The 215,994-nt window shown below is 45.1% G+C and overlaps 3 protein-coding genes across 19 annotated transcripts; 2 read left to right on the top strand and 1 right to left on the bottom strand.

The window, feature by feature from the left end:
• Positions 1 to 10,259: 10,259 nt before the first annotated feature.
• On the top strand, positions 10,260 to 11,297 carry LOC137414325 (G-protein coupled receptor 183-B-like). The gene has a single exon (XM_068100126.2). The coding sequence runs from the start codon at positions 10,260 to 10,262 to the stop codon at positions 11,295 to 11,297; it is 1,038 nt and encodes a 345-aa protein (XP_067956227.2).
• Positions 11,298 to 29,290: 17,993 nt separating this feature from the next.
• On the top strand, positions 29,291 to 129,055 carry LOC137421786 (uncharacterized). 14 transcript variants are annotated; one of them, XM_078768410.1, is made up of 7 exons: positions 29,314 to 29,390; positions 33,803 to 33,928; positions 54,075 to 54,216; positions 81,638 to 82,086; positions 107,710 to 107,790; positions 119,536 to 119,667; positions 128,474 to 129,055. In XM_078768410.1, exons 4-7 carry the CDS (start codon positions 81,654 to 81,656, stop codon positions 128,494 to 128,496), a joined length of 669 nt encoding a protein of 222 aa, XP_078624536.1. In that variant the 5' UTR covers positions 29,314 to 29,390; positions 33,803 to 33,928; positions 54,075 to 54,216; positions 81,638 to 81,653; the 3' UTR covers positions 128,497 to 129,055. The 14 variants fall into 14 exon arrangements, with proteins under 14 accessions (XP_078624436.1, XP_078624340.1, XP_067964304.1 ...); XM_078768375.1 differs by lacking the exon at positions 33,803 to 33,928; XM_078768153.1 differs by lacking the exon at positions 54,075 to 54,216 and having other exon boundaries at positions 29,316 to 29,390; positions 119,536 to 119,724.
• A 13,689-nt stretch (positions 129,056 to 142,744) lies between these two features.
• POP7 (POP7 ribonuclease P/MRP subunit) lies at positions 142,745 to 212,092 on the bottom strand. Of its 4 annotated transcripts, none has more exons than XM_078768693.1 (4): positions 212,081 to 212,092; positions 166,362 to 166,509; positions 160,600 to 160,709; positions 142,745 to 143,084 (listed from the first exon to the last, which is right to left on the bottom strand). In XM_078768693.1, the coding sequence occupies exons 1-4, from the start codon at positions 212,084 to 212,086 to the stop codon at positions 142,920 to 142,922; spliced, it is 429 nt and encodes a 142-aa protein (XP_078624819.1). In that variant the 5' UTR covers positions 212,087 to 212,092; the 3' UTR covers positions 142,745 to 142,919. The 4 variants fall into 4 exon arrangements, with proteins under 4 accessions (XP_078624819.1, XP_078624939.1, XP_067964368.1 ...); XM_078768813.1 differs by having other exon boundaries at positions 160,636 to 160,709; XM_068108267.2 differs by lacking the exon at positions 212,081 to 212,092 and adding an exon at positions 166,629 to 166,683.
• Between the last annotated feature and the right edge of the window lie 3,902 nt (positions 212,093 to 215,994).

Raw genomic sequence — 215,994 nt, 5'->3', positions numbered from 1 at the left:
CCAGTAGGACAATGATCCGAAGCACAAAGCTAAAGCCACACTGGATTGGCTGAATAAGAAGGAATTAAATGTTTTTGAGTGGCCCAGTCAAAGACCTGACTTGAACCCAAATGAACATTTATGGCGAGACTTGAAGATTGCAGTCCATCGACGATCCCCATCAAACTTGGCAGAACTATCGCAATTTCCATGTTGAAATGGGCAAAGCTTTCACCATCTCACTGTGCATACCTGGTAGACTCATGGCAGTCATTGCCACAAAAGGTGCTTCCACCAAGTACTGACCTTAGGGGCTGAATACTTTTGCAACCAGTGAATTTTGTAAACATGTGTACCTGTTTTTTGCAGGTATTCCTGGCATGTAACTTCCTTCAACTATAACAGTGTTTAGTTTGATTTCTTCAGTTATGAACAGAAAAGTTAATTTGGAAAAATTGTTTCGACATAATTCGTAATTCACCTAAATGTGGCGTTATTGGTAGGGGGTGAATACTTTTGCACGCCACTGTATGAGGGAAGTTACAACACTTTTCAAAGTATGCTCCAGCTTTGGACACACTCGTGCTGTCATGGGAGACTTGAAGACCTAGAAGGAAGAAAGAGATTGAAGAGAATGTGGAAGTTGGTTCCAGAGGTGGGAAGAAAGAGGAATAAATAAGTGGAAGTGAGAGATGATTCTGGCACTTTCACTCGGAGAAGCTTGCTGGTAGACCACGCGCCCTGCAAGGGAGTTGGGAGAAAAGCATGGAGAGGACAGAGGTTGTTTTTTTTTGGTTTTTTTTGTATACTGAATCGAGGCTCGTGAAAGAGCTGACATTTACTTCACAAACAAATCTACCAGACAAACAAAATATATAAAAAGAGGGAGCGGAAGACAAAATGGGGAAAGAAGGGGAAGCACACAAACACAACATTTGAGAGCAGGGAGATGTGTGGGAGGGAGAGGGCTTGGGGGGAGGAGGCGTGGGAAGGGGGGGGGGGGGTGGGAGAAGTATAAAACACAAGGACACCAAGGACTTCCAGGACAGAAGTTGGTATTTCAAAAAAGTGGAATTGGGGTGAAATTAGCGGGGGTAGAAAAGATCAAGGTTTTGGATGGGGGAAGATAAGAGATGGTGGTGAACAGCTGTTTTAAAGACCTGGAGGGTGGAGTGGGATTGAAGAGAGTGAGGGAGTTTGTTCCAGAGGCAGGAGAAAAGAGGAATGAAGGAGTGAAGGTGAGCAGAGAGTCTTGATTTTGGCAGTTTAACCATAAGAGGGTTGCAGGCAGATCTTGTGCGACCTGTAGGAATATTTGCGGGACAGAACCCAGAGAGAGTTGGGGGGGGGGGGGGCAAGGCCAGAGAGGAGTCGGTAGAAGACGGAAAGACCACCAACCTGCCTGCGGTGAGTGAGTGAGAGGCCCTTGGAGTTAGCTTCATCGTGGGAGATTATAATGATTCTGAATGCTTTGGTTTCAACAGCGTGAAGACGAGCTAGGTGTGAGGCAGGAGCACCAGCCCAGAGGGGAGAGCAGTATTCCATTGAGCTGTGGATGAAAGCCTTGTATGTGGTGAGGAGCTCAGGTGTGCCAAGGAAGGACTTCGCACGATGGAGGATGCCCAGTCGGCGACTGGCTTTGGAGGCCAGATTTGAAATGTGGTTTTCCCAGGAAAGATCATGGCAGATAGTGAGACCCAAAAGCTTGAGTGACAGAACTTCTTGGAGAGGATTATTCAGAAAGTGGATGGGAGGGTTGTCCAGTCGGTCTTTTCGGAGAGACATCGTAAGAGTGTGAGGTATTTAACAATGGTGAAGGTATTTAACTTCACCAAAATATCAATGGTGAAGAATCACTTAAGAAATTATCTGCTCCGGGTCGAGATTCGAATCTTCACCAAAATGTACTCAATTCTTCCTTATCATTTACCCAACTGGTACATAAAGTTTCGTCCAAATCCGTCAACAACTTTTTGAGATATCCTGTTCACAGACAGACAGACAGGAGTGAAAACATAACTCCCATGCACTTTTGGTGGCGGAGGTAAATATAGTCTCTGGATCTTCACCAAAATCGAATAAATTTGTCCTGGTCACACACCCAACCCAAAAAAGGGGACCGAAAAACAACAACAACCACGGTGCCCGAAAAAGGCCAACCCCCGCTTGCGGGGAAAAATGGCCTCTAAAGGTGGTTACACACCCAACCTGACCACCAAGTTTCCCTCCTTCCAAATTTCCAGTTTTTCCTTCCTGAGTTTCCTCCTGTATCCATCCTGCCCACCCCATTCGTCCTTTCATGCCCCTTTTCCCTCCATTGGTTGTCTATGTCTCCCTCTATCTTACTCTTCAACTCCACTGTTGGCGCTACTTCCCCTTTATCTACTGTTCCTTTTGTTTTGTTGCATCCTGATCCGTTCAGTGCACTTTTCCTTTAATGAGCCTGGACTTTGTATACAAATATTTTTTATTTTTTTTCGAATATGGCCAGAGTGTCAGCGAAAAATAATTAGCCCCCTCTTCTTGAAGGACAATGTGGGGTATTTAACATCCACCAACTAATACGGGCAGACGGGACGCCTTGTTTAACATCCATCTGAGGGATGGCGCACACATAGACATTAGTTGCTAGATGAATTTTAACTTCCCAAAACGATACACAAAAACAGAAGGCATCTGCAATTGGAAACTACCCTCACGTGAGAGCGAAAAAAATGAAACTGTCGAATGATACAATCATGATTTGGGCCATAATTGGTAACATTTAAACTGGTACTGGCCATTCACAGCCACTCTTGACCATGTTGTGGAACGTCGGCCGAGGCCCTAAAAAAAATTTTTTTTTTCTTCCATCCTCACTTTGTCACCTTTACTTGCTTTAAAATTCGTTTTCTCCACAACCGCTTGACCGATGACATTAAACTTTCAGAATAGGAGCACATGCCTTTTTTTTTTTAAATACATTAGGATTGGATGCAAAATGTGGCCGGCGTTCCAAAAATGTCTGTTTTCTGCAGGCATGGGTTGCAGGGTGTTTCACATATCTGGAATAAACGGCATCGGCTTCGCTCGTCCGCAGACGAACGTCTCGATTCAAAACTGGGGAGGAAACAAGGTCAACCAGACTTCAAATTTCCCACAAAGCCAAATTATCATATGGACCAGTCAACATTCATTATACTTCTTCCGAAGGCTAACTTCGTGTAGGATTCCTCACCTTACTGTCTGGAATAGATTAGAATGGCAAATTATTTAATTAGATGTGATTCGACGATTGGTCAACCCCATTCAAACGTCACAATTCTGAGGTAATCGTGATCTTTTCTGACTGTTGGAAGGTTACACTTCGAAGAGTTAATAACCAATGTTGGGAAGATTGCCATGTCTTTGCCTGTATTGTCATGTCAGAAATCATAATCAAAACAAGCATTCTGAGTATTGCGCTGCAATACATGTCCCCTACCGGCAGTCTGTCGTCCGGAAAACTGTTGGGGAAATTCCCAAAGTTCAAAGTGCCATAACTTTGTCAAAAATGATCGAAACGTCGTGAAGTTCGAACTTGATCTGTAACTTATCATGAGGAAACCATGTACTGAGGTTGAAATCATTAGCGTTAAGAGTTTAGAAAAAAAGGTCCGGAAAACTGTTCTTTGCGTGACGGATGGACTGACAGACTGACTGACTGACTGACTGACGGACTGACGGACTGACAGACTGACAGACTGACAGACTGACAGACTGACAGACTGACGGACTGACAGACGGAGGGACGGAGTGCAAACCTATAGTCCCCTCCGGTGTACACCGGTAGGGGACTAATAAAGACCAGTTACTGCACTGTAGTTACAAGAAGGAAGCCAGACATTAACAATACATACACACACACACACACACACACACACACACACACACACACACACACACACACACACACACACACACACACACACACACACACACACAGATACACACACACACAGATACACACACACACACACACACACACACACACACACAAACACATACCTATATACATACACATGTACATATAAGCGCACCTATACAAACACACATACATAGATATATTATTCCTTGTAAAATATATTTTATATTTGAAGATATGAACTATAAGTAATTGATTGGTTTTCCAACTGCCCGGATCATCAGCTGGACATCGTTTTTCATCGAGGTTTCGATCATTTCAGCCCAGAACCTCCAAACGGCGGGTCCACAACCCTGACTGCAGGTCCACATCAGTAGATTACTCACCATCAATGGATCCACAACCTCAAAGTTGTGTCCAGACAGTTAGTCAATGCAGCAATGAAATATCCTTATTCAAACTTGTTTAATTACTACTAGTATTTAATGTATTAACACAAACGAATAACGTAAATCATAAATCACTTTATATAACAATATACTCCTACTAAGCGATAAACACTTTACCTGATAGACATGTCCATTACACAACACCTCCATCCAACCATCGACTCAAACTGCCATTCAAATATTCAAACATATGTATGTAGGTATGTGTATATATTATATATATATATGTGTGTGTGTGTGTGTTTATGTATGTGTGTGTGTATTGTTAATGTCCGGCTTCCTTCTTGTAACTACAGTGCAGTAACTGGTGTTTATTTTGATTATAATAAAGCGCGGCGTTACGCGCGCTGTTTGCGAGCAAGGAGGAAGCGGACAAGCGGTAACTTATAAGCGTCTTTATTTCAGGAGCTCACTGTAACACCAGCGTGCTCCGGGCTGCGCGCCCCGTGTATATCCTCAGGCCACGCCTACCCCTCGGGCGTGGCCGCCGCCCACTTGGTGCGCGGAATGATGTCACCACGCCAGTGGGCTTTTGTGTACGCCACACGCGCCCCCCCAGAATTCCCGCGCACCTGGAGGGCCAGTTTGCGGGGCAAACGGATGACCCGCCCGAAGCGCCCCCTGGCGATCGGCGACGTCCGGGGTGCAGGGATGCCAGGTGGGATGCCCCTGGGATGGGTGCAGGACCGGGGGGCGGCGTGGCAGCGGGGCTGGGCGGTGTCGGGGGTCCGCCCGCAGCGGGGCGGCCCCGACGCGGGGGTCAGGCCACTGGCAGTGGATGGTCCACGTCGAGGTGGGCCGGCATGAGGCGGTCTACAGAAACGCGGTCAGGAGTACCGCCGATGTCCAGGGTGAAGTGCTTCGCCCCGGTCTCCAGCACGCGGAAAAGCCCGTCGTACGGGGGCCGCAGTGGTGCCCGGTGGGCATCGTTGCGGACGAAGATGTACTCCGCCGTGCGAAGCTCCGGGGCGACGGTGGGTGCCCGTGGCATGCCGTTGGCACCGGGGCGAACCTCTGGGCGGTCTCTTGCAGAGTCTTGCAGAGCGGAGCGCTGCTGTGCCGCGGACCATGGTGCCATGGAGTCGGGGAGGAACTCGCCCGCACCCGCAGCGGTTGCCCGAAGACCAACTCCGCCGCGGATGCGCGCAGGTCCTCCTTGGGCGCCGTCCGGAGGCCCAGCAGGACCCAGGGGAGCCTGTCGACCCAGCCGCCGTCGCGGAGGGTGGCCCGGAAGCCGGCCTTCAATGAGCGGTGAAATCGCTCACACAGGCCGTTAGCCTGGGGGTGGTAGGCCGTGGTTCGGTGCAGCCGGACCCCGAGCCCCTGCGCGACCCGCCCCCCAGAGCTCCGAGGTGAACTGGGGGCCACGGTCGGACGAGATGTCTGAGGGGGCGCCGAACCGGGTGACCCAGGGGCGATGAAAGCCTGCGCGACGTCCGCCGCCGTCGTCGACGCCAAGGGCACGGCCTCCGGCCACCGGGTGGTGCGGTCCACCATGGTGAGGATGTGGGTGAAACCCCGCGAGGGGGGCAGAGGTCCCACCAGGTCCACGTGGACATGGTCAAACCGGCGTTCCGGCACCGTGAACGGGGCCAACGGGGCCTGGGTGTGCCGGTGCACCTTGGCGCGCTGGCAAGCGAGGCATGTCTTGGCCCAGCCGCGGACGGCCTTCCGGAGGCCATGCCAGACGAACTTGTCGGCGATCAACCTTTGGGAGGCCCTCGCGCCCGGGTGGGACAGGCCGTGGATGGCGTCAAACACCTGGTGCTGCCAGCCCGCGGGCACGATGGGGCGAGGCCGCCCGAGGGAGACGTCGCACAAGAGGGCCGCGCCCACGCCGTCGAACGGCACCTCGGTGACGCGGAGGCCCGTGACGGCGGTCCGCAAGGCCTGGACGTCGGGGTCAGCGGCCTGGTCCGCTGCCATCCGGGCATAGTCGATGCCGAGGTGGACTGCGTGGGCGACGGCCCGGGAAAGGCAATCCGCCACCGGGTTGTCCTACCCCGCGACGTGCCGGATGTCCGTCGTGTACTCGGACACGGCCGAGAGGTGACGCTGCTGCCGGGCCGACCACGGCTCGGTGACCTTGCCCATCGCGAAGATCAGCGGCTTGTGGTCGACGAAGGCCGTGAACGCACGGCCCTCGAGCAGATGGCGGAAGTGCCTGACCGCCAAGTGAAGCCCGAGCAACTCGCGGTCGAAGGTACTGTAACGGCGTTCGGGCGGGCGAAGCTGCCGGCTAAAGAACGCCAGCGGTTGCCAAGCTCCACGCACCCATTGCTCGTGCACCGCGCCCACCGCGTAGTCCGAGGCGTCGGTGGTGAGGGCGATCGGTGCATCGGGCACCGGGTGCGCGAGCATGGTGGTGTTAGCCAAGGCGAGCTTCGCACCCGTGAACGCCGTGTCCATCTGCTCGGTCCAGGTAACGTCGCCTTTGCCCGGCTTACCTCGGAGAGCGTCGTGCAGGGGGCGCAGGAGCTGGGCGATACGGGGCAGGAACCGATGGTAAAAGTTCACCATGCGCAGGAACTCCTGCAGCCCTCTGATCGTGCGGGGGCACGGAAACCCCTTCACCACCTCCACCTTGGCCGGCAGGGGGACGGCTCCGTGCCTGATGACACGGTGCCCCAGAAAATCGATTACGGCGATGCCAAACCGGCACTTTGCGGGGTTCACAATCAGGCCATGCTGGCCCAGGCGTTCGAAGAGCGTGCGGAGGTGGCGTAGGTGCTCTTCGCGGGACGCGCTGGCGACGAGGATATCGTCCAGGTAGACGTAGACAAAATCCAAGTCGCACAGGACGCTGTCCATCAGTCGCTGGAACGCCTGAGCCGCATTCTTCAGACCGAAGGGCATCCACAGGAACTCGAAGAATCCGAATGGCGTGATGACCGCCGTCTTCGGGACGTCCTCCGGCCTGACGGGGACCTCATGGTAGCCGCGTATGTGGTCCACCTTCGAAAAGAAGGACATGCCCGCCAAACGGGCGGAAAAGTCCTGAATGTGGGGGACGGGGTAGCGGTCGGGAGTGGTGGCGTCATTGAGACGGCGATAGTCCCCGCACGGTCGCCATCCCCCGCCGGGCTTCGGCACAATGTGCAGCGGCGACGCCCAAGCACTCTCCGAGCGCCGAACGATGCCGAGTCGCTCCAGGGTAGCAAACTCCGCTTTTGCCACCGCCAGGTTCGTCGGCTCGAGGCGGCGTGCCCGGGCATAGACCGGTGGCCCGACGGTGGGGATGTGATGGGCCACCCCATGCTTGACGGCCCCCCACCGAGAAGGTGGGCCGCGTGAGGGCCGGGAAGCCGGCGAGGAGGCGGGTGAATTCGTCCGCTGCCGGAAGCGTACAGATCAACGTGGCCGGAACCGAACTGTTCGGCACGCCGCTTGGCAAGCCGCTCGGTAAGCCGCTCGTTGAGCTGCTCGACGATCTGGGCAGCGCACAAGCGAGCAAGCTGAACGTCTCGGCCTGGACAAGACGTCTGCGCTTTACGTCGACCAGGAGCCCATTAGCGCACAGGAAGTCCGCGCCAAGCAGTGCCATGGGCACGTCGGCGGTGACGAACGTCCATCGGAAAACCTGCCCTCCGAACCGCAGAGAGAGGCAGGATTTTCCGTACGTACGGATGGGCGTCCCGTTCGCGGCAAGCAGCACGGGGCCCCCGCCCACGGCGTGCTTGTCTGACGTACCGGCGGGAACGACACTCACCTGCGCTCCCGTGTCGCACAGGTAACGGCGCCCGGATAAGGTGTCCGTTATGAACAGCAGGCTGCTCGAACGGCCGGTGCTCATCGCCATCATTGAGCGCCGGCCCGGGCGTTTCCCGACCTGTTGAAGGAGCATGGCGGATGACACTGCCGAGCCTCATGGCCGAACTTGGCGTGGAACCAGCACCAGGTGGTGGAGCTGGAGGAGTGCGGCTGGCTCCGCCAGGCCGGTGGAGTTGGCGGTGTTCCCCGCGGTGGCGGTTTTCGCCGCGGAGGTGGCGGGGCGTGGCGGCGGTCACGAGGTGCGTATCAGCATGCTGCGTATGCTGTGTAAGCTGATGCTGTGGATCAGCAGCATCAGCCTCGAGGTCCGTGACGGCCGCACTGACTCTCGCCCGCGTGTCCGCAGCCGCGAAGTACCTGTCTGCCTCGGCTGCCAATGCTTGGGGTTCCGTTAGCACGGTCCCGGCCAACGCGAGGCGAACCTGCGCTGGAAGTTGGCGACGGAAAAGCGCCCGGAATAGAGAACCGTGGGCTTCGTCGCCCAACAGTGACAACATATGGTCCATTCGGACTGACGGGCGCGTGTCGCCGAGCTCGGGGAGATCCAGGAGGCGGTTGGCCCTTGCGTCGTCCGTGAGGCCGAATGTGGCTAGGAGTAGCCGCTTGAGTGCCTCGTACTTGTGGCCGTCCGGTGGGTGGCGAAGGACGGACACAACTCGAGCGGCTGTGCCGGGCCCGAGGGAGGCGACGACGTGGCAGTAGCGCGTGTCGTCGCCGGTGAGGCGCCGAAGCTGAAATTGGGCTTCGGCTTGGACGAACCAGACTTCGGCCTGGGCCTCCCAAAATTCGGGAAGTTTGATGAAGTTGGCCATGGCAATGGCGTCGTGTGTGGAAGGATCGCTCCGGCAGATCCAACGTCGAGGGTCACCAGTAAAGCGCGGCGTTATGCGCGCTGCTTGCGAGCAAGGAGGAAGCGGACAAGCAGTAACTTATAAGCGTCTTTATTTCAGGAGCTCACTGTAACACTATCGCGCTCCGGGCTGCGCGCCCCGTGTATATCCTCAGGCCACGCCTACCCCTCGGGCGTGGCCGCCGCCCACTTGGTGCGCGGAATGATGTCACCACGCCAGTGGGCTTTCATGTCCGCCACAATAATACATTTTATACATACTATTTTTCCCTCCATACCCCCAATATTTAATACTTATATCAAATGCAATGCAATAGGATTTAAGGAGGAGGGGTGAGATGGGAGAATTTAAGTAAAAAGGAGGGCGGGGAGATTTGAAGGGGAGAGGTGAGGAGGGAGTATTGAAGGGGAGGGGTGAGGGTGGAGTTTGGGAGGGGAGGGGTGAGGGGAGATTTGAATGTGAGGTGGGAGTTTAGGAGGGGAGGGGCGAGGAGGAAGTATTGAGGGTGAGGGTGGAGTTTGGGAGGGAGGATGGAGTTTGGGAGGGGTGGGGGGAGATTTGAAGGGGAGGGGTGAGGAGGGAGTATTGAAGGGGAGGAGTGAGGGTGGAGTTTGGGAGGGGAGGGGTGAGGGGAGATTTCAACAGGAGGGGTGAGGCAGAGATTTCAACATGAGGAGTGAGGAGGGGGAGATTTGAGCTGGAGAGGCAAGGGGGGAGTTTAGGAGGGGAGGGGCGAGGAGGAAGTATTGAAGGGGAGGGGTGAGGATGGAGTTTGGGAGGGGAGGGGGGAGATTTGAACTGGAGGGGTGAGGCGGGAGTTTAGGAGGGGAGGGCGAGGAGGGAGTTTAGGGGTGGAGGGGTGAGGAGGGAGTTCAGGAGGGGAGGGGCGAGGAAGGAGTATTGAAGGGGAGGAGTGAGGGGCGTTTTGAATGGGAGGGGGGAGGATGGACTTTTGGAGGGAAGTAGGGGGTGGTTTCGGAAGTGGAGGGGGGAGATTTGAACGGGAGGGGTGAGGAAGGAGTTTAAGAGGGGAGGGTGGTTTTTTCGGAGGGGAGGTGTGACTTGGGATTGTCGTAAGTGTTGCAGGATTAATGGAAAACGAACATTTATTGCAAAATGAGTTTCTTGTGATTTTCAAGTCAGAGATCCGTTTGAAAACGTTAAGGGAGCGGATGGAATACAGGTGAGTTTAGGGAATGTAAAAAAGGAAGAACTGTAAGAGAACTTCTTCATTTTAATTTTGAAGCAACTCATTTACTCAAACTTTCGTGTTCCTACTTCCATGAATCCCAATTCCTTTTCCGCAGAAAAAAAGGTTTACAAAGAATGGAGTCTCCAAGAAAATGGAACTGTACCTCTGTAAACCCTTTGGATTGTGATTTTTACCATCTGCGTCAAAGCTGGTTTTACGTTGTATATGTTGCCATCTCAATCACCGGCTTGCTGGAGAATGCAGTTGCCCTGTGGGTCATCTTGAGAAGGTTTTCACTGCAACGTGTCCCAGAAATGATCCTCGTCAGTCTCGTCGCCTCGGACATTCTCCTGCTGTCGGTGCTGCTCGTATGGACCGGCAGCGCCAAGGCACAACGTCTGGACTCACCGGACCTGCTTGCAATGTACAACGTGGACATTGGCTGGGTCGGTGTCATATACCAGTTGCTGACCGTTTTTGGCCTTCAGGCGAGTGCGTTGTCACTGGCGTGCTTCGGGGCCAACCGTTGTTTGGTCCTGCTCAAAGATCGACGCTTCGCTGCATGGACATCACCTGGTCGCGTACGCATGACGGTGATTTCCACATGGCTGTTGGCCGCCATTACTGCATTCCCACTTGGTTTGAGCGGAGTACTCATGCAGACTGGTGACGAGGAGGCTGCTAACAAACTGTTGCTCCTTCGACTGCTTGCACTGTTTTTCCTTGGCTTCGCAATCCCATTGGCTTTCATCGCAATTGCTCACTGCCTCGTGGTGAGACAGTTGCATGATTTGAACGAAACGACCAACGGATGTAAGTTTAGATCTTCGGAGCGGCTTGCTCGAGGAGTGATCTTTACTTTTGTGTGTTGCACTTCGCCGTACCAGGTTTATATCCTAGTTCGGATCTTCTGCTGGATCGGTACGTTTCCCGAGGACCACCTGAAAAAATGGGAGATCATTCTCTTATCCGATGTAGCCTTTGCACTTACCTCCCTCAACAGCTGCATCAACCCCTTGGTGTACAGCCTGGCAAGTTCTAAATTCCGACAGGCCCTCATTTCAATGATTCAAGGCTGCGCCTCTGCTTGCGATACTGATCATGCTTCTGGCGTTTCTCCCAACTCCTTCACAATGAACTTGCGAACGCCCACACCACCTACAGGTCCATAGAGAGTCATAGACGATGCAACCAACAACCGTGTGCTGCATATCCATGACGATGCGTGCTCATTAAATGCCATATACAGTGCATTCAGAAAGTATTCAGACCCCTTCACTTTTTTCACATTTTGTGATGTTGCAGCCTTATGCTGAAATCGTTTAAATTCATTCTTTCCCTCATCAATCTACACTCAATACCCCATAATGACAAAGAGAAAACAGGATTTTAGAAAGTTTTGCAAATTTATTAAAAAGAAAAAACTGAAATATCACATTGACATAAGTATTCAGACCCTTTGCTATGACACTTGAAATTTAGCTCTGGTGCCTCCCATTTCTCTTGATCATCTTTGAGATGTTTCTACACCTTGATTGGAGTCCACCTGTGGTAAATTCAATTGATTGGACATGATTTGGAAAGGCACACACCTGTCTATCTAAGGTCTCACAGCTGATAATGCATATCCGAGCAAAAACCAAGCCATGAGGTTGAAGGAACTGCTTGCAGAGCTCAGAGACAGGATTGTGTCGAGGCACAGATCTGGGGAAGCCTAGACAAAAAATTCTGCTGCTTTGAAGGTTCCCAAGATCACAGTGGCCTCCATAATTCATAAATGGAAGAAGTTTGGAACAACCAGGACTCTTCCTTGAGCTGGCTGCCCGGCCAAACTGAGCAATCGGGGGAGAAGGGCCTTGGTAATAGAGGTGACCAAGAACCCGATGGTCACTCTGGCTGAGCTCCAGAGATCCTGTGTGGAGATGGGAGAAACTTCCAGAAGGACAACCATCACTGCAACACTCCACCGATCTGGGCTTTATGGCAGAATGGCCAGACGGAAGCCTCTCCTCAGTGAAAGACACATGAAAGCCCGCTTGGAATTTGCAAAAAAGCACCTGAAGGACTCTCAGACTGTGAGAAACAAGCTTCTGTGATCTGATGAAACCAAGATTGAAATGTTTGGCCTCAATTCTAAGTGTCATGTCTGAAGGAAACCAGGCACCGCTCATCACCTGCCCAATGCCATCCCAACAGTGAAGCATGGCGGTGGCAGCATCATGCTGTGGGGTGTTTTTCAGCAGCAGGGACTGGGGGACTGGTCAGGGTTGAGGGAACAATGAACGAAGCAAAGCACAGAGATATCCTCAATGAAAACCTGAAACAGAGCGCTCAGGACATCAGACTGGGCCAAATGTTCACCTTCCAACAGGACAATGACCCTACGCACACAGCCAAGACAACGCAGGAGTGTCTTCGGGACATCTCTGTGAAGGTCCTTGAGTGGCCCAGCCAGAGCCCTGACTTGAACCCAATCGAACATCTCTGGAGAGACCTGAAAATGGCTGTCCACCAACGGTCCCCATTCAACCTGACAGAGCTTGAGAGGATCTGCAGAGAAGAATGGCAGAAAATCCCCAAATCCAGGTGTGCAAAGCGTGTAGCGTCATACCCAAGGAGACTCGAGGCTGTAATCGCTGCCAAACGTGCTTCAACTAAGTACTGAGTTAAGGGTCTGAATACTTATGTCAATGTAATATTTCAGTTTTTTCCTTTTTAATAAATTTGAAAAACTTTCTAAAATCCTGTTTTCTCTTTGTCATTATGGGGTATTGAGTGTAGATTGATGAGGGAAAAAATGAATTTAAACGATTTCAGCATAAGGCTGCAACATAACAAAATGTGAAAAAAGTGTAGGGGTCTGAATACTTTCTGAATGCACTGTACAATGCTTTGCATAAAATGATGTGCATATACTCTATAATGGGAAAACTATGTATTAAGTGTGGAAAAGGATGGCACTTTGACTCTACACATTTCATTCATCCCCCTCTTCCCATTACATCTTTTGCATTTGTTGTTGTTCCTCCCCAACACCTCTAACAACCTTTTTTACTTTCCCTTATTATCCCGCGGATGTGGAGCAAAAAGCATGGTTAAGGAATTGGTTCACTTGTCTGTCTGTCTGTCCGTCCATCCGCAAAAGTCAGTTTATAATCGAAGAGCAACTTCATTTCAATTGAATATTCCATTTTGAACACAAATCGGAACACGAATCAGAAAACGCACCTGCAGTTTAGCAAGTCCTCTGCCTCTGAATTCAAATTCATTCATTTTTATATGATCTTTAAAATCTTTCAATTTGATCTATATTTAATTATATACTTAAACACTGTGTGGGATAAGGTGTTCTGTGAACTCTCTAGTACCACATTATTTCTCTTAACACATCCCATTAATTTTAGGATGTTTTATATATATATACACAAAGAATTAAGTTAAGCACCCCCCCCGTTTTTTTACAACCTCGCACATTACAAGTTTGTTGTCGTCAAAACAGTGTAATATACCCATGATATTGCTATATTTTCTGGAGAAGTGATATTATGGTCACATAAAAACATAACAATCATGCCGTTTTCAATATTTTATTCTGAATAATTTAAGGTGAAATTTTTTGGGAATTTTAGGCATATGTGCACCTCAATTTAAGTATGGAGCTATAGGTCCATCACGGACAGTGTGGATGACGTTTATGTTTTCTAACGTACAGTCATTGTTCTGAGAAGACCTCTAGCGATCTTTGCGTCAATAACGTGTGTAGGACCCACGTGATCGGATCACTGACTCAACCCTACGTCTCATAGACCCTGTAAGCCGTCGTATGCGTTGCTGTGGCAGGTTGTTCCATTCCCGATGTAATGCACGTTCCAATTCATCCAGATTGGCTATTGGAGGGACCATCTTCGCAATTTGTCGTCCCAACATGTCCCAAACGTGCTCGAGGGGGTTCAGGTCAGGACTGTACGCAGGCCAGGGGATGGTTGTCACAGCACCTTGCTCCAGCAAGGCTCGGACGCGTCTCGCACGGTGAGGCCTGGCGTTGTCATCCATGAAGATGGGTCTGCTGGCGAGGGTGTGGTCATCGAAGTGCGGGATTACGGTGGTATTCAGGATTTCCTCGGCATATCGCTCTCCGTTGAGGTTACCTCGCACAGTTATCAGGTCCAACTTACAGTCATGGGAGAAGCATCCCCAGACCATAATCGAGCCACCACCAAAGGGTACCGTTGGTTGAATGTTTTTAGGTGCATACGCGGTGTTTTTGTGGCGCCACACCCGAACACGCCCATCTGTCACGTACAGCAAGAACCGGCTTTCATCCGACCAATGAACTCGCCTCCAAGACCGGATGTTCCATCCACGTCGCGCTAGGCACCATGCCAAACGCTCCCTCTGATGTCGTTCGAGTAGCCTTGGACGCTTGATCACTCGTCTTGACCTTAAACCGGCCGATTTCAGGCGGTTCCTCACGGTACGGTGACATAGCCTTCTGTTGGGCAGCCAGTTGTCCTTCAGGAAATGGCTCGAGGCGAAGGGATATCGTCGCACCAGTCTCAAAAGCGCTCTATCTTGGCGGACTGTTGTCACGCGAGGTCTTCCAGACCTTGGGCGGTCCTTCACCGCATCCGTTTCCTGGTGTTTCTGCACCAACCGACTGATCACCGAATGGTGGTAACCAAACGTTCGAGCTACAGCTTTTCTGGACATTCCGGACTCGATCATGCCTATTATCCGCCATCGTTCTCCGTCCGACAACCGTCTACGAGCCACCATTACGAGAAAATGACCATGTAACCCCCACACGAGCTCAGGCGTGACTTGCAATAACCCGTGATGATAGTGCATTTACAGAAAATCACGACCACGTGGATGATAACACGTGCTGCACGAGCGATGGGCGTCACAGATGAGTGCACTCATCTGCATTTCATCAATGGATAATTGCTAATGTCATACCAATCATTATTTGATCTCACATACCTTAGAATATATGCCAATGTATACATATACACAAAGAATATATATTAGGGGGTGCTTACCTTAATTCGTTGTGTAGGGGTGCTTAACTTAATTCTTTGTGTATATATATATATATACAGTATATGCTAGCGAGGTACCTGAGCTATGCACGGGTGGGAAGCCAAAAGCAAACAACCAATGCAGAAATGGTGAATGCTAAACCATGGAACCAATAAATTCCACATTCCTGTGTCACCTTCAGTCGAACGTCAAACATAGACAGCCGGTTTGTGAATGACTTGCGTGAAAAGTTGTGAATGGGAAACGATGAACCAATAAATTCCACATTCCTGTGCCACCTTCAGTCGAACGTCAAACATAGACAGCTGGTTTGTGAATGACTTGCGTAAAAATTGGTGAATGGGAAACGATGAACCAATAAATTCCACATTCCTGTGCCACCTTCAGTCGAACGTCGGGCATTGACAGCAGGTTCTTGAAGGACTCGGACAAAAAAAACGTACCCCGTCTGAATGGTTCTATCCCCAGTCAATGGCGAATCTGCATATGGCGAATCCACGAATGTCACGGTTAGAGAGTGGAAACCCTCACGTCATTTCCTCATTCATTTGAACTCGATATCCATATTTTCATTTCAAAAAGCATCATTCCAATCATACATTAATACTATAACAAAATACTGTGTTAAATGACGATTGTACTGGGATATTATCAAACCAGCTCATTGTCGTCATCTGTTCACTCCCAGATTCGGGAAAAGGTCCGTATCGAGTCGATTTCAAATTTATCATTTTAATTAGGAATTCATGAAACCACTTACCTACCCTACAACATCCGATGGGACCCCAAAACGTTCCACAGGAGGTTTGGCAGGGCTAGCCCCAAAACTGAGGGAGTAGTTTGGGGACGGATGGACGGACAGACAGACATACAGACACTCTTGTTTTATAATAGAGATATCATCTTAGGATGTTATAGATGCAGACAACCCTGAGTTCTTTCATCTCGTTGTTTTATCTCCTATCTCCCCTGCCTGTGATGTCCGAGTACGTGTGGGTAGGTGTTCTTCATATGACCGATGAATAATGTTCAGATTGTAGCGGTTACCGCTGGGTATACACAATCGCCTTGCACCTACCGAGGACGCGGCCAGGGAGCGATCACCATGCCGGGCTCGTCCAGGCCGCCTGGACAGGCCCAGACGCGCCTCTCCCGGGCATGCCCGGTCTCGCCGTTCCCGGGCTCGCCCGAGCCGCCCGGGCATGCCCGGTCTCGTCTTTCACGGGCATGCCCAGACTCGCCTTTCCAGGGCTCGCCCAGGACGCCCAGGCATGCCCGCTCTCGCCTTTCCAGGGCTCGCCCAGGACGCCCGGGCATGCCCGCTCTCGCCTTTCCAGGGCTCGCCCAGGACGCCCGGGCATGTCCAGACTCACCTTTCCAGGACTCGCCCAGGACGCCCGGGCACGCCCAGCCTCGCCTTTCCAGGGCTCGCCTCGGACGCCCGGGCATGCCCGCTCTCGCCTTTCCAGGGCTCACCCAGGACGCCCGGGCACGTCCAGACTCGCCTTTCCAGGGCTCGCCCAGGACGCCCGGGCACGCCCGGTCTCGCCTTTCCCGGGCAAACGCTCCGGCATGATGTGTATATATATTGCTGCCCGATAAACGGGCTTGTCAGCGTACCCAAGTTTGATTTGTGCAATAAAGCAACTCGGTCGAATTTCCGTCTTTTGTCGCGTCAATCCTTTCGACTCGCGTTGGAGCACAGCTCCTTCAAGATCATTCGCACAATTTGTTTTAATGGTTTTATTGTGATGTATTGCCATTGTTTTATGCAAAGCCAGAATGGAAAATAAAACCTTCTCACAATGGATATTAATTTTTATTTATTTTTTATAGTAACGTGTCAATTTTCACGTCTGAGTTTACTCACGTAACGTTGACTCGACCACCTCCCATCACTGAGTAACAGGACATGATTTAGAGACAGAACACAGTTGATGCTAAAGACCTCGTTTCCATCAGCCCAAACATCACGCACAATATTAAGGTCCTAGCTTAGCCTTACACTGATTGCCCTGCGCTCGCTAAGCGAAAAGCGGGGTTAAGCATTCAATTGCGTACGTACGTGTGCCGTGTGCCGTACGTGTCTACATTTTAAAAATTCTTTTTCTCAGCAACCGTTGGTCCGATTGACATGAAATTTTCACCATATGAGTGCCTCCTCCTGTAGAATATTTTAATGATTATTATGACGTCATAGGTTACGTGGTACAGGCGCCATCTTGGAAAAACTTCGCACCTCTATATCTCTTTTTTTTTCTTTCTTTTTTTTTGTATACTGAATCGAGGCTCGTGAAAGAGCTGAAACCACTATATGGAAAAAATTGAGACCTGGCTCATTGTCAACTCCTCCCCATGAGGAATAAGACATGCTAATGATGATGACGTCATAATTCGACAAATAAAACACTTATCCATCCGATCATTATTACATTTTTTCAGCAACTGTTGGTCTGATGGACACAAAATTTTCACCATTGGAACGTCTCCTCCTTTAGAATATTCTAATGATAATCATGACCTCACAGGTCATGTGGTCATGTTTCCATCTTGGAAAAAACGAAAAATGCTGCACCTCTATCTCCAAAACCGCTGCATGGAAAAAATTGAAACATGGCTCATTGTAAAGAACTCCATATGGGGAATAGGTGCTGTTAACGATGACATCATTGGTGCCATAATTATGACGTCATAATTTGACAGGGACAACTCTTAGTCTGATCAGTTTGAAATGTATTGAGTGTGATCTATGCAACTATTATATTAGAGAATATAAATTTATGATGTCATCGCTCACGTGGTCTGGCAGCCATATTGGATCAAAAAAAATATGTTCAAAAACAGAAGAGTTGGCTCGCAACAAGTTGACTGCGCAGGGTAAGTATTCTATGAATACCATCTAGTTCTTGAAGTGGTTCATGTTCCCACACCTTGGGCATTTTTTGACCCATGCCGGACACTTCTTCTGCATTTCTTACCTTAGGCAACATAACTCGCATTATGCTGACAATGTCGGGTTTATTTGGCGCCGGTGAACTCTTCGCTTTCCCCGAGCGGTCACTGGCCTTTGTACCAGGATGCAGCGAATTTTCCGTCTTCCCAAGCCACAACTCACCCAACGCTTTCACTTGCATTTCCCAAACAAGCATCAAAATTAATGAATAAACGCAGGTTCAAACTAGAAAGGCACTCAGTAGAGAGCATACCTCTGCCAGGTGAACAGTTTACATTTTCTTTACATAAAAGCGTCTTTGGAAAAACGCCACGATAAATCTTCTTCTTTGCACAACCGCCACGATAAAGCTAATTTTACATTGATATACACCTCAACACGCAACGCCATTGACGGCAATGGCGGGGAAAACCCACTCAGGGAAGAAAACCCCCTTGGGGAGGGGGGCAAAGGAATGTGCTACAACCTTCATTATGTAACCCTTGGTCATCCTGTCAAGTTTGGTTGAGATTGGATAAGTAAGGACGGAATGTATTGGCGTCAAAAATTAATCAGACAGACGGACAGACAGACACTAAATGGCGTATTTTAGTATGATGATGATGATGATGATGATGATGATGATGATTAAAGAAAATCGAACATTTATTACAGACGAGTTGGGAGTTTTGAAGAAGGTTTCTTGAGATATTCAAATCAGAGATCTGATTGAGGAGGGGTGGAATGAGTGTGAGTTTTAAGAATTAAGAAAGGAAGAATTGTAAGAGATTGAATTTTGTATTGTGATGGAAAGATTTAATGAGCAAATTGATTGCAGCCTTTTGAACAGGAAGAAAAAAAAGCGACTTATACTATAAAAATGAATACAACATGGCAGGGGGGAGTTTAAACATTCTAAAGCAAAAACCATTGGTTCAACACGTGGACACGGGTGGGGGAGGGAAGGTAATTATTATTATTATTATTATTTTATTTATTTTCTTTTCTTTTTGGATTTAAAACATCAAACAAAGGGTAAGGGTTAGGGGGAAAGGAGGGGTGAAAAAAAATCCAGAGAGAGATCGAACGTGAATTACAAAAGACCATACGACGCGACTGGGCAGGCCTCGAGGCTCACCAGGCCCCAAACACTTGAGAAGAAACTGACTAATACACAATATTGTTCAAGAAAAGCAAAACACGATAGAACCAGAAACACAGGAGAACATACACAGCAAAACAAAATACAGGGTGTTTCAAAAAGATGGACCCGATTTGAAATCGCTATATCTCTGCAACCACGAACCGCACATAAATGAACCTCTTACCACTTGAAAGGGCGGGGCATAGAGTTTCAAACGACCACCGCTAGATGGCTCTCCCAGCGCACCAACAGCCTCTAGCCTCAGTCGTTCGCAAGATGGCGACCCCACAACACAAGGCGTTTTGCGTTCTGCATTTCAGCAAGACTGAATCCTTAATTGCAGTGCAGCGTGCGTTTCAACGGCGTTTTGGCATTGATCCGCCAATGCCAAAGAGCATTCGTCGTTGGTACCGACAATTTGAGGAAACAGGCTGTTTATGTAAGGGGAAGAGCCCAGGGCGACCACACACTTCAGAGGAAAACGTGAGAAGAATTCAAGAGAGTTTTCTGCGTAGCCCGCGCAAGTCCACTCGTTGTGCCAGCCGAGAACTTGCGATCCCTCATACGACTGTCTGGTGTGTGTTAAGGCGACGTTTAATTCTGAGGCCATACCGGTTGCAACTGGTACAGGCTCTTCGTACAGGTGACAAAGGAAAGCATGTAGAATTTAGTGATGCGATGTTACAGAACATGGAAGACGACAGCTTCTTACCGCGTTTGATTTTTAGTGATGAAGCAACGTTTCATCTAAGCGGTAAAGTTAACCGTCACAATGTGCTCATATGGGGACTAGAGCATCCACACGAAACTGTAGAGCATGAGCGTGATCCCCCGAAAGTGAACGTGTTTTGTGCCGTTTCTCAAATAAAGGTTTATCGCCCTTTCTTTTTCGAGGGAAAAACAGTTACGGCGCAAACCTATCTCAAAATGCTGCAGAACTGGCTCTTTCCACAACTTCATGAAGATTCCGATGACTTCATTTTTCAGCAAGACGGTGCACCGCCACATTGGCACCTGCAGGTTCGACGTTTTCTAAATGACACACTGCCTCAACGTTGGATAGGTCGCACGGGGCCCCAAGACTTGGCGCTAGACTCTTGGCCCCCAAGATCCCCAGACATTACACCCTGCGAATTTTTCTTGTGGGGATACGTCAAAGACCGTGTTTTTGTGCCACCATTAGCGACTAATCTGGATGAACTCAAAAACAGAATCACGGCAGCGGTGGTTTCAGTGAAAGAAGACACTCTGAGAGACGTTCGGGACGAATTCAACTACCGTATCGTCTCGATGTTGTTCTTGCAGCAGGTGGAGGGCACATAGAGCATTTATAAAATGGTTAGTAAGACTTGATAACTCATAAAACCGTTTGTAACTTTTTGTGTAATTGTAACATGTTGCCATCGTGAAATATACTGCTTTGAAATTGGGTCCATCTTTTTGAAACACTCTGGTGATGAGAGATGATGAGGAGAGGAGGATGAGGAGATGATGATGAGGTGTGAGAGGGGGAGGGGTCGTAGAATGGTGGGGGCAGAGGGGTATGAAGGGAAGCAGGAAGGAGTGCGGTACTTAACTTTGAGAGAAAAAAAAACTTTGATCGACATGGACTAGTTCAGACAACACACAACCTCACCCAGGGAACCGGAAACGGAAGTCAACTGTGGATGAAAGTACTCCACCAGTACTCCATCAAGCTGCGGATGAAAGCGTTGTAGGTGGATAGGAGCTCAGGTGTATTGAGGAAGGATTTGCACGACGGAGGACGGATGCCGAGTCAGCGGCTGGTTTTGGAGGCCAACTTTGAAATGTGGTTTGCCAAAGAAAGAAAGATCATGGCTGATAGTGAGACCCAGGAGTTTGAATGACTGAACTTCTTCGAGGATTGTTGAGAAAGTAGATCGGAGGGTTTGCCGGATGGTCCTTTCAGAGAGAGATACTTAGAGGTTGCAACTTATCTCAAGCGAAGAGTTTGTAAAATAAACTCCAGCATGTTATAATGGTGTAAAGAGTTGGCGGTGAACAGGTTCAAAAGGAACTAGGCCAGAGGATGCGCCGAGGCACACAGGATGAAGCTGATAGGCCATTGGCATCGTAAATGTCCTCCAAAGGTGAAAGCCTTGTATCACCGAAGTATAGAGAAGAGTCCAAGTGTTCCGGTCAAGGTGTGTGAGAGACGTTGAAGACGGGACCTTCAAGTGGTTACATGAAGACTATGAGAGAGGAGGAACGGGAAACCTGACTTCTCAATAATGCGCCAGCACGGATATGCGAGCTTTGAAGTCGTCTCCGAGACAACAGGAGTGCAATGTCTAAAGCATAGATTCGACGAGTAGAGGGAGTTCAGCAAATGATACGTCACTGGTTTTGATAGCCTGGTGTTGGCTTAGCGGTTTGGGTGATGGCTTGGGATCCTAGGATCCTGAGTTTGAATCCCGGTCGATCATTGAATTAACGCAAAGGGAGTTGACTCAGCCTGTCATCCTTCCGAGGTCAGCAAATTGAGTACCACCTCACTGGTAATTGGGGCACACAAACGAGCTTCCAGAGGAATGATGCAACAAGCAGCCACAGGCTCAATACAAAACAACAACTGGTTTTGATTATATAAGAAGTGAAGCTGACTCTCCATCAACCATCGTAGAGCAGCGTGAAGTTGGTCCTTTGTGGTGAGGGAATGGGGGCATCGCAGGACCTCCTCAGGCTTGCATACAGAAGATCCCCAATTCCTCCTCTCCTGGGTTAGTCAGCCAGTCCCCCATGCAGCGGGAGACAGGGATTTGCAATCGTGTGTGTCAGTGTGTCATTGTGTCAGTGTGTCATTGTGTCAGTGTGTCATTGACATTGATGCAGGAGAACGACCAGGAGCATGATGCAGTCGGGTGCGATAACTCAATAGGACTCGGGCCGAGCGAGTTTGTACTTCCGCAACACGCTTTAGTCCACTCTTCACGATCTGAACGGCCCTCTCAGCCTGGCCATTGCTGGCAGGCTTGTATGAAGCAGATGTATAATGCTCGATGCCATTTTTCTTGCAAAAGCTCAGGAACTCTGCACTGGTATAAGATGAGCCGTTGTCCGATACAATGCAATCAAGAATACCATGAATGGTGAATATATTGTGTAGGGCTTCGATTGTAATGCCTGGGCCTGTAGAGGGTACAACAACAGCCTCAATCCACATTGAGTGGGCATTAACGATGACAAGGAACAACTTACGTAAGAAAGGTCCAGCATAATCAGTGTGTAACCTCAACCAAGGTTTACCTGGTCATGACCACATTTCAAGTGGTGCTTCCAGCGGTGACTTAGCATTAACCTGACATGTGTAACAATGGCGTCTGCAGGTTTATATGTTTCTAACTTTGGCCACCACACGTGAGCTCTGCCTATAGTTTTCATAGCGACCATCCCAGGGTGAGCATCATGTAGTTCTGACAATATTGTCTCATGTAGTTTAGGTGGGATGATGATACGACTCCCCCAAAGGAGGCAATCCACGTCAACTGACAACTCGTCCTTCCTGTTTAGATACGGTTTACCTTCACCTGCACAAGATGACCAATCACCCGACAGGACACAGCGTCTGACATGTGTTACGTATTACCTCCCCAAACCCCGGTTACGGTGCACCTCAGAGTCTGGAGCGGGAACACGGCAGAATGATTTGTATTCTTGAGTGTTCTACTAAACCATGGTAAAACCACACCAATGCACTTGTAGAACAAAACAAGTAATATTGTATTCACACCAATGCACTCACATACACAACAAGAAAAAGAGCAAGCAGAGATTGCAAACCCTCGCCAGGATGTATTTTCAGTGGTTTTTAAGGATTTTGTGTTAAAACAAATATGGCAGCCGAACCACGTGACCGATGACGTCATCATCATTTTTTTCTCCACCAATTTATGCCTACATGACGCTCAAGAAATTTCATCTTGTTCGGATGAAGTTTTGTACTTGTCAAATTGTGACGTCATAATGGAGGCACCTATGACATCATCATTAACATATTTTATTCCCCATGGAGAGTTCTTTACAATGAGCCATGTCTCAATGTTTTCTATTCAGCGTTTTCGGAGATATATAGGTGCAAAGTTTTTTGGTTTTTACAAGATGGCGACCGAACCATGTGAACGATAACGTCATCATTTTTTTTTTTTCTGCACCAGTTTATGCCGACATGGTGCTCAAGAAATTTCATCTTGATAGGATAATGTTTTGTACTTGTCAAATTATGACATCGTTATGGAGGCACCTATGACATCATCATTAACATATTTTATTCCCCATGGAGAGTTCTTTACAAAGAGCCATGTGTCAATTTTTTTTTCTATTCAGCGCTTTCGAAGATATAGAGGTGCAAAGTTTTTCGATTTTCCAAGATGGCGGCCGAACCACGTGACCGATGATGTCATAATTATCATAAAACAATTATACAGGTGTAGTTGCACCTATGGTGAAAATTTCCTGTCAATCGAACAAACGGTTGCAGAGAAAATCATATTTATTCTGTGTGGACAAACAGACAAACAGACAAACAAACGGACTCAAATGCAATACCGTCTCCTCCGGCGAGGGTAATAATAACACTATTAAAGAAAGTACACTGAAAATGTCACTTACATCACATGAGCAATACATCTGATGGTACCATCATTCCCCAATGCTCTCAAAGCAATAAACTCACGATACGCCAAACGTAAATAGAATGTAACATTCCCCAAAGTGCATGCACTAATCTCCACGCGGGGTGAAGATCGAGTTCGGGCAGAACGGCAAATCAATAGGCACGTATTGGCGCAACTGTGGATGAGGAGTTACGAGGTGAGAGGTCGCTGTGGGAATTGAGCCGATAGGTAAACCAATGGCAATCAACACGATGAGGTCGATATGAAAAATCCCAATGGCAAAACAAGATGCACCAAGCGGACAGCCTCTTCTTCTTAGAGGACAAAATGGCGTGTAGGCCTGTAATGGAGGCGCTTGATTTCTCAACGATGACTCACACTAGGTGATAAAACCTGAGACACAGGTTTAATTTCACTTGCAATATATGACGATGTCGCAACCAATCCCTTTCACGGGAAACCTCAACTCATTCGCCACCAATATATAAAAACAAGTCCGCTCGCATCCTTGATATGACTCACAGCTCTCAACCTCCTCTCTCTGCCCCATCTCGATCTCTCTTCTTCCGGGTCTCTTTGCCGCGTTTTCCTTTTTCCTTCACAAACATATATTTTTACCTTTTACTAAAGTCATCTCCATTTCACACAAAAATCTTAACAACAATATTACCTGAAACTAAAAATCCGACAAGTCTATAATAACAACAAAGGTGGAAGTGACGGATCCGTAACATATGTGACAATGTAGGATCATCGCTCGTACCTCTTGCAATTTGCTTTGCAGTGACAGGTGCTTTCTCATGAACAACCAGAGACGGCAGGTGAACAACATTACCAGGTAGAGGTGGTTCCTCAATGGTTTTCGGAAGCGGCAGACAACTCGATGCGTCTGCACAATACATTTCATGTCCTGGCCTGTACACAAGCTTGTAGTCATAACCAGCAATGGTTAGAGCCCAGCGACGTACCCTACCAGATAAAGTCGGTGATACCGCCTTATCTTCCCCCAACAGACCGAGGAGAGGTTTGTGGTCAGTTTCCAATGTGAAATGTCCGCCATAAAGGTACTGGTGCATTTTACCTCCTCCCAAAATGCAAGAAAGTGCCTCGCGCCCAACCTGCCCGTACCGACGTTCATGTAACATGTGCTCATAAGCGAAGGTCAAAGGTATTGAAGGGTGCTTGGACTGGGGGAGCGATTTTTTTTTGCGTTTTCAGATGCTTTCAAGTTACCTCTGCCACCAAAGGTGGATGGAGGTTCTATTTTCACCCTTGTCTGTTACTTGGCAAATGTTTTTTGTTGTTTTTGCCAAGTATGTTGATCGCTCCGGTTTGTGTGTGTGTGTTTGTCTGTCCACTCACTTATACTTGCCTACAGGTCACACTTTTTAACCGATCTTCATGAAACTTCACCAAATGGTAGAGTTTCTTGTCCGACAAAATCCTATATATTTTTGAGGTCAAAAGGTCAACATAAGCCAAAGGTCAACCACTTTTTTCAAATTTCGAATATCCTCAATTTTCATCAGATTGACTTGAAATTTGAAGAGGATTTACATATCGGCTAACTGAATTCACCACCAACTATTTTTGAGATCAGCATAGGCCAAAAGGTCAACATAGGCCAAAGGTCAACAACAATATCAAATTTCTAAAATCCTCAATTTTCATCCGATTGATTTGCAATTTGAAGAGGATTTACACATCGGCTAAGTGAATTCAACCACCAACTATTTCTGAGATCAGCATAGGCCAAACGGTCAGCATAGGCGAAAAGGTCAACATAGGCCAAAAGGTCAACAACAATTTCAATTTTTCTAAAATCCTCAATTTTCATGCGATTGACTTGGAATTTGAATGGGATTTTCAAATCAGCAAACTGAATTCAACTAACAACTATTTTTGAGATCAACATAGGCCAAAAGGTCAACATAGGCCAAAGGTCAACCACTTTTTTCATATTTCTAAAATCCTCAATTTTCATCTGATTGACTTGAAATTTGAATAGGATTTTCATTTCAGCTAACTGAATTCAACCACCAACTATTTTTGAGATCAACATAAGCCAAAAGGTCAACATAGGCCAAAGGTCAACAACAATTTCTGAATTTCTGAAATCCTCAATTTTAATCCGATTGACTTGAAATTTGAATAGGATTTTCATATCAGCGAACTGAATTCAACCACGAACTATTTGTGAGATCAGCGTAGGCGAAAAGGTCAACATAGGCCAAAGGTCAACCACTATTTTTGAATTTCTAAAATCCTCAATTTTCATCCGATTGACATGAAATTTGAATTGGATTTCCATAAAGGGGAACTGAATTCAACCACCAACTATATTTGAGATCAGCATAGGCCAAAATGTTAACATAGGCCAAAGGTCAACAACAATTTCAAATTTCTAAAATCCTCAATTTTAATCCGATTGACTTGAAATTTGAATAGGATTTTCATATCAGCGAACTGAATTCAACCACTAACTCTTTTTGAGATCAGCGTAGGCGAAAAGGTCAACATAGGCCAAAGGTCAACCACTATTTTTGAATTTCTAAAATCCTCTATTTTCATCCGATTGACATGAAATTTGAATTGGATTTCCATAAAGGGGAACTGAATTCAACCACCAACTATATTTGAGATCAGCATAGGCCAAAATGTTAACATAGGCCAAAGGTCAACAACAATTTCAAATTTCTAAAATCCTCAATTTTAATCCGATTGACTTAAAATTTGAATAGGATTTTCATATCAGCGAACTGAATTCAACCACTAACTCTTTTTGAGATCAGCGTAGGCGAAAAGGTCAACATAGGCCAAAGGTCAACCACTATTTTTGAATTTCTAAAATCCTCTATTTTCATCGGATTGACATGAAATTTGAATTGGATTTCCATAAAGGGGAACTGAATTCAACCACCACCGATTTTTGAGGTCCACATAGGACAAAAGGTCAACGTAGGCCAAAGGTCAACCACTTTTTTTCGAATTTCTACAATCCTAAATTTTCATCCGATTGACTTGAAATTTGAATAGGATTTTCATTTCAGCTAACTGAATTCAACCACCAACTATTTTTGAGATCAACATAAGTCAAAAGGTCAACATAGGCCAAAGGTCAACAACAATTTCAAATTTCTGAAATCCTCAATTTTAATCCGATTGACTTGAAATTTGAATAGGATTTTCATATCAGCGAACTGAATTCAACCACGAACTATTTGTGAGATCAGCGTAGGCGAAAAGGTCAACATAGGCCAAAGGTCAACCACTATTTTTGAATTTCTAAAATCCTCAATTTTCATCCGATTGACATGAAATTTGAATTGGATTTCCATAAAGGGGAACTGAATTCAACCACCAACTATATTTGAGATCAGCATAGGCCAAAATGTTAACATAGGCCAAAGGTCAACAACAATTTCAAATTTCTAAAATCCTCAATTTTAATCCGATTGACTTGAAATTTGAATAGGATTTTCATATCAGCGAACTGAATTCAACCACTAACTCCTTTTGAGATCAGCGTAGGCGAAAAGGTCAACATAGGCCAAAGGTCAACCACTATTTTTGAATTTCTAAAATCCTCTATTTTCATCCGATTGACATGAAATTTGAATTGGATTTCCATAAAGGGGAACTGAATTCAACCACCAACTATATTTGAGATCAGCATAGGCCAAAATGTTAACATAGGCCAAAGGTCAACAACAATTTCAAATTTCTAAAATCCTCAATTTTAATCCGATTGACTTAAAATTTGAATAGGATTTTCATATCAGCGAACTGAATTCAACCACTAACTCTTTTTGAGATCAGCGTAGGCGAAAAGGTCAACATAGGCCAAAGGTCAACCACTATTTTTGAATTTCTAAAATCCTCTATTTTCATCGGATTGACGTGAAATTTGAATTGGATTTCCATAAAGGGGAACTGAATTCAACCACCACCGATTTTTGAGGTCCACATAGGACAAAAGGTCAACGTAGGCCAAAGGTCAACCACTTTTTTTCGAATTTCTACAATCCTCAATTTTCATCCGATTGACTTGAAATCTTAATAGGATATGCACATCAGCTTACTGATACCACCCACCAACTATTTTTGAAGTCAACATCAGCCAAAAGGTCAATATAGGCCAAATTTTAAAAAATTGTCAATTTTCATCCGATTAACTTAAAACTTTGAAGACGATTTGCATATCAGGTCACTGAATTCAATCACTAATTATTTTTGAGGTCAAAAGGATGCTCTACGAGTGCCATTCTACTTTGTTCTGTTTTTCCAAGTCCCACTCTATGGGTGATTTTTCATCTGTCTGTCTGTCCATTTGTCAACAAATTATCTCAAAAAGTTGTGGACGGATTTGGACGAAACTTGTTGGACAGGTTGTGTGTGTGACAAGGAAGAATCGATTCGATTTTGGTGAAGATCCGGACCCGGGTAGTAGAATTTCTAAAGTGATTCTTCACCATTGAGTGATATGACCAACCAGGTGGAGGTTTGCTCTCTACTGAGTGCCGTTCTAGTAACTTTTAAAATAATTTATACCACATGAGACCAGCTCAGGAAATGGCATTTCCTTCCTCCCTTCTCAGCACAGAATATTACGTCGTTCTCATCCCCCCCCCCCCCCTCTTTCTTTGACGCAAACTGTCGGAGTCTCTTATCTCGTGTTGTTTTCGTTGCCGAGGCCCCTGCGGCGTAGCGGTGCCATTGCGGCCCAACAGGACATACAAGCCAGCCACAGCAATCTTCACAAAAGCACGATTAAATGAAAATACTGGTCTGTAAACAACTTCACCCCAAATATTTGGAGATACGGTGACGGTGCAGGGCCTGCAGGGGGAGCACCATCCTTGGGTTAGTTGGGTACATTGAAGATTTCCTTCTCGAAAACACGAAGCTATTGTGCACCTGTGTGCTGGCTACCTTAACTTCAAGAACGTACATGTGACGGTCTATTACGTTAATGCTAAAAATATGACTAGTGCAGTTTTGAGAATATAAGTAATGTATGTAGTCTAACCATATGAGGAAGAAGAAGAAGATATACAGGTACATGCATTCAATGGCTAATTTGTTTCTTTTTTTGTCGAAGTATATTCTCAGCGAAATATATACAAAAAAGCAAATATTCTCAAATGTGTACATTGTTTTTACAAGCATCCGCTAACCTTGTATTTCTGCGATGTCCGATGTGGACTGCGCCTTTGAGACTGAGAGATGCGGTGTATTGGTGCGGTGCGTTGGTGTCTCTTATGTAAATAGAGTTTATTTTTAATAGCAACCTATTGACTGAAATGTCGCTTAATGAGAGATACATCCGTCACCTGTATATGACGTAAACGTTTATAAAATGAAGAATTGCACTGCAGAGAAAAATTCGGAAGAGCACGTGGAATTGTTTGCATCACCGGATATCCGGTTGCTTCACTGCATTTTGGCTTGACCCCCTCCCCCAGACATTCTCGATGCTGTTCCTGGCAGAAAGTGTGGCGCACGGAGCACGGTGGGCCAAACGATTTGTTTGAGTGCTGTTTGAACGTGCGAGAGTTTACTTGAGGTGTTTGTGCAGTGTGACGTCAGCTTTTGGCGTTTGTAAGTTTAAATTATATATATAATATATATATATAAAAATATATTTTCTCGATATAATTATAATGGCGGTTTGAAACTACCGCGAGCTTCGCGTTCCTCGGCTGAGGTGTCTGGTGTGTTCAGCTACAAAGTAGCGAACTAGTGCTTGCTTGAATGCTTAGGCCGCTCTGCGAGCGCGCCACAAGAAACTTGCTTTGGTGACTGAACAGACCCCTTGAGTTTACGCGGTGTTCGTGCATTCTGAGAATTTTGAAGGAATGAGCTGTACCGCGTTGAACTTGCGAGGAAGATGAACTATACGAGTATGAGTAGAATGCGGGCATGCTAAACATCGTCCGGGCCGGAGACAAAATGTCCGAATCTATGTGCACTGTGCAGGGCCAGGGACCGACACCGACGGCCTCCAAACCCCTCAGCTCCGCACCTCTCCCCCAGTACGCCCCGCCCGTTCGGACGTCCCGCCCTCTCGTACTCTCCGCCCTCTCGTACGCCCCTCCCCCTCGTACGCCCCTCCCCCTCGTACGCCCCTCCCCCTCGTACGCCCCTCCCCCTCGTACGCCCCTCCCCCTCGTACGCCCCTCCCCCTCGTACGCCCCTCCCCCTCGTACGCCCATACAACTCTCCGGACGGTATTCGTGCCTTTATTTAATTTCCGCTCAATGCGATACGCTCTTCAAACTCTTAACCTGAACCGATTTTCAACATTTAAACGGCGGAATTGAGTTTAACAGCAGCTCCGACTGCAAAAAAGGTGTTTATTTGTTTAAAACAAACTCGTCTCAGTCCGGGCTGTGTTTCGTGTGGCCCATATAAAGTTAGAAAATAATTGGTAAATGGCTAATAGTAATAATTTGAATTATCATTCACATGTGGAGGATTGTGTTTGACGGACTCGGAGAGGTTCCATTTTATCGTCCGATAGTCTGAGATATGGGCATGTTGGTGGGTATAGGGGAAGTTTGCATTTGGTTGGGGGATTAACGCACGTGCGTGCCCAAGGCCCCCCGCGAATTCAATGACGTCATGCAACCCGAGATAACGAGAGATTGTGGTTCATATCTTTGTGACTGGGGTAGTTTTCACTTTACCGACAAAACGTAGGCCTATCGCCTTGAGTGCTGATGATAAAGTGCGTATACTGTATAGGGAGGGAATGTTCGATCCATCTCGAGGAAAGAAAGCATTGTCACGTGATTTATATATATATATGTATGTATGTGTTTTGTTTTGTTTTCGCAAGCTAATCTCCTGATTCTGAACGGTGAAAGATAGGAGGAAACCTCTAATACAAAAAATGTCGGGTCGGGCTCCGGGAAGGTTATAGGCTCGGTGGCGAGGCCGGTCGAGGCCCACATCGGCCGGGCTGGGCCCATTTCGCAATTAAAAGCTGAGCTGAATTATAGTAGTCAATCTTCTACGGCCGCGAGTAAAAGCTGAATTATAGTTGTAAATTCATTCAAAAAGAACCCGGGCAACGCCGGGTCCTTCGGCTAGTATATATATATATTAAAAAACCTTTACTTACCCCTGATATTTAACGACAGGATTATTAGAAAATTAAGGGGTGAAGTTGGTATTAGAAAAAGCAGGTAAAGTGGAATTTTACTCGTTTAATGTACACAAATGCACCAATAATCACAATAAGAATGGTATAATTCCTCATGTTAATACATATCTATATTGTTTTGCAAATCCACTTTATAATCTCGTGTGTGTTAGTGTGTGTGTGTTAGTGTTGGTGTTATACGACAACACAATAATTAAGATCAATTACCTTAAAAAAAAACTGAAAAGTTTGGCAAATTGTGAACAGATTAATGGAAGAGGACGATCAAGAGTAACTCCCATTCCAACACATGGAAGCAATTCTGGACATAATTGATCATAAAATGTACAAAGAGAAACCTAAAGAATTGAATCGTAGAAAAAAAACAACATCAAAATTATGTTTGACTAGCAGAAGTACCCGGCATTGGGGGAGGCGGGGGAGGGGAGGGGAACGGGGGGGGGGGGGGGGGGGGAGCGAGCGAGCTCCTTGGCAAAGCGAGCGATTTTTTTTTTTTTTCACAGCGTCATAGCGATTTTTTTTTTCTATAGCGGTCATAGCGTTTCATGGCGTCATAGCGATTTTTTTTTTCATAGCGTCATAGCGTCATCACGTGATCGCTCTGAGCGAATCATCGCCCACCTGCTCTGATTCCGTTGATTCTGTGCGCTGAAATGCGCTGAGGTAAATATGAATAAAAAATATGGATCGTCAAATATTTTGAGTTCGGCCATGTTCGTCCCACGCTCAATGTCTATGTCAAATATCAAGCACATAAGCCTCTCCGTTTAGGAGTCTATCGGTAACATTAAACACACACACACACACACACACACACACACACACACACACACACACACACACACACACACACACACACAAACACACACACTGTTTTATATATATAGATAACAAAGGGGTGGAAATGATCAATATCGAGAAAATACTTCAACAGAAGGAAGTGTGGAATAAACTTCCGGAAACAATACAACAGAGAGAGCGACGAAGAGTTTTGTACACTTTGGGAAATTCAATTCGGGGAAATCTTCAACTACAAGGACACTGTACAATCTATAGATATAGAGGAATTGGTAAATAACACATCATTGTAATTGTGAACATTCCGTATTTAAAGATCCACATCACAGGTGATCTCAGAATAGTGAAAGATAAAAGATTACGTGCATTACTTACAAAAGGACCAAATTATAGAGAAAATAAAAGAATAAACTGGAATAAAGCAATGGAACTTACAATGATGGGATTGGGCGAATGGATGAGAGAACAAATTGATGAACATAAAGTACCAAACACACAAATGGCTTTATGGTTGGAGGAGGTAGAGAAACGTGTGAAAAGGAGAGTTGTTGATTTGAAAAGAAAAGTTCGAATCAATAATCGGAAGGCAATTTTAAACAATCCAGAGACACGTGATTGTTTTAGGCAGCTTCAAACACAATATATTATTGTTCAAATTGACAAAGCAAATAATAATATTGCATTTGCATGTAAACCATTCTATATTCAAACACTTTTTGAAGAATTGGGCTTCGACACGGGAATTTCAAAGACCTACAAAATAAGTGAAAAAATGAATGAATGATCGTTTTAAGGCCATTTTCCCCGCTACAGCGGGGGTTAGCCTTGTGGGCCCCATGACAATCATGGCTCCCTGTTTGAGGCAATGTTTTTATGTTTGTGTTTGTGTTTGTTTGTGTATGTAATGTTTTACCTACAAAATAAGTAACGATAACAAAACAGACTTGACACAACACCATACAAATCACTCAAAGGCGAGAAGACTGTTGGTTCTGGATAAACACCATAAATTACCATTCATTTACTGGATCCCAAAAATGCACAAACACCCTTGTAAGATGAGGTTCATCATCGCAAGTAGAGAATGTAGTTTGAAACCTTTGTCGGGTTGTATAACAGTGGCGATGAAACTAATCTATAAATGCTTTAAAAAACTACCATGAAAAAAGTGAATTTTTATTCTAGTATTAAGAAATTCTGGATCATTAACAATTCCAAACCGGTAATCGACATTATCCATAACATTAATAACAAGAAAAAGAGCAACTAGAACGGGCACTCGGTAGAGCGCATACCTTCGCCGCAGCTACTGTTCTGTACTTGGCATGGGAGTGTAGGGAACAGAACAACAAAAATACGATTTTGACCTTTTCGTGACCTTGACCTTGACCTTTGACCCGATTGCTCCCAAAATCTAATCAAATGTGTCCCGTATAATAACCAATCATCCCACCAAATTTCATGCAATTCGGTTGAATACTTTTTGAGTTATGCGAATAACATACACACACACACACAGACATACAAATAAATACCCAGCGATCAAAACATAACCTTCCGCTTTTGCGAAGGTAATCAGATTGCAAACCCTCGCTAGGAGTATTTTCAGTGGTTTTTAAGGCTTTTGTGTTAAAACGAATATGGCGGCCGAACCACGTGACCGATGTCATCATTATTTATTTTTTTTCTCCACCAATTTATGCCAACATGACGCTCAAATTTCATCTTGATCGGATGAAGTTTTGTACTTGTCGAATTGTAACGTCATAATGGAGGCACCTATGACATCATCATTAACATATTTTATTCCCCATGGAGATTTCTTTACAATGAGCCATGTTTCAATTTTTTCTATGCAGCGCTTTCGGAGATATAGAGGTGCATCGTTTTTTGGTTTTTCAAGATGGCGGCCGAACCAAGTGACCTATGACGTCATAATTGTCATAAAAAATATACAGGTGGAGTTGCACCGATGGTGAAAATTCCCTGTCGATCGGACCAACGGTTGCAGAGAAAATCTTATTTATTCTGTACAGACAAAAGGACTCAAATGCAATACCCTCTCCTCATGCGAGGGTACAAGGGTAAGGCAAAATGTCTCAACTTTGATTTTTCCACATTGTGCACAAACATTCCATATGACTAGCTCGTAACCGCATTGGACAGAGCAGTAGATAAAGCATTTGCAGGAGGTAATAAAGTATACATTAACGTGTATCAAAACAGAGCACACTGGTCTCTAAAGGATAATCAATATTCATGCAGTTTTTCAAAAAGTAAACTCAAAGAAAGTATTCAATTTCTTCTGAACTACAGTTGCTTTACATTTGGCAACTAGGTACTCCAGCGGACATTGGGCATACCCATGGGTTCAGATCCGGCCCCTTTCTTTGCAAATTTGTTTCTGCACATGTACGAGTTTGATTGGGTCCAGAACATGTGCAGGAATAAATTAGCAACTGCACAAAGATGCCGAAACAACGAAACATCTTCAGGTTCATTGATGATTTGTTGGCAATTAATGATGGATTTATATTTCAGCAGCGTCATGATGATATATATCCAAAATAACTTGAATTTAAAAAGGAAAACCAAATTTCCACCAGTTTCCTTTTTAGAATTGCAAATTGATATCCATAATAATAAATTCACACCAAATTATTTGATAAACGAGATGCTTTTCCGTTCCACATTGTCCGGATGCCTTTCGTAGACAGCAACATTCCCAAAAAGCTATTTTATGGTACGGTTGCAGGTGAAACAATTAGGACTGTGAGAGCAACCACACACAGCTCTGAACTGGTCAATAAATTACAACAACTAGTCAGATGTATGCTAGCACAGGGAGCTACAGTTGGCAGATTAAAACAAGTTTTCTTTAATATCACAAAAAGGCATCAAATCGAATTGGTAAAATACAATACAAATAGTAAAAATATTATTCATGAGATCTTTATGTAAATACAGTACAATATAATAATTAAATATACGACAAATCAATGTTGCTAGGGATCAGTGGTTGCTAGGATACGGCAGCATGCAAAAACCCGTTATAATCAAGACTCTCTGCTCACCTTCACTCTTTCATTCCTCTTTACTTCTGCCTCTGGAACAAACTCCCACACTCTTCAATCCCACTCCTCCCTCCAGGTCTTCAAAACAGCTGTTCACCACCATCTCTTATCTTCCCCCATCCAAAACCTTGATCTCTTCTACCCCCCGTTAATTCACCCCAAATCCACTTTTTTTTTTTGAAATACCAACTTTTTTTCTTTCCTGGAAGTTCCAGCAGTGTCCATGTGTTTTATACTCCCCCCCCTCCCCCCCCCCCCGCCTTCCCATGCCCCCTCCCCCCCACAGATCTTCCGTTGTCCCTGTTCTCTGCTGTTGTACTTGTGTGCTTCCCTCTCTCTCCTCATCTTGTCTCCCACTCCATTTTTTGTATGTTTTGTGTCTTTTTTTTTTTTTTTTTGGAATTGATGTTGCCTCTTACACAAGCCTCGATCTTGTATACCAAAAAAAATGTACTTGAAAAATCTTCGATTTTTTGCAAGTAATAATAACTTGGTAATGAACCCACCGATGAAAGTGCTGGGGTGTGTTCATTACCAATCAGCTAGTCATATTCCTTGTAGATGTACCTCGTTCTATTGTATTCTTTATTAACTCGGTGTAACATTTAATGCAGTCTATGTATTAATGCATTTTCATGTATTCGTGTTTTGGGGGGATGTTTTGTGTCTAAATATTTTTAGCTCACTTGGAACGAAGTTCAGTGGAGCTTATGCGATGGCGCATCGTCCGTCCATCAGTCTTTCCGTCAGTCCGTCCATAAACACTTGCAACTTCTTCTCCAAAACCGCTGATGGGATTGTGACCAAATTTGGCACAAATTATCTATATTATAATAGCCGTAGATGATTCTGTCTGTCTGTCTGTTGGGTGTCTGTCCGGGGTGTGGCTTACTCGGTTTGCAGAGTAGCTCCACCCATAGCTCCACCCATTCTGGGAGTGGCTTCATATAATTATAAACAAATATCCACCATTTTATTAACTCGCATAGCTTTGAGGCCTGTTTTGTAGGCCCGTGGTGTCTTGCTCTCTCTCCCAGTTTTATTTCCAATCAAATTCGATATATCATTTCATTTTTCACAGTCGCTAACATAGTTTTAGACTCGGTTGAAAAAAAATGGGAAGAAAATCCAATGAAAGTTGCCGTTTATAGAACGAAATGAATTCTCAAACTTCAAGGCCATTGAGTCTCTCTCACGCCTTTATCTCCAATCTAACTCACCATATGATTTCATTTTTATCGATGGTTTCAGACTCGGTGTCAGCAATAATTGAGAACATTTCACACACGCGGGAAAATGCAGAGATATATTTTTAAAAATCGCGTCATGGTGTATCATACACCGCCCAACATGACACCGACGGCAACGTGTCAATATATATAAAAAATTCGCTTTTGCTTTTCCGTTAAGATATATTACTTTTTCGTTTGATGACAGTCGTCACAAAAACGTCAACAATGATGCCGACATATATTTCTTCGTTTTTATTTCATTCAACATTATTAGCCGGAAGTAAAATGTTTCAGGAAATTACCGAGAGATATTTCTTCGTTTTTTTAATTAGTTATGTGCGCATACACTTTAAATAGGTTTATTTGAAATCTTTAATTTTCCACAATATAATTTACTTGCCATTTATCATTTGATTACGAGACGCTTCCTCTTGAGGATCGCGACAATTCATGCGTTGCGTGGAAACTTCCATTTCCAAAATGAATGAGACAATCGATGAAGAACGCAGACTTGAACAGGATGTAGCAAGAAAGCGAATGAGACGGGCGAACGAGTCCATCGACGAACGTCAATGCAAACTTGCGGGGTCACCCGTGGGAATCCCACGGGCATGGATGTGTGTGACATTTCGACATATTGAGTTAGATGCTGCACATTTATTTTTACAAAATGGTTACTGGCAAGTCATCAGATCCAGAAATGGTGTAATGAACACAATTTATTTACGCGCAAGCAAGAAAGCAAGACGGCCCGATTTCCGATTCCGACAGGCGAGACGGGCCGATTTGGAGCAAGAAAAAGAATGAGACTGGAGAAAATGAGAGAAACGAGACGGGGAAAGCCAATTGGAGAGGCGAGTGAGGAGCGATTGGAGAGGCGAGTGAGGAGCGATTGGAGAGGCGAGTGAGGAGCGATTGGAGAGGCGAGTGAGGAGCGATTGGAGAGGCGAGTGAGGAGCGATTGGAGAGGCGAGTGAGGAGCGATTGGAGAGGTGAGGAATGTGAGGGATTGGAGAGTGTCAGGTGGAGAGAGGAGAGTGTCAGGTGGAGAGGAGTGAGGGGGTCACATATTATGTGAAATAAATAAATTGAAATGGCAAATTGGAGATTGTGTGTGTGTGTGTGTGTGTGTGTGTGTGTGTGTGTGTGTGTGTGTGTGTGTGTGTGTGTGTGTGTGTGTGTGTGTGTGTGTGTGTGTGTGTGTGTGTGTGTGTGTGTGTGTGTGTGTGTGTGTGTGTGTGTGTGTGTGTGTGTGTGTGTGTGTGTGTGTGTGTGTGTGTGTGTGTGTGTGTGTGTGTGTGTGTGTGTGTGTGTGTGTGTGTGTGTGTGTGTGTGTGTGTGTGTGTGTCAGAGACAGACAGGTGCAGCATCTAACTCAATATGTCGAAATGTCACACACGTCCATGCCCGTGGGATTCCCACGGGTGACCCCACTAGTTTGTTATGTTGTGTTTAAAGTCTGTTCACGACATTTAAAACAATCGGGGTTTAAGGGAGTCTGCCATTGGTCAAAGTGGACCTAGGTTTGACCCCCCCAAAATTGGAATTTGCCCTCTTCTCTGAAACTACATAAAATATTTCTATGAAACTTGACCACAACCTTCACCACCCGTGATGTACCGGTTTATTCACGGCACTAAGAAAATCTAAGTCTAGAGGGATCGATGGGGGGGGGGGGGGGGTGGGTGGGTCAAAGCGGGTCCAGGTTTGACCCTCCCCAAAATAGGTATTTGATTTTTTTTCTCTGAAACTACTCAAGCAATTTCAATGACAATTGACCACAACCATCAACACCCATGATTTAACAAAGTTCGTTCACGTCATTAAAAAAAAACATAGCCCCCCCAATGTAGGTATTTGCTCTTTTCTCTGAAACTACATACACAGCTGGCGCTCACCTGGTAGAATGAACTGTATACTACACTGACTAAAGGTATTTTAAACCAATTTCAAAGGTTGCTGGAAGACAGGGTAGCATGTAGATTGTAGAATCATACTAACATAATCATAAGACTTTAAACAAACAAAAAAAAAAATACCCATTTTGGGGTGCAACACCCCCAGTCGACCCCATCAGGACTCTTCTTTTTTTTAATACCATGAATAAACTTTGGTACATCACAGGTGATGAAGGTTGTGGTCAAGTTTCATCGGAATTGTTTGTTTCACCGGATCCTATTTTGGGGGGCAACCCCCCCCCCCCCGTAAACCTCTTCGGGGCCCGAAAATGTTTTTTTTTAAAATGCCGTGAACAAACTTCTGGTACATCATGGGTGGTGAATGTTGTGGTCAAGTTTCATCGAAATTGTTTGTGTAGTTTCAGAGAAGAAGGCAAATACCTATTTTTGGGGGGGGGGGTCAAACATGGTCACACTTTGACCCCCCATAGACCTCCATAGACTTCATTTTCTTCGTGCCATGAACAAACTTCGGTACATCACGGGTGGTGATGGTTGTGGTCAAGTTTCTTCGAAATAGTGTATAGTTTCAGAGGAAAAAGCAAATTCCTATTTTGGGGAGTCAAACGTGGATCCACTTTGACTCCTGGTAGACCCCCTTAAACCCAGATTATTTTAATGCCATGAACAAACTTTGGTGACAACATAAATAAAATTTGGTCACAATCCCATCAGTGGTTTTGGAGAAGAAGTTGCAAGTGTTTCGGGATGGACTGACGGACGGACTGACGGACTGACGGACTGACTGACGGACTGACGGACTGACGGACTGACGGACTGACGGACTGACGGACTGACGGACTGACCGACTGATGGACTGACGGACTGACGGACTGACCGACTGATGGACTGACCGACTGATGGACTGACGGACTGACTGACGGACTGACTGACGGACGGACTGACGGACGGACTGACGGACGGACTGACTGACGGACGGACTGACGGACGGACTGACGGACTGACGGACGGACTGACTGACGGACTGACTGACTGACGGACTGACGGACTGACGGACTGACTGACGGACTGACTGACGGACTGACTGACGGACGGACTGACGGACGGACTGACTGACGGACGGACTGACGGACGGACTGACGGACTGACGGACTGACGGACTGACTGGCGGACTGACTGACGGACTGACGGACTGACTGACGGACTGACGGACTGACTGACGGACTGACGGACTGACGGACTGACGGACTGACGCGCCATCGCATAAGCTCCCCTGAACTTTGTTCCAGGTGAGCTAAAAAAAAAATCAGGCTCTCAGGGAAGGTGCAGGTGGGGGGGGGGGGGGGGGGGGAAGTTGTGGCGGTGTGCCCAGCCCTCCCCCCCCAAATAGCTATTTGCTTTTTTCTAAGAAACTGTACATACAATTTCGATGATATTTGATCACAACGTTACGATCACAACGTCACGTTACCAACGTTTGTTGCCGACATTTAAAAAAATCGGGGTCAAAGGCGGTTTTCGGGTGGAGGGGAGGGCATGTTCCTCCCCTCTCCCTCCCTCCTCCCCACCTCCTCCCCCAAATGTAGGTATTTGTTGTCTTCTCTGAAACTACATACACAATTTCAATGAAACGTAACCACATCCTTAATCACCTGTAAAAGTTTATTCTTTGGAGACTGCTAACTTTTATTAGCTGAACATGCACATATATTAAGAGTATGGGTGTTGTGGAAGAATTCACTATACAGTTTGAATAATAAATTTATTAATACAGAGTTGATGCCTTAAATCATGCATGCATGGAGAAGCTGTAACACTGAAAAGCATGAAACTTCTGCCTTGGTCCTTGCCTTTATATGCACAAGTGGATGTAGGTGGGGGTCATTGATGACAAACAGCTGTGGACCTTGCTCAGGGCCCCAGTTAGATAAAGAGTTCAACAGAGTTGAACATTCTTAAGATAACTTTGTGAAAAAGCTTGGACAGCCAGGGAGATTGCCTGCCCGCTCCCTGTGGAAGGAGTGCAGGAGAGATGGGTAAGCCAGAGTTGATAGCAGAGAACAAACACAAGCCAAGATGGAATGTCAAAGCACAGTCTGAACCTGCATTTTGGCCTGTAGCATAATGGACCCAGTGATTAAGTATCTGAGAACGTTTGGTGGAGCAAATTTTTACAGCCAAGTTGGTGATACAGGGGCAAAGGCAAAGCATTGGGGCAAAGGGAGGGGTGAAACACAGGGTGCATGCATTCCTCGAGGTGACTGTTGTAAAAATCAGTCTCACAACCTCTCTCGTTCCGAGTTTAATCTGAATCAATCTCGAACAGCATCTAGAAAGAATACATGGCAACCATCATTTCAGTACACTAATAGGCATCGGAAGTGTACATCATATAGGATACAAATAAGCAAGCCTCATGCCAATATGATTTCTCACCTTCCTAAGTAAGCACGAAATGGTCACAGGTCTGCCTCTCGCAGACAGCGAGCGGATATTTATAAGAGCACTTTAGTGGGCAGAAGGTGTTACTACACCTGGGCTATAACTTAAATGCCTACGTTTCACTACAGTGACCAAACAAGATAACTCGGAGGTAGAGTTTTAAGGCAAGAGAGTAAAATACCTGCATTTCGTCATGTAGCATCACAAGTACAAATGGAACGAATAATAATTTTTGATTAAATCCATCCATTGTTGAGCATTCATTAATATATAATCGTATTGTTACAGATACGACTTTGATGGTATGGTGGGCCGAGCGGGATGGCCGCCGTATCCGTACAAGTTACCCGATTGTGCCCGAATGTTAACTAATCGCGCTACGCTGGCTCAATAAGGAAAAGAAGACACCCGGCTGGATTATAATCACACAATACGACACCAGGGGTTCAGTTCTCAAGACCTCCGGAGGAGGTTATATTAAGGCGGAAAAGGTTAGATTACAGGGACAAGAGGGAAACATAGGAAGGTGGGCACTTAGACACAACCTTATATTAACCCTAGACAGACCACAGATAAACGGGACAACGCTGACTCACACGGGGTTTGATGGCCAGGAAAGCGGGTAGCGATCGCTCCAGGTGCACCTGTGCTCAGGGCAGGATCACGTACGGTGGTGTCCAGAGATGCTGGTGTGGTCGCTCAGCGCTCGTGGGTCGCGACTTTGGTGGAGATGCCGGGGAGGTCGCTCAGCGCTCGGGAGGGTGGCGTCTTGTCTTTCCAAGCTCGGGGCGCATCTCTCGTCACGTCCGGCGCGGGGCCGCGTATATCCGGCGGGGAGTCACGCCCTCGCTCGTTAGCTCCGCCCCATATGGCATCGGCCCATGGCTTCTCATTGGGTGCGGGGGTTACCGGCTCCGCCCTTGACGAGGGGCCGACAGGGAGCCCCCTTCTGGGTAACCCCGTCGAGCACATGTTCAATGGCGGCCAACCGAGCCGGAGTGAGGACGCAAAGCCGCTGTTGTTGTGGTTGTTGTTGGAGCTTGAGATGATGGGAAGAGATGCGGGGAGGTATGGGAAGGTCCTAAACTCCTACTGGTGCCATATCATCACATTCTGGTGCAACGAAGAGTCATAATTAATGGAAACAAGTCCTTAACTGACATAGATTAAGAATAACTAGCAAGATGTCCTATAATTGTCTACGTGTGGTGCGGGGGACCTGGGCACGACATTTAATGGGGGAATGAAGGGGAAGATCGGCTCTAATGGGTGTTGTTTACAGACAATGGGACTAGGGAATGGGGTAAGGGGAGAGTTGGGGAGTATCGGAGAAGATAGGGGAATATTTACAAGCGGATATGGAGGTCAAATTCCATATTCGCAACATTGCACCCTTCTCTACCCTCGGGGCGTCCCGACCCGATAAATTTTTACCTACTTTAGTGTGGCACGCAATGTAGTTCCCTCTACTATTAACTCTACCCTGAGTGCGACAGTTTTACAGATATTCACAAATGAGTAAATATGTCCCCCTGCGACGTTGCACCCTTCTCCTCTCAGAAACACACCCACAGGATAACCGAATCCGGAAAGAATCCGCAAACTACACATACAGCCGGTAGGGGGCATTATTTACAAGACTACGCTGCTATTTACACTACGATCCAGGACCTGTCTTTGGAGGAACACATGCAGATGTTATGCATAGAGAGAGCGCGCTTGCCAACATCGATACACCAACCCACGAGTGCTCTGTGGCCGACGGCCTTTAATAACGTGCAGAGCACCCTTCCCGCGCATCAAAAGCACCACCCCACCACCAATCGGTGCAGTCACCATTGTTCATTGGAATAAAAATAACTTCAACAACCCCTAACCCTGCAGGTGTCTCTTGCTCTTCTTGTGGTGCACTTGGTGTTACTTAAAAGTGGTTCACCTGTATGGCATAGGTGCCACGTTGACCCATAGGTCCATCCCCGGGTGGTGCTTGGCCGCAAACGAACTGCGGTCCATCGTGGGTGGCCACAAACATTGCGGTCCATATGGTGTATCGATCCCGGCAGCAAGCAGCGAAAGTGCAGGCCCACAACTGCGTCGCCAGCACCTCTCTCTCCTCTCTCTCTACCCCAAAGCCAGATCCTCGGAGGTGGGAGACAAAAACAAGACAAGTGAGCAAGGTGGTAAGGGCGCAAAAGTGCACGCAATGCAAGGTGATGCACACTGGGGGCACATGGGAACCAGGTGAGACAGGTACGTTCCTACCGTACGCCCCCCCCACCAGGTAACCTACATGGCCCCTCCCTTACCCCTTACTGTATCAACAAAACACAACACTACCCATAAACATCTACTTTACTAATCCACAAACATCCCTACTGTCTTCCCCGTTCCTCCCATATACCAAATTCGTCTTCTCTCCCTCCTAACCAATCAAATTTGCCATTTTCAACTCTCATCAAAATTTGCCATCTCCAACTGAACATCAAAATTTGCCATCACCAATTCATCATCAGTCCCTCCTAGGGAGGGAGAGATGGAATCACCCCAATGTCTCATCCACGTCGTGATGCGTCTCACAAATCCTCACAGCAATCTCATTTCCTGCAACAAACAAAGAAAACACAGGTGTGGAGTCATCATCATCACCACAGGCAAGTGGCTGCGTATGGTGCGACAGGTTCATCAATCCTAACTATCTCCTAAATGACTTTAACAACTTTACACTACCCGGGGGCTTTCTCCGGCCAAACCATTGGCCCTCTTACACTATGGGTTCTAAAAAACCAATTCCCATTGGCCAAACTGTGGTGCTCTTCAATTTGGGGTCTCACTCCCCCGATTCATCTCCCGGTGCCCTCGTACAATTTCTGGGCTGCGACGTGTACCTCTCCCAGTGGGTCTACCCACCTGCACACCTCCACCACTGCAGTTGCCTCCGAGCTTACCTGCTCCTTGCCCTAACCTAACTACCTGGGGAAGGCCCTCTGGCACTCTCCCCACTCGGTGCCCTCTCTGGCACTGGGCTACCCGGGTCCATCCTCCGGATCCTCGGGCCCCATCCACAACTCTACCGGCTCCCAGAGCCCACCTGCGGCCTCACCTGGCCGACATCCTCACAGTGGTGGAGTGCCCAACCAACTACACACACTAACAGGCTACACGCCCAGCCATTTCCACAACACTAATGCACCCATCCACAACACCATTCTGCAACCGCACCACAAATGCCAATATCCAACCACAATTTACCTGTACCCTCTACCTAACACTTACACTACCCGCCCCGGGTACTCGTGAAAGGGGTCCACTCTTCCCCCATCCACACCTTCGCACCATGCACACCACTCCGTACCACTCACTCCAACTCTCTCCACACACCTGTACCTGCACACCTGTGCTCTCACACCTGGTGCCACCTGCACCCTTCTCTCCCCAAGCGCATTCGCGCTGATCCACACACTCACTACTCATACACGGCTCCACACACCTGTCCAGTTGCACACCTGTGCAATCACACCTGTTCAATTCTCACACACACGGCATCATCTCAGCTAACTACTCCCTTCTGAAACTTGCGCTTCCCAGTCGTCCCTTTAACTATTGCGCTCCCTCGTCATTATCATCCACACTAATCTACCTGCGTCCCTACTACAGGTATCAGTCACTAACTAAACTTAACGTCACCTAATGTCAATCCTCGCTAGATCCCTACACACCATATCCTAACCCACCCGGGCTAGTTTTCACTGCCATACACCCCATAATCTAGTGCTCCTTTGCCCCCCCTGTGAGGGATGGTGGATTTGCCATCCCACCACATCGGGGGTCTCTCACTACCAATTTTGCCCATCAAATTTCAACAAATTAAAAATTTGCCAATCACTGCCCATCATCTGCCAATCCCTTGCCAATCATCAAATTTTGTTTTTCTCTAATTTTGGGTCCAAAACACTAACCTCATCACCCAGTCGACTCACTAATACCTCTTGGTGCGCCAATCCCTGTCCAAAGCCCGGCTTCGTAAAGCCAAGCAATGGATGCTGGTTGTTTTGTGCCAGCGGCTGGATACATCCGGCACTCGGTGCAGGGAAGGAGGTTTACCCGGCCCGAGATCCCACACACCACCTCGGCGTGGAACCATCCAATGCCCCGATCTAGACCTGCCGGCACGTCTCACCAAAAAGTGGTCGCCATGACGACCCTTTCTATCGGGCTGCCAGCTCCGCCTAGTGGAGCACGGACGCGGCCGTTCAAAGCGAGGCCCAGCACGCACCGAGGGCCCGATTCGGCTATAAGTCGTTCTAAACTCTATCCCGTCTAACGTCGATGCTTCACCTGCATGCTTACATCCCGCAGCCCGTTCCTTGCTCACACATCCAGCCGTGCCCATGCTCCTCGTACCTTTCCTTACACACCCAGGCACACCCATTCCACTCACAGCCTTGGTCACACACCTGACCACCGAACACTTTGGCACACATTCGTTGGTAGCACACCTCACCAAAACACCTCTTCGCGCCCCCTCCTCGGTCACCTCCTCTGTGACAATCACAGGTGTGCCCTCATTCACACACCCAACCACGTGCCTCACCACCAACTCCAGCGTGCATTCCCACTCACGCTCTACCATTCCAGGTGTGCATCCTTCCATCCCAGGTGTACATCCTCGCTCACCTGTCACAACTAACTCACGCTCCATGTCACTCTCACTACTTTCACCTCCACTCGTGACAACGCACTCACCCTTACTCTTGACAGCACACTCTTTCCCCATGCACCTGTCCGTCACACACCTTTCTCGCGCACACTCTCCCGTTACACCCCCTGTAACACTCACCACAGGTGGACACTCTTCCTTACTTCTGACAGCGCACTCTTTCCTCATGCACCTGTCCGTCACACACCTTTCTCGCGCACACTCTCCCGTTACACCCTCTGTAACACTCACCACACCACGCTTCCATGTGCTCCCTCGCACACGCGCTACGACCGACTCATTCTCGCCAACACCCTCACTCCTGGGCACACACTTTTTCCTCACACACCCCAGAGTCGGACTTTCTCGCACACCTCCTCTTTCGCACACCAGACCTGTCACACACCTCACCAACGGCCTTTCACGAACACCCGGGTCTATCTCGACCCCCAAGCTTATTAAATCACCTGGCGCATCATACGCACGACCATATTGGTCACCACTTACACCGGGTCCTCTTTCTCTTCGCTTCTCCTCCATCACCTGCGAATCCCTCATCCGGTTAATGAGCACATCATCACGATCCGAACACAGACTCTGGACCAATTCTTTTACCTCCTCTTTTATCTCTTTCTTATCCTCTCTCCGTCGCTTTTTAATTTCGCTCACCCCTTCTTCCACTTCTTCTAATTTTTGCTTCATCTCCTTCATCTCTTCGTGCGCCCCTTTAAGTTCTTCCTCTAACTCCACTTTATTTTTTTCTATGTGCTCCCGCACCTCCCGCTCTTTAACCTCCATTACCTCTACCACCTTGTCCATTTTCCTCGTCAGGTCCTCATGTACCGTCTGACACTCTTTTTTAATTACCCCTACGTCCTTTTTCATCTCCTTCTGTGTCGATTTTAAACCCTCTATTACCGCTGTGTTCTTCTTTACCTGGTCCCCCAACTCCTTTTGTCCCACTGTCAGTTGTTCTACTCCCAGCGTCAACTCCTCTATACCACCTTGCAATTTTACAGTCCCCTTTCTCACCTCTTTCTCCATGCGCTCCTTACAGTGCCTCACCTCCTCGCGCACTCCTCCGACCTCCTCACTCACTCCTCTTCTGATCTCCTCTCCCATCACTTGCATCTCCTGCCCAGATGCCACCCTCATCTGCTCCATTTCCTCCCTGTGAGCATCCAGTTTGGTTTCTACCCCCATTCTGACCCCCTCTATCTGCTGCCCCATTTGGTTAACTTCCCTTTCCGCTTGGTCCCTCATGTCCCTCAATTTGCCTTCCATGGTGTTTTCTAACCCCTCTAACCCTTTTTGCATCCCTTCCATTTGATTCTCTTGAGCGGCCATTCTGTTTTCTACCCCCGTTAACCCCTCCTGTATTTCCCCTAATCTATCGTCTAATTTCCCAAATTTCATGTCTAATCCCTTAAAATTATTGTCTAATCCCTTAAAATTATTGTCTAACCCCTCACTGGTACCCCTCGCTTCGTCCCTCATTACCCCCAATTGCTCACTCCGAGCCCTCGCTTCGTCCCTCATTACCCCCAATTGCTCACCCTGAGCATCCATCCGGTTCCCCATTTGTCCCATTTTGGCTTCTAGCCTGTCCATAAGGGCCCCCATTTGCAGGAGGAAAAGGTTCGGATCCACCAGGGGCGCTGTCACGGTCGCCGGCGCGGTGACCAGCGAGGCGCCATTTCGCGCGTCTGCTACCCCCGCTGTTTCGCTCTCCTCACGTGTCTCAATTTGGTCCTGGACCGACCCTGCTTCACTCTCCCCTACCGGACCCCAGCCGTCTTGATCCGCCATAGCGCGACTTTCAAAATTCGAGTTTCGTAAAACAAATTCGAAATTTCGCCGTTATACTTTCGTCGAGCGCAGTACCCGCGCTCCGGATCGATTTTGTCGAGCGCCGTACGCGCTCCGGATCGATTTTGTCGAGCGCAGTACGCGCTCCGGATCGATTTTCCCTCCCAAAATTTGGGCCTAACTAATTTAGTCCCGGGTCCGAATCTCACTCCTCGACACCAATTGTTACAGATACGACTTTGATGGTATGGTGGGCCGAGCGGGATGGCCGCCGTATCCGTACAAGTTACCCGATTGTGCCCGAATGTTAACTAATCGCGCTACGCTGGCTCAATAAGGAAAAGAAGACACCCGGCTGGATTATAATCACACAATACGACACCAGGGGTTCAGTTCTCAAGACCTCCGGAGGAGGTTATATTAAGGCGGAAAAGGTTAGATTACAGGGACAAGAGGGAAACATAGGAAGGTGGGCACTTAGACACAACCTTATATTAACCCTAGACAGACCACAGATAAACGGGACAACGCTGACTCACACGGGGTTTGATGGCCAGGAAAGCGGGTAGCGATCGCTCCAGGTGCACCTGTGCTCAGGGCAGGATCACGTACGGTGGTGTCCAGAGATGCTGGTGTGGTCGCTCAGCGCTCGTGGGTCGCGACTTTGGTGGAGATGCCGGGGAGGTCGCTCAGCGCTCGGGAGGGTGGCGTCTTGTCTTTCCAAGCTCGGGGCGCATCTCTCGTCACGTCCGGCGCGGGGCCGCGTATATCCGGCGGGGAGTCACGCCCTCGCTCGTTAGCTCCGCCCCATATGGCATCGGCCCATGGCTTCTCATTGGGTGCGGGGGTTACCGGCTCCGCCCTTGACGAGGGGCCGACAGGGAGCCCCCTTCTGGGTAACCCCGTCGAGCACATGTTCAATGGCGGCCAACCGAGCCGGAGTGAGGACGCAAAGCCGCTGTTGTTGTGGTTGTTGTTGGAGCTTGAGATGATGGGAAGAGATGCGGGGAGGTATGGGAAGGTCCTAAACTCCTACTGGTGCCATATCATCACATTCTGGTGCAACGAAGAGTCATAATTAATGGAAACAAGTCCTTAACTGACATAGATTAAGAATAACTAGCAAGATGTCCTATAATTGTCTACGTGTGGTGCGGGGGACCTGGGCACGACATTTAATGGGGGAATGAAGGGGAAGATCGGCTCTAATGGGTGTTGTTTACAGACAATGGGACTAGGGAATGGGGTAAGGGGAGAGTTGGGGAGTATCGGAGAAGATAGGGGAATATTTACAAGCGGATATGGAGGTCAAATTCCATATTCGCAACAGTATTATAGCAAACAATACACATATAGCAGCTATTTGGAGTATATATTTAATATAAGCATTGTATTTGTATATGTATATTCGCAAGTTAACCCATGTAATTTGAGCGTACCCAAATTATCTCCACAGTGTAGTTTGTGTGTTGAATGAGAACGCAACCCCATCACAATTATTTTGTTTTGACCTGGACCAGGAATGGTATGAAAGACAAAATATGTCTGTAGAAAAGGTAATTTGTTGCCTCTTGCTTCCTCTTCTCTAATGGTCTAAAGTATATATTTTTTGGCTTCCAAAGCCAGTCTCTAACTGGGCATCCTCCATCGCACAAAGTCCTTGACACACCTGAACTCTTATCCACCTACAACTTATCTTATCCGCCCTCCCGGCTGGCTCCCCTGCCTCACATCTTGTTTGGTTTGACTCCGTGGAAACCATGGCCTTTGAGATTTTTGGAATCTCCTGTGCTGATGCTGAGTCTAGCACTATCACTTTGCCATCGCAGACAGGTCAGTGTTCTCTGTCTTCTCCAGCTTCCTTTCTGGCCTTGCGCACTCTGCTCTTTCTGTGCTCCACCTCCCCACCCAGTGGTTCTGCATAGCTGACATTGTCCAACAGCAACCCCCTTCTGGTGAAACTACCAAAATCCAGAATTACTGCTCACCTAAAGTCCTGTTACACTTCCCTCCCCCCCCCCCCTCCCCCTGTGAACACTTGCCTGTGTTCCACTTCCACATTGTATTCTATCTCATTTTTCCTTCCAGGTCATGAAGACAGCTGTTCATCACCATCTCCCATCGAAAGCTATGATCTTTTCTACCCCCATGAAACCACCCACGCCCCAAAGCAAACGTCTCCCAGTTTTTCCTTCCATAGATTGCTGTGTTCTGCATCCATCTTGTCCACCCCCTGCATCCTTCCCTACCCGCACATCCCTTATTTGTCTGTCTCCATCTATCTTGTCCCTCTGCTCTGCTGTTGGTGTCGTTCCCCAAATCCCCCTTTTTGCTGTTCCTTTTATGTTGCGTCCTGATCTGTTTTGTGTTCTAGCTCTTCCACGACCCTTGACTTTGTATTCAAAAAAAAAATTAGAAAATGCAGCAGATAAACTCTGACAAATGGGAGAATGACAAAGGAGCAGAAATATTCAAAAAAAGAGCTTGACAGAACGGGGATTGACAAGGAAGGCTCATTGAATGGCCAAGAAGAGGTCAAATTTATTGGGATGTGGAACGAGTCCTCATAAATTCCCACACCACACTAATGGCTTTAAGAAAATGGTGGGATTGAGCCAATCGGACAAATGCGGGTTCTTAAGGGGTAGAAACAAAGTACCAGTCACCTACTTTCAGGATGTAAAAAAAAAAAAACCTTGTCAAAACAGTTGTACACAGCAAGACATGACAGCATCTGTGGCGTCATCCACTGGCATATGTAAACATTTCAACATCCGGTTCCAGTGCAATCATGGGAGCTCATACCAAATCTGATCCTTGAAAATGAACACATGGTGCTCACCATGACAAGATGATCTCATGAATTGTGAACATTGCAGGTGGAGCATTACGACCGGACATAGTGCTCGAACACAAAAAGGAAGAGACAACATTGTTGATTGAGGTGTCAGTCCCCAATGACTTTGGACTAAATGCTTCAGAGAAAATGGTCAAGTACCAGGAGCTGAAAAATGAGGAATGGAGGACTTGGAAATTGAAGAAAGCTGAAATTGTACCACTGAGATCTTCTTTGAAGAGGAACACAAACTTCTCTCCCAGTCACAGATGTTGATGAGGATTCTGCAGTGGCCCAAATGGTCCTGCCATGGACTCTGCAATTCAGTTGGAGCGCTGAACACTGAACAGGCTCCTCCAACTAAGAGCATTGGGAGGTGATGTCAGCAGACAGCATCCAAATCGTAATTGATAGTAGGCCTATATAGGTTCTTCGATGTCTCGATTCTCATTCACATTGTGCGAATATCACATGAGTGAATGATCGTTTTAAGGCCATTTTTCCCCACGAGAGCAGGGGTTAGCCTTGCGGGCCCCATGACGATCATGGTTCCCTGTTTGAGGCAATGTTTTTTTTATGGCCGGATGCCCTTCCTGGCGCCAACCCTTAGTCGCCTCTTCGATGCGCAGGGATACGGTGTACCTATTCTAAACCGGGGTACACACCGGGAATATCAGGAGTGCACAATGATAAGCTTTGTGGTTCTTTTAAATTCTGTTTTGATGGAAATGTCCTTAATATGTCTGTCTGTCTATTAACATTTTGTCCTACTAAGCATCTTTTTGCTTTGATTATTATTGATACCAGTAGGAAACCCTCCCTTTGTTTGGGCAGTGTATAGGCCACAAAGCGCTGCCTCGCATGCTCTCAGAAGTTTGTTTACTGCTAACAACCCAGTATTAATTTTAGTCATCCGCACACTTGTTGCCAAAAGATGGTGTTATGAAATTGTTTTCTGTTCCCAGAGATCAGACGTTGAAGGGAAAATAAATGATAAATTGCAAAATGAAAGTGTCAATGATGGTGAATGAAAGCCGCAATCAGGAAACAAACGTGTTGTTTTATACATCTCACTAAAACAAACGTTTCTAATTGGTGTTCTAGGCGAATCGGATATTGTTCCCATTGGCATCATTTATGCTTTGCGATGGTGAACAATAGTGATAAGTAGTAGAAAAAACTTTTAAAAACCGTTTATCTCAGTGGTGGATCGATGGAGAGGGAAGGGGGGGTGGGGGGATGGAGACCCCTGATAATTACATTTTTACCTATAGCCTTCGTTTGTTGTAATCTATATATTGGTCAACGATAAAAGGTGCATTTAAAGTATTTTCGTCCACCTAGTTTTTTTTTTTTTTTTTTTTCCTGTCCATTTAAAATAGTTAAAGCAAAATTTTCTTGGCAACTATTAAACCTCCATGTTTCACTCTGGATCTGCCCCTGAGTTTATATGATCTCACAATAAACAACATTGTAGGTTAGTCGTCCTGCAGCATGTGCAGTTCCTCTACTTATCTGGAATTCACTGTGGTTGGTTGGCAAAGATGCGCAGATTGAGTGGGTCTCCTACTCTACTCGCTGCAACATACAGCTGTCCGTGTGTAAAAACAGTGGTGGGAAGCAGGACTCCACAACACCTCAGGCTCTGACCCTGGTTTTTGTTGATTGTCATCGCAAAGACCGGCCTGCCTGGAAACAGCAATCATTACCATTTTACACAAAAAAATGTGTAAAAACAGATCCTTGCAACTACAGACCAATCAGCCTGCTCGCAATCATCAGGAAGGTCATGGAATCCATCATTGCTTCTGATGTTTAATCCTTCCTCTTCTCCAATGGCTTGATCTCGGATCATCAATTTAGATTCAGACCATGTCACTCCACCCTGGACAATCTGCTTCTGCTGTTTCAACAATGGATGGAGGCCCTCAATGCCAAACAGGAAATCGGAGCCGTCTCCTTTGACATATCTCGTGCCTTCGATACGGTCTGGCACCTGCTCTGCTCACTAAACTCTCCTATGGTATACATTGAAGCTTCCGCACATAGCTTGTCGACTCCCTCTCTGGTCGCAGTCAACTTGTGGCCCTGAATGGAATTCTCTCATCTCCCCTTCCTGTTCAGGCTTGAGTTCCCCAAGGCAGTGTTCTGGGCCCTGTGCTTTTTCTGGTCTTCATTAATGATCTCTCTCTCTAGATCCCTGGTGTTGGGCTAGCGGCTAGGGTGCCGGCTTAGGATCCTAGGATCCTGGGTTCGAATCTCGGTCGATCGCTGAATTAACGCCAGGGGGGTTGACTCAGCCTGTCATCCTTCCGAGGTCGGCTAATTGAGTACCAGTTCACTGGTAATTCCCTGTTTGTCGTTAAAGGCGGCAAAAAGGGTTGGCGTCAGGAAGGGCATCCGGCCGTAAAACATTGCTTCAAAAAGGGGACCAAAAAACAACAACAACCACGGTTCCCGAAAAAGGCCAACCCCCGCTTTGCGGGGAAAAATGGCCTCTAAACGGTGGTTATTAATGATCTCTCTATCTCTTTGCTGATGACTCCACTCTCTGCCGCTCCATTCCTCATCCCTCAGATCGGCAGTCTGCAGCCTCCTCACTCTCTGCAGACCTGGACAAAATCACAGACTGATCAAACATGTGGAACATGGCTTTCAATCCTGACAAATCTCACACTCTTCCTATGTCTCTCCAAAAAGACCGACTGGACAACCCTCCCATCTACTTTCTCAACAATATTCTCCAATAAGTTCTGTCACTCAAGCTTTTGGGTCTCACTATCTGCCATGATCTTTCCTGGGAAAACCACATTTCCAAGCTGGCCTCCAAAGCCAGTTGCCGACTGGGCATCCTCTGTCGTGCGAAGTCCTTCCTTGGCACACCTGAGCTCCTCACCACATACAAGGCTTTCAGCCGCAGCCCAATGGAATACTGCTCTCCCCTCTGGGCTGGTGCTCCTGCCTCACACCTAGCTCGGCTTCACGCTGTTGAAACCAACGCTTTCAGAATCATTGGAATCTCCAGCGATGAAGCTAACTCCGAGGGCCTTTCACTCACTAATCGCAGGCAGGTTGGTGGTCTTTGTCTTCCACCAACTTCTCTCCGGCCTTGCTCCCCCAGCTCTCTGTGCTCTGTCCCCCAAATATTCCTACAGGTCGCACAAGATCTGCCAGCAACTCTTATGGTTAAACTGCCAAAATCAAGACTCTCTATTCACCTTCACTCTTTCAATACCCCTTTTCTCCCGCCTCTGGAACAAACTCCCTCACTCTCTTCAATCCCACTCCTCCCTCCAGGTCTTTAAAACGGCTGTTCTCCACCATCTCTTATCTTCCCCCATCCAAAACCTTGATCTTTTCTACCCCCGCTAATTCACCCCAGATCCACTCTTTTGAAATACCAACTTCTGTCCTGGAAGTACTTTCAGTGTTGAGCAATGTTGAGCAATTTCAGTGTTGTATACAAACCGTAAACTATTCAGCCTGGCGAAAGTATGCACTCTATTGAGTGCCGTTCAAGTTTCACGTTTCACAGTTGTCCTTTCCTGACGAGTTGTTTGTTAACCATTACTTGGTCGTGATGCACAGCAGTCTTTCCAATTGGAGACTTCGATTTCACCAAGCCTGTTATGTTCACCAAAGGCGCTCCCACAAGGTCCAAAGTCTATTCACTGGCAGCGATCTATCGGGGGTTTGTGTAGCACACGTCCGTCCACTCATCGTTTCCAAATAACAGTTGATGGTTGAGGTCGATGAACATCAAGAGCAATGGAAGATTATGACTGAACTCCTTACAGAACTTGTAGAATCAGTTTACGTCATGAGATGGAGTGTTTTGAAGACTTGACTCGACCTTTAACTCGTCCTGAAGATGGAGAGACGACAGACCAAAGCCTTGGCAGTGGGCATGAATTAAACATCTTGTATGAGCTGTTGTGTCAGAGGTAAGAGAAATATTAACCCTTATTTACAAACTTTTTATCAGCAGAGGCAATGACGTGTCATAACTTTAACCACCTGCTTGTTTTATTTCCAGCATTAAAAACAAACCACAGTGAGGTGGCTAATTGCTTCCCAAACCAACTAAATGTGGTCGAAACAACAATACCACCACTGAATGTTGAGATAAATAGTTGTATTATTCATTATTTTTTTTTGTTATTATATAACAAACATGATAACTAGTTAATCCTTGTATATTTTATGTTTCTTCCCTTTTTAGGATATACCACCAGATGTGTTAGGATATACCAAAGCACACGTCCGTTTGTGTAGCACTTTGGCCCATCTGGTCCGGAGTTTGCAGTACAGGCAGCTGTCAGTTCGGCGAGCTGAGAAATTTCTCCGTCTTTTGTTGTAACGAGGTACAGGCCTTTCTCTCAGATAGTTTTCCAAGAATTTTTGGCATATTTTGGAAGCTTTATGAGGCATATTGGGTACCAATCCTCATCTTGCACACATTATGTACTTTATGGTGCTCCAAACCCTGCCGTTTCCGGGTGTTTCTGCGCATGCGCACTGAGTATTCAGGGACGGATTATGTCATTTTGAAAGTCCTGTATTGGGAGCAACAATATCAAATGACTCCAATTATTAAATGTGCTGTTGTGTGTTGGATATTTTGCAGTATTCAAAGATGAAACTTCAAATGTGGGATATACAGGGTATATCCCTGTATATCCTTTCAGATGTGGGGTATACCCTTTCAGATGCCATCACCAGAGAAATTCGAGCTATTCCACTTGCCATGGTTGAAAGGTCTATGGACAACTTTTCTGCGTGTCTGCAAGAATGCTTGGACAAGAACGGCCGCCATTTAGATGTCATTTTTCAAACATGAATTACATTTTTAAAATGTCTTTGTTAGTGTATTACATGGCATTATATATGTAGTCTTTAAAAAAAAAAAAAATTGAAATTCGACTAAAAATAACTGTGTATGAGTTTTCTGAAAATCGTCACACCTCCCAGCCGGACCCTGTTTTTGGTGTTTATTTACCTCCATTGGACCTTGTGCCCTAATCAATGGTGTGCTCCATCCAGTTTTATTTTTATTTTTTTTGGTCTGGAAGCAGTTGTCAGCAGCAGTTCTCAAGAGCTTTCCAAATGATGTGTGGCAGATATTGTGGACAAAGGGGTTGTGATGCCATTATCTATTGAGCGTAAACGTTTGTGGTGCCCTCTCATGCAGACAGACACCTTCTGGGCATGTGCTGATTGTTGATTTTCTAATAGGTCACACAGGTCTTTTAAGCATCTTGTCAGTCTTTGGTTTGACCCACTTGGTCAGGTAATGCCTTGATTTGACAAATTTCTCACACTCTTTGCTATCTGTTATGACCCTCTTGAACTTAGTCCGATTCCCATACTCCATCAAATCGAGCTTCACAAAAGTTTTGTTCAATTGTTCATAATCAACATGTGACAGCCTGGAATGCACATGGAAGGCTTGAATGCCGGGTAACAAACTCATCCTATCCTGTTCTACTTGCTACAGCAGAACACTGAATCTTGGTCAAAGGCTCTCTCGTTCATCCTCTTCCCCCACAATGGCACAAACCTGATGTTTTAGCTTGCATCGTTTTGTTTTTATGCCTCTGCCACCTAAGTCGCCGGAGGCATTATGTTTTCAGGTTGTCCGTCCGTCCGTTCGTCAGTGATGGGTTTTTGTTAATGCGATAACTTGAGAACTGCTTCAGGGATTTAAATCAAACTTAGATAAAGTATGTAGCATGCTTGAAAGATTAATTAATTTGATTTTGGGCTCAAGAAGTCTAAGGTCAGGTCCTGTTAGGTAAAAATTCTGTTACTGCGCTAACTTGTGAACCAGTGTTAGGATTTTGACCAAACTTGGTACAAGTATATATTATGATGCAAAGACGAACTGATTAGATTTCAGCATCAAATGTCAGGTAAAAATGTGATACTTCAGAACAGCTGAAGGAATTTAAATCAAAACTTGGTACAAATTATGTATAATCAGGATTCAAAAATAAGCGCTGGCCCAGGTGCCAAATGCCACCAAAGACTGTGGCCACTTAAATTTGGCCCGAGGTGTCCCATTTGGCCACTTATCAAAATCGTCCATGTATTCAGTCGTTAATTGTTATTCCGCAATCAAACTACACTTGCCAAGTGGACTACATGTCGTATGGCAAAGGTTGTAGTGACTTAATTTGCTTCCCTCGCCAGGAGTTCTGAAGGTCGCGTGATGTAAATTGTCTTAGTAAACATTTCCGTGGGGGGAGAAAAATAGCCGCTTCTTCCGGTGGTGCAGTGGCTTGCTTCCCGGCGTCGGATCGCCGCTTCTTCCGGTGATCGTGTCCGAGGGTATCACGAATGACGCTTCAGAATCCTAAATCATATCACGACTTGAAGGACTCCATGTCATTTTCATATTCACTTTGCCTACGTTGCTTTAGACTTGACTGCAAAAAAATTCAGACAAATTCCCGTTTTTATCGTCTGTTCCCACCTTGGGAAGGTGCATATATAGCAGATTGAGCGGTAATTCCACCTTATGGCGTTTTTCTCTGTCCACTTCAAATGGTACAATAAAATAACGGTACAATAATTGTCAGGAATAACAAGACTTGTGTGATCCCCCCTCCCCCGGACAGCTCCTGTGAATATAACGTCGGACCCCGCTATTTGCGGGGGATTCCTTTTACCGTGGGGTTCCTGGAAAATCTGCGAATAGCGAAACCCGTGAATAGCGGGGCATTGTTTCAATGGAAAAAGGGGGGATAGGTTCCCGAGTCACGAAAAATCCACTAACGGTGAGGCAAAAACTGAATGTCGACGAGAATACACGAAGGTTTTGAAATTACCATATGTGATTCTAGCGGCTCGTGAAATATATATTTTTGCGCCGCTGAAAAACCCGAATTCGCAGAACACGGCCACAAATAGGAAAAAAACCCTGCGATTTTGCGGAACACGGCCGCGAATAGGAAAAAAAACCCGCTGATTTTGCGGGACACTTTTCCACGAATAGAGAATCTGGTCGCATTTTATCATCCACAAATAGCCTCGAATGGTAGGGTCCGACTATTTTAATTTATTGTGGGATTATAATAACGGTAATTAACCTCCTAATAATTAATCTCACCTGACAGGACTGCACTGTAAACAAACTGGTAAACACATTAGCCAGGTGTCCCATTATCAATGAGCTTGCCAATCCAGCTGTCCTTGGTAACCGCTTCAGTGGAGCCAAGTGCTTAAGCCACATGGCGAGCACTTTACAAGCTGCTTGGTACTGGAACACCGACTGAGGTGTATCTATAACTGGAGGGAACCTCGCTGTGGTCATATTTCGGAAGCGAGTGGAGTCATTACCTCCACCGTGGATTACCATAGCCCAGGAAGGATGTTCATCTCACTGGTTTCAGTTACAAACATGGCGATCGTGCTCAGTGTTCTGCGGTGATTTCGGCTGCAATCACAGGAATTACCGCCAGTTGAAAGTGACCCAAACCATCACTTTACACGAGTAAGGAAACTTAATTTTATATTAAACAAGCAGGAGTACCCGGCGTGGCCGGGTGAGGGGAGGCTGGAGAGGGAGGGTTGAGGAAGGGAGTGGGGTGTGGGGGAAGGGGGGGGGGGAGGCTTTGACAGGCTCCTCCGTTTGGGGGAGGGGGGAAGGGAAGGTTGAAAAATTTACTTGTGCCAAGAGTGCTTTAACAGTGTTGCCCAGGTAAAAACGGAAATTGTAATACCCTCTGCCACCATCACCAGGTGGCGCTACAAGGTACACATTTACATGGAGAATTCACGCCCCTCTGCCGGACGCCCACACACCCGAATGAGTCCGCGGCCACATAGCCTATGTTACCCCTCAGCCAAAGTTGTACTTGTATTTGTACACCGAGTAAAGTATAGAAGTGTTTATACCTGGAGTACCCGGCATTGTTCAAGCGAAAAAGAAACGTTAACACATTTGAAATGAGAGCAAATATAATGGTAAAGCAATTACATCAAAATCGGAATCGATCACAAATGTCAAATCGTCATTTTACCTTTTTGTTGAATAACTGCTGGTGAATTTGCCGTTAATCACGTTTCTGAGTTAAGTATGATGACTTTCAGGAAGAAAAAGCTTTACTACCAACTTCGTGCACTCCCGGAATTGTTTTAATTTCATAATCAGAGGTATGAGTACGAGTACGTCCTCTGGCTCACCCGATGTGAAGACTCGATTAATGGTTGTGGGCCTTGGAGAAAGGGAGGTGTGTCCTTTGGCATTCCCTGGGGAGGACGTTGTTCGAACATTTTCTGCAGTCAGTGCCCTCACTCTCTTCTCTCCCCCCCCCCCCCCCCCACTTGGCCATGCTTTAGAGGTCGTGTGATGCCATTTTTGTATTGTTTTGTGAAGGCTCATTGGGGGTGTGCTGGATCTCCTCGACCCATGGCTCCAGGTGGTGTCCTCCCTCTTGAATGGGGTGGTGGTCATGGGGCACCGCTTCTTCCCTGGGATTTGAGTGAAAGTTCTGTAGCTTGGCTTTAATGTGTATTTTGAAAGGGTTTCTTATAAAGGATTTTTTAAAAAATTTTTATTTATTTTTTTTGTGTGAGACTTCATCATGTTGTCTTTTTTTCCCCCCAAAGCTTAAAACATGCTTTGACAACAAGTGTATTGATTTGGGTCCTTGTGTCCAGATCTTGGTGGAGTGATGCAGTACATTATCCCCAGGGTGTTTGTATTCGGGAGGAAGGGCTCTTTGTATTCTGGAAGGGGTCTATCACTGGAATTTGGTCCCTGCTAACTGTGCCCCCTCAGGATTGTGGATCGTGTGGTGTGTAGTTCAATGGTTGTCGGTCTGGTCCTGCCACTCCAGCTCAGCTGCTGCCCCCATTCTCAGTCCACTCCCACCCCGAGCAATGCTGGGTAACCCTGCTAGTATACCGATATATTAATATGAGAGGTGGAGGAGTGGAGGGAGTGACATCTCTTCCAGGACTCTCATTTCCCCCCTTGTCCTGTCCATAGAGGCCAGCTTTGTGACGGGAATCGGGATATTGTTTGGTAAACACTGACCCCCATCTTGCACATGGAGCCTTGCAGATCTTTCAGTTTTTGTTGGATTTACATTGACATCCTGAACCATTTTCCTGCTTTCCTGCTCGCCTGCCTGGCTGCTGAGTTTGGATGGGTGACCTGATCTGGGTAGAGTCTGGGTGGTATGATATGTATTCCACTTCTTAATGATGGTTTTCACCATAGTCAGAGATATTGAGTGATTTTGAAATCTTCCTATAACCCTCTTCTGAACAGTTCTTCTCCACCACTTTGTCTCATTTCTTTGGGAAGCACCTTGTTCATGTTTGCCTTGTTGATTGACAAGTGTATTGCACCTTAAAACTCCTTACATAAGTGTGGGAGCTTAATCTTTAAGTTAAATCACTGATCCATAACGTTTTGAAATATCTTGCTGTGTTGCTTCGGCCCCATTACTCAATGGTGAATATTCATTTAAAAATTAAGTCTCGTATCCCGATTCAGATCTTCACCAAAATTGAATCAATTTGTCCTCGTCACACACCCAACCTGTCCACCAAGTTTCTTCCGAATCAGTCCTTAACTTTTTGTATATTACTGCGTCTCCAATACTGCTGAGTTTTTGACACTACAGATATAATTGCCAGTGATTAAAAATGTGTAAATGTAAAATCCCCGTGTGTACCCTGGTTAGAATAGGTACACCGTATCCCTGCTTGGCGTAAGAGGCGACTAAGAGGGTTGGTGTCAGGAAGGGCATCCGGCCATAAAAACATTGCCTCAAAAAAGGGAACCATGACAATTACAACAACATATGGGCAGGCTACAGCCTGAAGTGGAGATCGGTTTCTGAGGTTTGGGGCATGGAATGTAGGGACAATGACAGGGAGATCAGGAGAAGTGGTGTAAGTATTGGTCAGAAGAAGAGTGGACATATGTTGTGTGCAAGAGACGAGATGGAAGGGAAGTGGTATGAGAATGGTGAAGGGTAGGCAGGGACAAAAATACAAGTTTGTATGGCAAGGGTGCCCGGATGGCGTGAATTGTGTTGGTGTCCTGTTTTCTTCGGAGTGTGTAGACAGTGTGTTGAGCTCTAGACTCACTTCAGTCACTCTGTGACTAGAGTGAGTGAAAGGTTGATGATGGTGAAAATGATGATTGGAAAGCTCTTGGTGAACGTCATCTCGGGATATGCTCCGAAGGTTGGTCGGAGAGATGAAGAGAAGGACAAGTTCTGGTGTGCGATAGAGAAGCTGATGCAAAACATGAAAGATGAGGAAGTTGTGGTAGGAGGAGACCTAAATGGACATGTGGGAAGGAGTATGGACGGTTTTGAGGGAGTTCATGGGTGTTACTCATATGGTGTGAGAAATGGAGAAGGTGAAAGTATTTTGTAGTTTGCTGATGGAGCTGATTTGTTGATTTGTAGTACTCAGTTCCAGAAAGGGGATAATAAGCTTGTTACATACACGTCAGGTGGGTCTACGACAACCGTTGACTACCTGGTGGTGCGTAGGCGAGATAGGGGGCACCTCCGGGACACAAAGTTGATCCCGGGGGAGGAGTCTGTTTCACAGCACCACTTGGTTGTCTGCGACATAAGGGTGAAAGGTGCGAGGAGAGCTCGGTGGGTGAAGTACCAACCGAGAATGAAGGTGTGGAGGTTGAAAGAGGTGACAGTAAGGGAGGCATTAAAAGAGAGGCTGAGTAGGGTAGAGGATGATGTGGTTGAGCTTGAAAGTGGTTGGATGTCAATGAAAGATAGTCTGTTGGGAGCCGTTGGTGAGGTATGTGGATGGACAAAAGGACCACCGAGGCACTCGGAAACGTGGTGGTGGGATGATGAAGTTGGAAAGAGGATTGACGAGAAGAGGAAGAAGTTAAAGGAGTGGCAGAAGGCGAAGGGTACGGGAGCAGAAAAAGCAGAGCATGAAAGTTATAAGGCAGCCAAGATGGCTGCAAAGAAAGAGGTAGCAAAGGCGCAGGAGGCATGTAGGAAAATGTTCGGAGAACTCTTGGATTCGGAAGAGGGTCAGAGAGCTGTATTCAGGATTGCAGAGCAGATGGCGAAAGAGAGGTGTGCTGTGATGGGGGTGAGTTGCTTGAAGGATGAAGTGGGACAAATCGTTGTGGACCCAGATGGAATTGAAGGAATATGGAAAACATATATGGAAATGCTGTTGAATACAGAGAATGAATGGCATGGCAACATAGAGAGTAACCCAGTTTTAGGACCGGCAGAGAAGATAACTGAGAAGGAAGTTGAGGAAGCGATAGAAGCAATGAAGAGTAGAAAAGCGGGAGGGCCGACGGGAGTTGTGGGAGATATGTTGAAGGCAGCAGGAAGTTGGGGTGTGAAGAGAATGACAGAGATCTGTAATCTGGTGGTGAAAGAAGGCTGCATTCCAGTGGTTTGGGTAACTGAGTACCCTCATCCCTCTATACAAGGGGAAAGGTGACCCTCTGGAGTGTGGCTCGTAACGAGCGATAAAGTTATTGAAGCATGGAATGAAGGTATTGAAAAGGGTGTTGGAGAGGAGGATCAGGAAGAAGGTGAAGATCGACGAAATGCAGTTTGGATTTATGCCAGGAAGAGGAACGACAGACGTGCTTTTTATTGTAAGGCAGTTGCAGGAGAAGTACATGGAGAAGAGGAAGAAGTTGTTTCTTGGGTTTGTTGATCTGGAGAAAGCATTCGATAGGGTTCCACGCGAAGTATTGACATGGGCATTGAGGAAGTTAGAAGTGGAGGAATGGTTGATCAGAGTAGTGATGGCAATGTACAAAAGAGCACGCACAGCTGTAAGGACATAGGATGGGAACAGTGGTGAGTTGGAGGTGAAGGTGGGAGTGCATCAGGGGTCGGTACCAAGTCCACTACTATTTGTAGCTGTGATGGAGGTGCTGGCTCTGAACGTAAAGGAGGGTTTACTGTGGGAGTTGTATGCAGATGATCTGGTGTTGATTGCGGAAAGTATGGATGGACTGAAGGAAAAGATGAACAAGTGGAAGGAATGCATGGAGACAAAAGGTCTGAAGGTGAATATTGGAAAGACGAAGATGATGGCAAGTGGTAAAGCATGTGGTGAGGTGGAAAGAACTGGGAAGTGGCCATGTGCTGTGTGCAGGAACGGTGTCGGAGTGAACTCCATTCAATGTACAATGTGCGCTGAGTGGGTTCATCAAAAATGTAGTGGTCTGAGAGGGTCATTAACCAATGTGGCAGCTACATTCAAATGTAAGGTGTGCACAGAGTGAGCTGCAGATGGAGGAAATGTTGAGTTGGATCTTGGAGACGGCGTGAAGCTGGAAGGTGTGAAAACATTTTGCTACCTCGGAGACATTCTGAATGGAGAAGGTGGATCAGACTCGGCAACGGTTGCTCAAGTGAGATGTGCATGGAAGAAGTTTCGGGAACTGAGTGGCGTGCTGATGAGGGGAGTGTCGTTGAAGCTGAAGGGAAAGGTGTATGCTGCATGTGTGAGAAGTGTTATGATTTATGTGAGCGAGACATGGGTGATGAATGTAGAGCAGCAACGAAGGCTGGAAAGGGTGGAAATGCGAATGGTTCGGTGGATGTGCGGAGTGTCGTTGAGAGAGAGGAAGACAAATGATTAATTGCGAAAGATGATGGGAATAGAGCCTGTGATTGATGCTGTGAAGAGGAACAGGTTGAGATGGTTTGGTCATGGGTTGAGGAAGGATGAAAGTGACTGGTTGAGAAGAGTGATGGAAATGAATGTAGAAGGAAGTCAAGGACGGGGAAGACCGAGAAAGACTTGGCTAAAGATGGTGGAAGAAGAAATGCGGGCAAGGGGGTTAACAAGGAGAGATGCAGAAAATAGGGCAAAATGGAGAAGATTGTCATGGGGACCGCAAGGCTAACCCCCGCTCCAGCAGGGAAAATGGCCTTAAAATCCATGTTGTTGTTGTGATTAAAAATGTACACCTTAATTTAAATAAAGAACCCAAGAGTTGCCTCATTATGTAAGAAAGATATAAGGAAAAAGTGACGCCATGCGCGTATTCTGTTTTTTTGTGATTTATGCCTCAGCGGTCGCTCTCTAAGAAAACGGACACCAAAACCTGACTTGGGGAACCGGGGTATAATTGAATGATTATAATTTGGATACAAATATCGGTTGTGGTATGATGCTTCCCAAAACCATAATTTAGAGCGTTGTTGCAAGTTACACATGAAAATTGTGATGTATAGATTTGAATAACGAGAGTCAACAACTCGCGAAAATCGAGTAACGATCGTTAGCTGTCGTGTCTCTTTGATGAGCGTTATTGCATTGGTAGCTCATTCCACCTTCGTGTTTGCACACTAACGGTATTACCTGCAGGAACACCTAAACCTAGCCAAGCCTGCAGTTGTCGGCCTGGTTTAATGCAGCTGACTGAAATTAGTTATTAGTAATTTTGATTTGATGTTTAAAAATGTGGTGGTGTCCTCATCGTAATGACTGTTATTCAAAAAGAAAACTGTTTTTTTTTTTTTTTTTTTTTTTTTTTTTTTTTTGTTCATTGCGCTGCTTTATTTTAATAAAATAGTTATATTGGATAACTTTATTACCCTGTAAATTTGCAGCGCTATAGTAAGTCGGTTTAGCTTGCGAGTCGGCTAACTTCAGCTCCAACGTCCGCCGCGTCCTCCATCGGCGAAGATCGTTACTTCTGTGATTAACATCGTGAAAATCCTGCTCTTTCATCGAGCCATCTGACGATCATCTTTCTTGATTTCAAAAGGTAAGATAATTTTGAAGGATTTTGTTTATGTTTTGATGACTCATATGTGCACTTATAAGTTTTATGAGATGTTTTCTTTTCTTTTCCTATCATTAGGTGTCGCTTACTTGTTTTGTCTTCCGGCACGATCATTATCTTGAAGATCGCATTTTTTTTTTTTTTAACTGGAGCCATCTACTGCTGTTTGAGAATACGGAGATATTATGAGTTATTAGCCACAGGTTTTACTGATTTAATAATCTTTTCGAATGAAAAGTTAATTTCCGATGTTTACTTGTGAACATGCATGCTCAAAACGATCTTTGCGAGGACACCAAAATCTTAGTGTCGTTTATCACGAATGTTACCACATCGGGTGATTTCAACCCATAAATGTTAGCATAATCACTTTTACCAAAAGGAAAGGAGAACTTTTGAGCGCAAATTATTCATGTATTTAATTGATGTCGAAAACAAAATGGTCGTCATATGGGTGGAGTTTTGTTGTTAAGCCATTGTAAGCAATAATTGCTGCAGCTTTCAGATGTAATTGTTATTGATATTCCTGTTTATAGGTGTGGATCTTTTGTAAGTGAACCAATCTTAGTGTATTTACTGTAAAAGGAGATTCATGAATAGATAATTTTTTACTATTTACCCCCTAAACTGCCCCCCTTATCCCCCCCCCCCCCCCCCCGCCAAAAAAAAGCAGCACAAAAGAAGGAAAGGAACATACCATTCCAAAATAAATATTCCCTTTAATCTTTATTACATTATTTTATAATTTGGGGTATTTCTTTATTATTTACTTTTGTCAAAAAAAAGTAGAATTTTAGTGTGGTTTAAATTTCCTTTTCACTTTTGAATACAGACATTAAGACATGAACCTGCGAAAGCGGGAAGAGGAATCGTCTGCAAATGATGAAAGAGAGCCCCAACACAAAAACAAGGCCCAAACAGACTTAAGCTGAGAAACAGAGTATAGACAACGATTGAAAAAGGATCCAGGCAGGTACTGCAAGCATAAAGAAGTGGACAAGCTACGATGTAAATTGTGGCGGTTAAAGCGGTCAGTAGAGCAGAAAGAGCATGACGAGCAACTTGGGAAGGACAGATCAAGAAAATACAGAGAGAGAAAGAATGCATCAGGTTGCAAGGTGTCAGGCTCTACATCAAAAAGGACAAGAAAATCGACTCAGGCTCAGAAGTGGAGGGAAGCCAAGAGACTGCAGCGAGCTTCGATATCTTCCCAGAAGAGAAGAAGGATAAATGAGAGGAGGCGAAAATTGTATGCAGAGGGGAAGGCTCGGCAGGTAGCAGTTCTTTCAGGAAGTAATGAGAAAGATTCATCGTTTGGGTCAAGCTGTGCAAAGTACATGGCGGTGTCCAGGTCGTGGAAAGTGCTTCCTCGGTGCCCAGTCAAGTTTGCAGAAGTACTTTCTTCAGTGGTAGAAAAATCTACACCAAGAAAGAAGGCAGCATTGCGTAGAAAATGCATCGTGAGTCCAAGATCGAAGAAAGCCCGACTCTTCTACAAGAAATACTCGGTCAAAGAAGTAATCAAAGAGATCAGGAGAAAACGGTCTTTTAAATATGCATCCCTTCGAAAGCTCCTTCATGAAACTTCTGTGGTTAAAAAAAACGAATAAAGAAGTCTGCAGCAAAGAAGCATCTGGGATTCAACGGGTCCTATATGAAGAAGCAATCTTCTCAGACACAGGGTTCACGAAAGGCAAGGAAATATGCTGTAAATGAGGATACAAAGAATGCAGTGCAGGAGTTCTTCTGCCGTGTCGACATATCTGGGGAATTGCCTTGTAAAGCAACAAAAAATTCTTCCAGACGAGTTATGGAGATGTCCCTGAGAAAAGCGCATGCACTATTCTTTGAAGAACATCCAACTTTGAAAACCGGTCTGTCGACATTCTGTAAGCGAAAGTCGTCAAACATCAAAAGTATGTCTGCAACAAAACTCCTCTAGTGCATGTGTGAATACTGCGTGAATGTAACATTTCTGCTGGAGAGCCTTTCAAAGAAATGTCAGGACAAACACCACAACACTATGAAGAACAAGTATGATGCCATGAATGAGACACTGTGCATGCAGACAGGTGCTTTCCCTAAGAGAGAGTGCATCAAACGCACTTGTCCATCCTGTGGGGTTAGGAGACTGGAGGAGAAGCTTCAGCCACTTCTTGACAAATGTGGAAATGAAGAAATGAAATGGAAGGAGTGGACGAAACAAGAAACTGCCCACATGTCTCTAGTGGAAAGACGTGGAAGCACTGCTGAGCTGGTGTCTGCCCTACTCCAAAGGCTGATTCCATTCGCAAAGCACCTGAGCAATGCAAAATGGCTAAGACAGCAATTCAACTACATCAACGACCATGTTCCCGACAAGTGGGTCGTCATGTGCCTTGACCATGCAGAAAATTACAACTGCCACTACCAAGACGAGGCTCAATCCGCACATTGGGCGTATAACCAAGCGACCATTCACCCTGTTGTAGCCTATTAATCAGTGCCCACAGCTGGAATGTCGTCTAACGTCAGTTTGCAGAGAGTCCATTATTATGATAACTGATGACAAGAAACACAACCAGCATGCTGTCCATCACTTCACAAAAGTAGCAAACGCACATCTCAAGTCAACTGGTGTCAACATCCAACATGAAATTCACTTCTCAGATGGGGCTGCATCGCAGTATAAAAGCAAACTCAACTTTGCAGACATGTCTTGCGGGCCCATTGACTCAAACATTTCCATAGAAAAACATTTCTTTGGAAGTCATCATGGGAAGGGGCTGTGATGGTGAAATTGGAGTGATCAAGCATACAGCTGCCAATGCTGTCAAGTCTAGGCAGTGCATTATAGATAATGCAAGAAATTTGTACAGGGAAATGAAAAAAACCCTCACCATCCCTTGAGGTGAAGAGCATTCGCACAAGAGGACCTTTTTCTATGTTGAAGGAAAAGACATTCCTAGAGAGAGAAGAAGGCCAGAGAACCTTAAGCCTGTCAAATACACAAGGTCGAAGGACAGTTTCAAAAGCGTGAAGCCATTCCGAGTAGTGGCCAGGGAAAGGAGCTGTTTCTGTGAGGCCTGTCGGGGAGCACGGAGCCAAGTTGGATCATGTCCCAATGTCAACATCACAGGCAAATGGGAATGGATTTATCTCACAGATCAGTGCAAAAGGATTTTTTTTTTTTGGGTACCAAAATTAATCTGAAGACTCTTTCTCCTTTCTTTCTCCTCCACCCCAACCCCCCCCCCCCCCCCCTTCGAAAAAAGAAAATTAAAAAAAAATCCATGCAGAAGGGAATAGTACACTTTGAATGTAAAAGGGGGTTGATATTTCATGACGTGGAATGATAAGATTACAAGCTGTAAATTCTGATGCTTAAAATCGTTTTTGAAAAATGTTTTTAACCCTTTGAGTACGGATGATGTCCAGTGCCGCAACCCCGTGAAAAAGTTTTGTGTAGGATGAAGTTACTACACGTCATCGACTATAACTATAAATAGATCGTCAGTATGTGGTTGAAATTCCCGTAACAAAATGCCAAATTAATTCCGTACCGGGGGTATTTTTATCAAAAATAAATAAATCCTGTACTCAAAGGGTTAAATGCTCAAGTTTCTGCTGACCAAATGAGTAAAAAATTTTTTTCCCCCAAATAGAAAGTGTATGACATCATGATGAACCTTCAAGCCTGGCTGTTGCTGCTGCTATAACCAATTTATCTTTCCACTTCGTGAAGCATGGTGTCAGAGGACACCAAGTGATGAATGTTTCTCTGAGCATAGGGTTATGTATCCAAGCAATTTTCATGAACTTGGCATTGTGATTTTATCTTTTGCAATGTCTTGTGTATTGTGGCAGTGTGTGAAGATTCTAATAAAGATAAAAGTTATGAGTGAACCTCAATTTGAAATTTTGAACCCATTGTCAGGTTTTTAGTAGCAGTATTGGAGACGCAGCCATATAAGTGTTTATACCTGGCGTACCTGGCATTGTTCAAGCAAAAAAGAAACATTAACGCATTTGAAATGAGAGCAAATATAATGGTAAAGCAATTGCATCCAAATCGGAATCGATCACAAATGTCAAATCGTCATTTTACCTTTTTGTTGAATAACTGCTGGTGAATTTGCCGTTCATCACGTTTCTGAGTTAAGTATGATGACTTTCAGGAAGAAGAAGCTTTACTACCAACTTCGTGCACTCCCGGAATTGTTTTAATTTCATAATCAGAGGTATGAGTACGAGTACGTCCTCTGGCTCACCTGATGTGAAGACTCTCTTAATGGTTGTGGGCCTTGGAGAAAGGGAGGCGTCTCCTTTGGCATTCCTTGGGGAGGACGTTGTTTGAACATTTTCTGCAGTCAGTGCCCCCACTCTCTTCCCCCCCCACAACCCCCCCTCCCCTACACCCCCAACTTTCGAGGTCGTGTGATGCCATTTTTGTATTGTTTTGTGAAGGCCCATTGGGGCTGTGCTGGATCCCCTCGGTGCATCGCTCCAGGTGGTGTCCTCCCTCTCGGAGGGGTTGGTGGTCATGGGGCACCGCTTCTTCCCTGGGATTTGAGTGAAAGTTCTGTAGCTTGGCTTTAATGTGTATTTTGAAAGGGTTTCTTATAAAGGATTTTTTTTTTTTTTTTTTTTTTTTGTGTGAGACTTTATCATGTCTTTTTTTTCCCCCAAAGCTTAAAACATGCTTTGACAACAAGTGTATTGATTTGGGTCCTTGTGTCCAGATCCTGGTGGAGTGATGCAGTACATTATCCCCAGGGTGTTTGTATTCGGGAGGAAGGGCTCTTTGTATTCGGTGGAAGGGGTCTATCGCTGGAATTTGGTCCCTGCTAACTGTGCCCCCTCAGGATTGTGGATAGTGTGGTGTGTAGTACAAGGGTTGTCAGTCTGGTCCTGCCACCCCAGCTCAGCTGCTGCCCTCACCCCCACCGAGGTGGTTCTCCTACACCTTCCTTCCGGCCTACCAGTTCTCCTGTCGCCCCCCCCCCTCCCCGTTTGATTTTCCTGCCCTCTCCCGAATCTGGAGGTTCCCCATGCTCTCCTGTTACCCCTGCCCCCTCCCCCCCCCATTCTCAGTCCACTCCCACCCCGAGCAATGCTGGGTAACCCTCCTAGTATACCGATATATCAATATGGGAGGTGGAGGAGTGGAGGGAGTGATATCTCTTCCAGAACTCTCATTTCCCCCCTTGTCCTGTCCATAGAGGCCAGCTTTGTGACGGGAATCGGGATATTGTTTGGTAAACACTGACCCCCATCTTGCACATGGAGCCTTGCAGATCTTTCAAAGTCATTGTTGGATTTACATTGACATCCTGAACCATTTTCCTGCTTTCCTGCTCGCCTGCCTGGCTGCTGAGTTTGGATGGGTGACCTGATCTGGGTAGAGTCTGGGTGGTATGATATGTATTGCACTTCTTGCGGGTGTAGTACTGGTGAAAAATTGAGAAAACTACATAGGTACCTTTGAGAGGCCTTTACACAAAAACAGTCAAGTTAATATCTAATTTTCAGTTTTTCTTGAAAGATATAATCTTGGCTTTAACTCAGCCCAGTTTCAACGCTTCTTTGTCCTATTACATGCATATAATTTGCATAAATTAGACCGTCAATAAAAAACACGGAAAAACAAAGAACACATTTCTACTTCTATCTTCTATGTCACCTATCATTCTTTTCACACAAAACTTGGTACATGTATTATACATGTGTTACTCTACTACCTGATGAGAGGATTTTGTGAAATTATGTCAAATGTTCACTAATTAGCTAATTATGCCAATTACCAGATAAAACTTGGTCGTCCTTCAATAAATCCACAATGGCTACTCCTATAAACAAAAGCCTTCATCATTTTAAAGGAAGTGATATTCTGAATATCCTGTCCAAATTTCAGCCCAAAAGAATGATGCATTTCCCAAGTTATAACAAATTTCATGCAAAATATTATATTGAATTGAATTGAAATTTGAATTTTTCAATAATTAGGGGTACTTCTATGACCTCTAATAGCATGATTCTTGTTTATAAGACTATAAGGAAACTGTTCAGCTAAAAAAAAAAAAAATCACCTGTTCACCAGTACTACACCCTTAATGATGGTTTTCACCGTAGTCAGAGATATTGAGTGACTTTGAAATCTTCCTGTAACCCTCTCCTGAACAGTTCTTCTCCACCACTTTGTCTCATTTCTTTGGAAAGCACCTTGTTCATGTTTGCCTTGTTGATCGACAAGTGTGTTGCACCTTAAAACTCCTTACATAAGTGTGGGAGCTTAATCTTTAAGTTAAATCACTGATCCATAACGTTTTGAAATATCTTGCTGTGTTGCTTCGGCCCCATTACTCAATGGTGAATATTCATTAAAAAATTAAAAAGCCTCGTATGCGGATTCAGATCTTTACTAAAATTTAATCCATTTGTCCTCATCACACACCCAATCTGTCCACCAAGTTTCGTCCGAATCGGTCCTTAACTTTTTGTATATACCGCTCACAGACAGACAGGTGAAAACATAACTTCCATCCACCTTTGGTTGCATAGGTACGTAATAGAGCATGTTTCACATGTGCAGTGGTGTTCAAGGTTAGCTGTTTATCTGCCATGTCGTTCTTTGTGTGGGACTTGAAAGTCGAAAATCATTGGTTGTATTTCCGTCAAAATTCCGACTTTCATAAGTTTAAAGACAAACATCCAAACCGACCGGCTGACCATCTGTCCATCTATCCATGTACTTTTTTTGTGTATGCAATGTTTCAAAAACGGTTGAGCATTTACCTTTCATATTGGACAGCTGCACCTCATGACGTTGCCTCAACCTGATTCTTTTAGGCTAATGGTGAAATCTCAAAAGGGGCCTTAAAATGGGTCTAACTCCTCCCCATCTTAGAACAAAACACAACCTATTGTTTCTTCAAGGGGGATGTCTGGGGAGTTAGAAAATCATGGTTGTGAATATGAAAGCATTGCACATCACTCCAAGAATCACATTTACATATATATATAATAGGTGCTGATGTTGACGCCAAGAGCCGATTTGACGTAACAGGATTTTTGCCTTTATAGGCGTCAATATTGATGCTATATGCACAAATATGGTATGAAAATGTGCAGGAAGATAAGACACACACAATAAAATAGGATTGAGGCTTAACAAATAACTTTTATTGGATAGAAATGACAAAATGTTGAAATTAAATGCTGCAAATTCACTTCGGTTTCATCGATAAAGTTGGACAAATACATTGTAATTTCAGAAATATTAGCTTCATACATAAAGTTTATGTTCAAATTTCCCCTAGGTTAATTCGTGTATTTAACATTACTAGGACGTGCCCGTACGTGGGTGCCCGTTCCGTGGCCAAAAAAAAAAAAAAAAAAATTTTCCAAATTTAAATCAAGTGTACCTCCCTGTCTTTGCTAGCCATGACATTCGATGCCATTGACCATTGCCACTCCTACGCCACGGTGAGGCGACAGGGTAGGATTTGTAGGAGACCTGAAAGTGCAGTGTCAGTATGTATTCCATGTTCGAATTGTATTAGTTTTAAAATAGTTAAAAAAAAAAAAGGTTTGCAAAGCATATCAGCAAATTGAAACAGAATTGAAACAGAGCAGAATTCGTTATTATTATTATATCTATTACTACAAATTATTACAAATTATTACATTACAAATGTTATTCGTTAATGTTAATTCCCTGCCATCACCCTCTGCCATCACCCTCTGCCATCACCCTCTGCCATCACCCTCTGCCATCACCCTCTGCCATCACCCTTCCATCACCCTGCCATCACCCTCCCATCACCCTGCCATCACCCAGCCCCATCACCCAGCCCCATCACCCTGCCCCATCACCCTGCCCCATCACCCTCCCATCTCCCCCCCATCACCCTCCCATCACCCTCCCATCACCCTGCCATCTCCCTCCCACCACCCTCTGCCACCACCCTCTGCCATCACCCTCTGCAATCACCCTCTGCAATCACCCTCTGCAATCACCCTCTGCCATCACCCTCTGCCATCACCCTCTGCCATCACCGTCCCATCACCCAGCCATCACCCTCCCATCACCCTGCCATCACCCTGCCATCACCCTGCCCCATCACCCTGCCCCATCACCCTCCCATCTCCCCCCCATCACCCTCCCATCACTCTCCCATCACCCTCAGCCATCACCCTCTGCCATCACCCTCCCATCACCCTCCCATCACCCTGCCATCACCCTCCTATCACCCTGCCCCATCACCCTCCCATCTCCCTCCCAAACAAAGAATAATAAAAATTGTCTACATGTACATTGTACACACCTTTATGTCGTTAGCACCACTTCATAAGGCACCATGTACGGGCTTCTTCTTTGTTTCCTCGTCCTGGGCAAGAATGCGGAGGCTGCTGGAACTGCCAACCCTACAGGTCGCCACGTAGAACTGGCAATGGCTGAAGAAGGCTCTTGGGCAGAAGATCCCAACATGGTGTAGCGACTGCCAAAAGAAGTTGTGCATGTATTTTGATGAAATCTTTTCGTAACAATTTTTCTTCAAGCAATAAATAAATAATAAGAATTGTCCACATGTACACACCTGTATGTCGTTAGCAGCTCTTCATAAACAACATTGCTGAGGAAAGGCACTTCTCCAGGAGATCCTCACATGGTGTACAACTGGCAAAAGAAGTAGTGCACTTATTTTGATGAAATCTTTTCGTAACAATTTTTCTTCAAGCAATAAATAAATAATAAGAATTGTCCACATGTACACACCTGTATGTCGTTAGCAGCTCTTCATAAACAACATTGCTGAGGAAACGGCACTTCTCCAGGAGATCCTCACATGGTGTACAACTGGCAAAAGAAGTAGTGCACTTATTTTGATGAAATCTTTTCGTAACAATTTTGTCTTCAATCAATAAATAAATAATAAGAATTGTCCACATGTACACACCTGTATGTCGTTAGCAGCTCTTCATAAACAACATTGCTGAGGAAACGGCACTTCTCCAGGAGATCCTAACATGGTGTACGACTGGCAAAAGAAGGTGTGCACTTTTTTAGATGAATTCGTTTCGAAACAATTTTTCTTCAAAAAATAAATAATAATAAAAACTTGTCTACATGTACATTGTACACACCGTTATCTCGTTAGCACCTCTTCATAAACAACGTTGCTGAGGAAACGGCGCTGGTTATGTTCTTTATGGTTATGTTATGGTTATGGTTATGTTATGGTTATGTTAACGAAACGAACATGGTTATGTTCAAATTTCCCCTAGGTTAATTCGTGTATTTAACATTATTAACCAAAATGTTAATATCAATAATACTGATAATTATACTGTCAAAATCAAATGTCACCCCCCTAATATTTTATTGAAATTCACAAATCGCAATACCGCCAAAACATCAATTAGTGGGGCAGATAAGGTCATATATGGAAGGTATTGTGCATTTTATGTGCATGGCAGTTTCAGCATATAATCTACATACCCCAAGGTTTTATTTCAGACATGGAGGCAATTTGTTTCTGACCTGTGGTGATTGACCCCAGCATTGCATGCTTCATTGACAGTTTGACCTTGATCCCTTGTTCCAAGGTCAAATCTGATGGTGGCAAATGATTCCCCATATATGATTTCCTATTAGTGCCTAATACATACCTAAACTGTCTGACCATTATTTAAAGAGTTACAGGTACTTGAAAGTAAAAGCTATAAATAACTTCGGGACATCCCCTTATGTCATGTGACTGATGACACAATCCTCTCAGCTTTCAACTGTCTCCATGTCATAAAATGCACAATTGGTTTGCTATATTTCTTTCCAGATGGACTTTTCTGACAATGGTCATCACCCTTCTACCATGGATTTGGAAGCACCAGCTGTGAAACGTCGAAAAATCGATACGGACCATTGTATCATATGCTCCAAAACTGTTGACCCGAAAAAGGACCATGTGGTTAAGAACCCAACTGCTGATGGCTTGAATGCAATTCTAAAAGCAAGTAAGCTGAGACAAGATGATGTTTATGAAGCACTCTGGCCTTTGCAACAAGAGATTTTAAGCCTGAATCTGAAAGTGGCTTTCCATAAATCATGTCGTGCCAATTACACCAGCAAGTCAAATTTGCCTAAATGCCAATCTACCGATGCTGAACAACAACCGTGTACGTCGGAGTCCATCTCTACGGAACCTTCAAGGCTCATGAGAAGTGAAACAAGCAGGTTTGACATCAGGAATGATTGTTTCATTTGTGGCAAACGGAACACTTCAAATAGAAAAAAGCTTACACAAATTTCCACAGGCATCGGACAGACCACCAGAGAAAAGGTTCTTGCAGCGGCCCACAAAAGAAAAGACGACACCATTCATATGCGAATGCTCTTGTATTCAGATTTGTTTGCCTATGATGCCAAATACCACCGATTATGCTATGGACATTATATAACAGACCTCAACATAGCTGCTGCACAAAACAAGTCAGGGGAGTCAGCAACAGTTACATTACACGATGTAGCCTTTGATAAACTTAAAATTCATTTGGACCAAACTGTCTTCTCCAAAAAAAAGACTGTGACAACCCTTGCCAGTTTGAAAGCACAGTTCATCAACTATTTAGTTGAATTGGGTGCCAGTAACGCGCAGCAGTACACCGCCTGGAAATTGAAGGAACGATTAACCAAACATTACAGTGATCAGTTGGTCTGTGTTACATTATATGGTTGTACTGACATCGTGTGCTCCTCTTCTGTGACCTTGGGTGATGCACTAAAAAAGGCCACTGCTCTGCAAGATGCAAACGATGATGATGACTATGAAAAACTGGTTTCTACAGCACAAGCAGAACCAGTGAATGAAAACCCTATCTTGCACACTGCTGCTGGCATACTGAGGAAGCACATGGCTGACATCAAGCATGCAACTGGTGTCTATGCACCAGCTGAAGACACAAACATTGAGCAGTATGCCAAATTCATTCCAGATGCTATGTATGACTTCATTCAGTGGTGCTTCAGTGAGAAGTCACACACTAATATAACTAGCTGTAGCAACGAGGGTGTTTCAAAAAGCAACCTGAAAACGATCGCCATATGTCATGACATAATATCACAGAACCAAAATGTGTACACAGCAAAAACCCTGGACCTAGCCTTAAAAGTACATCACAAATTTGGAAGTAAGAACATCATTGACTTACTTCATTCACTGGGTCACTGTGTATCATACGACGAAGTACGGCGTTTCCTCACATCTGCTGCCATTGATCAGACAAGTAGATCAGAGGATGTTTACATACCCAAAAGACTCCAAAACCTGAGGGTCATTGATGATTATCCTATCATCGACGGCACCATTGATAACTTTGACCAAAATGAAGCAACTTTGGATGGAAAGTCAACTACTCATGCCATGGCAGCCGTCCTGTTCCACAGAGGAGTCGCCCAATGCGAAGGCCAATCCATCCCTAAACTGCCAAAGAAGTCGCTATCTGCCTCTGATAGAGTTCATCCAGGCTCTGATGTTCTAGAGAGGTACCTAATAGATAAGCTATATATTTGAATTTAGGAAATTAATGTCTGTCATAGTAGTATTCATTGCTAATCATGAATGGTATTTTATTTATTTATTTTAGTAACTGTACTTCGGTACTTGCAGCTTATTCAGTGTTTATACTGGAAATTTGAATTTGGTAAGAAGACATTATGGTGTTGGTTTGCTTGGTTGTGGGTTTTAGCAAGCTTTTCAAAGTAGTCAACTTATCATTGTAGTTATAGATTGGTGGAATTTTGTACACATATTACTTAAACTAAATTATGTGCAATATCAATATGATGCGTCTCTTTTAGGTACAACAAACCTGCCAAACGGCCAGAGCCCCCATCTATCAGCGATTCATAAATACTGAATATTGACAAACACAGCCCATAAATCAAAACAGCCGAATGTAAAGATCTAGGGTGGAAAGTTTCTCGCAAAACAAATGATGGTAAACAATGTGTTCCATCATGGACAGCATATAATGCATTCTTATCACAGCGAAATTTGCAGAACATTGGAGACTTGCTACCACTGTCACAGCTGGGTCAGTCCAGTGATGTATCCGAAGTACTCCTCACTGCCACGAAGTATGCACTACTGCTGTATGGATCGAAGAGCAAATCGTGCCACTCTCTGGGCCAGCTACGCTATGATTATGCATGCAAAAGTGATAAGGCTGCATGTCTCTTCCCACCCATCGATGATGCATTTGAACAACACGTCAGACGCGCCAATTACCAGGTGGCAATATGGGTTCACAGTCACGTAGCAAAGCCAGTTCTTTGGAAGCCTGATGGCCATGGATGGCAGCTGAGAGATAACAAACTCGAGCCCGTCATGTTCAAAAAAGAAGCGGCCCCAAAAGAGTTTCGGGATCTCACACATCTGTATTGCATGGATGAGGACTGTTCACAGACCAGAGCCTGTCAGTGCCTGAGAGCGGGGCTGACATGCACTGAATTTTGCTCCTGTAATGGTGATGGTTGCCCAAACACAGACAATTCTCTTATCTTCAGTGACAGCAGTGATGATGACAGTGACTGAACATAGTTCGACTTCATTCAGAGCATCATCAGAATGACATGTATATACTACTACGATTTCTGGATGTTGGTAAAATATTAGGGGGGTGACGTTAGATTTAGACAATATAATTATCAGTATCATTGATATTAACATTTTGCTTAATAATGTGATATATAACACAAATGAACAGGGGAAATTTGAACATAAACTTTATGACTATGAAGTTAATATTTCTGAAATTACAATGTATTTGTCCCACTTTATCGATGAAACCGAAGTGAATTTGCAGCATTTAATTTCAACATTTTCTCATTTCTATCCAATAAAAGTTATTTGTTAAGCCTCAATCCTCTTTTATCGAGTGTGTCTTATCTTCCTGCACATTTTAATACCACATTTGTGCATATAGCATCAATATTGATGCCTCTAAAGGCAAAAAACCTGTTACGTCAAATCGGCTCTTGGCGTCAACATCAGCACATTATATATATATATATATATATATATATATATATATATATATAAATGTGATTCTCGGAGTGATGTGCAATGCTTTCATATTCACAACCATGATTTTCTAACTCCCCAGACATCCCCCTTGAAGAAAAAATAGGATGTGTTTTGTTCTAAGATGCGGAAGGATACTCAACCCAAAAGCACCCTACACCGCTCGCCTAATATCACTTCCAGAACTCTCATTTCCCCCCTTGTCCTGTCCATAGAGGCCAGCTTTGTGAAGGGAATCGGGATATTGTTTGGTAAACACTGACCCCCATCTTGCACATGGAGCCTTGCAGATCTTTCAGTCATTGTTGGATTTACATTGACATCCTGAACCAGTTTCCTGCTTTCCTGCTCGCCTGCCTGGCTGCTGAGTTTGGATGGGTGACCTGATCTGGGTGGAGTCTGGGTGGTATGATATGTATTCCACTTCTTAATGATGGTTTTCACCGTAGTCAGAGATATTGAGTGATTTTGAAATCTTCCTATAACCCTCTCCTGAACAGTTCTTCTCCACCACTTTGTCTCATTTCTTTGGAAAGCACCTTGTTCATGTTTGCCTTGTTGATCGACAAGTGTGTTGCACCTTAAAACTCCTTACATAAGTGTGGGAGCTTAATCTTCAAGTTAAATCACTGATCCATAAAGTTTTGAAATATCTTGCTGTATTGCTTCGGCCCCATTACTCAATGGTGAATATTCATTTAAAAATTAAAAAGTCTCGTATCCCGATTCAGATCTTCACCAAAATTGAATCCATTTGTCCTCGTCACACACCCAACCTGTCCACCAAGTTCTGTCCGAATCAGTCCTTAACTTTTTGTATATACCGCTCACAGACAGACAGGTGAAAACATAACTTCCATCCACCTTTGGTTGCATAGGTACGTAATAGAGCATGTTTCACATGTGCAGTGGTGTTCAAGGTTAGCTGTTTATCTGCCATGTCGTTCTTTGTGTGCGACTTGAAAGTCGAAAATCATTGGTTGTATTTCCGTCAAAATTCCGACTTTCACAAGTTTAAAGACAAACATCCAACCCGACCGGCTGACCATCTGTCCATCTATCCATGTACTTTTTTTGTGTATGCAATGTTTCAAAAACGGTTGAGCCTTTACCTTTCATATTGCAGACAGCTGCACCTCATGACGTTGCCTCAACCTGATTCTTTGATGGATGTGATTCGCTGAATTATGTTGCCATGGAAACCATCTCAGTAACTTGCCTTGTGTACGCAATATTGGATTTCAAAAAACGTTGCACATTTAGCTTTCATATTGCAGATACCTATACTTCATGGCATTCTCAACCTCATTGGACCACAGTGGTGATTGGCTAAATGATGTTGCCATGGCAACCATCTCTGCATGACCGAGACTAGAGTATTAGCTCCTTGTTGCTTGTTGCGACGGCTTTCTATGGTTCAAAGTGATGTTTTGCTCCTGAAAATTGCCTTTGGTAATTTTTATTTTATTTTAATGATGTGTTTCCACTTGGTCCAGAAATATCGGATGAATAAATTGATCATCAGCGCAAGCTATTGTTTCTGTGGTGGATGGCTTGCCAAACACACACAACTTAACAAATTTGAGTTGGGCGTTTTGACCGTCATCTTCCTTACCCACGACTATCTTCGTCTGATGATAATCAAATTATGTGCAAATCTTTTCGACCAATCACTTGGATCGCTTAAATCTAAGCAATACAAAGTCATCTTTCCCGTAAGACGCCATTTTGAATCGTGCTGAGTGCTTGCCACAAGCAGGTGCATGCTGGGTAATACTTTGGGCACATGGATGAACTCAACAGATTGCCTGTATGGCACTGTTTACATCATACCTGTTGATATTTACCGCTTGCTGATTTTATGACTGGTGCCAGACCCTCGACAATTGATCTCGGCTCCTTCAGTCTCCTCCTGTTCCTTCCTTTATGGTTTGTCTGTATGATGTGTTGGTGCCTTAAAGTTTCTTTATTTAAGTGTGGAACCAACTTCCACATATCCTCCAGGTCTCCAAGACAGCTGTTTGCCACCATCTCCCATTGTCCCCATTCCAAAACCGTGATCTTTTCTACCCTCGTTAACTGACCCAAATCCCTCCTTCCAAATCCCCAGTTTCTCCCTCCTGAGTTTCCTTCTGTATCCACTGACCTTGTCTACACCACACATTCGCTCCTGCCCTCCCCACCATTCCTCTCCGTGCCTATTGTTTTTCTAATCCCCCCCCCCCCTCTTTTGTCCTTTAACTTTGCTGTTGGTGTTTCCTCCCCGCCCCCTCCCCCTTCCCCATTTTATGTACATTTTGCTCTGTTATGTCCTGATCCCTTTAATGTTCCAGCTCTTTCCTTGTACCTCAACTATGCATACAAAAAATACCTGCTACTGAAATTATTCAATACTCTGCATCACTGGACCTCAGGTGAACCCCCATGGACAGAATAAACATGCATGTCAGTTCTTTACATTGACGTCCATGCTTTCCTCAAGAAAGTTCAGAAGTTTCTGTCAACCCTCGACTCTGATTCTGCAACTGGACCTGACGGCATCAGCTCACGGGTCCTAAAATCCTGCTCTGCCACTTTTTCACTCCCTCTCTCTGTTCTCTTCACCCTCTGTTTTGCTCAAGGTCATCTGCCATCAGCTTGGAAATCAGCCAACATCACCGCTTTACACAAAAAAGGTGCAAAAACAGATCCTTGCAACTACAGACCAATCAGCCTTCTCCCAATTATCAGCAAAGTCATGGAATCCATCATTGCTTCGGATATCAAATCTTTCCTCTTCTCCAATGGCTTGATCTCTGATCATCAATTTGGTTTCAGACCAGGTCATTCTACTCTGGACATGCTGCTTCTGCTTTCTCAACATTGGATGGAGGTCCTCAATGCCAAACAGGAAATTAGAGCTGTCTCCCTTGACATATCACCTGCCTTCGATACGGTCTGGCACCCCGCTCTGCTCACCAAACTCTCCTCCTATGGTATCCATGGAAACCTCCACGCATGGCTTGTGGACTTCCTCTCTGGTCGTAGTCAACGTGTGGCCCTGCATGGATTTCTCTCATCTCCCCTTCCTGTTCAGGCTGGAGTTCCCCAAGGCAGTGTTCTGGACCCTGTGCTTTTTCTGGTCTTCATCAATGATCTCTCTGACTCTCTTAAAAATCCTCTCTATCTCTTTGCTGATGACTGCACTCTTCCGCTCCATTCCTCATCCCTCAGATCGGCAGTGCAGCCTCCTCACTCTCTGCAGACCTGGACAAAATCACAGACTGGGAAAACAAGTGGAACATGTCTTTCAATCCTGACAAACCTCACACTTTTACTATGTCTCTCCAAAAAGACCGTCTGGACAACCCTCCCATCCACTTTCTGAACAATCCTCTCCAAGAAGTTCTGTCACTCAAGCTTTTGGGTCTCACTATCTGCCATGATCTTTCCTGGGAAAACCACATTTCAAATCTGGCCTCCAAAGCCAGTCGCCGACTGGGCATCGTCCGTCGTGCGAAGTCCTTCCTCGGCACACCTGAGCTCTTCACCACATACAAGGCTTTCATCCGCAGCTCAATGGAAGATTGTACTCCCCTTTGGGCCTGTGCTCCTGCCTCACACCTAGCTCGGTTTCACGCTGTTGAAACCAAACCTTTCAGAATCATTGGAATCTCCCGCGATAAAGCTAACTCCGAGAGCCTTTCACTTACTCACCGCAGGCAGGTTGGTGGTCTTTGTCTTCTCCCGACTCCTCTCCGGCCTTGCTCTCCCAGCTCTCTGGGCTCTGTCCCTCAAATATTCCTTCAGGTCTCCCAAGATCTGCCTGCAACCCTCTTATGGTTAAACTGCCAAAATCAAGGCTCTTTGCTCACCTTCACTCTTTCATTCCCCTTTTCTCCTGCCTCTGGAACAAACTCCCTCACTCTCTTCAATCCCACTCCTCCCGCCCGGTCTTTAAAACAGCTGTTCACCACCATCTCTTATCTTTCCCCATCCAATACCTTGACCTTTTCTACTCCCCGCTAATTTCACCCCAGATCAACTTTTTTTTTGAAATACCAACTTCTTTTCTGGAAGTCCTTGCAGTGTCCTTGTGTTTTATCCTTCTCCCACCACTCCCCCCCCCTCCCCCTTTCCCATGCCTCCTCCCCCCAAGCCCTCTCCCTCCCACAGATCTCCCGATGTCCCTGCTCTCAAATGTGATTGTGTGCTTCCCCTTCTCTCCCTATCTTCTCTCCCCATCTTGTCTACCACTCCCGTTATTATATGTTTTGTGTCTGATTTTTTTGTGTGATAAATGTTAGCTCTTTTACGAGCCTCGATCCTGTATTTAAAAAAAGAAAAGAAAAAAAAAAAGAAGAGCTTGGGAGAGAAGGACATGACAGGACAATGACATTGGCAGAGATGTGTGTACCTTTGCATTTATCGTCTGCTGCAGCTGGCTACATTTCACAGGTGCTATAGCAGAGGGTGGAGTCACTTGCAAGAACATCTGCAAAGCAATTTATGGGATACCTGAGAGGATGGGCAATTCGACAGTAAATGGGATTTTAATCTGGGGTCCCAACTTCATGAGCTCTGTGCTCACATGGAGATGCTTGTTAAGCTTGCAAATCTGCACACACGTGTGTCGTACTTTCCTTCTGCACCTGTTTCCTTTCCAGTGGGATATTTTAATCGTGCTCTTAAATGCTTCCCAATTGACTGTTAGGTTCGTGTTGGCACCTCATTGGTTGAAGGTCGTGCTCATATTGCAATTCGATGTGCTTGGCATTCCGAGCTCGGTGTTGTGAACCGTTTCTGCTGGAGTCTAGGTCACCTGGAAGTGAAGTTTTATAGTTTGAATGCCTTGCTTTACTATTTTGTTTAAACACCTTTGAATCTCATTGCACCTCGTGTCTTTCTGCATTTTGTTTATACTGTATTGTTTATTTCTTTAAAAAAAACAAAAATCTTTCCCTGTAGGCCAAACGCTGAAGAAATGGCCCCACCCGAGGGCACACACTGTGATTTTGTGGGCTGGCTGTCTGAGCAAGATGTGGATGCAGAAACCGCTTCGATGGTCATCAACCAGCTTGGCATCAACAGTTCTGAGATTCTGCTCTCCAGCACAGAGACCCCGCAGCTCCGTGCGGAGTTTTTCGCACTCATCAAGGGGCAGCTACCTTTCGCCCGTTATGCCATGCTGCGCCGTGTCGTCGAGTTGCACGGGGTCAGCCTGGACGAGCCTGTGCTCTTGCCTAGGGTGGAAGAAGGGACGGATGATCAGAGCAGGCAGGAAGCACTCAACATTATTGTTCCTGAGATTTTGATAAACTACTTGGAAAGAGCTTCCGAGGAGATGCATAATTTCTCGAAATTGCTCAAGGAATATCATGGGCTTGTTGATCAAGCTTCGGCACCGAGTATGCCAGGTACGTTATCATGAATACAATTTTGTTGTTGTTGTTGTTATTGTTGTTGTTGTCTTGACCCTCATTGCTTTATTTACCTTCCTGGTTTCTTCTTTAGTTGCCCTGTGCTATTCTTGATTTGCCATTGTACAGATATATGTCATTGTTCCTTCAAGTTTTCTATTTTGAATATGGTGAGTTTGAACCTGTACATATATTTTATTCTGATTTATATATTATTTTATATTTTATTTTATATTTATATTTATTATTTATATCTGATTTATATTTATTATTTATATATTATGCTGGTTAGATGTTGGTTTTTGTGCCCTGCTGACTTGAGTGCTAGTTTGTACAAATTATCATCCTGAGAGACCTTTGTGATTAACCTGGATGCCTAGCACATGGAGGAAATGTAACCGTAGTGACCACAATTGGTGTGGGAATTCATATTCCCTGGTAACCAGACACACTGACGTATGTTGCGATTTGAGGTGTGGAGCGTTTTCTTTTGATGCATTTAAAAATATATATGTATATAACTATATTGATCGCATCTTTGTAGTTTAAACTACTAAATTGCACCCTGTGGGGAAAGTGAACTTTGCCGTTTTATGAATTGCTGGGTTTCTAGTCAATAGAATGCCAAGTTGGACAATTTCTCATTTTGACTTGACTCGACATATCCTCTTGCCTTCCGTCTCCTTTTTCCGTCGATACTCATGAGCAAAGCTTAAGTTTAGTAAAACGATTCACAGAGGCTCGTATTCTCTGTGGGGTGGTCTTTTCTTTTTTTGAGAAATATGATGTTAATTTATCCGTCAATTGGTAATGGATAGGTAACTAATGAGCATGTTGCACTGAGTGTTCAGGGTTCTGAACATTCACCTGAGGCTCATGACCATCAAAGGTTTCTAAGCAATTTGACGTCTGTATTTGTTTAGCTATTCCTTCAATATTGTCTTCAGACTGCAGACTTTGTGGAGTTGAGGCAGGGAAAGATTTACTCTTTTGACAACTGTTAATACTGTACTTCATATTGATGTTTGAGAGTGTGGAATAGAGTGGTTGTCATGGTGGAAGTGGGTTTTGGTGGCTCATCTTGCTCTGCAAAGCATTTGCAAACGACATGAGCACAATGAATAATGCTGGCGTTGTCTTGGGAAAGTATGTTGTTGGCATCAGGTCTAAATAGATGCTGTTTTCATGGGATGCAAGATTACATGCTTCAAAAGGATTATTTAGACCATTTATTCCAACCCAGTGATAGTTTGATCTCGTGGGGCATGGATTCTAAATATCCTCTGGAGATTTGTTTGAGTCATAAATTGAAAAAGAGGGTGGTGGGATTATGATATGGGGTTGTGGGGTAGGTGAGGTGTTGTGAAAGAAGGGGGAAATGAGGTTGATAGGAGCAATTGTAAACCCATAGATCATTGTGCGTGTGCTGAGATCTCAGGTTCAAATGACACATTGTCTTCACCCATCATGTAAACGGTCAACAGAAGGCTCTTGAATAATCTCCTGCAATGCCCACCCTTAGGCCGAGAAAAATATATTTCCGGTCTCTGGTCAGCGCGAGCATCGATTTTGACCCTGCGCATCAACAATTTATTTTTTCTTCCAAATTTCCAACGGTACCGACAACAGCGCGCGCCTGTTGTTGCCGGGCCGGCACGCTATCTCAGGAAATACGGGTCTGTGGTTGGATATCGGCTGGATATTGTCATTTATTGAAACGAAGACATTCTTTGTCCGGTTCGTGTGAAGCAACCAGAAGGCCTAGAGAGCTGCAGATGGTCTCGTTAGTTTGGCCTGGATCCTATCTCGTTTGTCATGAAGTTGTAAGTGTCTGATAACCTGGTGGACTTGGAGAAGAGATCGATCGTGGGAGATCATCAGCCTGTTAGACCACTTGCGCATGCGCAGTGATGACGCGATCAACGCATTGGAATGTTTGACGGTACGGTGAGGCGTTCTCGAGAACGAAATGGCAGTCTATAATATTAGTGTAGGCTGCTATGTCTTAAAAATGGCTGTCGTGTTTTTTTTTTGTTAAAAGTAAAATTCCACTTGATTCCTTGTCTTTGGGGTGTCACATGTTCGAAAAAATAGGTTGTTAATTTTTTAAAACGGATTAAGGGTGTCAAATCCAAGATGGCCGCCAAAATATGTAAATTCCATTAAAACTGGTATTCTGAACACAGTGTGAGGTCCAAATTAATGATAATACCCATAATTTCAATACCAAGGAGTTCAAAAACAATTAATTTCAATATGGCAGTCAAATTCAAAATATCAAGCTCTTATCAAGCTTATCTTACTGAAGCTCTTATCAAGTACTTCTTTGCTCACGACCACCTGAACTACGCACGTTTGCTCCCTTTGTACCTGTCAACAATGCAGCAAACACAACGAGTTTTTCCAGATGTCTGGGCAGAACTCCTGAAAGGAAATTTCTGTGTGACGAAGGGGATTGCTGCATTCACTTTAATAGGTCCAGATCACGGAATTGAGCAGGAGAACTGCAAACTCAAGGTCATTGGAGGCATTACTGGAATAACCCAAATTGAGAGAGCTCTAGACCGTTTCTTCCTGATTGCACCTGACTTGTCTAATCTAGTAGAGGAGTTTCAAAGAGAATATGGCATGGAAGGTGCTGATACCAGAGACCAACACCACGAGATCACAGGGGGAAAGTCCACCCGAGTAATGAGAAATTCCGCTAGATTGACAGAGGTATTTGTTGTTCATGGAGACCCATTCGTAACCGATGAGAGTGACCTGTGTAACCTACTTACCAAGAAAGTAATTGATGAAAAGGTAACAAAGGACATAGTAGACCGCGATGCCATCAGACAACAGTTGTTCCAGACATTTGTCAAAGAACGCCTTACAGAAGGAAAACTTTCAGTGTGGGATCCAATGAAGAGAAAGAACATAGGCACTTTCAAAAGTGCCAACACAGTGAAGAAAGTGAAAGCAGGTGACAAACTCATTAAAGTCAAAGAAGAACGAGGACTCCTACAGAGGTTTATAGTAGCATCAAGAAGCCGTCCAGACCTTGATCTAAAGGACTGTATTGGGAAGTATGAATTTGGAATTGTTCCACGTGCCCTTTTCGCTTCGGATGGGTCACTTCTCCTAGCATATGACAAGGCTAAGGTCCTTCATCATCTTGAAGCGCTAGTTACCAAGGAGCAACCTAGCCCAACAGAAGCCACAAGCGATCCAGCTAATGCCATACCGAGTGTTTCTGGCGACCAAGTATTGAGTGAAAACTCCCAAACTGAAGTACCACCCCAAGCCGAGGCGCCAGAAGTACAAGAAGCGCAGCCTGAGCAAGAAGCTTCAACTGACATGTCCGACATGTCTGAGAAATTTAAAGTTGTAGTCATAGATGGCATGGCCCTCGTTAACTCCATCTCCAAGACAGACAAAATGAAAACATGCAGTGATTTTGCCATGTCATTTCTTGAAAAGCTTATCATGATTGCAGCTAACTACGACGAAGTAAGACTGGTATTTGACAGATACGTCGCAAGTTCTCTGAAAGAGCAAATGAGAAAAAAGAGAACAAAGGGAAACTCGACCTACTATCACATCCAAGATAGTACACTGATCCAGAATATTTCCTTGAAGGACTTCCTTTCAAGTGTCAAAACCAAGGCAGAACTTGTAGAGTATTTAGCTGCAAAGACTCTGGATCACAGCAACAGCTCTGCCAACAAATTGAAGAAGTTCATGGTAACCTTCGGCACTGAGACAAAAGGCAATGTAAGTGTGCCTGATGAATTGGTAAAACACGGTCATGAAGAAGCGGATACGTTACTCTTGCTTCATGCCCTAACAGTTAACGGCGATGTAGAACTTGTAATAGACTCTCCAGATACCGATGTCTTCTTGCTGATGATCCACATGTATCCACAGCTACCTGCTGAGGCATATTTCCTTACCGGAAAAGGAAAACTGAATAGGAAAATTGTAGTCAAACCTATCTTTGAAAAGTTAGCAGTTAACCGCGCCTCAGCTATTCTCGGGTTTCATTCTTTCACAGGATCAGATATGTGTGGCAGGTTCGCCGGCAGGACAAAGGACTGGTGTATGAAGGTGTTCATGTCCTGCGATGATATGATACTGGATTCACTTGCTTCACTTAGCAAATCTGCTGCTACACCCTCTCCAAACGCAATTGACCAACTGGAAAGGTTCGTTTGCTTGTTGTACAGATCCAAAACACACACCAAAGTAAATGCACTACGATGGTTCTTGTACTCAAATCGACAGGCCGAGGGAGAGAGTCTGCCTCCAACCTCTGGATCATTGACACCACACATTCTGCGAGCACATTATATTGCAATGATATGGATGCAGGCATGCGAAAGTCAACCGTCCCTTCCTTCTCCCACTGACTACGGATGGAAGTCAGAGGAAAATAGATTTCTTCCGGTGATGTGTTTGAACCCTCCAGCACCAGAGGCCGTGACTAAGCTGGTAAAATGTGGCTGCAAATCAGGATGCAAAGGAAACTCCTGTAGTTGCCGCAGCAATAAACTCCCATGCACAGAGGTCTGTAGCTGTTTGAACTACGGCTGTAGCAACAATGAACAATCGGCTCAGAACATTGTGGGAGATGAACACGAGGACTTGTAAGGTAAAACGGATGATTGTGAGACAGGAATATTTAAATATGGTCAAACAGGAAATTACATTACGCTAGTGCTGTTAGCTAGATTCAAAATCCCGTCTCGGAACCGTCTCGATAAATTTTCAATTTTCATAACGGGATCTCGGTTCGGCTCGGTTCCCGGCAAAGTTTAAAAAAAAAAAAAAAAAAAAAAAAAAAATAATAATAATAAATAAATAATAAGGCTTCAAAAATAATGGAATTTCATTACAATATATAAACAACAATGAAAAAAATTCATTTCTGATGTTGAGTACTTAAATTCCGACAGCTTCCATTTACCGGGATGAAATAAAATACACCGCCTACATGCACATGATCGGCCACCGACGGGACCGGGTTATCTCATTACAGTTTGTATTGTCGTGTAATTTCTTGCTCGGAATGTCAGAGAGAGGGAGAAAATGTTTCTGCCCAGGCATATTCGAGTCCCGGTTGGAGTTTCATTATCATTTTGTGAGTTGTGATCGCCAAGGGGCTCGCTCCCCCCCCCCCCCCCCCTCCTTATTTTGACTCTGTGACTAAAGTAAACGTAATCAACTTATCAGGCCTAAAGTGGAGATAAGATAACCAAAATACTTTCACATTCAAACCGTCAAACCAAACCCCGAGGGATTCTTACAATTTATAGATTTAGCGTTGCAATTAAACATAAACGTTCATCAAAAACTCATTTCATAAAACTACATAATGTATTGTACTTGTATTAATACATTGTGTGTAGAATAATCCATTATAAACGTGTTTTTAATCTAAATAAACATCGTCCCTCCATTCACGGGGCTCGAGCGAGTCCCTCGATATTAATGTGCAAAAGACCCTAGCAACCACATTCCGTAACTCGTCTCCAAGGACGGACACGTGACCGGGGCGGGGCGAGGCGGAGTGATACAGCGGAAGGATTCAACGGTTTAAATAAAGCAGCGACGCGGCGGATTTTCATTGGGACCTTTATCCTGATTTCGTTACTTCCGCCACCAAAGGTGGATGGAGGTTATGTTTTCACTCCTGTCTGTTTGTCCGTTTGTTTGTGAACACAATATCTCAAAAAGTTGTGGACGGATTCGGACGAAATTTTGTGGAGATGCAGCGTGTGTGACAAGGACGACATGATTAGATGTTGGTGAAGATCCGGATTCGGAATTCGCATTCGTTTGCAGTGCATTGTTTGTTGACGAGGGGAAAATCCTGGAACAGTGAGTTTACTTTATCTATCATCGTTTGTGTCAGTTCAGCTGCACTTGCGAAAAATGATGCTTGTGCAGAAGCAGAGTAATGAAAGCAAGGCTCAATAAATGCCTCTATTATGGAAAATATCTGCAAGAAGTTGGAATTTTAACCGGGATTTTTTTACCGAGAAATTGCGTCAGTCACTTTATCTCGGGACCGTCCCGAGACCGTCTCGAAAGCCGAAACCGCCGGGATTTCGTCCCGGTCTCGGCTCGGTTGACAGCCCTACATTACGCTATCATTGTTATAGCAATGTGGACCTTTGTGTAAAACAGTGGTAGCCATATTGGATTTTCTCACTATTTCTCACTATGGCTGGCATCCACCGATTTCAACGAATCAGTAACATGTTTCCCCAACGGCCTAACATTACTTATGTGGGCATTACCACCAAAATGGACCTATTTCATCATTCACAATTTGTGTTATCAAGAACATTAAGTTTTTGTACTGTGGTTATTTAAGAAGTGGTGGCCATCTTGGATTTTTCCACCATTTTGAATTTGACTGCCATATTGAAATTAATTGTTTTTGAACTCCTTGGTATTGAAATTATGGGTATTATCATTAATTTGGACCTCATACTGTTCAGAATACCAGTTTTAATGGAATTTATATATTTTGGCGGCCATCTTGGATTTGACACCCTTAATCCGTTTAAAAAAATTAACAACCTATTTTCTCGAACATGTGACACCCCAAAGACAAGGAATCAAGTGGAATTTTGCTTTTAACAAAAAAAAAACACGAAATGACATAACAGCCTACACTATATGCTTGAAGGACTTAATGATTTTCAGAAAAAATACATTTTAAAATAACTTAAACTTGTGTTCATTATTTACAAAAAGGCCTACCAGTCCCATTGGCTGTCTTTAATTTCTCTCTGGACGGCACCACGGCAGATGAGGAGCACCGCAAGGCATGAGGACACAAAAAACAACACCTTTATTTGTGCAATCCATGCTTTTCAAAAAAAAAAAAAAGGCATCGCTGTATCAATAATGGAACTTTGGTCTAACCAGAGACCAGCAATATATTTTTTTCGGCCTTATCTTACTATAATTCACCAAATGTCCGTCCGTCCGTTCCAAGGTACCGCAAAAACGGCTCAACCGATCGCAACAATATTTTGGGTGGGTATTCCTGGGACCCCTTGGAGTACAATAGGTGATATAAAACACTGTGTGTGTGTGTGTGTGTGTGTGTGTGTGCGTGTGCGTGTGCGTGTGCGCGCGCGCGTGCTATATGTTACCACCGATAGACTCCTAAACCAGATCCTTGCAACTACAGGACCAATCAGCCTGCTCCCAATTATCAGCAAAGTCATGGAATCCATCATTGCTTCAGATATCAAATCCTTCCTCTTCTCCAATGGCTTGATCTCTGATCATCAATTTGGATTCAGACCAGGTCATTCTACTCTGGACATGTTGCTTCTGCTGTCTCAACAATGGATTGAGGTCCTCAATGCCAAACAGGAAATCAGAGCTGTCTCACTTGACATATCACGTGCCTTCGATACGGTGTGGCACCCAGCTCTGCTCACCAAACTCACCTCCTATGGTATTCAGGGAAATCTCCACTCATGGCTTGCGGATTTCCTCTCTGGTCGTAGGCAACGTGTGGCCCTGAATGGATTTCTCTCATCTCCCCTTTCCTGTTCTGGCTGGAGTTCCCCAAGGTAGTGTTCTGGGCCCTGTGCTATTTCTGGTCTTCATCAATGACCTCTCCGACTCTCTGGAAAATCCTCTCTATCTCTTTGCTGATGACTCCACTATCTGCCGCTCCATTCCTCATCCCTCAGATCGGCAGTCTGCAGCCTCCTCACTCTCTGCAGACCTGGACAAAATCACAGACTGGTCAAACAAGTGGAACATGTCTTTCAATCCTGACAAATCTCACACTCTTACAATGTCTCTCCGAAAGGACCGACTGGACAACCCTCCCATCTACTTTCTCAACAATCCTCTCCAAGAAGTTCTGTCGCTCAAGCTTTTGGGTCTCACTATCTGCCATGATCTTTCTTGGGAAAACCACATTTCCAAGCTGGCCTCCAAAGCCAGTCGCCGACTGGGCATCCTCCGTCGTGCGAAGTCCTTCCTTGGCACACCTGAGCTCCTCACCACATACAAGGCTTTCATCCGCAGCTCAATGGAATACTGTTCCCCCCTCTGGGCTGGTGCTCCTGCCTCACACCTTGCTCGGCTTCACGCTGTTGAGGCCAAAGCTTTCAGAATCATTGGAATCTCCTGCGATGTAGTCAACTCCGAGGGCCTTTCACTCACTCACCGCAGGCAGGTTGGTGGTCTTTCTGTCTTCTACCGACTCCTCTCCGGCCTTGCTCCCCCAGCTCTCTCTGTGCTCTGTCCCCCCAATATTCCTTCAGGTCGCACAAGATCTGCCTGCAACCCTCGTATGGTTAAACTGCCAAAGTCTAGGCTCTCTGCTCAACTTTACTCTTTCATTCCCCTTTTCCCCCACCTCTGGAACAAACTCCCCCACTCCCTTCAATCCCACTCCTCCCTCCAGGTCTTTAAAACAGCTGTTCACCACCATCTCTTATCTTCCCCCATCGAAAACCTTGATCTTTTCTACCCCCGGTAATTCACCCCAGAGTCCTTGCAGTGTTCATATGTTTTATTCCTCTCCCACCTCCCCCCAAGTCCTCCCGATGTCCCTGCTCTGAAATGTTGTGTTTGTGTCCTTCCCCCTCTCTCCCCATCTTGTCTGCCGCTCCCCTTGTTTTTTCTGTTTTGTGTGTCGGTTTGTCTTTTTGTGTGATTAATGTTAGCTCTTTCACGAGCCTCGATCTTGTATACAAAAAAAAAACAAAAAAAACGGAGAGGCTCTTGTACTTGCTATTTGGCATAGACGTAGCCATTGAGCCTGGGACGAACATGGCCGAGACCATATTTGACGAGATCCATATTTTTTATTCATATTTACCTCAGCGCATTTCAGCGAAGTACCCGCTAATCTCAGCCGGTTCCAGAGCAGCTCGCTGATTCGCTCAGAGCGATCACGTGATGTTCCATTCCCGCCGCCAGACTGATTCGCTCAGAGCGATCACATGATGTTCCATCCCGTCACACGTCACACGTTTTTTCACCTTTTATGTGATTGTGTTTTGTATCGATTTTGTGCGATATGAATTAAATGTCTTTGAAACAGCTGTGAAACGTCTTTCCACAACCCTTCCGTAACCGATTGGAGCAGTTTATTGCCGCACAAAACGAGATCCGTGAAGCGAGTTGGTCGAGTCGTGCTGACCAAGATGGCGACACGGCGGCTTCACTTTTCACGGAGTATGAGCGTTCTATATATTTTCAATTCAGTGCGCCCGTGATTTGTGGCATAGACATGACCATTGGGCCTTCACGGTGTAATTTGTGCGAGGGTTTTTCCGAGTGAGCTTGAGTCGAGAGGGCGAATGTACGGGTTGGGAATGTACGGGTCTCCCTTCCCCCACCCGGCAACGCCGGTACTGGAGGACGTCACAGGATCAGTGAGTCTCCAAAACCCGCTTCGTGCTGTTGCGAATATGCAGGACTATGTCCGATTGTTGTGCTGCTCTCCGACCATGAGAACTGCAACGTCATTGTTGACTGGCCATCCCCTTCCCTCCCCCTTCCCCCTTCCCCCTCCACCCTACCCCCCTCCACCCTACCCCTCCCCTTCTCCCCTCCCCCTCCCCTTCTCCCCTTCCCCCTCCATTTTCCCACTCCCCCTCCCTTTTCCCCCTCCCCCCTCCCCCTCCCATCCCTCACCCTCCCATCCCTCACCCTCCCAATCCCCCCCTCTTCCCTCTCCCCCCTCCCCCCTCCCCTCCCCCTTCCCCTCCCCCCTCCCCTCTCCCCCCCCTTTCCCCCCCTTTCCCCCCCTTCCCCTCCCCCTTCCCCCTCCCCCTCCCCCCTCCCCCCTTCCCCCCTCCCCCCTCCCCCTTCCCCCCTCCCCCTTCCCCCCTCCGACCCCCCCACCCCCTCCCATCCCTCACCCTCCCCATCCCCCCCCCTCTTCTCCCCTCTCCCCCTCCCCCTCCCACTCTTCTCCCCTCCCCCCCATTCCCCTCCCCCCTCCCCTCCCCTCTCCCCTCCCTTCCCCCCCGCCCGGCAATGCCGGGTACTTCTGCTAGTAGGCTATATTGTTTTTCCAATTTTTCCAAACACGATGGAATAATATTTACCGATATGAACAGTGATGTGGCTTTTTTTGAAATTCTACAAATACTGTTTATTCTACGTACCAGGAGAGAGTCGATCGACTCATGACGAACTCTTCCTATATAAACGTGCGGCTCCGAAGTAACATGGCAGCGTGTGCAAAGCTACTGAGAAACGGGTGTTGCGGCCACTTCCGTGTTACAGATTCGGCGCGCCCTCCTCTCACATAAACGTGTGACTGAGAAAGACATGTAGCGGCCGCTTCCGTTTTGCAGAATTCAATCTTTTTCAAAATGGGCGCCATGTACTGTTTAGATTTTGATGACTTGCGTGTGATATGATTCAACGGACGTTTATGTGAATCGTGTAAAAAAAAAAAAAAAAAAAAAAAAACCTTCAATTTCTGATATTTTGCCTTTTCATTTGGGCCTCCCAATTGAAGCCCCGCCCTGCCCATAGGGCGGGTACCATTGCTAGTTTCTGTAAAACGTATTTTCCTTTCATTTCAACTGTTCTGTGGCATACTGTGGATGAATATTTTGAGTTTGCATATTATTTGGGGTTATCTTTGGGTCTGAAAAAGGCAGGGTGGAACTACAGCAATTCGACTGCGTTGTCAATATGCCTCTGTGGATGCCCTCATTCACTGTACTAAAAATAAGTTTGATTAAAATCCCTTCAGCTGTTCTCAAGAATTACATTTTCACCAGCCACGACCAGTTTCACATTGATCGGTGAAGCGGTTTCAGAAAAGGTTTTTGTTTTTTTTAATATCAGCTTTCAAGCTAATATAGCTGCCAAACCACGTGACATATGACATCAAAAATGTACACTCTGCATATGTATGGGTCGGTGATCCCGTTTGTGAAGTTTCATGGTGATCGGATAAGGTTAGTCTCTCTAGCCAAAATGGCTGCCAAACCACTTGACCTACGACGTCGTCATTTTCAAACGATATGAAGCAATGGTGTTGGATGACATTGGAAAAGTTTTGCATCGATAGGGTAAGCGGTTTCTGCGATTATAATTGTCCCCCGTCGCACCGCGGAGCGAAAGGGGGACTGGTTTTCCTCTCCGTAAGCTAAGGACCGAATTCTAATTTGGCGTGTGGGTGCAACTAGGCATATGGAAGAACCCTATTGAAAATTAGGTCGCCACGTCAAAATCCAAGATGGCCACCACCATGTATGTCTGACGCCATGTATGTCAACCTTGTGAGCGGAACATCTTGAAAAATAAGCGAAGTACCAACTTCTAATCTGGTGAGTGAGTGTATCTTGGCATAAGGAAGAACGCTATTGAAAATTGGGTCGCCACGTCAAAATCCAAGATGGCCGCCGCCATGTATGTCTGACGCCATGTATGTCTGAACCTTGTGAGCGGAACATCTTGAAAAATAAGCGAAGTACCAACTTCTAATCTGGTGTGTGAGTGTATCTACGCATAAGGAAGAGCGCTATTGAAAATTGGCTCACCACGTCAAAATCCAAGATGGCCGCCTTGCGTCTTCCACTTTGTCAACTCGCATCACTTCACCGACGGGTGACCTAGGTGTAATTTAATATTGTCCTGTGGTTCCCTCAACACTGAAAGAACCACGGAAGGCAAACGAGCGTTAATGGAGGCATTTTGAATTCAACTATGTGGTGGATTATACTTGAGGGAGAAGAAGGAATCCAATTCACCAGTAATCCAAGGCTCTGGAGGTCCGGCCGGGGTTGCACGCGAAATGCGGGAAACAGGTATCACTCGCACACTGTAGCAGCAAGCCACGCATCATTTCCGCCTGCAAAAATCTGCACGTCTCCCGATAGCGTCTCTGCCCATGACCGGTCCAAGATCAAGGAAACCAGAGAAGTGCAGGAACAGGGTAAGATCGGAGGATCAGAGAACAAAGGCAAGAACAAGAGTCCACGGTCAGTGAGCAAGAGTCAAAAAGGACGGAGGGCAATAAGAGAGCAAGAGAAAAATGTTGGTCCTTGAGTTCTTTTTGTGTCGGGTCGTGACGTCATCAGCGCTTCTCCACCAATCAGCGCTCCGCTTCTTGCTTCTATGTCACCTCCCGCGCACTGAATGGACACAATTTATATAAGCCCCCTCAAGGTCATTCCTTTCCAGCGGATAGTGCTTGAGACAATGCAACATATTTCGTCACATTCTCCCTCCGTTAAAAACACAAGCAAGCCATAAAGCAACTAATCAAGCACTCATAAAGCAATTCCAAGTAATATAGAGCAGTCTAATAATGCTGGCAGTAATACCTACCAACCAAGATGCTGCGGTGGCTGACACAGACTACCTGAACGAGTGCGATATTTCCCGTCGCGGGCAGTCGTCCTCGCCCGATAAGATTATTTGCGGACTAGCCGTCACCGTTCGAATCGGCGAACTCGGTAACAAAGTATCATTCTGTTCTCAACTTTCGGCAAATCATATGACTTCAATTGATCGGGCCCTGCAAACCCATTCGCTTTAGTGTCCCTCTCATTCAGCATCTCTCCGCAGGGCGCGAGGTGTCGGACCTATACCGTAGTCTCTCCCCCATCCTGTAATCTGATGTGTGCGTATTCTGGGTTTGCTTCCAAGATGTGTACGCAGTCTACCATTGGCTCATACTTGCTGTGCCTAACTGCTCGCTTCAGCAAAGCTGGATCGGGCTCTGCCAGCCACGAGGTTAGCGATTGCCCACTGGGGCTGCGTCGCTGGTAGCGAAATATACGTTTGTGTTGGGTTTCGTTCGTCGCGGTACAGAGTAGTGCTCGGATGGCGTGCAACGCCTTAGGTAACACTCGCTCCCATGATTACTCAGGTAACCTGCGCATCTTCAGGCTCATCGTAATGGCTCTCCATACTATACCGTTGTATCATTCCACTTGTACATTGCCCTGGGGGTTATACGCGGTAGTACGGCTGGAGGCTGGAGTTCCTGGAGGAACTGCTTAACTTCCTTGGATAGAAATGCGGTGCCCCGGTCGGAATGCACATAAGCGGGGTAACCGAACATTGGAAACAGGTCCTGAAGACAATGTATGACTGTCGCGGATGACATATCGGCACAGGGGTATGCAAACGGTAATTGTGAGTACTTGTCGACAATTGTAAGAATGTATAGTCGCGGGCCCAGTGCCGGCAACGGCCCCTTAAAATCCACATGTAGTCGCTCCCACGGTCGTCCCGAGTGGATCAAAGTGCCCATGGGAGGTTTATAAAAATCGCGGCTTTCCCTCTGCGCACACAGGACATGACCAACCGTCGCCGGACATCTATGGAATAAGGCCGATTTCTACATCGTACAAAGTGGGATAACCGGGTGACGCCCGGATGATGCAATTATTTGTGGATCCCACGTAAATCTTCTGATGTCATGCCAGCACAGACAGGCCGAGACAGTGCATTGGCCACCACATTATCCCGCCCAGGTCTATATTCGATCTCGAAACTGTAGTCGGCCAGTTCTCTGCACCAGCGAGCTATTTTGTCATTCTTAATCTTTTGAGAATGTCGGACGTTATACATGAAAGCAACTGACTGTTGATCAGTTATCAGTTGAAAGTGTTTGCCAAGGAGAAAGTGACGCCACCGTCTCACTGCCTCGACGACAGCGAATGCCTCTTTTTCTATCGCAGTGTTTTGCCGTTTGCTCTGTCAAGGTCCTCAAAGAATGCGACGGGACGTCCCGCCTGGTTGAGCGTTGCAGCAATCGCACAGTCCCTGGCATCCGTCTCGATCATGAAAGGTACTGCTTCGTCTATTGTGGTTACAACAGCCTCTGTGATGTCTGATTTGAGTTGTTGAAAAGCAGCTTTAGCAGACAAGCTCAATGGAAATACTTTACATTCCACTGGTGGCCTGATCTCTCTGAGTACAGTGGGATCCATTTTCAGTAATGGGCAAATACACCGAGTGCTCGGCGAAGTGCAGGCCGATCAGGGGGAGGGGCCATCTCGAGCAAAGGTTACAGGCGAGTTGCATCGGGTCTAATCTCCTCGTCTGTCACAGTGTACCCTAACAAGTCGATCGTCCTGGCTGAGTATTTGCACTTAGCTTCGTTGAGAGTCAAATTGTACTTTCGTACCACGGCCAAGGATCTTTGCAAATTTGCGTCATGGTCGGCTTGATCCCGGCCACAGATCGTCAAATTGTCAACGTACACAAACACATCCTTTAATTGCTCTTTTGCTTCGATATAATCGAGCGCACTTGGAAGCGGGAAACCCCGTTTGTGACTCCAAAAGGAATTCTTTGAAATTGGTACAACTGCTGCCCTGATTCAAAGGTGGTATAAGGTCGATCAGCTTTTCTAATCGGTATCTGATGATACGCGGAGCGAAGATCTAAGGTCCTGAATACCCTGAGGGAGCCACCTCTCGGACCATATCATCCATCTTTGGAAGGGGGTAGGCGTCTGAGTAAATCGATTAATCGTTTGTGAGTAGTCGATTGCCATTCATTTCCGGTGGTTAGGACTAGCGACCACGAATACTTGAGCTCTCCATGGCGAATTACTGCTCCCTACTTTACTGGGAAGAAGGTGTGGCTAAACAGAAGCAAGACAATCGACATCTCGGCATTGTAAGACCAGACGAAGAACAAGGTCCCACTCGGATCACGACAGATGTAATCAACCAAGCAAAGGAGCTTGTGGTCGCTGTACATACCAACAAGGGTGATAACTTTGAGGGATCAGACCTTGGAAAGCTCCGAGGTCACAAGTTCCTAAACAACAAGTCAACTCTGCTGAAGCTGCTACCGCCCACAGAGAACGCATGCATTCCAACAACATCTCAAACGTGCGGCGTTGGTAACTGCAATCGACAAGAGTGCTCAGATTTGTAAGCCGAGTGGCGAACCATGTGAGGACGATGGGTGGGCCGTGGATGATGGAAAGCTGATACCAGTGCAATCCACACACTCGACCTGGCCACAGCAGATGATGCAGACGATCTCCTGTGGCTGCACCAAGAGCTGCAACACAAACTGTTCATGTGGGAAGAAGAACATTGCCTGTTATAGAGGCTGCCGCTGTCAGGGATCGAAAAAGAAGTGCAGCCGTGTCCACTACACTGCCACCTTTGACAGCAGCAGTGAATCAAAGTGATAACTAACAGTACCACAGACATGCGTCTTCTAATGTTGCGTTCACAAACAAAACAATTAAATTCAGGATTGAGCGTGAATTTTGAACAATTATTTTAATGTTTTGCCCCAAAATATGCCTTAACATTGAGATGTAAATGGCTTGGGGAGTAATAACAATTAATTTCTGATATATTTTGTTTGTTATAATTAAGCTTTTCCTTCATCATTGCTCAAGGAACATAGATAAACCATAATGGCTGATTGCCGCTAAAGGTGCCATATTCGCGTATTGGGTCATGTGCAGATAAACCATAATGGCTGATTGCCGCTAAAGGTGCCATATTCACGTATAGGGTCATGTTGTACAGATAAACCATAATGGCTGATCGCCGCTGAAGGTGCCGTATTCACGTATAGGGTCATGTTGTTTAGAGGCTTCCTACTGATTTCCAGTAGCTTGTTGGCAAGGTCGTCCATATACATTTTGTCCTCCTCCCCCCCACCCCCCCCCCCCAACCCAACACCCTCACGGAAGTAAATTTTACTATCGGGAATTTAGAATGGTGAGGCACTGTTTGATCCTTTCAATGACCTAACCGAACATGTTATAATGTCATGCACAGTCTGATCCTTTCAATAATAATAATAATAATAATAAAGGAGTCTTATATAGCCCCATCAAGCAGAGTTAATGACCCTCATGGCGCTTTACATTATCATGCGAACGCACACACCGCACACACACCGCACACACACCGCACACACACCGCACACACACCGCGCACACACCGTGCACACACTGCACACACACTGCACACACACCGCACACACACCGCACACTCACCGCACACACACCGCACACACATACACAAACAAACATACACACACACAGACACACCTTCACTCTTGCCCTATTCCTCTCCCTCCCCATTGAAAACACACAGATGTGTACTCCCCCTCCTCCCCTCCTTCCCCCGCACATGTACACAGACATACTCTCGATCTCTGTCCCACCTCAAACCAAAGGGAAAACAGGACTTGGACTTTGAAAGACTTGTGAAACAGATAGATTTTGAGGGAGGTTTTAACGGCAGGAAGAGAGTCAACATGTCGAGCAGAGGTGCAGCAAAGGAAAAGGATTTCTCGCCAAAATGACTTGGTGCTGGTGCGCGGCGGCTCTAAGGTCATATAGTCGTCGCTTGAACGAAGCCGTCGCCGAGGTTCATAGAGAGTGAGCAAGTCAGAGAGATAGTGAGGTCCCGTTCCACACAATGATTGAAAACATAGTGTGCAAATTTTGTATTGCACACGAGCAGAGACAGGCAGCCAGTGTAAAGATTCAAGGAGTGGAGTAACATGGTCAGACTTCTTCGCCTTACAGACAAGACGAGCGGCAGAGTTTTGAACCTTTTGTAACTTATCCAAGAGAAACTGAGGGCAGCCAGCATACAAAGAATTACAATAGTCTAGCCTTGAGAGGACAAGGGCACAGACCAGAGTTAGAGCAGCTTGAAGAGTAAGAAAGTGGTGAATGGATGCGATCTTTCGCAGCTGAAAGTATGCTGATTTGCAAGTTTGAAGTACTTGCTTGGAAAATGTCATGTTACAGTCGAAAACCACACCAAGTTTCTTGGCCGACGAAACAAAGTTTACATCGGTTTCACCAACATGAATAGTGGTAGGAAGTGAACATTGTAGAGGACATCTGTGCGATCTTACAATCATAGACTCTGTTTTGGCATCGTTCAGCTGAAGTTTGTTTTGGGTCATCCACGCCTTCACGTCGGCAATACAGCCTTCTAACACTTCAACAGTGGGCACGATTTGTTGAATTGTGCTTCCTTTGTACAGCTGATTGTCATCCGCAAAGGCGTGGTGATCAACTGAATGTCTGGCAACAAGATCAAATAGAGGCTGAGTGTACAAAAGAAAGAGGATAGGTCCCAGGACTGAGCCCTGGGAAACTCCAAAGGAAAGCGGAGAAGGGGCTGATTTCTGGCCATTGACAACAATTGTTTGCACTCTATCAGTAAGATAGGACATCAGCCAAGAAAGGGGAGTACCAGTTATACCAAATGTGATTTCAAGACGACGAATTAAGACACTATGGTCAATCGTGTCAAAGGCAGCAGACAAGTCCAAAAGAGCAAGAACGGAAACCTTACCACAGTCAAGAGAGGTCAGAAGATCATTGGTTATTCTTAGGAGAGCGGTCTCGGTGCTATGGCCTGGTCTATATACTGACTGGCGAGAATTGAAAAGATTATTTGAAACTAGATGGTCATTCATCTGTGATAGCACAATTTTTTCTGTGATCTTTGACAGGAAAGACAGGTTGGAGATAGGACGGTAATTTTTCATGTCGTTAAGGTCAAGGGTGGGCTTTTTAAGAAGTGGTTTAACAAGAGCTTGCTTAAAGAGAAGCGGAAATGAACGCGTAGTCAGAAAATCATTGATAACTGCAGTAATAAATGGGAGGAGGGTGTCCAATCACTCAATAAACAAATCGGTGGGAAGCGGGTCGAGATCGCATGTTTTTGTGTTTGACTTGAGGATTGTACATTTGACAATTTCCTCAGTAACAGGATTAAACGAACTAAGAGGTCGTCCGTGAAAGCAGTGTTCAGCATCATCGAAGGAAAGGATTGACTGCTTGTCAAGATTGTTTCTTATTGACTGAATTTTATTGTGAAAGAAATGCAGGAAGCGTTGCGGTGGTTCGTTTCGAGGAAATACAGTGGGAAGAACAGATTTATTTTTGGTGGCAAACAGGCAGTTGGTAATGCTGAACAGTTGCTTGCAGGAGGAGCTCCTAGTAATCCGATCAGAAATATATGACGTTTTTGCTTTCAGAATGATTTTTATGACGAGTCTTTTAGCTATGTTATACAACTTCAGCCACTGTCTCTCGGCACGTTGTCGTTCCTTTTTGGCAGCCCTGACTTCGTCACTGACTGCGCTGAACCACGGAGTACTCCTGCGTCTGGGAACGGCGCGCCGTGTCGCTGGAGCATGACAGTCCAACGCTGTGCGGAGGCAACAGTCGAGGTCTTCTGCATTGACATAGGAACGGCCAGAGAGACGGGTGTGAAGGTCCTCTTTAAAGGCGGAACGGTCGATGGCACGAATGTTGCGGGCAGTGATGAAGGTGGGCTGAAGACTAGGTACAGCAATACTCAGGTGGCTGGTGACACAGAAGTGGTCCGAGGTGATAGCACAGGTCACTGACGTGGATTGCACCAACTGATCATCGCATCTGTGCACTAACCAATCCAGGATGTGTCCTTTAACGTGTGTACGTTGGGAGACAGACTGAGACAGAGTAAAAGTAGAAAGGAGGTCAATGATCTTTGAAGTGAGAGGATGTTGTGGTTGGTCGTAGTGGACGTTGAAATCTCCAAGAATCAAGACGAAACCAGGAAGAGTATTGCAGTGGTCGAGCAGATTAGGAAGCTGGGTCACGAACATAGAGTCAGTAGGCTTGTTTTTCCGGTTAGGTGGAGGTCGGTAGAGGCAGAAGAAATGAAGAGTGTTTTCTGACAGAGTGAAGGTGACATGGGCTAGCTCGTAGGATGAATGGTCGAACGAAAAAGTCGCGGTGAAGGAGACAAAGGGAGCGAAGTTGTCTCTGTAAATAACAGCCACGCCCCCACCCCTAGAGGAGTGAGGAAATGACTGCAGGGTGTATCCAGGTGGGGTGAGATCAGCACATCTCGCTTCGTCGCCACTGGGTCGGAGCCAAGTTTCGGTCAGAAAAAGCACGTCAATATCATTATCTTGAATAAAAGAGGTAATTTCGATTCGCTTGTCAGGACTGCTTACAGACTGAGCGCTGAATAAGGCGAGATACAGGTCAGAACGGTGTTGTTTTGGTGCTGTGTATGTTCTACAGGGATAGATGAGGTTATTGTAGTTGACAGGGGACACGTTTTCGCAGGAATTATTAAAATGTGGGCCGGGCCGTCGCTGGTCGCGAAGAGAAATCGCAATCGGTATTTTTCTCTGCTTTCTCCTCCCGCCTTGCTTTGTGCGTTTTCTCGGGAGACCAACGCCGATTTCAAGTTCTCTGAGGCTTGACACGAGTCCAGGAGTCAATCGAGTGGTGTTTATAGACAAAAGTTTTTGCCGAGTGTAGCGAATAGGCCTCGGGATAGAGGAGTTAGAGCGGATAGTCGAGCTCGGTACATGCAGCGGTGCGTGGAGAGGTGGGGCAAGCGATGGGGCAAGTGGTGGGACGAGCGATGGGGTGAGCGGTGGGACGGGCGATGGGCCGGGCGATGGGACGGGCGATGGGACGAGCGATGGGACGAGCGATGGGATGAGCGATGGGGCGAGTGGTGGGACGAGCGATGGGGCGAGCGGCGGGATGAGCGATGGCCGATGGGGCAAGCGGTGGAACGAGCGATGGGGTGAGACGGGGAAAATAACTGTCTTGAGAGGCGCACACCGGGGCTGTGTGAGGCTCAGCGAAAAAACATGGCGGGTACTCACAGTTCGAAATTTTCAACTTGGTGGCGAGTAAAAACCAAAGTACTGCAAATCTCATGGGCAGACACGCCGCCATAAGCCAGGAAACGAAACAGGGATCCATCACAATCATTCACACAAAGCACAACACGACAGCACACGCTAAATCCAACAGAATCAATCAAATACACAGGACGACCGACTCAGCTCAGCCTGCTAGGCGAATGAACCGGAAGTAATGACCGAACCTAACATGTAATGTGATTTATGGTCTGATCCTTACAATGACCTGATCTAACATGTTATAATGTCATGTGTGGTCTGATCCTTTCAAAGGCCTGATCTAACATGTTGTGTCATGCACATTGATCCTTTCAATGACATGCTTTAACAGGTTATGTCATGCACATTCTAATCCTTTCAATGACCTGATCTAACATGTTATAATGTCATGCATGTTCTGATCCTTTGAATGGCCTGATCTAACATGTTATATCATGACGTTCTGATCCTTTCAATGACCTAACCTAACATGTTATAATGTCATGCGTGGTCTGATCCTTTCAAAGACTTGATCTAACATGTTGTCATGCACATTCTGATCCTTTCAATGACCTGCTCTAACATGTTATGTCATGCACATTCTGATCCTTTCAATGACCTGATCTAACATGTTATAATGTCATGCATGTTCTGATCCTTTGAATGACCTGATCTAACATGTTATATCATGACGTTCTGATCCTTTCGATGACCTAACCTAACTTGTTATAATGTCCTGCACAGTCTGATCCTTTCAATGACTGAACCTAGCATGTTGTAATGTGATTTATGGTCTGATCCTTACAATGACCTGATCTAACATGTTAAAGTGCCATGTACGGTCTGGTCCTTTCAATTACCTGATCTAACATAAGTAACAGTAATAATAATTGGCAATAATAATATGGATAATAACCTGACTCCCCCTGCCACTCCCGTAGTGAGTGAGTGTACTGGTGTGCCAAGTTTAAATTTTTTCCATCCAGCGGTTTCCGAGAAATATTTTTAAATTATTTGTGTTTAATCCAAGATGGCTGCCATATCACGTGCCCTATGACATCACAATTATCATGGAATATTCTACATGGTTGTCGCTCCTACCCTGAAAGTTTTGTCAATCGGACGTGGTTGCTGAGAAAGACTAGGTTTAACCCGTATGGAAGGACAACTCGAACATAATGTCTCTGGTCAGCTTCGGGGGCGAAGGCATAAAAAAGGAAAAGGTGCACTGTAGGGTGGTGGCGTGGCGTGGGGGGCATCTGCCAAACGATGGAGCAAAGTAAAACACAATTCAAATCTCTATTTTGATTTGATGTACTGTACTCTTTACAGAGCATTGATGTGTCCGAAGCAGTTTCTTGGAAAGGGTTATACTGGGTGGTTTGCCATTGCCTTCCCAATGTTTTGTCCATTCTCTAACCTTTAAATGCTGAGCTTCATGCAAGGAAATAGCACATACCATTTTGAAGTCTTTAGTATGACTCGGACGGGTTTTGAACCACTGAACTCCCTGAATCTGAGCAGATGCTGTAACCATTACGCCACGGACGCTGGTTCAAATGTCCATTACATGCATGTATATTCTTAGGATCAGTAGAACATATAATTGTGTTGTGGATGGAAGTTAATTGTATTGTCGGTCTACTGTACTAGATAAAATAATTTAGGCTGTGTTAATATTCTGTGGAATGTCACAATTAATCTTGCCACGGTTGAATCTGCTTTGGCAAGGGCTTTGGAATGACAAAACAAGACAATAATAGCACCAAAGGCTGCCGTGGCAGAAATGACCAGCCAAGGCTGCATGCAGTAAAGCATCTGGAAGAGCTTTGAAAAGATAAACAAATTTTGAGATAAGGCATACCAGACTGTCGTCATCGCCTTGCCCGATAACAAAATGAAGATCAAAGGAACACAGTTTGCAGAGGATATTTAAACAGCCAATAGTTTGCTTCACACAGGAAAGAGGGAACATGTCGCAGCAGAGGGAATGGCTGTGTACTTACTGAATTTACTGTGGCAAAATTGATTTTGAAAATTGGCTAAAACAGTGAAGGTGGAATCGGGAGTCTTCTGTATGCAAACCTGGAATTGTTCAGCTACTCAGTTCCCTGACTAAAGAACCAGCTTCATCCTGCTGTAAGCTGGTCGCTTGAATGTCCTGGCTGGTCTACTCATCGAATCTGCCGCCCTGCTGTTGTCTCGGATCTCTCAAAGCAAACATCTCCTCGCTGGCTGAGTCGGGATGGCAACCTGCCTGCTCCTTCACTCTCTCCGCACTTGCTGCCATTATGCATTGTCCTTCACAGCATATAGTCCAGTCCGGAAATCATTGTCTCACACAGCTGGACCGTTGGAATTTAGTTCATCTGCATACTTCGGTAATACAAGGCGTCACCCTATGAGGACTTTTGCAAAGAGACGACCCTGTTGGAGTCATACTCTGCGCATCCACTGGACCAGATCCTTTCAAATGAATTCACAGGCAACCCTTCACCCATTTGTAACCTGCTGGGATTTTTATATTACAAAGTGGTTACCTGAGATAATATGCCACCTCAAAAGTCGTAAGTTAATTCATAGCTGCATTGATATCTGTGACGTTTGTACTTTATTAATTCGTGGGGATTCTTTGGAAAGTCATGAAGGGTTTATTTTATTCAGTATTGCTTTAAAGGTAGCTGGAATTCATAAATATTACTTATAAAAGATCCTTCCGTCTAGTGTCATATCCTGGTTTCACCGTGAAAACGACAGGACCCAAATTGTTGCTGCTCTTTAACGGCCACTATTATCCCACCTTGTGGGGTCGGCCGGGGGAAGCTTGGCCCAAGTCTTTAATGAACTGGCCTGGCCAAGCCTGGCATTCACCTAATTGGAACAGGAATTTGTAATTTGGTTATGGTGCCGGCGATACTCTCCTACCCTTTGCGAAGGACACAATGGGATCTTTAACGTCCATCCGAGGGACGGCACACACATTGATGAATCGCCCTGCCTGTGAAACACTGCGATGACGGTTTATAGCTGGATTGGGATTCGAACCCAGGGTAAACAGTTTAGATGCGTGTGTGCTTACCTCAAGGACATCATGTCAGCCCAACAGCAGGGCACAAAATTGTCTTTAAATATTTTCTACCGTGACATCCTCAGGGTACCTGGGTCACTTTCTTCGGTGTCGAGGTGCACATAATAATACAGGGTGTCTCCCACTTGTAATAATGCATGGTGTCCACCACTTAACGTCGTCCCGGTTAACATTGTTTCCGTTATAATATCTCTACTAATTAGATACCAAGGCTTCACAGAACGTTCTGGTTATTTACCTACAACTTGCCATTACATTGTCGGTTATATAAATGTCATGGAAAGTCTTCGGTGCGACTGAAATTTACGAAGAAAAAGATGAGAAATATATACATATGAAATAAAGAAGAAATGATGCAATTTATAAAGATATATATATATATATATGTATGTATGTATGTATGTGCATGTATGTATATATACACTACTGGTCAAAAGTTTTAGAACACTTCATTTTTTCCAGTTTTTATTGAAATTGAAGCAATTCAAGTCCAGTGAATAACCTGAAATGGTACAAAGGTAAGCAGTAAACTGCTCGAGGTAAAAAAAAAAAAGAAGTTTAGGTTAGCAAAAACGAGAAAATAATGTAAATTGCATAATTATATTGTAAAAAAAAAAAAAAGGCCTTCTTCAGGGAACAAGTAATGGGTTAACAACTTACAGCTGTTCTGCAGCAATGTCAGTAAATTAAGCCTTGAAAGTTGATGCAAACTATTCCTACAGGTGTCCCAACCTCTGCTGATTACTTGATTACAAACCCCTTGTATTTTTAAATTATTTGTGTTTAATCCAAGATGGCTGCCATATCACGTGCCCTATGACATCACAATTATCATGGAATATTCTACATGGTTGTCGCTCCTACCCTGAAAGTTTTGTTTGTATAAAAGTATTGGATTGTCTGTTTTGTCTGTATAAAAGCAGTATTGGAACAGACTGTTATTGCACACTCTGAAGCATTATTTGGACAATATTTGGACACAATGCGAATCCCGGTCGATCGCTAAATTAACACCAGGGGGGTTGACTCAGCCTGTCGTCCTTCCGAGGTCGGCAACTTGAGTACCAGCTTGCTGGGATGAATGATCCCGGTGTGTACCCCGGCTTAGAATAGGTACACCGTATCCCTGCGCATCATAAGAGGCGACTAAGGGTTGGCGTCAGGAAGGGCATCCGGCCATAAAAACATTGCCTCAAACACGGAACCATGATTGTCATGGGGCCCGCAAGGCTAACCCCTGCTCTTGCGGGGAAAATGGCCTTAAAACGATCATGCATTCATATATTCATTGCACTGCAGGAAGTACTATATTGCTATCATAATGGCGAGAAAAAGGCAATTAACAAAGGAAGACCGACACCATTATAACCCTTAAAAGTGTCGGTCTTTCCTTTCGAGAAATTGCAAAGAAAGCCAAGGTGTCAGTGAGTACAGTTTCCTACACCATCAAAAGGCACTTGGAAACTGGAGGAAACTCTGAAAGGAAGAGGTCTGGCAGACCAAAAGCCACAACAGAATCAGAAGACTTTCTGAGTCAACAGCTTGCGTGATAGGCGGCTCACATGACAACAGCTTCAAGCACAGCTCAACACTGGTCGAAGTAAGCAAGTCTCAGTTTCAACTGTGAATAGAAGACTTCGAGCTGCAGGTTTTACAGGTCCCGTGGCAGTAAGAAAGCCAATGCTAAGATGGCAAAATAAGAAAAAGAGGCTTGACTGGGCCATGAAGCACCGCCAGTGGACTACTGAAGACTGGAAGAAGGTCTTATGGACCGATGAATAATAATTTGAAATATTTGGTTCATCACGCAGGGTTTTTGTACGCCGTTGAGTAAGTGAAAGGATGGTTCCTCAGTGTGTGACACCAACTGTCAAATATGGAGGAGGAAGCGTGATGGTCTGGGGTTCTTTTGCTGGATCCAGAGTCGGCGACTTGCACAGAGTGACTGGCACCCTGGACCAAAAGGGCTACCACAGCATTTTGCAGTGCCATGCAATTCCCTCTGGTATATGCCGAGTTCGTCAGGTGTTCATCCTACAGCAAGATAATGACCCAAACACACCTCCAGGCTATGTCAAAACTACCTTTGAGGAAAAGAACAAGACTGTTGGCTTCAAATCATGGAATGGCCAGCACAATCTCCAGACTTAAACCCCATCTAGCTGGTTTGGGATGAACTGGACAGAAGGGTGAAAGCAAAGCATCCTACAAGTGCAACACATTTGTGTGAACATCTGCAACAGTGTTGGGAAGAACAATATTTGATTTCCATTGTAGAAAGAATGCCACGAGTGAGTTCGGCAGTTATATCTGCAAAAGGTGGCTACTTTGCTGAGTCAAAAATTTAAATTACATTTTGTTAAACAAAATGATTCTATGATTTCTTTTTTTAATTTATCTCCAATTGTTTATTTATTCTATGCTTGATTTCAGAGTCCATTGAGACATTAAACTGCATAAATTTCAACAAAAACTGGAAAAATTGAGGTGGTCTAAAACTTTTGACCGGTCGTGTGTGTGTATATGTATATATATATATATATGCGCATGTGTATGTATATATATATATATATGCACATGTGTATGTATATATATATATATATATGCACATGTGTATGTATGTATATATATATATGCGCATGTGTATGTATATATATATATATGTATATATATATATATGTATATATATATGTGTATATATATATGTATATATATATATGTATATATATATATGTATATATATATATATATATATATATATATATATATATATATGCGCATGTATATATAAATTATTTATTTTAACTCTTCAACAGTGATTTGCCAACTGAAGTAAAACGGTTTGTTCTGTGCCAAACTGCTTTAATTCCAATATTCGATTGCAGGCATGACCAATGGGAACGATAAAAACATGATCGGATCAAAATATCCACGAGTTATGTTGAAGCGACTGCGCATTCCCAAAGGTAATTTCACATCTGTCAGTTATAATTGTGATGAGAATGCTGACATTGCCTTGCTCAATCCAATGGGAAAATACTGATTGATTAATAATGTACAGTAATGTCATTATAAATAGAACTGCCACTTTATAACTGCTGGCAGTGATGACCAGTTCCCTCCGCATTCCCGCTTTGATGCGACCCCGCTTTCATACGGCCCCGCTTTCATACGGCCCCGCTTTGATACGGCCCCGCTTTGATACGGCCCCGCTATGATACGACCCCGCTATGATACGACCCCGCTATGATACGGCCCCGCTATGATACGGCCCCGCTATGATACGGCCCCGCTATGATACGACCCCGCTTTGTTACCACCCCGCTTTGATACCACCCCGCTTTGATACCACCCCGCTTTGATACCACCCCGCTTTGATACCACCCCGCTTTGATACCACCCCGCTTTGATACCACCCCGCTTTGATACCACCCCGCTTTGATACCACCCCGCTTTGATACCACCCCGCTTTGATACCACCCCGCTTTGATACCACCCCGCTTTGATACCACCCCGCTTTGATACCACCCCGCTTTGATACCACCCCGCTTTGATACCACCCCGCTTTGATACCACCCCGCTTTGATACCACCCCGCTTTGATACCACCCCGCTTTGATACCACCCCGCTTTGATACCACCCCGCTTTGATACCACCCGCTTTGATACCACCCCGCTTTGATACCACCCCGCTTTGATACCACCCCCGCTTTGATACCACCCCCGCTTTGATACCACCCCCCCCTTTCATATGACCCCCCTTCATATGGCCCCCCTTTCATACGCCGCCCTTTCATACGCCGCCCTTTCATACGACCCCCCTTTCATACGACCCCCCTTCATACGACCCCCCTTTCATACGACCCCCCTTTCATACGACCCCCCTTTCATACGACCCCCTTTCATACGACCCCCCTTTCATACGACCCCCCTTTCATACGACCCCCCTTTCATACGACCCCCCTTTCATACGACCCCCCTTAAATACGACTCCCCTTTCATACGACCTCTGCTTCATACGATCCCCGCCTTTCATATGACCCCATTTCATACGACCCCCATTTCATACGACCCCCCTTTCATATGACCCCCCTTTCATACGACCCCCCTTTCATGTGACCCCCCTTTCATGCAGCCCCCCTTTCATACGACCCCCGCTTCATACGACCCCCGCTTCATACGACACCCCGCCCCCTTTCATACGACACCCCGCCCCCTTTCATACGACACCCCGCCCCCTTTCATACGACACCCCGCCCCCTTTCATACGACACCCCGTCCCCTTTCATACGACACCCCGCCCCCTTTCATACGACACCCCGCCCCCTTTCATACGACACCCCGCCCCCTTTCATACGACACCCCGCCCCCTTTCATACGACACCCCGCCCCCTTTCATACGACACCCCGCCCCCTTTCATACGACACCCCGCCCCCTTTCATACGACACCCCGCCCCCTTTCATACGACACCCCGCCCCTACGACACCCCGCCCCTACGACACCCCGCCCCCTTTCATACGACACCCCGCCCCCTTTCATACGACACCCCGCCCCCTTTCATACGACACCCCGCCCCCTTTCATACGACACCCCGCCCCCTTTCATACGACACCCCGCCCCCTTTCATACGACACCCCGCCCCCTTTCATACGACACCCCGCCCCCTTTCATACGACACCCCGCCCCCTTTCATACGACACCCCGCCCCCTTTCATACGACACCCCGCCCCCTTTCATACGACACCCCGCCCCCTTTCATACGACACCCCGCCCCCTTTCATACGACACCCCGCCCCCTTTCATACGACACCCCGCCCCCTTTCATACGACACCCCGCCCCCTTTCATACGACACGCCGCCCCCTTTCATACCACACCCCGCCCCTTTTCACACAACTCCCCCAACCCCCCCCCCCCCCCTTCATACGACACCCCGCCCCCTTTCACACAACTCCCCCAACCCGCCCCCCCTTCATACAACCCCCCTTTCATACAACCATTTGTCTGTGTCTGTCTGTCGCCATTCTTCTCAGAGATGGGTGAACGGATGATGTCGCCATCAAATTTTCAGGTGTTTGTCAGTGACTGCTTGGGAGTGTTTTAGACAAAAAAAATTATCAATAAAAAAATTGAAATATTTAAAAAATAAATAAATAAAGTTATCTTTTGCGGGTATAAAAAAAATCGCTCTTTTGTGCCAAAACCTTTTTGATTAATCAATTATATACAAGTGCACATACGCATAAATAAATAGAAAACAATTACCAGATATTTGATTACAAATACGTCTCAGTGTCGAATAAGTCTCAACAAAGGATGGAGGTCCTCAATGCCAAACAGGAAATCAGCTGTCTCACTCGACATATCACGTGCCTTCGATACGGGCTGGCAGCCAGCTCTGCTCACCAAACTCTCCTCCTATGGTATCCATGGAAATCTCATGGCTTGCGGACTTCGTCTGGTCGTAGGCAACGTGTGGCCCTGAATGGATTTCTCTCATCTCCCCTGCCTGTTCTGGCTGGAGTTCCCCAAGGTAGTGTTCTGGGCCCTGTGCTATTTCTGGTCTTCGTCAATGATCTCTCCGACTCTCTGGAAAATCCTCTCTATCTCTTTGCTGATGACTCCACTATCTGCCGCTCCATTCCTCATCCCTCAGATCGGCAGTCTGCAGCCTCCTCACTCTCTGCAGACCTGGACAAAATCAGACTGGTCAAACAAGTGGAATATGTCTTTCAATCCTGACAAATCTCACACTTACAATGTCTCTCCGAAAGGACCGACTGGAAAACCCTCCCATCTACGTTCTCAACAATCCTCTCCAAGAAGTTGTGTCGCTCAAGCTTTTGGGTCTCACTGTCTGCCATGATCTTTCTTGGGAAAACCACATTTCCAAGCTGACCTCCAAAGCCAGTCGCCGACTGTGCATCCTCTGTCGTGTGAAGTCCTTCCTTGGCACACCTGAGCTCCTCACCACATACAAGGCTTTCATCCGCAGCTCAATGGAATACTGTTCCCCCCTCTGGGCTGGTGCTCCTGCCTCACACCTAGCTCGGTTTCACGCTGTTGAAACCAAAGCTTTCAGAATCATTGGAATCTCCTGCGATGTAGTCAACTCCGAGGGCCTTTCACTCACTCACCGCAGGCAGGTTGGTGGTCTTTGTCTTCTACCGACTCCTCTCCGGCCTTGCTCCCCCAGCTCTCTCTGTGCTCTGTCCCCCCAATATTCCTTCAGGTCGCACAAGATCTGCCTGCAACCCTCTTATGGTTAAACTGCCAAAATCTAGGCTCTCTGCTCACCTTCACTCTTTCATTCTCCTTTTCTCCCACCTCTGGAACAAAGTCCCCCACTCCCTTCAATCCCACTCCTCCCTCCATGTCTTTAAAACAGCTGTTCACCACCATCTCTTATCTTCCCCCATCCAAAAGCTTGATCTTTTCTACCCCCGCTAATTCACCCCAGATACCTTCTTTTTTTTCTTTTTTTTCTTTTTTATGGAAATTTCAACTTCTTTCCTGGAGGTCCTTGCAGTGTTCATATGTTTTATACCTCTCCCACCTCCCCCCAAGCCCTCCCCCTCCCACATTTCTCCCGATATCCCTGCTCTAAAATGTTGTGTTTGTGTCCTTTCCCCTCTCTCCCCATCCTGTCCACCGCTCCCACTCCCTTTATTTTTTGTTTTATGTGTCGGTTTGACTTTTTGTGTGATGAATGTTAGCTCTTTCACGAGCCTCGATCTTGTATACAAAAACAAACAAACAAAAAATTCATCAAACAATTCTGGACACTGTCGAAGTTGGTGGTAAGTCTTCTTCTTCTTCCTGAACGCCATCAAACTTGACTCAAACGTGATCAATGGTACATTCACCAGCATAAATTCAACGAAATGCATTCCATTCCACTTCTAAGGTAACACCAGTACAGTACCACCAACACCACATGGAAAATGTGAAAATACTCATGTAGTATTTATTATATATTCTTATAATTTACAGTATTTGTTATTTATTTAGTATTTCCAGTATTTATTATTACAGTACAGTATTTACCACACGGGAAAGGGTCGATTTTTGGGTGGGAGGGGAGTTAAAAAAAATTGCTCTGATGGTGCATAAAGCTTTTTGAGTGATGACGTCGATCAAACAATTCTGGAAGTGGTCGAAGTTGGTGTTGAGTCTTATTCATCCTGAACGTCATCAAACTTAACTCAGAAACGTGATCAACGGGACACTCAGCAGCACATATTCAATGAAAAGGTTAAATGATTTGTGATGGATTCCGGTTTGGATGCAATTGCTTTTCCAATATGTTCGCCCCCATTTCAAAAATAGGTTCCTTTTCGCCTGAGCAACGCCAGGAACTCCAGCTATAAACGCTTATGCTTTACTCAGGATACAAATACAACTTTGTGTGGGGGGGGGTAACATCAGTGATGTGGCCGCGTCCTCATGCGGGGGTTTGGGGGTCCAGGGGAGGGGCGTAAATTTTCTATGTAAATGTCTTGCTTTTAACTGTGGTTAAAAACCATAGAATTCCATCTTGCGTGTGGTGTAGCGCCACCTGGTGTGGTGGCAGAGGGTATTACAATTTCCATATTTACCTGGGTAACACCGAGGTTAAAACACTTTGCACGGGTAAATTTTTCCTCCTTCCCTCCCCCCCCCCCCCCATCCACCAAAACGGAGGGGCCTATCGAAGCAACCCCCCCCCCCCCCCCCCCCCAAATAGGAAGCTCACACAAAATGACCAACACTACAACAAGATGTTCTGAATATGTTTGATCAGGGCTTCAATATATATATATATATGAAAGATAGGGGTGTGGTTTAACATCAGGACAGGAGACAAAGGGTGGACTCACATGGCCCCCACCTAATTCCCTGTTGTTCAATTAGTTTAAGGCAGTCCGAGGCCAGGCAAGGGTTTTGCCCTTTAATATCATAATCATTGAAGCTTGAAGGGAAATCATTGAGGTTTGAAGGGAAAGAAGGAGATAAGGAGTTAGACGGCCTTATGGAGGAGTATAGCAGCTTTGCAGCTGTGGCCACAGTATGGGAACAAACTCTGGATTTTGACAGGTAAAGAGAACATGCCATTACAAGGCATGAAAGTCATACAAAGTATATAATCCTTCAAAGGCATTTCAAACAACAAAGTAATGAAACAAAAGTCCTTTGGTGGGAAAGTATAAAGGGAGTGAACAGTCATACATGAGCCAACATACAGGAAATTGGCAGAGGCCAGAAAGATAGCAGTTTGCAACCAAGGCCGTAGTATGGGGAACAGGGGATTGTGCCAACACAGGGCAAAGGTTTGTAAAGCATTTAACTTACTTTAAGGGTACAACCAGCTTTCAGAGACATGGAAAGAATATAAGTATTAAAAGGATACAGTAAACAATCAAACCAAACATATAATTGGTTATACTTGGTCAAATGGTAAGAGAGCACAAAGGGGGAGGGGCTCACGCCCCATATATATATATATATATATATATATATATATATATATATATATATATATACACACACACATACAATGCATGCACGCATACATGCACGCACGCACACATACACGCATACATACACGCATACATACACGCATACATACACGCACACACGCATACATACATGCATACACGCATACATACATATACACACACACATTTATATACGAGGGACACTCAATAAGTAACCTTAAAATATTTTTTCACAACTTGTTTATTGCATGTACCTGTTGTGTAACTGTTATTTTTCAACATTATCTCCATTGCGTTCAATGCATTTTTCCGGCGCTTTACTGAGGCCTGGATTCCTCTAGAAAAAAAGAAAGAAAAAAAGTATACATACACATATATATATATATACAGTGGAACCTTGACTTACGAGTTTAATTCGTTCTGTGACCGAGCTCGTAACTCAAATTGCTCGTATCTCAAATCAAATTTCCCCATTGAAATGCATTGAAATGCTATTAATCCGTTCCAGCCCGCCAAAAACCACACCAATTTTTTTTTAAATATACAGTATATATAAAAATATCTCGCGCTTTATATTTCACCTGTATGCAGCATACAAGTTGGCAGGATGGCCTGGACTGGAGGTACGCACACTTGACTCTAAAGTCTAAACTGTCCAGCCTGGGTTTGAATCCCGACCCAGCTATAACCTGTCATGTCGGTGTTTCACAGGCAGGGTGATTCATCAATGTGTGTACCGCTAAACTGGGCGCCCCGTTTGCGTCCCATTAGTTGTTGGATGTTAAGGATCTCACCGTGTTTTCCACAAAGAGAAGGCGAGCTATCGCCGGCACTCTGAACAAGTTGTGGCCTGGCATGGCATGAACATGAACATGAACATGAAATGTTCGACATGAACATGAAATTTTCCAAAATAACCAAAATGCGAAAACAAAAATGCAGCGCTATACGACAGAGATACTGTACGTGCACGGCAAGATAACCACGTGACCGGAACCCACCTGGCGGCGTAAACTCAAAATAACCGAAATGCGAAAACTAAAATGCAGCGCTATACGACAGAGATACTGTACGTGCACGGCAAGATAACCACGTGACCGGAACCCACCTGGCGGCGTAAACTCAAAATAACCGAAATGCGAAAACTAAAATGCAGCGCTATACGACAGAGATACTGTACTTGAACGGCAAGATAACCACGTGACCGGGTGGCGAAAGCTCGTAACTCGGATCTCGGCTCGCATCTCAAAGCAATAAACCGCCCGAGCGACGGCTCGTATCTCGAAAAACTCGTAAGTTGGGGCACTCGTAAGTCAAGGTTCCACTGTATATATTTTGCCTGCTTGTGTAGCCATTCGTGCACCGCCTCTTGGACCTCCATCGGATCGGAAAGTAGTATCACCAAGCGCGCCTCTAAGTGGCCCAAAGATGTGGTAACCCGAAGGGGCGAGGTCTGGCAAGTAGGGTGGATGAAGAAGACACTTGAAATGAAGGTTCTCAATTGTTGCAGCCGTTGCAGCTATAGCACGGGCAGTATGGGGCCTAGCATTGTCATGCTGCAGCAAAACCCCGGTAGTGAGTAGTCCATGACGTTTTGACCTGATTGCTGGTTTCAGATGATTTTTTAAGGAGGGTGCAGTATGATGCACTGGTGACTGTTGTCCCTCTGGGCATGTAATGCTCTACAAGTGGGCCTCGGCTATCCCAGAAGAGCGTCGGCATCACTTTTCCAGCGGACAGCTGTGTGCGGAATTTTTTGGGTTTCGGTGAAGTTGAATGGTATCATTCTTTGCTTGCCCTCTGTTTCTGCCTGAAAGTAGTGGACCCAGCTTTCATCCCCAGTCACTGTGCGCTGCAAGAAAGTGTCGCCTTCTGTTTCGTAACGTTGCAGAAGTTCTTCAAGTGACCACTCGCCGTTCTTTCAGTTCCGGTGTGAGTTGTCTTGGCACCCACCTTGCAGACACTTTGTGGAACACCAGCACGTTGTGAATGATATGGTGTGCTGCTGATCCATGGCTAATGTTCAATTCGGAGACAACTTCATCCAGCGTCATGCGACGGTTTTCCCTTAGTACGCGCTCAACTCCTGCATCCATTTCTTGTGTCGGCGGTTTGAGGCCGGCCCGAGCGAGCAGCGCCTGCCACACTGGACACTGCACTTTTAAACTTCCTGTCCCAGTCGTACACTTGCTGCAACGATAAACATGCGGCACCATATTGCATCTTCATTCTGCGATTGATTTCACTGGGATTCACACCCTCACTTCCCAAGAAATGGATGACAGAACGTTGCTCCTCCCTGGTGCATGCTTCTAATGGAGCCACCATCTTGGAACGGCTCTGATGTCATCCACTCAATGTTGCCATGTTGAAAATGGACAAAATATGATTCTTACCCATAGATGTAACATATGTCATCCACAACTACACACATGACATTCTTGAATTTATATCGCCACTTTCAGGTTACTTATTGACGTGCGTGTGTGCGTGCGTTGTTTATAGCTTCTTCTATCTTCTATCTTCCATCTATATATATATATATATATAAAGTTTTTGTTTGTTTGTCTGCACGCGCTAATCTCCTGAACGGTGAAAGATAGGAGGAAACCTCTGAAACAAAAAAATGTCGGGACGGACCCCAGGAAGGTTATAGGCTAGGTGGCGAAGCCGGTCGAGGCCGCCTCGGCCGGGCTGGGCCCATTTCACAATTAAAAGCTGAGCTGAATTATAGTAGTCAATATTCTGCAGCCACGAGTGAAAGCTGAATTATAGTAGTAAATTCATTCAAAAAGAATCTGGGCAAAGCCGAGTGCTTTCGGCTCATGTAAAGATATCTTTATTTTTGCATTTCTTCATTTTTGTATTTATTAATTTATGTATTTATTTATTTTTGTATTTATTTAGTTTTGTATTTATTTATTTCTTTCTTTATTTTTGTATTTATTTATTTATTTATTTTTGTATATATATATATTTATTTATATATATATATATATGTATTTATTTATTTATTTTTGTATATACAGCAATACCCCGTTTTATGCCATTTCGACATACGTCAAATCCGACTTTACGCCACTTCTGGAGTAAATTTCAGTTCAGCGAACGTCATTATGTGCGACTTTACGTCACTCCTCCATCATAATACTGTTATGAATTCATCACTTCCGCTGTTGTGGTTTTCATCCACTTGAAACATTTCTGGTTCCATGTATTATTATTGTTGTGGTTTGAGGGAAATGGCGGTTATTGTTGTTGAAAGGTAAAAAGGTTAAGGTTTTAAATGAAACCGGAACCGGACGACGACGAAGCGGAAGGAGAAAAAAGAAGGCGGGACAAAAAGTCGGACAAGAAGCTGGTCGCTTCAAGCTCCGGAGCGAGCGTGGTCGAACGAAAGTCGCGAGTGAACTTGGAGTTTCCTTGAAAGGAATTCCTGCGATAGGTGTTATCGCTGGGATTGATAAACCTGCGTGGTCAGGTTTGGCGTTGGGTTTCTGAAGAATCATCGCCGGGTCGTTGCGACTCAAATACGAGCCGTCGGCCATTTTGACACTTACGCTTTGCTCATCGCAAAAGGTCTTTGCTTCCCGTCAACCTTTTTCACCATTCCGACGTGTGTGTGTGTGTGTGTGTGTGTGTGTGTGTGTGTGTGTGTGTGTGTGTGTGTGTGTGTGTGTGTGTGTGTGTGTGTGTGTGTGTGTGTGTGTGTGTGTGTGTGTGTGTGTGTGTGTGTGTGTGTGTGTGTGTGTGTGTGTGTGTGTGTGCGTGCGTGCGCGCGTGCAACGCGGAGTTTAAAGATTAATTTGCGGTTCGCCGACTGAACCATGAACGTTCATACCTGGAGGGCGCGTTTGGATTTCCCATTTCTCCGTGAGTTTGCCTTACGCGGTTTTGGACCACGTGACTCTTTGCGCCGCTTCGGCCGCCTACGCCTTTTGTGCTGTTTTGGCGGTGTGACGGAGCCCGTCATCTGAACGGCGTTCGGGTTTCGATTCGATATCGCTCTGACGCTCGCTGGAGGGGATCACCTTTGAGCTATAGAGACATTGGGGAGTGTTCTTTTTCACTCACTTGGAGCACAGTGAGTTATCTTACCCGAGCTGATCGTACCATCATAAGATGTGTTGATTGTATTGTTGATTGCTATTATTGTTGTATCGTTATTCTGGTGTGATTTTTAATACAATATTTGTTTGTTGATAACCATTGGTGTGGTTTCACTCGTGATTTTTGACACGGAGTAACACATTAATCTGCCGTGGCCCCTTTCGGGCTCGGAGGTACACCGTGACCAGGGGGTCGGGGAGGACCACGTAACAATACCAACGCATACCAAGACGAACGCATACGAACGAGCCAGCTGCTGATACAGGAGAAGGCGAAGTCTTTGTTCCAGGTTCTTCTGAGGAAGTACCCAGAGGATAAGGACACAACCTTCGTTGCAAGCTCTGGATGGTTTGCATGCTTTAAACGGCGCTTCAGCTTGCACAACGTCAAGATTCAGGGCGAAGCCGCAGCTGCCGACACCGTAGCCGCCGAGGAATTTCCTGCCACATTGAAGAAGATCATTGAGGACGAGGGATTCTTGCCCGAGCAGATCTTCAACGTCGACGAAACGGGCCTTTTTTGGAAGAGGATGCCTGACAGATCCTTTATCTCAAAGGAGGAGAAGACCATGCCAGGCTACAAAGTCGCGAAGGAGCGGCTAATGCTAATGCTTGGGGGTAATTGCACCGGCGACTTCAAGCTGAAGCCGCTCTTGATGTATCATGCCGCGAACCCCCGGGTACTTAAGAACATCCCGAAGGCGCGTCTTCCAGTCATTTGGATGAATAATATTGTTACGGTCCGCGGTTAAGGATGTTGTTTGCCGAGCGGAGGCACCGCGGCCTAACAGTTTCCCCGATTCACCCGACGTTGGCCGTATCGTGCCACAGCTATTCAATATGGAAAAGACAAAGACGACGGATGTGAAGAAAAGGAATAAGAAGGCGAAGGCAAAAAGGTTTGAAAATACGACTAAATTTATTTACTATGTACAGGCTCAAAATAACCAAGGAGAAGGAAAGATAAGAAAATAATATACAGAAGCTTTTTAGAGACACAGTGCAAATACTAGCTTATACAGACTTAATTGAATACCCAGGACAGAACAAACAGAACAAACTCACGTACACGAATGGGGAACTTGCAGGCAGGAATGGCTGGAAGGAGAGGAAAGTCCAATGGGGTCCTACAGCACAATCGGCTCGTTGGGCCGCCGCCGTTCCTTCGTGGCCCTGCTCAAAACCGCCGTCCAGGCCCCAAGCGGCTGTCGAGTGTTGTTGCTGCTGTGGACGCTGCTGCTGGCGAGCAAGGCGACGAATAGCAGGCTTTGTGCTTCCCTGGATGATCTCTTCTCTTGGACCTCACAACCCAGCTCTGCCTTGGACCCTTTCAACTCAGCTCTCCTCTGACGACCCAGCTCTTTCCTTTGCACCTCACCACGCAGCTCAGCTCAGCTTTTGGACCTCACAACTCAGCTCTTGTCATAGCTCATCTCCTTGGGGAACGTCCCGCGGCGGGTTATATAGGCCCCGCCCCTCAACCTTCGCGAACCTCCTTGATGTTTCTCTCCACACCCTCTCCAAGTCCAACCCCTTGTTCGTGGTTGGTTGAGTGGGGCTGACTCACTCCTCCCCTCTATGACGAGGTGGGGACCCGCCTTTCTTCCCCAACCCTGCCTCGTGGTCAATGGCGGCAATTGTTGGTTGGCAATGCGAATGGCAATTGACGAAAGGGGAAATGGAGGTTTTTGGGAATGGGAATGAAGGGAATCTATCTTTTTCACTTGGTGCAATGGAGTGTCATGTTAATGGAAGACAAGGCCTTACCCTAAAACACATAATAAAGATATAAACTACTGAACAAGGGTTTTATCGTGTCCTTCAATGTGTGCTTTATGGAATTAACTACCGGGACGCCCTTTTAACCTTTACACAACACTGGAGGCAGGAGGGGCCAGAATCAAACAATTTACTATACAATACAAAAAAACATAATCCTCATATCCGCAACAATATGAAGGCATGGGTAACCGTCATAATTTTTGAAGAATGGTTCATCAATCATTTCATCCCGGCTGTCAGGAGCTATTGTCAAGAGAAGAAAATTCAATTTAAATTGCTGCTGATTTTGGACAATGCACCTGGCCATCCCACTAACCTCGGTCATTTTGACCCCAATGCGAAGGTGGTGTACTTCCCACCCAACACCACATCGCTCATCCAGCCTATGGACCAGGATGTGATCGCGCTACTGTCTCCGCCGCACTCTTCGTCAGGCTGTCGATGCAACGTCGGAGGAGGAAGGCATCAACATCAGGCAGTTTTGGAAAAACTATAACATCTACCAGGCAGTGCTTAACATCAATGCTGCATGGTTAGTGTTTGTCTTCATTTTAAGGCATTTTTAAGGCATTACGCCCGGTTCACATCAAAAACCGAGTTACGTCATGGCTTATGGAACCAATTAATGACGTAGGCCGGGGTATTGCTGTATATGTATTTATTTATTTATTTATTTTTGTATATATATATTTATTTATTTATTTATTTTTGTATATACAGTATATGTATTTATTTATTTTTATATTTATTTATTTATTTATTTTTGTGTGTATATATATATATATATTTCAATTGGCATAAGAGCATGTGGTAAATTCTATTCTACTGCATAATCTTCTGTAAATATGGAAATCAAAAGGCTGTTGTGGAAGGGATCAGTCGTGACTTTTATTATACAACCCTTTGATTCCAGTACCATGCGACCATCGGTTTTCTTGCTCAGTAAAGAGTATAAGCACTAATTGAATATATAATTGTGTGCACTTCCACACTGAAAAAACTTCAGTCATTATAGCTTGAAACAAACACACGATATTGATGAAACTTGGCCACAAGCTTCATGTCTGATGACTAACGAAGGTGTATTGACTGCATCAAAATCTGCGCTCTTTGGGGGGGGGGGGGGGGGGGGTGGTAGAAGAGAGGGATTTTGACCCCTCCCACAATACATATTTGCTCTCTTCTCCGAATCTACACACACAATTTTGACTCAACTTCACTACAACCTTCATCACCTGTGATGTAACGCAGTTTGTTTACGGTATAAAAAATATCGGGGTCTAAGGGTGTGTGCGAGGACGGGGAGGGGGGGTTGAATGACTGTTGCTCCTGATCCAGGTGAACTCCAGGACCCACGGTCCTATTTCAATTTTGGTTAATACAGTTTTTTTCATTACTATTTGGACTTGATCACCCCTAAAATGCATATTTTGACATCAATTTTTCAAAAACTTTTGGGGTGAATGCCCCCGGACCCACCTGTTAAGGAGTCGTGCTTGTTACTTTCCTTTTTTTCCAAAGTTCTAGTTTCACCAATGCACCTCTATCGTTGCACACCTTTGAAAGAATTTGCACACCATGAAGACTCGATTAATGAAGATTGCATTAATCCGCCATGAAGATGACGAGTGGATTAACCAGAGTTCATGGAATATCTTATCCCACGCAGTCTTGAGAGAAAAAAGGACATTGATGGGGTGTATGAACTGCAAATGTGATCGGTCGAGATGATGTAAAATGGCGTCGTATTTTGTCCAAGTACTGCGGAATGAAAGATTTTTGAAAGTGCCAAAAAGGAGATTTGTGTTCTACAGTGTTCAAGTATATTTTAAAGGTTGTAGAAAAAATAAATTTGGAAGCTTACCACCGTTCGTGCAGCTTCTTCTACACCTCCTCATTTAACATGTCACATTAGTTCTTCATGCCCGTTGTTTGTGTCCTTTATGACATTGCCAAGAACAGTAAGTTTCCTGTTTGGAATGATTCAGTTGTTTAACTGGCAGATAGACTGAAAAAAACATCTCGCCCCTCGATGCGCATGTGCGATTGGAATGGATTTACTGCTAAACTGCAGGTTTGTTTTCTGATCGATGTCACGATTTGTGTTCAACAAGTAACATTCAATTGAAATCAAGTTTTTCTCTCGATGATAAACGTTTGTATACAGACCGACAAACAAAGTGAACCAATTGCTTGACCTTGCTTTGCACTTTGCATGTGTGGGGGTAATTATTACGCACTGCGACTACAAAACATAACAATGTCCCGCTGAATCGGGGTAGTTATTTTGCTGCAAGGCCATCAAAATGCAGGAAATATCCCCTTTTCTCATCCTCATTTGAAATAATCTTTGGAGCACAAGTCCAAAGTAATACAAAAACAACAACAACAACAGCCATGCACAACAGGTATGTTGTTATTGTTGTTTGTATTTGAAATAATCTTTGGAGCACAAGTCCAAAGTAATGTAAGAGTACAAGCAACGTAAGAGCACATCCTCTTCCGAATGCTTGTTTCCAGAGCCAAGTGTTATGCAATATTCTTTGATGTCCAATGTTGTTTGCCAACTGCACCTTGGTATCAGACCAAGGTAGATTGATGCAGCAAATGCTAACTTACGAATACAAATTACGACTGCGCTCCGACTTCTTCCAGTAGTGTATGCCATTTAGTAAAGGTGGGCGCGATTCGGAAAATTTTAAGTCCGCTTACCGCTCCGCCAGCCCGTGTAGTCCGATTCGCTTATCCGCTTCAGCGGCCGAAAATCTTAGTCCGCTTACCGCTTATCCGCTTCGATTCGATTTTTTAAAAGCGCTTCGACGTTTTTAAAGCGATTTTTGACGTTTCTAAAGGGAATTTAATGCTTTTTAAGCCTAAATAGCCATTTCTAACTACTACAAAGACAAACAAAGCTTTTAAGATCAAAAATATACATTTTTATTTAAATAAAATTTATTCAAAATTTATTGAAATAAAGTTTTCCACTCGACTCTACTCTACTCTACAGTTAATTTAAATATAATTTTAATATATGCAAGTTACATTAAAGAAAAATCAATTTGCCCGTCCTTTCTTTGACAAGAGAGTCTACTAGTCAACAGACTAGCAGTCTGTTGACTAGTCCTCGTCTTCCTCCTCCACCTCGTGGGCCTTCTTGAGGATTTGGAGGTTGCCCTTCATGAAGACGAGGGCCTCGAAGTTCGGTGCAGCCAGGGCCGACCTCTTAGGCCTGAGGATGTCCGACCCGTAGCTGAACACGCGCTCGACCGAGGCAGAGCTCGGGAGCGGCGTGTTATGCCTGAGAAACAGAGTTACCCAAGCATCACGGAACTCGAGCGGGAAGAGATTGGGCGAGAGCCGAGTTGTTAGGGTTTCACTTATTATTCACTTAAATATATATTCACAATTCTAGAGTAACGGCTCAGGCTAACAGCTGATTTGGCGAATCGCGATGCGCTTTAATTTTTCGGTAGTCCGCTTACGCTTATCCGCTTCGGTTTCCGGGGGTTGTTCCGATTCGCTTATCCGCTTCTAAAACGTTAGTCCGCTGCAGCGGATAAGCGGACTTTCGAAGCGGACCGCCCACCTTTGCCATTTAGCCTCGCTCACTAAAAATTCTAAGCCTGGTGTTGGCTAAGCGGTTTGGGTGATGGCTTGGGATCCTAGGATCCTGAGTTTGAATCCCGGTCGATCATTGAATTAACACCAATGGGGTTGACTCAGCCTGTCATCCTTCCAAGGTTGGCAAATTGAGTACCAGCTCACTGGCAATTGGGGCACTGGATCAGCAGTACAAACGCGCTTCCAGAGAAATTATGCAACTCGCAGCCACAGGCTGCATACTGCATACGGAAACGACAACAACTAACAATTCTGGCTGTTTGGGAGCATGAACAAAAACAATTTTTTATTTTTTATTTTTTTTTGTATACTGAATCGAGGCTCGTGAAAGAGCTAACATTTACTTCACAAACAAATCAACCAGACAAACAAAATATATAAAAAGAGGGAGCGGAAGACAAGATGGGGAGAGAAGGGGAAGCACACAAACACAACATCCGAGGGCAAGGAGATGTGTGGAAGGGAGAGGGCCCGGGGGGAGGAGGCATGGGAAAGGGTGGGTGGGGGGGAGGGAGAAGTATAAAACACAAGGACACCAAGGACTTCCTGGACAGAAGTTGGTATTTCAAAAAAGTGGAATTGGGGTGAAATTAGCGGGGGTAGAAAAGATCAAGGTTTTGGATGGGGGAAGATAAGAGATGGTGGTGAACAGCTGTTTTAAAGACTTGGAGGGTGGAGTGGGATTGAAGAGAGTGAGGGAGTTTGTTCCAGAGGCGGGAGAAAAGAGGAGTGAAGGTGAGCAGAGAGTCTTGATTTTGGCAGTTTAACCATAAGAGGGTTGCAGGCAGATCTTGTGCGACCTGTAGGAATATTTGCGGGACAGAGCCCAGAGAGAGCTGGGGGGGCAAGGCCAGAGAGGAGTCTGTAGAAGACGGAAAGACCACCAACCTGCCTGCGGTGAGTGAGTGAGAGGCCTTTGGAGTTAGCTTCATCGCAGGAGATTCCAATGATTCTGAATGCTTTGGTTTCAACAGCGTGAAGGCGAGCTAGGTGTGAGGCAGGAGCACCAGCCCAGAGGGGAGAGCAGTATTCCATTGAGCTGCGGATGAAAGCCTTGTATGTGGTGAGGAGCTCAGGTGTGCCAAGGAAGGACTTCGCACGACGGAGGATGCCCAGTCGGCGACTGGCTTTGGAGGCCAGATTTGAAATGTGGTTTTCCCAGGAAAGATCATGGCAGATAGTGAGACCCAAAAGCTTGAGTGACAGAACTTCTTGGAGAGGATTATTCAGAAAGTGGATGGGAGGGTTGTCCAGTCGGTCTTTTCGGAGAGACATCGTGAGAGTGTGAGATTTGTCAGGATTGAAAGACATGTTCCACTTGTTTGCCCAGTCTGTGATTTTGTCAAGGTCTGCAGAGAGTGAGGAGGCTGCAGACTGCCGATCTGAGGGATGAAGAATGGAGCGACAGAGTTTAGTCGTCAGCAAAGAGATAGAGAGGATTTTCAAGAGAGTCAGAGAGATCATTGATGAAGACCAGAAAAAGCACAGGGCCCAGAACACTGCCTTGGGGAACTCCAGCCTGAATAGGAAGAGAAGATGAGAGAAACCCATTCAGGGCCACATGTTGACTATGACCAGAGAGGAAGTCTGCCAGCCATGCGTGGAGATTTCCATGGATACCAAAAGAGGAGAGTTTGGTGAGCATAGCGGGGTGCCAGAACGTATCGAAGGCACGTGATATGTCAAGGGAGACTGCTCTAATTTCCTGTTTGGCATTGAGGACCTCCATCCATTGTTGAGAAAGCAGAAGCAGCATGTCCAGAGTGGAGTGTCCAGGTCTGAAACCAAATTGATGATCAGAGATCAAGCCATTGGAGAAGAGGAAAGATTTCATATCTGAAGCAATGATGGATTCCATGACTTTGCTGATAATTGGGAGAAGGCTGATTGGTCTGTAGTTGCTGGGATCTGTTTTTGCACCTTTTTTGTGCAAAGCGGTGATGTTGGCAGATTTCCAAGCAGATGGAAGATGACCTTGAGAACAGAGAGAGGGAGTGAAAGAGCGGAAGAACATGATTTTAGGACCCGTGGGCTGATGCCGTCAGGTCCAGTTGCAGAATCAGAGTCGAGGGTTGACAGAAACTTTTCCACCTTGTCAGGAGGAAAGGACACAGAGTCCAGGAGCAGCTGGGTACGACTGTGTACGGTGGGTATGGAGAGGGATGGGTTTGGGACACAAGATTTAGAGGCAAACACAGAGTTGAGGCATTCAGCTTTTTCACGTGCGGAGTCAGCCGCGTGGCCATTTGAGGTGAGGGAGGGGATGGAGGGGGAACAAACACCAGAAACAGATTTGACCAGACGCCACCAGGATTTGTAAGAGGGAGACAGATAAGAGAGTTCGGTGCTGAGAATGGAGAGATATTGTTTCCTGGCTCTCCTGAGGGTGGACACACACTTGTTTCGGGCTTTGTGAAAGGAAATGAGATTTCCTTCCGTTGGATTTGCTTTCCAGGAGACGAAAGCAAGTTGTTTCTGGGCAATAGCCTCACCACAAGATTCCGTGTACCATGGACGTCTGGTCTGTTCTGTATGTAATTGTCTGTAATTGTCGCTGTCTGGTCTGTATGATGTGTGACGAGATTAACTGCTTTGAAGGCATGGTGGAACAGGAAGGGGTAGCATGTGGCCAAATCGTCCACCCAGAAGATCATCAATTTAGTGACTAATTGTTCTCAGAAACTGTGCGTCAGGAAAGCCTAACAGATCTTTTCTTCGGTTTCTGACATACCTAACCCCTCAGATTTGTCGCTTCCGGTAATTTCCCCACTTAACAGGACTGGGGCCAAGCAAACCCTGTGGCAACATGCCACAATTTAACCCCTACTATCAAGGTCTGCGCAAAATTTCCAACGGAAGCGAGTTTGTCTCGTGCCTTGCTTAAAATTGCCAACTGCGCACCAGGCCGACCCTCCAATAAGCGAGAAAGGGGTTTAATTGAATAACTAGATAGTATTCATAGAATACTTACTCCATGCAATCAACTTGATGTGAGCCAACACTTCTGTTTTTGAAAGTTTTTTTTTTCTTTTCTTTGATCCAATATGGCTGCCAGACCACATCAGGGATGACATTTATACTCTCAAATATAATTGTTGCGTCGATCACACAAGAAATTTCAAACTGATCGGATTAAGTGTTGTATTTGTCGAACAATGACGTCGATAACAAGACTTATTCCCCATGCGGAGTACTTAAAAATGAGCCACGTTTCTATTTTTTCCATGGAGCGGTTTCAGAGATTGGAGGTGCAACAATTTTCGGTTTTTCCAAGATGGCGCTTGTACCATGTGACCTACGAGTCATAATTGTCATTACAACTTTCCACATGAGGAGGTGCTCCGATGGTGAAAATTTTGTGCCCATCGGACTAACAGTTGCGGAGAACAAAAAATCTGAAACTTCATATACTCTATGATCTAGGACTATGTGAGTATGAATGAATGAATGAATGATCGTTTTAAGGCCATTTTCCCCACTACAGCGGGGGCTAGCCTTGCGGGCCCCATGACAATCATGGTTCCCTGTTTGAGGCAATGTTTTTATGGCCGGATGCCCTTCCTGACGCCTATGTGAGTGAAGAATTAAATTTATGATGTTCATAACCCATGCCTAGAAACCGCGACATAATGGGGTGCATGGATGATATGGGTACATGTGCCAATGGCAGCGTATTCAGTTAACGATGGTGGTGTTTATGTTCAGAATGAAAGCGTGAGGCGAGACTATGTGCTCTACGAGTGCCGTTCTAGTTGTTCATTGCATCACAGCAGTTGTAGCACAGTTACATTTCCTATCTGGCTCTGACAAAACAATGAACTTGTTCAAACACGAACACGAGGTTAAAGATTGTGTGAGTGGATGGTTGTCTGGAAGTATAATTTTGTAATGAATATTAAAAAGTGCATTAAAAACAAAACAAACAAGTCAGGAGACGACGATGGTTCACGAGCGAGCGGTATTCAATGACAAAGTACGGACTATAACCGAAACAGGCCCGGACAGGCCAGGCCTGGAAATGTCAAAACAAAGGTTACTGACCTTGAAAAAAAAAAAAAAAAAATAACCACCTTTAGAGGCCTAGCCTCTAAACGCCTAGCCCAACACCTTGAAATGAGATAGAAAATAATGTATAATCAGTTATGAGGTTAGTTGGCTACACAATACCGAAAATTCGGTGAAAAATGAAATGAAGAAAAAGAAAAATCGAACGAAATTTATGGGGAGGAGACACATGACATTGGCCTGACCAAATATCGAAACCCCTGTCAGATTCCACCAAACCCCTCGGAGAAGATGTAGCTTGAACTCGATTACCCCCTAAAAAGACATCTTTTTCTGGCGTGGCTCCGCCCACAATGGGTTCAATACGCCCACTCTAGGCAGGACACAACTAGATCATGATATCAACCTCCCACCCAAGTTTCATCAAGATCGGATGATATCGGGTAGTTATGCTGCGGACAGACAGACAGACAGACACACACATGATGAATATATTGGTCACTTGATAACTCGTGCACCAAAAAAACTTTCCCCAACAATTCCAAGGTCAGGTCAGATATGGGAGCATGTGCTGGAGGAGCGTGTCGCCGCATCCACTTTCCGAAGGTACTCCAGGGGCCTCCACTCCAGGGGCCTCTGTCTGGCCATCCTCCAGGCTGATGCCTGGCCCATCCCTATCTCCTTGAGATGCCGATCAAACCGAACAATTCCAAAAGATCTATCAAATCATCACGCTGTAGAAACCAAAGCTTTCAAAATCCATTGGTATCTCCTGTGACTAAGCTGACTGAGGGTCTTTCTCTCTCTCTCTGCAGGCAGGTTGGTGGTCTTCCTGTCTTCTACCGACTCCTCTCCAGCCTCGCTCCCCCAGCTCTTTCTGTGCTGTCCCCCAAATATTCCTGTAGGTTGCACAAGATTTGCCAGAAACCTTCTGGTGAAACTACCATAATCAAGACTATCTGCTCACCTTCCCTCTTTCTCCCACCTCTGGAACAATCTCCCACACTCTTCAATCCCACTCCTCCCACCAGGTTTTTAAAACAGCTGCTCACCACCATCTCTCATCTTCCCCCATCCAAAACCTTGGTCTTTTCTACTCCTGTTAATTCACCTCAAATCCACCTTTTTCAAATTCCGACCTCTTTCTTGAAAGTCCGAGCAGTGTCATTTATTTTATACCGTGTACTCCCCTCTTCCGCACCTCCCCTGCCCTCCCCCCACTCCCACCTGCCCCCCCACTCCCACCTGCCCTCCCCCAACTCCCACCTGCCCTCCCCCCACTCCCACCTGCCCTCCCCCCACTCCCACCTGCCCTCCCCCCACTCCCACCTCCCTCTCCCTTCCACAGATCTCCTGATGTCCATTTTCTCTGCTGTTGATGTGCTTGTGTGCTTCCCCCTCTCTCCCCTCTTGTCTCCCGCTCCCTTTATTATATGTTTTATTTGTCTCTGTTTATGCTCTGTTTTATGTGTTAGCTCTTTCACTAGCCTCGACCTTGTATACAAAAAAAATGGACGAAAATAAGAAAGGAAAAGATAATGCACTAACTTGAACGAAGGTTTTATAAACCATAGAATTCCATTGGATGGTCTCGCCAACTTCATGTCTGCGGTATGCACTTGTTTAACGACATCTCATTTTCTTGTGTTCTGCAGAGGAAATGCAAAATGGCGATTGAAGCAAGAACTGACAATTGTGTGGTGGATAGAAGAGTTGATATGGGTTTGGTGCACTTTGTTTCTTCTTCTTCTTTTGTGTACAGTTGGGATTGTGGATGATCTTGTTTAAAACTAAGTTACGCTGCAGAAACAATCTTTTTGTAATTACAAGTAATTGGCATCCTCAGACTATAACGCGTTTATAAAATGTTAGTTAGTTATCTGGTTTCTTTCTTGATGCAGTATTGGTTAGAACTGTAGATTTCAAACTTTTCCTTTATTGGAGTAAGAAAACCTTTTTTGTGTTTGAAAGTTTGTAGGATGATGACATTATCAATTCTCTTTTGACGAGTGGTGTTTTATAAACTCTGGACCTAGTATTTAAAGTTTCTGTTGCTTTCTCCACAACACTGAATTATGATTTTCTTTTTGGTGTTGTGTTGTTCCATTAAAGCAAGCAAAGAAGTTTTAGTTTTGTAGGATGGTTTTTTTTTCGTATTTTTTTTTTCGCCTTTTGATTGAATATCTTTACCCTGATGTAATAGCATTTGTGAATTTCTCAAATAAATGGCTGTTGTATTGCAGGTTTTGTGATTTATTACATGTAGAGCATTGCATTGACCCTGCCGCAACGTTTGATGACTGATAGTGCAGGTCAGATTCTATGACTTGCACACAGATTTTGTGTTTGATGAGTGCCCACCCTCCCCCAACCGTTCAACAGCATTACATACCTTGTTTATTTATTTTGGCAGAAACCTGAAAGGCCATCTGTGTGAGCACGGAGGAGTTAGCATTGTGAAGTTGTTGCAGGAAAAAAACATTTCACTTCAAAGTGAGAAAAGGGATTGGGGTGCTATCTCGGCAACATCGTATATTGATTCTACCTGGAAATACTCGCACAAAAGCTGCCTTTCTCGTGCACCGGTTTATCCGATCCCCTCATCAGCCATGGTACACAATCCTGAGAGCAAGGCAGATGCGATAAAGTACATTGTTTTAATTTTAATGTGGAAGACGAACCCAACTTTGGGCAACTTGCTGCTGTTCAGCTAGTAACGTGTGTACATCCATACAAGTTAGAAAATTTCATCTTACAAATCACAAGGCTGAATTATCCAACTACAGTCCACCCTCGTTAATCCGGACTACTTTGGTCCCAGCACCCAATGTCGGACTAGCGAGATTGTAGGATAAATGATTTTGCAGATTAGAGGGATAAAATGAATGGCGGAAATGTGTTCCTGGATGTTTTGGTCGGAAAGCGAGATTTCTGGATTAAACGGGGTCGGATTAATGAGGGTTGACTGTAGATGCCTTGTCACCCATCTCTGGAGGTTCCCAAAGCCCCCTCCCACTCGCTAACCTAACACTTCTTGACAAGAAAAAAAAAAAGAAAAAGTTCCATATATATATATACACACACACACACACACGGTGTACTCAGAAAGTATTCAGACCCCTTCACTTTTTTCACATTTTATGTTGCAGCCTTATGCTGAAATCGTTTAAATTCATTTTTTCCCTCATCAATCTACACTCAATACCCCATAATGACAAAGAGAAAACAGGATTTCAGAAAGTTTTGCAAATTTATTAAAAAGAAAAAACTGACATATCACATTGACATACACTACTGGTCAAAAGTTTTAGAACACCTCAATTTTTCCAGTTTTTATTGAAATTTATGCAGTTTAATTTTACAATGTACTCTGGAATGAAGCATAGAACAAAAAAATAATTGGAGATAAAAAGAAATCATAGAATCATTTTGTTTAACAAAATTTAATTAAAATTTTTGACTTGGCAAAGTAGCCACCTTTTGCAGGTATAACCGCCGATCACACTCGTGGCATTCTTTCTACAATGGAAATCAAATATTGTTCGGGAAGTTTTTCCCAACACTGTCGCAGAAGTTCCCACAAATGTGTTGCACTTGTAGGTTGCTTTGCTTTCACCCTTTTGTCCAGTTCATCCCAAACCAGCTCGATGGGGTTTAAGTCTGGAGACTGCTGGCCATTCCATGATTTGAAGCCTACCGTCTTGTTCTTTTCCTCGAAGGTAGTTTTGACATAGCCTGGAGGTGTGTTCAGGGTCGTTATCTTGCTGTAGGATGAACCCCAGACCAACTAGGACCAGAGGGTATTGCATGGCGCTGCAAAATGCTGTGGTAGCCCTTTTGGTTCAGCGTGCCAGTCACTCTGTGCAAGTCGCCGACTCTAGGTCCAGCAAAAGAGCCCCAGACCATCACGCTTCCTCCTCTGTTTGAGAGTTGGTGTCACATACTGAGGAACCATCCTTTCGCCTACTCGACGGCATACAAAAACCCTCGTGATGAACCAAAGATTTCAAATCTTGATTCATCGGTCCATAAGACCTTCTTCCAGTCTTCAGTAGTCCACTGGCGGTGCTTCATGGCCCAGGCAAGCCTCTTTTTCTTATTTTGCCATCTTAGCAATGGCTTTCTTACTGCCACTCGACCTGTCAAACCTGCAGCTTGAAGTCTTCTCCACAGTTGAAACTGAGACTTGCTTACTTCGACCAGTGTTAAGCTGTGATTGAAGCTGTTGTCCTGTGAGCCGCCTATCACGCAAGCTGTTGACTCAGAAACTTGTCTTCTGATTCTGTTGTGGCTTTGGGTCTGCCAGACCTCTTCCTGTCAGTTTCCTCCAGTTTCCAATATACTACTTCCTGCAGTGCGATATTGTCCAAATAATGCTTCAGAGGGTGTAATAACAGTCTATTCCAATACTGCTTTTATACAGACAGGGGGTTTGTAATCAAGTAATCAGCAGAGGTTGGGACACCTGTAGGAATTGTTTGCATCAACTTTCAAGGCTTAATTTATTTACATTGCTGCAGAACAGCTATAAGTTGTTAACCCATTACTTGTTCCCTGAAGAAGGCCTTTCTTACAATATTACAAATGTGCAATTTACATTATTTTCCAGTTTTTGCTCACCTAATCTTTTTTTTGAACCTCGAGCAGTTTACTGCTTACCTTTGTGCCATTTCAGGTTATTCACTGGACATCAAACTGTGTAAATTTCAATAAAAACTGGAAAAGTTGGTGTTCAAAAACTTTTGTAAGTATTCAGACTCTTTGCTATGACACTTGAGATTTAGCTCAGGTGCCTCCCATGCTTCCACACCTTGATTGGAGTCCACCTTTGGTACATTCAATTGATTGGACATGATTTAGAAAGGCACATACCTGTCTATATAAGGTCTCACAGCTGACAATGCATATCAGAACAAAAACCAAGCCATGAGGTCGAAGGAACTGCCTGCAGAGCTCAGACAGGATTGTGTTGAGGCACAGATCTGGGGAAGGCTACAAAAAAAAATCTGCTGCATTGAAGGTTCCCAAGAGCACAGAGGCCTCCATAACTCTTAAATGGAAGAAGTTTGGAACAACCAGGACTTCCGAGAGCTGGCCGCCCGGCAAACTGAGCAATCGGGGGAGAAGGACCTTGGTAAGAGAGGTGACCAAGAACCCGATGGTCACTGGCTGAGCTCCAGAGATCCTGTGTGGAGATTGTAGAAACTTCCAGAAGGACAACCATCACTGCAACACCACCGATCTGGGCTTTATGGCAGAGTAACTGCTAATGCAGTGGCCTAATTACCAGTGAGCTGGTACTCAATTTGCCGACCGCGGAAGGATGACAGGCTGTCAACCCCCCTGGCGTTAATTCAACGATCGACTGGGATTCAAACTCGGGATCCTAGGATCCCAATCCCGCACCCTAACCGCTAAGCCAACACCAGGCTTTTGTGGCAGTCACATGGCTCATAGAGCTCTGTACCGTGGAAGCTGGAAAACTCGAACCTCACTCAAGTTAGACTAATCACAGGGTTGGTTGAATCATTTATTTAACATCTTGCACATTTGCAAATGGCTAGTAACCAATATCTTCTATGTGCACACATGAGATACAGAACACGATGTTGTCTCACATCAAAATGCAGGTCCGCTCCAACTGACAATCTCAAGAAGCAGCTTTTATATTCCCTCATGGTCCCATGGGTGGGAGAGAAGAGAATATGTGAGTCACGCAAGGTCATCCGAGCTGTTTGTCAAAACAGTCTCCCAAGGTTAAAAAAAAAGGAGTCATGAATTTGTTCAGATGAGTTCGGAAAGGTTTTTTAATTTATTTTTATTTTATTCTTTGCAACTGATACATTCCATTCCCATGCTGTGAAAGAGAGATAAGCAAATGCAAAAGATTAAAACAAGGCAGCATAAGACCGCATAATATTGCCTATTCAGTGAGTCAAGCTTGAAGGGAAGATAAAACATCCATATGTTGTCCTAATGCAAATACTACGATGCTCATTCGTAGTCAATGAACTTGGCAAACTTAATCAATTCTCGAGACCTGGAGTCCAGACGGTTCGGCGCCAGCCACAGGGCAACCTTTTTCAATACTTTGTAATCGATACTTGTGTAAATGTACTTTGTCTTCGCATGCAACATCATGTAGATTATGCACATTTAGTAATCTTATTATAACAGAGCAAACGTATATGGTTATGTATGTCGCTATGTATGTTTATATGTGACGAAAACGTCTTCTTCTTCAAATAAAATTACCACCCTCTTAATTGCGTTAAGACTGCTGAGACCTCTCAGACCTTTGACGACCCTTTAATTCCCCCAAGACCCCAGAAGAGCCAAAATACCCTGAAGACCCAAAACACCCCAAAGACCCAAAACACCCCGAAGACACAAAACACCCCGAAGACACAAAACACCCAGAAGACCAAAAAGACCCAGAAGACCAAAAAGACCCAAAACACCCCGAAGACCCAAAACACCCAGATGACCAAAAAGACCCTGAAGACCCAAAACGCCTCAAAGGCCCAAAATACCCTTAACGGCCCAGAGGATCCAAAAGACCCTGAAGACCCAAATGGCCCTGAAAACCCAAAACACCATGAAGACCCAAAAGACACCGAAATGGTCAAAGATGCCTACCCCTCTGAAACGACGTGTGGTGAGGCACGCCGAGTCACGCTAGTTCACCTAATTCGCCATTTAAGTAAAGCTAATTCCTTTATATTTATTCTGATGCATTCACTATTTCCACAAAGTACAAGTTGGATTATTTAATTTACAAAGAAACACAGTTGCACAAAATATTACACTGACAAAGGTAGTCTTGGTTTATATATAAAAAGATTTAAGAAATGGAGAAAATAAAAAGTAATTAATTAATTAATTATTTAAATATTTAATTAAAAATATTTAATTAATTAAATCAATTAATTAAAATTATTTTAAGAAATTTATTTTGACAATATAAATGTAATATTTTTCATGAAAAATAGTTCAATTTGCCTTTGCCTTGGTTCATAAGGAATTTAAACGGTAACAAAGGATTACACTGGTTTGCCAACCTGAGACATAGTTCAGTGAGAAATGCCGGCGATAACTCACCTACTCTTCACGAAAGACACCATCTCTTTTCCAAGAAGAAAACATTGTAGAATAATTCTTCTTCTTCCACAGTACTACTGTTGTGGAAAAAACTCGTACCTCCAGTTAGACCAGAAACAAGTTGGTCGAACCATTCGTTTTAAATATGTATTTACAGTTTGCAAACAGAGTTGTTAAACACCTTAACGTGCCTTGCACGGAGAAAGCACCTGAATGCACTTCTAAAATCCATCTCTGAGAGCTCTGTATATATACTCTTTCAGGAGTGAGTGGGGGGGAACTAATGTTTAACAGGTGTGAGGTCTTGGCCATGGTGAACATTCCTGTGAAATGCTAGAATAGCACATTATTTGATAACCCAATAAATTGATTGCCAGAGTCTCATATCCTGTTGGTTCCCTGCGCAGAGGGAGAACCCGAGAGAAAATATCTCAGGAGTTCAATTGTCCAAATTCATTCATTCAGTATTTCCCACCTACAGCTATGCTGGCATACTTGGCTTGTGCTTTCTCCCCCCTCCCCCCGCCCCCCCCCCCCCCAGAGGGCCACACCCGAGCCGATTGAGTCTCCCTTTCAAAACCTACTTACAGACCTTTCCTTATATGCTCTCAACAGCTTCAGATGTGCAGAAACAATAATGCTTTTTGCCCCTCTCTCTTAAAATCCACTCAACAGCAGCCCAAAACCTGGGCCACCTTTGTTGGGGATGGGGGGGGGGGGGGGGTCCACTCCCCAAGCTACACACCAGTGTGGACTGAGCCAGCTGCTTGCTCCAATCCACTCCGAACAGAGGATAGTTTAAAAGAATCTTATTTTGTAAAATCTGCTATATAAGAGAGTTGTTGGTCTGTCGGTGTGTGGTCGCCATTTTTCTCAGAGATGGCTGAACGGATCTTTGTCAAACTTTCAGAGGTTCATCAGCGAGTGCCTGGGAGTTTCAGGCCAAAAAAAAAAAAAATCTTTTTGAAAGATTCGGTTTTTTGGGGATTTAAAATAAATCTCTATAGTGCCTTGGTCTTTTTAAATGAATGACAGTTATAATTACATACAATTACACTCGCATAAATAAATACAAAACAATCACCAGACATTTGAACACATCAAACAATTCCGGAAGTGGTTGAAGTTGGTGGTAAGGCTTCTTCTTCTTCCTGATTGGCATCACACTTCACTCAGAAACGTGATGAACGGCACATTCACCAGCATATATTCAACAAAAATAAATTTACCCGTGCAAAGAGTGCTTGATAACCTGAGTGTTGCCCAGGTAAAAAAGGAAATTGTAATACCGTCTAACCTCAGTGTTGCCCAGGTAAATAAATAGCACTGCAAAGCGGGCGTAACCCCTCAGCCCATGCATGGTGGAAACCAATTTCAAGATGGCTGCCGTGGCGGCCATATTGAAAATCGCAGCACGCCCATTTTCGAAAGGAACCTTCCTGTACTCAACCCCAACACACACTGCAAAAATGGATTTAATCGGACAAGCCATTCTGCTCGAAATTGACGGAAACCAATTTCAAGATGGCTGCCGTGGCGGCCATATTGTAAATCGCAGCACGCCCATGAACCTTCCTCTACTCAACCCCAACACACACTGCAAAAATGGATTTAATTGGACAGGCCATTCTGCTCAAAATTGATGGAAACCAATTTCAAGATGGCTGCCGTGGCGGCCATATTGAAAATCGCAGCGCACACATTTTCGAAACGCACCTTCCTCGACTCAACCTCAACACACACTGCAAAAATGGATTTAATCGGACAAGCCGTTCTTGAAATTGACGGAAACCAAAAGTTGACGGACGCCCGGACGACGTCCGTGACAATACCCCTTAACCCAATTTGGGCTGAGGGGTGAAAAGGAAATTGTAATATCCTCCAACCTCAGTGTTGCCCAGGTAAAAAAGGAAATTGGAATACTCTCTGCCATCATCACCAGGTGGCGTTACATGGTATACGTTTACATAGAGAATTTACGCCCCTCTCCTGGTCCCCCACACTCAGGCCACGGCCACATCGCCTATGTTACCCCCCCAGCCAAAGTTGTATTTGTATTTGTACCCCAAGTAAAGTATACAAGCGTTTATAGCTGGAGTACCTGGCGTTGCTCAAGCGAAAAAGAAACTAACATATTTGAAATGAGGGAAAATGTGACAGGAAAGCAATTGCATCCAAATTAGAATCCATCACAAATGTGAAATCATCATTTTACCTTTTTGTTGAATGTATGTTGGTGAATGTGCTGTTCATCACGTTTCTGAGAAGTGTGATGACGTTCATGAAGAAAAAGCTTCACAACTAACTTTGTACACTTCCAGAATAGTTTGATTTATTTGGGTTCAAATGTTTGCGAATTGTTTTGTATTTATTTATGTAAATGTGTACTAGTGTACAATTATAACTGTCATTAATCAAAAAGGCTTAGGCACAACAGAGATTTAATCCAAAAAAACGAACTTTGTTTTTCAAAACTTTTTTTTTTTTTGGCCGAAAACACTCCGAGGCATTCACTGATGAACCTCTGAAAGTTTGACGAAGATCCGTTCAGCCATATCTGAGAAAAATGGCGACACAGACAGACAGACCAATGGCTCTCTTACAGTCGTGGCCAAAAATATTGGAACCCTTGCACTTTTTCAAATAACTCACAATTTTCTCTAAAAATAAATTGAAATTGACGAAAGTATTTTGTCTCCACAATTCTTTATTTCACTGTTAATATTACAGAACCTTTGTTTTTGATTCAGAACTTAATATATACTTTTAAATCAGAAAATAAAAAGAAATGGCATTGACAAAATTATTGGCACCCTAGACTCAATATTTGGAAGCACGCCCTTTGGAGAAAATAACTGCAGTCAATGAGCTTCCTCCACCTCTCCACTGGCAGTTTGTCCCACTCTTCTTGTGCAAACTGCTCCAGTTCTCCCAGATTTGAAGGGTGCCTTCTCCCAACTGCTGTTTCCAGATCTCCCCACAGGTGTTCAATGGGATTTTCATCTGGACTCATTGCTGGCCACTTCATAACAGTCCAGTGTTTTGTTTTGTCTTTTGTCCATTCCTGGGTGCTTTTTGAAGTGTGTTTGGGGTCATTGTCCTGCTGCAAGACCCATGACCTTCGACGGAGACCCAGCTTTCTGACACTGGGTGGAACATTGCGCTCCAAAATGTGTTGGTAATCTCCTAATTTCATGATGCCATGCACACATTCAAGGTATCCAGTAACAGGAGCACAGCAACCCCAAAACATCACTGAACCTCCTCCATGTTTGACTGTAGGGAAGGTGTTCTTTTCTTTGAAGACTTCATCTTGTTTTTTGTAAACATAGCGATGGTGTGCTTTCCCTAAAAGCTCTAATTTGGTCTCAACTGTCCACAGGACATTCTCCCAGAAGGATTTTGACTTGTTCAGGTGTGTTTTGGCAACTCCAGTCGGGCTTTCTTGTGTCTCTCTCAGCAACAGTCGAGTCCTCCTGGGTCTCCTACCATAGAACCCCCTTTCATCGAGTTGGCGACGGATGGTGTGAGTTGAAACTGTCGTAACTTGTGTCTGAAGGTCAGCTTGAATCTGTTTGGCAGTTGATCGCGGTGCTTTCTCCACCATTCAAACAATCCTTCGCTGCAATCTTCGATCAAGTTTTCTCGTGTGGCCACATCCAGGGAGGTTGGCTACAGTGCCATGGGCCTTAAACATGCTGATAACATTGCTTACGGTGGACACAGGAACATCATGGTCTCTGGAGATGGACTTGCAGCCTTGAGATTGTCCATGCTTGGCTACAATCTTGTGTCTGACATCTTCAGACAATTCTCTGGTTTTCTTTCTTCTCTCCATGCTCATTGCATGGAGACCTAAATTAGTAGGAGACCTAAATGGACATGTGGGAAGGAGTATGGATGGTTTTGAGGGAGTTCATGGGGGTTACAGATATGGTGTGAGAAATGGAGAAGGTGAAAGGATTTTGGAGTTTGCTGATGGAGCTGATTTGTAATACTCAGTTCCAGAAAGAGGATAATAAGCTTGTTACATACACGTCAGGTGGGTCGACGACAACCGTTGACTACCTGATGGTGTGTAGGCGAGATAGGGGGCACCTCCGGGATACAAAGGTGATCCCGGGGGAGGAGGCTGTTTCACAGCACCACTTGGTTGTCTGCGACATAAGGGTGAAAGGTGGGAGGAGAGCTCGGCGGGTGAAGTACCAACCGAGAATGAAGGTGTGGAGGTTGAAAGAGGTGACAGTAAGGGAGGCATTAAAAGAGAGGCTGAGTAGGGTAGAGGATGATGTGGTTGAGCTTGAAAGTGGTTGGATGTCAATGAAAGCTATTCTGTTGGGAGCCGTTGGTGAGGTATGTGGATGGACAAAAGGACCACCGAGGCACTCGGAAACATGGTGGTGGGATGATGAAGTTGGAAAGAGGATTGACGAGAAGAGGAAGAAGTTCAAGGAGTGGCAGAAGGCGAAGAGTACGGGAGCAGAAACAGCAGAGCATGAAAGTTATAAGGCAGCCAGGAAGGCTGCAAAGAAAGAGGTAGCAAAGGCACAGGAGGCATGAAGGAAAATGTTCGGAGAACGCTTGGATTCGGAAGAGGGTCAGAGAGCAGTATTCAGGATTGCAAAGCAGATAGCGAAAGAGGTGTGATGTGATGGGGGTGAGTTGCTTGAAGGATAAAGTGGGACAAATCGTTGTGGACCCAGATGGAATTAAAGGAAGATGGAAAAGATATATGGAAATGCTGTTGAATAAAGAGAAACAATGGGATGGCAACATAGAGAGTAACGCAGTTTTAGGACCGGCAGAGAAGATAACTGAGAAGGAAGTTGAGGAAGCGATAAAAGCAATGAAGAGTAGAAAAGCGGGAGGGCCGACGGGAGTTGTGGGAGATATGTTGAAGGCAGCAGGACGTTGGGGTGTGAAGAGAATGACAGAGATCTGTAATCTGGCAGTGAAAGAAGGCCGCATTCCAGTGGATTGGGAACAGTACCCTCATCCCTCTATACAAGGGGAAAGGTGACCCTCTGGAGTGTGGCTCGTACCGAGCGATAAAGTTATTGGAGCACGGAATGAAGGTATTGGAAAGGGTGTTGGAGAGGAGGATAAGGAAGAAAGTGAAGATCGACGAAATGCAGTTTGGATTTATGCCAGGAAGAGGAACAACAGATGCGCTTTTTATTGTGAGGCAGTTGCAGGAGAAGTACATGGAGAAGAGGAAGAGGTTGTTTCTTGGGTTTATTGATCTGGAGAAAGCATTCGATAGGGCTCCACGCAAAGTATTGACATGGGCATTGAGGAAGTTAGGAGTGGAGGAATGGTTGATCAGAGTAGTGATGGCAATGTACAAAAGAGCGCGCACAGCTGTAAGGACGAAGGACGGGAACAGTGGTGAGTTTGAGGTGAAGGTGGGAGTGCATCAGGGGTCGGTACTAAGTCCACTACTATTTGTAGCTGTGATGGAGGTGCTGGCTCAGAACGTAAAGGAGGGTTTACCATCGGAGTTGTTGTATGCAGATGATCTGGTGTTGATTGTGGAAAGTATGGATGGACTGAAGGAAAAGATGAACAAGTGGAAGGAATGAATGGAGACAAAAGGTCTGAAGGTGAATATCGGAAAGACGAAGGTGATGGCAAGTGGTAAAGCATGTGGTGAGGTGGAAAGAACTGGGAAGTGGCCGTGTGCTGTGTGCAGGAAGGGTGTCGGAGTGAACTCCATTCAATGTACAATTTGCGCTGAGTGGGTTCATCAAAAATGTAGTGGTCTGAGAGGGTCATTAACCAGTGTGGCAGCTACATTCAAATGTAAGGTGTGCACAGAGGGAGCTGCAGATGGAGGAAATGTTGAGTTGGATCTTGGAGACGGCGTGAAGCTGGAAGGTGTGAAAACATTTTGCTACCTCGGAGACATGCTGAATGGAGAAGGTGGATCAGACTCGGCAACGGTTGCTGGAGTGAGATGTGCATGGAAGAAGTTTCGGGAACTGAGTGGCATGCTGGTGAGGGGAGTGTCGTTGAAGCTGAAGGGAAAGGTGTATGCTGCATGTGTGAGAAGTGTTACGATTTATGGGAGCGAGACATGGGTAATGAACGTAGAGCAGCAACGAAGGTTGGAAAGGGTGGAAATGCGAATGGTTCGATGGATGTGCGGAGTATCGTTGAGAGAGAGGAAGACAAATGATGAATTGCGAAAAATGATGGGAATAGAGCCTGTGATTGATGCTGTGAAGAGGAACAGGTCGAGATGGTTTGGTCATGTGTTGAGGAAGGATGAAAGTGACTGGTTGAGAAGAGTGATGGAAATGAATGTGGAAGGAAGTAGAGGACGGGGAAGACCGAGAAAGACTTGGCTAAAGATGGTGGAAGAAGAAATGCGGGCAAGGGGGTCAACAAGGAGAGATGCAGAAAATAGGGCAAAATGGAGAAGATTGTCATGGGGACCGCAAGGCTAACCCCCGCTCTCGCAGGGAAAATGGCCTTCAAATGCATGTTGTTGTTGTCTCCATGCTCATTGCGGTACACAGTGAAGGAAAACAGCAGAATGACTCCTTTTCTCTATTTAAACTGGTTGAATGAGTGATTTTTATATGGCAGGCAAGTGCAACTCACCACACGTGAGTACAATTCCCAAGTAAAGGAGAATCACCTGCTTGAAATAATCTAATTATTTCTAGCAACTTCTCTAAAAGGTGCCAAATATATTGTCTGGGACATTTTAGGATACCAGCTTGCTGGGATGAATGATCACGGTGTGTACCCCGGTTTAGAATAGGTACACCGTATCCCTGCGCATCCTAAGAGCGTGACCAAGGGTTGGCGTCAGGAAGGGCATCCGGCCATAAAAACATTGCCTCAAACAGGGAACCATGATTGTCATTAGGGCCCGCAAGGCTAACCCCCGCTCTAGCGGGGAAAATGGCCTTAAAACGATCATTCATTCATTTCATTCAAGCTAAGACTTAGTAATTAGTTCAGCTTTTATTGTTTTGTTCCACTGCAAACCAAAGAAATACATATGTGGATCCCAAAATATTATTTAATTTCAACAATTTTCTGGAAGAAATGGTGCATTGGTCCAACCCCCATCGAAATGGTCCAACCCCCATCGAAAACCTTGATCTTTTCTACCCCCGGTAATTCACCCCAGAGTCCTTGCAGTGTTCATATGTTTTATTCCTCTCCCACCTCCCCCCAAGTCCTCCCGATGTCCCTGCTCTCAAATGTTGTGTTTGTGTCCTTCCCCCTCTTCCCCCTCTCTTTTGTGTCCTTCCCCCTCTCTCCCCATCTTGTCTGCCGCTCCCCTTGTTTTTTGTGGTTTGTGTGTCGGTTTGTCTTTTTGTGTGATTAATGTTAGCTCTTTCACGAGCCTCGATCTTGTATACAACAACAACAACAACAACAACAAAAAAAAATTATTTGAAAAAAATGAAAGGGTGTCAATATTTTCGGCCATGACTGTATAGTGTATATAGATCATAGCCTCCATTGTCTTCATATTAAACAAGCCTTTTTACTTTCATATCTCATATAATTAACTAGAAGGGCACTCGGTAGAGCGCCTACCTCTGCCAGGCTGAAGAGTCTATGTGTTGTATCCCACTTATAGGCCGGATCTGTATTCGGACCTGAACCAAAATCTAATCGGCTTGTTCTTGTCACCTAACCAACTCGTCCACCAAGTTTAGTCATAACTCATCCACAATTTTTTGAAACATCATGTTATATAATCTCTTTTCGCCCGATCTCTCAATGGTGAAGAATCACTTTAAAAATTAAATAATCCTTGAATCTGAATCCATATTCAGATCCAAACCAAAATCAAATTGATTCGGTGTCGTCACACACCCAACCGATCCACCAAGTTTCGTCCAGATCCATCCATAACGTTTTGAGATGTCCTGCTATATATCAGTTTTAGCCCTATCACTCAATGGTGAAGAATCATTTTAAAAAATTATCTGATCCGGATCCGGATCTTCATCAAAATCGAGTAAATTCATTGTCATTCATCTAACCGGTTCACCAAATTTCGTCCAGATCCGTCCATAACCTTTTGAGACATCGTGCTATATATCGGTTTTAGCCCGATCTCTCAATGGTGAAGAATCACTTTTAAAAAATTATCTGATCCGGATCCGGATTCGAATCTTCATCAAAATCGAGTAAATTCATTGTCATTCATCTAACCTGTTCAGCAAATTTCGTCCAGATCCGTCCATAACCTTTTGAGACATCGTGCTATATATCGGTATTAGCCCGATCTCTCAATGGTGAAGAATCACTTTTAAAAAATTATCGGATCCAGATCCGGATTCGAATCTTCACCAAAATCAAATCATTTCGTCCTCGTCACATACGCCACCTCTCTGCCAAATTTTGTCCAAATCCATCCACAACTTTGAGATATCCTGTTCACAAACAGACAGGGGTGAAAACATAACCTCAATCCACCTTCGGTGGCGGAGGTGGAGATACAAGACCGAGGTCACATATGTGGACAGAGTTTTTGGAGGGGAAGATCCTCCAAAATCGTATTTTTTTTTTGGAGGTGGAGATCCCTGGCAGTCGACCTTCTGGGAAGATGACACGGACGGAACACACCAGCGAAAGAAGGCAGGAGTGAAAGAAAGAATAAATAAAATTTAAAAAAAGAAAAGGAAGGAGATATGGAGGCCATAATCTAGTGTGATTATGGGGAATCTTACTTCTTGCCCACCTAATACGTGGATGGTGGGCCCTTGTCAGTTTTCAGTCTTGTTCACAAATGTCAATAACACCTCCAAAACAAACTTTTAAACTCGTATTCGCTATTTGCAGGAAGTCAGATAGCGAGGAGATCTTGAGCCTTTTAATTCACACAAAACAAGTGAATAAAATGTGAAAAGCAAGGTTGCAAGTGACCCTTTTAACAGTCAAAAAATCTTACATCACATCAATCAACTCATTTATAGGTTTTGTAAACATAACTTCAAATGTCATGGTCCTGTGTTTCTCCACGTCTCGTCACTTTGGGCGATACAGGCGAATGTGAATTGCAGAAATCTGCCGGCTCTGGCTCTCCAGCTCCTGGTCAAAAACATCAACGTCATCTAAGCAACCCATGCTCCGCTGCTCCTCCAAGGTCACCGTCGAGGTTTGAGTCCAAAGCTCGAGTGGTCCACATTCAGCCTGAAAAGGGGCGCACAACAAAGGAATGCCTTTTTCAACTCGATGCTGCAAATCAAATTTAAACAATAAAGATTTTCTGAGTGCACGTGCCCCACGCCAAAAAAAAATAAAAAAAATAGGCACTCGCGACTTGACTCGCGACGCGACTCGTGGGGTCGGGTGGGATAAAAAAAAAAGTGAAATGGTTCTGAAACCAGCACACAGAATTTCACGCTGTTTGTGGAAGAATTCACTCAAGGTTCAGTTAATAACTTTAATACAACACAGTTGAATCATTGAAACATACGTGTATGGAGAGTGAGTAGCACACGAGCAAAACCCCTCTCTCTCGAAATGCTCCAGCTAACGTTCTTATATATTCTCAAATGAGCAAGGATGGTGGGGAGGAGATTTGAGACACCTGGGGCACTGTTTAATGTCTAACGGCCTTCCCCAGCCAACTGCAGACAAAGAAACCGATCGGAATGTGGGGCGGGGGAGTCTCATTCGGGTCACAAGATCTTTTGGTTTTATTTCATAGCCCGAGAAGGCTGAGATAACAGGATACATCTGGCAAGAGAACAAGAGAGGGAGTGGTTAGTTGCTCCAAAGAATGTTCTCATACATATAGGAGCTAAGTTAAAACAAGGTCAACAGATTGAAAAGTACAAATGATTGGATTCCGACAGAAAGAGCAAAAGGCCATTTTTCTATCCTGTGGGAGCTATCAACATTCCTTTTCCTTCAAGACAAGGCTAGACAGTCAGCTTTTAACATATTGGTTTTAAAAAACAACAAACAACAGGCATTTAAAGGCCATTTTCCCTGCAAGAGTGGGGGTTAGCCTTGCGGTCCCCATGACAATCTTCTCCATTTTGCCCGATTTTCTGCATCTCCCCTTGTTAACCCCCTTGCCCACATTTCTTCTTCGACCATCTTTAGCGAAGTCTTTCTCGGTCTTCCACGTCCTCTACTTCCTCTACTTCCTTCTACATTCATTTCCATAACTCTTCTCAACCAGTCACTTTCATCCTTCCTCAACACATGACCAAACCATCTCAACCTGTTCCTCTTCACAGCATCAATCACAGGCTCTATTCCCATCATCTTTCGCGATTCATCATTTGTCTTCCTCTCTCTCAACGATACTCCACAAATCCACCAAACCATTCGCATTTCCACCCTTTCCACCCTTCGTTGCTGCTCTACGTTCATTACCCATGTCTCGCTCCCATAAATCATAACACTTCTCACACATGCAGCATACACCTTTCCCTTCAGCTTCAACGACACTCCCCTCATCATCAGCACGCCACTCAGTTCCTGAAACTTCTTCTATGCACATCTCACTGAAGCAACCGTTGCCGAGTCTGATCCACCTTCTCCATTCAGCATGTCTCCTAGGTAACAAAATGTTTTCACACCTTCCAGCTTCACGCCGTCTCCAAGATCCAACTCAACATTTCCTCCATCTGCAGCTCCCTCTGTGCACACCTTACACTTGAATGTAGCTGCCACACTGGTTAATGACCCTCTCAGACCACTACATGTTTGATGAACCCACTCAGCCTCCCTTCTGGTTTAACATCTGCAGGGAACGATAAGGACTTAAAGGAATATTACAAGGCCCTCCTCCTACGCCTGTAGCCAAAATGTTGTAAGGACTGGAAGGGACAAGGGTGGGAGTTGTTTGTGCACCCTTTCTCCTTCTCTGAAAGTGTTGTGAAAGCAGCTTTAGCGGAAATCTGTATCTGACTTTTGAAACATATAAAAAGAACACATTTCGTCGAGTTACTTTGGGATTGTCTGGGGCTTATACTGTTCGTTGAGCTGGATATCCCTGACATCTCCCGCAGCTGTGTACGGATTTCAATAAATGCTTGTTACTCCTTGATTTCTAGTTGTGCACCCTGGTTCGATTCCCGACATACATACATACATATATATATATATATATATATATATATATATATATATATATATATATATATATATATATATATATATATATATATATATATATATACAGTGGAACCTTGACTTACGAGTGCCCCAACTTACGAGTTTTTCGAGATACGAGCCGTCGCTCGGGCGGTTTATTGCTTTGAGATGCGAGCCGAGATCTGAGTTACGAGCTTTCGCCACCCGGTCACGTGGTTATCTTGCCGTGCAAGTACAGTATCTCTGTCGTATAGCGCTGCATTTTTGTTTTCGCATGTTGGTTATTTTGAGTTTTGCCGCCAGGTGGGTTCCGGTCACGTGGTTATCTTGCCGTGCAAGTACAGTATCTCTGTCGTATAGCGCTGCATTTTTGTTTTCGCATGTTGGTTATTTTGAGTTTTGCCGCCAGGTGGGTTCCGGTCACGTGGTTATCTTGCCGTGCACGTACAGTATCTCTGTCGTATAGCGCTGCATTTTTGTTTTCGCATGTTGGTTATTTTGAGTTTACGCCGCCAGGTGGGTTCCGGTCACGTGGTTATCTTGCCGTGCACGTACAGTATCTCTGTCGTATAGCGCTGCATTTTTGTTTTCGCATTTTGGTTATTTTGGAAAATTTCATGTTCATGTCGAACATTTCATGTTCATGTTTTCATGTTCATGCCATGCCAGGCCACAACTTGTTCAGAGTGCCGGCGATAGCTCGCCTTCTCTTTGTGGAAAACACGGTGAGATCCTTAACATCCAACAACTAATGGGACGCAAACGGGGCGCCCAGTTTAGCGGTACACACATTGATGAATCACCCTGCCTGTGATTCACCCATGACAGGTTATAGCTGGGTCGGGATTCAAACCCAGGCTGGACAGTTTAGACTTTAGAGTCAAGTGTGCGTACCTCCAGTCCAGGCCATCCTGCCAACTTGTATGCTGCATACAGGTGAAATATAAAGCGCGAGATATTTATATATATACTGTATATTTAAAAAAAAATTGGTGTGGTTTTTGGCGGGCTGGAACGGATTAATAGCATTTCAATGCATTTTAATGGGGAAATTTGATTTGAGAAACGAGCAATTTGAGTTACGAGCTCGGTCACAGAACGAATTAAACTCGTAAGTCAAGGTTCCACTGTATATATATATATATATATATATATATATATATATATATATATATATATATATATATATATATATATATATATATATATATATATATATATATATATAGTAACGAATTTGAGAAGTGTAACGAATTTGAGAAAGTGTAACGAATGTGAGAATTATGGTTTTGTTGTGTGTAACTGACCCTCGTAATGTAAAGAAAGGTCGAAGCTCGTCCTCTTAGTTAATTCCATAAACCTACACACAGGACACCATATATCCTTTTAAATAGTTAGTCCCTTATTCTATGTAGGCTAAGGATGTGTTTCCCAATAGGTTGACTCTTCATTGCACCGAATTAAATAAGAGTAGGCCCCTCCGACGCCCCATGGCAGCTTCCAAGTGCCAGGTTTGCCAGGTTTGCCGCAATCGACTCTTTAGGCACTTTGCTGCATTTTCATCTGCCGTCCACTTTGCTGCATTTGACTCCATTACGCACGAGGTAACGACGAAGAAGAAAGGCGGGTCTCCACCTCGTCATAGAGGGGAGGAGTAAGTCGGCCCCGCTCATCCAACCCAGAACGAGGGGTTTGGCTTGAGAGGGCGGAGAGAGAACGCTTAGGGGAGGTTCGCAAAGGGTGAAGGGCGGGGCCTATATAACCCGCCGCGGGACGCTCCCCACGGAGATGAGCTGAGAGGAGAGATGAGTTCTGAGTCCAGGAGATGAGCAGGTGTGGCCAAGCCGCCGTGACACGTGCCGCGCTGCAGGAAAAACGGACCGAGGCAACAGTACGGAGAAAGGAACTTCGCCCGCGCAGTTTGGGACCAACGACCGCGGCTTGGCTTCTTGACGGCGGTGCCTTCTGGCCCGACCGTGCCCAGTACCCACTGAACCTTCCTTGCCTCTCAAAGCCACCCATCTCCAAGCCATTCATTCCTGCCTGCATTTCCCCGTGTAAGTGTGATCGTCCGTCTGTCTTTAACGTTGTCCTGGGGTTTATTAATTAAGCTTGTATAGGTAAGCTAATGATTTCACTGTGTTTCCTGCTCCTTCCATTTTCTGTATATAACCTTGACTGCTCTTTGCTTTGGCTTGTGTAAATAATTAATAAATCCTGTTATTCCTCCGTACTTCTTCTTCTTCTTCATTCTCGTTCGGTCGCTTTAGTGGTTTCAATATTGAGTACGTGGCGCGATTCGGCCAACGTTTGAGAATCGGGTTAGTCTTTGGTAATGGCTCGAACTTCGGGTTGCTAAAAACCGCTCGGCAACTAACTAGACCATCCAAACCGGGGTTCGAGCGGTACTTGTCTCCCTAGTCTGCGGAGGGACGGATAAAGGTATTCGGGATAAAAACTGGACCCATAACCCTGATCCGTTCCATCCCGCGGGATAGCGTTACAAGTACCAGGACCGGGGAGACGGCCAGCTTAACAGGACAAGGGGCTAATCACCCCTTGCTAACGGGAGAGCCGTCCCCCGTATCCGTAACAATTGGTGTCAGGAGTGGGATTTGAGGCCCGAACCAAATTTTTAATAACTTCAAAAAAAAAATTTGGTCAAAAATTAAGAGCGCCCGAAATTGTTTTATAAAATCCTAAATTTGGAAATCGTGCCATGGACAATCAAGGCGATCGGATGCAGGTGGGTGAACTAAAAGAGGGGTTGGGGGTAACCCAGGACCACAGGGAAGAAATGGAGGAGAGCAATGAGGAGGTGGTTGAGGGAGTATCAGGTGCACAAAATGGCGCCCTCGCGCACGTGAATGCAGCGGCACCAAATTTAGCGGCGCCCGTGACCGTAGCAGCACCGGTGGATTCGAACCTTTTTTTGCTACAAATGGGGGCCCTTATGGACAAAATGGGTGAGCGAATGAGGGACGAAGCGAGGGCTAATAGTGAGCGATTGGAGGGCCAAATGGGAGCAATAAGGGACGAAGCGAGGGCTGATAGTGAGCGATTGAGGGGCCAAATGGGAGCAATGAGGGACCAAGCGAGGGGTACCGGTGAACGGTTAGACAATAAATTTGAGGGGTTAGACAACGGGATAAAAGAGGTAAAGAATGGGTTAACGGGGCTAGAAGATAAGATGGAAGGCAAATTGCGGGAAATAGGGGAGCAATCCGCCCGGGAAATCAAACGGATGGGGAACCAGATAGAGGAGGTGAAAGTCGGGTTAGAAGGTAAATTGGATGCTCAGAGGGATGAATTAGAACAGATGAGGGTGGCATCTACCAAAGAGATGGGAGAAATGAAGGAGGAAATAAGACGAGGTGTAAGCGAGGAGGTCTCGGGGGTACGCGAGGAGGTAAAGCAAGGTGAGAAGCGTATGGAGAAAGAGGTGAGGAATAATACGGCTAGGTTACAGGGGGGCATAGAGGGTCTGACGAGGGGAGTAGAACAGCTGACAGTGGGACAAAAGGAACTCGTGGACCAAGTGGAAAAGAACACGGCAATAATCGGGGGGTTAAAAGCGACGCAAAAAGACATCAAGAACGAATTAATAGCGACAAAGAAGGAATGTCAGATGGTACATGAGGGGTTGACAGAGGTTGGAAGAGGTGACAGAAGTAATGGAGACGAAGGACCGAGGGGTGAGGACGCACATAGAAACGGTTAAAGTGGCGTTGGAGGAAGAGATAGAGGGGGCGCACCGGGAAATGAAGGAGGTAAAGGAAAAATTAGAGGAGGTGGAAGAGGGGGTGAGTGAAATTAAGAAGAGACGGAGGGAAACTAAAAAAAGAGATAAAGGAGGAGGTGATGGATTATGTACAAGGTCTGTGCTCAACTCATAATGATGTACTTGCTGACCAAATAAGAAGTTTGCAGATGGCAGAGGAGGAACGGGGACGAGGTGCCAAGGTGAGTGGCGATATAATCGGCAATGTATATGGTATGAGGGGAGATTCAGTCGGCTTGGGGGTTGGTTTGGATCCGGGTGTTCGTGAGGGACCAATGGTGAGATGTATGACTGGTCCGGAGTGCATGGAGAAAGGAGGTGTGCAAGGAGGTTTGGCTACGGGGAGTGAGGGGGGTGCTGGTGAGCAAGGGTGTGCGGGTATGGAGTGGGTGGTGGGTTGCGGAAGGGCGACCCAGGCATCGACACCAAGAGGGGTAGTGTTTGGAGGGACGGGGGACGCGCGGGAGCCCCCCGGGAATAGCGCACTGTGGGAGCCCGAATGGTTTGGTCCCGCGTAGATCCCGCCAGGAGTGATGCGCGGGGTCCGGCCTTCGGGCGCCCACAAGGTACCACTCGCGCCGTATGACGGCAAGAGTGATCTGAGGGCGTACCTGGCGCAGTTTAAATACGTGCACGAGGCCGATAGCCGACAAGTACCGTGAGGGAAAGTTGAAAAGAACTCTGAAGAGAGAGTTCAAGAGTTCGTGAAACCGTTGCGAGGTGCCCCCGACGCACCGGGGTCGGGTCTCTTGGGAATGCAGCCTAAAGCGGGTGGTAAACTCCATCCAAGGCTAAATACGTGCCACACTAAAAGTTAAGGTAAGAGGCCCGGGACGTGCCTAAGAGGAGGAGGGTGCAGTGTTGTGGATATGAGGATTGTGTTTTTTTATTGTGTTTTTTAAATTATTGCTTTATTCTGGACCCTCCTGCCTCCAGTCTGTGTATAAAGGTCAAAGGTCGTACCGTAATTAGTTCATAAGCACTCATGTTAGCCAATCATAGATTTCCCCCTTGTTGACAGTTATTTCCTTATTCTGTGTAGTAGGGTAAGGCCTTGCCTTCCATTAATTGACACTCCATTGCACCGAATTCAAATAAGAGTAGGCCCCTCCGACGCCCCATGGCAGCTTCCAAGTGCCAGGTTTGCCAGGTTTGCTGCAATTGACTCTTTGGGCACTTTGCTGCATTTTCATCTGCCGTCCACCTTACTGCATTTGACTCCATTACGCACGAGGTAACGATGAAGAAGAAAGGCGGGTCTCCACCTCGTCATAGAGGGGAGGAGTAAGTCGGCCCCGCTCATCCAACCCAGAACGAGGGGTTTGGCTTGAGAGGGCGGAGAGAGAACGCTTAGCGAAGTCGCGTCAGTGAGGGGCGAGAACGTCCAGCTGAGCCGGCCCCAGGGGGTGCCTTCAATAAATACTAGGAATTGGCCCGAGCCCATTTGCGAGATGGTAAATCGTAGTAGTGTAGAGTTGGGAGGTACCCAGAGGGAGGCCTTACACAAACTGGTTGGGTCCCATTTGGACCTCTTCTCCTTGTCCACCGAGGATATTGGACGTACGGGCCTGGTGAAACATCAGATCCACACCGGTGAGGCCCGGCCTATTCGTCAGGAGCCAGAGAGCCCGTGCCCACCAATCGGCACTGCGGAGAGCGACCCGATGGGCGTTTCCAAAAGGCCGGCGGCTTGATCGTCACGCGACTCATAAAAGGGGGTTGGGAGGGACTGCTTAAGGAGATGAGTGAGGAGTCCACGGCAGTTGAGTCCACGGCAGTTGAGTCCACTGCAGTTGAGTCCACCGCAGCTGAGTCCACCGTAGCTGAGTCCACCGCAGCTGAGTCCACCGCAGCTGAGTCCACCGCAGCTGAGTCCACCGCAGTTGAGTTGAGCTTTGACGGCAGTTTTGACCCACTGCTACGAAGCAACGCCGCCGTGCGAACCAGATTGAGGAGGGTCGGCGGCCGCTCACCTCGAGCCTTGCCATTTACACGAACAGGACCCGCATCCTTCCAGCTCTGTGGACCACCTGGACCATCCTCTCCTTCCAGCCAATCGTTCCTGCCTTCATTCCCCATTCGTGTGAGTCTGTCTTTGTTTGTTCTGTCCTGGGTTAAGTAAGACTGTTTATAGGTAAGCTAATTTGCACTGCGTCTCCTTGATTCCTTCTGTCTTTATTTTATTATCCTTCCTCCTCCTTGGTTTCTTTTGGTTGTAAATAGTAGTAATAAATTATAGTCGTATTTCAAACCCTTTTTGGCTTCTTCTTCTTCATATCCGTCGTCTTTGTCTTTTCCCCATTGAATGCCTGTGGCACGATTTGGCCAAGTTTGAGAATCGGGTCAAGTCATTGTTAACAGTTCGTGCCGCGGCTGCCATCCGCTCGGCAAATTACCATCTTAACCGCGGTCGCGAACGAAGCTGCTCACCGGCCTTTCCGGAGGTCGCGGTGCAGCTTCAGGGACCACGTCGGTCAGTCACAAACGAGGGGACTAATCCCCCCTCGAGAAGGGATCCGAGGCCGACGTTGGGTTCCGTAACAATATATATATTGTTACGGTCCGCGGTTAACGATGTTGTTTGCCGAGCGGAGGTGCCGCGGCCGAACAGTTGTTCCCCGACTAAACCCGATTCACCCAAACGTTGGCCGTATCGCGCCACAGATATTCAATGGGGAAAAGACTAAGACGACGAATGCAAAGAGGAAGAAGAAGAAGACGTACAGAAGAGTAACGGGGTTTATTATTATTTACACACACATAAGCAAAAAGAGCAGTCACGGGTATATACAGCGGACATGAAAAAGCAGGTAACACAGTGCAAATTACTAGCTTATACTGGCTTAGTTTACTACCCAGGACAGCACGAACAGAACAAACTCACGTGCGCAAATGGATGGAAGGGTAGGAATCGTTTGGAGGGATGAGCAGGTGGGATCACAGGGCACAGCGAGCAGGTCCACTCCGGGCGGGAAGCGAGGAGCCGGCAGCTCCTTGTATTCGGCTTCACAGTGCACGCCGGCAGGGTCACTCGGCGGGTTGAAACGGGGCTGGTTGAAGCGGCTCTTTGTCAAAGGCTTTTCGTATCTCTCACGCAACTCCGGTGCTACTCTGAACTCTCTCCCGGTGGACTGCCAACCCTCTTACGCACCTGGACTCATCTGCCGTATCTCTGGTGTAGCTTCTTCCAGCGATCGTCGCACCCTTCTCTCATACCTTCAGCGCGGGTGTGACACATCCTCCTCGGTTTCGGTACCGCCCTCCCCCCCGTGCTCTGTTTCGTGACCTTGTATGGTAATCCCACGGGCTTGTCTCCTTATTTGGGCATGGCGCCGACGGCACGCCCCTCGTGGCGAGCCACAGGCTTGTTTCCTTATTTGGGCATGGGGCTGAACAGCCCCGCCCTTCGTGGCACGCCCTGGGCTTGCCTCTCCCTGGCGACCCCGCCCCTCCTGTTCAAACAGAGCATGGAGCACGTATTCACTATAGCAGCGAAATGAAAGGGCGTGCACCCCACGCTTGTGAACTGCTTTACCCACAGATGGAGAGTTTGGCTGGGAAATGGAATTATTGAAGGGGAGCTATTCTTAATTGATTCGGTGCAATGGAGTATTATTCTAATGGAAGACAAGGCCTTACTCTAAAACAAATAATAAGATATAAGCTACTGAACAAGGGTTTTATCGTGTCCTTCAATGTGGTGTTTCATGGAATAACTACCGGGACGCCCTTTTTACCTTTACACAACTCTGGAGGCAGGAGGGGCCATATTCAACCAATGTTACACAACAATTTACCACTACAATACACACAATCAAAAAAATGCAATCCTCATATCCGCAACAATATCTATCTATAATTCCAGTAATCTCTGTGTGTCTGTGTGTCTGTGTGTCTGTGTGTCTGTGACCGCTGTTTCTCGACAACCACGGGTCCGATATACTTTTAACTTGCCAGGTATATTGCTGGGGACCCGAGGATGTGCCTTTTCAAGGTTTCATATTAATCGGACAATTACTTACCGAGCTATGTCCAAAAAACGATTCAACCAATCAGAGAGCAGCGAGCTATCACGTGTGCCGAACGTGGCGATCAGACTCTGCCTCGGACGGCACATTTGACAGCGTATTCATTTATTTCACGTTGGAAAACTATGTTGCCGTTAAACTATGTTTTAAAACGAATTCAAACTGCGATTAAATTAAAACGATTCATCGTAACTGCGATTTGCGAACTTCTGGACAGTGAAGACTGTCCGGCAGCACGCTTTCCGGCAGCCAATCACAGAACGCTTTGTTGCGTAGGCGTGGCCGATGTGAGACGAGCGGAGCTGAGCGCGTTACGAGCTGACCGCCATTACGGTACGTAATTCGATTTCTTATGCGCATTATTCCTCCCAATTCAGTCAGAGCGAAGGGCGGAAGCGAAGAGCGTTGTTTTTTTTGTTTACGGGCGTACGGGCGGGGTAGAGCGTACGGGTAGCGTTTTTTTTTTTTTTTGGCAAGGAACGGGCACCCACGTACGGGCAATGCCCTAGTATATAAAATTCGGATATGGTGTGTGGATGTGTGTCTATATATGCATGTATGTATGTGTATCTAATTAGGATTTTTACTTCTTCACAATGCAAATGAGTCTAGGTTTCAGTAACAAAAGTTCTCTCATCATGGACTCATCCTTCATGCAGCAATTAATCAAGGCTCCCACATGAAATGAGGCCATTATACAAGGCCATGGACCTCACACAATAAACAAATTAAAGATACAGCTCTGGTAATGTTTCAGAACACAACGGTGCCATTTGTAGACTCCATTCTTCTTCCGAAAGCATGTTTGCTTCAACAAACAAATAATCCTTCCACGCCTTTATGTACAATATTATACGAGCAGGGGAAGCCGGCATTGCCCCGTGCTGTTCTAATCTGTTGGCATTTTGAAGAAATCACATTTTCTTTTTTTCGTGGCCGTCAAACATTTCCCTACACCTACCAAGGAACGGGGTTGGAGATCATTTAATATTACCTTTCACAGAGCTAAAAAGGCTTATTAACCACTACATAGGGATAAAAAAAAAAAATCGAACTTTTCTTCTGCTAAGAACCTCTGAAAGTTTGAAGAAGATCTGTTTGGCCATCTCTGTGAAAAATGGTGGCACGCACACACCACTTATCGTATAGATATTGTTACATCTGATAATATATAATATATCAAACGTACAGTCATGGCCAAAAATATTGGTACCCTTGCACTTTTTTCAAATAATGCAACATTTCTTCCAGAAAATTGTTGAAATTTAAAAATATTTTGGTATCCACACAAGTATTTCTTTGGTTTGCGGGTGGAACACAACAAAAAAAAGCTGAAAAAAATACGAAATCTTTGCTTATTCCACACAGAAATCCTAAAATGGCCCGGATAATATTATTGGCACCTTTCAGAAGTTCTTAGAAATAATTAGATGTCAAGCAGGTGATTCTCCACGACGTTGGAATTGAACTCACCTGTGGTGAGTTGCAGGTGGCTGCAATATAAAAATAACTCATTCAACCTGTTTGAATGGAGAAAAGGCGACATTCTGCTGTTTTGTGTCACTGTGTGCACCACAATGAGGATGGAGAAAAGAAAGAAAACCAGAGAATTGTCAGAGGAGGTCAGACACAAGATTGCAGCCAAGCATGGACAATCTCAAGGCTCTAGGTCCATCTGCAGAGACCTTGATGTTCATGTGTCCACCGTACGCATTATCAGGAAGTATAAGGCCCATGGCACTGCAGCCAACCTCACTGGACGAGGCCACAAGAGAAAATTTGATCGAAGATTGCAGCGAAGGATTGTTTGAATGGTGGAGAAAACATTTCGATCAACTGCCAAACAGATTCAAGTTGACCTTCAGACACAAGTTACAACAGTTTCAACTCGCACCATCTGTCACCAACTCAATGAAAGGGTTCTATGGTAGCAGACCAGGAGGACCACACTGCTGAGAGAGAGACATAAGAAAGCCCGACTGGAGTTGCCAAAACACACCTGAACAAGTCAAAATCCTTCTGGGAGAATGTCCTGTGGACAGTTGAGACCAAATTAGAGCTTTTTTGTAAAGCACATCATCTCTATGTTTACAGAAAACAAAATGGAACCTTCAAAGAAAAGAACACCTTCCCTACAGTTAAACATGGAGGAGGTTCAGTGATGTTTTGGGGTTGCTGTGCTACCTCTGTTACTGGGTACCTTGAATGTGTGCATGGCATCATGAAATTAGGAGATTACCAAGGCATTTTAGAGCGCAATGTTCAACCCAGTGTCCGAAACCTGGGGATCCGTTGAAGGTCTTGGGTCTTGCAGCAGGACAATGACCCCAAACACACTTAAAGAAGCACACAGGAATGGTTCAAGACAAAATGCTGGACTGGTCTGAAGTGGCCAGCAATGAGTCCAGATCTAAATCCCATTGAACACCTGTGGGGAGATCTGAAAACAGCAGTTGGGAGAAGGCACCCTTCAAATCTGGTAGAACTGGAGCAGTTTGCACAAGAAGAGTGGGTCAAACTGCCAGTAGAGAGGTGTAGGAAGCTCATTCATGGCTTTAGGAAGCGCTTGACTGCAGTTATTTTGCCCAAAGGCCGTGCTTCCAAATATTAAGTCTAGTGTGTCAATGCCATTTCTTTTTGTTTTCTGATTTAAAGGGATATATTAAGTTCTGAATCAAAAACAAAGGTTCTGTAATATTAACAGTGAAATATAGAATTGTGGAGACCAAATACTTTTGTCAATTTCAACTTATGTTTGGAGAAAATTGTTGTAAAGAGTCATACGTTTTAAAATTGTTTTAAAGAAAATTTTAAAGAATTATTTGAAAAGAGTGCAAGGGTGCCAATATTTTTGGCTACGACTGTATATGGTTATGTATGTACGTTTGTATATGTGTGACAAAAACGTCTTCTTCTTCAAATAAAAATAACACCCAAAAACACAGTCCGTGTACTCTTAATTACATACTGTTGGGATATACCTTTTGACCCTTTAGAAAGCTGAGATCACTCAGACCTTTGACGACCCTCCCTTTAAGTCCCCCAAGACCCTCAAGACCCCTAACACCCTGAAAAACCCCAAATACCACAAGACTCCAAAGACCCAAATTACCCCGAAGACCCAAATGACCCTAAAAGATACCGAAGAGCCAAAATACCCTTAAAGACAGAGGACAGAGGACTGAAAATAACAGAGGACTGAAGACACAGAGGACTGAAAATAAGACCCCAAAATACCCTTAGGACCCAAAATACCCTGAAACACCCTGAGGTCCAAAAAAACCCCCAAATACCCTGAAGACCCAAAATACCCTTAAAGACCCATAATACCCTTAAAGACCCAAAATATCTACGGTAGTGTATAGAAATGGGTGAGAGCCCCCTGCGCAGAACATATGTTGTTTTATTTAAAGGCAAAACGCCATGTTTTATGCTGTGTGGGTAGAATGTAGTCACCGACTTATTAGTCCCCTACCGGTGTACACCGGAGGGGACTATAGGTTTGCACGTCGTCAGTCCGTCAGTCCGTCAGTCCGTCAGTCCGTCACGCAAAGAACAGTTTTCCGGGCTTTTTTTCTAAACGCTTAATGCTAATAATTTCAAACTTGGCACATCGTTTCCTCATGATAAGTTACAGGTCGAGTTCGAACTTCACGACGTTTCGATCATTTCTGACAAAGTTATGGCACTTTGAACTTTGGGAATTCTGATAATTCTGATGATCCTCAACTCAGTGCCATTTTAAGTTTTAATTTCCTTTAAAAACCATTTTCTCTGTAATAATAGGACCGATTGAGATCAAATTTTCACCGCAGGGGGGACTCGGTCTGCAGAATATTTTAATGGTAATTATGACGTCACAGGTCACGTGGTTCGGCCGCCATATTGTTTTTCGTGAAAACATGAAAACCCCTTTTTCTTTTCTCTGCAACGGCTGAACAGAGAGGCCAAACTTTGCAGGCAGAATCGCATACCCATGACGAACAAAAAAAGTCAGCGAGCATGACGTCATGCGTCATATGGTTTCAGAGATATGACGTTTTTAAGCATGAACCTTTAAAACCGAGCTCCTCCATCATTTTTGATCCAATCGAGGGGAAACTTCACAGATCTGTTCAGCACGTCAGTCTACTAAAATGTCCTTTTGGAATTTGTGATAGGTCACGTGGTTTGGCAGATGTCGTTAATTAAACGAAAATATTTTTAAAAATGGATATCTCTTGTTTATTTGAGAGTTCTCCTCAAGCCGCACCGCACGCCCTCAGCCTCGTCTCGCGAACGTCGAAAGCACGACACAGGGCGCGCTTTCCGGAGGGGCGGAGCCAAGCCGAGCAACATATATATACACACATCGATCATTGATCGTGAACCGGAAAATATAATAAATTACTGATATTTAGTGACTCGAAAGGTTCTTTATCAACAACTTATTTTCTCGTGCTTCTGCTGACCTGTCTGCAAGGTGTATAAATCGAAGTCCCGAGTGCGAATCACAGGTGAGCCCGCCCTGAGGTAATTAGCGATTGGGAACGATTCAGAACCCGTGGGTGAATAACCCTTTTAAATTTCCCCAACAGTTTTCCGGACAACAGACTGCCGGTCAGGGACATGTATTGCAGCGCAATACTCAGAATTCTTGTTAGAACTAGCGAGGTACCCATGCTAAGCATGGGTGGGAGGCCGGAAGCAAACAGACAATGCAGAAACGGCGAATGCTAAAGCATGAAACCAATAAATTCCACATTCCTGTAGCACCTTCAGTTGCACGTCAGACATGGACAGCAAGTTAGTGAAGGACTTCCATGAAAAACGTACCCGTTCGCAAACAAACGGGTACGTTCACGTGTAGAAACATCGATCGTGGGTCCGTGGTGAATCTGCATATGGCGATCTGCGAAGTTCACATTTAGAAAGTAGAAACCATCATGGCATTTCGTCATTCACTTGAACTCGATATCTCTTTTTTCATTCCAAACAGCATAACTCCAATCACAAATGAAATAACATTAATATCAAAAATAAACTTTTACCAACATTCGTGACAAACAAATATTTAAATCCTGATGTGAAGTTCCGTACGGTTGGGTGAACACAATTACGAATGCAAAATCGTAATTGTATTCACTCAATTCCAATCATCAATTGATACTTTAACAAAACGATTAACACGATTAACGTTTAACGATTTAACATAACGATAGAATGACGGTTGTATTTGGATATCATCAAACCAGCGCATTGCCATCACCTGTCCACTTCCGCATTCGCGGCAGGTTCATAATTGTCATCAAAATCTAAACAGTATTTGTAGAATTTCAATAAAAGCCACATTACTGTTCATATCGGTAAATATTATTCCATCGTGTTTGGAAAAACTGGAAAATTGGAAAACTTGGAAAATCTGAAAAACAATATAGCAGAGTTTACTCCCAAGGGTCCCAGGAATACCCACACAAAATATCGTTGCGATCGGTTGAGCCGTTTTTGCGGTACCTTCGAATGGACAGACGGACATTTGGTGAATTATAGAAAGATGAATATAAAAAATAAATTTTTAACAACATTCATGACAAACAAATATTTAAATCCTGATGTGAAGTTCCGTACGGTTGGGTGAACACAATTACGAATTCAAAATCGTAATTGTATTCACTCAATTCCAATCATCAATTGATACTTTAACAAAACGATTAACATTTAACGATTAAACATTACGATTGAATGACAATTTTATTGGGATATTATCAAACCTGTGCATTGCCGTCATCTGTTCACTTCCGGATTCGCTGCAGGTTTGTCATCCTCATCAAAATCTAAACAGTATTTGTACAATTTCAATAAAAGCCACATCACTGTTCATATCGGTAAATATTATTCCATTATGTTTGGACAAACTGGAAAATTTGAAAACTTGGAAAAACAATATAGCCTATTTTACTCCAGGAGATCCCAGGATTACCCACGCAAAATATAGTTGCGATCAGTTGAGCCGTTTTTGCGGTTCCTGCGAACAGACAGACGGGCGGACATTTGGTGAATTATAGTAAGATGCCACGGAGGTGTCCTGTCAGCCTGTTTTGTTGTCCGACACCTCCCCAAGCTACGTCCGCCCCTTTTTATGATTACCATTCTTATTTCCACTATTACAAATCTACGCCAAGCTGTGACGTTGTTGCATTGAATCAGCTCAAAAACTACTTGCAAACAGTACAGGCACATGCCATGCCATGCCGACATTAGATGGGCTGTTGATAGCAATTAAATAAATAAATAAAAACATCCGAGCGAGCGTGCCTACAAAATGGCAGCCACGGCTGCGTCACTGAACGTTTAGTCAAATTGGCGTTTTGAGTCGATCAGTTGGCATTCCAACAAGAGAGTGCGATTCTGTGGGGGGAGCCAGTTGGTGGTTCAGTTAATTTGTGCAAGGAGAGCACGGTCAAGACACCACATCTGCACAGGAAGCAGTTTACTTCACCAGAGGAGCAAGGCAGCTGTAATATCCAATTCATGCGAGCTGTGGCCTGATATGCGATATTCCATTATCTGCATTCTCTCATTCATTATACCGACCCCAGCTTGAAGGTTCTTGAAGATATACTTCTTTGTATTAATCACTATCCCCATGGTTCCTTTGTTGTGCAGGCTCACAACATGAATGTAGTTTTTATAATCGCTGGAATAAAAGATATGTTGCTTCGCTGCTGGGAATACCAATCTTTGCTTGATTGCAAAAAAAAAAAAAAAAAAAAAAAAAAAAATGTTAATGGGGGAAAATTTTTTGGCGGTGTATAGCTATCGGCCTAGCTATACACTCAGAGAGCGGGGAGAGGGACATTGTTTGAGGGATATTCATCACAGCCTTTTTTAGATGCTGAATTGTGAATGATATACAACACATCTGGAGGAAGATCAACATAAAAATCATTTCTCACCCTCCACCTATTTTCTTTCTTTTGATCACACTGTCTGGGGTACCTATTAGGCACGGGCCATGGCAGGAAACAAACTCCGAGATCTCGTCGTCTCTGCCTTTGCATAAACGCGAACAAAAAACGGGGTTTTCCATTTCCTCGGCAAAGCTGCGATGGCTAATCCATGCAGCAAGAACAAAACACTATTCCTGGGAGATCCTGCGCAGGGATAACCAGCATCACAAGTTGGCGTTTGCAGTTTTGCCACATCTGCCCGTGTACCCATAAAAAGTTTTGGTTTTTTTCGCACCACAAACCTTCCCGAGAGTTCCCTGAATCCACCGTCGTTGGTTTCATTGAAATCCGTTAATCCTTTCTCAAGTTATAACATGACAGACAGACATGGCTCTTTTTATAACAGATTTAAGTACGTATTTTGCGCCGTCAGGACAGGACTTTGTCAGTTTGTGCCCTCGTCGTCATTCATCTTCGTAAGTTACCAAATAGTACTCGGCTCTAGCAGGGAAAATGGCCTTAAAATGCATGTTGTATTTTTGCATCGTCAATAAAACTGTCTGAAACTGTTATGCTGTACGCGTGGGGATGTCTTCTCTTGCGCCAATCGTCATGCTAGAAAAGTGGAGGCCGTTACTTCGTTTGCCATCAAGTTCATCCACGTTTTAGATACTTTTGCTCAGTTGTTCCGACGTGGTCTCAACTCAAACTTTATAAAGATTTCAGCACGTGAAGACAGTCAGGGAATGTAGTAAGGGATGGAAAGTGAGAGTCCCGATACATTTACCCAAAACACATTTTGTTCATGCGGTCATCGGATGGAGTTACAAAAGCAAGTCAATTTTAAGGGACGGTACCTGCACACGCAGAGCAAGGTTGATCGCACGACTCACTGCATGGCCCATCCCGTGGATTTGAACCTCTCCTTGTGCGGAGTACACCAGACGGCGACATCGTGCAAACTGGCCTAGATTGGAGAAGGAAACACGAAGGAGGAGAAGAAGATTCATTTTGATTAGGGATCGATGCATCCTGCCATCAAATATGAAAACTTGTAAAAGCAACAGAGGATAGCCTCACTGCTCGACATGTACACCAGGCAAGACAGAGTGGGTTCCATGGATGGAGTTATAACATAATATTGCAATTGCTGATCTACAGATTCATTCATTTGTGTGCAAAAGATGGCTGCTGATTGGATCGTGTTTGGGAATGCGGCTGTGCTGCTGATGCAGTGACCATCATGCATGTATGGGGAGGTATACGGAAATTGGCCAGAGTACCGGCAACAATAACCTTCTCTTTGAAAAAGAGGCATGTGATCTTCAACGTCCACCAGTGATATGGTGGCAGACGTGTCTCCACAACAACGTGCCATGTGAGGAATGGCATGCTCGGTGATGCAACACCCTGCCTATGAAGCATCAGGGTGTCAGTTTATCATTAGGCCAAGGATGAAACCTAGACTAGTCAGCTTAAAGGGGAGTGGGCTACCACTGATCACACTTGTCGGTCTTCTTCCACGATGCATTTACACTGAAAATATGCCGTCTGACTATTTTAAATGTTCACCAAGATGGCTGTCTCATGGGCATCAAATGACCCACAGTCTTTTTAAGATAGCATACAATATGTGCGCCGGTTACTTATCTAGTTCCGGCAAGTTGTGTCGACTTCTGGTGATATGTCGTGCCATTACCTAATACCAGGTGGGTTGACTCAGCGTGTCATCCTTCCAAGGTCGGCTGTCTCCCTCCTACTCCTCCTGATCCCTCCTTCTACACCGCCTCATGCCCTCTCCCTCCTTATACTCCTCCTCATGCACCCTTTCCTCCTTCGACTACTCCTCCTCCTCCTACTCCTACTCCTCCTCCTCATGCCCCTCCCCATCCCTCTTTCTATGCCTCCTCATTCCCCCTCCCTCCAAATCCTCCTCATTCCCCCTCCATCCTTCTGGTTCCTCCCTATTCCCCCTCCCTTCTTCTCCTTCCGGTTCATCTTACTATAATTCACCAAATGTCTGTCTGTCTGTCCGTCCGTCCGTTCCCAGGTACCGCAAAAACGGCTGAACCGATCGCAACTATATTTTGGGTGGGTAATCCTGGGACCCCCTGGAGCAAAATAGGCTATATTGTTTTTCCAATTTACCATTTTTCCAAACACGATGGAATAATATTTACCGATATGAACAGTGATGTGGCTTTTATTGAAATTCTACAAATAGTTTAGATTTTGCTGAGAATTATGAACCTACCGCGAATGCGGAAGTGCACAGATGACGGCAATGCGCGGGATTGAAAATATCCCAATACAACCGTCATTCAATTGTAATGTTAAATCGTTAAATGTTAATAGTGTTCATCGTTTTGTTAAAGTATCAATTGATGATTGGAATTGAGTGAATACAATTACGATTTTGAATTCGTAATTGTATTCACCCAACTGTACGGAACTTCACATCAGGATTCACATATTTGTTTATGTCACGAATGTTGGTAAAAGTTTATTTTTTATATTAATGCTATTTCATTTGTGATTGGAGTTATGCTGTTTGGAATGAAAAAAAAGAGACATTGAGTTCAAGTGAATGACGGAATACCGTGACGGTTTCTACTTTCTAAACGTGAAATTTGAGGATCGCCATATGCAGATTCGCCATTGACTGGGTATGGAACAAACGTACCCGTTTGTTTGTGAACGGGAACGTTTTTCATGGAAGTCCTTCACGAACTTGATGTCCATGTCTGACGTGCGACTGAAGGTGCTACAGTAATGTGGAATTTATTGGTTTCATCCTTTAGCATTTGCCGTTTCTGCATTGTCTGTTTGCTTCCGGCCTCCCACCCGTGCGCAGCACGGGAACCTCACCAGTGATCAAAATATGACATTCAATTAAAATTGTTGTTTCTCGATCATAAACTCACGTTTGTGGACAGACCTGGACAAAGTGAACCATTTGCTTTTCTCTCCATATGAACACGGGTAACAATTTTATTTATATAGCAGCGTTTGCCAGTTGATACAAGGCATTATAGCAAAGACGTGCTGCTTGATGGCACGACCTTGCTTGATGCTCAGCATTTACAGGATAGAGCAAGGATACATTCCATGGGTTAGCAACCTCCTTGAAAATGTCTCATTGATTGCCCTACTGAGTGCAGAGAGAATAGCAACATCATCGCTGGTACCCAGAGTGCCCTGGGACGTGACCTTACTTCCCAAAAGTTTACTGCCTGTGTTTGTCTGAAGTCGTGTGATGCTATTTGTATATGTATGTGTGTGTCTGCACAATTTGTGTGGCAGCTCCTCCACAAACGAGCCTTAGACCCTGAAAAAAATAAAAACTGTCATTGAGACCAAAGGTGTACCGACTTTGAAATTACATTTGATTTAGTAGACACGTAGATTTGACCATGGATTTGGGATAGCCCGGTTTACTTCTCCAAGGTCTCTCAGACAGCAACACCAAACAGGTTTTTACACATATGCTTTGACATATTCTGTGACACACACAAACACGGTGGCTACATGCTTCCTGGCTCACATTGCTTGCTAATATAAAACTTATATTAATAGTTACAAACCTACTTTGAATGAAGTTTCATTTTTCCAAAGAAGGAAAACAGATAAGTGCAGTACCACAAGATGGGTCACTCAGCACAGATCTGACTTATCCTCCTCCTCCTCACCCTCCCTCCTCTTCGCTTCTTCTCACCTCTCAAACCCGACAACACCTCCCCCTTCTCCCTCTACCTCCTCCACCACCTACCCATCCCTCTACCTCCTCCCCCTACGCATCCCTCTACCTCCCCATGCCCCCTACCCCCTCCATCACCTACCCATCCCTCTGCCCCCTCCCCATCTCTCCTCTTTCTCCCCATCTCCTCTTCCTCCTCCCCATCTCTTCCTCCTCCTCCCCATCTCCCCTCTTCCTCCCCATCTCCCCTCTTCCTCCTCCCCATCACCCCTCTTCCTCCTCCCCATCTCTCCTCTTCCTCCTCCTCCCCATCTCGATTCTTCCTCCTCACCTCTCCTCCTCTTCCTCCTCCTCCCCTCTTCCTCCTCCCCACCTCTCCTCTTCCTCCTCCTCACCTCTCCTCTTCCTCCTCCTCCTCCTCCCCACCTCTCCTCTTCCTCCTCCTCACCTCTCCTCTTCCTCCTCCTCCACCCCACCTCTCCTCTTCCTCCTCCTCCCCACCTCTCCTCTTCCTCCTCCTCCTCCCCATCTTCCTCCTCCTCCCCATCTCCCTCCTCCTCCCCATCTCCCCTCTTCCTCCTCCTCCCCATCTCCCCTCTTCCTCCCCATCTCCCCTCTTCCTCCCCATCTCCTCTTCCTCCCCATCTCTCCTCTTCCTCCTCCCCATCTCTCCTCTTCCTCCTCCTCCCCATCTCTCCTCTTCCTCCTCCTCCCCATCTCTCCTCTTCCTCCTCCTCCCCATCTCTCCTCTTCCTCCTCCCCCCCATCTCTCCTCTTCCTCCTCCTCCCCATCTCTCCTCTTCCTCCTCCTCCCCATCTCTCCTCTTCCTCCTCCTCCCCATCTCTCCTCTTCCTCCTCCTCCTCCCCACCTCTCCTCTTCCTCCCCTCCTCATCCTCCTCACCTCTCCCTCCTCCTCCCCACCTCTCCTCTTCCTCCTCCCCACCTCTCCTCTTCCTCCTCCTCCCCACCTCTCCTCTTCCTCCTCCTCCCCACCTCTCCTCTTCTCTTCCTCCTCCTCCCCACCTCTCCTCTTCCTCCCCACCTCTCCTCTTCCTCCTCCTCCCCACCTCTCCTCTTCCCCCTCCTCCCCACCTCTTCCTCCCTCCTCCCCACCTCTCCTCCTCCCCACCTCTCCTCTTCCTCCTCCCCACCTCTCCTCTTCCTCCTCCTCCCCACCTCTCCTCTTCCTCTTCCTCCCCATCTCTCCTCTTCCTCCTCCTCCTCCCCATCTCTCCTCTTCCTCCTCCTCCCCATCTCTCCTCTTCCTCCTCCTCCCCATCTCCCCTCTTCCTCCCCATCTCCTCTTCCTCCCCATCTCTCCTCTTCCTCCTCCTCCTCCCCATCTCTCCTCTTCCTCCTCCTCCCCATCTCTCCTCTTCCTCCTCCTCCCCATCTCTCCTCTTCCTCCTCCTCCCCATCTCTCCTCTTCCTCCTCCTCCCCATCTCTCCTCTTCCTCCTCCTCCCCATCTCTCCTCTTCCTCCTCCTCCCCATCTCTCCTCTTCCTCCCCATCTCTCCTCTTCCTCCTCCTCCCCATCTCTCCTCTTCCTCCTTCTCCTCCCCACCTCTCCTCTTCCTCCCCTCCTCATCCTCCTCACCTCTCCCTCCTCCTCCCCACCTCTCCTCTTCCTCCTCCTCCCCCCCTCCTCCTCCTCCCCCCCACCTCTCCTCTTCCTCCTCCCCACCTCTCCTCTTCCTCCCCACCTCTCCTCTTCCTCCCCACCTCTCCTCTTCCTCCCCACCTCTCCTCTTCCTCCTCCCCACCACCTCTCTTCCTCCTCCTCCCCACCTCTCCTCTTCCTCCTCCTCCCCACCTCTCCTCTTCCTCCCCACCTCTCCTCGTCTTCCCCACCTCTCCTCCTACTCCTCCTCCCCATCTCCCCTCTTCCTCCTCCTCCCCATCTCCCCTCTTCCTCCCCATCTCCCCTCTTCCTCCTCCTCCCCATCTCCCCTCTTCCTCCTCCCCATCACCCCTCTTCCTCCTCCCCATCACCCCTCTTCCTCCTCCCCAGATGTCCTCTTCCTCCTCCTCCCCATCTCCCCTCTTCCTCCTCCGCCCCACCTCTCTTCCTCCTCCTCCGCCCCACCTCTCCTCTTCCTCCTCCTCCTCCCCACCTCTCCTCTTCCCCACCTCTCCTCTTCCTCCTCCCCACCACCTCTCCTCTTCCTCCTCCTCCCCACCTCTCCTCTTCCTCCTCCTCCCCACCTCTCCTCTTCCTCCTCCTCCCCACCTCTCCTCTTCCTCCCCACCTCTCCTCGTCTTCCCCACCTCTCCTCCTACTCCTCCCCATCTCCCCTCTTCCTCCTCCTCCCCATCTCCCCTCTTCCTCCCCATCTCCCCTCTTCCTCCTCCCCATCACCCCTCTTCCTCCTCCCCATCACCCCTCTTCCTCCTCCCCATATCTCCTCTTCCTCCTCCTCCCCACCTCTCCTCTTCCTCCTCCGCCCCACCTCTCCTCCTCCGCCCCACCTCTCCTCTTCTACCTCCACCTCACCTCTCCTCTTCTACCTCCTCCTCCTCCGCCCCACCTCTCCTCTTCCTCGTCCTCCTCCGCCCCACCTCCTCTTCCTCCTCCGCCCCACCTCCTCTTCCTCCTCCGCCCCACCTCCTCTTCCTCCTCCGCCCCACCTCTCCTCTTCCTCGTCCTCCGCTCCGCCCCACCTCCTCTTCCTCCTCCTCCTCCCCAACTCGCCTCTTCCGCCTCTTCCTCCTACACCTCTTCCTCCTCCTCAAGTCAAACAATTTTTTTTTCAATTTTTTGTAATCACTATAAATACAATCGACCAATTCTCTAACAAAATAACTTCAATGAGGGATTTCCACCACCAATTGCTAGATGCTTTGCACGTCTGAGTAAGAAAGATCTCAGGCTCAGGCTGACAAAGAGCAGACATTGAGGTAGCAAAGACCAAGTGTTACCGCGAAAGTCTGAGCGAGTGGTGAGGTAGACGTCACTCTGGGACCGTGGGAGACGCTGGGGTGGCCGACGGCGCCTGGTGACGTCAGGAATCCAAGGCCCATCACGGGGCGTCCTCTCCGACTGGACTCGCTCCGTTTCCGGACTCATCTGCGGGACAAACGGACACGCGTCACTTCCATTCAGCTACTACGTACCTGAATAAAGCCAACGTGTACGACACGGACTGTGAACAGCAATGGAACCGGTACAATCACTAATCAGCCCACCGCATGATGCACATGCTCAAAATGCCTTCTTTCGTTGTTACCTTGACTCTACATCAGAAGTAATATTTATTATAACGTCTATTCATGAAATACTACGAAAGTAAAAAAAAAAAAAACAGGATTTTTTAAATAATAGTATTTCAGTATTTCATGCATTCGAGAAGAGACCAGTCGATAAAACGGAACGCCTTACCAATACACCGCTCACAAATTTAATGCCGCTTAAATTATGGGGAAAGCAAGTAAACGTAAGATAAACAATTGGACAAAATCTATACACTAAATATCAATTGCAGTTTTAATTCGTGATGTTAAATTACACAAGTCGTGCACACTGTAATCTAATACGGTAGCTACTAAAGACTAAAATAATACAATAGTGTGGTAATAAATGTTGCATTTCATTAATTAATGGCAAGACAAGTCTCCTCAAATTCCATTAACTTCGTCGTTTTTCACTGGATCGCGATGTGATATCGGATTTTAAAACATTTTCGGATGCTGCCCTGACTGAAGGAACGGTGTGAAAATGGGAATGAGTAAGGATTTTTTTGCGAGGGGTGAATGAATATTTTCCACTGAGAAGGATTAAATAATGACATAAGGCGAAGGATGATATTAATTATTAACTAATCAATTATTGTAGCGGTTACCGGACACAATTCTCTTGTACCGGCCGGTGACGTAGTCAGTGGGCGGTCACTCGAATTGCATACCACGCCCCGTTGAGAGGCGTGGCTTACTGTTTGAATTTGAAATACTAGGGCATGCCCGTACTATATCTATATCTAAAATTATATCCCCCCCCTCTATTTACATGAAATGGTTTGGTCCAAAGCGAACGGCTTGCGAGTACGGTGACAATCCCCCCCCCCTCTATTTACATGAAATGGTTTGGTCCAAAGCGAACGGCTTGCGGAGTTTGGTAAAGAAATCGCCATAGCATGCACAAACGCGCAGGAAAGCGAAAGAATCGCAAATTAGTTTTAATTAGTTTTAAAACATAGTTTAACGCCAACATAGCGGCAACATAGTTTGCCAACGTGAAATAAATGAATACACTCTCAAATGTGCCGTCCGAGGCAGAGTCTGTTCGGCACGTTCGGCACACGTGATAGCTCGCTGCTCTCTGATTGGTTGAATCGTTTTTTGGACATAGCTCGGTAACTACTTGTCCGATTAATATGAAACCTTGAAAAGGCACATCCTCGGGTCCCCAGCAATATACCTGGGAAGTTTAAAGTATATCGGACCCGTGGTTGTCGAGAAACAGCGGTCACAGACATACATACATACATACATACATACATACATACATACATACATACACACAGAGATTACTGGAATTATAGATAGACTAGGGCATGCCCGTACGTGGGTGCCCGTTCCTTGCCAAAAAAAAAAAAAAACGCTACCCGTACGCTCTACCCCGCCCGTACGCCCGTACGCCCGTAAACAAAAAAAACAACGCTCTTCGCTTCCGCCCTTCGCTCTGACTGAATTGGGAGAAATAATGCGCATAAGAAATCGAGAAATTATTATTTTCTCCGGAAGAAATCGAATTACGAACCGTAATGGCGCACGCGCTCGGCTCGGCTCGTTCTGTGATTGGCTGCCGGAAGTGAAGTCTTCACTGTCCGGAAGGTCGCAAATCGCAGTTACGATGAATCGCAAATTAGTTTTAATTAGTTTTAAAACATAGTTTAACGCCAACATAGTTTGCCAACGTGAAATAAATGAATACGCTCTCAAATGTGCCGTCCGAGGCAGAGTCTGTTCGCCACGTTCGGCACACGTGATAGCTCGCTGCTCTCTGATTGGTTGAATCGTTTTTTGGACATAGCTCGGTAACTACTTGTCCGATTAATTTCAAACCTTGAAAAGGCACATCCTCGGGTCCCCAGCAATATACCTGGCAAGTTTAAAGTATATCGGACCCGTGGTTGTCGAGAAACAGCGGTCACAGACATACATACATACATACATACATACATACATACACACAGAGATTACTGGAATTATAGATAGATATATTGCCGCTCGGGGTAGCCATTTTTAGTGCATTCGTGCCGAGCTCGGAATAAACAGCTCTGTGAAGCTCAGCTCATTGTCGCGTCCATATTGTTGGAGTTCGACGTGGGAGCACAGCTCCACACAATGATATTAACAACGTAGGTGTATTGTTTGGCATTAAAAACGAAACAGTATATCTGGTACTTTTAGATATATAACAGCGAAGGATCATGAACGACACATTTTGAAAACGACACCATGAAATTAATGAACGGATGTTGACGTCACCACAGAGCAGTCTCTTCATTGCCAAGGGGATTGTAAACCATACTAGCACCCGACTGCAAAGCCGCAATGAGCCGGCGAAGCCAAAGCCGCAATGAGCCGGCGAAGCCAAAGCCTCTTGCCCCTATTTTACCCATCACTATGGCATCAGTAAGTTAGGTCGTTGATAGTAGGTAGGTGTAGTAGGTACCGTACCTAGTTCAAAATGACACCATTTGCATTCTGGATGAGATGAAAATTTATAAAATTTCCTTCTTGATTAATTCGGTGAATTCCATCTCAACTTCGGATATTTCCGGCCGTGAAAAACTATCCCCTACAGCCGCGAGATTTCTAAAAAAATAATTCTTCGTTAATTTTAGAATATTTGACGCCGTTTTCAGCCTCAGAAACGTGGTAATAAGCTTTTTTGAAATATTTTTTCAAATGCTCAAATCTCATTGGTTCCGGTGTTTGGTGACGATTTTCGTTGAAGATAACCAGGGGAACGAGGTTGGTCTTAAAGTATTTTAATTACAAATTAGAGGTGCATAGGATTGTGAATCAAAAAAAGATGGTGAAACAAACTCATATTGAACTTTTTCGCTATTGTTCATGCATATTTCCGCATCCGCAAGATGGCGGCCTCCATAGAGCAATTTGGTGTGTCAAAGCTTCGAAATTCTCAAGGGATCCAGCAAAATCTGGCTTTTCAACATAATACGTACACGTTCATTCACAACACCGGCTTCACCGGCTACTAGTACCCGACTGCAAAGCCGCAATGAGCAGGCGAAGCCAAAGCCCCTTGCCACTATTGTACCCATCACTATGGCATCAGTAAGTTAGGTAGTTGGTAGTAGGTAGGTGTAGTAGGTACCGTACCTGGTAAGACTTGGTAAAAGAGAAGAGCAGACAGTCCTCCCCAATACCTACATACAATAAGTCACAAGAAGCTTAAGGAAGTAACTATACGATGTGCTAGCTTAAGGCCTATTTTAAGAAATTTTAACTGGGCTTAACATACGTTTTCACAGTATGTGTGTAGTCTTCTAACTTCAGTTGCTGTCAGGACTGGTTCTCTCTGGGCACTGCGGCTTCCCCCACCAGAAGAAGTTAGCTTGCAGTAAGATCAGTGCCGACAGGTCAGACGATAGCGCCGTTTCAACGGCAATGTGTAACCACCTTTAGAGGCCATTTTCCCCGCAAGCGGGGGTTGGCCTTTTTCGGGAACTGTGGTTGTTGTTGTTTTTCGGTCCCCTTTTTGAAGCAATGTTTTACGGCCGGATGCCCTTCCTGACGCCAACCCTTTTTGCCACCTTTAACGACAAGCAGGGAATTACCAGTGAACTGGTACTCAATTTGCCGACCTCGGAAGGATGACAGGCTGAGTCAACCCCCCTGGCGTTAATTCAGCGATTGACCGGGATTCGAACCCAGGATCCTAGGATCCTAAGCCGGCACCCTAGCCGCTAGCCCAACACCAGGGTCAACGGCAATGTGTGACTGTCGTTAATCAAACTGTGTCGTTGGCGCTGATTGGCTGACCTAAGCTGATCGCTGATTGGTCAGCTCACAAAATTTCGCAAATTCATACCTAAAATGACACCATTTGCATTCTAGATGAGATTAAAATTGATAAAATTTACTTCTTGATTAATTCGGTGAATTCCGTCTCAACTTCGGATATTTCCGGCCGTGAAAAACTATCCCCTACGGCCGCAAGATTACTAAAAAATAATTCTTCGTCAATTTTAGAATATCTGACGCCATTTTCACCCTCCGAAACGCGTCATAAGCTTTTTTGAAATATTTTTTTCAAATGCTCGAATCTCATTGGTTCCGGTGTTTGGTGACGATTTTCGTTGAAGATAACCAGGCCCATGCGGGCCAAGGTTGGTCTTAAAGTATTTTAATTACAAATTAGAGGTGCATAGGATTGTGAATCAAACAAAGACGGGTGAAACAAACTCCTATTGAACTTTTTTCAATTTGTTATGCATACTTCCGCATCCGCAAGATGGCGGCCTCCATTGAGCGATTTGGTGCGTCAAAGCTTCGAAATTCTCAAGCCAAGGGATCCAGCAAAATCTGGCTTTTCAACATAATACGTACGCGTTCATTAACACCGGCTTCGCCGGCTATTATGACTTAATTATATATACTTGGACCAGGTTTGGTTCAAATCCCTTCAGCTGTTCTCAAGTATATATCACATTTTTACCTGACATGACTTTTGACCTCTTGATGGCAAAATCTAATCAGTTCATCTTTGCATCATAGCATGTATTTATTTGTACCAACTTTGGTCAAAATCCCATCACTGATTCACAAGTTAGCTCGGTAAAAGAATTTTAACCGAACGGGACCTCTAACCTTTGATCTTTTTTGACCTCGACCCTGAAATCAAATCAGTTCATCTTTGCATCATTATATATACCGTGCATTCAGAAAGTATTCAGACCCCTTCATTTTTTTCACATTTTGTTATGTTGCAGCCTTATGCTGAAATCGTTTAAATTCATTTTTCCCCTCATCAATCTACACTCAATACCTCATAATGACAAACAGAAAACAGGATTTTAGAAAGTTTTGCAAATTTATTAAAAAGAAAAAACTGAAATATCACATTGACATAGGTATTCATACCCTTTGCTGACACTTGAAATTTTGCTCAGGTGCCTCCCATTTCTCTTGATCATCTTTGAGATGTTTCTACCTTGATTGGAGTCCACCTGTGGTAAATTCAATTGATTGGACATGATTTGGAAAGGCACACACCTGTCTATATAAGGTCTCACACCTGACAATGCATATCAGAGCAAAAACCAAGCCATGAGGTCGAAGGAACTGCCTGCAGAGCTCAGATACAGGATTGTGTCGAGGCATAGATCTGGGGAAGCCTAGAAAAAAAATTCTCTACTGCATTGAAGGTTCCCAAGAACACAGTGGCTTCCATAATTCTTAAATGGAAGAAGTTTGGAACAACCAGGACTCTTCCTAGAGCTGGCCGCCCGGCCAAACTGAGCAATCGGGGGAGAAGGGCCTCGGTAAGAGAGGTGACCAAGAACCCGATGGTCACTCTGGCTGAGCTCCAGAGATCGTGTGTGGAGATGGGAGAAACTTCCAGAAGGACAACCATCACTGCAACCCTCCACCGATCTGAGCTTTATGGCAGAGTGGCCAGACGGAAGCCTCTCCTCAGTGAAAGACACATGAAAGCCCGCTTGGAGTTTGCAAAAAAGCACCGAAAGGACTCTCAGACGGTGAGAAACAAGATTCTGTGGTCTGATGAAGCCAAGATTGAACTGTTTGGCTTGGCAAGATTGAACCCCCCCCCCCCCCCTCCCTCAAAAAGGTTGCCATTGATCCATTAAAATGTCCAGTTCATCAAGATTAAAGTTGAAGATTTTCATCAAAGCTCGGGTCAATCGGATGCAAAGTGACGATTTTTCAGATTAAAATTGATGATTTTCGAAGTTTGACCTTGAATTGACCTTTTGACCTCAAAAAATAGTTGGTTTGCCAATTCAGTGAGGCACTATGCAAATGCTGTTAAATTTTCAAGTCAATCGAATGAAAATTGATGATTTTGGAAGTTTGACCTTCAGTTGATCTTTGACCTTTTGACCTCAAAAATAGTTGGTTCCCCAATTTAGTGACTCAATATACAAATGCTGTTCAATTTTCAAGTCAATCGGATGATAGAAAAATGGTGATTTTAGCAATTTGACCTCCAGATGGCCTTTGACCTTTTATCTCAAGATCAATAGGCTTTTCAATTGTGACGATCTCTACAACTTGGTGGAGTTTCATGACGATCGGTTTAGAATTGTGACCTGTATGCAAGTGACAAACAGTCAGACAAACAGACAGACAGACAGAATGAAAAATCACTCATAGAGCGATACTTGGCAAAACAGAACAAAGTAGAATCTCACTCAGTAGTGCATCCTTTTGACCTCAAAAATAATTAGTGGTTGAATTCAGTGACCTGATATGCAAATCTTCTTCAAAGTTTAAAATAATCACATGAAAATTGACAATTTTAGAAATTTGGCCTATGTTGACCTTTTGGACCATGCTGATCTCAAAAATAGTTGTTGCTTGAATTCAGCTCGCTGATATGAAAATCCCATTCAAATTCCATGTCAATCAGATGGAAATTGAGGATTTTAGAAATTTGAAATTGTTGTTGACCTTTGGCCAATGCTGATCTCAAAAATAGTTGTTGCTTGAATTCAGTTAGCTGATATGTAAATCCTTTTCAAATTTCAAGTCAATCGGATGAAAATTGAGGATTTTAGAAATTCGAAAAAAAGTGGTTGACCCTTTGGCCTATGTTGACCTTTTGGCCTACGTTGATCTCAAAAATAGTTGGTGATTGAATTCAGTTGGCTGATATGTAAATCCTATTCAAATTTCAAGTCAATCGGATGAAAATTGAGGATTTTAGAAATTCGAAAAAAAGTGGTTGACCCTTTGGCCTATGTTGACCTTTTGGCCTACGTTGATCTCAAAAATAGTTGGTGATTGAATTCAGTTGGCTGATATGTAAATCCTATTCAAATTTCAAGTAGACTAGATGGATTTCTGAGAAATGTGAATGTTAGGTGCATTTTTGTGTAAAAGTTGGGAACCTTACTTTTTAACATAATTAGAGTAGGCCGAATTCGATTAACCCAGTTCCCAAGACGAATTTTGAGTTTTTGACCTTCTAATTAGCATAAACAAAATGGCCGCCAAATTGCCATTTTTGGACAATTTCTTTGAACAAGCATTTAGATATCATGTAAAAACATGCAGCTCTTTTACTTTAACTTTACAACTTTTACCCCAAAATGCACCTAGAAGCTTACACATGGCCTTTTTTCATAAATCCGTCTAGTCTATATAATGGTTGGGGACATATTGAAAGAGACATTCAAAATGACATTGAAATTGGACACTATAAAATGGGAAATGGGTTCAATAAGACAATGTTTCATCCAACCATTTATTCTAAAATTAAATATACATGGCCATGAAGCACAAACATTCAGGAATGTCACACATGTTGTTTTGCCAAACTACATCAAATTCATACAAGGGGTCGGATCATCAATCTGTTGCTGACAGGAACACATTGATGTGCACCTCAACTCTGAATAGCGACATTTGCAGCGACGAGTCTTGCATTGCTTCTGGCATGCAGAACAAATCATTTCGAGGCAACTTTCTGGGATTGGACTCAGTGACATCAGAATAGGCTCTAGTCCTGAATCACCACGTTTCCATCCCATTTCCACAGGTGCAGGAAGGTCAGGTATGGCACAATGAGCATTTCTCCATACCATGGCTTGATAGTGTACTCGCATCAAATGGAAATGAAGGGCATCACTTGTCGGTGGCATTGCTTCTGGTTTACCAGTCATGGAGAACAACATATGTCGTGCTGAATCAACAGAGGTTGTTCTGTGCACATTATATATTCTGCAGACGAACGCTTCTGCAGATTTGATTGTCTCCTCTGTGAGTTCACCAATGCCCAAGTTCTTCAGCAGTTTATGGTGCTCTTTGAAGACTTTCCATGATGTTCGTTTGGTGTGATTTGCAAAATAGGAGATGGTGTCACACCCAGTCAATGCGTGAAATGGTAGCAGTGCTGTGGACAAACTTCTCGGTAGATTGTTTAAAACAGCATCAATTGGTACATAACGCCGTTTCTTTGATGTACCTGACATCATCCAAAGATGTTCACATTGTGCACTTGGGAAGTGGGCAATTCAAAACTCAAAAACTCAAAATTCGGCTTGGACACCGGGTTAATCGAATTCAGCATAACCTACTGATGTTAGAAAGTGAGGTTCCAAACTTTTATCCAAAAATGCACTTAGATACATGGCCTTTTTCCATAAATCCGTCTAGTCTAAGGCTGGTTAAAATTTTTTTCCTGTTTATCATCACTTGTTTTCAAAAAAGTGGGTAGGGAGGGGTTTTTTTTTTTGGTTTTTTTTCAGAGTGAAATTTTAATAGATTATTCACGCACAATATGTTTTTTTCTTAAATATATTTGATCGGACATCCATTATGAATCATGTTATGATTTCTAAACGAGTAAACCTTCGCAAGTACGCACTGATATGATTCAAATAAAGAAAATAAAGAAACCTATGTCACATTGAGTTCTGTTTACTTTTAATATTTGCTGATACATATAACAATGGTAGACCAAAACTTCGGCTTTTAAGAATAATGTCCGGTTGCCAAACATGTATCTATCAGCAGCTATTGCCATAGCATTCATACATATCGAAAGCATTATATTCATTGGTCTTCTGTTGGTTTGGCTGATCCAAGACAGTAATAACGAACTCAATGAAATTTCCAAGGGTATTGATGACATCTGCCAATGTTGAATCTCTGGCTACAAGATGGGTCATAGTCTTTTTATCTCCCACTGAGATGTTTACCACTCCATTGGTGTCCTCAATTGGTACACCTGAAAAAGAAAAATCACGATAAAATATACTTGTATATTGTCTACTGTACTGTTTACCTATCAGCCAAGCCACAAACATCAAGGTTCAAACAACAAAAATTGTGGGAAAAATATGAGCTACACACACACCACACACACACACACACACACACACACACACACACACACACACACACACACACACACACACACACACACACACACACACACACACACACACACACACCCTTTCACAACTAATAATATTGCAAGTATTCATCAGTCTCAGATCAAATTCAGTGTTTTGTACTGAAATTCTGTTTTTTCCAAGTCTGGATTTGGTTTGGAATTTTGAACCACCCGGGAATGAAAACTAGAAATACATATCTGGGATCCCAGTACAGATATATCGACAGATTTTAGTTTAGAACAGAACTGGAGTCCAACATTTCCCACCATTCTTTATGCATAAAATAAGGAAGCGCACACTCCATTTATCAGAAGCAAAACCTTGCGGTCCACGGAAATGGCGAGTGAGGGGGAAAACCCGCACAAACTAAATATTCAACAACAACAACAACGTACATTAAAACGGTTATATTTCTTACCATCAAGCGTTCCTGACACGAGCTCATAATACAGTTCGTCTAGAGTGATATTTTCTGGCACTTTGACACCAACCCAGGCCTTTAGAACACTGGACGTTCGCCGAATTTGGCAAACAACGAACGGCATTTTCTGTCAAACTGTCGCGCACATGTAACTTGGCTCAGACAGTACGCGAGCACATACAAAATTCGAACCTGTTCCACTGAGTGGGAACGGATTTTACTGACTTCGTGAGCAAAAAAAAATAAATAATTTTTAGGGGCAGACGACTTTTATGGGGCGGGCGGCGATGATAAACAGGATTTTTTTTTTAACCAGCCTAAAGTCAATCCGATGAAAATTGAGGATTTTAGAAATTTGAAAAAAAGTGGTTGACCTTTGGCCTATGCTGATCTCAAAAATAGTTGGTGGTTGAATTCAGTTCGCCGATATGTAAATCCTATTCAAATTTCAAGTCAATCGGATGAAAATTGAGGATTTCAGAAATTCGAAAAAAAGTGGTTGACATTTGACCGATGTTGACCTTTTGAGCTTTTGACCTCAAAAATATATAGGATTTTGTCGAACCACGATCTCTACCATTTGGTGAAGTTTCGTGAAGATCGGTTTAAAATTGTGATCTGTAGGCAAGTATAAGTGAGCGGACAGACAAACACACAAATCAACACTTGCAAAAAAAATTTTTTTTTGCCAAGTAACAAACACACACAGACAAACACACAAACAAACACACACACACACAAACCGGAGTGATGAACATACTTACAAAAAAAATAAAAGAATTGCCAAGTAATAACAAACGCAACAGACCAACATACTTGAAAAATCTTCAAATTTACAAATAATAAACACCCACATTCAGATCGGTTGAGTTATTGTGCTTTGTGCGTTTTCATGGCCAAATAATAGAATATGGATCAACCTTGCGCACGTCGATACATTGGACACTGTCTCGGGAACGATATTATAACAATACACGTTATAGACAACACAGACCCAAATTGTTGAATTCAACAAGGTCCAGAAGCAAAACAAACTTTCCAACCTTTTTATATCCAGACTTCATGAATTATCTTTTGACTACAAAAAGTATTTACACCCTGAAAGATATGACGTCATGGAAAACTTTGGATGTTTCCAACTAGTTGAAGTCTGGGACTCTACGTGGATCAGTTCTCGTGAAGAATGGTGATTACGTGTTTTCAACAAAGGTAGGCTTATAATACACCAATGATACGGACTCGTGTTGGCAGAGCAGGTAATCATGATGTTACAACATCATCCTTATCTGCTCTGACATCGCTGTCAATACTCTGGGATGCTTACGGCCCCAAAACTTTATCTTCTTTTGTCACTTCGAATAAATAAAAGGAACTAAACAAATAATGCCAGCAGACCAGACAGCCAGCTTAACGTGCATCCGTGGGCACAGACTAGACGGATTAAAGGTGAGTGTGTATTATTACCTTTGGACAATCCTCCAAGCCCTTACCGCATCGGACTAAATAAAAAAAACAGGGGCAGTACCCCTGGCGCTCACCTGGTAGAACAAACAGTATACTGCACCGACTAAACGTATTTGAAACCAATTTCAATGGTTGCTAGAAGACAGGGCAGCATGTAGAATCATACTAACATAATCATAAGACTTTAAGCAAACAAAGAAAAAAAATACCTATTTTGGGGAGCAACCCCCCTACCCCACCCGCATATCCTCCTAAGACCCCAATTTTTCTAACTAGTGAGATACCCATGCTTCGGGAGACCAGAAGCAAACAGGCAATGCAGAAACGAGGCGAATGCTAAAGCATGAAACGAATAAATTCCATATTCTTGTAGCACCCTCAGACGCACGTCAGACATGGACAGCAGGTTCGTGAAGGACTTCCATGAAAAACGTACCCGTTCACAAACAAACGGGTACGTTCACGTATAGAAACATCGGTCGTGGGTCCGTGGCGAATCTGCATATGGCGATCCGCGAAGATCACGTTTAGAAAGCAGAAACCATCACGGCATGTCGTCATTTACTTGAACTCTATATCCCTTTTTTCATTCCAAACAACATAACTCCAATCACAAATTAATCACAAAATAAACTTTTAACAACATTGTTAATGTTTCCTTCATTGTAAAAACGACCAAGTCAACAGTTAAAAGGATTTTGAGCCGATAGGTGTTACGGCCTTGGCAAGATAGATAGAGACAGCGATCTGTTGGCTTATACACCACCCAAATAGCTATGTGGAATTCTCTCATGTAGAGATTAAACTCACGTCATTTGAACTTTGGCCGAGGTCATTATTTTCACGAGCCTCGTTTCAGTATACAAAAAAAAAAAGAAAAAAAAAAGATGTTTATATACGAATCAAAAATAAGATAATTGGTTTTGGGTTGTCCTTTCCGCATATCTCGTGGGATTGTGAGTTGGAGAGATGACCATGATGGCGGGGAGGGGGTTGGCATTCTCTCAAGCAGGGATTCAACCCATGTTCTTATAAAAGGTCTTTGTCCGAGGTCACCGAGTCCGATCGGTGCAGCCGTTTGTGCGGCACCTGGGAAAATAACATTAGCCGAGAGTCCAACCCTGAAAATGCTGGAGGCCAAAGCTGAAATTGGAAAAACAATTATACCTATTTTACTCCAGGAGATCACAGGATTACCCACCCAAAATATTGTTGCGATCGGTTCAGCCGTTTTTGCGGTACCTTCGAACGGACGGACAGACTTTTGGTGAGTTATAGTAAGATGCCTTGAACAAACATTGGTACATCATGGGTGATTAAGTTTGTGGTGAAGTTTCATCTGAATTGCATGTGTAGTTTCTGAGAAGAAAGCAAATACCTATTTTGGGGGGCAATCCCCATAGACCTCCAAAGGGGGAGATTTTAAAAATGCTGTGAGCAAACTTTGGTACAGCATGGGTGGTGAAGTTTGTGGCCAAGTTTCATCAAAATTGTGTGTGTAGTTTCAGAAAAGAAAGCAAATTTCTATTTTGGGGGGCTACCCCCCATAGACCGCCTTCGACCCCAATTTTTTTAATGCTGTGAACAAACTTTAGTCACAACACAACAAATATCAATTGTGCCAAATTTGGTTGCAATCCCATCAGCAGTTTTGGAGAAGAAGTTTCAAGTGTTTACGGACTGACGGACGGACGGACGAACTGATGGACGGATGGACTGACGGACTGATGGACAACGCGCCATCGCATAAGCTCCCCTGAACTTCGTTCTAGGTGAGCTAAAAATATAAAACAAACTTCCCTGTTTCTTAAAATACATCGTTTTGTTGAAAAAAAAAGGTTGACTTTTATTATTAAAAAGGGGTTTCTGTTGTGTGTGTGTGTGTGTGTGTATGTGTGTGTGTGTGTGTGTGTGTGTGTGTGTGTGTGTGTATGCATATGTATGTATGTATGTGTGTATGTATAAGTGGATTAAGCAAATAAACAATAATTGTCGCTCCTGGCCAATAAAAGAAATCAGTAGGAGTAACAGCTTGTTCGGCTATCCATTCCTTGGAAAGATTTTAATTACCAGGAACTCGACAACTGGTGTCAGGAGTGGGATTCGAACCTAGCAGACACTGTGTCCAGGGGTTGCGAATTCGATACCCGCTGGGTGAAAATTGCACCCACCATTTGGAATTCAAAAATTATCATAGTACTGGGGTGTCAAATTTTGTTGCAGTAATTGGTGTATGAAGCGCAACATTGCGTTTTCGAAAAATGTACAAAAAAATTAAAATCCTGAGGTAAAAATGTACAAATCTCCCATACGCGGGAGAACTGCTTTCTCACCATGGATGGCAGAAGCGAGTTTGATGGCCGAGCAGGTTGGGAAGCCTGAAGACTATGGAAGTGAGCTGGAGATAGGGGGACTGGAGGCTAGGAGTGAAACCTCCCCCTCGTCCCGAGCATAAGCCCATACCCCTCTCCTACGAAGGAGCTGGGAACAATGGGAACAGACCCGTGGATTTCCAGGCCATACATTTTATGGGACGATTGAAAAATGAAATGATGGGAATGAAAAGGTAATTAGGGAGAGATATGAAGAGAATGAGTGACAAAATGAGGGAAATAAAAGAGGATGTTCATAAAAATGGGAAACAGATGGGAGAAATGAATGCAAAAATTTATGGGTTGAAGGGAGAATTGGATGAACAAATGGATGGATTGAAGGGAAAGATAGAGGGAATGAATGAACAAGTGAATGAAATAAGGGTGAGGAATGAACATTTGGAGGGAAAAATAGAAGAAATAACACAACAACTGGGGGAACGAATTGATAACATCGAGGGGGAGTGCAGAATCAAATTATGGACAGACTGGGTGAATTTGAAGTCAAATTAGAGACGAAATTCGGGAAAATGGAAAAGTCCATGGGGTTAGAAGTTGAGCTTAAAGGGGAGGAATTAACATTAAAAAATAGAGGGCACGACCCAGGCTGTCCAAATGGGGGAAAAGTTGGAAGAGAGGATAGGGGCCACTAATATCAGAATTGATAAAGTCAATGAAGATCTGGAACGTTATCGGGCTTGTGTGGATGCCACAATGCACCAGCAGGGGGAGAAATTTGAATTTTTGTGCAGGTTTGGTGTGCATGTTGTTCAGGTGTTGTATGTGTGGGGGTGCTTGTTGTTCTGGTGTTGTATCTGTGGCGGTGCATGTTGTTCTGGTGTTGTATGTTTGGGGGTGCATGTTGTTCTGGTGTTGTATCTGTGGCGGTGCATGTTGTTCTGGTGTTGTATGTTTGGGGGTGCATGTTGTTGTGGTGTTGTATGTTTGGGGTGCATGTTGTTCTGGTGTTGTATGTTTGGGGATGCATATTGTTGTGGTGTTGTATGTGTGGGGGTGGGTGTTGTTGTGGTGTTGCATGTTTTGGGATGCATGTTGTTCTGGGGTTGTATCTGTGGCAGTGCATGTTGTTCTGGTGTTGTATGTTTGGGGGTGCATGTTGTTCTGGTGTTGTATGTGTGGGGGTGCATGTGGTTCTGGTGTTGTATGTGTAGTGGTGCATGTTGTTCTGGTGTTGTATGTGTGGGGGTGCATGTTATTCTTGTGTTGTATGTGTGGGGGTGCATGTTGTTCTGGTGTTGTATGTGTGGAGGTGCATGTTGTTCTGGTGTTGTATGTGTGGGGGTGCATGTTGTTCTGGTGTTGTATGTGTGGGGGTGCATGTTGATTCTGGTGTTGTATGTGTGGAGGTGCATGTTATTCTGGTGTTGTATGTGTGGGGGTGCATGTTGTTCTGGTGTTGTATGTGTGGAGGTGCATGTTCTGGTGTTATGTGTGGGGGTGCATGTTGTTCTGGTGTTGTATGTGTGGGGGTGCATGTTGTTCTGGTGTTGTATGTGTAGGGGTGTGTGTTGTTCTGGTGTTGTATCTGTGGTGGTGCATGTTGTTCTGGTGATGTTTGTGTGGGGATTTGTGTTGTTCTGGTGTTGTATGTGTAGGAGTGCATGTTGTTCTGGTGTTGTATGTGTAGGGGTGCATTTTGTTCTGGTGTTGTATGTGTAGTGGTGCGTGTTGTTCCGGTGTTGTATGTGTGGGGATGCATGTCATTCTGGTGTTGTATGTGTGGGGGTGCATGTTGTTCTGGTGTAGTATGTGTGGGGGTGCATGGTATTCTGGTGTTGTATGTGTGGGGGTGCATGTTGTTCTGGTGTTGTATGTGTGGAGATGCATGTTGTTTTGGTGTTGTATGTGTGGGGGTGCATGTTGTTCTGGTGTTGTATGTGTGGGGGTGCATGTTGTTCTGGTGTTATATGTGTAGGGGTGTGTGTTGTTCTGGTGTTGTATGTGTAGGGGTGTGTGTTGTTCTGGTGTTGTATGTGCAGTGGTGCATGTTGTTCTGGTGTTGTATGTGTAGGAGTGCATTTTGTTCTGGTGTTGTATGTGGCGTGGTGCGTGTTGTTCTGGTGTTGTATGTGTGGGGATTTGTGTTGTTCTGGTGTTGTATGTGTAGTGGTGCGTGTTGTTCTGGTGTTGTATGTGTGGGGGTGCGAGTTGTTCTGGTGTTGTATGTGTGGTGATGCATGTTGTTCTGGTGTTGTATGTGCAGGGTGCATGTTGTTCTGTTGTTGTATGTGTGGGGGTGCATGTTGTTCTGGTGTTGTATGTGTAGTGGTGCGTGTTGTTCTGGTGTTGTCTGTGTGGCGGTGCGTGTTATTCTGGTGTTGTATGTGTGGGGGTGCATGTTGTTCTGGTGTTGTATGTGTGGGGGTGCATGTTGTTCCGGTGTTGTATGTGTGGGGATGCATGTCATTCTGGTGTTGTATGTGTGGGGGTGCGTGTTGTTCTGGTGTTGTATGTGTGGGGGTGCATGTTATTCTGGTGTTGTATGTGTGGGGGTGCATGTTGGTCTGGTGTTGTATGTGTGGAGGTGCATGCTGTTCTGGTGTTGTATGTGTGGGGGGTGCATGTTGTTCTGGTGTTGTATGTGTGGGGGTGCATGTTGTTCTGGTGTTGTATGTGTAGGGGTGTGTGTTGTTCTGGTGTAGTATGTGTATTGGTGCATGTTGTTCTGGTGTTGTATGTGTAGGGATGCATTTTGTTCTGGTGTTGTATGTGTCGTGGTGCGTGTTGTTCTGGTGTTGTATGTGTGGGGGTGCGTGTTGTTCTGGTGTTGTATGTGTGGGGGTGCGAGTTGTTCTGGTGTTGTATGTGTGGTGATGCGTGTTGTTCTGCTGTTGTATGTGTAGGGTGCATGTTGTTCTGTTGTTGTATGTGTGGGGGTGCATGTTGTTCTGGTGTTGTATGTGTGGCGGTGCGTGTTGTTCTGGTGTTGTATGTGTGGGGTGCGTGTTGTTCTGGTATTGTATGTGTAGGGGTGCATGTTGTTCTGGTGTTGTATGTGTGGGGGTGCTTGTTGTACTGGTGTTGTATGTGTGGGGGTGCGTGTTGTTCTGGTGTTGTATGTGTGGGGGTGCATGTTGTTCTGGTGTTGTATGTGTGGGGGTGCATGTTGTTCTGGTGTTGTATGTGTGGGGGTGCGTGTTGTTCTGTCTGATGTTGTATGTGTGGGGATGCGTGTTGTTCTGGTGTTGTATTTGTGGGGATGCGTGTTGTTCTGGTGTTGTTTGTGTGGGGATGCTTGTTGTTCTGGTGTTGTTTGTGTGGGGGTGCATGTCGTTCTGGTGTTGTGTGTATGGGGGTGCATGTTGTTCTGGTGTTGTATGTGTGGGGGTGCATGTTGTTCTGTTTGATGTTGTATGTGAGGGGATGCGTGTTGTTCTGGTGTTGTATGTGTGGGGGTGCGTGTTGTTCTGGTGTTGTATGTGTGGCGGTGCATGTTGTTCTGGTGTTGTATGTGTGGGGGTGCATGTGTGGGGGTGCATGCTGTTCTGGTGTTGTATGTGTGGGGGTGCATGTTGTTCTGGTGTTGTATGTGTGGGGGTGCATGTTGTTCTGTCTGATGTTGTATGTGTGGGGATGCGTGTCGTTCTGGTGTTGTTTGTGTGGGGATGCGTGTTGTTCTGATGTTGTATGTGTGGGGATGCGTGTTGTTCTGGTGTTGTTTGTGTGGGGATGCATGTTGTTCTGATGTTGTATGTGTGGGGGTGCGTGTTGTTCTGGTGCTGTATGTGTGAGGGTGCATGTTGTTCTGTCTGATGTTGTATGTGTGGGGATGCGTGTTGTTCTGGTGTTGTTTGTGTGGGGATGCGTGTTGTTCTGATGTTGTATGTGTGGGGATGCGTGTTGTTCTGATGTTGTATGTGTGGGGGTGCGTGTTGTTCTGGTGTTGTATGTGTGGGGGTGCATGTTGTTCTGTCTGATGTTGTATGTGTGGGGATGCGTGTTGTTCTGGTGTTGTTTGTGTGGGGATGCGTGTTGTTCTGGTGTTGTATGTGTGGGGATGCGTGTTGTTCTGGTGTTGTTTGAGTGGGGATGCGTGTTGTTCTGGTGTTGTATGTGTGGGGGTGCATGTTGTTCTGTCTGATGTTGTATGTGTGGGGATGCGTGTTGTTCTGGTGTTGTTTGTGTGGGGATGCGTGTTGTTCTGATGTTGTATGTGTGGGGATGCGTGTTGTTCTGGTGTTGTTTGAGTGGGGATGCATGTTGTTCTGATGTTGTATGTGTGGGGATGCGTGTTGTTCTGGTGTTGTTTGTGTGGGGATGCGTGTTGTTCTGGTGTTGTATGTGTGGGGATGCGTGTTGTTCTGGTGTTGTTTGTGTGGGGATGCGTGTTGTTCTGATGTTGTATGTGTGGGGATGCGTGTTGTTCTGGTGTTGTTTGTGTGGGGATGCGTGTTGTTCTGGTGTTGTTTGTGTGGGGATGCGTGGTGTTCTGGTGTTGTTTGTGTGGGGATGCGTGTTGTTCTGGTGTTGTATGTGTGGGGATCCGTGTTGTTCTGCATCCATTTCCTGCAGCACACAGAACACGCTCTGCACCATTCGTCTATTCCCTGCCTTCACCTTCAACGCAGAGCCTCGCCCTCCCACCCGAACCTCATAAGTAAACTCCCAAAACCGCCTCAAACCGGCCTTGTGCCATGTGGCTTGCATCAGGTGGCACAACCATCATAATTAGTGGTGACACATCACATTTCATGCATCCTTCACCTCTCACCCTTGCAAACCTTTGCCTTGAATCCTGATCACTGCAACTTCCACCATCCATTCACCTTGTACAGGTTGCACATTTCCCACCAAAACCTGCACTGAGTTCGCACTGCGGAGGTTCCATCACTGGGTGCATTCGCGGCAGGGATAGAGGAACCATATGCATTGTCAGACATTGGGGGGGCGGGAGGGGGGAAAGGGGGGGGGGGGGGTCCTTGGCCTCGTTATAATGTTTGATTTTTGAAAAACCTCTTTTCACTCATAATGCAGAAACGCAGACTCATAATTCTCCAAACGGTTATGGCATGATCTTGTGGGCATCTGCCTTGAGGGCTCGGACGATGTGGCTTTGTATGACATGTCCTTAGCATTCGGGCCATGGTACATTTGTACATGTCAAAGAAGGATTGTCAAAGTTTGACAAGCTTTGTTTGAAAGTGTACTCGGATTTTGGGGCCGAAATACATGCTTTTAGTTCTGTTTTCATGATTTATTTAACCTTTTTATTTAGAAAATGCATCTTCCAACAAACACGATCCTCGGGAGCCAGAAATGCGTCTGTGGCTGCCATCCTTTCCCCAGGGGGTGGCCTAATAATGCTGCCAGGAAAAAAGAAAGTCGGAAGAAATTGAGTTTTAGAAGCATTAGCTTAACTTGATTATATTTGCCTCACCGAGAAATCCTGTTAAAATCTGAACTTATAGAGGTGGTCGGGATAAAGCGAGATGTACATCCAGCAAGAGACGATGGAGCAGATGTGAATAATGTAGAGGAGTGCAATGTTGAGTCATCAGCAGACAAATGCATTTGGTTGTTTGGAGAAGAAAGAAGATCATTGACAACTAGAACGGGACCTCCGCCTGCTTGGCCATATCACTCAATGGTGAAGAATCACTTAAAATTTCTACCAGCTGGATCCGGATCTTCACCAAAATTGAATCATTTCGTCCGTGTCAAATACGCTACATCTTTGCGAAATTTCGTCCGAATCCGTCCACAAATATTTGAGATATTTTGTTCACAAACGGACAGACAAACAGACAGACAGGGGTGAAAACATAACTTCCATCCACCTTTGGTGGCGGAGGTAAAAAGAAGGAAGAGTGTAGACACAGGACAGAACCATGAGGGACACAGACATGTTAGAGATACTTTCGGCTGAAGACCAGAATCACCTGTTGGTGAAAGTAGAGGACAGGTTGACGCACTTCTGGCTAAAGACCACAATCACCTGTTGGTGAAAGTAGAGGAGAGGTCGACGCACTTCTGGCTAAAGACCAGAATCACCTGTTGGTGAAAGTAGAGGAGAGGTTGACGCACTTCTGGCTAAAGACCAGAATCTCCTGTTGGTGAAAGTAGAGGAGAGGTTGACGCACTTCTGGCTAAAGACCAGAATCACCTGTTGGTGAAAGTAGAGGAGAGGTTGACGCACTTCTGCCTAAAGACCAGAATCACCTGTTGGTGAAAGTAGAGGAGAGGTTGACGCACTTCTGCCTAAAGACCAGAATCACCTGTTGGTGAAAGTAGAGGAGAGGTTGACGCACTTCTGCCTAAAGACCAGAATCACCTGTTGGTGAAAGTAGAGGAGAGGTTGACGCACTTCTGCCTAAAGACCAGAATCACCTGTTGGTGAAAGTAGAGGAGAGGTTGATGCACTTCTGCCTAAAGACCAGAATCACCTGTTGGTGAAAGTAGAGGAGAGGTTGACGCACTTCTGGCTAAAGACCAGAATCACCTGTTAGTGAAAGTAGAGGAGAGGTTGACGCACTTCTGGCTAAAGACCATAATGCTTCGCCTCACAATTAACGTACACTTGCGATGATTTCGAGTGGAGATGAAAGCTGAAGTGAGTCAGAGGAAGAAGACTTTTTCCAATACCGATATATATATATATAGCTGGATCTTACCCTTCAACGCAGGGCCGATCACCCTCCAACCCGAACCCCATAAGTAAACTCCCAAAACCGCCTCAAACCGGCATTGTGCCATGTGATTTGCATCAGGTGACACAACCATCATAATTAGAGGTGACACATCACATTTCATACATCCTTCACCTCTCACCCTTGCAAACCTTTGCCTTGAATCCTGATCACTGCAACTTCCACCCTCTAGCTGAATTGCTGCCCCCATTCACCTTGTACACCTTGCACATTTCCCACCAAAACCTGCACCGAGTCCGCACTGCGGACATTCCATCACTGGGTGCATTGGCGGCACGGGTAGAGGAACCATATGCATTGTCAGACATTGGGGGTCCTTAGACTCGTTATAATGTTTGATTTTAGAAAAAACGTTTTTCAAGCAAAAAACGAAGACTTCACTTCACGCTGATGGAACATGGCAGAAAAAAAAAAAAATATATATATATATATATATATACAGTCATGTGAAAAAGTAAGTACACCCCACGTAAAGTTTACTTTTTCAACATATTTCAACATACAGCTATTTGATCTTCATTTCAACAATATTGATAGATAAAGGTGATATAATATAACAAATATCATGAAACATTTACATTTTGTAGTCCATTGTATAATTTAAATAAACATAAATGCAAATTTCGCATGTGGAGAAATTAAGTACTCCCTTGGCTCTAATCGATGTTATTGCCCCCTTTGGCAGAAACAACCTCAAGTAGGCGTTTCTTATAACTGTCTACCAGTCTCTGACATCGACTGGGAGAAATTTTTGCCCACTCCTCCATGCAGAATTCTTTCAGCTGTGCGATGTTTGAGGGGTTTCTTGCATGCACAGCTTGTTTCAAATCCCCCCACAACATCTCGATGGGATTTAGATCCGGGCTTTGACTTGGCCATTCCAGAACCCTCCATTTCTTTCTTTTCAGCCATTCCTTGGTAGATTTACTGGTATGTTTAGGGTCATTGTCATGTTGCAAGGTCCACCCTCGGTTGAGCTTCAACTTTCCGACAGATGGCCTCACATTATCCTCAAGCACCCTCTGGTACAATGAAGAATTCATCGTGGATTCTGTGATGGTGAGCTGCCCAGGCCATGATGCAGCAAAGCTGCCCCAAACCATTATATTTCCACCACCATGCTTTACAGTTGGTATCAGGTTCTTGTGGTCAAATGCTGTCTTTGGTCTTCACCAAACATGTCTTCTGGTACTGTGGCCAAATAACTCTACCTTTGACTCATCTGTCCAGAGCACATTGTTCCAGAAGTGCTGGTCTTTGCCGAGGTGTTCATTGGCAAACTTTAGTCTTGCCCTGATGTTCTTTCTGGACAGCAAAGGTTTCCTCCTGGCACACCTCCCATGTAGATAAAATTTGTGCATCCTCTTTCTAATCGAAGACTCGTGCACTTTGACATCAACAATAGCTACCTGTAGGTCTCGTGATGACATTCTGGGGTTCTTAGAGACTTCTTTCAGCATCTTGTGGTCTGTTCTCGGGCTGAACTTGCTGGGGCGGCCTGGCCTGAACAAGTTGGCAGTTGTTTGGAATCTTCTCCACTTGTAGATGATCTTCCGGACAGTCGAATAATTGATTTCAAATTGTTTGGAGATCTTTTTAAATCCCTTCCCAGACTCGTAGGCATCTATAACCTTCTTTCTGAAGGCCTCAGAGAGCTCTTTTGATCTCGGCATGGTGATGCCGCACACTTCAACAACAAAGAGCAAACCAAACTAAATGTCTGAGGTTTAAATAAGACAGGTTCCTCCAAGATCCTCTCTAACGATGTTCTAATCATTTGCACCTGAGCTGGTGCACCTGATTCTAATTTTAGGTATTTGAAGTAGTTATAAATGTAGGGGGGTACTTACTTTTTCCACATGCGAAATTTGCATTTATGTTTATTTAAATTATACAATGGACTACAAAATGTAAATGTGTCATGATATTTGTTATATTATATCACCTTTATCTGTCAATATTGTTGAAATGAAGATTGGTCTTTGCTGTATGTTGTATGTTGAAATATGTTGAAAAAGTCAAAACTTTACATGGGGTGTACTTACTTTTTCACGTGACCGTGTGTATAAATATATATATATATATATATATATATATATATGCCACGCCCCTTTCACAAATTGCGGCAGAGCAGGAATGGTTGAACCAGGAATGAGAAGAAGAGACAGTCTGAAAGAGAAGGGCATATAAGCCTCTCTTCCTGTAAAAATGACTTCAGCCATCACTCTGCAGAGACAGAGGCATCGCCCAAGGAGAGGCAGTAATATTCCCAAGAAAGTCAAAATGGAGTTTCCATAAGCTGGTCCAGTCAACGCTATTAAAGTGCCAATCTCAGCGATTAGAGAAAGAGTAATCGGAGGAGAATGAGTGGGAAGTGAAGAGACATTTACAAGTGTGTTCGTGGTGAAATTATGTAGCGAAAACGAAACGTATTGGAGGTGAAAAGCAGGTCCCAGAGTATTGGGAGAGTTGTCGGTAATGGGTAGAGAGGTTGATCATTAGCTCCAAATCATTAGGAATGGAAAACATCACAACTTCAATCCTCTTCCCTTCCCCACCACCATCTGTGAACGACTCCCTATAGTGCAGCTTGTGGGGGAGAGGCTGTCACGGCCTCATGGCAGGAATGTAGATATAATCAAAGAAAGTTGTAAAGTTTGCAGATTTAGGAGAGCAGTCGGGTATATAGAGAAAATAGGGGAATTCGGGAGATAAATTTTAAACCAGAATTCGTCAAAATTTTGGAGAATCAAGGTCCACATGGTGTTAATGTTGGTCTAAGAACAGGCTTCTTTAAAGTGGAACCTTTCAACGTTGAAAAGGTTCAACGGCTTTCCCGTTGAACTTCCATCCGAGGGACGGCTCTCACACTGATGGAATACCAGGAAGGTATTCCTGGTATCTGGGTCGAGATTCAAGCCCAGGCTGGACAGCTTCGAGGCGAGCGTGCGTACCTCTAGGCCATTTGTTTGAGCCTGGTGTTGGCTTAGCGGTTAGGGTGCCGGCTTGGGATCCTAAGATCCTGAGGTCGAATCCCGGTCGATCGTTGAATTAATGTCAGGGAAGTTGAATCAGCCTGTTCATCCTTCCGAGGTCGGCAAATTGAGTACCAGTTCACTGGTAATTGGGGCACTGCATCAGCGGCACAAACGTGCTCCAGAGAAATGATGCAACCAGCAGCCACAGGTTACATACGAAACAACAACTGTTTGTTTTCCACTACTGGTTAGAAGTTCCAGATCCACCCCTTAAAACTGGTCTTTGACTTATAATCGTAAACTCCGCCTCTTAGCGTTACCTAGCAACCATATTTGAATATAAACAATAGCTTTATCTCATAACTATTTGCATTGGGAATTACTATAGCTGTAAACTGTTAAATAAATAGCTCATTCTGATCAATCATTCCTGATTTACCTGATTACTGGCTGCTTGCAGAATGAGAGCACACTTTTTTGATGATTTGATGTACCGCACTCTTACAGAGAGTGGGCTCTGCCGAAGCAGTTTCTTGGCAAGGGTTACACTGGGTGGTTTGCCATTGCCTTCCCAGCGCTATTTGTTCGTGCTCTATCCTTTTCAAGGCTCAGTCTCAGCAAGGAAGCAGCACGTACTATTAATAAAATCTTTGGTATGACTCAGCTGGGGTTTGAACCACCAACCTTAGACTCAGAGTGGACACTATAACCATGATACCACTGGGTCTTCACCTACCATACAAAGGCTTATAGTTATTATGTCTGCACGTTAGATGCACCACAGCTTCCGATTGTATTTTATATAAATTAACCGGGAACACAAAAAACAAGCTTGGGAGTTCAGAGAACACCTTGCCACGAGCAGTCTTGAAAAAAACAAGGACATGGGCAGAGCAGAGTCTGCGAGTGGCAAATTTGATTGGTCGAGATGACGTAATATTTTGTCGAAATACTGCTAAATGACAGGTTTTTGTAAGTGCAAAGAAGGTGATTTGTGTTCTAGTGTTCACGTATATAATTCAATTTAAATGAAATTAAGTTTTTAAAGGTTGGAAATTTTATTTTTAGGAATTGTACCGCCGTTGATGCAGCGTCTTTTACAGCACCTTATCTAACACGTTACATTTGCTCTTCGTGTCTTTTGTTTGTGTCGTTTATGAGGTCCTTTTAGACAGTTTCCTGTTTGGAATGATTTTCCATTTTTTTACTGCCAAACAGGCAGACAAACGACTAAATAAATGACCTTGCTCCTCTTTGTGGATGCCCGATTGGTACGGGATTCCATACAATTTGCCAAATTCAAAGCTAAAGTACTGCTAAACTACAGGTTCATTTTCCGATTCATGTTCCGATTCAGGTTCAAATTGTAAGATTGAATTGAAATAAAGTTGTTCCTCGAGCCTCTACTGATGTCTCTAGGCAGACAGACAGACACACAGACAGAAAGTGAACCAATTCCCAATCTTCTCGCTTCATGTGCGAATTATGGACAATATGTGTGATCAAATTCAGACGGTTAAAAAAGTGAATGTAAGTTGTGTCTTCCACGGACAATCAGCCAAACTAGCAACGGTACCCGCCCTATGGGCGGGGCTTCAATTGGGAGGCCCAAATGAAAAGGAAAAATATCAGAAATTGAAGGCTTTTTATTTTATTTTAAACGATTTATATAAATATCCGTTAAATCATATCACACGCAAATCATCAAAATCTAAACAGTATTTGTAGAATTTCAATAAAAGCCACATCACTGTTCATATCGGTAAATATTATTCCATCGTGTTTGGAAAAACTGGAAAATTGGAAAAATTGGAAAATTGGGGAAAAATTTTGAAAACCTATATATCCTATTTTAATCCAGGGGCTTTGGAAAAACTGGAAAATTGGAAAAATTGGAAATTGGAAAAATTGGAAAATTGGGGGAAAAAATTGAAAAACTATATAGCCTATTTTACTCCAGGGGCTTTGGAAAAACTGGAAAATTGGAAAAATTGGAAATTGTAAAAATTGGGGGAAAAATTGGAAAAACAATAAAGCCTATTTTACTCCATACCAGGGGGTCCCAGGTTTACCTGCCCAAAATTTCGTTGTGATCGGTTCAGCCGTTTTTGCGGTATAGTCAGGTTCACTATGTTTTTTCGTTCAAAATTTTTGGAGATTAGCAAAACTATACATTTTTGGAATATTCAGAGCATGAGGAATCCAAAAATTAATGTTGGCATTTGCGTAGACACCTTTGCGAAAATGACACTCAGGACAGTGATGAAGATCTGTAAAAGCATATTCATGAACGGTATAGACCTCGTAGATCCTGTGTATAGGACTTATAGTTCAATCTGATACTAACAAGGCTGCCTTCTTGCTTTATAAACCCATACCTATAACTTCAAAGGACTTGCAATATCATGTATTATGTAATACAGTTATATCACAAATATAAAGACAATGGTTTTCAATTACCTTTGTTTGTTGCTTTTCTATAATCCTGAGCACTATTTTGAGGCCTTTATTGGATTCCTTGACCCACAAAACATAGGATTAGCATATTTAATTAAGTTTCTAGGTTGCGTAGAAGCCGAGATAGCGCAAAATATGTATTTTATGGCGGCCATTTTGAAAATCCAAAATCTTTGTCTGTGCAAATGCCAACATTGATTTTCGGATTCTCCATGCTCTGATGATTCCAAAAATGTACACGTTTGCTAATCTCCCAAAATTTTGAACGAAATTATATTTGTTAACACAGTGAACCTGACTAGTACCTGGGAACAGACGGACAGACAGACATTTGGTGAATTATCGTACGATGTGTGGAGATGCCTCAAGAAAGATAATACGGTTTTTTCTTGAGCATCGAGCATTTGTGATAAATTGTTCTTTATTCCCGACTCCATAGGTCCTTCACAGGTCAACCTGTAATCAGATAGCTTCGCTCACTTTCAATGGGGTTTTCCAATAACTCGCTGCTACTCAGTATAAATGATTACGGTACTCAACCACACCATACACGTCAACAATTGAATTTTTCCTTGTTTGAAGAACATTGCATCTTTAAGCACAAATGTGACTCCAGTAAATCTGTCCATTTTATGAAGGCAGCCATGTCTCTCTCAATCGTAAATCTCCAAAATAGTGTGAAAAGGTGTCTGTTCCATCGTGTACCGGATAAGACAGGGGGAAGATCAACAACCCCTCCTTATTTGTCTGCGCAATAGATGGCTCCGAAGAAGAAGATTTGACGAGACTTCCAGTCGTTTGTCCACACTTATTGGCAGATATTGTTTTCCTCAATGTCCACAATAAAGAGGGTGAGCACACAAAATCCATACTCATACAATGTAATAAACCTTTGTTTTACAGAGGCACGGGCTTGTTTTAACTGAGGATAATGACCTGACTGTACATGAGTTGCTGTGTTGTCATGATGTACACCAATCATAATGCAAACATTTTTTTGTACAAATGTATTTGTAATATTGGTGATATGATTTATTTGTAATCTAAAAAGGTGCAAGTGGTCTAAAAGTCTAAATGGCCATGGGTCCAAGCTCTCTAATCTTTCTGAAAAGTGTAAGGGGTCTAAATGGTGTTCATGTCCAAGGGATCGAAAGGTAATTAAGTGGTGTAAAGGTCTAAAGGGTGAAGGGATATAAAGGTGTCTAAAGTGTTGAACGGATCTTAAAGGTAAAAGGGTTCTTGAGGGACTTGAGGGTCTTAGTGGTCTTGAGGAATGTTAAAGAGTTTTGAGGGTCTTAAGGGTCTTAGGGTTCTTTAGGCTCTTGAAAGGTCTTGGGATTATATGGGGCTTTGACGTATAAATGGTCTTATGAGTATCAGCAGTCTTTGGAGTCATACGGGTCTTCAGGGTCTTAACGATCTTCGGGTCTTTAGGAGTCTTAGGGGTCTAGATGATCTTGGGGAGCTTAATTAAGAGTCATAAAGGGCCTTAAGTGTATTGGCAATCTTTAGGGGCATTTGGAGGGTCTTAATGGTCTTAGGGGGCTTCAAGGAATTAAGGTTTTAGGGTATCCTAGGGGTCTATAAGGTCTTAAGGGATCTGAAGGTATAGAGGGGTGTAAGGGGTCTAAAGCATGTAAATGTCTCATGGCGTCTAAAGTGTCTTCAAAAGTCTAAAGGTATCATCAGTCTAAAGGGTCAAAAGGTACATTCCAATTGTACGTAATTAATAGACGTACGTGTAGTCAGGGTGCAACTGAAATTCAAATAGTGTGTAATTAATCGACATATAGTCACATGGCTTCACAGACCATGTTTTTTGGTTATATATATATATATATATATATATATATATATATATATATATATATATATATATATATATATATATATATATATATATATATATATATATATACATATATATATATATATACATATATGTATATATATATATATATATATATATATATATATATATATATATATATATATATATATATATATATATATATATATATATATATATATATATATAGATATATATATATAGATATATAGATATTGTTACGTTTGTAGGGGATCGGCAGTGATTACTTTAGTTCAGGTAGATTTGCATAAATTAGCATGCTCCGATTGTCGTGAAGAAGAAGAACCACCATGTAATAATTAGGGATCCGGTAGGTCGTGTGTTCGGATTAAGTGTTACGTGTGGCCATCTGAAGGGTGGCTCTTGTGCTAATTAGCTCAGGGATTATGGGTAAAATTATCCCTTGTACGTCGTTACCTCTGTATATATTCCTTTGTCTCTTTTGGCACCGTACCATAGAAACGTATGGGCTAGAATCCCACATTTAAACACTCATTAATAAAAACCTGCCGGAAGTCATGCATTGAGCCCTACAGCTGACAAACCCAACTTGGGAGGCACACACAGGATAGGCAGGCCGAGGCCATGCCCCGAGGAGCCGTGGTTGGACAGGGTTCTTGATTGACAGGAGGACTGGTAAGAAGGGACTCGCCGATTGGCGAAGCACGGTCGATGACGTGAAGTCATGGGTGATAAAAGGACGCGCTAGTGGACATTTTGCTCTCACCTCTTCTCTTCTCTCGCTTCTTCTCTTCGCTTCTCTCTGCTCTCTGTGTCTGGTCTGGATCGTGGCAGTTGGCATTTGTCTCTCTCATTCTGGACAATAAAGCGAACAATCGTGCTTGGACCACGGGCTCAAGGAAGCGATTGGACCGGCCGTGTTCGGAGACACCCCTGGCAGAGGAAAATGGCAGGGCCGCGGACCGAGGGCTGCAGCTTCCCACCGGGGACTACGGGGACAGGCCCGGCTGGAGGAGCTAGTTGCACACGGCCCCTTCGATTCGCGCAGAAGGCCTGTTGCACGCGGGTGCGGCCTAGTGAGCGAGGGCGTGCGGAGGCCTAGCAACGTGGGAGAAGCGGTTCCCGCCAAGGACCGGGCGGTTCCTGCCAACGACCTTGACGACCCCTGGCGAGACCCCACCAGTGATCAGAGTTAAGTGCACCCACACACACGATTATTTTCCAGCTATTTTACCTTTCCCTGCGTCCGTGTTTCAAGTCTGTTGTGGGGACGTCCCAATTTAGGAGTTTATTTGACCGTGTTTTATTTTGTTACTGCCATTTCTTTTAATAAACCTGTTTCTTTTTGAACATTTTAAATCCGTTTCGTGTGAGTTACTTTCTGCAGGGTTTGGAGTCTGCCGGTGGGATCCATTCAGGTAAGTGCTCTTCAGCACCCTCCTCCTCCTCCTCTTCCCCCCCCTTCTCCCCCCCCCCCCCCACCTGGGTGTATTAACTCTGCTACATTTTATGAACTCCTTGAGTAACAGCTTGTTCGGCTATCCGTTCCTTGGAAAGATTTTAATCGCCAGGAACGCGACGATATATATATAGATGACTTTCTTTGGTACACATTTGCTTGGAATACTTGGACATTTGGAATTTGGAATAGAAAGCTTCAGATGGATATAGTTAATGCCATTTATTTAATTGAGGTTAAAGCACATGCTCCGGAGTCGGCCTGAGGTACACTTGGATTCGAAAGGGGGAAATTGTTTATTACTCTCACACATTCGACTGCAGTGATAGATAAGAATGTCAGTTATTACCGATGCCACCGAAGGTGGATGGAGCTTATGTTTTACACCCCTGTCTGTTTGTCTGTCTGTCTGTCTTTGAACAATATATCTCAAAAAGTTGTAGACGGATTCGGACGAAATTTGGCAGAGATGCAGCGCATCTGACAAGGACGAAATGATTAGATTTTGGTAAAGATCTGAATATGGATTCGGATACGAGAATTAAATTATTTAAATGATTCTTCACATTTGAGAGATCCGGTGATAAACGAAATATAACATCATATTGTTGCGGACGCGGTTAAAGATGTTATTTTACCGAGCGGTTGGTATTACCGCGACCAAACAGTTATTCCCCGATTAGAACCCAATTCCACCCAAACGTTGGCCGGATCGCACCGCGGCTGCTCAATGAGGGAAAAGACTAAAACGACGAATGCTAAGAGGCAGACGAAGGCAAAGAAAGGTTTGGAAATACTACTAAATTTATTTACTATTTACACACATAAGCAAAAAGAAAGCAGTCACGTTTATTTACAGCACATAAGACGCAGGTGACACAGTGAAAATACTAGCTTACCTACAGTCTTAATTAACGCAGGACAGAACAAACAAAAGACAGACTCACGCGGGGAATGCTGACAGGAATCGCAGGAGGTGGATGGCTGGAGGTGAACGCTTGGTGGAGCCAACGCGGAGCTTGGTGGAGCTTTGGTGGAGGTGAACGCTTGGTGGAGCCAACGCAGAGCTTGGTGGAGCCTTGGTGGAGGTGAACGCTTGGTGGAGCCAACGTGGAGCTTGGTGGAGCTTTGGTGGAGGTGAACGCTTGGTGGAGCCAACGCGGCTGGTGGGGGGTTGGTGTGACGGGTTCTCTCTCCTTCCCTCACAAGCTTCAGGACTCTTTCTCTCTCTTCCTTAGTCCCACCCAGTCCAACAACTTCCTCTCTTGCTTAGTCCAACTCAAGGCCTTTCTGTCTTCTGATCTCCTCCCTCCTCGACTCTCTCCGGGGGCCTCTGCCTCGGGTTATATAAGCCCCACCCTTGACCCTTTGCGAACCTCCCCAAAACGTTCTCTCTCCGCCCTCTAAAGCCAACCCCTCGTTCTGGGTTGGTCGGCAAGGGCTGGTTCACTCCTCCCCTCTATGACGAGGTGGGGACCCGCCTTTCTTCCCCAACCCTGCCTTGTGGTCAATGGCGGATGAAGGGAAAACCACCCAAAATGCAGTTGGCAATTGACGAAAAGGGGGAATGGAGGTTTTGGGAATGGGAATGAAGGGAATCTATCTCTTTCACTGGTGCAATGGAGTATTTCAATTAATGGGAGACACAGCCTTACCCTAAAAACACATAATAAGATATAACTGTTGAACAGGGGTATTCTATGATTAGCTGTGGTGTGGGTGCTCTATGGACTAATTATGGGACGCCCTTTGACCTTTACACAGCTCCGGAGGCAGGGGGCGCAGAATAACAATAATAATAATAATAAAGCACACAATCAAAAAAAAATACAGTCCTCATATCCGCAACACTGCACCCTCCTCCTCTTAGGCACGACCCGGGCCTACAACTTTTATTTAGTGTGACACGTAGGTGTAGTTCCCTCTACTTTTAACCTGACCCTGAGTGCGACAGTTTTTTAAAACATAAATAAATGTGTCCCGCTGCTCCATTGCACCCTGCCTATCAGACTTACGCCCACAGTTAACCGAATTGCGGAATGGTCTTCAAACTACACACTGACGGTGGGGAGCATTATTTACAAAGACTCTGCTTTTATTTACAAGACTAACCCAGGACCTGTAATTGTTCTTTCTGGGGGGGGAGACAGTCTGCTCTGCATCAATGCACCATTAAAGCACCCAAAAACGCACCAATACACACCCAAGCACCAATCGGTGCAGTCACCATTGTTCAAGAAAATAAAACCAACAACCCCTAACCCTGCAGGTGATCTCTTGCTCTTCGGCTCCCTCTGCTGGTTATTATTATTTGTTCTTCCAGATGTTGTCTTTCTTTCATGTTCTTACTGGCGGCCTATTTGTATTAAAACTTGCACCCAATGTGTCCTTTTTATTTTATTTTATTTATGGCCCACAGGGCCGACTACGTGTGGTTCACCTGTGGGGCATCGGTGCCCTGTGGCCCAGGTCCGCCAGCAAGATTTCGGGCCCTCATGGCCGGTTCCAGCAGAGGGGCCATGCCCCAACCCATGGGGTCCATCAGTGGTGCTCGGCCACAGGCATGTGGTCCATAATGTGGTGCATCGATGCAGACAGCTGGTTCTGAGAGTGCCGGGCGCACAATGGCCGACTCACGCACGCTCCCCTCGGCGCCCAATGGCGCACAGGTCTTGTGGGAGACAAAAGAGACAAATGAGCGAGGGGTAAGGTCACAAGGGTACACATCAATAAGGCAATGCAAGGCGAAATGCGTACGGAGGGCGAAGTGAGAAAGCTCGTCCCTACCGTACGTCACCCCCCTGTCACCTACACTACCCTTGCCCTTACCCCATATGTACAAAATCTACACATTACCAATCCGTCGCTACTGTCACGTCTCCCCATATTTCCTCTATACCAAATTTGTCACCACAATCCCTCTAAACAAAATTTGCCATCACCCAATTCATCATCAATCCTCATAAGGAGGAAGAGATGGAACATCAAGCACAATGTCACACCCACGTCATGATGCATCTCACATTCCAAACATTTGCACAGTAAAAAATAATCAAAACATGGCATGGTGTGGAGTACCTGTCACCTCAGGTGAGTGGATGTAGATGGTGTGAGGAGACTCCAATCCTAACAATCCTCTAAATGACATTAACACACTTTACACTACCCGGGGTCTTTCCCTGCCAATCCATTGGCCACTTACACTATGGGTTCTAAAAACCAATTCCCATTGACCAAACTGTGGTGCTTCTCAATTTGGGGTCTCACTCCCCCGATTCATCTCCCGGTGCCCTTGCACAATTTCAGGACTGGGGCGTGTATCTCTCCCAGCAGGTCTACCCACCTGCACACCTCCACCACTGTAGTTGCCACCCGAGCTTACCTAGCTCCTCACCCTAACCTATCTAACTGGGGAAGGCCCCTCCTGGCTCTGTCACCCCACTGGTGCCCTCTGGCACTGGGCTACCCGGGTCCGTCCTCCGGATCCTCGGGCCCCATCCACAACAACTACCGGCTCCCAGAGCCCACCTGCGGCCTCACCTGGCCGACATCCTCACAGTGGTGGAGTGCCCAACCAACTACACACACTAACAGGCTACACGCCCAGCCATTTCCACAACACTAATGCACCCATCCAATCACCATTCTTCCACCCGCACCACAGATGCCAATATCCAACCACAATTTACCTGTACCCTCTACCTAACACTTACACTACCCGCCCCGGGTATTCGTGATGGGGGTCCACTCTTCCCCCATTCACACCTCCGCACCATCCACTCCACTCCACAATTTCCACCATACTCACTCCACGACCATCCATTCCAATACTCCAGATATTCCACACTCCATGTCTTCCATACACCTGTTCTCCATTCACCTGTTGTTGCACACCTGTGCAATCACACCTGGTGCCACCTGCACCCTCCTTCTCTTCCTGGACCATTTGGTCAGCACAATACCCATTACTATCACTCACTCATACACTGCTCCATTCACCTGTTCAGTTGCACACCTGTGCAATCACACCTGTTTAATCACACCTGTTCAATCTCACCTGTTCAATCCTCAAACACACGGCATCATCTCAGCTAACTACTCCCCTCTGAAACTTGCGCTTCCCAGTCGTCCCTTTAAACTATTGCGCTCCCTCGTCATTATCATCCACACTAATCTACCTGCGTCCCCACTACAGGTATCCTTGTCACTAACTAACCTTAACGTTATCTAATGTCATCTTCTAGGTCCCTACACACAATATCCTAACCCACCCGGGCTAGTTTTCACTGCCATAAACCCCATAAACCTAGTGCTCCTTTGCCCCCCCTCCGTGAGGGATGGTGGATTTGCCATCCCACCACATCGGGGGTCTCTCACTATAAATTTTGCTCGTCCAAATTCAATAAATCAAAAATTTTCTATTTACTGCCAATTCTATTCACTTTTCTAAATTTTGGATCAAAACCACTATCACGATTATCATCATCCGTCTACTTATTAGATCCTCTCGGTGCGCCGATTCCCTTCTAAAGCTCGGCTTCGTACAGCCGAGCAATGAATGCGGGTTGTTTTGTGCCAGCGGCTGGATACGTCCCGCATTCGGGGCCGGGACGGGGGCTTACCCGGGCCGAGATCCCACGCACCATCTCAGCACCGAGCCGTCCAATGGCCCGATCTCGACCTGCCGGAACGTCTCAACAAAAGGTGGTCGCCATGACGACCCTTCCAATCGGGCTGCCCGTTCCGCCTAGTTGAACACGGACGCGACCGTTCCAAGCGAGGCCCAGCGTGGATCGCGTACGGCGGTCCTTTCGAACCCGCCGTGGCTCGGATCCCCGCTGGTTCTCGCGGCACGCGAAGCTGCCCGGCGCGCACCGAGGGCCCGATTCGGCTAAAAGTCGCTCTAACCGCTAACCCGGTTACCGTCGATGCCTCACCTGCATGCTTACACGCATACGCTACCCCTTTCTTGCTCATACATCCAGCCATCTCCCTGCTCTTGGTCGTACCTTCTCTAACACACCCAGGTACACTCATTCCGCTCACAGACTTGGTCACACACCTGACCACCGAACATCTTTGCACGCATTCGTCGCTCGCACACCTCACCAACACACCTCTTCGCGCTCACTTCTCGGTCACCTCCTCTGTGACAATCACAGGTGTGCTCTCACTCGCACACCCAACCACGTGCCTCACTACCAACTCAAGTGTGCATTCCCACACACGCTCTACCACTCCAGGTGTGCATCCTTCCATTCCAGGTGTACATCCTCGCTCCCCTGTCACAACCAACTCACGCTCCGTGTCACTCTCACTACTTTCACCTCCATTCTTGACAGCGCACTCTTTCCTCATGCCCCTGTCCATTACACACCTTTCTCACGCACACTCTCCCGTTACACCCTCTGTAACACTCACCACAGGTGTACACTCTCTCGTTACATCCTCTGTAACACTCACCCCAGGTGTACACTCTCTCGTTACATCCTCTGTAACACTCACCACACCGCGCTTCCATGTGCCCCCTCGCACACGCGCTACGACCGCCTCACTCTCGACAGCACACTCACTCCTTGGCGTGCACTTTTTCCTCACACACCCCATGGTCGGACATTCTCGCACACCTCGTTTTTCGCACACCAGACCTGTCGCACACTTCACCAACGGCCTCTCATGAACACCCGGGTCCACAACAACCCCCAAGCCGACTGAAGCTCCCCTCACATCATGTACATTTCCGATTATATCGCCACTCACCTTGGCACCTCGTCTCCGCACCTCCTTTGCCACGTGCAAACTCTTTATTTGGTTAGTGAGCATCACATTATGAGTTGAGCACCGATTTTGTACCAATTCCATCACCTCCTCCTGGATTTCTCTTTTAGTTTCTGTCCGTCTCTTCTTAATTTCACTCACCTCTTCTTCCACTTCCTCTAATTTTTGCTTCACCTCTTTTATTTCCCGGTGCGTCTCCTCAAGTTCGTCCTCTAAGGCTACCGTGACCGTCTCTATGTGCATCCTCACCTGCCGGTCCTTTGTCTCCATTACCTCTGTCACCTCGTCCAACCTCATTGTCAGTCCCTCACGTACCATCTGACATTGCCTCTGTGTCGCTATCAAGTCATTTTTAATTTCTTTTTGTGTCGCCTTTAACCCTCCTAGTACTGCAGTGTTCCTTTGAACCTGCTCCACTAACTCCATCTGTCCCTCTGTCAGCTGTTCCACCTCCTCCGTCAGATCTTCTATTCCCCCTTGTAGCTTTGCCGTCCCATTTCTCACCTCTTTCTCCATACGCTTCTCACCTCGCTTTACCTCCTCGCGTAGCCCCGAGACCTCCTCACTTACACCTCGTCGTATCTCCTCTTTCATCTCCTCCCTCTCTTTTGTAGATGCTACCCTCATCTGTCCCAATTCATCCCTCTGAGCATCCAATTTACTTTCTAACCCGATTTTCACTTCCTCTATCTGGTTCCCCATCTGTTCGATTTCCCGGGCGGATTGCTCCCCTATTTCCCGCAATTTGTCTTCCATCCTATTTTCTAACCCCATTAACCCATTTTTAACCTCTTTTATCCCGTTGTCTAACCCCTCAAAATTATTGTCTAACTTCCCAAATTTCTTGTCTAACCCCTCACCGGTACTCCTCGCTTCGTCCCTCATTACCCCCAATTGCTCACTCTGAGCCCTCGCTTCATCCCTCATTAGCCCCATTTGGCCCTCCAATCGCTCACTATTCTTGTCCATAAGGGCCTTCATTTAGATCATAAAGAGATTCCAATCCACCAGTGGCGCTGCTACGGTCACGGGCGCAGCTAGATTTGGTGCCGCTGTAACCGCGTGCGCAAAGGCGCCATTTTGCGCGCCTGTTACCTCGTGCGCGAGAGCGCCATTTTGCGCGTCTGATACCCCCTCAACCACATCCTCCATATACATTTCCCCGAGGTCCTGGGTCGATTCCACCCTGTCTATCTCTAGCTCACCCACCGGCATCCGATCGCCTTGACCAGCCATGGCGCGATTTCAAAATTCGGGTTTTTTCTTTACAACACAAAACAAATTTCCAGCTGCTTGTAATTTTGAGCGCGTTAAGCGCGCTTCGGGCCTCGTATCCCACTCCTCGACACCAATTGTTGCGGACGCGGTTAAAGATGTTATTTTACCGAGCGGTTGGTATTACCGCGACCGAACAGTTATTCCCCGATTAGAACCCGATTCCACCCAAACGTTGGCCGGATTGCACCGCGGCTGCTCAATGAGGGAAAAGACTAAAACGACGAATGCAAAGAGGAAGACGAAGGCAAAGAAAGGTTTGGAAATACTACTAAATTTATTTACTATTTACACACATAAGCAAAAAGAAAGCAGTCACGTTTATTTACAGCACATAAGACGCAGGTGACACAGTGAAAATACTAGCTTACCTACAGTCTTAATTAACCCAGGACAGAACAAACAAAAGACAGACTCACGCGGGGAATGCTGACAGGAATCGCAGGAGGTGGATGGCTGGAGGTGAACGCTTGGTGGAGCCAACGCGGAGCTTGGTGGAACTTTGGTGGAGGTGAACGCTTGGGGGAGCCAACGCGGAGCTTGGTGGAGCCTTGGTGGAGGTGAACGCTTGGTGGAGCCAACGTGGAACTTGGTGGAGCTTTGGTGGAGGTGAACGCTTGGTGGAGCCAACGCGGCTGGTGGGGGGTTGGTGTGACGGGTTCTCTCTCCTTCCCTCACAAGCTTCAGGACTCTTTCTCTCTCTTCCTTAGTCCCACCCAGTCCAACAACTTCCTCTCTTGCTTAGTCCAACTCAAGGCCTTTCTGTCTTCTGATCTCCTCCCTCCTCGACTCTCTCTGGGGGCCTCTGCCTCGGGTTATATAAGCCCCACCCTTGACCCTTTGCGAACCTCCCCAAAACGTTCTCTCTCCGCCCTCTAAAGCCAACCCCTCGTTCTGGGTTGGTCGGCAAGGGCTGGTTCACTCCTCCCCTCTATGACGAGGTGGGGACCCGCCTTTCTTCCCCAACCCTGCCTCGTGGTCAATGGCGGATGAAGGGAAAACCGCCCAAAATGCAGTTGGCAATTGACGAAAAGGGGGAATGGAGGTTTTGGGAATGGGAATGAAGGGAATCTATCTCTTTCACTGGTGCAATGGAGTATTTCAATTAATGGGAGACACAGCCTTACCCTAAAAACACATAATAAGATATAACTGTTGAACAGGGGTATTCTATGATTAGCTGTGGTGTGGGTGCTCTATGGACTAATTATGGGACGCCCTTTGACCTTTACACAGCTCCGGAGGCAGGGGGAGCAGAATAACAATAATAATAATAATAAAGCACACAATCAAAAAAAAATACAGTCCTCATATCCGCAACAATATTTTTAAAAGTTGTGGAGGAGTTATGACTAAACTTGGTGGATGGGTTGGTTAGGTGACAAGAACAAGCGATTAGATTTTGTTTCAGGTCCGAATCCAGATTCGGCCTATCATTTGGATACAAAACAAGTTCCTGGTCCCTGGTCCCTGGAGTCCCTGGTGTTGGGCTAGCGGCTAGGGTGCCGGGTTAGGATCCTAGGATCCTGGGTTCGAATCCCGGTCAATCGCTGAATTAACGCCAGGGGGGTTGACTCAGCCTGTCATCCCTTCCGAGGTCGGCTAATTGAGTACCAGTTCACTGGTAATTCCCTGCTTGTCGTTAAAGGCGGCAAAAAGGGTTGGCGTCAGGAAGGGCATCCGGCCGTAAAACATTGCTTCAAAAAGGGGACCGAAAAACAACAACAACCACAGTTCCCGAAAAAGGCCAACCCCCGCTTGCGGGGGAAAAATGGCCTCTAAAGGTGTTTTTTTTTATTTGGATACAAAACAAACTGTTCAGCCTGGTGGAGATATGCACTCTACCGAATCGTGTTCCTGGATGTCTTTTTGTTGAATGTGTTTTAATGAATGTTTCCCCCTGTACTGTCTTTCCCTCGCGGTCCCCCTGTGCTGTGTTCCTGGATGTTTTTTTGTTGAATGTGTTTTAATGAATGTTTCCCCCTGTACTGTCTTTCCCTCGCGGTCCCCCTGTGCTGTGTTCCTGGATGTTTTTTTGTTGAATGTGTTTTAATGAATGTTTCCCCCTGTACTGTCTTTCCCTCGAGGTCCCCCTGTGCTGTGTTCCTGGATGTTTTTTTGTTGAATGTGTTTTAATGAATGTTTCCCCCTGTACTGTCTTTCCCTTGCGGTCCCCCTGTGCTGTGTTCCTGGATGTCTTTTTGTTGAATGTGTTTTAATGAATGTTTCCCCCTGTACTGTCTTTCCCTCGTGGTCCCCCTGTGCTGTGTTCCTGGATGTCTTTTTGTTGAATGTGTTTTAATGAATGTTTCCCCCTGCACTGTCTTTCCCTCGTGGTCCCCCTGTGCTGTGTTCCTGGATGTTTTTTTGTTGAATGTGTTTTAATGAATCTTTCCCCCTGTACTGTCTTTCCCTCGTGGTCCCCCTGTGCTGTGTTCCTGGATGTCTTTTTGTTGAATGTGTTTTAATGAATGTTTCCCCCTGTACTGTCTTTCCCTCGTGGTCCCCCTGTGCTGTGTTCCTGGATGTCTTTTTGTTGAATGTGTTTTAATGAATGTTTCCCCCTGTACTGTCTTTCCCTCGCGGTCCCCCTGTGCTGTGTTCCTGGATGTCTTTTTGTTGAATGTGTTTTAATGAATGTTTCCCTCTGTACTGTCTTTCCCTCGTGGTCCCCCTGTGCTGTGTTCCTGGATGTCTTTTTGTTGAATGTGTTTTAATGAATGTTTCCCCCTGTACTGTCTTTCCCTCGTGGTCCCCCTGTGCTGTGTTCCTGGATGTCTTTTTGTTGAATGTGTTTTAATGAATGTTTCCCCCTGTGCTGTCTTTCCCTCGTGGTCCGCCTGTACTGTGTTCCTGGATGTCTTTTTGTTGAATGTGTTTTAATGAATGTTTCCCCCTGTACTGTCTTTCCCTCGTGGTCCCCCTGTGCTGTGTTCCTGGATGTCTTTTTGTTGAATGTGTTTTAATGAATGTTTCCCCCTGTGCTGTCTTTCCCTCGTGGTCCCCCTGTGCTGTCTTTCCCTCGTGGTCCCCCTGTGCTGTCTTTCCCTCGTGGTCCCCCTGTGCTGTCTTTCCCTCGTGGTTGTCAGCTCTTTCACGAGCCTCGATTCAGTATTGAAAAAAAAACAACAAAAAAAAAAAAAACGTTCTAGTTTCTGTTTTGAGATCATCTATGGATTGTGCCCTTCGTCAGTAAACGTCCTTAAGCATCTAACCCTGAAGTCAGTTTGAGTCTTCTTGAAGAATTTCGTCTTCTGGTAGGTTGTGACTGAAAACGAATTTTCTTTAGTTGTTCACAACATGTTGGAAAAAAAATTGGGCTATTTGAGGAAGTCTAAATCTGTGGATTCCACTTTGTGCACCTGCAAAAAGCAAGAGGATATCATTAATATGGAGGAAGGTATTAGAGGTAATGTCGGTACCGTTTTGTTGTGGTCACCCGTTACAAGCAGGTCTTCAAAACAGCTGTTCCCCAGCATCTCAGATCATCCCCAATCAGAAACCATGATATTTTCTACCCTCGTTAACTCCTCACCCAACCCCAAGTCCACTTATTCCAAATTTCCAGATTTCCTTTCCTGAGGGTTTCCCACTCTATCCATCCTGTCTCATGATCATTTTGTCCTGTTGCGTGCTGATTTGTTGAGTTTTCTAGCTCTTTTACGAGCCCTGAACCTGTATACAAAAATAGTCCTTCCCAGTTGCTCCTCCCAGTTGACAGATGGTGCAGCGGATTTTACGTTGGCACTGCACCAGCACAGCAGTTGCTGTCTCACACCGGCGGATCAACCCCAGATTAGACAGTTCAATAGCAATCATGATACCAACTGAGGGATCCCGCCAGAACAGGGCAAGGTCACCAACGTTACATCGAAGTTGACCTGAGCCAACGCTGAAAGGTGGGATCTGACAAGATGGTGCATATAGGACCTGACAGCGCACTTACCTGTCAGCTGTTTAGAGTGCGTTTCATTCTCGACCCGACAGTAAGTGTCCGCTTGCTGTTTTCGTTGGCAGGACGTTGCGTCACGAGATTTGCCATCTCTAGGATGGACATGAGGCTGAGTACCCCAGAGTTTGTTAGACACCCGAGGAGTACAAAACCACAATTTAGGTTTTCTAACATTTCATTAGCCCGTCCACTGCACAGCAGGAGACGGGGTTTTGTAATCACTTCTGTGTGTGTCTGTCTGTCTGTCTGTCTTGTCTGTCTGTCTTGTCTGTCTGTCTGGCTGTCTGTGTATGTGTCTGGGCCGTAACTTTTTTCTTTACCATTTGAGGTATTGCCATGACATTTTCACCAAAGCATTATTATGATAATACGGAAAAAGAAAATTAATACATTTGTCAAAAGGTCAAAAGGATAAAGGTCAGCATCACGTAAAATCATACATTTTCATCCAATTGACCTGAAATTTCAATTTACTATTTGAGTTTTGTCATCAAATTTTAAAGAAAGCTTTATTATGAGAATCCCACCCGCAACCCCCGCAACCTCCGCTCTGCTGGTACCAACCTCCTGACCCCCCCCCCCCCATCCGGACCAAATTCAGATCCTGGGGGGACAGGGCCTTCTCCATCGCTGCTCACACCCTCTGGAACTCACTACCTCACACCATCAGAGACTCCTCCTCACTCACCACATTCAAAACATCACTAAAGACCCACCTGTTCAACACTGCATTCAACATTCAACCCACAGCATTTAACCCCTGACTATCTCTTCTCCTTCTCCCTCCTTTTGCTTTAAATATTTCCCTATTGATTCTTGTCTTTTTGCAATTGTTGTTTTCATGTATTGTTATGCATTATGTTTTCCACTCTGTCAAAGCGCCTTTGGGCTTCTTGAAAAGCGCTATACAAAATAAATGAATTATTATTATTATTATTATTATTATGAGAATATGGAGAAGGCAAATTAATAACTTGGTCAAAAGGTCAAAGGCCAGTGTCACATAAAATCATCAATTTTCATCCGATTGACCTGAAATTTTAAGAATTTGATTATTGGGTCACTCAATAATTAGTTCGCCATTCAAAAGCTAGAAGTTGATTAATTTTTTTTAGATCAGAAGGTCAAAGGTCAAGGTTGCATAAAATCACCAATTTTCACCCGATTGACCTGAAAAGACCGATTGACCTGAAATGTAGAGAATTTGCATATTGGGTCACTGAATTGGTTCACTAATCAAGAGATAGGAGTCGATTGTTTTTTTGTTAGATCAAAAGGTCAAATGCCAAGGTTGCATAACATCATCAATTTTCATCCAATTGACCTGAAATTTCAATTTACTATTTGAGTTTTGTAATCAAATTTTAAAGAAAGCTTTATTATGATAATACGGAAAAAGAAAATTAATAAATTTGTAAAAAGGTCAAAAGGTCAAAGGTCAGTCATGTAAAATCATAAATTTTCATCCAATTGACCTGAAATTTCAATTTACTATTTGAGTTTTGTTATCAAATTTTAAAGAAAGCTTTATTATGAGAAGATGAAGAAGGCAAATTAATTAGGTCAAAAGGTCAAAGGCCAGTGTCACATAAAACTATCAATTTTCATCCAATTGACCTGAAATTTTAAGAATTTGATTATTGGGTCACTCAATTAGTTCGCCAATCAAAAGCTAAAATCTGATTATTTTTTTTAGATCAGAAGGTCAACGAAGGTCAATGTTGCGTAAAATCACCAATTTTCACCCGATTGACCTGAAATGTAGAGAATTTGCATATTGGGTCACTGAATTGGTTCACTAATCAAAAGATAGGAGTCTATTGTGTTTGTTCTTCTTTTAGATCAAAAGGTCAAATGTCAAGGTTGCATAATGTCATCAATTTTCGGCCAATTGACCTGAAATTTGAAGAATTTGAATATTGGTCACACAATTGGTTCACCAATAAAAAGCAAGAAGTTGATTATTTTTTAGATCAGAAGGTCAAAGGTAAAGGTTGCGTAAAATCACCAATTATCACCCGGTTGACCTGAAAAGACCGATTGACCTGAAATGTAGAGAATTTGCATATTGGGTCACTGAATTGGTTCACTAATCAAGAGATAGGAGTCGATTGTTTTTTTGTTAGATCAAAAGGTCAAATGTCAAGGTTGCATAACATCATCAATTTTCATCCAATTGACCTGAAATTTCAATTTACTATTTGAGTTTTGTCATCAACTTTTAAAGAAAGCTTTATTATGATAATATGGAAAAAGAAAATTAATACATTTGTAAAAAGGTCAAAAGGTCAAAGGTCAGCGTCATGTAAAATCTTAAATTTTCATCCAATTGACCTGAAATTTCAATTTACTATTTGAGTTTTGTCATCAAATTTTAAAGAAAGCTTTATTATGAGAAGATGGAGAAGGCAAATTAATTAGGTCAAAAGGTCAAAGGCCAGTGTCACATAAAATCATCAATTTGCATCCAATTGACCTGAAATTTTAAGAATTTGATTATTGGGTCACTCAATTAGTTCGCCAATGAAAAGCTAAAATCTAATTTTGTTTTTTTAGATCAGAAGGTCAACGAAGGTCAACGAAGAAGTCAACGAAGGTCAGAAGATCAGAAGGTCAAGAAGGTCAAGGTCAAGAAGGTCAAGAAGGTCAACGTTGCGTAAAATCACCAATTTTCACCCGATTGACCTGATATGTAGAGAATTTGCATATTGGGTCACTGAATTGGTTCACTAATCAAAAGATAGGAGTCGATTGTGTTTGTTCTTCTTTTAGATCAAAAGGTCAAATGTCAAGGTTGCATAACGTCATCAATTTTCGGCCAATTGACCTGAAATTTGAAGAATTTGAATATTGGTCACACAATTGGTTCACCAATAAAAAGCAAGAAGTTGATTATTTTTTAGATCAGAAAGTCAAAGGTCAAGTTTGCGTGAAATCACCAATTATCACCCAATTGACCTGAAAAGACTGATTGACCTGAAATGTAGAGAATTTGCATATTGGGTCACTGAATTGGTTCACTAATCAAGAGATAGGAGTCGATTGTTTTTTTGTTAAATCAAAAGGTCAAATGTCGAGGTTGCATAACATCATCAATTTTCATCCAACAGACATGAAATTTCAATTTACTATTTGAGTTTTGTCATCAAATTTTAAAGAAAGCTTTATTATGATAATACGGAAAAAGAAAATTAATAAATTTGTGAAAAGGTCAAAAGGTCAAAGGTCAATGTCACATAAAATCATCAATTTTCATCCGATTGACCTGAAATTTCAATTTACTATTTGAGTTTTGTCATCAACTTTTAAAGAAAGCTTTATTATGATAATATGGAAAAAGAAAATTAATAAATTTATAAAAAGGTCAAAAGGTCAAAGGTCAGCGTCATGTCAAATCTTACATTTTCATCCAATTGACCTGAAATTTCAATTTACTATTTGAGTTTTGTCATCAAATTTTAAAGAAAGCTTTATTATGAGAAGATGGAGAAGGCAAATTAATTAGGTCAAAAGGTCAAAGGCCAGTGTCACATAAAATCATCAATTTTCATCCAATTGACCTGAAATTTTAAGAATTTGATTATTGGGTCACTCAATTAGTTCGCCAATCAAAAGCTAAAATCTGATTTATTTTTTTTAGATCAGAAGGTCAACGAAGAAGTCAACGAAGGTCAGAAGATAAGAAGGTCAAGAAGGTCAAGGTCAACGTTGCGTAAAATCACCAATTTTCACCCGATTGACCTGATATGTAGAGAATTTGCATATTGGGTCACTGAATTGGTTCACTAATCAAAAGATAGGAGTCGATTGTGTTTGTTCTTCTTTTAGATCAAAAGGTCAAATGTCAAGGTTGCATAACGTCATCATTTTTCGGCCAATTGACCTGAAATTTGAAGAATTTGAATATTGGTCACACAATTGGTTCACCAATAAAAAGCAAGAAGTTGATTATTTTTTAGATCTAAAGCTCAATGGTCAATGGTCAAGCTCAATGGTAAATTTTCATTTTATGCATATATTTTAAACTGTCTGTTATTTTGAGCATGCGGAAGAAGAAGAAGAAGACATCTGAATACAAACGGACTCGGATGGCTTTGCAATTTCAGATGCTTTCTAGATTTTTTTTATTTCTTCACTGCCAATTTCAAGCGTATATCTGAGCAGGCTGAGACTTTCGGAATCTACTCGACTAAGTTTGTCCAATCAGAACGAAATTTCCTTGTATACATCTGTAGAGGGTCAATCCCCCTCCCCCGCCCCCAAACGGGAATGATTACCTGAACAACTCGGACAATCACAGGAAGATTTATTAAGGACCACGTGTACACGGGAGATAGCAGCAGCGTGTAGGCTGGCAACACTGCACAACACACCATATAGCATCTCAACTCGAACTCAGCACAGCCCGAGTTTAGCTATATAGTTCGGCGCAGAGGAAATGAAAGAAAGCAGATAAGGCACCTTTCTTTTAGGTCAGAAGGAAACTATGTCCTTACCCACACACTTTTAGACAGGGCCAAGATAAAGTGCACTAACAGGAGATAAGAAATGCATTAACAGGAGATAGGGCCAAGAGAGAATGCAATAATAGGAGCTGTTTTGCCAAGGCTAGGCAAGGGGCAGTTATCACATTTGACCGCTTAGCAACAGATCAGTGCTGCCCGGTTTAAAAAGACCAAATATGAAGCTTAAATGTATGAAATCCCCAACACATCTAGATAGTCTAGAGCAAGCGCATTTATGCTTGATTTACATCCTGCCCACCCTGAGTTAAAGGCCAAGGTGAAATGGCGGTGTAAGAAAAAAAAGAAGCTTTTTTTGTCATTGCTCAATTTTGCCAATATGGAACCTCAAAGACCACTTGGCCTTCCAAGATGTTCTTGCATCACAATAGTGGATCTGCTCTGAACTTGTGCACCATTAGTGTCCTTGACCTAATTTTTAGCTCACCTAGTTCCGGGGAGCTTATGCGATGGCGCGTCGTCCATCCATTCATCCGTCCGTCTGCAGTCAGTCCGTCCGTAAACACTTGCAACTTCCTCTCCGAAACTGCTGATGGGATTGTGACCAAACTTGGCGTAATGATATTTTGTATGGTGTGACTAAAGTTTGTTCTCGGCATAAAAAAAAAATCTGGCCCTGGGGGGTCTATGGGGGAGAGGTGGTGGTTGCCCCCCAAAATAGGTATTTGCTTTTTTCTCAGAAACTACACACGCAATTCCGATGAAACTTTACCATCCACAATCTTCACCACCCGTGGTGTAACAAAGTTTGTTCAGGCACTAAAAAAGTCGGGCCCTGAGTGGCCTACTTGGGGGTTGCCCTCATCCCCCCCCCCCCCCCCCAAATAGGTATTTGCCCTCTCCTCAGAAACTACACACACAATTTCGATGAAACTTGACCACAACGTTCATCACCTGTGATGCACACAAAATTTGTTCAAGACATTAAAAAATTTGAGGTCTATGTGGGGGACGGGGAGGGCGCTCCCATGTGCTGCCACTCAGGTTTACCCGCTAGTATGGGCTCATAACAGTGATCTTTCGCTCACACATTGCTTGCACTGTCCCACAGTTTAACACAAGGCTGTAATAGTATGAGGTGACATGTCATGCTGTCCTCGTGCTGGCTCACCGACTGCCATTCTCCCGTAACAATGTGCTCTCTCTTTTTCTCCCATGATTCCAGGAATGTCTGTCAGGTTAGCACAAGCCCATAATAGCATGTGCTGTCTTCGCGGAGTGCTCAAGATGACTCACCATAACGCAGGCCTTTCATGGTGTCCTCTCACACACTGCGCTCGCACTCTCGCACAAAGGATCACAAGCCTTTATAATGCAGTACTCGTACTGTCACACCAGAAGCCCTACCAGCATGTGATGTCCTGCCAGTACTCGTACTGGCACACCAGAAGCCCTACTAGCATGTGATGTCCTCGCAGTACTCGTACTGGCACACCAGAAGCCCTACTAGCATGTGATGTCCTCTCGCAGTACTCGTACTGGCACACCAGAAGCCCTACTAGCATGTGATGTCCTCTCGCAGTACTCGTACTGGCACACCAGAAGCCCTACCAGCATGTGATGTCCTCTCGCAGCATTCGTACTGGCACACCAGAAGCCCTACTAGCATGTGATGTCCTCTCGCAGTACTCGTACTGGCACACCAGAAGCCCTACTAGCATGTGATGTCTTCTCGCAGTACTCGTACTGGCACACCAGAAGCCCTACTAGCATGTGATGTCCTCTCGCAGTACTCGTACTGGCACACCAGAAGCCCTACTAGCATGTGATGTCTTCTCGCAGTACTCGTACTGGCACACCAGAAGCCCTACTAGCATGTGATGTCCTCTCGCAGTACTCGTACTGGCACACCAGAAGCCCTACTAGCATGTGATGTCCTCTCGCAGTACTCGTACTGGCACACCAGAAGCCCTACTAGCATGTGATGTCCTCTCGCAGTACTCGTACTGGCACACCAGAAGCCCTACCAGCATGTGATGTCCTCTCGCAGCATTCGTACTGGCACACCAGAAGCCCTACTAGCATATGATGTCCTCTCGCAGTACTCGTACTGGCACACCGAAGACACGGACCGGTAACAGTGTGCTCGCTATCACGATGCACCACAACTCAGGAGTCTGCACAGTGTTGGCTGATTCCTTATCAGGCTCGACTATCCTCTCCTCGTTATACCCCTTAGGAATTGCACATCAAGCTGTGTAATATTCCAGCTTCTCGTTGGCTCGTCAATAGCAGAGCTGCTGTGATGATCCACAAATTTGCACATGGTCATCCACAAATTTCAGCAATTGCCATGATCGACGCTACCCAACAATAGATTATCTCTCCACGGGGCATTACCATTGACCAGCACTGCAAAGAGGCAATGGTCACATATAATTATTGACAAGATAGCATCAACAGCAGTTCTGGACATCAACAGCAGAAAAATAAAGGCCTTGCTTTCAACTGAAAGATACCATGAAGGAAATTGGATGCTAAACGTGGAAATCTTTGGTCGAGATATAAAGAAATAAACGTTGAGCTTTTACTGCCTCCCTGTAACTCAACTGCAAGTCTGTCAAACCATGGACTAACATTAAATATTCAGCCAGCAGGGGGTGCTCACTGATTAAATTGCACCATCATCGCACCAGCATTTTGGAAGTATCGCGTGTTGCAGGAGAGGTTTCTAGTTGGCCTCAACTGGTTGCACCAGCATTTTGGAAGTTTCGGGTGCTCCAGTAGAGGTTCCTAGATGGCCTCAACTGGTTGCACCAGCATTTTGTAAGTATTGCGTGTTCCAGTAGAGGTTCCTAGTTGGCCTCAACTTGTTGCACCAGCATTTTGGAAGTATCGCGTGTTGGAGTAGAGGTTCCTCGTTGGCCTCAACGGGTTGCACCAGCATTTTGGAAGTATCGCGTGTTGGAGTAGAGGTTCCTCATTGGCCTCAACTGGTTGCACCAGCAGTTTGGAAGTATCACTTGTTCCAGTAGATGTTCCTAGTTGGCCTCAACTGGTTGTACCAGCATTTTGGAAGTATCACGTGTTCCATTAGAGGTTCCTTGTTGGCCTCAACTGGTTGCATCAGCATTTTGGAAGTATCGGGTGTTCCAGTAGAGGTTCCTAGTTGGCCTCAACTGGTTGCACCAGCATTTTGTAAGTATCACGTGTTCCATTAGAGGTTCCTAGTTGGCCTCAACTGGTTGCACCAGCATTTTGGAAGTATCACGTGTTCCAGTAGAGGTTCCGAGTTGGCCTCAACTGGTTGCACCAGCATTTTGGAAGTATCGGGTGTTCCAGTAGAGGTTCCTAGTTGGCCTCAACTGATTGCACCAGCATTTTGGAAGTATCGTGTGTTCCAGGAGAGGTTTCTAGTTGGCCTCAACTGGTTGCACCAGCATTTTGGAAGTATCGCGTGTTCCAGTAGAGGTTCCTAGCTGGCCTCAACTGGTTGCACCAGCATTTTGGAAGTATCGCGTGTTCCAGTAGAGGTTACAAGTTGGCCTCAACTGGTTGCACCAGCATTTTGGAAGTATCGCGTGTTGGAGTAGAGGTTCCTCGTTGGCCTCAACTGGTTGCACCAGCATTTTGGAAGTATCGCGTGTTGGAGTCGAGTAGAGGTTCCTAGTTGGTTGGCCTCAACTGGTTTCACCAGCATTTTGGAAGTATCGCGTGTTCCAGTAGAGGTTACAAGTTGGCCTCAACTGGTTGCACCAGCATTTTGGAAGTATCGCGTGTTGGAGTAGAGGTTCCTTGTTGGCCTCAACTGGTTGCACCAGCATTTTGGAAGTATCGGGTGTTCCAGTCGAGGTTCCTAGTTGGTTGGCCTCAACTGGTTGCACCAGCATTTTGGAAGTATCACGCTATCACGTGTTCCAGTAGAGGTTCCTAGTTGGCCTCAACTGGTTGCACCAGCATTTTGGAAGTATCGGGTGTTCCAGTAGAGGTTCCTAGTTGGCCTCAACTGATTGCACCAGCATTTTGGAAGTATCGGGTGTTCCAGTAGAGGTTCCTAGTTGGTCTCAACTGGTTCCACCAGCATTTTGGAAGTATCGGGTGTTCCATTAGAGATTACTAGTTGGCCTCAACTGGTTGCACCAGCATTTTGGAAGTATCCGGTGTTCCAGTAAAGGTTCCTAGGTGGCCTCAACTAGTCAGACCTCAACATTGTAATTTGGCGATTCCAGGTTCAGATTCTGTCCCCAGTGGGAAGACAATGACAAAAAAAATCCTGAACCTGTCTCGGAAGGCAAAGGCAAACAACCCAGGTGTATTTCGTTGCCCAGGAAGCTGCTTTGGCAGCACTATCCTCCTCAGGGGATGCGACTTTGACGTGCTTTGGGCCAGAATAACGATACAGATGACGATAAAGAGAAGTCCAATAATGGTATGAATAAGGTGAGGTAGTTGAAATCCAACATGTTTCAAATTCAATGAATGGAGATGGGATGAATCACTTAGATATATTAATGTTCTACGGGGGAGACAGACAAAGGTCTTCGATTTACAATTGCAAGGAAGAAGATGGATGGAAAATTAATGGAAAAAACCCAATTTATCTAGGTAAATGTCTATGGAGCAGAGATAAACACCTTTTTGATTGTGTTTTATGTTTGGTGTCACAGTTTGTAGTTTGTCTGGTAAATTGGGAAGCAATTATGCCAATTTAGGTGGCTTACGCATACATCCTTCCATATGAAAGGAAGGCAGACAGAAAAGAAAGACAGAGAGGAAAGACACGGACAAAAAGCAAAACGTCGCTCCTGATTAGTATTCTATTGCCGCAGCCCCTTGCTCTCTCTCTCTTTCTTTCTCTCCTGCATCCTCGCTTTCAGCAAGGTCACTGCCAAGGTCGCAGGCAGTAGGCCTATGTGATACAGCACAGATGGTTCGACTCAAGCATTATGTCAAAGCTATTTACATGGTCATATATTCCATAGGGAAGTGTTTGCCATGCCCATTGTGATAGGATTAAAGAGAGAAGGCAGGTATCTACAGAAGAGGCAGACGCTTTGTGGGGCAGGTACAGTATTCGGAACGTGAAAATTACATTTCATATCGGATTAGCTCCAGTTGGACCATGATTTGTGACAATGTCCTCTGTTTCTTATGGGGTAAATACCAAAGTGGGTTGTGGTTTGGACTGCGATATTAGAACTCGGGTTAGAGGTGAGCCGTGAGTTAGGATTAGGTCGAGGGAGGCGCAAGAATTACTGCTGCAGGTTAAGGCCTTTAGGACCGGATTAGGAGGTAGCTTCGAGCAATCGAGAGTGCTTAAA

This window comes from Myxine glutinosa, chromosome 1, assembly GCF_964187855.1.
Source record: "Myxine glutinosa chromosome 1, kmMyxGlut1.1, whole genome shotgun sequence".
Classification (NCBI taxonomy): domain Eukaryota; kingdom Metazoa; phylum Chordata; class Myxini; order Myxiniformes; family Myxinidae; genus Myxine; species Myxine glutinosa.
Note: the sequence above shows the minus strand (reverse complement) of the source record. Positions and strands in the feature narration are given on the sequence as shown.

Coding starts and splice junctions, on each gene's coding strand:
- LOC137414325 (XM_068100126.2), top strand. CDS start 10,260: ATGGAGTCTCCAAGAAAATGGAACTGTACCTCTGTAAACCCTTTGGAT.
- LOC137421786 (XM_078768153.1), top strand. CDS start 29,353: ATGCTGTTCCTGGCAGAAAGTGTGGCGCACGGAGCACG. Junction 82,087..107,709: donor TTCGGCACCGAGTATGCCAG/GTACGTTATCAT, acceptor ATTCGATTGCAG/GCATGACCAATGGGAACGAT. Junction 107,791..119,535: donor GCGACTGCGCATTCCCAAAG/GTAATTTCACAT, acceptor CCCAATGCGAAG/GTGGTGTACTTCCCACCCAA.
- POP7 (XM_078768693.1), bottom strand. Junction 160,710..166,361: donor CACTCGCTCAGACTTTCGCG/GTAACACTTGGT, acceptor TCTCCAATCTAG/GCCAGTTTGCACGATGTCGC. Junction 143,085..160,599: donor ACCTTGCTCTGCGTGTGCAG/GTACCGTCCCTT, acceptor GCCCCTTTTCAG/GCTGAATGTGGACCACTCGA.